Below are 246,789 nucleotides of genomic sequence, written 5' to 3'. Positions count from 1 at the left end.
ACCTAGAGAAAGGCGCTTCTGTCTGGGTATGGGAATGCATGTTCTTGGTCTATGTTGTCAAATCATGAGGAACACAGGAACCTAAGCAGATGCAGGTTAATCTGCAAAGCTGCTACAGTTATAGGGAACAAGGGAGAAAGGGGGGGGGGGATTGAGATCACAGGAGAGTAAGAGCAATGCAGTATGTTTCTGGTGTGAGTCCTGTAAGAGGAAAAGGACTTTGATGGGAAAACAGATAAAATTCAAGTATGTTAAGGAATTTCTTCGATGTACTGGTATTGCTGCTATGATCTCAGTGTTAGTGTCCCCTGAAAATTTGTATATTAAAACCCGCTTGGGTTGGAGAGATGGCTCAGAGGTTAAGAGCAGTGGCTGTTTTTCCAGAGGTCCTGAGTTCAATTCCCAGCAACCACGATGATGGCTCACCACCATGAGATCTGGTGCCCTCTTCTGGCGTTCAGGTGTACATGCAGACACAATGTATACATTAAAAAAAAGGGGGGGGGTGGGGGAGGAAGAAAGAAAAGAAAAGAAAACCAACAAAACAAAAACCCAAACAAACAAATCAACCCTGCTCACTCCCAGATGATGTCTTTAAACAGTAGGAACTTTGAGATGTGACTAGGCATATGAGTTGAATTCCCCATGGGGTTAGCCCTGTCTAAGGGACCCCAGAAAGCTAGCTTGCTTCTTTGACTATGGGGACACAGGAAAAAGGCTCCACCCATCAGTCAGGAAGTAGGCCCTTGTCAGACACAACACCTGCCTGGCACCTCGACCTTGAATCTTCCAGTCTCTTACATGGACAGTAGCTTAGTTTTGTTGTTTATAAGTTACGCAGCTCATTATATTTGCTGTAGCTGTCTGCCTGGGCTAAGTAATTTTGTTTCTTAGATTTGATAAGTGTACTGTTGAAATATAAGATGCTAACAATAGAGGAAACTAGAGAAAGGCTATATAGAAATTCTTGTTAAGAAGTTGTGTGTGTGTGTATGTGTGTGTGTGTGTGTACCCTGTGGTGGTTAGAGATTGGCTTATAGTTTCTGTCTTACCATGTGGGTCCTGGGGATCAATGACTTGGTGACAATGACCTTTAGCCACAGAGCCATTTTGCCAGTCCAATTATTTACTCCTTGAGGAGACAACAATTTATACTCTTCACCTCAGAACCTTGTGGAAAATACTTAGCAGAAGAGTATTTGAAGAGAACTCAAAGATAGCAATGATGTTGACTTAACGTTTAGAAACTGAGGGGGAAAAAAATGAAAAGAACTTTTAAAGAAGAAATAAAATAGTTGAAGAGTCTATGGCTAGTTTTTGTCAACTTGACATGAACTTGAGTTCCCTGGAAAGAGGGAATATTGAGAAAATTCCTCCATCATATTGGTCTGTGTGCAAGCCTGGGGGCATTTTATTGACTGATATGGGAGAGTCTAGCCCATTGTAGGCAGTGCTACCCCTGGGTTATAGAAAAAAGCAGGCTGGCCAGCCCATGGGAAAGCAAGGCAGTATACAATGCTCCTGTGTGGTCTGTACTTTGGTTCCCCCCTCCAGGTTCCTGCCTTGACTTCCCTTGAAGGTGGACTATGAGCTGAAGTAAGCCGTTCCTCTCCGAGTTGCCTTTGATCAGAATGTTTAGGTTTACCACAGCAGCAGAAACCTAAATAGAGCAAAGAGTAAGTGAACCCTAAAACTTTTTTATTAATTTATTCACTTCATATACTGATTACAGCTCTCCTTTCCTTCCAATCACCCCCCCACCCCCTGCCAACACACACACACACACACACACCCTCCTCCCCTCATGGTCCCCTCTCCTCCTCAGAGAAGGAGGAAATTCCTGCCATGGGTACCAACCTGCCGTGGCACATTAAGTCACTGCAGGACTATGAGCATCCTTTACCACTGAATGGGATCCAAAGGCAGGCATCAGCGTCAGAGAGGGCCCCCACTCCAGTTGTTGGAGGATCCACAGGAATATCAAACGGTGCATCTGTTACATATGTGCAGGGGGCCTAGGACCAGTCCACGCATACTCTTTGGTTGGTGATTCAGTCTCTGTGAGTCCCCATGGGCCCAGCTTAGTTGATGCTGTAGGTCTTCTTGTGAAGTCCTTGACCCACCCCCAGCTTCCTCAATCCTTCCCCCAACTCTTCCATAGCACTCCCTGAGCTCTATCTGATGTCTGGCTGTGTGTCTCTGCTTCTGTTCCCATCAGCTGCTAGGTGAAGCCGCTCAGAGAGTTATGCTAGGCTCCTGTCTATAAACATAGCAGAGTGACGTTAACAGTGTCAGGGATTGGTTCTCTCCCGTGGGCTGGGCCTCAAGTGGGGTCAGTCTTTGGTTGACCATTTTCTTGGTCTTTGTTCCATCTTTGTCCCTGGACATCTTGTCAGCAGGACAAATTTTGATCCCTAAAACTTTTTAAAAAAAAAAAAAGATTTATTTATTTATTATTTATTCAATATTCTGGCTACATGTATACTTGCACACCAGAAGAGGGCAATGGATCTCACTATAGATGGTTGTGAGCCACCATGTGGTTCCTGGGAATTGAACTCAGGACCTTTGGAAGAGCAGCCAGTGCTCTTAACCTCTGAGCCATCTCTCCAGGCCTCCCTACAACATTTTATTGTGGGCCAGTAAGATGCCTCAGCAGAGGGGGCAGTGAATATATGTGTTTGTGTGTTCAGGGACTTTGGCCAGTGTGGTCACATGAGGAGATCAGACATTGACGTTGGCTGTTCTCCACCTTACTTTTTAAAAACAGGACCTCTCACTGGACGTGGCGGGTAGACTGGCTGCTCAGTGAGACCTGAGACCTGCCTCTCTACCTATCAACAGTGCTGTTGCAGGTGCCTCTAGCTACCTCTGCCTTTTCACACGAGTCCTGGGCACCTGGGCTTGCTTCCTCATGCATGGACAGTGAGCACTTAACCCACTGTGTCATTTCCCTGGCCCCTCTTTCCTCCGCATTCCTGCCAGCACTGTATTTGTCTTTTTAATAACAACCTAATTTTAAAGTGTGAGATGTTGTCTTACTGTGGTTTTGATTTTGATTAGGCATTTCCTTAATGCCTAACGACACCAATTTTTCATATATCTGTTGACCATTTGTATATATTACATGGACAAATGTCTACCTAGGTCCATCGCCTGCTCTGAAGTTGCAGGGTTTTTGTTTTTGTTTGTTTCCTCCCTTGCTATTGAGCTCCTTATGTATTTTATGTATTTTAGATATTTCCCCTGAGCTGGATGTCTGGTTTAAAAATATTTTCTCCTAGACCATAGGCTGTTTTCTTTGAATTTTCTTTTCTGTGAAGAGACATTTTCGTTTTATATAGTCCCATCTGTCTTTAGGTTTGAGTTTATTTGTTTTGCTTTTTTTTTTTTCTTTCTTCTGTTTCTTGTACCCTTATGGTTAAAAATTAAATCATTGCCCACACCAGGGCCATATGAGTTTGTCTACTCTGCTTTCTGACAGTACTTTCAGTTTCTGATCTTCTGTGTAGGTCTTTGGTTCATATTGACTTGAGTTGAATCTTATATATGGTGTGAGATAATGATCCTCTTTCATTCTTCTGCGTGTAGATGAAGAGACTGCCATTCTGCGTGCTTGGCTGGTTCTAGGCCTTACAGGGATGTTTTTAGGTATCTTACCATTAGCTGTGGGCTTCTGTTCTATAGCTATTAGAGTACAGAGTGCAGTCTTTCTATACTTGATGTTCTTGCTTAGAGTTAAAAAAATTTATCCTTTATGTTTTAGGTATGTGTGTCTTTGTGTCTTTGCCACCTGTGTGCCCTCTGGAGGCCAGCAGAGGGTGCCAGATCCCTTTGAGCTGGAGTTACAGGCTGTCGTGAGCCATATAACATGGGTTCTGGGAACTGAATCTGGTTCCTATGGAAGAGCAGGAAGTGTTTGTAAGCACTGTGCCAGCTCTCCAGCCCCCCCGTGGGTTTTCATTTATTTATTTATTTATTTATTTATTTATTATTTTTATTCCCCCCCCATGGGTTTTTTGTTGTTGTTGTTTGTTTTTAAATTTTGTAAAGGTTCCAGTTTTGTGAAACTTCTATCTGAGATAATTCCTGATTTTATTGGCTTTTAAAAATAATGTATTCAGATTATATCCCAATTGTTATCCCCTCACGTCTATCTTCCTGTTCCCCCTCTCTCTTTCACCCTATTCCCCTCCCCTAGACCTTTGATAGAAGGGGACCTCCTTCCCCACCATATGACCATAGCCTATCAGGTCTCATCCAGATAGCCTGCTTCTCCTTGTTCTGAGTGCCACCAGGCCTCCTTATCAAGGGGAAGTATAGTCAAAATGGGAGGCACCAGAGTTCATGGCAGAGGCAGTCCCTGCTTTCCCCACAACTATGGAGAATGAGCTGCCCATTGGCTAGATCTGAATAGGTTCACTGCATGCATTGTCCTTGGTTGGTACAGCAGTTTGTACAGACACCCTGGGTCCAGATCCACCAGACTTGATGGTCTTGTGGGGCTCCAGGACCCTTTGGGTCCTTCTAACACCCCCATTCTTCCACACCACTGTCATCTGGAGTCCGGCAGTGATTGCCAGCATCTGTCCTGATCCCCTGCTGAGCAAAGACTCTCAGAGGACATCCATGTTGAGCTAATATCCATTTATAAGTGAGTATATACCATGCATGTCTTTCTGGGTCTAGTTATCTCACTCAGGATGATTCTTTCTTGTTCCATCCATTTGCCTGCAAATTTCAAGATTTTCTTGTTTTTAATAGCTGAGTAGTATTCCATTGTGTAAATGAACCACAGATTCTTTATCCATTCTTCGGTTGAGGGACATCTAGGTTGTTTCCAGATTCTGGCTATTATAAATAAGGCTGCTATGAACATAGTTGAACAAATGTCCTTGTTGTATGGTGGAGCATCTTTCTGGTATATATGCCCAGGAGTGGTATAGCTGGGTCTTGAGGTAGCACTATTCCCAGTTTTCTGAGAAAGTTCCAGATTGATTTCCAAAGTTGTTGTACAAGCTTGTACTCCCACTAGCAATAGAGGAGTGTTCCCCTTTCTCCACATCCTCATCAACATGTGCTGTCACTTGAGTTTTGATCTTAGCCATTCTGACGGGTGTAAGTTGGAATCTCAGAGTCATTTTGATTTGCATTTCCATGATGACTAAGGGTGTTGAGCATTTCTTTAAGTGTTTCTCAGCCTTTCAATATTCCTCTTCTGAGAATTCTCTGTTTAGCTCTGAACCTCGTTTCTTAATTGGGTTATTTGGTTTGGTGGTGTTTAATTGCTTGAGTTCTTTATATATTTTGGATATTAGCCCTTGGTCGGATGTAGGGTTGGTGAAGAGTTTTACCAGTGCGTAGGCTGTCGTTTTGTTCTGTTGACAGTGTCCTTTGCTTTTCAGAAGCTTTTCAGTTTCATGAGGTCCCATTTATAGTTGTTGATCTTAGAGCCTGGGCTGTTGGTGTTCTGTTCAGGAAGTTGTCTCCCGTGCCAACGAGTTCAAGGCTCTTCCCCGCTTTTTCTTCTAACAGATTTAGTGTGTCTGGTTTTATGTTGAGGTCTTTAATCCACTTGGATTTTAGTTTTATGCATGGTGATAAGTATGGATCTACTTGCATTTTTCTACATATAGGCATCTAGTTAGACCAGCACCATTTTTTGGAAGATTTTTTTTTCCATTGTATAGATTTGACATGCTAACCTGTGTTCGGCTGGGCTTTGGAGAACCTGCCTGAGGCCACCTGGGGAGGCCCTCTGTGGACTGGCAGGGTGATCCGAGACCAAATCCACCTGTTCTTCTGGGTTCTCCCCTGGGCCAGCAGATCCAGATGCGGGTGCTTCCCAGCTCACAGTTAAGTCTGAGACAGAGTCTGAGATATAGAGCGCAGATGCAGCTTGCCGGTGGGTATATGCATCCAGACTCTGGAGACTGGGTACCTACCACCCCCAGGGAACCAGGGACTCCTCAGTAGACCAGTTGGATGTCCCCACGCCAGACCCACCTGTGCTCCACACTCCAGCTCTTGTGGTTCTGTAGCTCCCAGCCCAGTCCTTAGGCTTAGTTCTGCTGATCAGACACAGTTCATGGTCTGCGTGGCCATCTTGGATCCTAGATTTTATTGTGTTTATCTTTCATTATGTTGATTGGCGCATTGCAAATACTCCTGAAGTGCCTCACCAGCTCCTGATAGAGTATTTTAATTGAATGTATTCTATAATGTGGTAGGACCTGATATTTATTTTTGTGCATATTTGTGACCAAAAAATGGAGGTAAGCAAAATTTCATGTGCAAATACCTTCAAATAGCCTTACTCGTGGGTGTTATATCTTAATATATCTTAAAGGACACTTAAAGGACAAGGCACTGTAGACAGCACCTTCGAGACTGCTGTGCTTCTCAGTGAAAGCAGCATGGCACATGTCAGGCATTTGGTATAGGACCACCCAACAGTGCATTGCACATTGCGATTCCTGGTCTCTGCCCATTGGATATCATGCCAGTCTTTACAACCATTTCAAGCTCTCTACCTGTATGAAATGTTCCTGCTTCTGCATTGGGCTCACAAATGTTGTCTGTGATTGACCTCTTATTTTTATCCTTCAGCTTATGAGACCAACTACTCACATTTTATGACTTAAGTTGACAGATTTACATCCCCAAAACCAAAATAGGTCTCCCAGCCTCTCTCCCTCCTTCCTTCCCTTCCTTCCTTTTTTACCTCCTTCTACTCTTTTCTTATTTTGTTTTTCTTTTTGAGACATGGTCTCATTATGTAGTCTTGACTCGCCTCAAACTATGTAACCCAGACTGGCCTCAAATGCAGTGATCCTTTGTGTCTGCCTCCCAAGTGCTGAGACTCCGTGTGGGTCACCATGATAGCCTTATTATATCTGGTCATTAACCATTGTGTGCCTAGCTCCTGGCTATATGTTTTTGTGCACGTCTTCTTGTTTTACATTTGTATCACGTGGACTCCATGAGAGTGACTTCATTTTACAGCTGCTAAACAATTGGGTGTAAAGTATGTAATTCAAATCCACCCAGTATGTATTAGTTGCATTCTGTGTGTAGGTACTGAGAGAAATTAATGAATGAGACAAATATATTTTTTTTTCCTCAAGGAACTTAAGGCTGCCCAGCTAATGAAATACAAAGGTCACATTTTTAACTCAGTGATTGTTGGCTCAGTGAAAGAGTTTACTGAGCAGTGATGACCCCATTCAACCCTTAGAATCCACATAAAGGTAGAAGGGAAGCAACTCCTGAGAGGCCTCTTGACTGCTACACACACAGCTGTAGCACTTGGACTGCAACTCTCTCCCCTGACTCTTTCTTTTCTTTACATACACACATAGTGATAAAGTAGAATTCATTAAATATTTCAAACAATTATAACTTACTTATTGTATTTCTAGAATAGCACACTGCCTATTTCTGCATCAATTATAATCTGGGAAAAAGATTTAGTAAGCCAAAGTAATCATAGTCAACAAACTATAAGAGTGTTCAGAAGGCATTCATACTATGCCTTCAGACTATGTATACTACGAACACAGCAATCTGTAGTCACTAACGCTGACGTCATCAGCAGGAATCCTCCACCTATGTGGCCTTAAATAAGCTGGAGCCCAGCCTCTTCCTGGACTGTTTCCTCTTTGCTAGCGCTGTGCCTGGAGTGAAGGCTCCACTCAGCCACTTGCTTTAATGTGGCCTCTTCAGGTTTCAACTAACCATCATTTTGTCCTGCCTTTTCCTTTGTTCCTCCTGTCTCTTTTTCCCTCATCCCACTGTTTCTTCCTTCCACTCACTCATAACAATGTTGTTTTTTTTTTTTTTGACAGAATTAATCCACTTTATTTTTCTTGTAAAAACCCTTATGTGGTAGCCACAGCTGGAGCCTGGGTCCTCTGAACAGACACTCTGGTGTGGGTTTTCACAAGATGATCAGTGAATTCCTGATAAGGAGACTTGGTGAACACAGTTTCTTTCCAGAGGTCGGGTGTTAGGTAGCTGTAGGTCTTGGAAATGGCATCAAAAGTGGCCTTGGCAAAGTTGCCCAGGGTGGCAGTACAGCCCCTGGCTGATGTGTAGCAGTCATCAATACCGGCCATCATCAGTAGCTTCTTGGGCACAGGAGCTGAGACAATGCCAGTGCCTCAGGGGGCAGGGATGAGACACACCAAAACAGAGCCACAGCGGCCTGTCACCTTGCACGGAACAGTGTGTGGCTTGCCAATCTTGTTCCCCCAGTAGCCTCTCCGCACAGGGACGATGGAAAGGTTGGCCAAGATGATGGCCCGTCGAATAGCAGTGGCTACCTCCTTGGAGCACTTAACACCAAGACCAACGTGACCATTGTAGTCCCCAATAGCGACAAAAGCCTTGAACCTGGTCCGCTGGCCAGCCCGTGTCTGCTTCTGCACTGGCATGATCTTGAGAACCTCATCCTTTAGGGATGCGCCCAGGAGAAAGTCAATTATCTCGGACTCCTTAATGGGCAGGGAGAACAAATAAATCTTCTCCAAGGACTTGATCTTCATATCATTAACCAGGCGGCCCATCTTGGTGACGGGGATCCACTCCTTGTCTTCGGCTTTCCCTCCACGAGCCCCGCGGCCTCGACCACGGCCACAGCCTCGGCTAGGACCGCGGCCCCTAAGACCGCTGCCAAATCCTCCACGGAAGCCACCTCGCCCTCCTAATCCTGGGCCCCCAGGTCCTCCGGGCCCTCCCGCTGCACCGGTGTCATCCGCCATTTGGTGTTTTCCCGAGGAAGAAGAAATAACAATGTTTTTTAAGAAAAGATTTTAATTTATTTTTGTTCTATGTATATGACTGTTTTGCCCACAAGTAGGTATGTTGACTACATGTATGAAGTGCCCAGAAAGGCCAGAAGAGGGTGGTGGAGCCCTTGGAACAAAAATTAACTAAAACTCAAGCCACTGATGCCCTTTTAGGGGTAGGAGACTTTCTTTCTTTCTTTCTTTCTTTCTTTCTTTCTTTCTTTCTTTCTTTCCTTCCTTCCTTCCTTCCTTTTTCTCTTCTGTGCATTTATTTATTTATTTATTTATTTATTTATTTATTTATTTATCCCCTCTTCCCACCCCCCATACCTTTCCCCCCATTCTCCCCTCCCCTTCTCAGAGAAGGAGGAGGTCCCCCATGGGTCCAGCCAGCCCTGGCACATTAAGTTGCTGCAGGCCTATTACGCATCCACCCCCACTGAAGCCACACAAAGCAGCTCTGTTAGGTACGGAAAGGGGATCCAAAGGGAGGCATCGGAGTCAGAGAGGGCCCTTGCTTTAGTTGTTGGGAGATCCACATGAAGACCGAGCTGTAGATCTGATCTGCTACATATGTGCAGGGGACCTAAGACCAGTCCATCCATGCTGTTTGGTTGGTGGTTGAGTCTCTGAGTCCCCAAGGGTCCAGGTTAGTTTACTCTGTAGGTCTTCTTGTAGAGTTCTTGACCACTCTCGCTCTTCCAGTCTTTCCCCAACTCTTCCACAGGACTCCCAAGATCTGTCTTATGTTTGGCTGTGAGTCTCCGCATCTGTTTCCTTCAGCTGCCACAGTCTCAAAGAAGCTAAGTAACAAGGAGGGCCCAAGGAGGATGCTTGAATCTCACTCAGAAGGGGAAATAAAAGAGGCAGTGGAGGTGGATGGAGGGAGGGAACCGGGTGGGAAAGGGGATGGGGAGGGGAGCAGGAGTGGAGATTAAGAGTAGGGAGGGTTAGGGAGAGAGGGCTCAGTGAGAGAGCGAAAATCGGAGGTGGGGGCATCTCTAGAATTTTCCAGAGACCTGGGATGGGGAGGCCTAGGAAAACTATGGCGGTCACTCCTAGCAGCAGTGGATAGGGAGCCTGAAGTGGCCACCTCTTCTAGCCAGGCATGGCTTCCAGTTGGGGGATAAGGACACCAGCCCACCCACAAGAGCTTCGACCCCAATATGTCCTTCCTACAAGATGTGCAGGGACGAAGATGGAAGGAATGGGCAACCAAAGACTGGCCCTACTTGGTACCCATGCTAGGGGAGAGAACCAATCCCTGACACTGTTAGTACTACTCTGCTAGGCTTGTAGGCAGGCGCCTAGCATAACTCCTTCACCCAGGAGATGAGGGAGATTGTCTTGAGCGGATTAGTTGAAGCAGGAAAACCAGCTGTCAGTGTGGACAGCACCCTCTGGTGGCGGCCCCGTTGAAAGGACACTGAAGAAGAAACCTTGCCTAGTTGACCTCACTTTCCCTGCAAGTCCTTTTAGTCTGTGGCTACAGTATCATTTCACAGCTGTTACTTCTTCTAGCTTCCACTGTAGATTGAGGCCAGCTTCTCTCCAGGTATCTACCAGGCCTTCAGGACCAGATTGAGACTGCTAAGACATCCAGGCTCATGTTGGACCCCACCGAGCAACTTCTGGGCTCTTGTACTCTTTAGTGTGAGAAAGCTCTTATTGGACTACCTCGGCTGTGTCCTGTAAGTCATCCTAATAGATGTATTCAATCGATCAGCTCTGTTCCTTTAGAGCCGCCATGTGAGTGCTAGGGTCGGAGCCCAGGTCCTCTGAGAGAGCCGTACTCTTAACCACTACGTCATCTCTCCAACCCTTATACAACATTTTTGAAAACTCCCACTTTTCCGGTGGGCAATTAAACAGGGGTCCCTGTCCTCAAAGGCAGTGCTCATCCTCAGCATTAAACCTTTTCGTTTCTTTTCATTGCATATGCCCACTGTAGATTTTCTATATGTCTGTCCTTTGGTTACTGTGGTATCATGTGAAACACTGGTGAATTAACACTGATGTGCATTGACTTAAATAATGGTCTTTCTTGATTGGTTTGATAATGACAAGTTCGTATGCCAGCGTACAGTTCCTGGACTGGACTATGTACAAAGCAATACTACCCGAAAGATTTCTTTTCATTTTCCCACTTTTAGTCATTGAGAAGCATCCTCCAGAGGGAGGCCTTTTTAAATTTTTAATTTCCCCCCAGTGATTCCTATAGCAGACAGCCCAGTAATTATGCATATTAGATACCAGGGGGGTAGCAGAACAGGGAGAGGTTCCCGCAAGTTAGATGAGTCAGAAATTAAAAAAAAAAATCTTGTTATTTCTCAAGATAAACTTTTACACCAAAACATGTTACTTGGGTGTGTGAAAAGTCCTTCCCATTTGATCGTGAGTCACTGAGGGCAGAGACCACGCCATTACCCTGTTTTTGCGGTCTCCTCTCCCTTAACCATTTAGCCACCACGAGTCGCTGTGCTTAGCCTGGTCTCTGGAGTTATTAAACTGAACATGAAAGCAGAAGCTGGTTTTACTAGCTAGAGTCAACAGCCTTGTAGAGAGATCAAGTCCTGTTCAGCAGGGCAGCAGGCTTCTCCTTCCCAGCTCTGATGATCTTGAAGTGTGGCCTGAAGGAAATCACCCAGTCTTAATGGCGCCCAAGTCTTTGAAAAAAAAAAGGGGGGGAAATAATAAGATTGTTTCAAGGTGTCTCAGCGGCTGCCAAACTCCTAGAACTAGCACTGTTCTGTTGCAACTGATCGTAAAATCTTGACTTGGGTCTTAGCCTTAAAACAGACAGCCTTGCTGCCTGATTTTATTTCAGTTTCTGACAGACGACATCACCAGGAGACTGCATATACTCTGATGCTCTGGACAGGATGTTGTGCAGTTAGCTGTGTAAGGTTCTGACTTACAGTAAACTGTCTTCTTACCTTTGGAACAGATTCTGGTCCCCTCTGCCCTGCTGACACCACCTCACAGTGATGCTCATCAGCTTCGGACTGAGTTTGAGATCTTTTCAGTCTCCACAGTCATCAAAGCTCACATAGAGCTGGTGGTAGACATCAACCCATGGATGGTGAAGGGCATCCATTGGAGCCTAGGCCTAGTAGTAGATGGTGTGTGTGTGTGTGTGTGTGTGTGTGTGTGTGTGTGTGTGTGATCCTCTAGTCTGAACCCAATCATAAACCAAAGGCACATCAAGACAAACCATGTTGAGCGTACAGATGCCTTTTTAATTTCTCTATTCCTATTCCAGCTGTGCTCTGATAATTTCATCTGACGGTTTGTCTTCTTTTCTGTCATTTTTTTTGACGGGGTCTCATTTTGTAGCCTCGGCTGGCCTGCTCTCTACTGTTTAGACTGTACTGGCCTCAAAGTCATTGTCATTCTCCTTCACACACCTTCTTTGTGCTGGACTTTTGGCTTTAGTGAAGTTTTGTTTATACTTTTGACACAGGCTTTCACTGGGCCACCCAAGAACTTTGAACTTTGGCTCTTTCTGGCTCAGTTTCCCCGCCCCCCCCCTCCCCCACCATAACATTCCTCCTGCAGGGATCACGGGCATGTGTCATTGCACCTAAATCTAATGGTTTTAAGTAAGCACCTATTTATTTATTTATTTATTTATTTATTTATTTATTTAGAGTGCAGCACGCTTGTGGGGGTTAGGACAACTTTGGAGAGTCTTTCTCTTTCCTGCTCCATGTGGAAACTAGGCATGGGTGTCAGGTCATCAGGCTTTTGAGTTAGTATTTTAACTCGCTCTGTAGACATGGCCTAGAACCCAGAACTCAGATGTCCACCTGCCTCTGCCTCCTGAGTGCTGGGATTAAAGGAGTGCACCGCCACTGCCCAGCTTCCTAGTGGGAACTCTTAACTGTACACATCTTAAAGCCCCTGAGTCCTGCTTCCCCATCAGAGAGCATTCCTAAAACCCCTGTGTCCAGAAAGGGAATCCAGGCAAGAGCAATGCCTGATCCTGGGATCTGCAGGTACCAGAGCGTAGTCTTCTCGACACCTAAATACAGCCTCGGACTTTGAGGAGAAGCGTGCCCGCCCATTCCACTTGCTTGGCGTTATGTTAAGAGGCCTCTAGTGAAATGGTCAGCCCAGCCACAAGCACTTTGCCAGTTAGTTGGTTGTTGTTATAATGGCTATTTTAATGTACCTTCTTGGCCAGGTACAAGTTGATAGATAAAATGATTTTCCCAGGTCTAGTCACCATGCTGCCCCCCTCTAGGACAGAAACAGCTGTGTCTTCCAGGAGTGTCTTTTCCGCTCTTGCAGCCGCGAATGCTCTGCTCGCTTTGTGGTTGAGCAAACAGACGTGGAAGCATGTGCTCTACATTTTTATTAATGTAATACAGGCTTGTTCTGGCATTGATTAAAAACCTGCTCTCCAGATACTTCTGTGCACGGTCATTATATGCAGGGTTGTTTTGCATGAAGTTTCCAAATTTCACATGTTCCTTCCACCTTACAAATACGGCCTGAGGTCCTCTCATGCAGTGGTGGGCATGGGGGAGCACTGCTCCCTGAAAGCTGTGCTTCTCGTTAGCAGTGGGAACGTTTGAGTGAGGAATAGAGATGTCTCTATTCCTGCCTGGCGAAAGCTTTGGACAGCTTTTGAATCTCTTCCTTTGAGGGGATAGTTCACACATCAGGTTTTGATTCCCATGCAGTTATTTTCCATTCTGAGAGGAGCCAACTATTATCCTAAAAGGTCAGTACTTGGTTTCTGTACTTAATTGAACAATCGAGTTTCATGCCTAGTTTTCTTTAACTACTACAAAGTTCTATTTTAACTATAGATGTCTTTCTCTCTGTTATAAGTGGATGCTTGGTGCTCAAGAAGACTAAATAGTGCTAGGGTTGGCCATTTCTTTACTCTTACTACACACACACACACACACACACACACACACACACACAATTTCATAAGCATTACTCTTAGGAATCCCCCCCCCCCCCCGTGTGTATGTGTATGTCTATTTCTCTCTGTGTGTCTCTGTTTGTCTGTCTTTCTGAAGGATTGAAGGCAGGGCCTTACTCATGCTAAGCAAGCTCTGTGCCAGTCAACTATATCACATACCTCCTTTAATTTTCTTTTGCATATGGGCTTAAAGTCACTCTGCACCTCAGTCGGAACATAGATCTTTGATCTTTCTATCTCCGGCTCCTAAGTAGCTGAGATCACTGGGCTACACATCCTGCCTGGCTCCCTGTGTGCTTTGGATTAGAAAGCTGACATTTTATGGATTGTAGAGGTTCAGGGAAAGCTGGTATGCATGGGTTCAGATCCAACCCCCACCGCTGGTTGAACTGCGAGGCATTAAGTAAATGGTTTATTGTCCTGATGCCTCATGTTTACCAGTACAGTAAGGACAGCAATGATGATGACAGCAACAATGATGGTAGTAGTGATGTAACTTTTGGAATTTGATTCTTTAGAGATCCCTGGGAAGGCATAAAGAGATTTCCAGACCCATATCCAGTAAAACAGCCATAATTGCTAGGATGGGTAAGAACACAATCACTAGACCATCCTGCAAACTGTTCAAAGAATGCACAACTAACAAATATTTATGCAAAAAAAAAAAAATCCAAAACCCACGAACACATGACCAGCAAGCATTAGTGGCCTTCCACTGAAACTCCACATAGGCAGATATGGTCAAGAGACAGAGTGACAAAGCCCCTGGGCTCCAGTGTCTCTCAGGGGGACATATTTCAAATCCCCTTCAGCCTCCATTCACAGAGGCTCACTATTTTCCTGGTTAGTGCAGACAGGAAGTTGGGGTCCCCACCTTGATCCATTTCCCGTTCATAAGCCCTTATGAACTCTTCAGGTCTGTGCTCATAAAACAGAACTGTTCCCCCAGGAGAGACAGGCCACTGTCCAGGAACCTCAGTGTCAGAGAGGAAAGGCAGGAGGGACAGAGGATGCAGTGTTCGCCTCGCAGAAAACAGAGGTTTTTTTTTATACACAGTGAGGAAAAATTCATGCCTTTCTCTAAAACAATGCAGAATGGGTAAGAAATTAAGAGGGCAGCTGTTTGCCAGTGACAAGTTAAAACTCCAGGCCAACTAATCTACTAGTCAAGACTGGGGGAAAGATAGCTGCTAAGGACATTCCTGAAGTAGGAGGAAAAAAAAAGTCTCCTCTTGAGGTCTGGCCTCAAAAAAAAAAAAATACCTTGCGTGAGTCTAATTAGGTCAAATTGTGGTGCAATTTCTGCCTAGGGAATTGTTGGAAAGAAGAGGACAGTCATCAGGCAGTTGGTGGAGCCCAACAGCTGGGCTGGGATGGAATAGAGAAGTGACAACTGACCAGAGTCAGGGAAGGAGACAAAGAGGTCCACAAAGCTGCGGCCACATCCCAGGGTAGCCACGGCAGATGCCCCAGGCTTTACACAGTGGGGTCCAGTTAGGACAGATTTCATTCAGACTGCGGAGCGAGTCAGCGACAAGGAAAGAGGGAAAGCCCAATCCTGGGGTGAGAGAGGTTAGTATCTGGGAGGACGGAGAGAGAGAGGAGGGAAGGGAAAAGGAAGAAAGAAAGGAAAAACTAGAAAACAGGCAAACAGGGTTAGAAAAATGTGGCTCATACATAGAAAACACAACTTAGACACGAAGGGGCCCAAGTATCAAATTTTGCAGCTACTTCAAAGCAGCCATTATATATTTATTTAAAAAGAAAAACAAACAAAAATGAATGGGGCTGGAGTGATGGCTCAGAGGTTAAGAACAGTGTCTATTCTTCCAAAGTCTGTGAGTTCAATTCCCAGAAACTACACGGTGGCTCACAACCATCTATAATGAGATCTGGTGCCCTCTTCTGGCACACAGGTGTACATGCAAGGAGAACACTGTACACATAATAAATAAATCTTTTTAAAAACCGCCACCACCATCACCACCAACAAAAAAACCCTGAATGAAACCATGCTTAAGGCGGTAAGGAAACTAATCAAAATGTCTCATCAGCGACTGTAGGAAAATAGACAAAACTTAAAGATACTAGCCAAATAGAAACTCTGTGGCTAAAGAGTCAGACTGAGGTGGAATTCCAGAGAGGGATGAAGGGTGACTTATATTAATATACCTCTGAATACTATTGGAGGTGGAGTCTAGTGGTAAAGACTTTGCTACATAAAGAACAGAAAACAACAACAAAAGTAATAATGGAGAAAAGAAGAGAATTTCAGAGAAACATGCAACAGCATTGTGAATGAGAACACATACATGACAGGAATATCTGCAGGGGAGGGAAAAATGCCCCCCCCCAAAAAAATGGTGGTTGAAAATACACTGGATTTGATGAAGGTCAATCTAGATGACTCAAAACCTCAATACATTATAGAAATAAAACAAAGAGCCTGATAAAATGATACAGTGCATTAAAAATGTTTAAATAAAAGACGAGAAAAGGACCAAAAAGTTAAGGGTGCTTGTCACCAAGCCTGGGAGCCCGAGTTTGATTCCTGGGAATCACATTGTAGGAAGAGAGAACTGATGCCCACAATTGTCCTGTGGTTACTATGTGTGGGCAATAGCACACATGTTCTGGCACACATCCATATAATAAATTTAAAAATTAAAACCCCCTAAATACTGAAAATGGTAGGAGAAAAAAAAGCCTATATATAAAAGTACCCTACTGAGCCTTATCTCTAACTTCCTGTTAGGATGATAGAGGCCGGAGGCACAATGTGGTGGAATGGCGAAGTCACGGTGTCAAGGAAACTGCCCACCAAGAATCTTTTGTCCAGTAAAGTTTTATCTTTTACAAATAAAAGTAGCATAAAGATATATGTATAAAAACAAAGATGGAAAGAATTTGTTCTCTCTTTCTTTTTTGTTTGTTTGTTTGTTGAGGCAGGGTTTTTCTGTGTAGCCTTGGCTGTCTTGGACTCACTTTGTAGAGAGAGGTGAAAGACAAGAGAAAGGCGCATTAACCTTCACTAAAACAAAGAAACGGACACTGGCAAAAGCAATCGTGTAATTGGTCTTAGGATCTAGCTTAGTTAGTAGAGCAGTTGCCTAGCATGCACAAAGCCCTGGCGTCAATCACTAGCCTGGAATAAGTAAAGAGTGCTGGTGCTCAGCAGTAGTCTCAGAACTGGGGCGTTAGAGGAGAGAGAATCAGAGTTGCCTTGGTTATGGTGTCTCTTCACAGCAATAGAACACTGGCTAGTAGTACATCCTCTACAGGCTCATGTGTTTGAATGCTTAGTTCCTAGTTAGTGGAGCCATGGCCTTGTCACTAGAGGCAGGCTTTTGGGCTTCAAAAAAGCCTGGCCATGCCCAGCTTCTCCCCAACCGTTTCTCTCTCCCTCTCCCTTTGTGTGCCCCCTGCCCTCCCCTCCCCCACTCTGTCTGCTGCCTGCTGATCAGTAGATAAAGCTCTTAGCTACTGCTTCAGTGCCATGTTGTCTTACTGTCTGCTGCCGTAGTCCCTGCCATGACATTCAGGGACTAATGCTCTGGAAGCAAGGTCCCAGCTAAATCCCTCCCTTTATTAGCTGCTTTGGTCATGATGTCTCTTCCAGCACTAGAAGAGCAACTCAGACACTAACTTAGAATTTAGCAAGTGGGAATGTAAATAGGTGGTAAGGCCAAGAGCAATCCCTAAAATCATAGCTCATAGAAGTAGCAAAAGTTATTAAAGAAAATAAGATATTGTGTGAGGAAAATATATACTTAGTAGGGAAAGGGAAGAGGAAATTCTGAAAGGGGCAGAAACTACAGAAAACACAATGTGAGGTAGCAGATAGGAATTCAACTCTATTAATAGCAAAATTAAATGTAATAGATTAAAAAAAAACCCACCCAAGAGGCAGAGGTGTCAGACTAGATGAAAAAAAAATCCTAGTTGCATGTTGTCCACAGAAAACACACTTCAGACTCAGATATACAAATTAAGTAAATGGATGGATAAAGCATATATATGTTTACATTCATGATACAAAAGGAAGGAAGGAAGGAAGGAAGGAAGGAAGGAAGGAAGGTGGAGTGGCCATACAATTTTAGGAAAAAGACTTTAAGGCAATTTTTTTCTGTAGAAAAAGATTGGTCCTTTATAATGGTAAATGGTTAAGCTCCCTCTTTGTTTGTTGTAAAAAAATTTTATCTACAAGAAGTATATAACAATTATAAAAGCATGTGTCCAGCATTAGAAATCCAAAATACATGGAGGGTTGAGGGCTAGAAATGTGGCTCAATGGTAGAATACTGGCCTAGTATTCATAAAGTCTTGAGTTCAGTCCCCAGTATTTAAAAAAAAAATGGAGGTGCTAGAGAGATGGCTCAGCAGTTTAGAGTACTTGCTGTTGCTTTTGCAGAAGACCAAGGTTTGATTCCCAGAATCCAGATGGTGGCTCCTAACAACTGTAATTCCAGTTGTAGGGGATTCAATGCCCACTTCTGACTTCCTCAGGCATCAGGCATGCAGGTGGTGCACATGCATACAGCAGGCAACACATTCATACACATAGAGTAAAATAAATTTTTTTTAAAGCAAAATAATGGAGGAAACGGTTTTAGAGATTGTACTGGCTGGTTTTGTATCAACTTGACACAAGCTAGAGTCATCAGAGAGGGAAGGAGCCTCAGTTAAGGAAGTGTCTTCATGAGATCCAGCTGTTAGGAATCTTCTCAATTAGTGATGAATGGAGGAGGGCCCAATCCATGGAGCGTGGTGCCATCCCTGGGCTGGTGGTCCTGGGTTCTATAAGAAAGCAGGCTAAGCAAGTCATGGGAAACAAGCCAGTAAGTAGCCCCCTTCTATCGCCTCTGCATCAGCTCCTGCCTCCAGGCTCCTGCCCTGTTTGAGTTCCTGTCCAGACTTCCTTCAATGATGAGCAGCAGTGTGGAAGTCCAAGCTGAATAAACCCCTTCCTCCACAGCATGCTTTTTGGTTGTGATGTTTTGTTGCAGCAATAGAAACCCTACGGCAGAGATATCATCAACCCATTTTCAAGAACAGTTAATACAGTAGACAGATCAATAAGCCCCAAAAGTGGACCAGTACAACTTATGAACTGCCTTGAGCTAACAGACATCTCAGGGATGTGTCATCCAACTAAAGCTGTACGCACATTCCTTTCAAGCAAGAAGGAAGGCCATAAAACATCTATCACGAGTTTACAAGGAGTCGAACAGTACAACAGATATCCTCTGAGAACAGAGTTAAACTTAGACTTCAAAAACAGAAGTTTCCCACGTAGGTAGCAATTAGGTTTACACACTGAAAATAACTAATAATCAAAGAACAATGAAATGCTGGAAATTCCCCAGGAAAATGAAATGCTGTGAACGGAGCGAAATAGAAGTCTCACCAAAACCCATGGGATACAGTGAGATACTGCTTAGGGGACAGTTTATATCTGTAAGTATGTAACTGAAGAGGGATTCAAAACCAGTTTCCTAACCTTCCAACTGAAGACACCTGAGAAGCAAGCGCAAACTAAACCCAAATTAACCTAAAGAAGAAAATGAAGACCATGGTAGAAACTATTAAGATGGATAATAGAGAAATAAGAAAGAAAAATCAACAAATTCAAAAGTTGATTCTTTAAGAGGCTCAGCAAAATTCTCAAACCATTAGCTAAGTTAGCCAATCAAAGAAGGAAATTCTAGAAATCAGAGATGAGAGGGTATGACACATTACTATAAAACATTCTAGAAATAACAAAAGACTATAAGGGAATACTATAAATAAATATAGTTATATTTTTATTAAATATTAATAATTTATTAATTAATAAGAAATTATTAAATAACCTGTAAAAGTGGACAAATTATTAGAAATTGACAGGCTACCAAGCAGAGTCAAAAGAGAATTCTGAGTGAATATGTGGATCATGGTGGCCAGTACCTGCACTCCCAGAATTCAGTGACCAGGGCAGGAGGAGGACCATTAGTGTGAAGCCATTCTGGGCTACGTAAGTTTCAAACTCACCCAGGCTACAAAACAAGACTCTACCTCCAAAAAAAACCAACCAAACCAAACAAAAAAGGAAATCATAGCAGACAATAGTAAGTGACTGAAGCAATAAAGACTGCCCTGCAGAAGAAGTGCCCAGGACCAGATGACTTCTTCACAAATGAATTCTAGCAGACTTCATTTGTTTGTTTGTTTCCCATGACAGGGTTTCTCTGAGTCGCTCTGGCTGTCCTGGAACTCACTCTGTAGACCTGGCTGGCCTCGAACTCACAGAGATCCAGTAGCCTCTGCTCCATGAGTGCTGGGGTTAGAGCTGTGCGCTCCTATGTCTGGCATTATTCTAGCCGACTTCTAATGCTAATCTTAAAAAACAGTTCTGCAAAATATAAGAAGGAATACTTTAACAATTTATTCTGTGAGATGAGTATCTTTCCATTACACACACACACACACACACACACACACACACACACACACACACACCATACAAAATAGAGATGCAAAATTCTCAACAAAATATTAACAAATTGAGTCCAGCACTGTATAAAATGTATTCTATATCAAAATGAGGTGGAATTTATCCCAAGAATGCAAGGCATATTTAGCACATGAACACCAACTTGTATAGCACACTACATCAGTTGACTAAAAGAAAAAAAAAACCAAAGCATTTGATAAAATTCAACACGTCTTCATGGGCAACAATACACCCCTGAGACTAAGAACAGAGGGAATTAATTGGTCAGGTTAGGCTGCCTAGTAAATACCACAACTGATACGGTGCTTTATAGTTCAAGCCTGAAGCTTTCCCACTAAGATATGAAAATAAAAAGATGTCCACTGTCCACATCTACTTAACCCTGTGGGGGAGTTTCCACCCAAAATATTGAGCAAGAAAATGAAACAGAAAAACATTCAGATGGAAAACAATAAAAACTAATTCTTCACAGATGAATTCAGTAAATCCTATTGGAATTTGCAACTGATTAGATCATATAAGAAAGTCAGCTCTTTGTACATGTTTACAATGAACAATTTGAAGGTAACACTAAGAATATCATATTAAGGTTATGATATTAAGAAGACGACCATTTGAAATATCATAAAAAAAGAATGAAGTACTTAAGTATATTTTTCATGAAGTAAGTGTAAAACCCTGAAAACGATGCAATGTGGTTAGAAGATACTAAGTTGAAATCTTAACATTGTTAATGTTAAAATATAAGACATAAGTATATAAAAATAAAAAACAACATCTTCTATCTTAGTTTCTTTTCCTGTTGCTGTGTTATAGTGCCTTGAGAAAAGGAACTTAAGAGGGGGGAGATGGTGTATTTTTTTAGTTTATAGTTCTGACACTGTCCATCATGGCAGTGAATTCAAGGCAGCAGGAGTGTGGAACAGTGGGCCACATGGCATCCACAAGCAGAAAACAGAAAAGTGGTTGCATTCTCAGCTTGTTTTTTCCATTTTGTGAAGTCCAGGATCCCCCGCCCAGGGTACGGTCCCACCAACAGTCAAGATGTGTCTGCCTGAATCAATTAACATGATCAAGATAATCCCTCATGGGCATGCCATAGACACATTGGTCAGGACATGCCAGATTCTGTCAGGGTGACTGCACAAACCATCACTTCCTCCAAGTTAATTTACAGGTGTAATAATCCACCCCCAAGACTACAACTGACTTTGCAAACACTGACAAGCTATAGACAGATAAATGATAGACAGATAGATAGATAGATAGATAGATAGATAGATAGATAGACAGACAGATAGATAGATAGACAGACAGATAGATAGATGATAGATAAATCAGAGGACTCTCGCTTCTAACAGTACATCACAAAGCTTCAAAAAAAAAAAAAAACCTACACCTGCAATAGGAACTGAGCAACACGACTGGAAAGCCCCAGCTTCTACCTGTATCAGTTGGGTTCAACAGGTGACACGGTGCTTTTTCCTTAAAATTATAGCTAGAGAAAATAAAAAACACTTTTGTCTGTCTATCTTAAATATATTCATGTATGTGACCACTATATGTTTCATTTAACTTGTTTTATTTAAATGTATAAGTTTATTGTGTTCTGTCACCTTGCTTATAAATGTAACAAAAAGGTTAACTTAAACTTGTAATTTAGAGTTGGAGCCATTCTAGGCTGCAAGTAGCATAAGTTAACAGGTCTCCAAAGGTACTTTTAAATTAAAGTTTTTATGTAATTCTTGCCCTGTATTTAAAACTAGACTTATAGGATTTAAAACAATGTTACTTTAATAAGGTATTAAGGCTACACCTCTACCCGATATAGCTTAAGATTATACTGTGAACTCTTATATAAGGATTTATAATTTGCTTATTGGGTGTGCTATTTAAAATTTAAGTTCAAATTCTTGTTTAGAACATATATGTCTGCATATGTGTTTGTAACACAGATGTTTTTAAATAGCAACCACATGGACCACATGGTCTGCAGCCTGCCATGTTACTCTACCATCTTGAAATAGCCACATGATTTAAGGCAACAATTTTAGAGTCTCTTGGTCCTAATGAGCTCTCTGCTTGTTATAAAGTTGATTCAGATGAACAGACTGTTATATTGCAGACTTTGGAAATGGGTAATTCTAAAGATATTTTTATATTGATATATATTAAATTTAGAGATATTCAGTTGTTTACACTGTTGCAATTTGGGTTTTGTCTCCTAAATTTATGGTTATTATGCTCTACCTTCATTCTCAAAAAGGCTAAAAACCATCACTGCCTTAGGAAAATGTTTGGCCTTATTTTCTGAATATGGCTATGTTTTTAAAGATCCTCTTGTGCTTGCATTGGTTTCATCTCCTATTGTTCTTTCGGGGGTCTTGTGAAACTGGCATAACAAAAGCAGCGCTCTCGCGCGCGCACACACGCACACGCGCGCGCGCGCACACACACACACACATTGCCCATGTCATTAACCATTAGGAGCTGTAATAAAAGCATTTCAAACATATTACAGTGCCAAAAATAAAACAGACAATAGCCAATATGGTAATATGTCCAAGAGAAATAAAAGTCTGTCACCAACAATATGTTGCTTACAGCTTTACTTATGGCATATTTGATCTTAGCCTTAAGACCAAGAAAAAACTGTTATACAATAACTGAAAAAGTGAATTCAAGTAAAATGTCTATCAACTGATGAGTGGATAAAGAAAATGTAGTGTATCAGAGCAATGGAACTGTACTCAATAATAAAAAGGCAAAGTACCGAGGATGTGGGAAGAGAGGAACACTCCTTCATTGCTGGTGGGAATGCAAACTTATACAACCACTTTGGAAATCTATCTGGCAGTTTCTCAGAAAACTGGGAATAGGGCTTCCTCAGGATGCAGCTATTCCACTCCTTAGAATGTACCCAGAAAATGCTCCACCACACAACAAGGATATATGCTCAACCATGTCCATAGCAGCCTTATTCATAATAGCCAGCACCTGGAAACAGCCTAAATGTCCCTCAATTGAAGAATGGATAAAGAAACTGTGGTGCATTTACATTATGGAATACTACTCAGATATTAAAAACAAGGAAATCCTGAAATTTGTGGACAAATGGATGGGACTAGAAATGATCATAATGAGTGAGTTAACCCAGAAGCAGAAAGACTCATATAGTATGTACTCACTTATAATTGGGCACTAACCCAAAAGGCATGTCCCACGAAAGTCTTCACTTACCAGGAGATTGAGATAGATGTGAGGACATCCTACTGAGACTCTAGGTTAGAGAAATATAGGAGATGGGGAAATAGAAGGACCCAGAGGGTCCTAGAAACCTAAAAGAAGAACATCGTGATGGGTGGATCTGGGCCTAGGGGTGTCTGCTCAAACTACTGCACTAACCAAGGACAATACAAGTAGTAAATATCAAACCCCTACTCTGATCTACCCAATGGACAGGACATTCTCCACAGTTATGTGGAGAGCGGGGACTGACTCTGACATGAACTCTGGTGCTCCATATTTGACCACCTTCCCTTGGTGGGAAAGCCTGGTGGCACTCAAAGAAAGAATAAGCAGGCTACCAGGATGAGACTTGATAGCCTATGACCATATAGTGGGGGAGGAGGTCCCCCTCAGTCTTAGACCTAGGGGAGGGGAATAGGGTGAAAGTGGGAGGGAGGGAGGAATGGGAGGATACAAGTGATGGGATAGCAATTGAGTTGTAATCTGAATAAATTAATAAAATTAAAATTTAAAAAGAAGGCAGAGTACCAATAAAAGTTACCATTAGCATACCTGCCTCTAGGTTGTTTAGCAACCTCTGACATCATCACAACCTGTTGCTGGGTATATGCCAGAAGCCCAGGATATAAAATGACAAACCTACCTCATCTCTGTCTCTCTCTTTCTCTTACTCTGGCTCTCTCTGCCTGTTTCTCTGTCGCTCTCTCTGGGGCCCCTTCCCCACTCCTTCCTTCTCTCCCTTCTCTCTCCTTCTACAATAAATCTCATACCATACATGTTGTGTGATGCATATTTCATGTTTAACATTGGTGGCCCGCACAGGGATGGCGATCACATTGTCTAGTACACGGGGACACTGGGACCTTGAAAATGTTTTGCCAAGGAACAAAACAGTTCCAGTCAATATGTTTGTGTTTTTCAACTTAAACTGGGCAGTAAAAAGAGGTAAATGGCTCCATGTGTTTGTGTAGGTCTTTAATCCCAGCACTTGTGAGGCTGGGGCAGGCAGATCTCAGGCCCAGGCTGGTATACATGGTAAGTTCCAGGCTAACAGACTTTGTTTCAAAAAGCAAAACAAAATGAAACAAAAAAACAAATGACAAAAGCCAAGGGATGGGTGTATAAATGTGTATGAAGAGATAGAACTAGAACATTGATTATTGATTAGTGTTTGTGCAGGGCTGCTTTGGGTATGGAAGGAAATGAGGGGTCATTGCTAATGGGCTCAGAGTTCTTTCTGGGATCATTAAATGTTCACAGTTGGTTGCATAGCTCTGAAAGTGCAACACAGACCATCAAGGGTGATCCTTTAAATGGATGACTCTCATAGCATAGTGTGTGGGTGTATCTGGAGCTGCAGGATGAGGGAATGCTAAGAGGCGGTTGCTAGTCAGATGGCGGAGGCAGTTGCGGAGAGGCTGTAGCTTCTGGAGAAGGGCTTCATCCATGGCGGGTTTATGGGCTGTAACAAAGTCGTCTGCAATGTATAGGATGAGAGCATGTCCCTGGAGAAGGAGTGGGATTGGAGATTACACAAAGAGCCAGGGATCCCAATTATGACAACATGGGATGTTCTAAATGTCAGGGATCTGAGCGTGCAAAGTGAAGGGCGCACAGTGTTTTCACTAGTCTCAGTCATTTTAATGGCATGTTTCCCTCTGTACTAAGTGGAAACTTTCCCACTTGATTTATTGTGTGCTTGTGTCCCTGAGGCAAGCTTATTTTTTTGACACTGAAACACAGCCAGTTGGAAGCTCAGGCCCTGTGATTGCCCCAGATCTTGCTTTTCACCTTAAGGAGAGAAACTACTGGAAATTTACTGGTCTCCAACTATTTTTATGCAAAGCGAATCTGATGTTTAGAACATTTTTTCTTTTGATGCAAGTTGATGAAATTTCATAACTATAAATCAAAATTTATCTGCTAAATATAATACTATAATTTGACCTTGTTTGAGATTTATTGAAGATTAACAGGATTGGTTTGCTATTTTAAGGTATAGCTTGACTTAAAAAACTACCTTTCAATAATTGTGTTTTTGAGAATTTGATATAGTCAGTTGAACAGTGATCACACTGTGATTTGTCCTTTAGTTTTGTAGTTTCAATGTCCTAGGGACCTGGTATTTGATTGGTGTGTTCCAAAGGAAGTGAAAGGGCACTCTAGAGCTATGGGGTGTGTGTTTGCATCACTGAGTTTCATGTGGCCACACTCAGCACCTGTGAGAACACTAGAGGTTTCGTGATGATGGAAAGGTGATGCAGACTTAGTCCTCAAGATGACTGGCATCTATGAGGACAGGTAGTCATAGAAATAGGATGTTTGAAAACAGTATGCCAAGCACTGTGCTAGAAGGAAGCCTTTGTACTCTGGGCGTAGAGGAATCCAGCAGAACTGAGTGGACAGGAAGAGTGGAGAGCGGAGACTGATTAGCAAGGGTTTTAAAAAGGGGGAACCCAGACTTTAGAGGTGCTCGTTCCAGCCAGAGAAATGTATGCCTTCTCTTCTTTCATATCAGAGTTAAGAATATTTAAGTACATTGAAGAAAACACACCAGTGATAAGCGCTTTGGCCAAAAGACTGAGATGCCAGTGCCAGGGTTCAAAAAGCAAACAAAAGGACAAACTCAACAACAGCAGGAATGAAACAAAACAAAACAAAATCAATTTAAGCAGAGACTGGACAAGGTACTGGATCACTGATCTTCAGGTCCAATTCAATCAAACAAGACCAGCTGAGTTCAGGGTGGTGTGGCTGTACACAAATCCCATATCGTCAGGGAACTCAGATGAGGTATCCCCATACGATGGTAGATCTCTTTACCTTTGTTAACCTTGTTCCTTCCTACTACAGAAAGAATTCACTGCGTGTAACAGTAAGATGGGATTGCTGGCCACGATTCAACCAAGTTCTGTCTTAGCAACTTCTCGCCAAAAGATCTTCTCTTGCATTGTTTGTGTACGAATCTCAGATTTGTCTGGCCACATCTGCCCATCTCAGGCTAGGAATCATGAAGAGAAGCTGTGGCTGGAAGGGTGGGCCAGCCTGCCAGTAGGCTTTTCAGATAACGTCAGCTACTCTTTAAAGCTCCATCCGAACTCAATCACTTGCCGTCTTTCAGAGGGTAGACACAATGTGGTCTCTGAAGTACCACTAACAAATCCTTTGTGCCAAGATAAAATGACTAGGAGATAAAGCAATTTTTGAGTTCCCAGACCTCTAAAGGGGTTCCAGAAGCTGTAGACCGAGAACCATTGTCTTTGGAGCATCATAACGGGTGACTGGAAGAGTGGGTAAGGATGCCGTCAGCAGCACAAGTAGAATCTACCAGCTTATGATGAGAGCGGAATATTATACAAGTGGAGTGGGAAGTTGCATTTGAGCCAGGGAGGCGAGATAACTAACACTAGCAGGGCTACTTTCTGCTTGGGGAGGATAAAAGAGAATGAGAGGTCAGACATCAGCCAAGATGAGAAGGCATCTTGGACCACAGAAGATATAACGGAAGCATTCCAGCTTGACAGCCAGTCTCCCATAGCAATGACTGAGCTGGAAACCTGCCTTGGCCTGTGATGGGTTTTAACCATGTGTCAAGGTGGTTGAATGGATTTAATTGGTACTTCCTGTAAAACAGTGTCTTTCTCTATGTCAGCCCCTCTGGTAGGGTTTCACAAAGCTGTGAATTAATTTCAACATTGCTTCCTCTGATTTTTTTCCTACTTTATTCCGTCTTACTTCCATCACTCTTTATAGCTTTCAGCGGCAGAGAGATTATAGGTCAAGTGAAAGAAATATTTTCAAAGTGTTCAGTGTTGGAGCCCAAATGCCTTCAGAGGTTGAGTGGATAAAGAATGGGAGAAGAGCAAGGATTAAGTGAGAAGACGAGTGAGGACATCTAACAAAGATAGTCAAGTCCCCAAACCAGCCAACAACTGGCAGACTGATAATATATTGCTCAAGGACGTGAATAAAAATGCTACAGTGCTGTGGGCTCTCCTTTGACCTTCTGAAATTTCCAGCTTACCCTACACACCCATTAGGATGACCATCTTAAGGGAGTCACGATGGAGAGTGTGTTAGGTGCTTTTCTGTTGCTGTGATGAAACACCATGACCAAGAAAACTTATATAAAAGAAGCATTGAACTATGCGGTAATCGCAGTGGTTCTCAACCTGTGGGTCGTGACCCCTTTGGCATCACATATCAGATATTTATACCACAGTTCATAACTGTAGCAAAATTGCAGTTATGAAGTAACAATGAGATAATTTTACGCTTGGGGGGGTCACCACAACACGAAGAACTGTATTAAAGGGTCACATCATTAGGAAGGCTGCTAACCACTGTCCTAGAGCCCATGACCATGAAGCAAAGTCGTGTTGGCAGGAACAACTGAGAGCTCACATCTGGAATTGCAACCAGGAAACAGAGCTAGCTAATTTGAAATGGTTCAAGTTTTTTGAAACCTTGAAGCCCACACCCAGTGACGTATTTCCTCCTACAAGGCCACACACCTCTTAGTCTTCCCCAAAGATCCGCCCAGGGGATCAAGTATTCTAATGCCTGAAATTTTTAGGGTACATACATTTTAGTTAAACCGCCACAGAGAGGTTGTTGTGTTTGAGATTTAGATCTTGGGATTTAGAGTCAGACTGATCTAGTTTTGTCATGGGACTCCCGCTGGTCAGTTGCCTGATCTTAAACATGCCAACTTCAGTGTTTCTCCTAGTTAGATGTTAACTTGATACAGCCCAGAATTATCTCAGGGAGTCTTCACTGGGGAATTGCCTCAATCAGATTGACTTGTGGGTATGTCTGTGGGGCCATTTTCTTCATTGCTAGTTGATGTAGGAGGGCCAGGCCCACTGTGTGTGGTACAGTCCTTCAGCACGGGCACCTTACCTATATAGGTAAGGTAGCAAGCCAGTAAGTAGCATTCCTCAATGGTCTCTACTTTAGTTCCTACATCCACGCTCCTGCCTTGAGTTCCTTCCCTGACTCTTCAATGATGGACAGTCACTTGGAAATATAAGATGAAATAAACCCTTTCTTTCACTCCCACAACTGTGTATTTCCAGGAACCACTTGTCTCAGATACATGTGCATTTAGTGTAGCAAACTAAATGATGCACTGAGCATCAGGTGTCTGAGCTTCTGTTGCATGGGTCATACAGACAGGCGGCTGCAGAACTGGCACTCTCAGAATCCTGGGATGTGATAGTGAGGAAGCCTCCCATTAGCACTTCCGGTTCTCAGATTCATACATGTGCCTGGATGTGCTTCTAAGATGTGGAAAAGAAGGTTGGAAGCGTGTGGGGGATGGTTTGGTTTGCAGAACAGCACAAGCTTTCCTTCAGCCTGATCCTGTTTCTTGCAGCAGCTGTTTCGCCTTAAGTGAGGGGTCCCTTTGGGGAATGGTTTTAAAGGAAGCTATTATTTTCTTCATGTTTTCCCCTAACTCTGCCATGTGGTTCAGCAGAGGCCAGTGGCAACGGTTTGTGCACAGGCATGGTGTCTCTTGGGAGCACCAATTTACCAAGAATGAACACGGATGTCCAATGGCTGTCAGGAGGGAACAGCTTTCTGTCAATTACAGTCCAGGACAAATTTGAATGAATGGCCTGGAATTAAAAGGCCATCCTGTTTCAGAAAGGAAACAGAAGTTTCCTTTGCAGTGTAGAGCATGTTGCCTGGATATGACTTATATTGCAGCATACCCTTCTCTGGGCATGGGATGGTCTCTTAGTCTCTGTCTCTCCCTCCTCTCTGTCTCTCTGTCTCTGTCTCTGTCTGTCTCTGTCTCTCTGTGGGCCTCTGTGTCTCTGTCTCTCTCCACATTCATATGGAAGCCAGAAGACAAGCTCAGGTGTTGCCACTCAGAAGCTGTTTATCTTGCTCTTTGGACAGTGTTTCTCACTGACCTGGGGCTTACCAATCAGGCTAGGCTGCCTGGCCAGCAAGCTCCAAGGATGTTCTGTCTCTGCCTCCTCATCGCCAGTGTTACAAGTACACATCACCATGCCTGGCTTCTTATTCGAGTTCTCAAGTCCTGATGCTTGCACAGCAAGCACTACACCAACTAAGATCCTCCTACAATATATAGTCTTGATTAAGGTAGATTCAAAATCGTAGGGAAATGTTGCTCTTGACATATTCATATAGTTTGGGCTTTGGGTATGTACAAGGACATGCTTTTGTAGTGTTTACTCAGTTTATTCAGGGCATCTGTAAGGCAGCTTCATAATTTTTTAATTAAATAATTAATTAATTTTTATTTTTTAATTAAAAATTTCAGGTTCATAAATCAATCTTTCTAATTAAATAATTTTAATATGCTTAATGGTGGGCGGCATTAGGTTATCATCAGTAATAAGAATGTGAGCACTGAAGTGAGAGGGACAAAGTCTCAATGTTCTTCAGGTGTGCGACTTTAACAAGTTCTTTCGATCTCTGCAAAGCTGGTGAATGGTTATGATCACAGGCTGCCAAACTTAAACCTCCTACTAGGTGTCAAAGACCTCAGTGTCTAGACTCCGCAACTGTTTTCAGCAGTTCCTCCTTTCTTTCTTTCTTTCTTTCTTTCTTTCTTTCTTTCTTTCTTTCTTTCTTTCTTTCATTTGTTTTGTTTTTTGAGACAGGGTCTCTCTGTGTTAGCCTTGACTGTCCTGGAATTGCTTTGTAGACCAGGGTGGCCTTGAACTCACAGTGATCTGCCTGCCTCTGCCTCCCAAGTGCTGGGATTAAAGGCATGTGCCACCACCGCCTGGCCTGTTTTGTTTTTTGAGACAGCGTTTCTCTATATATCCTTGGCTGTCCTGGACTCGCTTTGTAGACCAGGCTGGCCCCGAACTCACAGAGATCCACCTACCTCTACAGTTCTGGGATTAGAGGCATGTGTCACCACCACACCCAGCTAGCTCCTGTTTTCTACTCTCTAATGTTATAATAAACAAAACTAACAAATCGCACCTGTAAACACTGAATCAGCAACTCCTGAGTTTGGTTCAGAGGGGGCAATATTCCTGATGTTTCTATAACACTAGAAGAGCTGAAAAAAAAAAAAAACCCAGCAGACAGGAGAGGATCTCACCTTTCTAAGCATCGAGGAGTTTCCAGTGATCAGCATTACTTGCTATTGAATGAATACAAAAATAGAAACAAGAACAGGAAAGGAATCGTTAACTGGACTTGACTTCCGGTGTTACGAGGGAGAGGTGGTGTGAGATGGTGTCAAGGTGACTGGAATCTCTTAGGGAAATTTTCTTGAGATTTCAGAAAAGGAAATTTATAAGCTGAGCACCGTGGCGCACGCCTGTAATCCCAGCACTCAGGGGAGGCAGAAGCAGGTGGATCTCTGTGAGTTCGAGGCCAGCCTGGTCTACAAAGAGAGTCTAGGACAGCTAAGGCTACACAGAGAAACCCTGCCTCAAAAAACAAAGCAAAAATAAATAAGGAAGGAAGGAAGGAAGGAAAGAAAGAAAGAAAGAAAGAAAGAAAGAAAGAAAGAAAAGGAAACTTACAATATGCAGAAATGCCACAGGGCCAGGGTTGCTGGCCAGATGCTTCTCCAACTCCTGAGCTCAGGCCTTGTCTTTCTCCTGCTGAGAGGCATAATTGCCTCACCATGCATAGTTTCCATGTGCAGGTGGTCTTTGTTTCTTTTTTCCCATTTATTCATTTATTTACTTACTCACTCACTTGTTTATTTACTTAATCACTTTAAAGCCTGGTCCCAGCCTCCTTCCTCCTCTCCTCCCAGCATCACGCTCCCCTCCTCTCATTCTGCCCCCCCTCTTCTTCTCAGAGAAGGGGAGGGCCCCTAGGGGTATCAACCCACCCCAGCACCTCAAGTCACAGTCTCACTGGGGCCTGACAAGGCAGCCCAGCCCGAGGAAAGGGATTCAGTGACAGGCAACAGAGTCAGAGACAGCTCCTATTCCCATTGTTAGGGGACCCTCATGTTGACCACACTGCACATCTGCTGCATATGTGTAGGGGGTGTAGGCCCAGTCCATGCATGCTCTTTTGTTGGTGATTCAGTCTCTGTGAGCCCCCATGGGCCCCGGCTAGTTGACTCTGTAGGTCTTCTTGTGGTGTTTTTGACCCCTCTGCCTCCTTCTATCCTTTCTCCCACAGCACTCCACCTGCTCTGCCTAGTCTTAGGCTGTGGGTCTCTACATCTGTTTCTACCACCTGCTGGATGAAGCCTCTTAGAAGACGATTATGCTAGACTCCTATGTGCAAGCATAGTAGAGCGTCATTAATAGTGGCAGGGGTTGACTCTCTCCTATGGGGTGGTGGTTTCAGGTTGGACCAGACATTGGCTTATTTCCTCAGTCTCTGTTCCATCTTGGCCCTATATACACTTCTTGTAGGCAAGACACATTTTGGGTTGAAAGTTTTATCAGTGGGATGGTGTCCCTCTTCCTCTTCTGGCAGCCCCCTTGCCACAGGATGTGTTGACTTCATGCTCCTTAACACATGCTGCTTGGAGTCTCAGCTAGGGTCACCCCCCCCCCGTAGACTCCCAGGAGCCTCCACTGTCCCAGAGATGCCCCCTCCACTGATTTCCGTTCTCTCTCCCATCCTTCTCCTCACTTCCTTCCTCCGCTCTCTGCCCACTTGGCCCACACCCCCATTTCTCACACAGTTCCCTCCCTCCATCTACTTCGCATGTCTATTGTATTCCCTGCTCTAAGTGAGATTCAAGCATCCTCCCTTGGGCACTTCTTAGCTTCTTTGGGTCTATGGATTGTTTCATGGTTATTCTGTGCTTTATGGCTAACATCCACTTATAAGTGAGTACATGCCATGTGTGCCTTTCTGGAGCTGGGTTACCTCACCCAGAATGATCTTTTCCAGTTCCATCCATTTGCCTGCAAATTCTACAATTTCCTTGTTAATAGCTGAGTAGTATTCCACTGTGTAAATTTTCTACATTTTCTTTATCCATTCCTCAGTTGAAGGACATCTACATTGATTTCTGTTTCTGGCTATTATGAATAAAACTGTTATGAACATAGTTGAGCAAGTGCCCTTGTGGACTTCTTTTGGGTATATGCTCAGGAGTGGTACAGCTGGCTCTTGAGTTAGAACTATCCTCAATTTTCAGAGAAAACCCCAGGTTAATGTCCACAGTGGTTGTACATGTGTGCACTCCTACCAACAATGGAGGAGTCTTCTCCTTTCTCCACATCCTCACTGTCATGCACTGTTATTTGAGCTTTTGATCTTAGCCATTCTGATGGGTGTAAGATGGAATCTCAGAGTCGTTTTGATTTGCATTTCCCTAAGGACTAAGGGTGTTGACCATTTCTGTAGGTGCTTCCCTGACATTCGATATTCCCCTGTTGAAAATTCTCTGTTTAGCTCGGCATTCCATTTTTTAATTGGATTATTTGGTTTGTTAGTGTTTAATTTCTTGAGTTCTTTATAGATTTTTGGATATTAACCCTCTGTTGAATGTAGGATCAAGGCACTTTGTTCACCTGAATTAAGATAAATAGATGTCTTGTGGGGACACACATTTTTTTGGTTATTACCTTCTTTACTCTGTTTCACTTCTGGCTTCTGGTCCCCAGCTGAAGGTGACTGCTAAGACAGAGGCCTGGTAAGCTCTAAAAAGGAGGGGTATGGCTGGCACCTCAAATAGTCTTGTTTTGTTTTTCAAGACAGGTTTCTCTATGTAGCCCTGGCTGTCTTGGACATGCTTTATAGACCAGGCTGGCTTTGAACTCAGAGAGATCTGCCTCCTTCTGTTTCCTGAGTGCTGGGATTAAAGGTGTGCACCACCATGCTCGGCCACCTCACATACTCTTACGGGAAGTTTTGGAATAAGTGTCACCTGAGCTAAGATGTGGTTTATCATAGGGCACTTGCTCAGGATGCACACGGGCCTGGGTTCCTTCCCATCCACAATACCTCTGAAACGAGAACAGAGGACCTTCAGCCTAGTCCTAGTGGGGCCAGTTCCTAGATAGTCAAGTTCTTGGCCATCATCCCTGTTTTGCCTAACCAGTTTTTCACAGATGCAAGGAGATCTGGGCATTTGCTCCCCTAACGATCAATAACAGAGAATCTTGAGAGTCCTTGGTATGGGGTCCCTGGGGTAAGTGGTGGACAGTTCAAGCCATGAGCATATGATGTATATGTTTGTGTAGTGGCTGCCTCTGAAGGCAAAGCACATCTCTTGTACTTTGTTATTTCACTAGAGACATCCTGACATGTCTTATCATCGCGTGGTGAGGAGCACCTGCTGCCTGAAAAGCGAAGGCAGAGCAAAGCTGGGCACCCTTTCCTAGTCTCTTTTCACCTACTTCTTTTCCTGTCCTCACAAAGCCATGGGTTCTCGACAGAAGCACGCATATCCTCTGGTCAGTCCTAGGTGTGTTCAGGAGGTCTCCACTGTGCACACCTCTGAAGCAGCTTCTTTGGCATTCAGAGAGATGGGGGGGGCATTCAGCAGCGTCTATGAGTTCATCAGGAGACGGCAACAGGACCTCCAGCGCAAGCATTGTTACAGACACTCACTTTAACCTCTTTCCAGTTTTGTCATCAGCCTCTAAGTACTGAGCCATCTCTTCAGCCCTCTTTCCAACGTTGTAAGCATGGTTTATGTATTCTCAAAGTTCTGTGGCAACATCCTGTTTTGTTTTGTTTTGTTTTGTTTGCGCAGAGCTGAAGGAAGCTACAATGGAGGTAGTTTTTGGTACTTTTACTATAAACTTTTAATTACCCACCAGGAAAGAAAAAGAACAGTCCATTGAATGCTCTCTTCCGAGGGATACATCCTAGAGGAAGGAAATCTCCAAGTTCCTTGATGATGTCACTGACCAAGGTCCTTGAACACAGTCAGAAGTACTAGTCAGACATGCCGAGTGGTAAGGGAAGCAAAGCAATTGATTCCTGGTTTTGTTTGAAAATGATAAGGGAACCAAATTAATGAGTAGTCAGTTGTACCTTAATGCTTGTCCTCAAGCCTCTAGGCAGAAGCAGGTACCCAGAAGTATGTCCTGAGAGAAGTAATTTAATTAGGGACATCTCTGGTACTTACTTTTGACAATCTATCTATCTATATATCTATATATCTATATCTATATCTATATCTATATATATCTATATCTATATCTATATCTATATATATCTATATATCTATATCTATATATATATATAGATTCTTCTTATATAATCCACCCTGACCACAGTTTTCTCCTGATTCCACTTCTCCCAGATCTCCTCCACTTTCTTTCTCCCCAAAACACACTCCTGTCTATCTCTCATCAGAAAAGAGCAGGCCTCCAAGAGACAACAATCAAACACAACACAGTAAGATACAATAAGACAAGGCAAGAACCATCACACTGAAGCTGAACAAGACAAGCTAACAGGAGGAAAAGTGTCCTCAGAGCAGGCTAAAGGGTCCAAGATGAGCACGCTTCTACCTTAGGAGTCTCACAAAACACCAAACCAACAGCCATAACATATATACAGAGGACCCACACTTGACACTTAGGTCTCTGTGAGCCTACATGAGCCTTAGTTGATTCAGCGGGCCATATTCTTCTCTATTGTCTCTGACCCCTAGAATTCTTCTGCCCTCTCTTCTGCAGGCTTTCCCAATCTCTGAGGGGAGGGGCCTGATGGAGGCCTCTGATTTAGACTTTCTGTCCGAATACTCTGACATTTACTTTTAAATTGTGTTACTTTTCACTTTGCTCTTGTTCTTCTACCAACGGTGCTGTCACAGTCATGTAACCATGTCCTTCACTCAGCTTTCTCCTCCATAAAAGAATGCAAATGGGTTAAGTGGCCATGACATCCCTCAGTTCCTAGAATTCCATATGTGCATATGGCTCCCAATGTCAAGAAACCCCTGATCTCCCAGCAGATGTAACAATGCCAAAGGCACGCTGAAAACTCAATGAGGCATGGCACTGACTCAGGATGGTCTTGGAGTCATTGCCAAGTGAGTGTGAACTGTAAGGAAGACAGAGCACATCGGTCCCTTCAGAAAAGATTTTCCCACAGGAGTTACAACACAGGTCTAAGCGGACTTAAGTTTTCTCATGATGGATTCATGCTTTTTTGTAATAAGAATGGTATTACAAGAGTGAAGAATAGCTAGGAGAAAAGATGAAAGTGAAGGTTTGCAGAGGAACCCTTGCCCCAGAATAGAGGTGTTTCTTTATGTTGCTATGTTATTATTTGGCATTTTACACAAATCATGTACAAAGTCACATCACATTATTGTTATTGATTTATAGCCTTTCCCTTGGTCTGAGGACCCTGGTCAATGCTTACACCTCCACATTTAACAGTTTTCCTGAATTAATGGTGCACTTAATACACAATTTGTTGAATATAATTTCTATAGTTTGAAGATGTATGATTGTTCATTAGCAATAACACAGGGCATTTCTATTGAGTTCTCTGTGGGTCAGGTACCACATAAAGAGATTAAAGTGATGTTTCTCCATCTTTTCCTCATGTTGACACATTGGTTGATTTATGAATAGCTTACCTGTAAAGGAAGAAGGAGGGTTCAGGAATTTTTTTTCCTTTTTGAATTTTTGATACAGGGTTTCTGTGTATTATTCTGTCTGTTCTGTAACTTGACCTGTAGACCAGACTGGCCTCAAACTTAAAGATAATCCTGCCTCTGTCTCTCAAATGCTGGGATTAAAGACATGTGCTACCACTGGCAGGCAATTTTTTTTAATTGAGGTTTTTTAAAATTGGAAGTATGAGGAAAAGAGTTCAAATAACTTTTCAACCCCCTTCCCCCATTGAAGACAGAACGAACATGTATAGCTGCAAATGCTATGGTGCAGGGAGGGATGTTTATCTTTTTGCTCACGACCACTAATTTCCCTCAGCACTTAGTGTGGACCTTGAGCCTTAGACATTGTCTCTTAGTTTTCTCCATTATATGGCATCTCATAAAGCTGTATTTAAGAGACTAAGATCACCTCTTGATTGACAGGTAAAGGTATGTGTAATCTTTCAAGGTTGGAGCACATCAGTTCACATCACAGATCTGACAAGTGTGGGTGAAATGCTGTCCGAGAAAGGTGTGAAAGAAAGATGGTCTGTGCTTTTTATTCCTACTTCAGGTCACAAAGAACTTAGCATGGAGAAGTTTAAGTGTGATGGTTCCGTTTTTGAACTAGTGGATTCTCTCTCTCTCTTCCTTTCTTTGTTCCTTCCTTCCCTTCCTTTTCTTTCTTTCTTTTTTTATTTTTCTGCTTGACAAATACCAGTGAGGAGCTTACACTATGCTAAGCTCTGAAACACCCCAGAGACTCATTGTTTATGTAAATATGAGCAAGAATATGAAAAGTATGCAAGTTTACTAGAGCTACCATAGCAAAGGACCACAGACCACATAGTGCCACCATCGCCAGGCTCTGCATTTGAGTGCATTTTCTCCAAGTCCTAACCTATCCTTGCAAGGACACCAGTCATCTTAAACTAGACCCCATCCATATGACCCGACTTTGTCTTAGTTGCCTTTTTGTTTTTTGAGATTTATTTATTTTTATTTTATGTGTATAAGCATTTTTGTCTGTTTGTATGTAAGTGTACTGCATGCCTTGTTTCCAAGGAGGCCAGAAGAGGGCACTGGATGCCACTGGAGTCATGGAGGGATATTAAAATCATCGTGTGGGTGTTGGGAGCCGAACCTGGGTCTTCTGCATGAGCAGCAAGTTCTCCTAACAAAGAATCTCTCTCTGTTCCCCTTACTTACTTTTATAATATAATTATTTTCAAGAATAGTTGTAGTCTAAGGTACCAGGGTTTAGATATTCAGCACACTCTGAAGAGATGGCTCAGTCAAGCAGGAGGACCTACGAAGCATTAAGACCTGGGTTCCCATCCCTGGCACTTATATAAAAGTAGGTATAATTGGGGGGCTGGAGAGATGGCTCAGTGGTTAAGAGCACTGGCTGCTCTTCCAGAGGTCCTGAGTTCAAGTCCCAGCAACCACATGATAGCTCACAACCATCTGTAATGGAATCTGATGGTTTCTTCTGTCATACATGGCAAATAGAGTGCTTTCATATATAAAAATTCACAAATAAATATGTGTTTAAAAAAGTAGGCATGATCATGTACCCTGTAGCCCCAGCAGAGAAGAGTAGAGATGAGAGGGTTCCCAAAGGCTTGCAGACCAAGAGCCCTGGATTTGATGATAGAGCCTGTCTCAAAAAATAATGCAGGATGGTGGGGGGAGTGATAGAGTGGAGACATTCAGAATCACCTTGAGGCTCCCACACACATGTGCACCCACATCCCACCCCCAGCCCCAAGGAAATTCAATATATGGCTCTGATGGGTGCTTTCAGTCATAGTGCAAGCTTTATATTTCTAGTCTTGAATCACAAAGGGGAGACGCTCATGGATTCTTTATTAAAGCTTTTCCTCCTCCTCCTTCTAGGTTTACTAGGTAAATAAGTGTTGTAACAAGTTGAAAATCAACTCAAAAGTACAAACTATTAGTTTTTCTATTCATTCAGGATTCTGTTTGATAAAGACGTTTTTTTTTTTTTTTCCTCCTCCGTTTTTTGGCACTAAGCTGTGCTAACCAGTCCTGACTGTTGTGTTTACTAAGTCCTTAGTTACAGCTTGCAGCTGACGTAGGATGTCTTGCTCTGGAAATGTGTACACATTGTACAAGCTCTTAAAGAAGAAAGGAACCAAAGTATTTTATTGGCCTTAGGCTGAGATTTATTATAGGGAGGATTTCAAGGGTATTAAAAAAGGGATGGGTAATGTTGACCAATATTCTTGTAATGAGCATAGATGAATTGCTTGGACTTGAATAAAAGGGAACAGTGTGATTTGGGGTCAAGGGAAACCGCATGACCTTAAGGCTATTGGCTATGTTTATCAACAGGAAATGGCAAGCTTGTTGAAGAGACTTCTGTTTCCATAGAGGGCATTTTCGTTTCTGACCTTAGGCTAGACCTGTATAAACCCGTGGGAAATGATGGAAGAGAATGCAAAATTCCATTTATGTGCTAATTTTGGTATTACCATAGGATGGTGACTTTTTTCAAACAATCTTGGTTTTTAAAGGTTTGGAAATGCAGCTCGGTGGTGCTTGCCTAGCGTGCATGCAAACCTTGGGTTAAATCCCTAGCATGGCAAAATGATGATGATGATGATGATGATGATGATGATGATGATGATGATGATGATGATGAGCCCTGAGTTATATCCCCAGCATTGTAGAATAGTGATATGATGATGATGGGGATGATAATACACACTTAGATATTTTTGGTTTGTTTGGTGAACACTGGGTTTGGATTATTTTAAGGTGCAAAACTCATGTTTTAGATCTAATAATACTAACTTAATTTTTTTTCCATCAGGAATAATTTTTCATAAAACATCATCGTGGTTTGAATTAAAATGAACTGTATAGGGCTGGAGAGATGACTCAGAGGTTAAAAGCACTGGCTGTTCTTCCAGAGGTTCTGAGTTCAATTCCCAGTAACCACATGATGGTTCATGACCATCTATAATAAGGTCTCACTCTCTGCAGGCATACATACAGGCAGAACATTGTGTACATAATAAATAAATAAAATGACACCCATAAGCCCATACATTTGAATGCTTAGTCACCTAGTAGTGACTAAAGAGTGAATTTATTGAAATAGGTGTGGCCTTGTTAGAATCTGGAAACAACCTAGATGTCCCTCAGCCGAAGAATGGATAAAGAAACTGGTACATCTACACAATGGAATACTCTTCAGCTATTAAAAACAAGGAAATCTTGAAATTTGCAGGCAAATGGATGTAACTGGAAAAGATCATCCTAAGTGAGGTAACCCAGACCCAGAAAGACATGCATGGTATATATTCACTCATAATTTGACATTAGCCACATAATACAGGATAACTACACTACAAAACAGAGTCAGAAACATCAACCAAGTAGCATGTATGATGGGACCTAGACCCACTGCTCAGATGTAGGAGCACAGTCTTCTTGTGGATCCCATGCGTGGAGAGTAGGGGCTACTTTTCAGGCATGCACTCTGGCCATCGAACTTAGATCACTTCCCCTCACAAGACAGCCATGCCAGGCTTCAGAGGAAGAGGTTATAGCTAATACAGATAAGACTTGATAGGCTGAGGTCAGCTATTAGGGGAAGAGGGCTCCCCTGTCTAAGTACTAAGGGAGGGAGGGAGCAGAAATGAAGGAGGGAGGGAGGGGGGACTGGGAATGAGGGATGGGGCTACAACCGGGATGGGAAGAATTTTTTAAAAATATTTTTTAATTGAAAAATAAAATCATTCATATTACATCTCAATTGCATTCCCACCAGCAGTGGAGGAGTGTTCTTCTTTCTCCACATCCTTCATTGCTAGTCTCTGAGGGAGCTGAAGACCAGGTAGCTTAGTTTTACGGTTAAGCTTAATTGTTTAGGGGTTAAGATGTTTTTTGGTCTAGATAGGTGTTCTAAGTTGAAAATAACAGTATTTCATGTGGATTGATTTACATTCAGAAATTTAGATGCACCAAGATAGGAAAGATATTTTCTTCAAGGCTGTTCAAAAACAAATAGCCAAAACACTAAGAATGTAATATTTATAATCCTGATTGTGTCATGGTTCTTCTTGCTATAGGTAATCTATTGTATATATGTGGAATGATATAAATGTATATGTAAAATATTAAAAAAAAGAAATACGTGTGGCCTTGTCAGAGGAAGTATGCCACCATGTTCCTCTTTCTGTCTCTGTCTCTGTCTCTGCCTATGTATCAGGATGTAGCTCCTAGCTACTGCCACACTAAACTTCCCTGGAACTGTAATCAAGCCCCAATGAAATATTTTTGTTTATAAGAGTTGCCTTGGTCATGGTGTCTGTTCACAGCAATAGACTAAAGTGGAAGTTGCTAAAAAGAAGCAGAATATTGCTGTTGCAGGCCTGACCGTGCTACTTGTTGGCAGAAAGTGGACTTTGGATTAGGAAAGCAGTTGAATGCTTTAAACAGGGTTTAATGGGCCATACAAGAAGAACTTGGAAATGGTGCCGAGGGCCTTTTGAACTATGGGGGTCCCAACTCGGTAAATTTCGGAGGGAAAGAATATGATTAGTAAGTGGCCTAGAGACCATTGTTGTGAAATTTTGACAAAGAATGTGACTAGGTTTTGCCCTTCTCCTAAAAATCTGCTGGAAGCTAAATGGAAGAGTTTGGGATTAACGGCCTTGGCAGAGGAGATTTCAAGAAAGCCTAGTACTGGCTCTGTCATGTGATCATTAGTGGTCGCCCTTATGCACATCTCTAATGAGAAGGAGCAAAACGAGCAAGGGAAAAATACAAAACTACAGTTTGAGGGGGAGAAGAGCATCAGGAGGTATAATGGAGCTAAGTCCAGTGCTAAAGGAGATAAAAGTATAAAGAAAAGCCCGATGCTAAGTGGAATAAAGACAGTGGTGACCTCAGCGCAAGACCACACCCAGCTACGTTTCAGTTTGTGCAAAGAAATTAAAGGGAAGTTTAAGGAGTGAAGGAAGTCACCCCCCCCCCAAGAAAAAGCTGGTGCAGATGTGTTTGAGCGAGACAGCTGTGCTCTCTCCATCAAGCCGCAGAACTTGGAAGCGTTGGCCACACGGTTCTGGTTTTAGTGTCAAGGATACAAGAAAGGGGTTGTGGAATCCCCCTCCATGGCTAAGGAAAGCTCCTAAGGCTAGGCATATGTCAGGGGTATTTGTCCCTACAAGGAAGCCCAGAGAGGCCATTGCATGAAGCTGTGAAAGTGAAGCCTGGTTTGTGATTTTGGAGATGCCAGAGTTATGGGATACCTGCCAGGAAGCTGTTAACAGGAGGTGAGAGCAGCCTAAGTGAGGGAAGTATGTGGAAGTCAACAAAGCTAAAATGAGTTGGAGATCTGAAGAACACTTTGATATCAGACATAGAGATGCAGAAGTTGGGAATTTGCCCTGCTGGTTTGGTCTAGCATGCCTTCTTTCCTCCCTATGGAATAGTAATGTGTATTCTTTGCCACTGTATGCTGGAAGTAGGTAATCTGCTTTTTAAAAAAATTTTGATTTTATACTTTATGCTTTGGTTATCTTAGAGCCCTTCCTGGCTTTTCCAGCATGCTAGTGAGTTGAGAATTGTAAGCCCTTCAAGGTACACTAGTGGCCAGGACCCTCTTTTTGAGGGGCTCCAACCACCAGGTTCCACCCACAAAATACTCTGACTGCTCTAAAGCCGGACCCAGCCCTCGACATAAGGAGTAAAAAGCCCAAGCTTTGGGACAGGACGGGACTTGAAATCCCACCAATTTGGAAAGGGCCACCCCCGAGAACTCTATATAAAGTCTGTCTTCTGCTCAGCTCTCTGCTATTTCTCTCCCGAGCAGAGGCAGCCACCCTCCTGTTTTTTGTTTGTTTGTTTGTTTGTTGTTTTGTTTTGTCTTTGTTTTTGTTTGTTTGTTTGTTTGGTTGGTTTTTTGAGACAGGGTTTCTCTGTGTAGCCTTGACTATCCTGGACTCGCTTTGTAGACCACGCTGGCCTCAAACTCACAGTGATACGCCTGCCCCTGCCTCCCAAGTTCTGGGATTAAAGGCGTGTGTCACCACCGCTTGGCTTCTCCTGGGTTTTTAACCTCCCAATGAATCTCCTGTGTGCAGTTTGCTCTCTGGAATTCCTCAGCTCGTGACTGCCAGGCTACCTTTCCCCTCTGAGCTGTAATGCTTTGGGGGTAATGTTCTCCACCAGAGTAAAGTTTCCATGGAGGAAGTCCTTCAGTGCTCCCCTTCCCCTTAAAAGAATGAGGCCAGAGTTAGCAGATGGGGCGCTTATATTTTCACCTTATACTGGAAGGGAGCATAGAGTTTGGAGCACTTTTTTTTTCTGATGTTATGAGCATTTTTCTTTTCACAAGGAAGAAAGGTGGAGTGAGACTTAGAAATTCCACCAGAAAACTAACCAAAGTTGATTTTAGTAAAGTGCAATGGGTCAATTATACAATATATTTATCAGTCAGTTAATTATTGGCTATCTGTTAGTAAGTAAAGATAAAAAAATTTGTGTTTGTCTTTGTGCATATAGGGGAATCTGATGCAAACACTAAATTGTACCTAAAAATAAAAAAATAAATTATGCATAATGTTTCTTTTGGAGACAGGATTTCTCTGGGTAACCCTGGCTAGCATGGAACTTGTTTTGTAGACCAGAGTACCTTAATCTCAGAGATCCCCCTGCCTCAGCCTTCCAAATGCTGGGATGAACAGTGTGTGCCACCACCCTCAAGCACATAAACTTTTTTTGCTCAGGGAGATGGGTCACTGGATAAAGTCCTATGCAAACATGAGGACCTGCGTTCTCATCCCCAACACCTTTGACAAAACATTAGTGTACCCCTGGAAACTCCAGTGGGAGGTGGAGGAACATGTGGATTCAGGGGCTCACTAGCTGCTCAGGCTTGCTGAAACTGCATGTTCCATGTTCAGTGACAGACTATGCCTCAAAAATATAAGGTAGACCCCTCTCCCAGAGCTCGGGGAATATCATAGAAGTGGGGAGCAGAAGACATATAGAGCCAGAGGTTGAGGGGAGGTATTTTCTGGACATGGCATGGCCATTGCACTCATGAACTCCCTGCAGCTGTGGCAACTTGCAGAAGGTGTATGCAAGATTGGCCCCATTGAGACTTTGCCATGCATAGGGGAGGGTTTCCTGAGGCCCCACCACCCATTAAGGGTCTACAGTTTGTTGGTGGATCCTGGAGAGGGAGTGTCTAGCCAATGTTCCTGTGGATATCTCCCATTCACCATGCTCATGAAGGCATCCTCGATTGAATTCAGTGAGTCAAGAATGGAAAACAAAAGTTATCAAAGCAGGAGGGAGTCTGTTGAGACAAGAGTTTTGGTGGGAATGAGGGAGATGAGAAAGGAAAAGAGGGTTAAATGCCCTAAATCTAATATTTACAATTATGAAATATTGTACATACTGATATAAAACTGTCAAAGAATTACAAAATAAATTAAAGTGAAGAATGATAGAGAAAGACATCTTGCATCAACCTCTGACTTCCATGCATGGATATATGCACTAGCGTACAGTCATGTAACACATGCATACACACACACACACACACACACACACACACACACACACACACATCAACCTTGACCTCCATGCATGGGTGTATGCACTAAAGTATAGTCATGTAGCACACACACATGCATCAACCTCTGACCTCCATGCATGGGTGTATATCCTAGCATACAGTCGTGGAACACACACACACACACACATACACACACACACACACACACACACACACACACACACACACACACACATCAACCTCTGACCTCAATCCATACACCAGAATACAGTAAAGCAACACACACACACACACACACACACACACACACACACACACACACACACCAAAAACCAATTCAGCTCATAGAACCTTTGCTGAAATCTTGTTGTTATGTTTATTTTCCTCTTCTAAATTAAAAACTCCCTTTAAGACAGATTAGATTTGATTCTATTGTTTGTTTTCATTTCATGAAACAGGGTCTCACAGTGTAGCACAGCTGTCCCCCAGCTTCCGCCTTGGAAGTGCTGAGGCCACAGATGTGAGACATGGCATCAGCTCTGGTTTGTCTTTTTTACACTGACTTTCTTTTATTTGAGATAGGATCTTATTTATTCAGCCTTGAACTTTCTTTGTAGTCAACGTTAACTTCGAACTTGGACTTCTGATTCTCTTGCTCTAACTTCTCAAGCATTGGCATTACAGACATACATGCATTCCAGCATCTGGCAGTCTTAGTCCTGTGTGTGTGTGTGTGTGTGTGTGTGTGTGTGTGTGTGTGTGTGTGTGACAAAAGGCATCATTGCTGTCTTTGATGCCTCTCCACCTTATTTTTGGAGACAAAGGCTTTCACTGAACCTAGAGCTCATTAATTGGGACAGATTAGATGGCCAATGAACTCATGCACTTATCTCTGTCCTTCTGCTACGGCATTTAAGGATGTACCATAATGCTGGGGCTCTAAATGCTGGTCCTCTTGCTAGAGAGACAGGTACTTTCCTACTGAGCCATCTCTCTCATCCCTATCTTAATTATCTTTTGGCTTCAGCATTTAAGGTCTCCACTATCAGTCTGTTAACTTATGAAACTCACATTCAATGACCAGAGCATCATATAGATGTAATGCCATTAAGCGACCCCCCCATAGTTTTAGAATTACAGCCTGTGGGAAACAATAAGTAGACAGCAATGATGTTCCCCACACTCATGACGTTCATACATGGCTGTCAGTGCTGTGTGGTGCATGTGGCCTGGACACTGTCTTCCTTACTGCATTGCCCAATATGGCTTGAATGTGTCTCCCCAAAATTCCTGTACTGGAAACCTAATTTGGTGTTTGGCGATCAGGTATAATTAAATTTGGGGTCTAATTAAGGTTAAATAGGGTAATGAGGAAGATGCCCCATGATCAGATTAGTGGTTTTATATTTTCAAAAAGACTTAAAATGATAACTTGTAGCAGTCTCATTTTTGGTGCCTTTGTCATGTTGTGACAGGGTAAGAAAGCCCTCCACAGATATTAGCACCTTGAAGTCAGGTTCCTCAGCCTCCAGAACTTGAAAAATAAAAATTTCCTATATTTGTTGGTTTGTTTGTTTGTTTGTTTTTAAGACAAGTTCTCATGGAGCCTGCACTCCAACTTACTGTGTAGCCAAATTTGACCTTAAATTTCTGTCTTCTTGCCACTACCACAATAAGGATTATAGGCATGCATGTACCACCATGGCTGGTTTATATGGTGGTTCTGTCTTTTGTTTTTTTTTTTTTAAATAAGAATTAGACATTTAGCGGTATGCTATTAGAACAACAGAAAGGGAATTAAGCAGCAAAATGTCTGCTACAAAAAGCTATAAGAAGTACATTTGTGCCAATACGAGAGAGCATGGAGCGGCTCATGGCTGTAATCCAAGCACTCAGGAGGTGGGGGCAGGAGGACCAGAAGTCCAAGGTCGTCATCCTCAGCTACACAGCAGGTTCAAGATTCCTTGAAGATTAATGCCCAGAGAGCCAGGCTTGATGGTGCCTGCCTGTCACCTCAGCACCTGGGAGGCAGAGGTGGGAGGAGTGAGAGTTCAAGGCCAGACTCAGCTATGTAATGAGTTTGAGGCTAGCTTGGCCTACATGAGATTGTAGCTCAAACATATCAAACAATGAAATGAATACTAAATTCCAGAAGTTACACATTCCACTTATATTTATTTATATTCAATTAGTTAAAAGTTAGTCAGACTTATAGTTAGCTGCCAAGGGAGCTGGGAAATACGATCTTTTCCTGGGAAGCCACATGCCCCTCTAAATATCCTTTTAATTATGAATAGAGAGGAAAGGTCAGTGACCAAACTGGCAGGGTCTGTCACTCTAAATTCCTAAAGGAAATGCTTCACTATTGATATTTCAGCCTTTCTTTTGTAACTAGAGGAAAGTACACCAGCTTCCAGGGTTATGATTATGTTTACAGGTTGAATAACAAACAAACTCGATTACCCCTTGATTCTGCTGAGATTTCCCTGTATGTGACTTTGGTTAATTGCCGTGACACGTACAGTTGTTGGAAGACTTGAGCCGTGGTCCTCAGCAGTGTGCAATAAATAATGGTATTCTTTATTCCTTTTCTCATCCTTAGTTTCCCTGTTGGAAAGTTTTATGCCCTTAAAAACACATCTACTGAAAGATGAATTGTACAGTTAGCTGCAGAGTGCATGCTTACGCTGCAGTCACTGCGAGCCCAAGCGAGGACTTGCTCTTTCCTTTTAATTAAGCCAGTGTCCCCAGTACAGTCAACATCGCTGAGTCCCAGTTAGTTATCCTGGCCTTGAACTTTTAGTATATTTATTAAACAAGCAAATTGATTATAGAGCTACCTGCAGTGACTTTAGCCTGGAAAGAGGCATCTCAGTAGAACAAATCCTCACGGTGCACCTGTGGTGGGCGAGCGCAGAACCACACTGATAGATTACGGGAAACGAGCGCACGCACACACACATACACACACACACACACACACACACAGACTAATTTGAGTCTAGTATGCTGGCCCACGCCTCCCATGTCAGCACTGCAGCCCGAGAAGTTTGCATATTCATCTCTATCCAACTTAGCTGTAGATGAACAGGCAACTTAGCCTATAGGAATCTTTCTATTAAATAACACACATTATATATGTGTATGAAAATGCCATAAAGAAGCCCGTTGTTATGCATAGTGTGTGCTAACAAAAAGCACTTGAAAACTAATATGCAAGGGGATTCTAAAATGGTACTGGCACCATTCCCTCTGCTAATTTATCTGAATTGTACGTTTATTGACTGGCCCAGGAACTTCAACACACTGAAATAATTAGCTCTTTCTTTCTTTTGCTACATTAAAAAATTTTTTCTCAGTCAGTGAGTGGCTGTCTGTCAAGCTGGTGCTTCCTTTCTTTTTTTTTTTCTTTTTCTTTTTAAAATTTTATTAATTTATTCATATTACGCCTCAATTGTTATCCCATCCCTTGTATCCTCCTATTCCTCCCTCCCTACCATTTTCCCCTGACTCCCCTCCCCTATGAATGTGACTGAGAGGGACCTCCTCCCCCTGTATATGCTCATAGGGTATCAAGTCTCTTCTTCTTTCTTTCTTTTTCAATACCATCTTTTCAAAGTCCACTTGGATGTCTGGATGTCCTCATTCCCAAACTTACTGTTATGCGTTTTGCTCATTTCTGCCCTACACTTGATGCCACACAGGCCATCTAGTGCACTTCTGCCTCCATCTTTCCCTTCATAAGGCCTTCAGTGAAAATCCAAATCAATCAATGCATTATCTCCTGTTCAACTTTTGTAGATGGAGAAATCCTAGGGAAAACTGACTTCTGTTTCAACTTGATTTTTCAAAACCAATGGAAAAGAAGACTATTTATCTTTAAAGAATTTTAGAAGTCATAATGTCCCAAATCACTGAAGAATGTTTGTCACCATGGGAATATTCTGGCTCTAACTAGAGGAGCATACTGAGAGCAAACCTATATTTTACTAGAAGTCTCCAATAGGAGGCAAAGCATCAGTGAGAACATGGTACCCATGGCCAGTGCCTGACTAAGTGATCATCTGTGTTCCTATTCCACACCCCAGCATGGCACTTCCATGCACATGGGAAGTGTAGTGTAACCAAAAACCTGAACACATGTGCTCTGCTTAGGAACTGCAAGTGTAGCCGTCCATCCAGGTGAGAGGAGCGTATCACAGGCCACTGAGAAAACTTGTGCTGACACCACTGATAAATATTCAGACAAATTAGAGTACTGTGCCTCAGGTAGATCTCTTTGCCTTCTACATAACAGATCACAGTGAAGACAAGAGAGGGAAAAAGCAGACATGTGAAAGAAGATAAAAACAGATTACAAGCTGAAAATGAGAAAATAAAGGACATTTGAAGGAAAAAATGAGGAGAATTGAAGCAAACACATATATTTAATTTTAATGGGAATAAAATAATATCTCAAAAATTAATCATAAACTAAAACCTGTATTGTATACAATACATAAAAAGGAACTCTTGATATATTGGAAACATAGACATTATAGACATTAAATAGCTTGACTTATAAAATGATGAAGGGAAACATGAATAGATTTTAAAAAAATATCAGACAGGAGGCTGATGAGATGGCTGCCAAGCCTGGTGACCTGCGTTCAATCCCAGGGACTCACATGGTATGAGGGAAGTTAATTCTCAGAGGTGTCCTCTGATTTCCATATGCATACAGGGAGATAAGTGCCCCTCTCCCACATACACGCATACACAGACAGACAGACAGACAGACAGGCAATGTAATAAAAGTTTTGGTGTGGAAGAGACTTTTATGATCTCGAGCCCATAGACCACAAACTAAATAGTGATCAGCATGTTCATTTCCTTAACCTACTAAGGAAAAGGATCTGAAGGGATGGAGGAATTGGCAAGGAAATTGTTATTCTCAGAGGGGGGGGAAACGTGCACATGGTCAGTAAACACGTGAGCACTCCATCTTCACACAGTTAAAGACATGCAAGGCAGAGCAAGGAGATGAACAGTGTTTACTTACCAGATCAGCCAAGTTTTAAAAGCATGACAACAAAATGATGTCAAGGGTCTGTGGAGATGCATGCAATCACTGGAACACACAGAGATAATTTTTTAATGGGAAAATTGAAAATAACACTCAGATTTTAAAAGCACATAGTCTTTGATCCAACAAGTCTGCGTTTAGTAGTTTCTACTACAGGGACACTTCAAAGTCAAAATAATAAACAAATGAGAACAACTTAAAAAGAAATCTACCAACTGAGAACTATCAAAGCATATGATGAACACCCTCATGTGTGAGAGCCATCCAACTATTTAAAATAATGGTGTGGAAAAAATATATGTAGTATTATATTATATATAGAGAGATGGGAAGATTTAATTAAGCATTGCAATGTGAGAAAGAAGTACAGTAAAAGATATAAATTTCCCATCACAGAGAGACCTTTAAGTCTTTATACAGTATACTTTTAAGATTTTATACATGAGAAATGTATGGCAGGGGAAAGAATTGACACTGTTTACCTTACTGGGAGACCTAGGGATCCTGCACTGCTGGTAGTATGAAGTCGAAAACTTTGCCATAAGCTGATTAGACCTTGACAAACTAGCCTAAGTACCATGCCAGTACCATTTCTCAGTATGTTTCCTCTTAGTCTCTTCTGTAGTCATGCTTAACAGTTTTGCAAGCATGTCCCAGTCTCAGAATATTTATTCATCTACTTTTAAAAAATGTGCATGGATGTTTTGCCTATGTGTGTGTCTCTGATACATATATACATATATGCATATATATGCCTGATCCCCAGAGAGGCCAGAGTTGGTTGTCAGATTCTTTGGGACTAAAGTTACAAATGATTGTGAGCTGACACGTAGGTGCTGGGAATCAAACCCAAGTCCAGTGGAAGAATAACAAGGCTCTTGGCTGCTAAGCTATATCTCTAGCCCTTCTTATGTGCAAAATGTCTAATCTACTAGTGTCTTCCTACCAAAAAAAATGCTTCTGGGCTGTGAGATTTGATGTGACTATCTCATCCCCTTCTATTTATGGTACATTATTAGGAGGATTGGTTGTCACCTAACACAGTTTAAGAGGACTTGGATGAAACTAAGACCTCTATACTTCACCCTAACTTAATCTCAGGTTCTGGGCCCACTGTATACTGGCACTCCTGTCATAGGGCCCTTTGTTCAGTGACAGTGTGGACTCTGATGTACTGAAAGAGTATCCTCATTCACAGGGAAGACAGGAGAGCCTCTGCACACCTTCGTTAGCGTTCTTGACCTGTACACATTTCACAAAACTTGCCCATTCGGTCAGTAACCCATCTTCAAAGGAGGCCTTGAAATCCTTGTTTTGTAAGCTCAAAGACACCCTGCGAATTCCTCACAATAAATGGTGTTTTAGACTCAACCTTGTGACTTCCTGGCTCCAATGCCTGTGTCTGTTCCATGCTGGAATTGGTGCTCTGGAAAGAAAGGAGGTTTTTACTACTTCTTTTAGGGGTAAAGCAACAGTGCCTACAGGGATCCATAACTGGGTACTAGGCTTCAGGTGGGGACATGAAAGGCCACACTGAGAGCAGGGAAGGAAGCAAAGGACTGGGCCTTCTCCATTCCACACGGAATTCACACATTCATTCTCTTCTTACGGAAGTCCTGGGCTGGTCCAGTGCTTTCCTGACCCCATCTCTACTCTTCCAAGGGCCAGATGGGGTGATTCTGTTTTCTGAACTATCACTGAGCAGATGATGGTTAATTTTTGGCACACGTGGATGTAGAAATGTGAAACACGTGCCTGAGTGCAGTTCCTCACATGTTTCTAATCAACCAACCAGATTTCACTAGAATCTTTTATGGTTTCTCTGAATTATTAGTGAAATCGAGAGCCACATGTAGCTTTGGACCACTCCGAGGCTGCTATAGTAGCTGTCTCTTTTTCTAAGTCCCTCATCCTCTTGGTGAAAATTATTATTGTAGTAAAACCGCTTAGTCATACTTTCCAGGGGGGGTCGAATTTCTTAGTTTGTCACATGGATAAATACTATGTTAGAGCAGGATATTTGGGTTGGCTTTGTGTTGGATTAATTAAGAAGCCATTAATGTTATGGGCATTTGTAGTCTGGAGGCAGGTATAGGAATTTCCAGGTTCTTGTGCTTAAAAAAAAAACTGGATCAGGGACACATGGGTAGTAATAGAAATAATAACAGTGTATTAAGAAAGAGAAAGGGGATCTGAAGTTATCTCTCAGCCTGTAACGTACCAGGCATACATATGTATCAAGGGCCAATAGGCAGAGAACTCTGGACTCTGCTTGGAGCATAATCATGAGGACATGTGTTTGGACTCCTGGCATCCATGTAACGAATGGGACACAGGAACACACGTCCCTAACCTAGGGCTGGGGTTTAGGAGACAGGTATAGTGGTGAGATAGGCAGATCCTATCTCGTTTACCAGATAGACTAACTGCATATGGAAGCTCTAGCTTTAGTGAGACATCTTATCTCAAAGCTAAGGTGGAGGGCCAGGAAGAAGGCTCAGTGGGTATAGGGGCTTGCTGCAGAACCCTAGCAGCATGAGTTCAATACCCAGAATTCATGTAGAGGTTGAAGAAGAGAACAAAATCCATAAAGTTGTATCTTGACCTCTGCAGACATGCCACAGTATGCGTACCTACACATATGCATCATGCATGCACAAGTACGGTAATAAAAAGTTCTTTAAACTATTTTTAAAAGGCAGAGAATAACCAAGGAAGGCATCCAGTGTCATCCTGTACATTCGTAGAATCACATAGCCATACAAACACCTCTACATACTCTGATAATAATGGTAATCTGTAACAATAAAATAAAAATAGAAATAAAAAAGACAAAGAACAGTACTCCTGAGAATTGAAGAGGCCCAGTGATCTGGGAAAAGCTTAGAGGCTCAGATGTCCTGGGTCGTGAGAGTTGGTGAATCCTTGAGTCACTTTGCAAAGCAGCTGCATTCTCTTATGCTTGTATGTGATAGACTTTCCTCTTCTGTGATTCCTCCTTAAATGAAGCCTGGCAAGTGTGGGTGTCCTGAATGTGCTATATGCCAGCGACATGAGAACATGTTTGTATCTTTTTATAGTGTCAGAATTTATTAATGACAACAAATAGAATAAACTTGCAAGGTGCAGTTATTTCAATCACCAAGATTTGCCCACTAATCCTGCCTACTTTGGTACTGTGACTGAGGCCAATCCAGGTTACTCATATTAATTCTCATCTCACACATCACACAGCAAACCCATCCCTGTTTGTACGTGTTTACGTGCTTTCAAAATAAATACAAGGTCGAGCCTATAGCAGGGTTCAAGAAGTTTCAGAAGTAGGCTGATGGAAATGCGATAAAGTCTGTTCGGTAAGAAAATAAACCCAAGGCAGCTACAGGGAAAGAAGCAAGTGCTGTAGAGATCACGCCACGAAAGAGTCAGGGTTGCGAGAGAAGATGGAGCCAGCTGCAGAGGTGAAAGGGCAGAACTCGCCTGTAGTTTTCCAGGACCCACTGGATCCTTCCATTTCCTCTTTCTCCCAGGCTTCTCACACCTAAAGTTTCAATAGGATGTCCTCCCCTTTTACCCACTATTCTGGTAGGTACAGTTTTTCATGGGGACGTACACCTTGGACTAGTGTCTCGATATAAGTGAGTATATACCATTTAGCTCTTTTTGCTTCTGTGTGAACTCACTCATTATGACAATTTCTAGTTCAATCCATTTGTCCACAAATTTTGGAAATTCCTTGTTTTTAATAGCTGAGTAGTATTCCATAGTGTAAATGTACCACAGTTTCTTTATCCATTCCTGGGGTCCTCCGCAAACTGTGGCAACAGCCAAGGAAAAAATAGGCAGTAAAAACCTTGAACCCCTACCCGGACTAGCCGATGGACATTCTCCACTGTTGAGTGGAGAAGGAGATCTAACTTTCACACAAACTCTGGTGCTCTGGTGCCCCATATTTGAACATGTCCCTTGGAGGGAAATGCCTGGAGGCACTCAGAGGAAAGATAATAGGTCACCAAGGAGAGACTTGATACCGTATGAGCATATTCAGGGGGAGGAGGTCCCCCTCAGACACAGACTTAGGGGAGGGGAGGGGAGTAGAGGGGAAGTGGGAGGAAGGGAGGAATGGGAGGATACATGGGATGGGCTAACAACTGAGATGTAATATGTATAAATTAATAAAAATGTATTTAAAAAAAAAAAAAAGAAAGGGCAGAACTCGAACCAGAGCGAAAACAGCAGGTGTTAAGTCCAGATGGGCAAACAGGTGGACAGGGAGACGGCCATTGAGTAACCTGCCCTGCTTCAGCTGTGGGGGAGTGAGCCCAGCGGAATGAGTAAGTGGCATTCCTCCATGGTTTTCGCTTCAGTTCCGGCTTGAGTTCCTGCCCTGACTTGTCTCACAGTGATGCCTGTGATCTGGAGGTGTGAGCTGAATGGAGAAGTGAATGATCAGGGGCAGTTTTGAGAGCAGTGACCCAGAGCAAAGAACTGGATGAGGGAGATGTGGATGATGTTAGAAATCGAGACAATTTAATCAAAAGAGAGAACACTCCCGGGAATGGGAACCAGCCAGAGAGTTAGGAAAATTTAGAAGCTCAAATGGCAGTGGGCCAGGGGAGCCATGCACCTTTATGAGTCATTTAAATAGCACTCACACTTATCTCTGCTTTTCTCAGGGGTGCTCTGACCCTTCCCCTCTGGGGAGAAACTTTCCGGTCTTTCTTTCCATTGGTCATTCTTTCATATGCTGGTCTTGATGCTTCTCTCTCTCTCCTCTGCCACATTCACAGTAGAAATTACGTTGATTGAAATTATGTAACTAGATTGTACTGAAGGAGCCAGAGAGATTGCTCAGTGGTTAGTGTCACGGATTACTTTTGCAGAAGACTCAATTTGTTTTCCAGAACTCAAGTTGGATGGCTCTGTAACTCCAGTGCCAGGAGGGTCCCATGCTCTCTTCTGGCTGTCACGGGCACCTACCATTTATTGCACATGCCGACTCAAAAACATCCAAGTAATTAAAAATAAAAGTGCTTATAATCTACTGAGTCTCAATTCAGTCCCACAGAAGTTTGAACCCTTACTATATACAAGGCATGCTGCCAAAGGATATAGAGGTGTTGCTATTACATTTATTTCTCACGAAAATCCACAACTTAAACTAATCAAAATTCCAAGGAACCATTGTTTTCCCTCAGTCCGGAGCTCGGCTGGTAGCTCCCCCAGAGGTCCAGTTGCTGAATCTGTGGAATCACCTCCGTTTTTTTTCCTCTGTAGTAATGTCCTTCCATTCTTAAGCATTCGATAGACCTGGCCTCCTGAATACTTCCTGATCCTGCATATTCACGAGCAGTGCTGTCCTTCTGTGTTCCCCCCTTTATCGTCTCTTGCTTGGACCTTTCCAGAAGCTTTCCCTCTAGTTCTGAGGCCTCAAGCACTCATATCCTTTACCCAATCACAGAGATTTAAAAACACACCCAAAGCCGGGCATGGTGGAACACACCTTTAATCCTAGCACTCGGGAGGCAGAGGCAGGCAGATCGCTGTGAGTTTGAGACCAGCCTGATTTATAAAGTGAATCCAGGACCGCCAAAGCTAAAGAGAGAGACCCTGTCTCGAAAAAAAAATACACCCAAGATGAATACTAAACTCAGTAAGACAATCAGTGCTGTCCAGTGTGGAGTCTTGGATGACATGTTGGCAGAAGCTGGGCAAACCTGTGAGGGAAAGCACTGTAGAAAGACCACCATCTTTTTATTTGTAGACACCAAGAGCAGAACATTGAAGCCTGCCATTTTCAGTCTATATAATCAAAAAAGTTTTTTTTTTATTGGTTGTTGTTTTTTTTTGTCATGGCAAATGGTCAGTTTTCCTAGAAGTCTATCTTTCAGCATGTTCCAGGAAGGCACATGTTCTACAGAAATGCACAGCAGCAGGCAATCAGAAACACAGGCTTTTTTTTCCACTTATGTCTTTGTTCATTCATGTATTCCTTTGGTTCTTTGATCATCGGGTTATCTATTAAGTATCTAGACAAAGAGTTTACAGAGTAACTCAACACAACCCCTCTTTTTCAAGGGCAGACAGATAAGAAGCTACACTAACACTCTGGAACAGAAGCTTTGCTCTAAAAGGGACACTGTGGTTTCCACATGAGTGCTGGGAGAACCCAAGCTAGCGCAAGAAAGGTTCTATTTGAAATTATCCCAAACCGGAAGACATTACTTCCTTCGCCGAAGAGCAGAAAGAAGAGACTTCAAGCAGAAGGAAGCATGCGTGGTAGGTTGGAAGGGAGACAGGGCTTCTGTCACGCTAAGGTGGGAGGGTGGGTAGGTCCTGATGCTGCCTTTAAGACAAGACAAGGATAGGGTCATTAGATATGAAATACAGCAATAGATAACAGATGCTCTTTTTTGGGTGGCTCTAGCTCTCACAGGGTCTTAGACAAAAGCAGATACATCCCTGAGTCTCTGCTTGGTCCCTTAAGCTAGAAGCCCTTGTCTGTGTGCAGCCACCTTGAGCAGGTTACTGTTAATCTTTTCTGAGAAACTGAGAGGCCTTGTCTTCAGGACAATGAGAAACCCTGCAGGGCAGGAAGCAGTAAATTCTGTGATGGATCAGGATTTGAGGGAGCTCTCTCTGATCAGAGACTCATACTGGTTTTGAAGAGAGTGATTAGGCGATGCAGTCAATGGTTCGGATAAGAGAGGATGTCAGCCTGAGATAAGGTAGTGAGTGGCATTTATCGGAGCTAGTGCCGGGGTGGAGAATTAAGAGAAAGCTCATCAGCGGTCTTTAAGTAGCAAAGGAAGAAGAGTGACAGTCTGGCTGAAAGCCTACCTCCCGGGAGACACAGGACAATGTGTTTAGCGGGTTGCGGTTTGGACTGAGTGAGGTAATAGCTGCTTTCTATTCCTAATGGTGTTCATGGGGTGTAAGCATCAGACAGAACCACACATATTTACTGTGCGGGTCGTCGTTTTTGGATGCACACAAACACCTGTGAAACCATCATACAGTAGAGAAATCAAATGTTTCCATCTTCCCAGGAACAGAAACAAGACTTAAGAACACACATTTCACAAAGGACGCAAAGCAACATTAGGAGATGTTGTCTGTCCTCAAGCTGGTAGGGGTGGGTGCTCCCTACTTCTCCTTGCTTGAACCTGATGAGGACATTTGTGTTTGTGACAGCTTGTTCTACTTTCCCTCCCTATGGAAACATCTTCAGGAGGTGATTGAAAAGTCTCATTCATTATCCCCAAAGAGCAATTCAAACTTTCAAAGTTGTGCAATCCGATTGAGTTAAATTTTTACAAGTCCTTGGTTAGCCCAGCGTGGGCGAGACATGAAACAGCTGGGCTGGGGAAGAGAGAGGTGCAGAGGATGAGACATGTGGCATTAGTCACTTTGCAAATGTGGATGGTGTGATAACCGCAACCACTAACTTGTGGGTGCTTTGCGGTTGCTCCTTGAGTTGGCAAAACCAGTAATGAATGCAACAATCATTTGGATTTTTCTCTGGCTTTATAGTTAAGTTTAAATTACTTGGGGTGGCTCTTCTTTGACAGTTTTTGTTTGTTTCTGAGACAGGGTCTCATTATGTAGACCAGGCTAGCTTTGAATTCACAGAGATCTACTTACCAGTCTCTGCCTCCCTAGTGTTGGGATTAAAGATGTACACTACCATATCCAGCTAAATTCATATTATTTTTATCTGAAAGAAATATCCGTGTCATAGTAAAACAAGATCTGTCTCTAGATTGTTCCTTACCCAGACATGGGGACTCTCGATGTGACTTTCCTTCCTTGAGTCTCATTTTATCCTTTGAAAATTCCTGTCAGAGTTCAAGTCCTATGTTTTTGTGAAATGTTTGTGTTTCACAGTGTTGGCACACACACTGGAGTCTCAATAAATATCTGTCAAAACAGACAAAGGAATGTTTTAATCTAGAATCCAGGGTGAAAAAATAAATGAGGCAGGTTGATTTTCTGTAGTTGTTTGTGGTTTAGAATCAGAGCTAGATGCTCAGGGAGCCGCTGACTAGAACCCCTGCTTAGTGTGTGCTTGTCTGGGCACTGCTGAGGAAAGGAAAGCAATAGGGGAGGGTGAACCTCAACCTGAGCACAGGCCAGTGCATAGACAGGAAAGACAATCCTGTAGAAGCTGGGAGAAGGCCCATTAATTCAAATGACCATCTGTGAGGCTGACATGCGAGAGTGGACACCAGCTACCTCTGACTCCAACATTCTGGATATGTGGCTGACTTGCCGGTGACAATATCAGTAAGTCTTTGAGCCTTTGCATTTGATGCAGAGAGACAGTTTTATACTAACTGTGCATTGCCTGGAGAGGGTTAACCACACAAATATTGGTTTCTGCCACATTTAGCAGATGTTCCAGGAAGGCTAGGCAGAGGGTGCCATGTACTGGTCTGGTGCCCAGGAATAGTAACAGGAAAACAAAGACATTGTAGGAGAGGAGTGTAGGCAAAAGGTATAATGCAAAGTTCATGACGCCAGTGGACTCTTCCTGCTCATGGGGCTGAGGGACATGGAGAGACTCATTTCCTTCCTTCACATTTAAACCCTGGAAATGGAGCTAACACACCTTGACTCTCACTTTTTATTAGCTCTGCTAGTTTATTTTGTCTTGTCTTGTTTTTTTTTTTTGTTTTTGTTTTTGTTTTTGAGACAAGGGCTCACTGTGTGGCCTTGGCTGGCTAGAACTAGTCTCAAATGCACAGACATCTGTCTGTCTCTTCCTCTGATTCTTGCTGGAGTCACAAGTATGCATCACTTTACCCAGCTAGTAAGTAATTTTTAGGCTTCAGATAAATCAGCTCAAGATTTTATATCATCTATTAATTTCCCAATGATAATAGTTGAAAATGCTTTTTAAATGCATCACAGTCCCCTTTTCACATTGCATTATACATAGGTCAATATGTAAAGAGCTGTGGCCAATCAGCAAGAAAGCATGTACCCAAGTGTTTACAGTGTTCCCTGTCTGTACCAAGCACTTCTCCATGCAGTCTCTCTCTTCACTGTAATGACTTTTCAGTTCTCTCATGAGATGCCTGGAAGGTAGCTCTTATTTTTATCTTCTCTGTAGAGATAAAGAAGTGATACATGATGATCAGAAGCTACTGTCTTACTAAGCTAGAGTTTGACCCAGGAAATCTGTTTTCAGAGTGGGCCCTGGTGGCATAAGAGATCCTGCTCAGATAGCCCAGCTGTGACATGGCTGGTGAGGTGCCTTACCTGCATTGGATTCCATCCCCTTTTCTTCTGTTCTTCTGTAGTGACAGATACAGCTAACCCTAGTGGCTGCTGCATTCTCTCTGTCACCCTGGAGCTCAGAAGTTTGGACAATTCCCCAGGTGGCAGTGTATGTCTAAGGGGTACTGCCTGCAGTTACTTTTTAATATGTCTACCAGGGTCCGTATTCTTTCATATACATCCCATATGAAATAGAAGCTTATGACTAAATGCATCTGCACACGTGTCAGCAGAAGCCAATCACAGAAGAGTTACCGGATGGTTCCATTCATATGATATGACTAGAATAGGCAAGTCTATAGAGATGTAACAGTCTCTACCAGTGATTACCAAGGACTGGGTGACATTCAGAATGACAGCTAAGGAGTACACGGTTTCGTTTTGATGTAATGCAATGTTTTATAATTGACCAAGATGTTGGTTTGGCATCTCTGTACATTCCCAAGTCATTCACTTGCACAATTTAAATAAGTGAATTACATATCAAGAGTAAAACTTCAGCAAAGCTGTTGAAACAAGCAACTAAAAACTAAAGAATAAAGCAGACCATCTCTCTAAAAATCCATTTAATATGTTGCTTTATTAATTTATTAATTCAGCTGTTGGCTAGGTGGTCTTCTAGGCGTGAGATACAATGGGGGAAATGCAGAGTCAGGGACCACCAGGACCCAGCAGCGGGAAACAGCCAGCACTGTGAACTGTGTGCAAGCAGAGAAGGGGTCCCAGCCTAGCAGAGGAGGCTGTTTTGAGCTGAAACTCATCAAGGAATTGAGTGGAGAAAGTCCCTACGCCAGTGATTCTCAACAGATATTTGCATTCTGGTTTATAGCAGTAGCAAAATTACAGTTATGGAGGTGCAACACAAATAATCTTATGGTTGAGGGTGTCATCACAACATGAGGAATTGTATTAAAGGGTCACAGCATTAGGAAGGTTGAGAACCACCCCTGCCTAGACAATTGAGCCAGATATGGGTGTTGGAGGTGGTGATAACAGCTAGAAAGCTTGGGGAAATGAGAAAGCTTTTGTTTGCATGCTGAGACGATCCATCATGTGTGGAAGGACCAAGAAGAAAGTGACTGAAAGCCAAGTAGATGCCAGTGACTCCACTCTTTCCTCTTTGAGCCTTTCTTCTGTGTCATGAAGAGATGAGGTGAGTAGTTTTCAAGCATGGCTTTTAGAAGCACTTGGAACTTACTCCAGAGATAATTATACTTTGTGTTTTTGGTATCAGAATTTATTTGTTTTCCTTCTTAGAGTTACCAATGGTTATTTTAAAATCATATCTACCAAATTAACATTTTCTGCCAATTCAGGCTTCACAGTGTTTCTTAGGTGCTGCCTTTTGTGGGAGGTGGAGGTGCTCAGATGTAGCTATTGCTATCTACGTAGGCAACTACTTAGCCTCATTTCATTGGCAGCCATGTTGGCTTGGCTTCGCTTTACCTTTCTAACTTATGGTTTCTGATTCCTCTTGGCTATTCTCTCAGCAAGAGATGCTCCGGTGACGGCTGGCTGGAATTTGACTGCACTTTGGGTTCTTTTCTTTTGGAATTCTTTTACCTGTCGTGTGTGTGTGTGTGTGTGTGTGTGTGTGTGTGTGTGTGTGTGTGTATGTGTGCGTATTCTTCTGTGAAGGATGGTCCAGTTTATCTGCTGAGGATTCTTCCTGGAAAGGAACACAGACTTGCATTTTCCATTAAGAAACATATTTTTTATTTTATTAATATTTTAAAAATTTTATTAATTAAACATTCTTTATTTTTAGATATACATTTGTATTATTACACATATAAGAAACATTGTTTTAGAGGGTAAAGATGGTTGTGCCTTTTCAGCGTATATACTCAACAGTGCTTCCCAAGCTCCCATGGCATCCCCCACACACCTCAGACCAGCAGTCAGGAGCTGGAGGCAGGAGAACCAGAAATTCAAAAACACCCTTGGCAATATACTAAGTTTGAGATCAGCCTGAGCTATATGTGACCCTGACCCCCCCCCCCAAAAAAAAACCTACAAGGAAAATCCTGGCAACTGAAGATTCGATACAGCACTGAACAGGAGTCTTAAGCTTCATTAGGTTCAGACCAGAGGAAACCACAGAAAATGAACAAGGACCAAGAACAGAGAGACTCTCAGGGCTCGAAGCAGATTATCTGAAAGCGACAATAAAGGGGAACCAATATCCAGACCCAAAGCTTCCTAGATTGTCTGTGTAGGCCAAGTCTCTTTGAGGAGGTGACAACAAGCCCTGAAGCCTAAGGAAGAACTGACCTTGGGAATCTATAGGAAGAATGTTATTAGTGATGTGTGTGTGTGTGTGTGTGTGTGTGTGTGTGTGTGTGTGATATGCATATTCCTAGCAGCATGTTCACATATAAATACACACCTACGCTGTTGTTTCAAGGAAGAGATAGTGGAAACGATAGAAGATAGGTATGGAGCCCCTCATTATGACACGCAGTACATGATGTGCAGGGGTGGCCGAATGTTCCCAAGAAAATGAACAGTGAGGGAGACCACAGCGTACAGGAGGAGAGGCGCCTCTGAGGCACAGAGGAGTTGGAGACAGAGCTAAGTCTCCTGAGCAGACTCGAGGAGTAGAGTCCCCTAATAATAGCTAAGGACTCTGTTGGGGGAAGAGGAAGCTCTTTGCCGAAAGAAGGCCAGATGCACTAGAGGCACTTGGCTCAGGCTCACAAGCACTGTAGTGGGTTTGCACACCCAGGCAAGACTGTATACCATGTAACCATGGCAGTGGTGATGGGGTGGTATAGATTTTTAGCAGGTAACATCCCATGGGGGTGGTATGGAGTGGGTAGCTCAAGGAAACAAACAAAGGGAAGCCGAGGACTCCACGTGGAGGGATGTCCTAGGTCCACTGTATGTCCTAGGTCCACTGTGAAAACTAGGGCTCTTTACAACAAATCAGTTGCTACCTGCTATTTCATAGACTCTCCCTGAAGAAAGGCTAAGGCTTTTACTTAGATGGCTTCGTTTAATCCTCATAGCACATGCCACAGTCCCCATCTTATTGATGAGAAACTTGAGGCTTGCTGAGGTTGAAGACATTGCTTATACTTTTTCTAATTAAAGAAAGAAAGAAAGAAAGAAAGAAAGAAAGAAAGAAAGAAAGAAAGAAAGAAAAATGCATCTGGCCAGTAAAGCTTCAGCCCCACACTGATACAAATATTATTCTGGTTGTACAACAACATTTGACTCCTGCATTCATTTCTTGTGGGCTGATAACCCGGGGCTAGTTCTGTTAACTCATTGGGCACTGCAGGATGAAGTCCAAGTTTCCTACAGTGACTCACGAGGTGGGTCGGAGTCCAAGCCCACACCCTCCTGTGCGGACGGACTGATGCAGGCTCTCACACCAAGTGCCCACACTCTCCTCTGAGGATGCAGAGCTCACACCAGGTGCCCCTGCTGGCCTCAACTGTTTTCAGTTCTCTGAACGCGCAGCAGAGCCGCTTTTGTGCACAGTGCTATCTGGGGATGGTGTGCCCTTTCTCCTTTTCTCTTCCTGCCTGACTCCTTCAAGTCTTTCAAAGGTCGAGGGTCACCATCACCTGGGTCCTCCTCCGAGCTGAAGAAAATGAGAATGTGTGGGCATCTCACCTTCGCAGACCTCTACGGCGTACCCTATGGCACTGCATGCTGTGGAGCTGTCGATGACTTGACCAGTGCTCCTTCCTCAGTAGTTTCTGTCCATCTGGGTTAGTGTTTCTTATTTGTGAGACAAAGGTCCCACTCTGTAATCCAGACTGGCCTCAAACTAGTGGCAATCTTCCATACCTTGCTGAATGAGGAATTGGGCCTTGCTTTTTTTTTTTTTAATTACTTGGAACTACTTGGAATTGAACCGTCCCATGTTCCCACATGTGATGCAATCGATCTATCATTGAGCCATTTGTCCATCTAGAAGGACCTAGGGGGAAAAAAGAAAGAAAGAAAGAAAGAAAGAAAGAAAGAAAGAAAGAAAGAAAGAAGAAAGGAAATGAGTTTGATAGTTCTGGTGATAAACATCAGTTTCACCCCCCCCCCCCCAAAAAAAAACCTCCTGGCTCATACTCCCTGAAGCCAGATATTATTCTAAGAGCATCATTTCAGTCTCTGTTAAAGAGCAAGTTGTACACAAAGTTTTACATGGAGTCAGTAAATTCAAAGTATCTATGGCTATCAGTGACCCAACTACCATTCTACTAAAACAAATTCTAATCCTTTTATAATCACCAAATTAAAACAACTTACACAATTGCTTTATATTAATTGTGGTATCCTCAAGTTAAGATGAGTCACTCAGAACAGAGAGCAAGATTTCACCCTCGTATATCTCTGCCTCATTTGTCTTTGTAAGTAAAATAGCAACAAGAAGCAGGCTCCTATGCCCTCCAGGAGATCAAACAACATGGTTGTGAAAATCCCTTTAAAAATTGTGACATGTCCAAGGGGTGAAAATATTATGATCTGGTCATATTCTCCAGGGTGCCGCAGGAACTTTCTAGAAAATGTGTACCCTGCTGGGTTCACCTGGAAATGTTGGTTTAGGGACCCACCAACATCACAGCAGGAACGTCCTGCAGCAAGATCTTCAGGAAACAGGAAAGAATCTCAGAGAAAGAAGGGGAAATGCACACCGAACTTCACAGACTCTGCTTGCAAGATGAAAAATTAACCCGGCGCGGTTGGGGGTGGAAGTGTGAATGGCGGCGCTGGACGCCGGGTCTTCAACGTCCGGACACTTTTCCTTCCCTAAAGCCATTTTAGTCAAAGGTCATGTGTGTGTCCTGTCAAAGGCCAGCTTCCAATGGAATCACTGTCCCCCGGGATAGGGGCCCCCTGACTCCATCTGCCTTGGAGAAATCCCAAAAGCAAACGGCCCAGCGCAAACAAGCGCAGTCAGGAGCCGCGGTCCCGGGCTCAGCTCCCAGGTCCCCGGCCAGCAGCCGAGGCCGTGTCTGCAGCGCCTTGGCTGGAGAGAGGCACCCGGACGCCGCAGCATGAGCCGCCACGCCGATCTGGTAGGGTAGGCACCCCTCTCTGCGCGTGCTCCATGGCTGGGGCTCCCGGGTTACCGGGGCTGCACGGTACAGCCGGGGCAAACCTCGCAAAGGGGCCTCGGCAGCAGCCGCCGGACAACCGTCCCGGCTTGGGCTGCCTTCCCGTGCCCTCAGCTGGACCGAGTTCCAGGCTCACAAACGCGGAGCTAATTTTGAGTTGTCGCTGCCAGAGTCTGTTTGGCTTTGCAAACGCGTATCTCGTTTCTGGAAAACAAGCCAGTGAGGGGCTAGGGACGAGTCTCGGCTCACCACAGCTCGAGCCTGTGGCAAGGGAGCGAGCCCCTTTGGCCAGAGCCAGCCGCAGGGGGCTGTTAGCTCTGCCCCTCCTGGGACAGACAGCCCTCCCCGGGCCTTCTTGTTTATGACTCGTTGGACAAGCGCTTGGCAAGGCTGGGGAACTTTAAAGCAATCTTTTTCAGTAGCGTTCTCCGTGTTCCTTCCTACACTTGCCTCAGAGAGGACAGATCTTTTTTTCCCCCCGAGTGGAGAAGCCCTTCCCTGCAGCTAGATGCCAGCAGCCAGGCTCTGCCCCTTTGTACTTTTTTATTTGAACAAGTTCATCTCGGATGGATCTGGCTGCTTTTGGTTAAGAATCGAGATCTTGGTTCCCAACTGACCACGGGTGCTTCTGGTCTGCGCTCTGCACTCAGAAGTCTCCAGAAAGCAGAGCAGGTGGGCAGCAAGGAGCGGTAGTGAATGGGTTTCAGAGATCGTTTTCTGTTCCCGGTCTGGTTTCACCTTGACAGGTTAAGTAGGGAGCCATTACTCACTGATAAAGCGAATGAAAACAAAAACCTTTCCAAAGCTCAGCGGGGCTCACCCTGTACGAGGGGATTGTTGAGTGCAGTTAGCACACAAACAATTCCACGGGACTAGGGGGGGTTTCTACACTTCTTCAAGGTATTTTCTCAATCTCTGGTTCTCTTGGAGGCCACCACCAGCTGCTACCTGCTGATCTCCTTCTTGAAAGAGTGTGTGACAGGATTTCACTGTCCTTATTCCCTGCTTGTCCCTTCATACTTAGGAGCCTTGATCCATCACTTTGAAGACTACCTTTTGCTGAGACCGTCAAAGCCTCTTTGCACCAAAACCTGTAGAGAGTTTAAAGTCCTCTTCTTCGGACTCTTGGGCCATTTTGAATAGTGGGCCATTCCCTCTCTTGTGTTTGGACTCTTAGGTTCTGTAATACCGCCCCCCGCCCCTTCTTGTTCTCTTCTGCCCTTTTGAGTCACTACTTAATGCCTTAAAGGGCCTCGCTTGAGGTCTTTTAGTGTCCCCTCGCCTGACTTCCCTTGCCATCCCGCAGACTACACTATCTCATCACTCCAACAGCTCCAACCGCTGCAGAGATATCTGGGGTCTGCAGCACACCCTTTCTCCTAAAACATCTCTAGTCAGTTGCCCCACAAAGCATCTTGAAATAAAAAATGTTAAAAAAAAAACAAAAAAAAACAACCCGAACCTGTCTTCTCCACTATCCCAGCTCTGCTCTTCCACCGTGCTCATGGCGTCCCCGTCGTGACAGACACAGTAGAATCAGTCTAGGCGACTGGTCTTTCATGCCTTTCCTTCTCGTCTTTCCACTGGGTGTGCCTTCTTGTTCGCATATAGACCCCCCCCCCTCCTTCCACTGTTTTAGTTGGGGCATTGTGGTCACAGCTCACAGCCAGTACTGCCCAATCTGTGTCTTTACTGGTATTGGCTACTTTTCTCATTGCCGTAACAAAACAAATACCTGACAACTTAAGGATGGAGGGTTTGTTTGGGCTCACTGTTAGACGGGATAGTGTCCGTGATAATGGGAAGGCTGGTGCTAGGACCATGAGGTGGCTGGTCCATCTGTAGTTAGGAAGCCAGGTGGGGGTGGGGGTGGGGGTTGTGCTAGAGCATTCAGCTAGATTTTTCCTTTTCCCTTTTTTCAGTCTGGCATCACAGCCAGTAGGATAGTGTCAATCATATTTAAGGTGGTCCTGTATAGGCTTTGTATCCTCTCTGGAGACACACCCAGACGTCCACAGGGGAGTGTCTTTTAGGTGATCCTAAGTCCAATCAATTGCATCACACCACCATACCTCCGTATTGTGTCGGGTGTTCCTAAAGTGCAATATGGTCATAGAAAGGCTTTGTGAGATGTCTTTAGTGAATTTTTGTATTTTTCTAATTAAGAATGATGTTGGTATTTTTTTTTAAATTGCATTTGTAGTTTTCCTGCATGTATGACTGTGAAGGTGCCAGTCCCCCTGGAACTGGAGCTACAGACAGTTGTGAGCTGTCATGTGGGTGCTGGAAATTGAAGCCATGTCCTCTAGAAGAGCAGCCGGTCCTCTTAAAACACTGAGCCATTTCTCCAGCCTCAACAGCTAGCCTTTTCCCTTACTCATTGCTCTCCTACCTGGCCACTTTTTAAAAATTGCCATTAAAAACAAACAAACAAACAAACAAAAAAAACCAATGCAGCTAATAGCCACTTTTTCTTGGAAACTTCCCAGACCATCTCCTCCTCCTCCACAGTGGTTTAAGCAACCTTGCCGTTTTCTCCCAAAGCCTCTTTCTCTTCCACTATTAATCCTTACGCTTCTTTATGGCAGTGTTCTAGTCACTTGCCCTACAGTAGGCAATACACACGTATGGGACACAGGACAACTGTTTTTTGCCCCACTATTATTTTCGCCCTTTGATCTTTACAGCCTAGTGCCCTGTGTCTCAACTGGGATGTGCCATGAATTCTTGTGATTGATGTTTCTTTCCTGCCTGCTTTTCTTCCCCGCCTCTCCTCCACACTCCCTCTCGTTCCCTCTCCTCTCCCCCTGTCCCCTCATCTCCCTCCCCTTCCCTCCCTTCCTTTCCTCTCTCCTCTCTGGGTTTCATGTACCTATACTGGGTTCAACTTGCTATGTAGATGATGAATTTCTGATCCTCTAGTCTCTACTACCTGACTGCTGGGATTACAGGTGTGCATGACTACATATAATACTGGGAGTTGAATTCAGGGCTTTATGCTTGCCAGCTGAGATATTCACCAGCCCCAGAATGCTTCTGAATTTTTTTTTGGAAAAAAAATTTTTTTAATGTGCATGTGTTCATACACACATGCACATACACGAATGTGTATATATAGACCAAATTTCTGGAGTCCAGTACCCCCGCCCTACTTTCTCTTGGGATCTGGCCCTTGAACTCACATCATCAGGCTTGTATAGCAAGCCTTTATCCATAAAGCCATCTTGCCAGCAGCTATTTTATGAAATTTTATGCAGTGCTTAAGACCTAGCTATTCTGTTCTGGCACTGGATTAGATAATGGAGATACAAGAGCGCATGTGAAAAATTTCTGAGCTACAAAAGGGTAAAGAATAAAGATTCACAACATTAGCAGGAAAAGTCACAGGCTTCCAATTATTTTAAACAGGAAGGGTTTAGAATGTCCGGGTATTTGAGATCATGTTTCCAGTTTCTACTGTATAATCTACATCTGAATTGGGAGGGTTTTCCTATCCCAGCTTCTAGGTTATCATTCCCCGGGCATGGAAGGTTTTTGTAGTTTTGCCTCTGTTGACTTTATAAAAGCAAAGAAATTCTCCTTGGGCTGCAACCCAGCAGGACAGAAGGACACAGAAAGAGATGGTACCTGGGGCCTCCGAGTCGGCTGGAGGAAAACCTCCAAGAGCTCTGTAGAGAGTGGTGGAGACTTTGGGAGGGTACAAGTGAGGAAATGTGGTTCTGATTTTCCAGTGAGAAAACTCTGCATTTGGAAACTTTGAGAGGTGACTAGTGATTGCATTCTATAGGGAGTTATTTAAACTTTAAGCTGTTCTTAAGCTCTGTGGGGCCATGGTTCTTTTGAGGTTTGGATACACACTACTCTTCTTAGGGGAAAAAAACCATACAAAAGACTACACACAGCATTTTGCATAAACTTTTAGGGGGTTCATCCAAGTCTGTCCTTCAATACCCTTGAGTTGTTAAGGGCTTCTGGCTAAAATAGCTTTAATCAAAGGGCTAATTAATTCAGTGGGTACTTGGGAGAGAGAAATAGGTGGTGGTTAGGAGCCAGCATAATCAAATTATGCATGTTTTCTGTTTTGAGAGGATCCCGTGTAATGTGTGCTAATGACCTTGGAGTCTTAGGACCTGGGCTCACGTCTCTACTCTGGCAATCACTAGTTGTGTAACGTTCACTCTCAGTGGTTATTTCATTATTCAATTTTTAAAAGGATAGTTGGAATTTCAAATGAAGCATTTGAAAGCACGTGGGCTGTGCTATACTTAAAAATAAGAAGGGAGTGGCGGGGAGAAGAGGAGAATGGAGAGGTGGGGAAGATGAGGGAGCAGATATGTAGAGATGGAGAAAGGAACAGATAGTTCAGGAGAGAAGTGGTGGATTCATGTATTTAATGTTTATCGATTTAATCTGTCAGTGAGATCAACAGTAAGATGTTGCTTCTAAAATAAAAATTAAGGTTCATAAAAGGAAGTCTGGAGTATCAAATATAGAGGATGAGAGTAATTTAAGTCTGTATTGGTCAACCTTTAGAACATCATGCCTCTGAATGCTACACATTAAATTATTAGCAACTGTTGTCTGAGCACCTACTGTGCATCCTCCATTGTGATGTAAAAGACAGACCTGATTGATCACATGGACTTTGCAATGTAAAGATGGTCTGGGCAAGGACTAGGTGGCTTTAATTTGACATTATACTTTGACAGAGGAAACTTAAGTCCTGATGGACCTACCTAAGAAGTATTTAATTCAGACTTAAGGGGACAGGTTAAGTGTAGAACTGATGTCTGTCCATACTGAGACCCAGAAGCTGAGTAGGGCCAAGCAAGGCGAAGGTAATAAAGGAGAGAAGCCTTCAAGCTGTTGTACCCTCAACAGGTTGAGAGCAATGGGGACAGTCAAGAAAGGATCCAAAGGGGTAGAGGATGAGAAGCCCTAGGCTGGAGTGGGAGCATGGGATGCTATATAAAGCCACTACACAGCAAGTCAAAATTAGGAGAACGAGAGCTTGTGAGGGCTGTCAGCAAGGCTGCGCCAAAATCTGTTTCATATTTTTGCGAAGTCTACAGAATGGAGCATAGGCTGAAGGCAGGGAAAGGGAGGAGGGGGAGGAAAAGGAGGAGGCAGAAGCCATAGGGCAGACATATTGGAAGCACTATAGTATTAATCAAGGAGTGATGGTGACCCCAATCAAGATGGTAGCTGGGAAGACAAAAAGAGGCGGGTCAGATCAAAAGCTCATTTGGAGACAAAAAATAAGTGATGACAGATTGCAGGGATACTGTAAGGAAGAAGGGTGCAGCCCATTTGATGTATAAAAAAGAAGACTTTGAAGGTCATTACAGCTGCTTTTATGTCTTTCATTTTGATGTGGACGGGACATTAGATTTGCCTGTCGTTGAGAAGACAGGACCGGGTCATGTGGTAGGGGCTACAGGAAATGAAATTTCAGTAAGTCCAATACAGAGTTTTCTGACAGGCTTTCTAAGGCAACCTGTTCTTTGCTACACAACTATTGTAGAAAAAGCTAGAGGACCGGGGATAAGGACAGGGAGGCTGGAGGGCACCCATGTTTCCGTTCTTACTCAAGATGCCAAAAATTGTGTGTGAAGTTCAAATAGCTGAGCTTGGCACTTAGAGCCCACTGTGATTCAGCCTTTGCTGGGTGCCACATGCCCTGATTTCCTGGTGCAGTTCTAGGGCATGACTGTTTCTTCCTGGTAGCTAGCATGTACAAGTCAATCTTTATTTCAACCATATATATTTTTTTATCACTTTATGATCATCCATCTCCCTGACATAATTTGTATCCTTGATTCACACACACACACACACACACACACACACACACACACACACCACTGTGTTTACCTATGTCATTTCCTTCACCAGGAATAATATTCCTTCCCGCATCCTACATCCTCACTGTAAACACTCCATTTCCTCAAGTCCTAACCTGAGTCACACCATGCCCTTTATCAAGCAGCCCTTGTTCCTCTGCCTCCTCCTCTCTGCTTCACACAACCCACCCTTCCTCCTTCTTAGGCCTTTATAAACATGGCCAGTTACATTATGTTGCTTAGTACATAATCATTTTTATATGCATTTAATTTATTTTTCCAAAATACTATCTTCTAGAAGCCTGGTACTGCAGTCTACAATCACTTCTGTAACCCAGAGGAATGAATGGGGCTTTGTTGAAGGCCTTTCACAGGGGGAAGTTTTGTTTATTAAAAAATAAATAATGATATTTGGTTGGAGAGATGGCTCGGCAGCTAAAAGGATGTATGGCTCTTGTAGAGGACCCAAGTTGGATTTCTTGCATCCGTGTAACAGCTCACAATCATCGATAACTCAGGTTCCAGCATACTCAGCTTCACCTTCTGATCTCCACAGAGATGAGGCACACATGTGGTGCACATAGGCATACACAGGCAAAACACTCGTGCATATAAAATAAAGAAATCTAAAATAGCCATATTATATAGATGATACATGCATTGTCTCAAAAGAATTGAATGAAAGAAAGCATAAAGAAGAACCAACATGAATAAATAAATAAAACTGTCTACAGTTACATTACCTAGAGCTGAGCATTACAACATGTGGGTGAATAGCCCTTCTATATTGTCTCGTGCACTTGTATATTAAAACTAAAGTCATGCTTAATTTTCTGTAACCTGTTTTGCACTTAAGACAAACCATGTGCCATTATAAATTCGTCACAAACACCATCTTTAATGAGTGAGATTGCACCCCATTCTACAGCCATCTTGTGGTTTCTTCTGGGAATTTCCAGAGCTGGGCATTAGACTATTTCCAACTTTTTTAATGCAACATGCAATGCTATGATTAATTGTGAAACACGCACCTCTGTAACCATTCTATATGAGACACTGAAAGTTTCTAAAATGACACACCCAGTTAATGACTGAAAGGAGGATTTTGAACATTAAAGAAACATGATTTTTTAAAAAAAGTCCTCTCAACTTAGTCTTTTCATCTTTATTTTGGAATGTTTTAGATTATTTTGTTATATATAAGAGTTCCTGTACATACACTTTTTAGACCCATAGCTTAGTGAAACCATCTAACCTGGCAACTTGTCAACAACCCATGGGTTTTGGAAAGAAGGGATTAATAGCTAATAAATTATATGAACAAATAATTGAGTTTGAAGGCCAAGGGCTTTGGTGACTAATGTGAAATGAATTACTGCTTATACCCTGAGTAGATGAGGAAATGAAGACAAAGCTGCTGCAGAATAAAGACAATTCTCTGAAAAGATGGACCCTGGCCAGCATGTTGGTGTTTGAAGAAGGTGGAAGGCCATGGACTTGGATCCTTATTCTAAAGTAAATAATCAATCATTTTGGACACTCAATAAGCAAGAGCGTTTCCATTACAGAGAGTGGAATGCTTTCATCAGAAGAGGAACAGGGCCTTATTTGGAAAGTACTGTGAATCTGTGTGGTCACTTTTCAACAAACCAAATGAAAGATGTGTTATGGATTAAATTGTATCCCCATGCTCCAAGTTCATGTGCTGGAGTCTTAGGCCTGTAGACCTCGCAGTGTGACTTTGGAGATAAGGGTTTTTAGATGGGGAGTTAAAGTAGGCAGTCTGAATGTGTCCTAACCCAATACCACGGGCATCCTTGTCAATGAGGAAATGTGAACGTAGAGCCATGTATGGAGGGATATGATTAGGCTCAGGGGACAGGAGGCGATGGTGAGCCAAGGAGGGGGACCTCAGAGGAAACCAGCCTGCTGACTGACACTTTGCTCTTACACTGCTAGTTTTCAGAAAGTGTGCTAGTGCAAATATATTGATTCTGCCACTTTTTATTAATTAATTAATTAGGTGTATTTTATTTGGTCGTTTTCATTCTCACTAGTCTCTGTCATCCTTCGTCTTTTAAAATTTTTTATTTATTACAATTTATTCACATTATATCCCGTTTGTTATTCCTTCACTCTTATCTTCCCGCTTCCATCCTCCCTCCCTGTTCCCCTCCCCTAGACCTCTGATGAGGAAGGGGGGGCTCCTCCTCCACCAGCTGACCTCAGCCTATCAGGTCTCATCAAGATAGCCTACATCCTCTTGCTCTGTCTGCTCATGAGGCCACCCCGCCAAGAGGAAGTGATCAAATCATTGGGCACCAGAGTTCATGTCAGAGGCACTTCCTGTTCTCCAGCTGCCAACGTGGAGAATGAGCTGTCTATCAGCTCTGTCTGAATAAGGGGTCTAGATTCTCTGCTTGCCACGTCCTTGGTTGGTGTATCAGTTTGTGCAGGCCTCTCTGGGTCCAGATCCCCTGGCATCGAAGTCTCCTTGTAGAGCTCCTGACCCCTCTGGGTCTTTCCACCAACTCTTCCCTATGACTTTCAGTGCTCAGCCCAGAATCCAGCTGCAAGTCCCAGTATCTGTCCTGATCCCTTGCTGGGTGGAGTCTCTCAGAGGACATCTATATTGGACTAATATCCACTTATAAGCCAGTATATATCATGCGTGTCTTTCTGGGTCTGGGTTACCTCATTCAGGGCGATCATTTCTAATTCCACCCATTTGCCTGCAAATTTCAAGTTTTTAATAGCTGAGTAATGTTCAATAGTATAAATGGACCATTGTTTCTTTATCCATTCTTCAGTTGAGGGATATCTAGGATGTTTCCAGATCCTGGCTATTACGAATAAAGCTGCTATGAACATAGTTGAACAAATATCCTTGTATGGTGGAGCATCTTTCAGATATATGCCCAGGAGTGGTATGGCTGGGTATAGGAGAGGTAGCACTATTCCTGATGACCTCCCTCTTTTTCTTCTACTGAGACTCTTTTTCTCCTTAAAAAAAAAGTCTCCTTCTACTGTCATTTCCTACCCACTTTTCTTGATTTACTGAGTTTATCTTATTACTTGCATGAGCATGAACTGGGAGTTATTTACTGGAACATGGATAACTTAACAGAGGCTATACCACTGGAGAAATTGTCATCCCTACTTAGCAGCCATTAACTGCCCATAGTGCTAGAGGTGGGGCATCTGGAGAGACACCCTGCCCCAAGCTTAATAAACCAGTGTTGGGCACAGTCTTGTGAAGGTCCTCTGTGGGAAATCATAGCTGCGGGGAGTTCATGACTGCAATGGCTGGGTCATGTTCAGAAGACCATGCCATTTCACAGCGCTCTCCCCCAACCTCTGGGTCTCGGACTTCCTGCCCTCTTTTCCAGATGTTACTTGAGCCTAACAGGGAATGGAATAGATGCCCTGTTAGAGCCAGGCACTCCAAAGTCACTTCCTCTCCACTCTTGGTCCAATCTCTTCCTGTAGTACTTTACTACGACACCTGTAGATGAGCAACCCAAATTTTTCTGACATCATCCTAACCCTGAGTGTAGTTCGTCTGGTAACATTCAACTCAACATTTGTTTTCAGTCACCAGAGCTTCTGACGTTCAAACGTGAGCATCAGATGCCAGTGTTTTATGGCTTACGACTTGTAAAGAATTCTTATGTTGGCAGTTCCCTTTGAACTTGACAGTGTTTGCAATGGGGATTATCGCTTCTCCACTCAAAGGATTTGGTGACTGATAGGCTAGGCGTCCGTAGTATACAGTTTGATTGCTGACAAAGCCAACTGTAAAACTTTGGAGAGATTGGATATAGTTGAGTTTTTCCATCATTAATACTGTTCACATGTTAACTCAATATGGTGACATGAGGGGTGCCTAACATTTTCCTGGAAGCTGCTTGACTTTAATCAGCAGGAACAAATGCAAGATTATTGCACTTTTTCCTTGGGTGACCTAAGCTTGTTCTTGGCACCCAGGAGTGTGAAACCCTGGGTTGTCTCACAGTGTTTCTGTGGCCTCCACCCAGGGGAGTTATTAGTTCTGAACCTTGGGGTTAATTCCATAAGAATGCAATTCCTTTCCTTCCTCTGAGAACAAAATGTTGCCTGTGCTGATTATCCCCACGGTGTGACAAAACTAGAGTTTTCAAGATGGGGAGCCATAGTGCTCTACCGAGAGGACATCAGATGTAGTAAAAACAAAATCTCAAGATGTTACAGGTAATTTCAATATAAACAATGAATACTTGTATAGAATACTTTTCCATTATTAGAAATATTAAACATTTGTATCTAGCTACTGTGTCTGTAAGGAACTAGAGAGTAGACTCATAATGCATCAAATGTGTCAATATCTCATAAGTCTATACGAAAGGTGTCATTTATTTTTTTTTGTAACACTTCAGAGGCTAGTGGCAAGGTTACATGCCTTTGGTTTGGGCTGGGGTTTTACTTTACTTTTTGTACCCAGCTTAAAAGCACTAGAACTACACTTGGACTAGCTGCTTTTGATGGCTTGTCTTCTAGGGGTCATACAAAGCGCTTACATCAATTATCTCCTGAAGGTCTTCAAAACCAAGGCATGGCAGGGCTGGAGAGATGGGTCAATGGTTAAGAGTTCTTGATGCTCTTGAGTGGTCCAGGCTTCCATTTCTAAAGCCTACAAGGTAGTCTACACGCTCTTGTAATGCCAGTTCCAGGGGATCTGGACCTAAACACGCATATACACATGCGCGCGTGCGCAGGCACACACACACACACACACACACACACACACACACAGACACATACACACATGCACGCACACACACACACATTTAAAAGAATTGCTTGTTAAAAATAAATATATATATAAATAAAACACCCAAACAACCAAGAGTTAGCAAACTATATATAGCCTGTGGGCCAAATCTAGTCTTGCTTTATTGGTTTGCTTGTTTTGCTTTTTTTTAAAACACCGAGTCAAAGTTTATTTCACACACGCAGGACAGAAAACAGCAAAAGAAGGAACTTTCTCACAATGCCAACTTTTTTTTTTTTTAGAAAGGGCTTTTTAGAAATAGAAAAGAACGACAGAGTCTAGGGATGTACAGTGTGGAGCCCTAGGCTCGGTCCCCAGCAACACGTAAACTGGTTTATAATCCTAGCCTATAATCCTTGCACTTGAGAGACTGATGCAGGAGGATCAGGAGTTTAAAATCATCTTCAGCAACATGAAGAGTTCAAGGTCAGCTTTGAACACAAGAGGCCCTCCCCCGTGTAGTTTGAAGGAAGAAAGAGATTAAGAGACTATGAGAGACAGGAGAGGGTGATGGGGTCTGAATATGATTGAAATGCATTATGCACATGTGCGAAAATGTTATGAGTTATATTATGAATAGATAGGATATGCCAATGAATACATTTAAGAAAGTAATGACAGATGTGGTATCTCATAACTGTAATCCCATCACTTAGAAGACTGATGCTACAGGATTGTCATGAGTCAGCCCAAGATACAGAAACAGATCCATTCTCAAACAAGCAAAAACAAACAAACAAACAAACATATAAACAAGAAAATAAGTGGGCTGGAGAGAGAACTCAGTGCTTACGAACACTGGCTGCTCATCCAGAGAACCCTGGCTCAATTCTCAGCACTTTTATGGCAGCTCACATCCATCTGTTACCCCAGTTTTAGGCACATTGTGTCCAGATATGCATGCCAGCAATACAACCATATACATAAAATAAAAAATAACAAAAATTTAAAATGGAATGAAAAAATCACATCTAGGATGAGTAAGCTAACATGCCAACTGCCCCAGAGTTCCTAAGACTGAGACATTCTGCTGGGTGCTTGAGTCCCCACTCGTAATTAGTACCCATGCTGGTGAGTCTGGGATCTAAGCTGAGCTGCTTACCTCTCTGTGTACCTACTTATGTACTTTCTTTCTTTGAGGTGACAATATCACTTTCTTTAAAAAAATATTTTATTGCATTTACAGAAGGTGTTATTGCCATTCTCATGTGTAGGATGAACAAAGTGGACACCTAAGAGGATAAGTGTCTTTGGACAGAGTCTCAGCAACTCTTAGAATTCACAGTAAGTCCACTGATGCCAAACTGTCTGTTCAGACTGTCACCATCCAAGAGGTAGAGTGTGCATTTAATTTGTCCTTATGTTAATGAGAAAACCAAAAACACCAATTTGTGATTTCTGATTAAAAGTACATCCATTCCCAAGCCAGGGGTAGTGGCACATGACTTTAGTCCAGCACTCCGGAGGCAGAGGCAGACAGATTACTGTAGTTTGAGGCCATCCTGGTCTACAAAGTGAGTCCAGGACAGCCAAAACTGTTACAGAGAAACCTTGTGTTGAACCCATCCCAAAAGTGCATCCATCCCTAAGATAAACCTGATAGGATGGAGTAGTGGCTGAGCACTCAGCTTTTTGCAGCCATACTGTCGAAATCACAGCTCTGTCACTTAACTTTCTGTACCTACTTTCTTCCCCGCACAAAATCATAGGTAATAACAGTACTACCTGTTTGCATGACTAAATGAATCTCAAAAGAAATTATAAGGCTGTGCCTTCTAAACCTCTCTAAACAGTGCCACCAGCTGTGGGGATCAAGAACACGTGTGTGTGTGTGTGTGTGTGTGTGTGTGTGTGTGTGTGTGTGTCTGTGTGTTTGTGTGTAGCAATGGAGCTCTGCTGAAATTAAAACAGAGCGGGAACCTGTGAGGAGCATTGAGATAAGCCTTCAAGGCCCATAGAGGATGGCGAGTGAAGCGTCAGCTGCTCCTAAGATTCCTCAAATGGTCCCGATCCACCGCACACAGGGACTCCTAGCACAGTAGTGATGTCTCAAAATTGAACCAAGGCTAAGGCGGTGACTGCTTCCCCCTTCTTTATGGAGGTCTCCTGAGGTGACCTCTCCCCTTCCCCATTTCCTCATAGCTACACCAACCTGATTGATTGCTTCTGGTGCTTGAGGCTAGCATGGGATGGTCTGATTGGCTTTTCAACCTTTAAAAGGCTTATACACTATACAATAAAGTTAGATCTGCACCTTTGAGTCTGGTCTCCGGAGTCTGATTTCTGAGATTCTGCGTAGTCTCTGTTGCCATTAATCTCCCTTCCCTGGTTCCTGATGCGCACACAGATCCTGAGGGGGGGTAATTCTCATTTAAACTGCCACAGGGACCAAGGCTACACGACGTTTCTCTGATTCATTTTCTCATGTGCCCCGACTCCCCACAGTACATTTTCATTTTCTATCTTCTTCCTCAATATATACTTCCTTCGTTAATTTATTCAACAAGTGTTTACTGTGTGTCTGTGCACCAAGTGTTGTGTAAGGCCTGGGATGTAATGGGAAGACACAGCCTGGCTCTTTTTGGTCCAGTGGGGACACACACAAGTCAGGAAATAGGTAAGTGTTGTAAGACATATGGTGAGGGCCTGGGGACATCAAAACCAAGATATGAAAAAGGGGGCAGGGTGGTCAGGGAAGGCCTCTCTTGGCTCAGAACTAAAGGCTTGATGAGATGAGAGGTTAAGGAAGCCATTTCTACCAAACTCAGGCACTTAGTAAGCAAAGACACTGAAGCTGATTCTTTTTCTATTAATTAAATTTTTGGATTTAATTTTTCATTCAGTATATTTTCATTATATTATTTCCTTTGCCTCAATTCCTCTCAGATCCTTCTCACCTCCCTACCCACCCAAATTCCAGACAAGTAAACAAACAAACAAGCACAGAAACCCAAATGGAAAAAAAAAATCAAAACAAGCAAAAACCAATCAAACAGAAAACAAAACCCTATAAGACAAAAAGAAAGCAAAAATCATACAAACACGGAATTTGCTTGTGTTGGCCAACTACTCCTGGCCATGGCATCTGCCCTGTGTGCAGTTGCTATAGTCAATGACACTCCTTTGGGGGAAACTGATTGCCTTTCCTAGCAGGTACCAATTACAAACAGCTTCTTCATCCAGGGCTGGGCTTTGTGTCCGTGCTGTGATTTTTGTCTGCTTTGAACCTGCACAGGTCTTGTGCATGCTGACAGTCTCTGTGTTTGTAACTCTTAAGACTTGCCTACTTTTCATTACATCTTTAAACAATTATAAACACTCTCAAATATTTATATTTTAGCCGTGCAACCGCTTGGACAATGGGATGAAACAGTCAAGTCTTTGCTTACACATTCTGATGCCACGCTGCGCATGTAAACGCCAAAGCCAAAGCCCTTGGTGCAGCTGTGTGCACCAGGGCCCAGCCTTGTTGAGAAAAGCATTGTTAGGCTGCAGTTGGGACAATGCGAGAGAGTGTCCCAGCTCATCAAATTCAGCACAATGCCCCTTTTACTCCATAGCAGGGCAGCCAGCAATTAACATGCTGGGCACACACGAATCACTTGTAGATTGCCTTCATTGTTTGGCAAACAAGAGTCTAATAGATTAGCAGATGCGTGTGCCCAGGTCACACGTTTGATTGGGAGTTGAGGTTAGGCGGATGCCAGCAACCTGCCATTCCTCCGAGAATGGTATTTGTGACATTGCCAACTTTCTCATCTCTCCACTGCGAGAGGAAGGTGAGAAGGGCTGATAGCTAGAATCCGTGGCCATCTTTTCATCTGTTTGATTTTCTGTGTGGGGAACGAGACGTGAGAAGCTCAATTCTCTCTGTGTCAGATATTGTAGAACCCTTTTTAAACGACAGAGGTGCAGTCCTTGTCTTGAAGGAGCGTTTCAACTCATATCATTGCAGCGGAGATGGCATGGCGAGGAGGGGGATTGTGAGGAGGGAGCATTCGGGCTGGCGTCTGATCCGTGGACTTCACCACTGTCTAATTGTGCATCCTACTCTATCACTGACTGGTTGACATAATTTGACTATGGGCAAACTGTTTCAAATTGCAAATGGTAATCATTCTGACAGGCTCACCGGTGCAGCCCTAGAGCAGGGTCCAGGCTGCCATCCCACGTAACATCTTGTTTTCTTTAGTCACCACTCTTATTGACACCACTTGGTGTACTTATTTATCCCGAGTCTCTTCTCAACCAGCAGGAGTGGCTGAGAAAGCTCCATGTGCAGGTATCTGTGGGGCCTTTGATGACTTGCTGATGTCCCAGAACACTTCTGGGAGCACTCATGTCATAGGGTCACACTGAGCATATGGCCATTATTAAAGTTAGAGTATGAGATGTGCCTGAGATATAAAGCTTTACTGAGTGGTCACTCCCAGCTCTGGCAGTTGGAGACCCTGTTCTTAGTACTGGCATCCCAGAGTGTGTTGTAGCTGAGGCAAAAAACAAAAACAAAAACCCCAAAACAACAACAACAACAACAACAACAACAGCAAAACAGGGTCATCATAGGAGAGGGGACTGAGGATAGGATAGAAGCCTGACTTTTGTCACCACAGCCTATTGGCTACCAGTGTGACTGACTCTTACTCAAGCCTCTGTCTTAGGAGGCATGCAAGTCCAGCCACATCAGTCAGATGATAGAGAAAGGGCATGCCAGGAGAATGACCCTGAATTGCTGTGGAGGCAAAATGAGAAATTACCCTGGACAGAACGAATTCTGATTCCTAGCTGTCACGAGTCCTCACAAACAATCCCTCACCCTCCCTCTCCCTCCTCATGAAAGGCTGGGGGAATTTTATTAAGGAGAATATAAGGAACGTGCTGCCCTCTGCTTAGGCAGACCCTCGTTTGAATGCTTGCCTTTGTCCCTTGCTGGGTGTGTGAACATGGGCAAGTGACTTAACTTCTCTATGCCTTTGGAAATAAGTTGAAGCCCTGATAGGGCTTTGCAAGGTCATTGTAAGAGCTTAGTGAGACCACTTCTGTTCAGTGTCTGATACATTCTAGGGCCTTCATTAACGGCAGCCATTGTCAGGAGCTGTTGACGTTACACAGATCAATCAACTTGATTCAGTCTCTAAAGCAACAGTCTAAAAAAAAGGTCGCCGTGGTTATTTCCATTTTCAGATGAGGAGCTGGAGGTCTAGTGAGGTTTCCCAACTCACTCCAGGCCACATGGTCAGTAAGCATCCAAGTTCTGATCCTGACCAAGGCTGACAGCCCAGGATTTTGGTAATTAGCAAGTTGTATAACATTTCTCCCAAGAACAGCAGAAGCTTAGCTGGACAGAGGAAGGTCCAGAACTTCTGCACCCTCTTGCATAATACTCTGCTGGCAACCTGAAGCTGTTGGATTTAATAACTATACAGGCTTACTGTTTACAAGGCACGGTGAGAGAGCTCTCAGGCTAGGGCAGGCAATGCAAAGTCACCTTGTATTGTGCTTGTTTTCTAGATCAGTTTAGAAGGACATTGCTTGACCTGTCCTCTATCAAAAGATTCTATGAAAGGTGTTTCTTTCTCCTTTCTATTCAACCCTTTCCTTTCATGGACATAGGTCAACAGGCCATACCAGTATTCTATTCTCCATCCATACGTATTCTATTCTCTGTATGGATTTCTTCCAGGAAATGGATTAGCAAGAAGAAGAAGAAGGTGAAGGAGTCCTTCCTTTCCTCTTACCAAGAAAAAGAAACAATTCTGTTTGCTTAGTTTGCCTTCAATACTCCTTTCTGGCTGTTAATGAGAGACAAATGGGCTCCTCAAGAGCATTCTACAGAGAGAGAAGCAGCACATAAGTTGGAAAGGATCTTAGATGCAGCTAAATTGTCCTCTAAACTGAGACATTGCACAGGAATTCTTGGACAGTTACTGAGGGTTTTTTTTTCTATAAGAGGAGTTATCTCACTGTTTATCAGCTCCGTCTTCCATCATACTCAACAGGAACCATGAGGCTCACATTATAGCCTACAAAGTCCTGCGTGGACCAATGCCCATTGTGACACTGGCTCTTACTGTTTCTCCATTCTATTCCATCCAGCCACAGTGGCCTCCCTGAGCATATCAGGCTGCTCTCCTACCCACTACTCAATATTGTATTTCTTCTCTTGCCAAAGCGCCCCATTTTGGCACTTAGAGGGCAGAGGCTGTATCAGCAGTGCGTTACATGTATTAGCACTCAGCAAAAGCTTGTAGGACGAACACATGAGCGAGTGACTTAGTGGCTAGAGAGTGTAATAGAAACACAATCCATTTCATCCTATCACGTTCCTCTTAGGGTTCTTAGTTTACTAGTGACCTCTTAACACGACACACCCAGAGGTATCCGGGCAGCACCATGCTCAGCAGAAATAAGTGCCGCTAGCCGAGGTGAGTAGTCATCACCTGTTAAAGGACCCTAAGGTCAGTTGGGGGTCACTGAGTACTGTAGTCAAGTATGTGCACCTGTAGAGTCTGCTTTTCACGGAACTCCCAGGTGCCTTTTGCAGAAGACGCTGTTAACATTGGCCTTTCCTTACACGAATGTTTAAACAAGAATGTGCATTTCGAGAAGGTTGTCCCAGATGGATTAATCTCTCTGTCTCTGTCTCTGTCTCAATTTCAACTTAATTTCACCCTGTCAAGACACATTTTATTATTGTTGTTGTTCTTTGAGTCAGGGTCACACACTATATAGTCCTTGCTGGCTTGAAACCCTCTATGAAGACCAGGTTGGCTTCACAATCAGAGAGGTCGGCCTGCCTCTGTCTCTCAGGTGCTGGGATTAAAGTTGGGCACCACCACACCTGGTCAAGATATGTTTATAGTTAATTCAGGCAATGGCAGCTAGCTACTCACTGGAATGTTGATTTCAAGAACATACTTTAAACTTGTGGTTCAGGAACCAGGCAGCTACCACTTCTCCCTTATAGCAGTCCCCAGATGAACCTACCCTTCCTGTCATGTGCAGTCACTGCAAGAAGACACTCTTTAATGAGGACCTGGACCTCTAATGAGGATCAGATGCTGTCTGATAAGGCATTGATCAAAAACAATTTCTTCTGACTTATACATTTCTTGTATGCACAAACCAACCACTTATTAATATTTTGTTGCATTGCCCCAAAATGCCTAATTCATTTTATCTCCCAATTAAGACTTTCTACCTTTCTTTCTTTCTTTCTTTCTTTCTTTCTTTCTTCCTCCCTTCCTTCCTCTCTCTCTCTCTCTCTCTCTCTCTCTCTCTCTCTCTCTGTCTCTTTCTTGTTTTTTGTTTTTTTTTTTTTACCTTACTATTCCTGATTCCAAGGAACCCTGGTACTGAGCAAGCTTTTCGTAAGCATTATCTAACCTTGTGAAGGACGCTTACTATGTCTGTGTTCAATCAGTATAATAAGAATTTGTAAAACTTTGTTTCCCCCAAGTTTAGAGAAATTGTTTAACAATGACCAGAATTACTTTCTGATGGCATAGGAGTTGTGAAATGACACATCAAAGTCCTTGTGACTTGCTCATGGCTACTTCTGTTTTGGGGTCACAACAAGGCTAGCCTAGATCTGAGGTTTGTTTCTCTGTGGTTCCTGCTACGCTGATCACACGCTTATGAGTTCCCCTGCTTTGCAGAGATGCAGGCCTACCTCCATGTAGCCCCAGTCTGTGAGAATTTGCTAATCCTTTTAATCCTCACTGGGACTCTGAGAGAAAGGATGACCTTCCCACTACAGATGGACAGGACCTCAGGAATATCGCCTGGTATATTTGATGTTTTCACACCTCTTGACATTGATAATGTCATAAAAGCTTCATGGACACAAGGCAAGATGATCTGTATAAATCGTAAGCCCTTCCTGAAGCTACCACAGTTGAGGTCTATCTCCGTGACGCTGATGGTGCCGTGTCTGCCCTTCCCTCGTATTTCCCACTCTTTGCTTCTGGTTCATTCGCCTCCAATGTTCTTCATGTATTTATCCACTTAACAAAAATCCACATTTAACCCACGGTAGTTAAATCTCTCTCTGCTGTCTGAGCTGCCTTCCTCTTCCAGTCACAGGTGCTTTAGAACTGACGGCAGTATGGAACAGTCTACTCTAAATCTGTGAATAGAGGAAAGGGATTAACTCTTCACAGCCATTAAGCATCAGGTTTTTTAGGCAAGAACTGGATTCTCCTACCGGCTGTTGTCCTTGACAGTAGTGTGAGCCATGAAGCCTGCTGAAAGGGCTGAAAGGGCTCTGAGAAAAGCCTCAGGAAGTTCGTGGTCGGGACCTGGGTATAGAGGGGCACACCCCAGATGAAATGCTCTGTTCCTCCTGTGTGCTGTTAGGGACACAGGGTAAGGGAGGTGACCCTGGAGATGACCTTGAATTTGCAGACTTCAGAGCTAGGATCAAAGTTAATGCTGCTTCTCTGTGAATCAAGTGAACCAAATGCTATGGAACTTTCTTTTCTACAGACTTAATCTCACTGGCTTGTGTGTGCATGCATGCATGCATGCGTGTGTGTGTGTGTGTGTGTGTGTGTGTGTGTGTGTGTGTGTGTGTGTCTATGTGCCCTATGATGACTTGGTACTTGGTATTTTTCTACCTCAGCCTCTCAAACGCTGGGATCATACATGCTTTCTCCTCTACCAGTCTGCCAGTCTGCTAGTAGTTTGTTGTTGCTGCTGTATGTGTTTTAAAGACATCATCTGTGAACACCTACAAATGACAATCTAGCCTTGTTGTGTGAAATGTTCAAATATCACCATGATGTAATTTTAGAGTATCTCATCATATGCAAGCGCAAGCTCCTATCAGGTATCCCCACCTTTCTCACACTGTTTCAGGCCCTGAACCCCCCCCCCCCACCCCAAGTTATTTCCTACTGGGAATGGTTCTTCTAATGAGATAATATAGCAGACAGCTTTGTAACAAGCTTCTTTCGCTTGGTGTGACGTTTTTCCGGGAGCATCCACACCGGCAGCAACATGACAATAGCACAGAGGAGGCAAGAGAGCATATCCTTTCTTTGCTCCTAGTCCGAGGGGAAAGCATCTACCTAGTCTCTCCGCGGTACTTACGGCAATGCTAGCTGTGTGTTCCCCGCTCTTTGTTACCGAAGGGAAGTTCCTCTCTGCTTTGACTTTGCTGAGTCTCACTAGCTCTTGCTTTCTTTGAAGGGGAACCGTAGGAGTGGCAGCTGTACTTCCTCTCCAGAGAGGCCACTGTGCTGGGAACCCTTGCCTCGCCATTCCAGGAACAAGTATAAACTTCCTTCTAGATTCGTGCTCAAACAGTTCCTCAGCAGAAACTCAACTTAGTACTTTCCATTTGAGTAGTCACTAATGGGGTTGCTCTCCTGTCTTCAAAATGGTGTTTAGAAATAACACAGCTTTGCTGAACAGGGGCTGCATACTATCTCTTGAGGACTGAGAGAAAAGTGGAATGGGAGGTTTGCAACATTACAGGCTGATCTAATGTCTCCATGAATTAAAAAATAAATAGCTATTAGAACCCATAGAACCTATATTACTGCTAAGCACCCATCTTATGCCCAGTACTTGGTAAGACATTGAGAATGTCAGGGGAGGTGATGGAGACCTTATTCTCATGAACTGAGTAATTGGTAGCGCGTATGTGCGCGTGCGTGTGTGTGTGTGTGTGTGTGTGTGTGTGTGTGTGTGTGTGTGTGCTCATTTTATGTTTTAAGTGCTTGGCTACTTAAGCACTTGGCTACTCTCTTATGTAATTTATCTCTTATGTAATTTGGTCGTCCTATTCACCTTCTGTGATAAGAACTATTTATTTTCATAGAGATGAGTCTTGTCAAGAAGCTGAGGCTTGCCTTGAAGGTCTGGGTTCTGTTGGACTCTAGAATCCAGACTCTTAGCCTTACCGTGATAGTCCAACAGTCCTTGTTTTATAGATGAATAAATGAGAGCTTAAAGTAACCAAGGAAAAACTAAAATTCAAATCTCTTGGTGCCCAGAGGCACATTTGGCAAAGTGTGATTATTTTCCTCTTACATCCCAGGCAGACTGCAGAGCTCTGGAGAGTGTGTGGATACCCAATCTCTGCTTTTGAAGCATTACAAGGGCTAGAGCCGTGTGAAAAGTTCCAGAAGACCTGAGAACGCAACAAGGCGAGCCCCTTGCTCACTATTGGATGAGCAGGTCAGGAGAGGTCATAGGGTCATGTGACTCGAATTTTCATAAATATATTGGCACTTGCCAGGGAGATTAAGTGACGAGGCCATTCTAGGCCAAAGTAGCAACCTGTATTAAGAAATAGAGGTGTGCAAGAATGCAACTTAATCAAGAAATAGCACACATTTTTCTTATTAAGAAAATGACTATTTATTAAGCATTCTTCTGCACCAGGCATTGTGTTTGGTGATTTGCATGGATTACTTCCTGTAATTCTCTGAAGAATCCTGAGATGGATACACATGGGAGAGCTGAACCCAAGGATAGAGACATGAGGAGGTCATATAAGGCCTCGCAGTTAAACAAGGATAGAGCTTGGAACTGAGTCCAGAGCCTGTGGTGTGTGAGCTCTCAGTCAGTGGGTCCCAAACTTGCCACCCTGAGTTTCAGATTCAGTTGATCTGAGGTAGGCTCCGAGGACAGGAGTTGCTTCTAAGCTTCCCTGACCTGACTGCTTCAGGGAAGCACACTTGAAGACCTGCTGTGAAGAAAGGCAGTGGAAAGGCTTTAAGTTTCAAAGAAAGGCTTTCTGGGTAATTTATAGGGATGAGTCACAGATTGGATCCACGAGGAATCAGTGACATGGTGCATGGAGGAGGTAGAATACCAAAAAAACCCAAAACAAAATAAAACAAAAACAAAGCAAAACAATGAGAAGACCTTCTCAAATATGCCTCAAAGAAGATGAGGGATGCAAAGAAAGGTCTCCATGTAGGAAAAGAACTCGACTGCTGTCAGCACTCAGCAAGCTCTGGGAAACAATTGTATTTAATAATTTGAATCTCTAGACATGATGTCCGATCAGGAACAAGAGAAGAAAGCATTGCAGTAGAACTGGTGGTCACGGTTACCATGAAAGGAAAGGAAGTTGGCAGGGGAAGCTGGTAAGCTGGTTCTATTTCAGATGTGTTGAGTTGAGGCCCTCGTGTGGTGTAACAGAGAGATGCCAGGCTCCAGTGGACAGAAGCCGAGGCTGGTTTAGAAGACCCGGTGCTTAGCACTATCACTTACTCTATCATTTCAGAGATGTCACATACTCTTTGTACCTCTACCGGTTTTTTTTTTTTCATCTTCAGGAAGAGATCCTGCTTAAAGATACTAGAAGGAAAATGTCAATCCTATGTTGAAGCTGTTGAAAAAACAATTACCTTGGGCTAACAAGATGGCTCAGTGAGTAAAGGAACTTGTTAACCCTGATAACCTGAGTTCAGTGTCTGGGACGCACATGTTAGAAGACAAGAACTGATTCCTTCAAGTTGTCCTGAAACCTTTACAATGTGCTGTTACACACACACACACACACACACACACACACACACACACACACACTGCTGGGCATGGTGGTGAATATCTTTAATCCAAGCACTCAGGAGGCAGAAGTAGGCAGATCTCTGAGTTCGAGACCAGCCTAGTCTACCTACATAGTGAGTTCTAGGACAGCTGAGCTTACATAGTGAGACCCTGTCTAAAAAAAAAAAAAAAAAAGAAAAAGAAAAAGAAAAAGAAAAAAGAAAAGGAAAAAGAAAAAAAAGAAAAAGAAACGAAAAAAGAAAAGTGACGACATTAAAATACACATGAGAGAGAGAGGGGATGGGTGGAGGAGGCAGAGGAGGAGGAGGAAGAAAAAAATAAGAATAAGAATAAAAATTTGTTGAAACAAAACAGAAACCAGAACAATTTGTCTGTAGCCATCTTTCTACCCATCCATACATATGTGGTGCACAATGCATTATAAAGTGAGTTCAAAGATGGAAGCTTTTCTGAGGGTTTCCGTATGGGTGTGGTCTCTCTGTTTGCCGGACTCGTGAACATGCAGTTGAAGCTAAATAGTGCTTTTGAGTTTTAATGTGTCTTATGATCAACCAGAGTTAGGAATAAAGCTGACTTATTTCCTGGGGCGAATTCTTTCAAAACTTCTTTTGTCATGAATTTATTATGTTCAAGGTCTCAGGTCACATTATTCTACACCAACTGCCTTAGATGCTTTTGAAAATTCTTGACAAATGTTTTAAAATTACCAGCTGTGTTTTTTTTTTTTTATTTTAAGCAATCCTAAGGCATTAAAAAAATAGAAATGTGTATCCTTCTGTGTGTGCGGGCTTGCACGCACACATGCATGTTCATGGGTTTGAGTATGGGTGTGCATTTGTCAAGATGCAAGTGTGGCGACCAGAGGACAACTGCGGGTATTGAGACAAGGTTTCCTTTCTGCTCTCTGCTGTGTTCACAAGACCAGCCCACGAGTTTGTGGGAATTCTCGTTTCTCTTCTCCTATCCCAGGAGGAACCCTGGAACCATGGACACATCACTAAGTCTGGCTTTTTATGTGAGTTCTTTGGACTCCAACTTGGTTTCTCACACCAGTGAGGCACATGATTTCCTACTGAGCCATCTCCCCAGCTGTATGTTTGTTTGTTTGTATGTATGTATGTACGTATGTATTCCATGTAGGTATATTTATGTATTCCAACGAAAATACAAGAAGAGGCTTTCCTGAGAGTATGTCTGGCCATGGTAATCGATAAGCTCTTGTATCTGGTTTGTTCACAGAGTTTGCCCCTTCTTCTCAGTCTTTTCTTCCTGTCCATGACAACCAGGCCCTCCCTGCTGCAAGCTGAATGCCATCCTTTTAAGCCCAACAACTGTATCCATTATTGATTCCTTGCAAATTGTATCCACACTAGAAAGAGATTAGCTTTAAAATCTGATTAAAGCCCTGCTTTCTTAAGTCTTCCAAGGCCTTCCCACTGCTTTAAGGATAAAGATAATGCCTTTAAAGTTACCTTTGAAAGACCACATGACTGGCCTCCCTTAACCTCTGCTCTCTTTCTTCACTCTCTGCCCATTCTGGTTTTCCTAACCTTATCCAAGCTGGCTGATTTTTAGCCATCATGAATTTCACCTTCATCCTACACAAACTTTTTGGACATTATGTTCTCTCTGTTTAGACTTCTTTCCTCTTAACGTGGTTATTTCTGCCCCCCTCCCCCCCCCACTTTCAAATCACATCTCAGTTGACTCTACCCGAGTCTTCCGCAAGCCCTCCCAACCAGGTCAAACCTGAATTCTATGTTCCCCAAACACCACTGACTTCTACAAGTCTGCACTTACCACAGTTTAAATTTCACACTTACCTTTGTGTCCACTTGAATGTGGAAGGCATGGATACTGTCTCATTCAGCCTTGTAAGTACCCAGAACAATGCTTAGCACAAATAGGACCTAGTGAATATCTGGATAATGAATGGTTATTCACAGATTATTTCAGTGTGGCATATGTGGGTCGTAAATGTAGCACGTAGAGAGTTGCAACATAAATTAAACCTATGGAAAAACATTGATTTCAGCTTTCAGTTGTGTGATAATTAAGAGAGCAAGCCCTCTTGGCATTTGAATGGCAATTTGTGATTTCTCTACATACATTACCCATAAAACCTTGCTTTTGTGGCTCAGACTCTCAAGTCCCATCTGTAGTCCAGAATGGTGGAAGCAACGATCTGGCTTGCTACTCTTTGAGCTGTCAAAACATTGTGCCCTTTAGGTTGGAAAACAAAGACTGCTGTTCATTTTGTAAATTCTGAATTTTTCTACTAGTCCTCAGCCAAAACAGAATTTAAAGACAAGACACAGTGACTTTTCACGTAGATTAGGGAACTATACACGAGTGCCATTTTTCTACTGTTCGTGGTGTTTTGTTGTAGCTACAGTTGGAGTAATCCTAAGCCAACTCAAGTCAACTCAGCTCAATGTAAAAAGAAGAGGGACAGAGACAAAGCTTTAGTGTGCTCCTGACAGCTTCAAAATCGGGAGCGATTTGACAAGTGTTCATCACATAGCCTTCAAAACTCACAGGTCGCCTCAAACCTTCTTATCTTAGGCAGGGCTTGAGAACAAGGGTCCATAGAACCCTGTTCTGAAAAGATAGACTGTGCATTTACATAAACGCAGCTGCCATATTGCAACCCAGCAACACCCTGCTGCTTTGTATAAACAGCAAAGTAAACAATTCCCTGCTCCGAAGCTCCCAGCATCAAGATGATCATCCTCCTGGAGCTGCTCAGCTTGCCACTAAGAGACTGAGACTTAAAGTGCAATGAACAGGGAGCAATATTACTAATAGATTAAAATGACATGTGGGGCATTGGTAAGTCATTTATTTTAATATTTTCCTAAATGTGGGGTTTTTTTTGTGTGTGACTTGCATCAGAATGACCCATTCTCATCTGTCCCCTAAATTCTCTTTTCTTCTCTCCACTCCTTAGATCTCCTGCAGCAGGCTCTCTAGGGACAAGGCATAAATATCACATTTTAATATCTGCCCCTCAAGGGATCCTTATGGGCTATAAAGTTGGAGAGCCAGAGTGATTTTTGAGGCTGAGATGGTTAAAAGACGTTTACAGTGTTAGGTTTTTCTCTGCCAGAGGGCAGTGTTCTCTGAAATATGGCCGGGCTAATAAACTATTCTGGAAGTTAAATTTATGGCTTTTTTTGTACCCCTCCCCCCACCGCCCATTCTCTTTCTGCTGTATTGAGCCAGCCAGGCACGTATGTCTTTCTACCAAAATCTTAAACATCACAGAAAATGAACTTTTTCTTATGAAAGGTTTTGCACGGCAGTCCAAACATTTTAGGTGGAATTTTTGACCTATTGTACACGCTACCAGGTTTTTGGTTTTTCTCCGTTTGAGAACAATTGTACTTAATTGTATTTTACAGTTGATTTGATGCCAAGGTAGGGCTATTCCCTTGACACATGGTCTATAATGATTACCTTGCAGTAAGAATCTGTTTGCCTTTGTCTTGTCTTACAAGCCCTGTTGGGGGTAGAGACGTGAGGATTGCTGGAGAGTTTTGGCTGCCAGCCTGGCTCAGGCTTCAGTGAGATACTCTAACACAAGTGTACTAGAGGAGGACACTCAAAGCCCTCCTCTGGCCTCCACACATGTACACATGGAGAGTACGTGTACCCTTATATACACATGCATGTAGAACACCCCCAATTTTCTTAAGTATAGCTAGATAGTGTGTATATTTGTGTGTGTGTGTGTTTATACATGTGCATATGTTTTTATATGTACACATGCTTATGGGCATCATGTTTTTGCATTTGTAATAACACATACAAATGCAAACGTATACACTTGTACGTTTGTATATGTGTATACATGCATACGTATGCATATACATATACATGTGCATGCATATATGTGTATGTATTAACAAGTTCCCAACACACAGTGACCTGGTGAAGATACGGTTCTTTGACAGAATGGTTAAGAGAAATAGTGGCTGGTCTTGATCATTTTGGATACACTGGTAATCCAGTGCTGCACAGAATCATGCATCAACTTGCTACCGCACGTTTGTGACCCCTTTCTCCTGCACAGCTAGTTTTCATGCCATAAAAATAAATAATAAGATACGAAATGATCTTTAGTTTCTGAGCTGTATTTTTTTTCCCCAAGAAGAGCCTACATTTTCCTAAAGATGGGTTTCTATGTTGGGGGAAGTCTCAAGTTGCTGGGACCTGAAGGCCTGGTTAACTAGAGAGAAAATGAGGTTGTTTGTTTTTAGGCCCTTGTAGCATACAATGAAATAACAGTGTGGACCTCCCCATGATTTCCTTTTGGATTACAGATTTCCCTGAAAACAGCAGGTTTGCCTCTTGAGAGCAAATATACATCGTAGAAAAATCTTACATGGGGTTAACGTCTTTTAGAAGCCTGGCTAAATAATCAACTCCAGATCAGTTTAGCTTGGCATCCAGACTAAAGCAAGAGGCTCATAGATAAACTCGTAGCCTGCCCCCTCTGTGAGAGTGCAAAGCTGAGAGGGTCGGAGAGACGAGAGGCAACCGAGTGCCTGGCAGTGTCTTTTCTTTTCAATGAGCTGTTTACTAAATTCTAGAGTTTATAATGAAAGCCAGGCTTCCTCTGCGACCCACGTAAACAAGCTCTTGGCTTTTGTGCTATCAGGTTTTATGCGAGCAGAGCCACGGGGGCTCCTTTAGCAGTGGCTGCGTGGAAGGTTCCTGTTTGTTTACGTATGCACATATGTGCTCTGCAAGGAGGACGGTGAAGGGGCCTGCCAGGGAAAACCCAAAAACAAGCTTTCCCCCACTTGAATCCTGAAGGCATACACTATGTAAACGACTTTCCGATTTAAAGGCTTCTAAATTTGGTATGGTTGCCAAGTTGCTAAATCGCTTGGGTTAGAAGCTTCCACACACACAACAGCCTGACAGGACACCGCCTCTTCAAAAACTAGGTGAGCATCGGATGGGAATCCTTACAGCCAGCCGTTGCCATTTCCAAGCTAAATTCAAGGCTAATCCAGCTCTCCCCTACTGTTCCTTATGCCTGCTCCCTACCCCCACCCCCAACCCCAAACAAGCTGACTTTTGTCAGAAATGGGTAGAGACTTGGATGGTGTTGTCTTCCCTTGTTCGCAGAGGGACTTTATGCGGCTTAGCTGGCAGGCCCAGGCTTTTGATAAAAGTTACTAGTGTAAAATTTAACAACATGGAGGGAAATAATGCTATCTCTTGTATGAGTTGCAATTTTGGAAGATTCCATTGTGAGAAGCTCCCGAGGACTCAGAAGTAGCTGAGGATGTAGTTATATAGAGACAGGGTCATCCCAATTGCCAGAAAACAAACAAACAAATGGTAAAGACGGAGAGATTTATTTGGTTTATAAATTGTAAGGTTTTTTTTTTCTTATTAAAAAAAAAACCAAGAAACTGAAGTTGTTTTGAGGTCATCAAAGAACTACATAGCAGAAGCTTCGAGCTGATGGGAACTTCCGTGCAGTTGTTTCATTTTTATCGGATAAAATACATTTGGTTTCTCTTTTGACAAACCATGTATTTGTGAGGGAAGAAAAACGAACATGCACTGTTACTGGCCGCAGCGACATAAGAAGTCCTCCCGTTGCCAAAGGATACCACATGAAAGTGTCTGTGTGAGGGGAGGGGCCGACAGGGGGGTGGGTGGGTGGGGCCAAGAAGGATGTTGCCTTAAGCCTCTTAGGCTCAGAGTTGCAATTTGTGAACCAGCTGTGATGAAATCGAGCTCTGCACGAATCAGATGCGCCTGTCAACTTCCCAGGTGGGATTGCTTGGAGTTAATAGACTGAAGTCAGAGCCCCGAAAGCAGTGCATTCAGGGCAAGCAGAGAACACTCTGCAGAGGCTTTCCAAGAATCCCTCGGCATGGCAAGACAAGGCTATTTCGGGTCATACCAGGTAGGAGGAGGATGCGATGACTAGCGAGAAGTACTGAATCTCCGGGATTACTTACATTTGGCTTCCATTGTTTTTTTTTTTTTTTTTTCCTCTCCTCTTTCAAATCCAGACATCATCTGAGAATGCCTTTCGGAATTGGCAAGACTGGGGTTGCTGGAGTCATGTGAACGGCCTTCGTGCACTTTGGGTCCATCTAATCTAGTTGTGCTTGACAACATGATCTCTTTCTTCCCTTAGGTAATTTCCTTGTTCACTTTTGCCATCGGTGTCAATATCTGTTTAGGATTCACAGCAAGTCGGATTAAGAGGGCGGAATGGGATGAAGGACCTCCCACAGGTAAGAGGAGCAGTTATTAGCATTTCTGATTCTTTAGCAGTTCTGTGCACTTGGGCAAGCCTTGTCAGCAACTCAGGACATTCATCTTTCTGATGACCTTGCAGGGCGAATGCTTAAACCGATTATGTCTTTAATTTGAGTGTAAAGAGTGTTGTTTTAATCAGAGACCTTTACTAAAGTTTCTCAACAGCTGGTTCTTCACAGATTTGTACCCTGAAGTTGGTAAATACTGACATGAAACGAGAACCTTTGTTCATAACTGAAGCCAGACTAAGTGCAGTGAGAGCAGATCCTGGCTTACTGTTGGAGGGGGCTGAGACTGACAGGGCTCCAGGCGGTACAGGCGGGGGTGGGGGTGGGGGTGGGGGGGAGCCTCGTGTGTTGTTGCCATATGGTATAAAGTACATTATTTGCTACCAGAGAGTTCTATCCTAGGAGTGAGAAGGAAGGATGTGAAAAAAGAAAAAAAGGCAATAATTAAAAAAAAAAAAGAAAAAAAGAAACTTCAAATTTAGCATGTTGGGAGTTTAAAAATTTACTTGAGACTAGGGGACCCCTCAAGGCGATCTCTTTAGAGTGTTTTGAGAGTAGCTAGCTCTGCACTCGCTGTCTTTCCTTCTGGGATAAGGCAAGGTGAGCTTTCTGAGCTTTCCTGACCTAACCAACCCATCTGGAGTGAATGGGGCTCCTTTGCAGCATGCTACACCGATCGAACAGAGTGGGGCTTCATAAAGGAACGCTTGTGCAGGCCGAGGGGGCCCAGCTGACCTGGTCTTAAGCAATGGCTTGGTTAATTTCCTGGAAATTGGAGCTGCTGATGGTTTCAGAATTAAAAATTGCATTTGAAATGACAGGTACTCTAGGGGGCAATATTTTCTTCCCTTTCACTGACATCACAGTATGTTTTCTGCCTTCCTGGGAATTTGGTGTTTCTGTGCATTTCTCCACCGGAGCACTATGAAACACCACCTGTCTTTACACCATCATAAATGTGTACTGTTAAAGTGAGGTGTAATGGAATATTGAATCTTCCGCACAGCAAATGGGTTCCTTGAGTTAGGTTTGAGAACACTGAAGGAACCTTAGGAGCTGTGGGCGAGTGAGCTGAGGTGAGGCGTGCCTTGGGGGAAGAACAAGAATGAGACCGGATCTTAAAAAATTGTGGCCCTAGGGAGCCAAATGGACAAAACTGCATTGTGTTTCTTTGGGAGAGAGGGGAGGGGTCGCTGGGCCAGAAGAGAATGCTGTTTTTATCGGAGGCAAATGCTGCCTTCAAAGCCCTCTTTTTCACTCCTGCTAAGTCTGACTGTAACTAAAAGACAGGGCACCAGGTCCTTGGCGTGGCATGTGGCTCTCTCTGACAGCCCACTGCCAGGTCTTTCCACTGCGTTTAAAAGGAACTTTTTTCCCCCCTGTTTTCTTTGAATGATACTGACAGGAGTAAATGCTGTTTCTTTAATGACTGCATTATTGTCAAACTTGGTGTTTTTTTTCTTCTTGGAAATGGATCATGAAGGTCCCAACCTGGGACCCTAGGTCCACATCATAAGTGCTATGATCCCAGGCAAGCCTCTTGTAATGTCTCAGCCCTCAGAAATGAGGATTAGTCTAAACAATTTTTGTTTCATCATCTGGATTATTAAACAAAACAAACCAATGCCCAGCTTTCTCCATCCTGTTTCATCCCCTATTAAATGTGTGTGACCTCTACCTGAAAACTTGAAAAGTGTGGATTAAGTGTACTAACCCTGAAGACATTGCTCATATGACGAATGACTTCCATATGCTGCAGGAAACAGAGACAAGAGCGAATGTGTCAATACTCCTTCTTGCAAGCTAGTTTAGTCTACAGGGTAACTTATCAATTAGATAGCATTAAGCACACCACAGAATACTTACTTCTTGAACCGTTTAGTAGAATCATTATCTTAAGCCTTTGTGGTATCGGTTGATAGTACATTTCTCCTGTGTGGGGCTTAGTCTTAGGGTGCCACACAATTTACACCCAAGTTTTAGGATTTAGATATCCTTATGGGGTTTTTATTCCTTCTTTTAAAGTAGCATAACTTTGCAGTTTTTCTTCTTAAACTTTCTTTTTGATGCAGCTTACCTGCTGTCTACATGCTGGAGTTCATTTCTGCTTGAATAGAAAAGATAAAAGATGTCTTTTAGAAACCGAGGGAAAGCTTAGTGTAGAGAGTTTTTTTTTTTATACCTTTCTAAAATGCTAACTACACTTGAAAGGGGGAACCTCCTAAATAATACAAGTGATAGGCTGTTCTGACCATTAGCAAAACTTTTGCATCAGAGTCAAGAGAGAAAGCACACCCCCCTTAAAACAACAACAACAACAACAACAACAACAACAACAACACTCTCGGGCTCCAAAGAAATCCTCCATATTTGGTGCCAGCAGGTATTTCACAAACAAGAAACACAGAGACTGTTCATTTATATGTGGCCAGGGCATCCGAATGCAAGCAGCTTCTTGTTTAGTCCTGGTAGCTCCTCAGGACTCCTGGGTACCAGGAGAGAATGTTTTGCATACGTGAGTATTCTCACTGCTCACCACTCTCACTGCTCACTGCTCCAAGGCTGTGACCATGCAGAGAAACTGATAATTAACTAGCTAACACACTTGTTGCCTGCATTTATTGTTAGGACCTGATGGTCTGTTAGAACTGGGGGGGAAGGGGAGGAATAAGAGAGATGTAGGGGGTGTAGAAAGGCCAGAATGAGTTATAAAGCTAAGGAGAAGGACACTAAGGTGAACAGGGTGGCAGAAACCAGATTTCAAAGGAAATATAAATGAGTCTAGTTGGATACTGTTGTTTCAAACATCCGACGTGGTTACTCTTACTTCTCTTTAAGATGAAACGAAAATGCACCTGCATGCAGTTGTCTGCAAACAGGCATGTGTGTGCCATGTCGTATGTCTGGAGTAGTGGAGGACTGTGCTTATAGAAGCTATGCTTTCAATACTTTTTCAGTCCCCAGGTAGACATGGGTACTCTTTGAAATAGAAGCACTGTGACACTTGAAGGACAAAACAGTTATTTGTGAGCTTATGAATACTTGGCTAATAAAAATTTGATAGCTCAGTCCAATTTATCATCATTTTTATTGATTTGAAAGGAAAGTTTAAAAGCACGTGATTGATGAATTTGCGGGTAAATATGAAATGAAAAGCATAAGAAACAATTTTATTAGAAAATAAAACATGTTAGGGGTGTGATTGTGCACGCCTGTAGTCCCAGCTCTCAGGAGACAGAGGCAGGCGGATCTCTATGAGTTTGAGGCCAGCCTGGTCTACAAAGCCAGGACAGCCAGGGCTACACAGAGAAACTCCGTCTTGAAAAACAGAACAGAACAAAACAAAACAAATAAACAAACAAACAATAAATAAATAAATAAAGAAAAAATGTTGCTAGGGATGAGATGACTCCTGTTCTTTCATAATTTTACAGTTGAGAGCAATTTAACTACCAGCCAATCAGAATGCAGGAAGCTCTAAAGTTCCCGGACGACCAGTCTGTAAGGACAGGGATCAGATAGGCGTAATGCATAGTGCGATGCGGATGTTAGACTGAACACAGAAGCCGGGGATTGGAGTCCATAGGGGTGAAGTCATCTGACTTAAGATTCAGGGACACCGTAGATTTTTCAGTTCTCTGTTGAGTGTGTCTCCATGTAGTGATTTTTTCCATTTACTTTTACATAGCAGAGAGCTCGCTCTCATGTATCTATATCTGAAATTTCAGTGAGCTTTGTGCAACACAGATTCTTTCTTTTTGTTTCTTTCTCGATTTTTCTTTTATTGAAAATAGATTTCTTTCATACAGTATATTCCAATTACGGTTCTCCTCCCCCATCTCCTCCTGGGTCCTCCCCACATCCCCTCTCATCTGAACCCACAATATTTCTGTCTCTCCTTAGAGAACCAACAAGCACCCAAAGAATAATAATAAAAGAAGAGAGCACAAACAAACAAGCATAGGGCAAAACAAACAAACAGATGAAAAAGGGCCAAAGAAAAAGCACAGCAAGAAACACACACACACACACACACACACACACACACACACACACACACCATAAATATACTAGTTTTTCATTATAATTTATTCAGATTACATCCCAATTGATTACTCTCACTTATATCTTCCTGTTCCCCCTCCCTCCCTCTTTTGCCCTATTCCCCTCCCTTAGACCTTTGACAGAAGGGGGCCTCCTCCCCCATCATATGACCACAGCCTATCAGGTCTCATCCAGATAGCCTGCTTCTCCTTCCTCTGAGTGCCACTGGGCCTCCCCATCAAGGGGAAGTGGTCAAATAGGGGGCACCAGAGTTCATGTCAGAGGCAGTCCCCACTCTCCCTGTAACTGTGGAGAATGAGCTGTCCATTGGCTAGATCTGAACCTGGGTTTTAGGTCTACTGCATGCATTGTCCTTGGTTGGTGCAGCAGTTTGTGCAGGCCCCCCCTAGGTCCAGATCTGCCAGCCTTGATGGTCTTCTTGTGGGGCTCCTGGACCCTTTGGGTCCTTCTAGCCCCCCATTCTTCCATATTGCTGTCACCTGGAGTCCATCAGTGAATCCCAGCATCTGTCCCAATCCCCAGATGAGTGGAGATGCTCATAGGACATCCATGTCTGGCTCATATCCATTAATAAGTGAGTATATACCATGCATGTCTTTCTGGGTCTGAGTTACCTCACTCAGGATGACCATTTCTAGTTCTATCCATTTGCCTGCAAATTTCAAGATTTCCTTGTTTTTAATAGCTGAATAGTATTCCATTGTGTAAAAGGACCACAGTTTCTTTATCCATTCTTTGGTTGAAAGACATTTAGGTTGTTTTCAGATTCTGGCTATTATGATTAAGGCTGCTATGAACGTAGTTGAGCAAATGTCCTTGTCTGGTGGAGCATCTTTCGGGTATATGCCTAGGAGCGATATAGCTGGGTCTTGAGGTAGCACTATCCCCAGTTTTCTGAGCAAGCACCAGATTGATTCCAAAGTGCCTGTACAAGTTTGTACTTCCAATAGCAATGGAGGAGTGTTCCTCTTTCTCCACATCTTCACCAACATGTGCTGTCACTTGAGTTTTTGATCTTAGCCATTCTGGCAGGTATAAGATGGAATCTTAAAGAGTCATTTAAATACAAGATTTTTACTTTTTAAAAATATATTTTATTAATTTATTCATATTACATCTAAATTGTTATCCCATCCTTGTATCCTCCCATTCCTCCCTCCCTTCCATTTTCCCCTTACTGCTCTCCCCTATGACTGTGAATGAGGGGGACCTCTTCCCCCTGTATATGCTCATAGGGTATCAAGTCTCTTCTTGGTAGCCTGCTATCCTTCCTCTGAGTGCCACCAGGCCTCCCCATCCAGGGGATGTGGTCAAATATGGGGCACCAGAGTTTGTGTGAAAGTCAGTGTCCACTCTTCACTCAACTATGAAGAATGTCCTGTCCATTGGCTAAATCTGGGGAGGGGTTCAAAGTTTACTGCCCGTATTGTCCTTGGCTGGTTGCCATAGTTTGAGGAGGGCCCCTGGGCCCAGGAAACCTACAAGAAGAACACAAGATTTTAAATGGATAAAAATCAGCCAATCTTTCAAAATCATGACTGGAAAAGAACACCCAAAATTTGAAACCTTGCATATAAAATTTGAAAACTCTTTGATTAATGATGTACTCCTTAGTCAATGGATGTAGTGCTTAATGTAGAACTTAGTCAATGGGTATAGTATTTAATGCCTATAATCCCAGTATTTGGGAGTCTGAGACAGGGCGATTGAAAGTTTGAGGCTATCCTGAGCTACATTAAGAGACCCAGTATCAACTAATCAAATTCAACAATCTTCCTTTGTTAGTCAAATAATGCGGCCATGCAGTGCTCTTCTGAAATCTTATCTGAGCTAGCTGCTAGCTGATATGCAACTCATGGCTTGATTCTTCAATTAGAAGAAACAATTTTGAAAGCAAAGTACCATGATAAGACCGGTGAACACAGTGTATGTTGGAAAAGGTGTATGGAGGAGCTTTTGCCTTCTCTGTGTTAATAAGGTTGCTGTCTACATTTGTGGTTGAGGGAGTTAACATGTTCTTGTTTGCTAGCAGCTTTGCAAAGTACTCAGATTTATGTGATCAACTACATTGAGTGCCATTCAAATGATCTAGAGGTTAATTTAGAGTTTTAAAGTTTTCATTAAAATGACATAGTATTCTACACACGAATATACTGTGTTTATAGACACAGTGTTTTCAGAGTAAAGATATTTGAAAACTTGCCAGGTGGACCCATTTATCTACTTCTGCCTGCCTGCCTCCCTCCCTCCCTCCCTCCCTCCCTCCCTCCCTCCCTCCCCCTCCCTCCCTCCCTCCCTCTCTCTCTCTCTCTCTCTCTCTCTCTCTCTCTCTCTCTCTCTCCTACCTCTATCACATCTCCTCTTACCCTATGAAATCTGGCCTGGCAGCTATGGAGAGGAGACAACAGTGGATGTTTTTAGAAACTCTATACTTAGGAAGCAGTGAAAACTGACATTTGGATCTGTGTATAAACTGATGGTGCTTGTTAAGGAATGAAGTGAAAGCCCCCAGAAAAAAGGAGAAAATGCAGCTCAGCCAAGAAAGAATGATGAGGTTGCCTGGTGGTGGTGGTGCATGCCTTTAATCCCAGCACTTGGGAGGCAGATGCAGGTGAATCTGTGAGTTCGAGACCAGCTTGGTCTACAGAACGAGTTCCAGGACAACAAAAGCTACACACAAAAACCCTATCTTGAAAAACAAAGAATGAGAAACCAAAACAAGGTGAGAATGAATGAGCTATGCTCTTCAGAAGATGCGTGTGACAGCATTCCAGTCTCTGCCCACACGTCCCAAGCCTTTGCTCGCAGGTTACACTTGAGACAGGAAACTAGGCAGAAGGGAACCTGCTCTGTTTGCATGCATAAGAAGGCTGCATAAGAACAGCCCGCAACCCATTTCAGGGCTTTGTACTCAGCAGACACCTGGGCTAAGCACTACGAATAACGGGCACTGATAGGGAACATCTGCACCCCTGTCAGGACCAACCCGTTAGAAGAAACTTTAGGCTAGGCTAAAACACTTGGAAATTTAAATCTCACTACCCTTACCAGCCATCTTCCAGATCCGAATTTTCCTCCTAACAAGACGATGTAGAGGGAAATATGATTGAGAATATAGAGGAGAGTCAGCCTTGATGTTCCTTGTCATCAGTCAGCCTCTTCCCGATAGTCCAATTAAATTGTCAGTAGCCTGTGGTTTTTATGTCTGCAGAGTAAACAATACCAGAGGCACACAGTTTTATCTCTTTCTCTGTGCATGTGCGCAGTGAAGTAAACTATCCTAGAAAGGGGTTTTACTTAGCAATTGAAAATAACCTTGCCTGTTCCTATCTGAATTACAGATTTGAAAGAAAGAAATTGTAATTTACATTTGTGTTCTGTTAAACCATGAAATTATACTTTGGTGAGACGGAGCACCCAGCACTGGTGCGGTTGTGTATTACAGTTGGTGTGTATCCATTTTAAAACTCAAAGTCCCTCAAAACTGACTTATATAGACCTGCAACGTTTGCCTTTTAAAACTGTAGAACAGACAGACTTTATCTCTGAAGGGAAAGAGCATTCATTTGAAGATGCAGCTTAAAGGCAGCTTATAATTTGAATGTCATAGGAGTACCGGCAAGGACCTCCACCACACCCTCTTCTTCTCGCTTGGTACTTATGAATGCTTTCTGTTTGCTTGCTTTTTTGTCTTCCTTACTCTGTGATGCTACGGCTGTCTCAAAGGAACTATGGGATGGCAACAGTTCCCTGCCATGTCATTTTCCTCCTCTCAGCGAGATACAGAGGTGTTTATGGTTTCGTCTGATTGAGATCAAAATAGAGGAGGGTCTAGGTTGGAAATCTCAGGTGCGTCATTGAGAATCTTTTCCATATTTGGCATTGGATCAATTCTAATAGAAAAGCAAATCTTCAAAAGGACCAGGACTAGAGAGATGCCTCTGAGTGGAAAAGTGCATTTCTCTTAAGTCCAAAGGACCAGTGTTCGAAGAACCCATGTAAAGCTGCAAGGAGAGGGTCGACTTTAGGAGGCTTTAATCTACCTTCCACATGTGTGCCATAGCATGTGCACATGCAGACATCCACATGGATAGAATAATAAGAAATACAGTTCCCCAAAACAAAACACCACCACCACTACCACCACCACCACCACCACCACCACAACAACAACAACAACAATCTATCCTTAGGTGGATTTAGGCAGAAGGACACAGACACTGCGTAAGGAATTTTTAAAAAGCCAGTATATGGAGGGTGACTTGTAGAATGAACAGGACTGTACTTGTTAGGACAGCAGCGGGATGGGAAAGGCCAAGTGAATTCTCAATTCAAGTTCTCTCTCTCTCTCTCTCTCTCTCTCTCTCTCTCTCTCTCTCTCTCCCTGCTCCTGTTTACTTACTGATTTTGTTATTTTGAGGCAGGGTCTCACTAAATAGCTCTGCCTGTCCTGGAACTCACTATGTAGATCAGATTGGCCTCAAACTCACAGAGCTCTGCCTGCCTCGGCCTCCCAAATGCTGGGGTTAAAGGAGTGCACCACCATGTGTGGCTCTCTCTTTTTTTGCTTTTAAAGGGAGAACATCTCAAGTTTCTTGAGGTTACTGGATTAGAAAGGCTCTTTACATGGCTCATAATCGCAGATTATCCTTTCTGTCATTCTCAGTTTCACTCACCGTTGTCATCCAAGAATGAATTTTGGCCCTTATTTCCCCTGACTCACTCACTCCTAACTGAAGCTGCTGATAGCCCAGATGCTGAGATGTGTCTCTGCAGGACAGATGCACCTCTGACTGCTGTCTTCAGTAGAAATCTTGGCCAGGAGGACCGTAGCTGCTAAAGCAAGCTGTTGAGAGGGTTCAATCTTTTCCAGTGACAGCAAGGGGCAAATTGAGAGAATGACTGTTATTGTAAGAAAAATATTTGCAAAATCTCCTTGGTAGGATGGGCAAAGAATGATTGGATCACAACCCAGCTTAGGATGTATACAGGTGTTTTAGAAGTAAAGGATCAAGGAACACATTTTGATGAGGAATGCAAATGGTACATAGACAATAAAAATGATTTGAATATTGTCTGGGACCTCACAAAGAAGACAACACAGGGTGAACGAATGCCTTCAGATCTCATTTCTTTTTCCCAGCTATTAGAATAGCTGACCATGTTCACAGACACAGCTCAATAAGAGCAATTGCTACTTGAATTGATTAGACAGCCCTTGGAACGATTCTATGCAAGCACTACCCTTAAACAAAGAACAGTCAACCACAAGTTTTTCATTATCTTTCGCTATGGGATTTTCCTCTATTTTTCCTTCTTGCCTGCCATGGTTTCTTATGGCTCTGCATGTACAGTTGATAGGTTGGCCAAAATCAACAGAAAAGTGTGGTTTATGGAGCGGAGGTAAGACGCTACATTGCAAACAGACACAATTTTTTCAACGGAACTGATGTGGTTTGTATTTATTTCAACATCCCCAAATCAACTGTGAGAAAGCATTTCTCATACACGGTCTAGTGAGTCTGTCTAATGTCAATTGATCCACTGCCATAAAGGCTAGGATTGGCCGACTCTGATTCTGAATGGGAGAGTTGACTAAGGCATGAACTCAAATAGATGGCATGGATGCATCGAGAACCGCCACTTAACAGCTATAATCTTCCATCTTGCTTGTGCTTGATTTTTAAAAGTGATATATATGCATTGCAAAAAGGGTAATTTTCTAAACGCAGAAGTCACAAACATCATGTTATAAGTAGCATTTGCTAAGACAAGCTGCATATTTTGTGATACATATTTCATCTACCTGCATGAGTGGAAAATAGAAGACAGTGAACTAAAAGGCCGGGACAGTTATCTGTGAGTTCATAAAATGTTGCAAATTTCAAACTAGAGGATTTTTTTTGAAAGGATATTTTTAAATAAAATAAACTTTTATGTATCTGGCTTTATTTTGGGGCCTACTCCACAATATTGATGACTTCTTCTTCTTCTTCTTCTTCTTCTTCTTCTTCTTCTTCTTCTTCTTCTTCTTCTTCTTCTTCTTCTTCTTTTTCTGTTCTTTCTTTTTTCCTGAGACAAGGTTTCTCTGTGTAGCCTTGGCCATTCTGGACTCACTTTGTAGACCAGGCTGGCTTTGAACTTACAGAGAGCTGCTGCCTCTGTCTCCCTGAGTGTTGGGATTGCAGGTGTGTGCCACTGTGCCTGGCTAGATGGTTGTGAGCCACCATATGGTTGCTGGGAATTGAATTGAGAACCTCTGGAAGAGCAGGCAGTGCTCTTAACCCCTGAGCCGTCTCTCCAGCCCAAAACATTGCAATTTTAATTTGTGTGTGTGTGTGTGTATGTGTGTGTGTGTGTGTACACACATGGGAATGCAGTGTCCGTGCAGGGCCAGAAAGGGAGTCAGATCCCCTGGGGCTGGAGTTATATGTGATCCAGTTATACGTGATTATATATGCTAAGATTGTTTTTTAGAAAACATGCTCATATTTCCTTATATTTTTGGTGGTGGTAACAGCTTTTCATGCAAAATCGTCTATAAGGCCAGGCTGTCTCTCCTTAGTGCTTTATCATAGGCATACCGTCAAGCCCAGCTAGCAGTATGGGTTGTTTTTTTGTTTGTTTTTACTTTTTTTGAGGCAGGGTTTCTCTATGTACCTCTGGCTGTCCTGGACTCACTTTGTAGACCAGGCTGGCATTGAACTCACAGAGATCCTCCTGCCTCTGCCTTCCTTAGTGTTGGGATTAAAAGCATGAGCCACCATGCTCAGCTTGCAGTATGTTTTTTTAAAACAGGAAGTGAACTTTTATTACAACAGGGGCACTCACTATTGCATATGTACATACTAATAATCGTAGTCATGAGTAGAGCAGACATTGGTTACTCCGAGCATGTTTGGTGTCCTGATGTACTCTTCACACAGGTTATTTCGTTCAGTTCTCCTTTCACTCTGGACTGGCTTTCATGAACCTCCCATTTTACAGATAAGGAAGCTGTGGGTTATGCAAGTCGGACAACATACTTGAGGTACCCAGGTAGCGGGCACTGAAGACAGGCTCCTCAGCCAGAGTTTGCCTACATTTTCACCCCAATTGCTTCCAAGTGCCACTCTTGCATTGGTGAAATGGCCATTCCCTAAAGCTGTTGTTTTTGCCTCTCCTTTGACCTGGCAGTGTTATCTGACTCTCCATGGACCAACACATCTGGATCCTGCAAGGGGAGATGCTTTGAGCTTCAAGAGGTTGGGCCTCCTGACTGTCGGTGTGACAACCTGTGTAAGAGCTACAGCAGCTGCTGCCATGACTTTGATGAGCTCTGTTTGAAAACAGGTAGGTGACTTCTGGGGGCCCCTCTCCTCCAGCAAAAGGCTTAGTGACTGATTCTTAGCTGCTGTGCATCTCTGCTTTGGCCTACTCATATAGTGGATTTTCATTTGTTTCTTGAATGACTGATGGTTGTGTGAAGAACATACTCTGTGTGAATAACTTGGCTCAGACGTTCTTGGCCCAGGCAAGGAAGGTGCTTTCCAACTGCAGGCACTGTAGGCTGGTTTTTAAAACATTTGTGGCCAGGTCTTTGTCCATCCTGTTCACCTCACATTTGAGGCTGAGGCTTGTGCACAGTTTGAAAGTACTAGGTTTAAAACTAGTCCTCTTCCTGTGTTTTGTGCAAATGGAAACCATTTATTCAATCATTCTGGGGTCTTGTGCTCTGGGCAGCTCTGAAATCTTCTACACTTTCCTGTTTCCATTTATCCTGTAGTGGAATGGCCATCAGAACAGATGAGCTATTGAGTGGGTGCACATGAGTCAAAGAAAAAGTAGCCTTGGGGAATTTTGTGATTATATTTACGCTTTTTTCAAACCCAAACATTTTTAGACAGGACTTTTGGAGTATCTTGCAGGCTTACCACCTGCAAGATGGTGTCTCTGGGTAAAAACCTCATGCAATCTAACTAAGAAAAAAATGGCAAGGATCCCTGCTTTGAATGCTGAAAACTGGCTTCTCAGCTCCCCTGACAAATTATGACTTCTGTACATGGGTGGCATTTTGGAAAGACCAACTTAACCATTGCTATTTGTCTGATCTTTTTAATGAGACATTATTGACTTAAACCTTAGTTCCTGATTTATTTGAAAAAGGCAACAAAAAGCCCCTTACTAATTGGGATTTATTTTCCCTACAGCCTGCAAAATATAAGGGTTTCATTGCTTTCATTTTGCGTAATGCATTTCCTAAGGAGGCAGAGACATTTTTGTTGTGGATTTCCTGCGGAACTTCTATCAGGTTCTTCAACTGCAACTCCACAAGCTTAAACTCTGAGTCTCTTGTAAACTGAGTGTTTGAGTGGAACTGATGTCCCAAAAAGCTCTGGGATGCTAAGACATAAGTGTCAACCAGCAACCTGTGTCTGTTTGCATGGAGAATTTAGAACATTTTATGTTTATGCCTTACTTTGAGCATCTTGTCCCCAGTAAGCTGTGTCAATCTTCTAACATTCTGGTCTTAAAACTCTTTGCATAGAATAACACAGCCCTGATTCTAGTTAATTCTCTTTGAATGTAGCTCATGGCTTTCTTTCTAGCTTAATAGACACTGTAACACCATTCTGTAAAGGACTTCATTCTCCGGTGTCTGAAGCCAACATGTACTGAATGTGGAAGAATTAAATGTCAAATAACAAGAAAAAGTTGAAAGGGGAAAACAAAAGGTCTTATGGTTCTGCTATGCCACGACAGGAAGCAAGCCAGAGATTTCTGTATAAACTCTTTTTCTCTGTTTAGCATGTCTGGATATTGTATGTATATTTATGTGTGTATTTATATATACAATCATGTGGGAGACAGCATCTGTGCCTCTAAGTCTTTTTAAACTCCATCCTTTCAAATGGCAGCATAGCATTCCATTGGGTTGGAGCATAATTCACTGACTATTCCAGGTCTGCCTATTCGATCGCCTGGCAAGGGCTCCTCTTGGTAGACTGTCATGAAGGAGCAGCCTTGCTTTAGAAGAATGGCATTGCTTTCTCCTGACTACACATCTCAAAGGATGAAGGCTTCAAGTATCCATGTGTGCTCTAGTTTAGGGACATTTTCCTGGACCATTCTTTCAACAACCCTTCTACCACCCCATTCATGCCTTTTGCCTCTTTTCCCTTGGCTGAGTGATGGTGTCTATTGGTTACATGCATGCGGTCTGTCTTTCTGTTTTGGATATGAGCTCCAGGAAGATGGAGCTCTTGTCTTTTGTGCTTTGCTATACCCTCAGCACCCAGAGGATGGAAAACAATGAGACAGACGGATTATGGGAAATGGGGAAACTAAATATAAATACATGGATTAACCCTCAAATTCAAGAATCATAGGCCATTTCCATCCTCATTATAAAGGCATTTAATGAATATCCATTGAACAGCTAGAATGTGGTGGTTATTCTCACAGTCTTATAAATTATAAGGAACAATATGTTTTTGTTTTTCTTAACTTTCCTTAAGACTTGTAATTTATTTTCTTAAAACTATCAATAAAAATATAGTATTAGCACTCTGATTAAAATAAAAGGGTTACTTTTTTCAGTGTTTCTTTGATGAACTGAATCCTAAGCTTGGTAAGTATGCTGTGTCACATTCATTGACTTCTTTAGGAGCAGGGAGCTTCCTCTTGTAGATGGCCATTTTGAGATTTGGAGGTCATTGATTCTTCTTAATGTTCTTTCTCCTTTTGTGGTACTCAGGGCCGTTCTGGATGGGTGGGGTTACTCTCTGACTTTCTGGGTTTTGTTTTTCTATGAGAGCTTGGTTCTGCTGTGAGCTTGCCCTCTGCTTTGAAAGAGTAGAAATCCTATCTGTAAGTTCTTCAGATGTCTTCTTGGCCTCTGGCTGAATCAGGTTTCATAAACAGATTAAATGCTGTGGGCTTCTGGCTCTTTTTGTTGGAACCCCTTGTAAGCAACTGTGGCCTCTTTCATTTGGTTTGTGTGCATCAGTGAGAGTGTTTCCTTGTAATGCTTTCAGCTCGTGGCTGGGAGTGCACCAAAGACAGATGTGGAGAAGTACGGAACGAGGAAAATGCCTGTCACTGCTCAGAAGACTGCTTGTCCCGGGGAGACTGCTGTACCAATTACCAAGTGGTCTGCAAAGGTACATGCTCTTAGAATGCCTCGAGCCATTAAACACTGGGCATGTGGCAAGACTTCCTGAGTTGTCTGGATATAACACCTTAGGTGTGGGATTTGGAGGTGGGAAAATTGTTTTTTTTTTAATTTGCTTATTTTATGTGTATGAGTGTTTTCCCTGCATGAATATCTATCTATCTATATCTATATCTATCTATCTATCTATCTATCTATCTATCTGTCTTTCTATATATCAGGTGTGGGCAGTGTCTGTGGATGTCAGAAGAGGGGCATCAAGTTCCCTGGCACTGGAGTTGTGGGTGGTTATAATGCACCATGTAGATGCTGGGAACCAAACTTAGGACCTCTGAAAGGGCAACAAGTATTCCTAACCACCGAGCCATCCCTCTAGCCTCAGAACTATACTTTTTAATTTTTCACACTTTTTCTTAGCTGTCATCATCTGTATTTGATTGATGTAAAGCAGCAAAAAGTAAATAGACATCTGAGAATTAGATAAGACACCATAACAACTAACGTATTTCTGAGCTTCCTTTCCTGGTTAATATAAAGTTTCTTAGCACCTGAGTCTGGAATTTGGTCTAAGAAGTGTATTGAGAAAAATGATCCACAGGAAAACCATGGGTGAAGGTCAGGGAAGTGGGACTGGGAAGGGGGCGTGGCAATGCAAGTCGTCATAGATGAGCCTCGCCTTGGCTTGTGGGATGGCTAACCTGAGAGTGTGTAGAATTACCTGGGATATGGGGCCTCTTTCAACGCCTAGAGGGGGAACTATTTTGATTCCTTACTTGCATTAAGTGAGGTGGAGCGACCCATATTTACACACACAGAAATGAGATCTTAAGGTTTCGTTTTCTGTGCATGAGGGGTTTGGCCACACGCATGCCTGGTTACCATGGAGGTCAGTAGAGGGTATCCAGATCCCCTGGAACTGGAGTTATGGATGATTGCACGTAGGTGCTAGAGACAGAACCCTGGAACTCTGCAAGAATAATATGTGCTCTTAGCCATCGCGCCATCTTTCCATCCCCCAAGACAGACGTTTTAAAAATAACTTTTATAGAATTTGTTCTTCGAAAGTGTCATGCACGGTGTATAGTCCTTTCTACCCACTGTAGCCCTCCACCCACTTTTACCTCCCTTCTACTCCCATTGTCCCCCTCTCTGTATTTGCCACGTGTATGTCATTTGGTTTTGTTTTGAGCCCCACTGAAGTTAACTGTGTCCAACTACGTGGCTTAGTTTAACTGCCCCTCCCCCACGACTCAGCAGCAGTCAGCGGGGTCACTGTGGTTCCCTCGCAGGCTGGTGCTTAGCTGCTATGGGTTTGTGAGTGCACTGGCTGGGCCACGCCAGGCTCACAAGTCAACACTTTACAGTTCTTCTCTCGTCTTCACAGCCTTATGTTCTTCTCGCACCTTCTTCCACAGTGTTTCTTGAGCTCTAGAGAGTATAAACGTCCTATTTTAGGGCTGAGTGTTGAACCAGGAAGACCCATCTCAAAAGTGAGCAGGTCCAGTGTCTGGGCAGAGGCTCCTGGACTGTGTACAATGAAGCTGAACACTGATTGACATGCAGGTTCTTGCTGTGCGCTTTCTAATTGTGAACAAGATGAGACATGCTGCCTCACCTCCCTGCCACCTTCAGTCCCTTCCATGTGGACTGTCCCTTGATCCTTGAGCTGAAATAAGCCCTTTCTCCTTGGAATTGTTATTCTCAGACTATTTTATCATAGCGACAGGAGAAGAGACTCTGTGGTAAAGAGTAAATCACAGAGTCATCTGAGGCATTGGAGCATGACTTTTGTTCCCAGTGCATGTAAGCTATTTACCCAGGCCCCAGCTGTAGCCTAGAGCTGGGGGTGCCTGTTGATGAAGACACTAAAGCATCAATAGATCCAGTTACAGCCAAAGCCTTATGTGTATAGAGTGTGTGTTGATGCAGAAAATGATGCTTTTATGATATTATAATGGTCAAGGGCCTACAGAAAATATAAAGGACATTGCTTCTGATGTGAGAGACACTTCAGGAACCACACCAGCCACTTAGGGATGGTTAAGCAAAAATCCACGGCTTTTAAAAAAATCTATAGCTCAGCCAGGCGGTGGTGGCGGTCACCTTTAATCCCAGCATTTGGGAGACAGAGGCAGGTGGATCCGTGTGAGTTCAAGGCCAGCCTGGTGTACACTGCGGGTCTAGGACAGCCAAGGTTACACCCAGAGAAACCCTGTCTCGAAAAACAAAAAACAAAACAAAACAAAACAAAACAACAACAACAACAACAACAAATCTATAGCTTACATCACCTCTTATTTCCTAAATTAAGTCCTTTTCCCATCTTTGGCACAGAATGTTTGTGAAACATTTCTTAAATGACTTCGGGGAATGGCTAGGGATACACTATGTGGAAGATGCTTGGTTAAATCCCTCGTTAAGAAAAGAAAAGATAAAAGATTTCAGGAAAAAAGGAAGCCCTTTCTGTGAGGTGTAAACGGTTCCAGAAACTGCTCTTTACTGCTCATACTTTGTGAAGCTTCCGCTACTCCTAGTTAGGCTTTTATTTTGAAGCGTAACATTTGCCGAGATTTTATTTCTCCTTTCCTTTTAATCTTTATGCAGTAAATATAAGGGGGAAGGTACAGAGGCTACAAGGAGAAAAGCCCTGGATGTCATTAGTCACTGAATCATGACAGGTTAAGGCCATTTTTGGTGGTTTGAACTCTGACTTCGCTACTTTCTTTAGTGAGCCTCACGTGGCTCAGAGTTGCTCGTGCTTGGTAAAGCTAATTCAGCTTCTTTATTAGCTTGCCTGGTCATCCAATAGCTGTATGGTTCTGGGCCGTAGGAGACTTCTAGTATTCTTCCTATGGGAGAAGTGTCTGTGAGATATTGGTCACAAGTTTAATGTCTGTTCAAGACATAGTTTTTGTCTGTCTTAGAGAAACTTAAGGTGAATTCTTATTGTTACTGGTAATTTTATTTCCAAAGACTTTCATCTCTAAATCTTTTCTGTTGCTAATTAAAAATATCCGAGGCTAGGCCTTTTAGTCCATCCCCGCCCCCCCAACTCCCGCCCCCACCCCTGACAGAGTTTCTCTGTGTAACAGCCTTGGATGTCCCAGAACTCAAAGGTGGCCTTGAACTCACTGAGACCTGGAGGCTAGGATTTTTAATGGATAAGATCACTCATAGTTTAGAGGCTAAAAGTCTCCTTTTGGAAAACCCCATCTGTTTGATCTCGGATGATGACTGTCGTAACACTGCAGACTCTTGTCACAGTGAAGGGAGTCTGCGGACGCTCCCGTAAGACGTTTCGTTCTTGTGGGAACTAGAGAAGTCCTAAGAGTCGTACATTGATCTCCTGTAAGAGTGGTGATCCTACAACCTCGTTTCGTTCCATGAGGCGCTCTGCCTCTTAAAGATTTTGCCACTTCAAGCCCTGCCACATGTGAGACGGATACTGTAGTGCTCGAACTTTTGAGGTACAAACCACAGCAGAAGCCAAAAACTATCAACTGTGGGCCGAGGAAACAATGGTTCAGTGAAACTGTGAGGACGTGTGGAAGATTTCAGGTCACCAGAATCCATGTGAAAAGCGAGGCAAGAGGGTGGTAGATGGAGACAGTCAGATCCTGGCATCTCATTGGCCAGCCAGTCTAGCCAATCCGTAAGCTTCAGTCTTATAAAAAGCCCTTGCCTCAGAAAATCAGATGAGTAGGGACAGAGAAAGACACCAGACATAGGCCTGTGGTCTCCACACATGGCAGCGCTCATGTCCTCAGATCTTGATGCAAAGGTGAGAGGGAAAGACAGCTTGGGTTTGATTTATAAATTCAGTACTATTCGCACACTCATCGGAAAAAGCTCTCTTGCAATTTTTTTTCCTTATCCCTGAATATTATGATGACAACAGAAGCCTCTTCTCCATCTGAAGGGAAATTGTGTTGTGCTTTCTACGGCTTTGAGATCTTTAGTGGCAGGGGAGAGAACGTTCCATTGAATGACCAAACAGTTTATTTTTGGAGGGAAACAAACATGAAATCTTGTCCACTGACGCCACTTTTTTCTTTTTTAAATCTACAAACCATTTAGGCTTTGAAAGCTGAAATAAACACCATTTGAGGTTATTAAATCTTAGCTTTCCCACCATGTATGGGTGTACTTTAAAAGCCAAAGCAGACACTAGACTTTACTTCAGAATTTCTTTTTAGATGGTATCCCATAAACAAGTACCAAATAGGACACTGAGTCTGGCATTGTACTTCTGCTCTCTGGATGGTGTCTATAAATAGACCTCACAATAAATGTCCCCATTTTTCCTTGTAGGAGAATCACACTGGGTGGATGATGACTGTGAAGAAATAAAAGTCCCTGAATGCCCTGCAGGGTGAGTGTATTTTTGTCTTGTGGATATTATGAAGTAGTCCACCTTCCTTGATAAGCCACCCCAAAGAATAGACGGGTAAATGACTATAAACTTTTAAAGATGAAAATCCTCTTATATGAGCCCTTATAGGTTGCTGGCCAAGCTATCTCAAGGTTTAAAAAAAATAAAGCTCAATTATGTATTTGTGTGTGTGGGTGTGGGTGTGCGTGCGCATGCAGGATGTGTATGTAAACACTCACACCGTAACACATGTGTGGAGGTCAGAGGACAACTTTGTGGAGTTGATTCCCTCCTTTTGCCTTTACGTGGCTTCCAGAGATCCAACTCAAAGGAGCAGGCTTACAGACAAGCACTTCTGCTGCCGAGTCAAGTCACCAGTGCTATCTTGCAGCTTTGATCTTTTTTTTTTTTTTTGCCTCCAATTTTCTCCTTTCTCTGCTGTGCACACTGGAGTCTCAGTGTCTGCTGTGGTCCACCAAAGTGCATCTGCTGATCACTGGAGAGTGTGTTTCCGGCCGCGGTTCCCTGTCCTACCGCTGCGTCTCTCCCACAGCAGTTTTCCCTGGGTTCTGTTTTTGTCTTAGTGTGTGAGAGAGGAGAGAGAAAGAAAGAGACATCAGAATTGCTAAAGCTGTCATCCAAGAAGGTAACTTCTTGCAGAGATGGCAGAAGCCTGCCTCTCTGCCAAAGAGCTGCCTTACTTGGGGACAGCCACATTGAGTGACACCTAATGGCTCAAGTGTGACCAGAATTGGACACTCATGCCTTCCAGGAAACTGGAGACTTTATGGGCCATTACCATGCTTGGCAGAAAACATATTCTCAATAAATAATGCTCTCATAATGTATTTAGTCTTTAAGTATTCATGTTTGTGTGTACTGTATCATTTATTCATAATTATGTATAATGTATACATAATTTAAGTGTTTAGATATTGTTATTTTCCCCTTCTTAAAAAAAACCTCTTAATTAGACATAAAAGGAAAGAAAAATAAAGACATCTTAACATGGGATAGGACGAACAATTTCTGACTGCTTATGTATGACCTCCTTAAAATACATTTTACTTGATACATGACTTCAAATAGCCACAAGCTAAGTGTTGCTTGGTTAGCTTTAAGTTATTAGAAAGATCTCAGTACATAGTTCAGTATAGTACCATTTCATCCATTTTTTTTAAAGAGCTGAGGACCGAACCCAGGGCCTGTGCTTGCTAGGCAAATGCTCTACCACAGAGCTAAATCTCCAACCTCCATTTCATCCACTCTTGGCCTGGATCAAAGAGTCCTTTGCTGATAGACATCCTAAATTCTTCATTATTTAAATCACCTTGGAAATGGCTTTTTAATAAACTCGAAGGAATGCTTATATAATGCTTAGGTCTAGTGGAAAGAGTGTTAATTTTACCTCACTCATGTAGTCATGAACTCACTGATGTATCTGATATGGATTTATTGAAATTGAATGTGATGGTCCATGCCCGTCATCCTAGCACTGAGTCTGAATCAGCCGCAGTGCAGGCTGACGGAGGAGTGTGAGTTTGAAGCCAGCCTAGTCTGCATAGCAAGTTCCAGGGCAGTGTGAAACCCGAGAAGGGAAGTCTGTTAACAGGTAATTATAGTAAGATATACAATAATGGGGAGTGGGGGTGGAGAGAGCACTGTCTGCTCTTCCAGAGGTCATGACTTTAATTCCCAGCAACCACATGGTGGCTCACAACCGTCTACATTGGGATCTAATGCCCTCTTCTGGCATGTAGGCCCTCATGCAAGTAGAGCACTCATACATAAAATCTTTTAAAAAGGATATATGATAATGCATATAAGAGTGAAAGGTGGTGTGTCTTAACATCATGAAGGGATTCAGAAGCGTGGGCAACAGAATACCATCGGAAAGGAAATTCTGAGCTGAGTTTAACGCAATGAATAAGAACTTTCCAGGTTGAAAATCAGAAAATACATACTTTTGACACATGCCACTGTACGTTAAAAAATTTTTTTTTATAACTATTGCATAAAGCTCTTGTTTATATGGTTGGAAGCAACAGTAGAGTCAGTTGCTTTCCCTTGGCCATGGTGACTTTGCCCATTTCACTCTGAATCCAGTTGCCTCCCATGTAATGTGGCTGGAGCCCAGCTTGTCCACGGTCCTCCCTTCTTGGGTCTTCCTGGTATTGATTGGTCCCAGTCTTGAGCGGTGACTAGACACTGTGCAATGTCCGTGGCAGTAGTTTCCCTGAGACTTACTGTGCTGCTGTTTAAGGTTTGTCCGTCCTCCATTGATCATCTTCTCCGTGGATGGGTTCCGTGCATCGTATATGAAGAAAGGCAGCAAGGTCATGCCCAACATCGAGAAACTGCGTAAGTCATTTCCTCCCTCCATGTTCTCATTGGTCTCCCAGGACAATCATTGCTCTGCTGTTGGCTTCCAGAGAACACTGTCAGTCAGTCAGTCTCTCTCTCTCTCTCTCTCTCTCTCTCTCTCTCTCTCTCTCTCTCTCTCTCTTCCTACTTTTCTTCCTTTCTTTCTCTTCTTAATCTAAAAATTTCACTATTAGAAACACTGCAAAAGAAATACATAAAGAGAAATCAATGTGTTTTCGTAGTTGAGGAAATGAACACGAAGTCGTTGTGGATGGTTTTCTTGTCCTGATAACTCATTTTCTACTTCCAGGATCCTGTGGCACTCATGCTCCCTACATGAGGCCTGTGTACCCAACAAAAACCTTCCCCAACCTATATACTTTGGCCACTGTAAGTATTTGTTTCCATGTAATGTATATTCAAAGGTCTGATTTAACCCTGGAATGACTTAACGGGGGACTTATTTTTTGGGGGGGCACTTATTTTTTAAAACATAGAACACGCTTTAAAGAAAAAGAAAAGATTTCTTTTTGATATAGTATTTGAGAGTTTTACACAGAATATTTTTCATTATATCCTTTCCCGCCTCTTGACTCTTCCCAGACTGTTCCCCGCTCCCTCCTCATCCGACTTCATGTTCGTTCTCGCTCTTAAAGAAAACAACAACAAAAAAACAGAAGCAAAAGAAGAAGCCATATAAAAGTATAGAGTCTGACTTTTTGTTGGCCAAATCTATTTATCTGCGTGGGAGCGCGTGCACACATGCATGCGTGCATGCACGAAGGTGTGTGTATGCACGCATGCATGCATGCATGTGGTAGTTAGGGAACAACTTTGGAGAGTCAGGTTTATCATTCCAGCACATGGGTTCTGGGCTCAAACTCAGATTTTTAGGCCTCGCTGGTGCAACTGGCTGACCTGAAGGGAAGTTTAAGAACATAGTATTCAGTATTCAAAGAAAACTTGTTTCCCTCCATTTGCCTGTGTTCATTGCGAGTGCTGCTCAGAGCTTCATGTGTGACTGAATTGAACTGCAAAATTAAAACTAAGCCTTTTCAAGCACTGTTCTAGCCGAGCTCCCCATTAAACTCTCACCTCCAGAAGGCTGACATTTATCTTCTGAACTGTCAAATAAGAATGTTGGTTTCAGGGCTTCTGTGTTTTAATTATCAAACATTCCAAACTCTACCTTATTTTCTTGTTCCAAACACATTCTCTACTAGTATTATTCTTCACGTTATTGACTTGAAGAAGAAGTAGAATCATAAATTGAGTCTTCTTTGGAGACATGTATACATTTCAACTAAAGTAATGAAAATGTCCATTTTGTTAAGTTTCAGCAGTGACAAAAGCTAAATATTATATTTCTTGTCATCATCTTACATTTCTAAAATGAATTAAAATCAATTATGACTCATGTGTGTAAAACCAAACACAAAATAAAGGCTATATATACCCTCCTTGATTTGATTAATTGGATATTGTTAGAAAACCTTTTATGACAAGAAAATTGACAATAGATTGAGGATTATTACATTGCTATTTAACAGTAAAATTGCTCTTATATAAAGGGTTTATATCCAGAATCCCATGGAATTGTTGGCAATTCAATGTATGATCCTGTGTTTGATGCTACTTTCCATCTACGAGGGCGAGAGAAGTTTAATCACAGATGGTGGGGAGGTCAACCGGTAAGTCCTGAATTCTGTGTGTCTGTGTGCCTGTGTACATTGAAATATTTCATCTAAAATGGGGGAAGTGCTCTTATCTTTTGATATTTCATGAGTATGCTCGTATATGTGTACATTTTATATATGTATATGTGAATATATAGTATATGCAAATATACTATACACATACATGCATCTATGTATGTACATGTGTGAACTAAGTTTTGATGATAAAACTGTGAGATGATAAATTTCTTCTTTGGGATGATAGTGGTGGAAATGTGTTATAGGTTGAATGTCAGAGCTCCTAGATGAAAGAATAATCAGATATGATTGACTTATTAAATTTGGGGGATACATCGCAAAAGGACAAGAACTATGATTTCCCAGATATCTTGACCTCAAGTGACAGCATAAGCGGAAATAAGTATGGTTCCGGGAAGGAAATGGATTAAAACTCACAGGGAACTTATCGATTATTTTGTTTAATTCACTTCAATCACAGAAGATAGATGTAATAAGTAGAACCGCCCCGTGGTTCTGAGGCTGAGATTGACGCTTTGAAGAAGATAGATCCTGTTGTGTACTTCAGACACTTGGGCAGAAAATCAAAAGGCTTCAGGCGGCTTCCGCTGGTGATTTTCCTGTGACTGTGGATGGTTAGGCACTCGGCTTTGATCAGACATGAGAAAAGCAGTGACATAAAGCCATGGTTGTTGACTGTCTAGAACTGAGCTTAAGGGTACAAGCTCCAGGTCAGAAGGCTCAGAATTACCACAGGAACATAGCCCAGGGCGCAGCCAATCAGGGATATGCAAAGAGGGGATGGAAAATGGTCAGGGATGTAGTTTATTAGACTTCTGTGCCCAAGTGTGAGAGGGAGGTGGCATCCTCACCCATCCCACACAGCCACCATGCTGAGACAGCCTTGAGTCTAAGCATTCCCAGCCATAGATAGGTAGAATAAGAAATAGAAGTTAGAGATGAGTTCATAAAGTATCCCTTTCTGAGAGAAGGGCATCTGCTGTCAAAATGTGCATCTTGCTTAATAGGTAAATCACTATGCAAGGATAAATGTGGGCTTCTTTTTTTTTTCCTTTTAAAATAAACACTGACAGACTTCCTGTACGCCTGTACAAAAGGCTCTTTATAATAGATGTTCTGATTTTGCTGTTTTTATTCAGGCTGGATTCCCAGAAGTCTATGATGACTTAGTTTGTGATCCCAGTGAAATTTGTTGACAGGGTGGATTTCACAAGTTTATGATAGAGGACTATTTTACGAGTAAATAAAATGTTGGAAATGTGAGCTTTATCAGACTATCGCTAGTTTGGGCTTTGGCAATAATTTGATTATGGAAGCTGACTTGCCTGAGGAACCTCAAGGGAGATATGGAGATAAATGCTAATCTGATCCTATGGGATCACCGTACACTTGGTGTTGACATTACGTTTCCTCTGGGTTAGCATGACTCAGCAGCAGAAAAGTCCACACATTCATTACCTTCTGCAGACACTCTGCAGAATGACTCTGTTAACTGGTCCCATGAAGTCAGTTCTCTGTCCTACTTTGTTGGCCTGCTTCTTCTCTAGCTCTCGGTTGACACGTACGACCAAGCCTCCTTACGTGCCGCCTGCCCCCAAGACGTATGGTGAAACTGATTTGTGTTTCCAACATCTTCATCAAGACAGGCACCGTGAGAATGCTAAGGACTATCATAGCTACACTTTAAAAATCCCATTGTATTGAAATCTGATCTATCTGGAAAGCATACAGACACAAACTTTATGTAACTATAGGCTAAGTATACCAGCATATAGAATACTAAGCGCTATAAGAATTTCTATATATTTCTGAAGCATGTATGCAAAGATTTGCACATTTTATAAGGTTCCCCAATGAAAAAAATAATTTGAGTAGAAAAATTATTTATAAAAATCTTAAACTGGTAATTCAGTTTAATTCCATTCATTTTACTCCTGAATGATGAAACTGTGTAGGACATAAATAACACCAACAGCAGATATGATGTTGAATAGAGACATTTCTTGCTCCTGTTCAAAACCTAGCAGATAGAATGAAGATTTGGGGAATGTTCATGCGAAAAGTTTAGTATGTTTTCAACAAATAATTTCTACAACTTAATTTCATCTTTAAAAGCAATTGGATATCATCACCTTCACTATGGAGTCTTTTTTCAACTATCAGAAGTTGCCATGTACTTGCTTATGACTCTGTGTGTGTCATGTGTCTTTTAATGGAGTCCCTTGGAGTGGTTGCTTCTTTGACAATACTTTGATACAGTCCTGTAACTGCTGCTGAAGAGGTCAATGGAGTACTTCTGCGCCCAGAGTAGATCAGGACCCTCAGACACATGTGTGCGTAACTTCAGGGCATTGACTCAATCTACAGATTGGAGAGACAAGTCAAGCCTCAGCTCAAGTCCTCTCAAGTCAACACTCCTGGGGGTTTTTTAAGGGAAGCAGATGCTTTCCTTCTCTTCTCAAGCTGCCTGGCCTTGAATCACTTCTCACCCCTATTGGTGAGGCAGTGCCCATCTTCCTTAATGACTTGCAGTCTAAAATGAGGGAAGTTGGCCTATTCCAAAGAGAGATGGCAAAAGGCTATATGAATGTCCAGACCAGAGGGATGGTACATGTCATTGTCTGCTTTTCTTATGTCTTTTCCTTCCACTTCTTTCCCATAACACTGTCACAGAACCCCCATCCCCCACAGGAGTTTACTTCTGTTCTTGGTGCTGGGTATTGAACCAAGGGCTTTGTGCATCCGTGTGATATGCTGCTGAACACACACCCCAGAAGCTCTTGATCCTAGCTTTTAAGGCAGCGGTTCTTAACCTGTAGGCTGTGACCCCCACAGAGGTCACATATCAAATATCCTGCTTATAAACAATCCATAGCACTAGTAAAATTACAGTTATGAAGTAGCAACGAAAACAATTTTACGGTTGGGGGTCAGCACAACAGAGGAACTGTACTGAACGGTTGCAGCATTAGGGAGCTTGAGAACCACTGGCTTAAGGTACTTGGTAAGAATGAGTCTGCGCCCCTGCTCCCCTTGAGGCACTTAGCCAGGACGTGTTCCTTTGCAAACCAGGCACTGGCCTTTTAATTCCACTCCAAATTTCAGTTGAACTAGCGGTCATGGGGGTTCTATGGTTGCAATGAAATATCATGACCAAAAGGCAAGTTGGATAGGAAAGAGTTTATCTGGCTCACGCTTCCATACTGCTGTTAATTACTGAACAAAGTTAGGCCAACAACTCAAACTGGGAAGGAACAAGGAGGCAGGACTTGATGCAGAGGCCATGGAGGGTGCTGCTTACTGGCTCCCCCTCCCCCCACCCCCATGACTCGCCTGCTCAGCTTGCTTTCTTATAGAAGCAAGGACCATCTTGCCCAAGAGTGGCTCCACCCACAATGGACTGGACCTACCTATGTCAATCTTAATTAAGAAAAATGCTTACCTGTCTTAGGGAGGCATTTTCACAACTGAGGCTTCTTCCTGCCTGATGATGGTAGCTTGTGTAAAGTTGACATAAGACTAGCCAGGACAGGATTTGTACCCAGGAGGCCTGCTTAGCAAAGCTAAGTGAATCGGGTTTAGCTTTCTTTCTCTATCATACTTTAGGCCAACTTCTTTTGTTTAATTGTCACTTGTTTGTCTGCTTTGGTTTGTGTGTGGCGAGGGGATAGAGACCGGCTTATTCATTTCTAGTCAGAAGATTGAATCAAAAGCCTGGCTCAGTTGGTGCCCCGTGCACTGTCCTTGGGGCTGACCTGCTCTGTGCTTCATTTGAGACAGGTTTTACCTATGTTTTTATGGAGTGTTTGTCCTTAAGACTCGGACCCCAGGGCTTGGGGGTTCAGCTCAGTGATAGAGCACTTGCTTAACAAGCACAGGTCCTGGCTTCAGCCCCCAACTTCCTAGGGCTGGAGTGGTTGTGTAGGAGGGTAGGATTCTAAATGGACCTGTAGTCTTAGCTACTCGAGAGGCTGAGGTCTGAAGGATCACAAGTTCAAGGTTAGCCTAAGCCACTTTAGTGAGATTCTATCTCAACATAGAAAAGTGAAAAGAGAGAGGGTTGGGGATGTGACTCTGTGGTAGAGTACCGTGGGGGCCCTGGCTTATATCTCCTGTATGGAGAATAAAAAGAACAGAAAACGAAATGGAACACAACTAAAATAAAAGGAACAATAAACATATAAGCAAGTAGGGATCCATCTTCTTAGAGGGCGCAGCTCCAGGCCCGCAGGTCCCCAGCTCTGTTGCTGGCCTGCCATTGGCTGTAATCAGATGGAGAGCAGCACAGCGTATGTGGCCTGTTCTCCTGCATCCCTTGCTCGCTTGCTTCCGGTTCCCAGTATCTCCCGACTCTCAGCTGATCCACTTCTGCTGAAGGGAGGGGTAGAGGACAAGAGAGTAATGGGGGAGAATCTGATCAAAATACACCTGATATGTGTGGGAGATTATAAAAACAACCTATGCTATATTCACGTGTGGAATTGGTGCTCTCATCTGTGCCTCTGGCCACTCAAAACTCTTCCTTACTCAGTTCCGTGACTTTGAACGCAAAGGACTTTTTTTTTTCTTTTGCAAAGAAACGCTAAAAAGATTACAGCTGTTTGCTTCTGCTTTTGAAAAAAGAATATTTCAGCCGGGCGTGGTGGTGCCCGCCTTTAATCCCAGCACTCGGGAGGCAGAGGCAGGTGGATCACAGTGAGTTCGAGGCCACCCTGGTCTACAAAGAGAGTCCAGGACAGCCTAGGCTAACGCAGAGTCCCTGTCTCGAAAAACCAAACCCCCTCCCCCAAAAAAAAGAAAGAAAAAAGAATATTTCTAGCTTATTTCCTTTTCAAAAACTTCCATGTTCCCCTACCTATGTACTTTACTTAATTACAGAAGTGTTGAATTTCACAGTTAAGACCCTGGTTCAAGTGGGGGGAAGCTTTATTGATTCTTGGTGTTTCTGGCAACGCAGCAAGAAGATACAGTCATATTTTCAGTTGCCCAGTTTCCGAACTACAGCCCGCAGGGCACCAATGGTGAGAGTTGGGCTTCTAGAGAACAAGTAACAGAGGGTTGTGTGGATGAAGGATAAGAGGTCCGCCATCAGTGTCTTCTCAGTTTATTTGTTAAAAACATTTTAACAACCTCTAAACAAATATATGTTTGCATTCAAGGTCAGAAGAAATCATAACTTCTATTTCTCTTAATTAAAAAGGAACCAGAGAACTTTTCTTTCTCCTCTACTTAAAAACAAATAGCACCAGAGGGTTGTTTTTGCTTTTCTTTTCTTTTCTTTTCTTTTTTTGCGACAGCATTTTAATGCCTTAGGTTTTGATAAGTTCTGTATTCCGGGCCCTTGAAATAGAAGATGATATGCATATGGCCTCTACAGAAGCACTCAGGTAGCTTAGGATTTGACTTAAATCCCTTCATGCTTCAGGCTCCCAGAATTTGCTAGACTTCGACTGTGCTATGAGATTATTAAGTGTTTTCAAACCTTTAAATTTTACAATATCTAAAAAATTTTCAGGACATGTTATGTGAAAGGGTGCTCATATTTAAATTTGGGATAAGTGAAAATTTATATTTGGTTTGGATAATTTTGTATATCATTGTTGATAGAGTATTTTAGCCCAGGTTTCCCCTCCCTCCAACTTTCCAACTATTCTCTTCCTCTTTTTATTTCTTTCTTTGTGTGTGTATGTTTGTGTGTGTGTGTGTGTGTGTGTGTGTGTGTGTGTGTGTGTGTACGCTGCTGTATTTAATTATCATTGCTAATATGAATAAATATGCATTTAATTTCATATATTCTGTTATTCACTTTTTGTTCTCCACTGATTTTTTTTTTTTTTTTTAGAAATAGAATCAGTGTGGTAGCTAATAAGGAGGGATACTCTTCTTGCTCCTTTTTGCAGAAGAAAGGCACTTTTTTGTTTTTATATTTGAGCTCAAATTTGTAATCCCCCTGTCCTAGCCTCCTTACTGCTGGGATTACAGATTGACGCTACTGTACCTGGCTAGAAACACACTTTTTGATCTTCAGATTGTCTTACTGGTTTATATTTTGGTTGTTTTTTTTTTTCAGATATAAGTATGATTCCAACAGATAATTTTTGTAAAGCAGACACAACAGAGTCTAATGGCACACACATGTGCTTGGCAGGTAGAGGATAGCAGGACCAGGCTCTTCAGTTATGTGATGAATGTGAGGCCACAAGGTCTATAAAAGATCCTGTGTAAAAAGACAGATTATGATTTTTGTCACCAGTGTAAGTGGTTTATTGAAGGCTCTTTGATCTCCCTAGTGGGCTTGACAGGTCACTTAGGAGAGTTGGGAAGGGTGCTAGGAGCATGTGAAGACAGCCCCCTGGTGCCCTTTCTTGGTCATCCTTAGCAGGATGGAACTGGGCCAAGCCAGGTGCCTGAGCAGCTCCTTTGCTTAGTCCCTTTAGGGTCTCCATGCATTCCCACTGCATTTACATTCTTGATTTTCATGAGTTCTGTCAGAGTAACTTTCCCATTGTCACTTGTCATCTTCATACTGTGTTTGCATCCTTCTATCACTGTGAATCCTTCTGGGCGCTCTTGTACATGAGCTAAAAGTTACCCCTAGGACTTCCTATTGTCTACATAGTGCCAGCATCAGCATGAGTGCTATGCTATGCTTTTGGAGAATGTAGGTAATCATTTGAGATGTCCATGCTATGATTTTTTTTTTCTTTAGCAAGCCCCAGGTTGACCTTATATTTCTTATAGATCAAATACTGCCTGGTATGTGGTACACTTTCCTTGGAAACAGCAAAGCAGTTGCTTTTTCCAGGAAGTTGTTATTGGATCTGAGTGCAGTGCGCTTGTGTCACTGGAAATAAAGGAAGTATAAACATTGGTCCCATATTATGAGAAGCAGATCTCTTTAGGATCTGGCACAGTTTTGAGGCTGGCACAAGGTGGCTTAGTTTGAGTCATCTCTTCTTGGTAGAAGTGTTGAGGGTACTTTAAAGTCTAGGATGCCTTATGAAACCTGGATGGAGCATGGCAGAGGTTATCTATAAGTTGGAAGGGTGTTATCCAGGGCTGGACCAAACTAAGAGGAGACACTTAGAGCAATGTGAGACCCCTAAATCTCTGAGCCATCCCAGAGAACCAGATGTCCTGGATCACAGGGAACCATGGGAATGAGGCGAGGCCCCTCTCCCTCTAGCTCGTTTAGAACCCCACAGATCTGCAGGGGCTTGGTACCCTCTTATTTCATGCTTCACTAGTTAGCTGGAATAGCTGTGGATCTTCAGGGTCTAGCTTTCTAGATGTTTCATAAAGGCTCTGAAATCTTGTCAGAAGTTTTCAAGCTAGGCGTCTTTGAAATGGTTAACCAAACCTCTTGATCGCCTATGCTTCCCAATTACGTATTTCTACAAGAAACAAGTAAGTAAATAAAATGAAGATTTCTATCAGAGTCATAAAATACTCCCAAAGTCTGCATGCAAGGAAATGAGAAACGGATCATGTTTGCTTTGGTCTGGGGCTAGAGTCTTCCTCATGCAGTGCGCTTCTCCTTTGAGAGGATTTCTTCCCACAGACTTCTAGTGGGACACTTGCCACCGTAAGCTGTTTTTAATGCTCCCAAAGTAAATGGATTCCATTGATTTGCGCTATTGTGTAATAATAAAAGACTGAAACGAACTGTTTACTCAATGCTAAAACACTGGTTCAAGGATTTTAAGGGAATTAACTCATTAAAACGGAGCATCATCCCATATGCCAGAAAAGTCCATCTGCAGTGTGAAGGGAACCCAAAGCGCACAAAGATGAAGTAAGTTTCTTGAGGGCATGCAGTTGTTAAGTGACAGAAGCAGGGGTCAAGGTTCAGGCTGCAACGGTGCAAAGCTTGGCTTCTGAGCTCCTTTATCCTCCGCTTCTCATCAACACGACTGAGAGAGAAGTAAAGAAATCTCACTGTGTATCCTAGGCTCATCCTCTTGCCTCAGACTCCCCAGTACTGGGGTTGCAGGCATACCTCAGTCGCTGGTTTAGGGAGAATATTTAAAATTATTCATGAAATGTTTCATTCACCCAACTTATCCTAGAAGCTTCTCCCCAGAGCCCCAGTTACTAAAAAGAAAAAAAGCTAGATGAACATTATAGAAAAAAATAGATTTAAAAATAGTCTTTTTGGTTCTTTTCTTCTCATTCATCTAGTTTAAAGTCAAACAGGACAAGCTAGACTTAAGGATTCTGACATCTGGGTACCAAATTGGGATTCTGTTCCATAAGGCTGACAGTCGTAAAAGAAACATATGGTGTACCCTGCATCCTTTGATGAGCAGAATTCTGCCACATAAGAAATGCTTAAAACAATTATCAGAAAAGACAGGTATAGGAAAGAGAGACTTTGGGCATGAAATAGATTTTTCAAAAGTCAGTAGCATCGCAGCAAAGCTTTTTTGAGAACTTTTGCAGAATATGTATTGAATAACATTTATGGAAATAATGAGTCTGACTTCCAGATGTGAAAAAAAAAAAGGTTGGAAATATTGTGAATTTTATGGTGGGCATGAGTAGAGTATAACATATCAGATCTGATGTATTTTAGTCGTTTTCTTCTTTGATGAGAACTCAGGACATATTAAAAGCCTCTTATATTTTCCTCATTAGCTATGGATTACAGCCACCAAGCAAGGGGTGAGAGCGGGAACATTCTTCTGGTCTGTGTAAGTCACCTTTATTTTGTCAATGTTTATAAAATTACAGCTATGGTTCACTTTATGGAACATCAGTTTAGTCAACTTCATTTTAGCTAAATGAAACATTTCATATTTATGAGGATTTATTGATTCAAAGATAACATTCAATGCATTCTTTTTCCTCAGTTTCTTTCTCTCTCTCCCTTTTTACTTCCTTTTTTCACCCTCTCTTCCTTCTCTATCTCTACTCTCTTGTTCCATCCTTTAGTTAACAATAACTGGCTCTTTGACCTACCCTTTAGATCTTTTATCTTGTTAACCTTTATTTTGGCAACTTTTTATCCAGGAACGTGTGATATTTTAGAGTATTGCTGTAGCTTCAGTTATCAGTCTTTATAAATATATTTACAACTGTGCTTTGTATGTATTTATTTATTTTGATTCCCAACTTTAAATACATAGTATAGTCTCAGGCAGCTGGGGAGCTGGTGGGGGTAGTCTAGGTTTGGACTACAGTAGACCAGGGTGGGGGAAACCTGCATTTTACCTCTATTGGCCACCAGCCTTCTCAAATTCCCCCAGTAAGAATATGGATCTGTTCATCCCTTCAGAAGTAACTGGGGAGTAATAATTGATGCTTTCAGTCACTCAGATGTAATTTACCTCATAAAATTGGCAACATGTTGATTATTTTTTTTATGGCTTGCTAAATAAGAAAAGGAATCTGTTTAGACTTTCATGGGGATTTTAATCTCCGGTGTGATGTTCTTTCCGTCTTTTGTTTTTGCTTTTTCCAACCACCTAACGCTCTTTCCATGTTTGTTTTTTATGCTTTTAATAAAAAACCCTGACTGCTCTATTAGCAGCAGTGTGCTGAGATCAATCACAGATTCAAAATGATGTTTCCTTTTGACTCCAAATTCAGGACTGGAGGGTAGCCTCTTCGGATTCGAAGGGTCCAGCCGAAGTTAGTTTGGGTGCTCTGAAGCTGAGACGGGTGTCCTGTTAGAAGTAGTCTTTCTTTTCTCTTTTAGAGCGGTTCCTGAGGAGAAGTAAGTATGGTTATATTAGAGCTGATGCTGCGCAGTGTAAGTGGCCTCTTATTTACCAAATTACTCTTCCACAGCTGAGATTTTTTTTTTTAACCCTTGGCTCTCACGGATGCAGATGGGAATTCTGCAACTCATTCGCCCAGCAGAATGGAGAGGAGCCAACAACATAATTAATACTTAGTCCTCACCCTTACCCCCTACTCCCCCCAGGGACTGCTGCAAAGCTTCCCTGAAAAGGCTCAGTGTTCTGCCTTTGAATGACAATTTTCTCCACCCATTTGAAACCACTTATAAGAAGGTGGCTTTTGTGTGCTCCCAAGATGTCTTCCCTTCTCTAGCTATTCTTTTATCTCCGTGCCCTGGAAGTGAGCAGGCTCATTGACTTCTTACCCCCACCTCTTTGAAGCCTTTTTATAACTTTATAAAATATGATCAGTCTTCTTGTTTTTACAGGGAATATATATCAAGGGAATCTACATATATCCATTTTGAAGGAAAAATTTAAATTTAAATAAAACCAGATCCAAACCATAGGTTTAGACTTTAAAGGCAGTCTTTTTTTTTTTTTTAAACATGGTTCTGTATTGCAGTCTAGAATTTTATTCCTGAGTCTTAAATGATAGTATTTAATTTCAAAATCATCCCCAGCTGACACCGTACTGCATGCTTTTATTTCAATTCCTTCTCAGAGGCAGTAATTCCCATTATACATACATGTTTAAATTGAATATAATCCTAGTTCTGCTACTTATGTGGCTACTGACCTTGGGCATATAATTGGCTATCTCAACAAATCAATGTTCTCATCTTCAAACAGGAATTATAATAAGAGTTCTGTGGAGATAGAATGAGCTAACATTTTTTTTTTAGTGCTTCATTAGAGTCTTTAATATAGAGAGAACAGCCAATAACTGATAATGGTTTTTTATTCTCAGCATCTCTTTAAATACTGACTAGACAATGTGGCCCCTTACCACCAAGCACTTCATTTAGTCCTTCATTTTCCATTTTTTAGTTTGTTTGTTTGTTTGTGACTGTGTCTTATGTATTTGGTCTCAAGATTCATTCTTTGCCAATCAGTGGTGCTGAGGACAATGACACATGTCCCATTTTCCTTGCTACTTTGACACTTGTTGCCCTTGGACAGGTTATTTGTAACTCTCTGCCCTGTGTTTTAGATACTAACAGCTAAGGGCCATATCTTTTTTTAATCTGTGAAGTTATTTCCAAAGCACATAGAAAATTGTCCAAGTCCTTGCTTAAGGGATTAGAACATTAAGACTTAAAATTGTTAAATGTTGTGTTCAAGGTCATACTCAGGCTGGACTCTAGACTCCTCATTGCTGCACACACACACTAGAAGGGGGGAGCTTTTACTTAAAAAAATGATAAAATAATTCTGATTTTCCATCCCAATTAGAGGGAGATGATGTCTACTAGTCTTCTTCATGAGAGAATCTTGTATCTTTGTGTTTATACATGGATCTTAGTCGTAATGTACCTTTAATATACTTTTCATGAATGAATGTATCCTTTCTACAGAACTAGAAATACATCACATAATTATATAAACTAGACTTTTTCTTTTAAATGTTTTTCTTAACTGTTTTAACTCTTTGATAGTTTCATATGTTTTGATACTATTCACTCCTCACCTCTTCCCCTACTTCCTTCCAGATTCACCCTATCTTCCCACCTACCAACCCACCAAGTCCACCTGATGCTATTGATGCTGCCCTTGTACTCATGAATTTGGGACCATCTGTCCCAGCACAGTTGATCTACCAGAGGTCACAACCTCAGAGAACTGACTCTCTCACTCAGAGGCTGTCAACCTTCAGTAGCTCCTTGGTTAGGAGTGGAGGCTGGCAAGCTCCTCCCCCTTCATGCTACAACATCGATTGGCTTGACTGTTATAAAACTAGCACTTTCCTGAACTCTTTCTATGAGCCAGGAACACTTTTAAAGAATGCTACATACATCATCACCTTAAAGCCTTCCAAGAACCTTATGAGATAGGTACTGCTACTAGCATTTTGCACAGGCATCAAAAGATAGGTACTTTGTCAAAATCTCATCTCCAATGCTAATAGGAGTTAGGATTCAACCCCAGGCATTCTGCCTTCCAGGCTGGTGTCTTTGATTCTTTAATGTTGTTCATGTAGCAAGGATGTTAAAGAGTGAGCATTCTGACCTTGACATGTGTTCTGTCACATTGTATTTCTCCACTGATGTCAGGAGAAGTATGATAACACACACACACACACACACACACACACACACACACACACACACACACACACCAGCTTTCAGGTAGGCAAAGGAATAAAATAACATGAACAGACTGAGGCACTGGCTCTTTTTTTTTAATAAGTTAGGAAATAATTTAAAATATGCAATTAAAATGATTTTGTTCAGACACAACAGATTTCTAAGGCTAACAGATTCCTTAAGTGATTAATCTGGCTTTGCTTAGTCTATTGCAATTTCATTTATAGGATGCACTAAGAAGGGCCAATATGTTTACAGCAGGATTTCTTTTATAGTAAGCATGGTTTTCTGGTGTTGGAGGGCATTTCTAGACAGAGAGAATTCTGGGGCAGTGTCAGATCCTGAGAGGAGAGCTCAGTGGAGCTGGTGGGGTGGGTGGTGATGGCAGGCACAGAAAGAGGCTTTCCAGCCCTAGTCATTTACCTTGTTTGGGAGGATTTATCTTTTCCCTAGCTATCTTGTTGATATTCCCTGAGAGCAAAGGTTTCAATGGTGTACCCAATAATTTTCCTCACCATGATGAAACTAGTGTAAGCTTGCATTCATCATGAATTAGCCTCTACAGTCTGGTCTTAGAGCAAAAGAACATGCTGTGTTCCTTGTTGGGGAAAAAAAAATAAGCGATTCTTTCTCAAGTCATGCTATTGCTTAGCTTGCTAACATCCTTATAGATCTTAGCCCAGGGTAGTGTCTTGTGTTAGCCAAGAGCTCCTAATCCTGTTGCCAGGCCCAGGGTAATTATTTTCAACAGAGGAATGGTAATTTAAACACAAACGCCATTGTGGATGAAGATTATACCCCTTTCTTCAGTCTTATAATTATATGTGCCTGCTCTTGATGGATTTTTATAAAGCTAGAAGAAAATGTCAGTTACCTTCACTAACCCATTATTTTATAGAAGAGGAACTTAAAGTTTGGGTTAGATAATGTTTTCAAAAATCATAGCTATTGGAAGGCAGATGGATATCTAACTGTGATCATTAATAAAATAAGATTTATTTTTATTTTTGAAAATAATTTTTTTAAGCACTGGCTATATGTTAGGCACAGTGTGTGGCCCTTCCTTGATTTATTTCATTTCACTCTACAACTCAGTGTGTGGACATCTTTGTTGTTGTCATTACTGTTCTGGTGGGCACTCTGAGGCTAAGAGGGGTCCAGGGACTTAGTCCCATAGAAGTCATATTGCCAACAAGAGGCAGATGATTGAAGCCTTCTGTCACAGCAAAAACACTGGCTTTCAAGCCAGGATCCTTTTTGCTTGTAGCAGTTTCTGGTCAAGAAGATAGGTCATGAATTTGGAGTTTCCAGTCTAGTCATTCAAAGGAGGGGTTGAGCAATAAAATAGGTTGGGGGTGAAAAGGAAGTTTAAACACTAATCCCAAAGAGGGCCCTTCACAGCAACTGAGTAGAAACAGGTGGTGAGGGAGGGAGAGAGAGAGAGAGAGAGAGAGAGAGAGAGAGAGAGAGAGGAGAGAGAGAAGAGAGAAGAGAGAGAAGGGGGAGAGTGTCAGGAGACAGAGAGAACTCATTGGTTTGAGGGATAAGAGAGAAGCACTTTTTGGGCTTGAGTTTGTGGAAATGCAACCTATGGATTTGCTTTTGCTTTTACGCCCCTACAGGACCATCCCTCATGAGCGGAGGATCCTAACCATTCTACAGTGGCTTTCCCTGCCAGACAACGAGAGGTATTTGTCCTTGTCTGTCCTTTTCTTTCTTCATTATAGTTCCGTCTTGGGTTACACCCGGACAAGACACTAGATGGCCTGTGACATAGAAGCATAGCCAAGGATTTGTGCATTATTTCCTTAAGAAGGTTTGAGTTGCCGGGGACCATATAATTACACAGATTACCCTAGCTGCCAATCCTGGAAAATTCAGCAGACCTGGGCTGAGCTGTAGGCTTTGATAAAGGAATCGATTGTCAGCATCTCAGGACTGAAAGGCATTACCCTTGAGTATAGGCAGTTTTTTCAGGCTGCTGGCTGCAAGGCCTGTGGCACCAGTCACCACTGTATTTGCTATGTAAGGATCAGAGTCCCCAGTGATGCTCAACTGTTTTCATTGTGACTTTCAATGCTTTGGTGTGGCACACGTCAGCTACCACAATGGGGAGTGGTGTGGAGGTGTAGAGTGATGGGTGAGGAAGTCATAGAAAGTAAAAGTTTCCCATTGTAATACTAATAGTGGGTGTGAGACTAATTAAACTCGAAGGATGTTGCTTTTAAATTAATTCTTTTAGGCTAACATTCAAATTGATGGATTTCATTACAGCGTTTGCATGTACTTGTGTTACTATGCTTTGCTTTCTCCTACTTCCTTCCTGTGTGACCTCTAGAGCCCTTGAAGGGTTTAGTATGTGTGTGTGTGTGTGTGTGTGTGTGTGTGTGTGTGTGTGTGTGTGCGCGTGTGCGCGCGCACGCGCGCGCATGCTCGTGACATGGATTGCTCTGTGTAGCCTGGGGTTGACTCTGGTCTGATTTTCCCGCAGGCCTTCAGTTTATGCCTTCTATTCCGAGCAGCCTGATTTCTCTGGACACAAGTATGGCCCCTTTGGCCCTGAGGTTAGTAGCTTATCATCTGTCTGAGGAGAACCCATGTTCCTAGGCCATCCAGTATACAAAGCCTTCAAAGCCTCGGAGTTTTCAAACCCAAAAGACATGAACATTGTCAAATAATTTGTAAAACTTAGACTAAAAGTTTTTTTTTTTTTTTTTAAAAACCCTTAAATGTATTTGTTCCTATTACCCGAACTTTATTTCAGATTGTGTTATGGGGAATAGGGGAAACTATAGCCTTGAAGGATGACGTCAGCAGAACAATGTGAACATTTGGCAGACGGCATCTAAGAAACCTCTGATACACATGATAACACAACTCAGTTTTAACTCCCTTAACGTGAGGTCACAGCTCACACAGGGGAAGTCATCTCCCAGGCCCCAGTTACCTTATCATGATTAACCTGACATATGGTGCAGCGGAGATACATTTTATGGGGTATTTGCACATAGATGTTCATATGGTGAAACCACAAGCATTCCCTAAGGTAAAGTGAGTTCTTAAAATGAGCGAGATGCTGCACTGGAGGCATGTGGAAGCAGAGCTGGTCACACCCTGGTGACACCCGTCCCAGTAGAGTCTAGTGTTGGCAAGGTACAATTCACTGTAACTTCCTGTCCAGGAAACAATTGTATATTACTGGTCTTTCATTTACTTAAAATGGAATTCTTCCTATTTCTGTGTCAGTGCACATCACTTGAAATATGTTAAAGGCTACACATCAAACTTTTAAAATATTTTAAATGTTTTTCATTTTTCTTCATGGGGGAGGGGAGACACAGAGGTCACTGCAACAATGTAGACACCAATTTTGAGCTGAGAAAATTATTTTAAAAAGTCTTTGTTGATGGATACCATCTCTAGTTCTCTGGAAGTTCATGGGGGCACAGTTGCTCTAATTAAATCCACTGTGTTGAGCAAAAGGCCATGCAAAAGATGCAGATAAATTTATCTTGATTGACTCAGTTCTAAACAAATTGCCCTGTGTCTAAACAAAGTCACCAAATACTAAAAAGCCATAAAGATTTCTGAATGCGTTAACATCAGTTCAGTGGCTGATGAATTTTTTTAAGCACTAGAAACTAATAACTTTGTGCAACCTTTCATAGTTTGTCTTAAATCATGGAAGTCATAGAAATCTGAGACTATTTTTCTCCTTTTGATGGTTAAGCATTATTCTGTGATTATGAAATACAAATGATAAGATAAACATGAAACACAAAAAGCAAGGATGGCTGTTTTATCTTTGGGCAGACTTTCTTTGAGATTAATCTAAGATGAACTGAAGGAACCAGATTTTATTAAAATGTTAAAAAAAAATCCACCCCACTAAATACCTAACTAGTTCCATGTGCTCTATTAAAAAGGTCCAGCATTGTCTGAATAATAATATCCTTTCAAAGAAAAACCAGGACCTGGTATTGTTATAGGCCCTCTTTTGAAAGTTGAGGCGGGTACTCAAAGAGGTTTTGAGGCTGCTTAAGTTCCTTGGTAAGTGGAAGATTTGCGTTAGACTCTCCGACCGTGAACCTTCCCACAGAACCAACTGACCTTCCCACAGAACAGGGGATCAGGGAAGCTACCCATCAAGAACTGTGTTCAAATTATATGAAACATCACTTACGTGGTAAGAGCCCACTCTTAGCAGGACACCTGAGGCATACCACATTTGATACCTTAAATCCTATGGCTTAGCTGTAAGTACTCTTTTCCAGGGACATCTATGGGTCCGTGATATGTGTGGTTTTGTTACAGCTACCTTGTGAAAGCAGATGTATTTTTGATTAAGAACCAACCCAGTTGTTTTGAAATGCTGAGCAATGACTCAGAGAAGCAAAGTGTTGAGTGCTTTAATTTCATATAATGATGGTTTCTATGTCCATAATTACTTATAAACATGCAAGCCCCCCCCCCCCGACTCCTGGGGTATTCTTGAATTAAGAATTTTAAGTATTCTCATTATGTTTTTTTCAGTATTAATACTTCTTACAGTTGGCGTTTCTCCTGAGCTGCTGGGTAAACATTATTAGTTGTTTGCCTTAGAGAATCTCATAGCATGACCACATTATTCCTAAAGAAAAGCACGTTTTCAGACTCTGCTATTTTCCATGTGGCTCTAAGAAACTTCTATAGAAACCAAGACAAAATAGTGTTGTGATGTTAAACTACAACTGAAGGAAGCCAGCAAAACCATCCTTGTATGATAAGCTGGATTGGCTCAAATATCTGCTTCTCAGAAACATATATGTGTAAATATAAACATCCATGTATCATCCCAGACCTGAAATGTGCATGAGAGCGCTCTCCACACTACATGAACCATTATTTTTAAGATACATAACTTCTTACGAATGACAAGAAAAGCACTTGTGTTTGAAATGATTCTCACTAGCAAAAGCATATGGCACAGTAAGATGAATTCAACTGAACTTTGTGGTTTATTTATTTGCTTAATGTCGAGTACGCTTGTTTTTCAGGGTGAGTCTCAAAAGCTATTATTAACTGAGATGGCCAAACACGGGGCTAACAGTTCCGAGGCACGGTGTTCTGCTCCTGGTTTCATAGTGTAATGGTGAATGTTCCAAATTATGCTTGCTTTTGATAATTGGCAAAACCTTTTTTTTTTTTATCCTCTTTGACCTATGCTTTGTCTGTGACCTTTTGTTCGGCTGCTCTTCTGGGCCTAGAGGCAGAGCTTTGGCTGGCTGGTCCCTCCCTTCAGATGGTAAAGAATCCTTCTGAAAAGCAGGGAAATTTGCGTGCCCCCCCCCTCCCGTTCTCTGAATAACCTCAGGCTAAAACTCCTCAATTCAGGCTGAAGTATGGCTGGACAGTGAAAACTTAGCTTTTCCCTACTTCTAACATCTGAAGAAGGAGAAACATGCCTTTGTAACGACTGGATGAAAACTCAGTCTGCTTAAACTCCATTTCTTCTGCTCTTCTAACCTGCTGCAACTGGAAGGGCTCTCTTTCGGCGTCTTTGGAATGTTGGAGTCTCTTGCGAATGGCGTAGAGTTTGATGGGCAGATGTGAGCGCTCGCGGAATGTACTCGGTGACCATGACCTGGAAAAACCCTCTTCCTTTTTCCTGCTCTTCTCATGGGGATTTGCCTAAACTAGAAGCATTAAAACCAAAGCAAACCAAACCGAAGTCTACAGGGCTGTGACTTTTGACTGCTCTGCGGGAGAGAAAGGATGAAACAGAGACAGAAGTGCTCTTGCAGTCGCTTGCCCTGGGAACAGAGCAACTGCATGGCAGATGTTCCCCCTTGGTTACACTAACACTGTTCCTCTTCCTGCCCCTGCCTGCAACCCAATGGCTCTTGGAACAGTCCTGCCAAGAGATAAGATAGCTAGGTAGACCGCAGGGCCTGCTGCTTTAATTCACCTTTGCACCATCAGCAAATCAGGGGCTGGTTTTCTCCAGCACCGGGGGGCTCTTCTGTTAGTTGGTGGTTAGATGTTACTGCTCTCTGGATTTCCAGACAATGCGTAGAGAACCACTGTTGCCTCCAGCAGGGAGCCAGCTTCCCATAACAAAAGTCTGAGTGAAGCCTTCCTCTCTCTACCTCGATGAAGAAATCCATGACTTGTCATATTGTATAAATTTTCCAAAGAGGATTTTTAAACACATAGTCCTGGGTCCTCTTTCCTGCTTGAAGTCCTGATGTGTAACAAGTTCATTCAGGACCAATGGGGGCTGCTTATTATTTCTATTTCATTTTGTCCTTGGTTGAACATGCAAGCTGAGAGCCCTCTGGTGTACTGATGATTGCACGTCTATGAGTTGCTGAATTGGAACACCTACACAAATCTCATTCTCATCATGAAGTGACCAAGTGACTTTGACTGCTTGGTTACAAGCTAGTGCTGAGCTACAGAGAGAACCTTTTGTATGTAACCAACGAGCAGTCTGTCCCCGGTGCAAGAATCATGGAGCTTGCCTTATGTCACTCTCAGATGGAGCCGTACACTGGCTTCTCAGCCCAAAGCAGCCCACATGACTAGATCCTCTTACATCACATTCTTGTGTCAGCAGTGAAGCTGCAACCACACTGAGACCCAGGTCAGAGGCCTCTCTCTATAGAGGGCCCCGAATCCCCTCTCCTCTCAATGTGTTCTCCCTTAAGGAGAACTTAGCTTTGCTAACTCAGACTCTGGGAACTGACCCCAGATGGGAAAGTATGAGCTTTATTATCTGGCCCAGAGGGACAGACGATTCCTGAGTACAGACATCTCTATCCGCCAGTACAGGAGGGTAGTTATGGCTCGCCTCTTACTCCGGCTAAAAGACCTAAGAGGAAAGTTGCCCCTAAGAGGAGACAGGAAAGACCAGTTGCTCCTCCAAAGAAAAGAAGAAGAAAATTACATAGGATGGATCATTATGCAGCGGAAACTCGTCAGGACAAAGTAAGTTTATCTACCGTTCCAAACCTCTGTGGCGGGCAAGTCTGGCTTGAAGGCTGCCTTTGGTGTCTTGGTTTGAAACCAGCCTGGGTAAGGTTTAGAACTGGTGCATTGTCCTTGGCTTTGAGTCCAGGGCCATTTGGTAATTCAGAGGTTAACAGGGATGTGAAGATGTCTTGCCCTCTCAATACCACAGGAAAAAAAGGAAAGGAGTCTTTTTATCTTCTTTAAAGTTAGTTGGCTGCACTTGGATGTCGCCATTTATGCTGAAATGACAGCTTTGAAGGCTGTTGGTTCTTCTTGAAAAAGAAAAAGTCACCATGATTTCTGCTGCTGCCTCTTGAAAAGCACCTCTGAAGCTAGTAGGGCAAGTCTTTTAAAGGCACTGTAGATGAGAACCCAGTGACAACACTCACTTCCCTTAGTGGTGTGCACTTCCTAACTTCAGCAGAGATCTTGTACGGATGAGAAAAGAGGGAGGCAGACTTGCATATTTTTCTCATAACGATAGTAAAAAATTTTACTTTTAACATTTCCATCTAAAAGAACCTTTGCTTATTCATTTTCTTAAAAACCTTCAAATTCCTCGGAGGCCGATTCTTCGTTGTGAACCTGATTGCTAAGACGTAGGTTCTGGATTTTACCTGAACTGTCCCGTTGAAGAAAGGAAAATAGCTCAGTGCCAAGGATAGACATGTGTTATGCATTTCGCGTTTCTATGTCTAGACATGGATCTTGGAGGACAGTGTGTTTCCCAGACAAATACCACTTAGTCTCACATCTGTTAGTCCCTTCAGGTTTGGTGGCACATCTCATTCTGCAGTTTTCAGTTGTGATGCGAAATGCTGACTCCTGTCATGAAGAAAAGAGGCCATCACCCTGTTTCTCAGATAAGGTGATACAGGGGAAGGTCTTGAATCATCCAAGAAGATTCAAAGGGCAGAAACCATTATTCATTTGATTGGAAGTGATGCTTGGGTCTCTTGTTTTCATGTTGGTAATTTGGATGTAAATGCGTGGTTGTTAGCTGAGATGCTTAGGTCTCTGTTTTCATGTTGGTTATTTGCATGTGTGTGGTTGTTAGCTGAGTTGTAAAATCCATGCGCACTACAGTGTTTCTCTGATATGAGGTTTCTTGAACATCTTTCCATTTTGTACCTCAGAGATGAGACAAGGAAGGCAATCCTTGGGCTTGAGTGTTCGGGACTCCCGTTGAAGCTACTGCAAGAGATGGCGGACTGAGTTTCTTGAGCTTTGGAAATGATTTCCAGAGCAGAGTTGGGACTTTGTATTTCATTAGCCTAGCTAGAACAAATTCTGCAGTTCATTTCTGTTTGTTAGGATTCTTGTCAATTCTTATTTAATCTGTTTGAAAACAATGACGTTGTCCCTAGGACAGCTTCATTTGCAGGTGATTGGTTGCTCTCTGAGGTTGACAGCTCTGGTCTTTGGAACAAGGGATAAATCCTGTTTTGTTAATGATGTTCTAATTCATTTCCCAGGAGAAGGTGATGGTTTTAGCCTCCAGTCTCTATGCTTTTGATTCCCTTGGCTGCTCTCTCTCTCTCTCTCTCTCTCTCTCTCTCTCTCTCTCTCTCTCTCTCTCTCTTCTCTCTCTCTCTCTCTGTAGTTCAAAATCTGGTGATTTTACACAAAGACCAAGGGCTTTCCACTCTCTGACTTTCTATTCACTCTTAAAACTCTTGGATTTACATAATACAGTTACATTTTAGAAAAGCCTTTTTGCGTCTCAAAAAGAATTTACCTTAATAATTTGTGACATTTTCACATCAAAATATTTCCAAAGGGATGGGAAGGGAGAACCTTTTATTCTCTCATGAGAATATACAAAGTACTTAGACTTTATTTCCATTAAAAAGAGGAAAATGGTGAGAAAACATTCCCTAGACAAAATTCTGCCTCTGGGCCAGAAGTTTTCTTTCCAGAATGTTCTAATGGTAGAAGATCTATGGAAACTGGAAGGTAAAAACACATAAATAGATATGTGAGGACTAACTTGCTTTTTACAGATGACAAATCCTCTGAGGGAGATTGACAAAACCGTGGGGCAGTTAATGGATGGGCTGAAACAACTCAAGCTGCACCGCTGTGTGAATGTGATCTTTGTTGGAGACCATGGTAAGGCTTCCTTTTTTTCTCTGCTATTAAGATACAATTTCACCAGGCTATGGTGGCACACACCTTTAATCCCAGCACTTGGGAGGCAGAGGCAGGATCTCTGTGAATTCAAGGCCATCCTGGTCTACAGAGACTCTGTCTCAAAACACCAAAAGTAACCAGCCAAACTAACTAAAAAGATAAAAATTTCCCAGGGGTTGAGAAAAGGAACCCCTGCTCTCTGAAACCAAAATTCTGTTCTTAAATTCTTCCCTTTCTTCTTCCTCTTCCTTCTCTTCCTCTTCTTTCTCTCTTCCTCCTCCTCCTCTCCTCCCCTTCAGGATAGGGAAAGAAATTAGGTCATAATACAAATGTTGGAAAGACCCAGGCATTTCTAGCATCTCATGTTTTTTGTAGGAGAAGCATTGATACAAAAATCTGTCTCCTATTAAAGTGTTGCAGACAGCTAACACATGATATGAATGACTTCCTCTGTGAGTTCAACATCGCAGGTGATGGTCTCCTGCCTCTGTGAACCACATATCCAAAAGAAGCCCACAGAGTTTGTGTATAATTCTAAATACGTAAAAGAAGCAAAGATTCATGGGTCTTGTCAAAGATATGACATTTAAGTCAAATGGTTTCCTGGAGCTCTCTGCTGGGATTCAAGTTCCAAATCAAGGCTTCATACCAGAAGACTCTTATTAAGAGAAAGGATCAGAGCCTGGAGTGGTGTCACACGTCTTTAATCTCAGCACTTGGGGAGGCAGAGGCAGAGGCAGAAGGATCATTGTAATTTTGAGGCCAACCTGGTCTACAATGTGAGTTCAGGACGCCAAGGCTACACAGGGAAACCCTGTTTCAAAAGAGAGAGAGAGAGAGAGAGAGAGAGAGAGAGAGAGGATCAGTGCAGTCAGTGCCCTGTTCTCCCTCCCTCCCTCTCTTCTGCCTTTTTTCTCCTCCTCCTTCTCTTCTGTCTGTCTGCCTGCTTGTCTGTCTGTCCCTATGTAGCCCAAGACATCTCAAACTTAATGATTCTCCTTAGCTTCCCGGCTGCTGCGATGGTAGGTGTCTACCACCATACCATCATAGGAATGGTTTCTATAAAATGATTCTTAAATTTAAAAAAACATTATTTTTTTTCTTTTTTTCTCATGAGCAATTTTTGAGGTGATTGAGAGCTCATAAAGATCATATGATTATAGTGCTAAGGGCCTCAGGGAACATTTAAAAAATATATATATATTATTCATCCCTCCCTTACAGTCTCCCAGATCCAACCCAACCTCCCTACCTCCCACTCCCTCCCATCCTATCCTTGTGGGTTTTTTTTTCATAACTCACTACATGTAATTTGTGCTACCCTGTGGGCCCATCTATTGGAGCATGGTAGACTTACCAGGGGATATGTCTTTAAGCAAGCCTGATTCTTCCTCCCTGAGAACTCATCAACTGTCAATAGCTCTTGAGTTAGAATGGGGTCTCATGATTCCTCCCCCACTCATAATGGAATTGTCTGTCTTGATCTTGTGCAGGCAACCACAGGCGTTATGAATGTGTGAGTACAGTGGTCCTATCCAGAAGGCATTCTTCTAGTTTTGCTCTGACTTCAATCACTAGCTCTTAGGTTCTTTCCACCTTGTCTTCTGCAATGGCCACAGAGCCTTGGGGAAAGGGTTGTGATATAAATGTCCCATTTATAGCTGAGCACTCCACCGACATGTCTTTTCTGCATTCTGGCAAATTGTTGAGTTTCTGCATTAACTGTTGTCCATTGCACACAAGAATATTCTAATGAGGTCTAAGAGCTGGACTAATCTATGGATGTTGAAATACAAATTTAGAGGGCAGTTGGATGCTTAGTTAAGTCATAATAGTCCCCTTAGCTAAATAGCAGTAGGTTTACTCCTGAGGCTTGTAAGCTAATCAGTCATGCTTTCTTGGCCAGATTCATAGTACCAGGCATGGGCTTCTTACTATAGAGCAGGACTAAAATCCAGGCAGAGGGTGATTGGTGACCCTTGTAACATTCATGCCACGATTACATTTGTGGATCATCTTGCCACACTGGGCATTGTAGTTCATAACATTCACACTTGAGTAAGACTATTGATGACTTCTTAATCCCAACAGTCTACATATCATCTTCTGATACTATGAGATTTAGCTAGCAGCCTGGGGGCTTCATATTCATTGCCAACTTAGTTTTCAGAGAGCATTTTTATTCACAGACATGCAGACTCAGTTCTAGAGAATGCCACCTATGTTCTGAAACTCTCAAACTGTAAAGTGTAAGAATAACCTTGGAATTTGGGGCCTTTTCCCTTTTAGTAGAGTATAAAAAAAACTTCAAAGTTGCTTGACTTCTTGGCTGTTCTGTTATAACAGTGAATTTCCCTAGTTATATTTTGGCCCCTGAAATTTTATTTCCAGGGCATTCTAGAAGATCTGAGAAACTGGGGTAAAGGGTGGGTTTTGTGGATGCTAACTTGCCCCCTGAGTGGATTGAATGATGCCCTCTGTAAGTTCGTTCGCCACTGGTTTGGCTTAGTGGAAAGCTGCAGACAGGGTGGAAATTGTGAGCATGTGACACTAATTCAATTCAAGTTGCCCAGAAGTGTGGAGAGCATTTGCTCACATGCTAGAGGCAGACATTTACGAAGTAGATGGTCCCAGTGAGTCACATGTCAAACCACCACAAATGTCGCACACAGATTTCTCAATGTGCAGATTGCTAAAATGAATGGGTCCATGGTTCTAGAAAGTTCTTTATTGAAAGGTAGCTTGCCTACTGTTTCGAGCCCCGGGCTTTGACAGAATGAATTTCAGCGAAGCTCAGCTTACACGATGATTCTTAAGAACCTTTGATGCTGTGTGTTATTTACCCCAGCAAATCTCAACTCCCTCATCTGAAAAATGAAAACGCTGGCTTCACACATGTGAAGTCAGCCTGGACGGGAGGGGAGGAGATATTAGAACAACGCTGGGCACAGTCAACCTGAGGGGCTCTACCACCAAGGGAGATTGCTCAGTGTTGGAACTGCAAAAGTGAATGTGTTAAAACGGAACAAATTGAGGATTCTTTTCATCTTCCATTCATCTACTTATGGAGATTTTTCTTTTTGGGGGACAATGTTTTACTAGAACACATAGCTGTTCATTATTTTAACTTTTCCTCCTGGAAAATTTCCATGTTAAAAGAAAAGACATATGATTGTGTTATGTTCAACTTTGTTTTATTCTTCTTCATTCAAATTGATACTAAGAAATTTATAAAAAGAGGACCACTGAGATGTTTCAGTGATTAAAGGTGCATGCCATGTGAGCCTGGTGACTTGGATTTAATCCCTGGAGCTGTTAAAATGGTACAAAGAGAGAACTGACTCCATCAAGTTGTCCTCTGGCTTCCACATGTACAATGTGTCACCCTCCATTGTGAATACACATAACAGTAATAAATAAAATTTTAGAAAGAAAATAAGAGATTGATCTGGGACTTCCAGAAGTGATAATGTGAATTCTACTAGCTCTGGAACACTCTGGATTATATTTCTTTACTCTAAAAACCTTAAGATCCTTCACAGAATCATTTACTTTCCCTGTTAGAGAATATTAACAGACTAGATTGTACAAGGCAATTCCGTGGTCTCTCTTGCTCCCAGGAGAATATGTTCCATGGCTCCTAGTAGATGCCTGAGACTGAAGATAGTACTTAACCTTGTATGTCTGTCCTTTCTGATATACTTGTAATTATGATAAGATATAGCTTAAAAACTAGGCATAGATAACCATTGAGATGTAACAAGAATAAATTAATAAAGGAGAAAAAAATAAAAAAAAACTAGACATAGTAGGAAATTAACAACAATCACTACTGATTAAAACCGTGTCAACTAGAATGTGCTGTAAAAAGGTATATGAATATGACTGCTCTTGGCTATTATGTGCACACATTTTCTAAAAGGATGACTTACATCTTGTGCAAAATGCGATAGGGGGCAACCGATCTCACTGTGCTATTTAGAATGGTAAGTTAAAATTTGTAAGTTGGAATTTTCCATTAATTTGCTTTAAATTATTGTTTATCAGAGATAACTAGAGTTTCAGAGAGTGAACCCATAGGTGTGGGGTGAAACCAGTTGCGGGGCAACCTCTGCACTGTAAATGTTCATTGTCTTGCATCAACTTGTGAACTCTAAAAAATATCAGTAGAAGTCTCTATGAAATTCAGATCGGTAGAGCTGGTAGAGTTCTAATGGTAAGGTTTAAATTACTTTTCAGAATATTGAAAATGTCCCCTGCTCTACAAGGCAGAAAACAAATTTGGGGGTGGGAGTGAATATCGATTGGTTAAAAAACGATCCTCCCTAGACCCTTTCTGTGTGGTAGATACTAACTTCCGGTTCCAATTATGTTGTTTTCAACTTGTTCTTGCACATTATTTTGGTTTTCAGTTTGGGTGGTCACTTGAAATGACTTTGCTTTTCTTTCCCTCATTTCTTGTTGCCAGTATTGTTTTGTCAGTAACACCCAAGGCCACCAGTGAAGATAGAGTGAGGACTGGAGATTATAGTCTTAAGACATGGAACATACTAGAAAAAGAAAGAGAGCAGAAATGGCATCTCTCTCTCTCTCTCTCTCTCTCTCTCTCTCTCTCTCTCTGTGTGTGTGTGTGTGTGTGTGTGTGTGTGTGTGTGTGTTGGTAGAGACCAGAGGCCTCAGATTCCCCGGGAGCTGGAGTTATGAGTAGTTGAAATCTGCCTGCCATGGGTACTGGGAATTGAACTCTGATCCCCTGTAGGAACAGTATGTGCTTTTAAACACCGAGGCATCTTTCCCCCCGCAGAACAACATTTTACAAAAGATGTGTAGAAGTGCATGTTTCAGTCATTTATGCCATCTTCTCTATTGCCATTCTGGGATCATATTCAAGCAATAGGGTCTATTTTCAAAGACTAATCTTCTTCATAATTACTGGCAATAATTTGTGTTTTTCAAAGATTCTTTTACATTTATTTATTTGAGAGAGAGAGGGTGGGCATCCATGTAGATTGGAGGGACAAGCACCCTTTCCCACTGAGCCATCTCACTGGCCTTCAAACATGGGTTTTGTCTTGCCCTTCTTGCTCAATAACTCAAAGTAATAGTTAAGGTGGCACATTTTCAACCTCGATTGCATGGAAGGTGATATGGCTAAATGGACATCTGGAGAAAGGTTATATAGACACAACTTCGAAACGTTACATTAGAACAATCCTAGTGGTGAGGTTCCTTTTTTCTAATTGAGTTGCTTAAATCTAATTAAAGAGATGTTAGAATGCCATCTTTAGGGTCTGTGTGAATTTTTTTTTTTTTTTTAGGATTTTAACTTTAATACTGCCTGACAGTACTTGTGTGTGTGCTTTTCCACCCCCATAGGAATGGAAGATGTGACATGCGACAGAACCGAGTTCTTGAGCAACTATCTAACTAATGTGGATGATATTACTTTAGTGCCTGGAACTCTAGGAAGAATTCGATCCAAATTTAGTAATAATCCTAAATGTAAGTTGGCTCTTGAGTTTTCTCATCTGATGATAAAAGACTTGTTATCTATGAGGACTTTGGACATTAACCTATATGTATTGTTTACAGTGCTTGGTTCCTGGCGTAGAACAACACTGACTAAGCATTTGCTCTTGTTTTTATCATGTGGAAATTGTGCTTAATTTGAAGCATGTTTAAAATATAAACATATATTTCTAGGGCAGCATTCTCCAGTTTCATGGGCAGGCTGGCTGGTCCCTGTGGTGACAGTAGAGTCTAGGGGTTGACAGAACCAACACTGGTGCCCTCAAGATTCCTAAGTGCTGTCTGAAAGGAAGTCCTTTCCTTTGGTCATCGTGATCTAGAGAAAGGACGGAAGCAAAAATACTGTGCTCTTAGAGCCAGTTAACTATTCTGAAAAATTAGAAATTGAAAAAAAAACCCTGGAAAAATTACGAGTCTTTGTTTTTCCTTGTTTAGCATGTTCAGGGTGTGATACGCCACGAGAATGAACTTCTAGCTTGTTTTGCTGCCATGTAGATTTTGAAAACTACATAGATCCTCTTTTCCATTCTTAAGCAAGTGTTTTCCATTGCATACGTTTACTATACTTGCTATTATGTCACATAAAGGCATTTTCAAATAAGTATATATATGTATATATATACACACACACACATATATACATATGTGTATATACTTGAAACATGCTACATTAAAACAGAACCTTCAGAATTATAAACCATTGACCTCAAGCTCAAAGCTTTGGAAACTTAACTTTTCCCTAAGTTTTTCCTAAGTCAATGCAAATGGCACCCATTCCAGGGCCAGCGTTGTAAAATCAGCAAAAATATTGATGTTTCTTCTTTTTTACCATGTGCTTTTCTATCCTTTGTGGCTAAGTATCTTTGCTCCCTTGGAGTGGATACGAGCCTTTATAATGGATATCTCTTTATGCATTTAAAGGTGTATGCAAAAGTTTGCATATCTATTCCAAAAAGGATTTCTGACATCAGTAAGTATAATGGGGAGACTGAATAGATGAGACACTTTGCTGGGGACCTGTGGAATCGCACTACCAATAGTGAGATATTTATGCTCTCCGTTCGTTTTGGGAGAGACGGGGGGCGGGGGTAATGAAGAGCACAGTGGTGACAATATTCTGTTGTTTACACTGCAGCTCTTCCAGGCTCTCATGGAGACAAGCCTCTTCAACACACTATGCCTCAGTGTCCTTGTGTATAGAATAAGGATTGTTGGGATGACTGAATAAGATATTATGCAAATGTAATTACATTGTATTTAATCTGTAGTCAGAGATATGTGTTGAGTATACAAATGAGGTTGTGGCCTTGTTATTGCTTCAGTGGATTATGGTCTAATCTTATTTAATATCCCTAGGATCCTTCTGGGATATGTATTGCCATTATCTTTAAGACAGTAGAAGTTAAGGGCAGAGAGAGGGTTGAAGGAGCTGGTTCAGAGAGTGACAGTAGGTGGCAGGGATAGGATTTAGAACCCTGATTAGTCAATTCTTTAAAAAAATTAAATTGCATTTCTTTATTGTGTTCATATATTATGTGTGTATGCACAGATGCACAACAGTGCCATGGGCCACAACATGTATGTGGAGGTCAAACTTGTGGGAGTTAGTTTTTTCCTTCCACTCTGCCCATTCTGGGAAGGAACCTCAGGTTGTCAGGCAAGGTGGCAAGTACCTTACTGGCTGAACCACTTGGCTGGCTCCAATGCTGAGCTTTAATCCCCACCCTCTCCTCACTGACAGTGGGTTTGGTAGTGTAAAAAGATGATGAACTCAGACTCGAAGGACTGGTGTCTCAAACAGATGCCTCTGGGATTTCCTAAGATTTTCCTGGGATGTGTCTGAGGATGAGGTTACCTTATAGTGTTGATTTCTCTAAACCTGCAGTTCTCAACCTATGGGTGGCGACCCCTTTTTGGCAAACATCTATCTCCAATAATACTTACATTGTGATTCATAACAGTAGCAAAATTATAGTTACTAAGTAGCAGTAAAAGTAATGTTATGGTTGGGGGTTGCCACAACAGGAGGAACTGTATTAAACGGTGGCAACATTAGAAAGGTTGAGAACTACTGCTCTACACTATCAAGACATAAATTTATTCTGTCTAGTCCCTGGGAAAGACTGATTCACAAGGCCAAAGGGCGTAGAGGTTCATAGCATGGCTGGCTCTAGTGTGCAAGTTTCCTTACCTTCTAAAACTAAGTGGCGGAGTGAGGACTCTAATGGCCGCTGTGTCATATCATTATGAATAACCAGAGAGAAAGTGCCCAGAGCTCTTAGAGAGAAATAGGTGCACAGCGTAGACTTGGTTATTATTGCCGGGGTTAGCTGCTTGCTGTCCATTAAATGCAGCTATTAAAACTCAAGTAGAATGGAATTTACCTTTTACCTTGGGCTTTCAAAGCTTTAGAACTAAGTTTCTAAAGGTCGTGTTTAGTGTGTACCTGTCTACTCCACTGGTACCCATGTTTTGCACAGATGGGAACAAGTGCTTTTTATTGTTATGGACAGATGTTTATTTAGCGCTTACGAAGCATCAAGCCCTGGGGACCACAGCAGTGAATGATGCACAGAAGGCCAGCTCCACTGATGTTCTGTCCCAGGGAGGGCTGCACTGGGAAACCTGGGTCTCCCCTGAGGAACATGCTTCCCTTTTTCCTGGCTCTATAATGACATATTGAAGTGTGCTTTCATTTTGAAAATAAAACAAAATCTGAACAGCCTACAATCTCTTTCTCCCCTCCTCCCCCACCGCACACAATAAGATCCAATACACGCACAGCCATCATTCACCTAGTTGGGCTTTAAGCTAATACCAAGTGTAGGCTGAGATAGTCTTTGTCTCCTGGTTGGGAAAAACAAACCAGCCAAACAAAACACCAAGGCAGCCGGTACACACACGTGAGCCTACAGCTGGAAAGGAACGTTCATCTGTGTAAAGGATCTGTGATATCACCACAGAAATGGCCCTTTTGCTGCATTATAAAGCTATCTTGCAATGAACGGCAGCTTGTTCCAAAGCATTGCAGAGAAGCAGGAAGTGACAACGAGAGACCCCCTAAAAATGGCCAGCTGAGTCCTTGACATGAAATTGCAAATCAACTGAAGTGAGTGCTCCATAGGAATCTGTTCGGCAAGCTTGAAGCAAGTTACCTAGCAGTACTCTTGTGCATCTTCCTTTCTAGATGACAAGCCCTGAATCTTGCTGGCCACATGGCTGCAGGATTTATGCCCTTGGTTAGTCGCCTTTATGTTACTGAAATAGTAAACACCTACACCCAAATACAAATCTGTTCAACGCTATTAAAAGGGATGGAAGCATTGAGCTTGTTTCTGTAAAAATCACTTCTCTCTGTGGTTATAGTTTGAAATCTTTCTCCCTTTCTCTGCACAGATGACCCTAAAGTCATTATTGCTAATCTCACGGTAAGTGTTGCAAGCCACCAGGCCTCTGCCTGCCCTTGGAACAGCTTTGACATGCTCATCTTCCCATGTTTGCCTTCCCCGTGGGTGGTTAGGAACATTTTTTTTTCACTGACCTGCAGTCTTGTGTATTTGTTCCCTTAAGCTTTCAAAACTTCTGGCCTGTGGTCAACCGTCGACTCCCCAATGGTTTTGGCCGTGATACAAACTGAGGCTTTGTTCTTATTAAGCTGAGAAGTATTTGCTCATGGTTAATCAGGTCTTTACTTACTCTCGAATAGATCTGTCCCCATCTTCTGTTTCCCTCCTGTCCCAGATGGGGACTTCAAAGCACCTGAGCATATCATCAGATAGGCCTGCCCATGTCTACCCATCACCTCCCACACTGCCTCCCACTCCTTGACTTGAGGTCGTTGGGAAAGGCCTTGAGTTTTGAACTGCCATCATTTTGGGGGTCAAGAGTTAGGGATTCATTAAAAATTCCTCATCCCCTCTGATAGCCTATGACTTATTTCTAAGGCTGTCTAACTCCCTGGGAAACTATTTGCTTTTAGCATCCCTTATTTAGTAGGGTGTAACAAATTCCATTTACTCACTAACCCTCTTTTAAGCTGGGCGCACACCGTTTTCACCTTTCTACAGATAGACTTTCTTCTTCTCCTCCTTCTCCTTCTTCTTCTTCCTCCTCCTCCTCTTCCTCTTTTTTCTTTTTCTTCTTCTTCGAAAATATCTTTCCATAAGACCAATATTCACTTATATTTCAGTGTAAAAAGCCAGATCAGCACTTTAAGCCTTACATGAAGCAGCACCTTCCCAAACGTTTGCACTATGCCAACAACAGGAGAATTGAGGATATCCATTTGTTGGTGGATCGCAGATGGCATGTTGCAAGGTAACACAGGGATTCTGTCTCTGTCTTTGTAAGCACCTCTTTAGCACCAGGAAATCTTTTAAGGTTCTTGGTCATCATTAAGCAAAGTCTGGGCTGGAAATCTTATTTCTGAAATTTTTGTGTAGTAGGGTAAGAGATGAGAATAGAAATAACACATCTTTATTTTTTTTAACTTTATCATGCATCACTGTTCTTATCCATTGAACAACGTGAAATACAACTAGGCCCTTGCTGTTGTGGTCTTGGTTGACATGATTGCCTATAGCAGTATTTGTATAAGGTTCCTAGAAATGATAATCTTGAAACTCTGTCACTGTAGACATGATTTACATTGCCCAAAACACAAGTGATGTTAGCCTTCTGAACTACAAAAGTCTCTCCCAGATCAAGCAGACCACCCTTTTCTTTAGAATCTGATGTAGAGCATATTTGCAGGGGGTGGCTTTGCCACTTCTAAAGATTCAACCACCACAGATTTAGTCATTTTTATATAGACCTGAAAGCAGTGTTTTCTCATGCATTTTTGTTCAACTTTGACTATAAACAAGTGTGATGAATGTCCTTCTAGTGCTACCTGAATAACTATGATGTGTACTCAAGCTGCACAATGTTTTATAATGGGTAATAGCTAAGAATGAGAAGATAATGTAAAACACTGCTCTTCTAGAAACTGTCTCAATATGAAACACACATGTGTGTGCGCGTACACACACACACACACACACACACACACACACACACACACACCATGTAATCTCTTACTTTAACTCTAAAGGGACCAAATAGAGTTAAATACATAGGATTATGCAGAGAGAGATATGAAACACAGAAATTATTGGAACCACGAAGAATAGACAGGAATCCGAGTAGAAATGTTACAGGGATGTGGCCAAAAATAGCTTGGCTGACTATGTCCTCTGCAGGACTCTTCATGTTGGGGGCATCTAGGGAGAGGGAAACTTGATGCAGTTGTCTAGTTTATATGAAAAGAACATGTGTCTTGGAATTGAAGTTAAGTGAAAGATGACCCAGCTGAGCAAGTTAGTGAAGAGCAAAGGCAGGTGCTAAATCTTTTGAAGTTTGCTCTTGCATTGTTCATTTATTATACATACATATTACTCTCCTAAGTCCAAGTTACTCTTGAATGAAAACCCATTTGGTAGATTTCCTAGTTTTCCCCAAGCATTCTTCTTCACTGATATGTACTGCCTATACTTAGGCAATGCTTACATTAATAAGCATCAACATTTTTGATGGTAGAGAAGCCATAAAACACTTATGCAAAAGGTGTCTTTCTGTCCCAAAGGTAAGACTACTTAGTGATTGTGATATCTTGAAAGCAATATTTTCACTCCCTCCATATATTAAAATACATTTTCCAGGTAAGGGCCAGGCTTGTGTTAACTATGCCAGGGTTAGTGTTAAATTGTCTACTTTATGAACTTCCTACTAGGTAAGTTTACATACAGATGTTTCTATAGAATGTGGATCCTCATGAATTGACTCAATATCCCATATTTAAAAATGCCTTCTGTGTCTTGGGACTGAGCCTGGTGAGCACATAGCAGGGAGAGATGTTCTGTTCAGTCCAACCAGGAGGCATAGAGAGGACTTTGACTTCTTTTCAAAACTTCCCCTTTAGCAATAACAAGCAAAGCAATTACGATAGAGAAAGGAACAGAAGTACCTAGGGAATGACACAATTAAGACAGATGATTGGCTTCAGACAGCCCTTTTCAGGGACCCTAGTGCCATCAAATGTGCTTTCTATCAGCATGATTTGGGACAGAATCCCAACTGATCATAAAATTGTTTCAATGTAGGAAACCTTTGGATGTTTATAAGAAGCCATCAGGAAAATGTTTCTTCCAGGGTGACCATGGCTTTGATAACAAGGTCAACAGCATGCAGGTATGGCCACAAAACTGAACTGAAATGGTTTCATGATTCTCAGGGGGGGGATGGGACTCGTGGGATTAGCGAAGCTGCAGGGAATTCAGACGCAGAAGAGACTCTGTAAGTGGAAGCTGAAATGGTTAACTGTGTTCTTTTTCTTCTTTTCTTTTGGAAGACTGTTTTTGTAGGTTATGGCCCAACTTTTAAGTACAGGACCAAAGTACCTCCATTTGAAAACATTGAACTTTACAATGTTATGTGCGGTAAGTCACTTGTTCAATCAAACCCGGTGGAACAACCTTCGGACAGTGGAGTTCCTCACTGCTAGAGAAAGAAATGAGGTGTCTATTTTCTAAGACCTCTCCTGGCCAAAAAAAAAAAAAAAAAAAAAAAAAAAAATTGTAACTTGCCCATTGGTTCAAAGGACAGAATGTCGCCCCCTTCTAAGGCTTCTTTGTGTCCCTTCAACAGTTGACTAATGGGGAGTTTTCATAGTGTTGCTGTTGGCAGCCTTAGACTGATCCAACATAGCATTACAGTTTGACACTGTTGGTCAGAGACCCGATGAAGCAAGAGTTCCAACGCAGACAGAGCATTCTCCGACCTCCCTCTCTCACATTGCAGCCCAGTGAAAAGCTTGCCAGTTGCATCCCAGCCAGCTATTTATGTGCTCCTAATTATTTTTCTTCCTTGAGCTTCTCGTTGCTGAATGAGGACAGCTTTTCCTATTTAGTAAGGGAGTGCCAGTCTAGTGGTTAGGGGGGGAGTCTGAAAGTCGGGTCTCCTGGGTTCCTTCCCCAGGTTGGCTGCTAGCTCTCTACTGTCCTTAGGCAAGTCGCTGTGTGCCCACTTGGCAACCATTCACTTGCTGTGAAGTCAGCCTGTTCATCCCTTGGTGGCCCATCAAGGCACATAGCCAAAGTCTCCTCTTGTCCCCACACTTGTGTGGAGTGCATTAGAGGGCAGGCTGTGGGAATTTGTTGATGATGTCTTATTTCAAAATTTGGTTCTAAAAAGTCCTGGAGAAGTGCAGGAGGCGATGGTACCAACATTGTTATACACCCAGGCAATGGCTGAGTGAACTGTTCCTCCCACTGAGACTGTTAGGGAATGCCTTATTCATGCTCTAGAAATGAGCAGAGCTACCTCAAGAAGTGTTGGCAAGGCATTGTGAGGTCAGAATCCTTCAGATGGTGTGAAAGGAATGGCTGACATGGGAATTTAGTTTGTCCACTTATGATTTTTGCTCAATATTTATAGGCTACTGGAGGTTTAGATTCTTACCATAGCTCATCAGATAACAAACAAACAAGAAACACTGTATCCTTTTCTTTCTTTTCATCAGATCTCCTAGGCTTGAAGCCAGCTCCCAATAATGGAACCCATGGAAGTTTGAATCACCTACTGAGGACAAATACCTTTAGGCCAACCATACCTGAAGAAGTCACCAGACCAAGTTACCCAGGGATTATGTACCTTCAGTCTGATTTTGACCTGGGCTGCACCTGTGATGATAAGGTAGAGCCAAAGGTAGAAATAATCTTTATGTTTTATCAAGGAGATGTTTGTTTGGTGTATGAGAAATTGTCCAGTGGAACTGTCTATGCTAATAAGGTTGATTTCTGACTCTGTTATCCCAAATGGAGCCAGTGACTGCTTACGACTGAGAGAGGAAAATGCTAACTTTACTGTTTTAAATTCAAGTTTAATATGCTGAATATGGCCCATGGCTACAATCTTAGACTGTACAAGTCTGGAGAATGAAGGGTAAAAAAATGTTATTTCCTGAATTCATAATCTCCAGTCAAAATCTGGCTTTATTGTTCAATTGTGGATCACCAGTGATTCATCAAGCTCATAGATAGCAGGTAGCTATGTCAAAATGATTTTGAAAGACACTTGGAAAATTTAAGGAATTTGAGAGCACTATTTACAAAACCTGAGCAGTGTGGACAAAGTCATTGGTAAATGTGAACTACTCTGGAGCTAGCAGAATACCTTCCAAGGCCTGAAAGGGGAGGGAAGATAGAAAATTACTATGGAGATTGGCAGGAGAGAAGGAGGGAGGGAGGGAAGGGGAGGGAAGGGGAGGGAGAGAATTGTGTTTGTTAGAAGACTGAAGCCCAAACACTGTGGCCTGTGACTTGGAAATATAACACCCTAGGCTCTATTGACTCTACTCAGATATGGATGTTTTCCATGGTAGAGCCTGACTAAACCAAAGAATAAGTTTATTCTTTACCACAATCCCTAAAGCTCATCCTTCTAGGACACAGAGCAGAGTGAGGAAGGCACAACACGGATGGGGTGTCATTGAAAACATACTGTCCATCGTACCATGTTGAGACAGTTTTTAGATACCTATCCAACCCACCAACCAACCGCCTAACACCCTACCCCAAAGTAGTAAGCATTAATTTGATTATTGAATTTTTAAGTTAAGATTTTTATATCTAACAACAAGTGCGTCTATTAGCAGAAGTGGACGTTGCTTCCACAGAGTTGAAAAGATGTTTGGACAAAGCAAGGATGTTAATTCATTTTTACATGCTGCTTACTTATAGGTAACAGTGTGAGTGTCTGTTTATTAGCTTCAAGAAAACGGACAATAATTCTCCTGTTGCACAATCTCTTTTCCTTATCATTTGTGCCCTCCCAGGATTCCTAGGGGTGTAGGAGCCAGAGTTTGATAGGCTCTACAGAAAGAGGAATACATTTTGTCCTTCCTCCCCATTCCTGCATTCATCTCCTTCCTACTTTTGCTCTTGATGAGAATCTGGGAGGCCAGTGAGTGAAGGGGAGGGAGCGCTCACAAGCTGGGCGTGCGAGGCTGCCAACATCACAAGATGATCACAGATCAGCTTAGAGGGCTCTATAGTTACATTTGTTCTCTGTATGACCTCTAGCATAGAAGCCCTTTGAATATAGTGACATAAACTATCAGATGTACATTTTGCATTGTCTTTATTTAAAGAATTTCTCGAAATATTTATCCTTCCTTCTTTCTTTGCTTTTCTCTTTCTTTCGGTCTTTGTTTCTTTCTTAACTTCTACAACACAGAAGTAATTGGGATCGTGAAAGTAGTACTGTTATTTTCATGCTTGCCTGTGTACTTTTACTTTATTTATATATTTTAAATAGTACATGATGTATCTTAATGCATCTCAAAATGACCTATGGTATAAGCTGCTGTTGCAGGCTCTGAATCCTGTGATTGTTTGATTCACCAGTATTTCTGAGATACATTTATGCGTATTAGCATATGAACCTTTAGCTTATGTATTTTTCATGTCACTTGGTTACATTTGATAAATTGATAGATCATACTGTTTTTTATTTGTTTTACTGTCTAAGATTATTTGGTAATTTTCAAATATTAGCTTTAGAGGAATACCATGGGCATTAGTGTAAATGGGCTTTTATAGTTAGTGCTTGAGAGTCTCAAGGGTAGGTGATAGGTGCAGATGCTGAGCAATGACTTTTCAGGGTTGCTCAGCTGTTGTTCTTCAGAAGTATTGGGTCATTACTGTTTGGACTTAAGGGGGAAAAGCAATCTACACTGGTTTGGTGGATCATTCTAGTGTAGACAGGAATTAACCTGGGATAAGGCACTACTGTCACTGCTTTACATGTATGTGTTCAAATAACATGACTGCACAGTCTTAAGGGAAGGGAACTGAGCCACAGGGAGATTACTGAAGGTGCTCACAGACACGAAGGTAAAGCTTAGAATGCTCCTTGGGAGAATTTACCACACTGACACTATCAGACTTTGGGGCTTTCTTTGGGAATTAGCAAGATGCTAAGTAGAAAGAAGGGGAAGAGAGAGAGGAAGAATACCCTTGATTGTTTGTCTTCTTTCCTTTTCTGGTTTTTACATGTGAAGAACAAATTGGAAGAACTCAATAAACGCCTTCACACCAAAGGATCTACAGAAGGTAAGGGCGGGTTAAAAAAAAAAAACCAACAAAATAAGTTTTGACTTCTAGTTTTTAAAAATGGAAGCTTGGAACTGCAGAGATGGTTTGCTGTTCTTCCAGAAGATCTCAGTTCGATCCTCAGTACCCATATGTTGACTTATGACCAGCTGTAGCTCCAGATGATGCCCTCTTTTGGTCTCTGTGGTCACCAAGCACACACAAGGTTGGAAGACACGCAGGCAAAACACCCATACACATAAAACAACAACAACAACAACAACAACAACAACAGAAAAAAAATCAAAGACTTTCTATTACCTATAGGATAAGCACACTATTTTTAAAAAATTTCTACTTGTATTGCAAATTGTTTTGTTTTGTTTGTATTTATCTCTGAACATAATGTGTCAGCTGTCTAATAGGGGAAGCCTATTAGCCTGTTGGTTTCCTTTAATAGCTTTTTAGCTCTAAGAAAAGAAACAAACCACTCAGGTATCTGATGAGACATAGGTGACGGTGCTAATGGGAGCTTCTGTGGTGAGAATGGTAGTCATAGTGATAAATATTAGCTCCTGTGCTTCTATCAAAGCTCAACTGCCCAAAGGATCAGTGAGTAAATTTCCTAGAAGAAATCAGATTTCCTTCATCGCACAGGATCATCACCACCCTTGACTTGTTCTCTTCTTATTTTATATCCAACAATAGCAAGCACGTGATAGTAAATTTCTGGAAGCTTGCGATATGGCAAAAAACCAAACATAAGACAAACAAACCAAGAATCCCAGTGATATCTACCAAGGAAGAAAGACACATGTATTGTTCACATTTTAGTGTGCATAATGTAGGCTAAGTGGGCTCTCTTATACTTATGAAATCTAGGCTGAAAGAGCCATTTCTTATAGGACATGCCATGCCCACAGAAGTACACAGAACTGTGTACTAGATACCAGCACCTTTGCTTTTATCAAGCAATGTCACTTCTACTCACACTTTATCAGCCCAAGTCAGACTCATGGTATAAGTGATGTAGAGGGCGTATTCTTCCTACTGGGATGCTTTCCTGCAGGTTAGCACAGAAAACAATTAGTAACAATAAAACAATCTATCCTTTTTAAAAATGATTTTTTTATTTTTATATTATTTTTATTTAAGTTAATTTTTAAAAATTAACTTACTCAGATTACAACTCAATTGTTATTCCATCACTTGTATCCACCCGTTCCTCCCTCCCTCCCACCCCCACCCTATTCCCCTTAACTGATTTTTTTGTTGTTTTGTTTTTCTGAGACAGGATCCCACACTGTAGCTTTGGCTGTTCTAGAACTTACTGTGTATACCAGGCTGCCCTCTGCCCTCGTCAGTGGTGGGATTAAAGGCATAAGCCACCATACCCAGCTCTTCTTTTGATTTTGAAGTTCTGGGAAATTAGAAGGAGAAAGAGTACGGAGGTCCTGTGAAGGTTTCCTCCAGTAGATGGGATGGTTTTCTGAGACAAAAGTGGGTAGGTTGAAGAAGGAGCTAGCACAGCCCAGCAGCTCCACATTATGTGCTAAAGATGCACACATACTTCCTGAGCCCTTCACTTGATCCGTCAGCTTCCATGTGGTCCTGTTTTTCGTATGTGTCATTTCCCATCTGATTAAGTAGAGGTTGGGAAAGGCAGCAGCAGGTTTTATTTACTTGCCTTGTTTCCTTTTCCATAAAAGATCGTCATCTTTCTTCCTTCTCTACAAAGCCACCCTCCCCTTTTCCCTTTGATCACAGAACACATAGGCTTTCTGGCATGTAATTGGATAGCACAGGATTACAGTCAGGACTTCGCTGGTGGAAGCTTTGCATGTCCCCCAGGGACTCTACAAGTGGCTTGAAAGTTTGGCACCTAACTTTTAGTGTACTGTAGCGTCATTTTTAAATGAACAACAGCAACAGCAGAAATGCAAGCTTCCAGAGAGGTGGGGTAGGGAGTCCCCTTGTGATATCCAAGTAGTCAGTTACTAAAGACACAGCTTCAAGACGCTCCTTAAAACATGACGGCTAGTTTGTTTGTTCTAACACCTCAGAGTGGGCTCTTGTACTTTCTGCTAACTTAAATTCCCACTCTTCTTGCTCCCTAAAACATTTCCACCTGACTCACAATTTCTGCATCTAGTCTGTTGGTGAGATGTCCTTGTGTTCACGTGACAAAAACCACTCCCGTAACCTAGCACAGACCCCCAAGCATGAACGTGAAAGGCCTTGTCCTGGTGGATGTGTGGCTGTCAGGGCTAGAGGGAGATGGCAGTCTTTGTTTCTCTGAAGCTTTGCTCAGTGTGGACCATACATGTCTCACATGTATCACTGAAGGACCTTTTTATACCAAGAGCCTTAAAGTCTGCATTTTTTTTGTTTTTGTTTTTGTTTTTTTGTTTGGGGGGTGCGGAAACCGCACTCACTATTTGTTGGGTGTTGTCTGGGACTAACTCCGGTGTGTCTGAAATGACATCACTGACAGTTTTTAACCCATGGCTTCAAAAACAGAAAGGCATAAAATATTAGGGGAAAATGACGGCAGCTGCATTTGTTGCTTTTGTGTCACTGTGAAGAATGCCTGTCAGACCCAGTCTGAGGCAGGATTTATTCTGGGTCATGGTTTGCGTCCAGCATGTTGGAGAAGGCATGGCAGAACAGCTCAGTTCATGGTAGTGGCTGGAGCATGTGGCCGAGAGGCAGCCTTGAGTGAGGCCGGGGCCAGGGGTCCTGGCTGTCACCTTCAGAGGCCCTACCCCTGGTTGCTTGCTCCTACCAGCCAGGCGCCCACCTCCTACAGGCTCCTTATGCTTCTAATACAGTGCCACCGGCTAGGGAGAACATTCGAACGCCAGCCTTTGGGGGACATTTCTGACTCAGTTCATGGCACTGGCATATGCCTTCCTCTGTTCATGGCTCATGGGACCAACCCTTATGCATATAAGAGTCCTGAAGTAAAATCGTCTGTCTACCACTGCCGCGTTCTGTGAAAACCATTTCCTGGCTTAGATTCTGGAATTTGCGTGAGTCTCAAGATTCTCTCTCCTATGTCTCTGGACTTTCATCTCCATTTGCCTTATTAGATCTAGCTCACTCATTTCTGCAATGGCAAGGCAGGATATTCTGGGTCTCAGTATCTCAAACATTGCACATCCAGGCTCCTATTCAACATACTCAGTGTCTGCTACAGTAGAACAATGTGAGTACAAATAAAGTGTGTGTGTGTGTGTGTGTTTGCGTGTATGTGTGTGTGTGTGTTTGCATGTGTGTGTGTGCTCGTGCATGTGTGCATGCATGAGTGTGCATATGCATTATATTCAGAATGACTACTTTACTCTAATTCATATCTGACTTGACATGTATTGATCCTTGTAAAATAGTCTGTAAATATAATATTCTATATGTAAGGTACTTCTGGTTTGGTTATTAGTTTGGAGTAGAGATTCAGGTCATTGATATTTTATAGAATGAGTCACATGCAACATCGCAGCATTTCCATGTCACTATGTTAATGCCATGTACTGTGAAATAGGTCACCTATCTATGCAGAGCACATGTGAAAGCTGCATTTTCCAGTCATGAAACAGTCTGTAGACTATTTGAGCTTAAGAGGCATTAAATTAGTCCTACTTGATATTTTGTTACCACTATTTAGATTGTTATAAGGTCAAGGCCTTTATAAAGTAAACAGGAAGGAAAACCATAGTCTTAAAAAGATGGTTTGCTGAAGTCATACTATTTCTAGGGAGGTGGCAAATTCTAGATCTCTGTTGCATAATGGCTGTTAAGTTTTGGTCGCAAATAGCTAGTATAATGGCAGACTTGCCGTGCAATGAAAACTCATTTCCTTGTGGCCTCAAGTCAGCAGGTGAAGAAGTGAGCGGCATGGGAAAGGTAGACTCCTCACAGGCAATTCTGGCATTACCGCCAGAAGAGGAAGAACTACACTAGCTACTTTCATCTCAGTCTTTTCTCCATTGCTACAAAATGCTTTCCGTCTTCCTAAGCAAGGGCTCATGGTCACCTTTGTATGAAAAGGAGCTCAAATCATTTTAATGCCTATGTATGTTGACACTTTTTATGTACCATATTAATTTCTAGAAAAAAAAAAGACAGTAACTTTTGCTAACTGGGTAGAAGAATCCTGACTATTGTTGGGAGATCTTTGAGGTCTTTCCGAATTCCAAAATGCCTGTTTCTGTTGGGTTTTGGCGACTCTAATGTGCTAAAGAAGGAAGGCAGTATGCTTGCTTCTCTCAGTATAGGTGTGTGTCTGCATGCACTAGGGAAAGCATTGGCAGGGTAACTAACATGTTAAGTGCTTGTGATGTGAGGTAGAATTCAATATATTGATGACGGACACTACATTTTAATAACTTTACCTACCAGTATTCTTGGCTAATATTGAAGTTGAGCGTGGACCCTTACCGAACCATGGCTTCTTTGGGTGGTGACTGAACTTGGCGTTTTATGGGCGTTGCTTCTCAATAATGATGCAACATTTTGGAGAGATATAAGCCATTGGGAGGTTAAGTGGGAAGGATTATAGAGCTAGGAAGAGCTGAACTGAGATTTGACCCAAGCCTGTGTGGCTTTGTCTGAGAATGCCCCTGGAAGATCACTAGGAAAGACTGTATCAGGCTACTGTTGGTCCTGAAGTGTTGATAGATGCTTTGAAACCAACATGTGCCCTCACTGGAGAATCCCAATGTTGTCCTGGCATGGGCAGAGCATCTGCTCAGCAGGAGTTGATCCTTCACCCCAGTTTAACCTTCAGTAGAATAATGCAGCAGGAGACCTCTGACCTGACATTACCCAAAGACGAGAGAGGATAGTAACAAGCTGGATGTTGGGGCCTAGGTTTTGGGCAGGCTATACACCTGAGTTATTTTGTGTAAATTTACTTCATCAGTAAAACAGAGGTGATGCTAATGAACCCATTCTATCTCAAAAGTCTATCAGGCCGGCTGTGTAGAATCCCAGAAATTAAAAAAAAACTTGTTTGTCAATTGATTACCAAGTAGACATGTCATTGGTACCACTGGAGACAGAGTAGCCAAGCCCCCATCTTCATAAAATTACTGTCCTGTTGCAAGGTTTAGCAAGCAGATGAACTACAACAGAATATATATTTATTTTTATTTTATGTGCATTGGTGTTTTGCCTGCATGTCTATCTGTGGGAGATCCTTGGAACTGGCATTACAGACAGTTGTGAGCTGTCATGTGGGTTCTGGGAACTGAACTCAGGTCTTCTGGAAGAGCAGCCAGTGCTCTTAACCCCTGGGCCACAGTGGAATTGGAAAGCATAAGGTGGAGGCTGAAATGGCAGTGAATGACAATAGGTCCTTGTAAGGCAAAGAAGAAGGAAAGACACAGGAAAAGGGAAAATTTTTTTTTTCGCTAAAGATTTTGTGGTAAAATTTAAGGATATGTTATTGTGGGAATGGATGTTTAAGAAAACAAAAAATGAGAAGGATTTTCATGTGGCTCCAAGTCCATCTGCTGGAGTATAAATCAGGAAGCAGAGGAGGGAGAAGAAACACAAAATTGAGTCTGCATGACTAAACGTTGGAAGACAAAAAGAGTGAATTCTGGGGAAGTCCACACCACTTAAAAAGATTCGCCTCACGGTCTTTTGCCAAATGTGGTATCTGGAGGGAACTCTGGCATAGGCTAGAATGCCGGAGCCACTACTGTAAACACGGAGCTTGGGTGTGGGAGGAAGGCTGTGTCTGGAACTCTGTGTGGTAGAAATTCAGTCTGGGACGACATGGGCTACCCTAGATGCACGCTCTGAAGTCACAGGAGGCATGCAGGGAGATGGCTCACTTGGAAAGTGCCCGCCTATGGGCACGAAGACCTGAGTTTGGACACCCAGCAGCTTTGTTAAGAAACCAGGCCTGGCGTGCTTCTGTAACTTCAGCCCTGGGGAGAAGGAGATAGGTGCATCTCTCAACCTTACTGGCATCCGGTATAGTTAGTCAGTGAGCTCCGGGTTCTGTGAGAGATCCTGTCTCAAAAAACAAGGTGAGTACAATAGGGGAGACCCCTGATATCATCCTTTGGCCTCCATATGCTTGTGTACACAAGCATGAACATGTACATACTTATTTTAGACAGACAGACAGACAGACAGACAGACAGACACAGGCACACAGTATGAATGATGGGAGAGAAGACGGTTAAGGGGGTGCTAAGATGTAGCTGGACAGGAGGAAGTACTTCAAAAGTCCTATGACCCAGTAGGATAACTATACTTGGCCAAATTTATTAATCGATGTATTTCAGTACCACTAATAGAGAAGCTTTTGAGTGTTTCACCACAAAGGTATCATACATACTTAAGCTGATTCCTAAGCCCATTAGATTGATTGATCTGAACATTATAAATTTTACCCTGGAATTGGGCCACACAAATATGAACAACTGTGCCCACTAAAATTGTCTTTAAAAAGCTAAAATTAAATGTTGAAAATTGCCAGTTTCACCCTTTTCTGACTATGTCCCCTGGATGGGGAGGCCTGGTGGCACTCAGAGGAAGGATAGCAAGTTACCAAGAAGAGACTCGATAATCTTAGAGCATATATAGGGGGTGGAAGTCTCCCTCAATCACAGACATAGGGGAGGGGAGAAGGGGGGAAGTGGGAGGGAGGGAAGAATGGGAGGAAACAGGGGAAGGGCTAACAATCAAGATGTAATATGAATAAATTAATAAAAAAAATGGTAAAAAAAAAAAGAAATCGAAATAGGGAAAATTAAAAAAAAAAAATGAAATTAAGAGAGTATGTTGCAGAAGCAGAGCTTGTGGGCTGACCCTGAGACGAATGTCTTAGCCGGTGTGAAGGCTGAGAGTCAAGTCCATTTTGTGGTCTGGGTTGGAGCATTTGTTAAAGAGAAGTGCACCGTGTGGCTCCCCCAAGATAACCAAACTAACAGAACTGGGACATGACTGGCCTTGTGATTCACAAATACAGTGAAAGAGCAAAACCTAAGTGTTGATTCTGAATCTCAAAATTTATTTTGCCTAGTACAAAGACAATTTCTCTTCTCTTCTTGAATGAATTATTAAGCTATAAAGAGAGCCTGGTAGATTTCTGGAGAGCCAAGTGGAGGTTTAGGTTGGCGTTTTGGGAAGTTGTTGATGTCATTGTATTTTTTTCCCCCTTAAGTCCAATAACAACTGGAGGGGGGGAAGCTAATGAGAAAATGATATATTTGTGCCCCGGTTGTGTTATGAAAGCTGCAGTTGTGTCAGTAGCTTGAAGCTCTGGCGTTACTTTCTAAAGCAAACCCAATTTTGGTGTGCCAAGCGGAAGAGCGGCTAGAGATGGCGAGGCCCCCAGGGAGACCCTTGGGCTAGCCTACCATCTTGTGCCTCATTCGCCCCTTTCCTCCTCATGTGTCTTCCATTTTGTTTGAGCTCTGTGATTGTATGGTTTGTCAGCCATTTTTGGTTGTTGACAATTATCCAAGGACAATAGATCTACACACAACTGGTGTATAGATTACACAGTTTTAATAGGAAGTAAATGCCCTATCAAGGCCTTTTCTCATGCCAGCTTATGCCTGCTTGTAACATTTCTCGTCAGCATTACCATCCCCCTGTGTGGATACAGGAGACAGTGTGGCCTATGCTGCATCCTCGTTATGGATGGCAGGATGGTCATCGGACTATAAGCTCTTTGAGGAGAAAAGCTATAAGCCACCATTGTTCAGTAGCCCCATTCTCCAGCTGAGGGCCTGGCACAAAGAAGGATCTTAAATATTCCATGGAGGGATATACAAAGAGATGAAAGTGACACATTTGGAGCTGGCGAGATAGCTCAATTAGCAAAGCGCCTGCCACAAAAACATGAGGACTCGAGCTTGCATTCCCAGCACGTTTGTAAATAGAGGGTGTGGCAGTGCATGCATGTAATCCCAGATGGGATGGGGGCCAGGAGAGGCAGAAGCAGGCTGATCTGTAGGGCTCAACTGCTCAGCCATTCTAGCCCAATTGGTGAGAGAGAACCTAAAAAAATAAGGTGGCGAGAGATGGAGACATTTGGTATTGCCCTCTGAATATGACAGCACAAGCACACGCGCGCGCGCGCGCGCGCGCGCACACACACACACACACACACACACACATACACACACACACACACACACATACACACACACACACACACCATGAACTCATACTCTAAGTGGCAATGGTGATGAGAAAAATATAAATTATGAGAAAAATATAAATTATCACTAGCAGAGAGAAAAGAAATTTCATATATCATATAGAATTGTTTACACAGTCTTGAGCAGGATGCTGCAAGCAAACCAGCCCCTGGGGAAAAGGGGAGTCATGGTAGAGAATGCCAAGAAATTCAATAAGTCTTGAGGAAGGAAAAGCCAGAGGCTTAGGTGATCTGTAGTGTTGTATAGTGGGCACTCTAAGGAGGGTGCCACTTGTCGAGAGATGACAGCTCATTGCTGGGCTCTTAGAGACACAGATGTTCAGTATGAGTCTTGAGAAACACACTGGTATCTTAGTCATTGTTTTATTGATGTGAAGACATACCACAGCAAGCATTATTTGGTAAAAACAAAACATTTAGTTAGGGCTTGCTTATAGTTTTAGCAGCTTAGTCCGTTATCAACATGGCAGGAAACACATTAGCAAGGACAGGCATGATACTGGAGTAGCTGAGATAGGATCATCCTAATCTCTAGGAGAGAGAGAGAGAGAGAGAGAGAGAGAGAGAGAGAGAGAGAGAGAGAGAGAGAGGAGAGAGGAGAGAGGAGAGAGGAGAGAGGAGAGAGGAGAGAGAGAAAGGGGAAAGAGAAGGAGAAAAGAAAAGAGAAGAGAGGAGAGGAGAGGAGAGAGAGGAGAGTCTGGCATGGGCTTTCTGAAAACTCAGAGCACCCCCAGTGACACACTTCTTTCAACAAGGCCACGCATGTCTACTCCAAACAAGGCCAAAACTCTGTCCTTCTAATCCTTTCAAATTGTTCCACTCCCTGGTGACTAAACATTCAAATATATGAATTTATGGGGAGCATTCTTATTCAAACTAGCACACTTGGTAAGCTTTAAGATTTAACTGATAGAAAGACAATAGCTTCTCAATGAATTTTGATGCTTCTGCTTCCAGCTGAAACCAAGACATTCAGAGGCAGCAAAAATGAAAACAAGAAAAGCCTTAATGGAAAATTTGAACCTAGAAAAGGTTTGGTCTGAGTGTGGAAGGAAAATCTGGCTTGGTTTATGTGTCCCCCGCGCCCCACTCCCCCAAGTATTATTGCTAGGATTTGCTGGCCTTTAATTTGTTTATTAGATTTCATTTACTTAATAACATTATGGTAATTCTGATTCTTAGGGTTTTTACCCCCAAGTTTGGCAGCTTAAATGAGGCTTGGACTTTTGTTGCAAGGCTCAGGAAGCCAGACTACTCAGAAGTTGCTTGTGTTGTGATAGTGAAGGTCACTCTGCCGCAAATCAGCAGTTCTACTTGGGAGGGTTCTGTGAAATACTGTGTGAACATTTTTTTTCCTCTCCACTACTTGCATAGAGGGGCTGCACTTTAATTAAAGCAACATGTATATATAATTTAATAAGTGCTTGCCAGATTTTCTCTAATAAAAATTATAGTAAAAGCAGCTTTTATTCTAAACCATTTAGGAATTGTGAATTTGCTAAGCCTCAATCTCTAAATATATGGGAGTGCATGGACCCAGTTTCCATGAATTTATAGCAGTTTAGCCTGTTCCAAGTGGGCAAGCCAAGCTCCAGGCTTTTATTGTGGGTTGAAATAAAGGTTTGAATAGTGAGCTCTCATCTTTTACCTCAAAGAATAAGTAAGGCTTTATTGACTGTCTTTGTAAAGGAGTCCAGCTCTTCATTCTGGGGTCTTCTGTGAGTTCTTTGGTAATCAATGTGCTTCTCGCCTGTTTTTGATGGACTCTCTTGAATGCCTGCTTATGTTATCTATACATGTTCCTTTAAGTTCATGCCTACAGACAAAGCTGCTACCTACTCCCTTTTTTATGCTGAAATAATGCATATTTCAGTTGCAGTTTGCGAATAACGGTAAGAGAGAACCTTCTTAATTGAACCTTCAACTAATCTGATAAGCCTCTTCAGGGGTCAAATCATTTAATTATGTAACATCCAATCCTATTGGCTTTCTGTTTAGCTGAGTCACCTCAGAATTTACTGGATGTTTGCTTTATATACAGACTTTAAAATCCAACAGTTTCAAAAAGCATCTTCATAGTTCTAGCATTTATGTTATGGTTTTGACCCTTGGTAAGGTGATCAGATAAATGACAGAAGTGTTAGGAAAACTAACTTGATCAAATTAAGCTAGCAAACTGTAGGCAACTTGACTCCTCTTCCAATATTTCACATTTGATATAAGGTTGACTATGCGTTAAATATAGTTTTTTCTTTCCTTCTTTCCTAGAGAGACATCTCCTGTATGGACGACCTGCAGTGCTTTATCGGACTAGATATGATATCTTATACCACACGGATTTTGAAAGTGGTTATAGTGAAATATTCTTGATGCCTCTCTGGACATCATATACCATTTCTAAGCAGGTTATTGAGAAAATTGGGGCTTGAACTCTTTGTTTGATATAATAAGTGTTCTTATTAATGGAATTTTACCTTAATTTTTCCTGATTGTAGAAACATTCTGTTGCATTTATTATAATATAAATAATTTATTTCTTATGTGTTTTCATGCATGCGTATGTGTATACATGTGCCATGGCATGCCTTGAGAGCTCAAAGGTCAGTTTATGGACTTGGTTCTCTCCATCCACTCTGGGAGTCCAGGGATTGAACCCAAATATCAGTCTCAGAGAAACACGTCTTCCTGCTTCACTGCAGGATATTTTAAGCTATTCTTCATTCAGTGTTCTGACTGATCTTCTATAATATGTTAAATGTTGACGAGAACGTACTAATAGTTTAAAATTTTTTTTACTTTGTTTACATTTTGCCCAATAGTTACAGAAGCCACCAAGTTTTGTTTGTCTACTTGCTTTCATGGATATTAATTTTCAGGGCAGTTCACAGTTAGCAGTCATAGTTAGTGAACAGCAGAGAGAGTACCCAGAGGCATCCAGGCTCAGCCTGACCTCCCTATCAGCATATTCTTTCTATTTTGTTTAACTTTTTGAAAGTTTCCTAGAATTAAAAGTAATTATTAGACTTACTTATTTTAGTTTGTGCACGATTGTTTTGCCTGCATGTATGTATGTGCTCCGCATGCCTCAAAAATCAGAGGGCATAGGATCTCCTGGCACTGGATTTATGGATGATTGTGGGAAATGAACCCAGGCCCTCTGCAGGAGCTGCAAGTGCTCTAAACTGCAGAGCTATCGCTCTAGCCCTCTGTATTTTAAAAGAAAAGGATTTAATTGGAGTTTCTGCTTCATAAGGATGAGATACAAAACTATAAATCAGAAATTAGAGTAAATTATTTTGTACTTGAAACATATTTCATATATATCAGATATTTATCAAATATATCTATATATACTTACAAATATATTTTCAATTTGTAAACGTAAATGACAAGAATACTATTTCCTCAACAATCTTGTTAATTTTTGTGTGTGTATACATGCAAGTCCCCCAAAAATACACACACACACATACATACACACATACACACACACACACACACACACACACACACACACACACACATGAGAGAGAGAGAGAGAGAGAGAGAGAGAGAGAGAGAGAGAGAGAGAGAAGGTGTATACTTTAAAAAGGGGGATCTAATTTTGTGTATGTATATATATGGATATGTATGTTTGTATTTGTATATGTGTGTGTTTCCTTGGAAACGCCATCCACCTTTTTTTTTTTTTTTTTTTTTTGAAATACGTTCTCACACTAGCTCAGAGCTTGCCAAGTAGGCTAGGCTGGGTGGCCAACAAACAGCCGAGCCCAGCCAGCCTATGCTTCCTCAGCATTTTAACAGTAGGGCTTCTACTTTATGTGTGTTTAACTTCAGACTTAGATAAAAAGATTCTACTGCAGGAGACTAAGAGTTTGAAAATTATTGGCTTAATACATTTAAAACAGAGGGTTTTGAAAAAGAGTTAGAATATCAGATTGTGGACTATGGTAAACCAGCCAGTTTGGGTGTGAGCTGCTCATAACAGAGGCTGTAGCATTGCTCGTCATTTGGTCTCATCTCTGAAACAGCATCACTGAGTGTCTCTGACTCCCCATGCAGGCTGAGGTCTCTGGCATCCCGGAGCCGCTGACCAACTGTGTTCGCCCTGATGTCCGTGTGTCTCCAGGATTCAGTCAGAACTGTTTGGCCTATAAAAATGATAAACAGATGTCATATGGATTCCTTTTTCCTCCCTGTAAGTTGCATGTTGGACTCCGATCACTCTGTGTGTGTGTGTGTGTGTGTGTGTGTGTGTGTATGTGTAGTGTAGCTGGAAGCATGTTGGGTAGAATTTCAGTGGTTCAAGGGTTTCTTCATCAGGAGGCACTTATGAGATTCTCCCAAAAGGAGCCTGAAAATGACCAGCTTTCCTGGAAAAATCTGTAGTACAGCCTTTAGATTTGTACTAAAGTACAAAAAACTTCGTCTTTTTTCGCATTGTTAAATGGATTCTGGAAGAAATAGTAAGATGTTAAGGCATTAGCTCTTTCTTAAAGTTTTTTTTTGTATTGTTTTTGTTTTTGTTTTTTTTGCTTGACCGTCTTTCATCATTTTTATCCCCCACTGGCCTTTTTCACTCTGCCTCTCCCTGGGACTCTTCCGACCAAGTTCCCCTCCTATTTCCATGTCCTTTTTTGGGTGGCCCATTGAGTTTAATAAGAGCCATTTGCCTGAGCGTGGGTGGGAGGCTGTTAAGTGGCACAGTCCTGCAGAGGTGATTTCCTAACAACAACTATGTCTCATTATCTTAATGACATTTTAAAAATGACTCTAGGTTATAATAACGAAACCAAAGAACTATAGACTGGTAGGTAGGCAGGAAAGGGCGGGGAGTACCTTCTGCGCAGGAGGCAAAGCAGCTGAGTGGAAGTGAAGCCAGGGATGTCTAATGGGAGCAAGAAGTAGAAATAAAATAGATCTGCTGGCTTTGAGCTCTTTAGTGTGGCCTAGAAGAGTGAGTTTTCTGTTGATGTCGACATTGGTGAGCAATGGACTCTGTTTGCCCTCCTGGTGTTTAGATCTGAGTTCCTCCCCAGAAGCCAAATATGATGCCTTCCTTGTAACCAACATGGTCCCAATGTATCCCGCGTTCAAACGTAAGTACAGTATTTACCAAATAAACTTACTTAGAAAATACCTAGTTTACATTTACCGCCATGCTGCTTTTAGTAACACCTTGCAACTGTTCAGCTTTTATAATTTTTGAAGAACTTTTATATAGACTGTCTATGGTTGACCTGCCTGGGAAGGAAGCTGGTGGGCCGTCTAGCCCTTCCTTATAGTTAGGACATTGACAGCATAAGAAGTGACCCAGGCCTGAGTGGTGGAGTCAAACAAAATCATGCTGGCATTTGTCTTCTAACTTGCAGTTCTTTCTATTTCAATGATTAGTCTTTTTGATGATGGGGTCTTACTGAATTTGAAGGGTCACTTGCCACTTCACAGCATATTTATTTATTGAGCACGGCTGCAAAGGCTACAAACACTTTTCTCATTTAGGGTGCTTATGTTTTCTGAATGGGGATCCTAAAACCCAGAAGAGGATTATGAAGATTCTTCTTTATCAGAATATTAATTTAGATGATTTCACGATCATGAAAATTATTTTTTAACTTTTTTGAAGATACAGTTTGTTTGTTTAAGATAAATATTCTTGGATGATAATGATTCTGGGAATTGAATAAGAACCATAAGCCCTGGTCCTCAAAACCAATTTTCAGTCCCTGGAGTGTGACCATTGGCTATGTAATCATTGAAATTCCATTTTTTTTTTCACAGCTGTGCACTGAACTCAGATCCTCACACATAACAGACACACTTTCTACCACTTAGCTACACTTTTAGCCCATCACTCCCTTTGAGACGGTATTCCATGCAGCCCATGCTGCCTGTGAACTTGCTATGAATCTCAGTGTGATCTCAAGATCCATCTTTCATTACCTCCTGGCTGCTGGGTACAGTTCTTTGCTGCCATATGCAGCTGATGCCTTGTCGGGGATGAAGCCTGGACTTAGTGGGTACTAGAGAAACAATGTGCCAACTGAGCTACATCCTCTATCCTTCAAACTTAAAGGGTTCCTTCCTTCCTTCCTTCCTTCCTTCCTTCTTTCCTTCCTTCCTTCCTTTTTAATTTTTTGACTTTTGCTTGATGGTTCAAATACCTCCTCTTCTGCTCACACTGTAACTCTCTCTATCTGGCATTCTGTGCTCCCACTTCCTTGCTTGGGACATACCTGTTCATTCAGCATTTAGATCTCAGCTCTCCACTGGTGGGCTTAATGCCTCTGGAGCGCTGCCCTCCTATCTTTCTTCTTTCCTTGATCATAGTGAATGACACATGTAACACTCTGGACCAGGTTCTGATGAGTCACAGCAGCTCCTGGATCCTGACATTGCACTTGAAGAAGGCATCCTACAGAGAGCTTGTCTGAAACAGGAGTATTTGTGTATGAGAATTGATTTGTGTCTTTTCACAGGTGTTTGGACTTACTTCCAAAGGGTTTTGGTGAAGAAGTATGCTTCAGAAAGGAATGGAGTCAATGTAATAAGTGGACCAGTTTTCGACTACAATTATGATGGCTTACGTGACACTGAGGATGAAATCAAACAGTGAGCTTTTTTTCTGTTCTGTGTAAGATGCCTGAATTCTAAGACACCAGTCAGTGATGTTAAAATGGTAGAGAAGAGCTGATATTCTTAAGTATTTTTTTCTTTGAATTTCTTAAAATCTTTAGTTGCTTTTGACCTTTAATTAAATATAAGTAGTCAGGATGACATTTTGTTTTCTGTGATAGACACATTTTTCCATTTCATGATAGAAAAATGTATCATTTTAAAAATCATCACTTATTCTTCAACAACTCTTTGGTAGAAAAATTGTGACTTTAATTTATTTTCATAATCTTTGGAGACTTTTACAACTTTTTCTATTTTCTGAGCCAACATGTCTTATTAGAAAGTTGCATATACCTGGCGTGGTGGTACACACATTTAATCTGAGCACTTGGGAGGCAGAGAGGCAGGAGGATCTTTGTGAGTTTGAGACCAACCTGGTCTACAAAGATAGTCCAGGACATCTAGGGCTACGATACACAGAAAAACCCTGCTTGAACCCCCACGCCCCCCCAAAACCCTTGCATATCGACTTTTGATGAGTCTGATTCTCTGCCTTTGGTGTTATTGGGTATAGGAAGACATAAGATAAACACCATGCTTACAAGGAGTATGTAGCCTTGTATACTTATACACGTGCAAATAATCAGACATCAGCACAAAGCACACATATAAATAGCTGCTTAGTGAATAAAATGCTATTTTGAAACACAGGTAATTTAATAGTATAGAAGTTAACTCACTCCTTTTTCAGTAATTCAAGAGAAAGTGTGTCTTAATTATATGCTTATTGTTCATCATTTTGATACTCCTTAAACAAAATTGGGTTCATTCGTAATGTCAAGATTTAGAAAATTATTAAAAATTATGATAACAACAAACTCAGCGAGGGAGTTCAATGTGTGTACTTTGCTTTACTGGAGAAAGCTCACTGAACAGCACTGGGCTCAACTCCTGCTCGTGACTGTTAGTTAGTGCTTTCTTTGGACCAAGTTCAGGATGTCACTGTAGACTGAGTGCTTTTATTTCTTTATACCCAGTGTCTTGTGACTCTAGACCACTTCCCATATCTATGAAAGTCATCTTTCTGAAACACAAATCTAACACTGACACCTCATATCCCCTAAACTTTCAATGCAATACTGCAACTTAAACCCTAGTGCACGAATGCCATAGCCTGGCACTCACGGTCATCATAATTTGTCTTTCATTGACTTTTCCACTTCTTTGTCCTGCTTCATTAGTTTAGTCACCATTTACTGCCCCTAACTCTTCAATTCGGCCACTTTACTTCCTGGGAATACCTTTTTCTTTCCACCGGGTAGAAGCAGGTAGATGATTCCAGGCAGAGAGAACAGCAGTCATGTTTAAAGATATACCAGCAGACTAGCAAAGTGTCTTAGACAGCATATTTAAGAGAAAGTTTTGATGTGTCTTGTAATTTTCTTTACTTTCCTGCTTCAGGTATGTGGAAGGCAGCTCGATTCCTGTCCCTACTCACTACTATAGCATCATCACTAGCTGCCTGGACTTCACTCAGCCTGCGGACAAGTGTGATGGTCCCCTCTCTGTGTCTTCTTTCATCCTTCCTCATCGGCCCGACAATGATGAGAGTTGCAATGTAAGTTCAGATGCAGAGTCCTCTGGGATGTGCTTTCACGCTTAGTTTTGTTTCTTAACTTACATCCCCAGCAGTGAACCAGACTGTATTAGCATCACCCAACCAAATGGGAAGGGGAGATGACCCAAGTAAAACTTTATTGAATATATAGGGACCTGGTATTCTATAATAATAGTTTTGTATTTTTCGCTTTGTGTGTGTGTGTGTGTGTGTGTGCATATGTGCATATATGTGTATATTTGACACAGTTCTGTTTATATGTCCAATTTTGACAAGTGATGAAGTGCCCAAATGTTTTTAGGATTAAAAAAAAAAAACAATAACCAAAAACAACAAAAAAAGTTGATGTAGCATAAAAGTTCAAAAGAATTTAGTGTATTAATCTCTTCTTTTGTAGATGCTTGAAAATATTCATAATAAAAGATTGCAACACACACATACATACACACATACATACATACATACACATACATGTAACACCTGTTAGTCAGGTTATCTTTTGCTACAAGTTATGGGAAGTTTAACAGTCATTCCATAGTACAGAAGACTCCTATATCATTTATTCTCAAGTGGAGGGGGCTGGGAGGCAGAATGGTATACTGAGAAGGCCCTTGTAGGGGTTAGAGAGATGGCTCAGTGGTTATGAGCATTGGTTGCTCTTCCAGGGGACCAGAGTTCATTACCCAGGACCCACATAGTTGCTCACAATCATCTGGAACTCTAACCTCAGGAATTCTAGTGCCCTCTTCTGGGCTCTATGGACACCAGGCATGCACACAGTACACAGATAGCTAAAAGCAAACTACTCATACTCATAAAAGAAATAAAATATATTAAAATTTTAAAAAGGAAAAGCCATCAGCAGGAAGACAGGAGCCATGCTGAATGTACAGTGTTAGAACTGAGGAACAAATCATATGGACACTTCATGTATCTTTATTTCAGTGGAAACACTTTGATGCACGTTGGAGTCTAAAGTAATAGCTGGTATACGTTTATTTCACTTAATAGAAGGAACAGGGATGGAGTATGTTGAATGGGATTGTTAGTCAGTAAATGACACTCAAATTCCTAAATTGCATAAAGTGTTCTAGAAGAAAAAAGGAAAACCACTGTGTCAAACATAGCCATAAACCCCTAGGCAGCCTTCTGTATGAGGCTGCAAGTAGCACATTAACAAAATAGCCACATTAAAAAACAAAAGGCCATAGCAATTCATCCAGTCAAGATCACCATCTCCATGGGCAGTGTGACTGTCATCTCCATGGCCAGTGTGACTCTTAGACAATGGCTCCAACTCAGGAACGAAGAATTTACACCATGAGTGTTCAAAGCAGAATAAAGCCTTCAGGAAATAACAGAAATAGGAACTGTGGTACAGGAAGCTGAGTTACATTTACCTAAAATATTGCAATTGATGGGAGATAATATTTTACACTTGATTTTAATCAAATGGCTAAGAAGGGTTGAGTGGTCTTTTAAAGTTGCTTATACTCAAAAATTTAAGACTATAGTGGCCATCTTACTAATGCTGGTTGAAATAGCTGCAGAAGTGGTTGTCACCATTTGCTGAGTACGTGTTATGATCCAAGTTTTGTGTAGATTCTCTGCATTATATTGTTCCTGTCATCTAATCACCCTGAACAGCCCTTTTCTTTCTCTTGCTCTTGTGTTAACTTCTGAGGAACTTACACTTAATAAAAGATGCTGGTTAGTTGGCAGGAAGGGGAACTTAAAATCCCATGGATAATTAGCAGATATCTGTAGAGAACTTTGGGAGTTTTTCTTATTGTGCAACTAGGTCATCAAGAAAGATATTTCATCAGAAGAGCAACATTTTAGGTTTTGCTTTAATGAGATAAATTAAGTTGGAGGAGGTTGAGCATGGTGTTCAAAAGGGATTGGCAAAATTCATAGGAATGCAGTCACAGAACTTGACCTGAGGTGTGGCCTTAGACACTTTAAGAAGGAGGCCAAAGGCAGAAGTATTGTGGCCAGAGGATTTCTGGGGCCCTGTGTGTGGCTGGAAAGGAGGAGGAAGTTGGGGAACTGAAAGTGAGAGGTAAGCTGTCATCAGTTTACTGGCTTGACTTTTTTTGTTTTTGTTTCTAGTTTTTGTTTTTCCCTGAGACAGGGTTTCTTTGTGTAGCCCTGACTGTCCTGAACTCACTTTGTAGACCAAGCTAGCCTTAATCTCACAGAGACCCGCCTGCCTTTGGCCCCCAAGTGCTGGGATTAACAGTGTGTACCATCACGCTCAGCCTGGCTTGTTTTAGTCATGGTTGTTCATAGTGGAATGCAATACCCTTGTAATATTGTTCTACTTCCCTTGAGAAAACCTCAGTTCTACTGAAAACCTGTTGAGAGGTAGACTAACCACATATGAAGCAAAATTCAAAATTATTCTGAATTTTAAAGATAAAGTAAATGTTATATAAACAGTTATACATATGGTAGGCTATTTAAAGTACATATTGGGCTGGAGAGATGGCTCAGTAGTTAAGAACATTGGCTGCTGTTCCAAAAGTCCTGAGTTCAATTTCAGCAACCACATGGTGGTTCACAACCATCTGTAATGTGATCTGATGCCCTCTTCTGGCATGCAGGTGTACATGCAAATAAAGCACTCATACATTAAATAAATAAACAAATAAATCTTATAACATGTATATTACCTCTCACTTTGTTGGGAACCCTCCAGTGCAGGAATGTGGCATTGGTGAGTTTGAAAGGCTTGTTCCAAATTAATGCCAAGATAGTTCTCTGGATGATACAAGACAAAATCCACACTACTGTCCATAGGAGTCTTCCTCTGTGCACTGGTGTCTGAACCTACAGAAAGTTTGGAGGTCCTTCTGGAGAGCTCGTGGCCAGCATATTTCTTAATTAAGAATCTTCTGCCCAATAGAAACTTCTCCTATTTTAATGCTTACTTTTAAAACTACTGCAACTTGAATCTATAGACATGCTGGGAGAAAGCAGGGGAGAAAAGACAGAAGAAAAATAAATACCTAGGATTGCAGAGATGGTTCAGAGGTCAAGAGCACTGGTTGTTTTTCCAGAGTACTGGGGTTCAATTCCCAGCACCCACATGGTAGCTAACAACTGTCTGTAATTCCAGCTCTAAGGTTTCAGATGCTTCTGGCTTCTGTGGACCCCACATACAGGTGGTGCTCAAACATAGTAGCAGACAAAATACTAATGCACATAAAAATAAAAATAATAAATCAAACTTTAAAAGAATGAATATCTATAGCACAAAAATAATCATGGATTGTGTTTTTGGTTTCATTAATATTGTATTTATTTTTAAAGCATTTTATTTACTGCTTACTTTGGAGCAGATGAACTTGTATATGAACTTGGTTAGTTTTATATCTTATACTGTGCCCATCAGTAACAACTTTCAAGGATTGTCAACTACACAAGGCACAATATATTTTCTTTATGCCGTGTATCTTAAATTGCCTCATGACAAATTAGAGACAAGGTTGGTCTTAGCATGTGGAAAGCAGAAGATAATATTCCTGGCAATTCACATCTCAAAATAAGAAATAGAAAGGAGTAGATTTTCACCCTTGTGTTCTTACACTTCTAGCTTGCCATGATTTTGAGTTAGGAAACACTTTTTCAACCCTGCTCACATATGCATATAACTTCATTTACAAACGAAACATTAGACTCACTGACTATTGAAACATCCAATAAAAGAGCAAAATATGAAAATTCTCCCAAAATATAACCTCATGCTTACCCTGAGGGGGTCTTGACCCATCAGGAGACCTCCTACTTTGTTAATTACATGGTCGTGCTGAAGACTGGTCAGTAGCATTGTGGGTAGGGCTAAATTTAGGTTTGACTTTACTGGGAGTTGCAGAAATCTTGGTTAGGTTAGGCAGGAGGTTGTGAAAGACCTGAATCCTCTCTCTTCTGCCTGCAAAGCCATTTCTACACTTTGCCTGGAATGGCCAGGCATTGGTTTCCTGAACCAACAAGCCCATGGTACATATTTAGACTTGGCATAGGCTACTGTCATTCTTGGTCCAGGCTGGGGTGGGTTGGAGCTTTCTGAGAAAACCTTTGCAGGTTCATGGGCCTCCTGGTTCATAGAGATCACTAGTGTTCAAGAGTTAGGCAAGGGTACGTCTGAATGTCCCTGGGTCCTGGGCTGCGCAACACCCCATAAACTTCTCCAAAAAACTCTTGCTAGACACTTGGGTTCAGAGGCATTAGGAAATGATCTTATTTGTGAAGGCCTTTCTGCCCCTGGATACTAATGAAGAGACACTTTGGATTAATTCATAGGATAATTGAGTCTTATTATTTTCCCACCTTGTTTTCCTCCAAATTGAAATCGTTTTGAGATGCGAGGGATTAGTTCAACTGTATTATCTCTTAGTTTCAAATTAGACACGAAACATGTGGTTTTGCTGTTCTGCATGGTTTTAGCCTGGAGTTCTTTTTCCAACGAGACCCTTTTATGTGAGCAGCTAAGGCAGGAGATTCCCTTCCTGTCTTTGGTGGTTTACTACTATTGCCTCATTTCCCCTTCCCTTCTTCCTGTCCTTTAAAAATGTTTTCCTACCTCCCAGCAAGCTGCTGAAATAAGCATTGTACCCTTGACAATCAGCGAAGCACGGCAGGGGTGGAGATGAGGGTCAGCAGCTTCACCAAGTCCCTGAAGCATGGAAATGGTGGACTAGCTTTTCCAAACTCACACTTTTTGGGCCCCAAAGTGCCAAATGTATCAACTGACCTGTTGAGTCAGTGAGTGAGTAACTCACTGCTGTCTCCTAGATGGTTGATGGACATGACGGGTCTTCTGAGCAGGAACACACTCTTCGTTTCCTATGTTAGGCACCAGCTCTCTGCTTATTTTGTGAGAGACAAGCACTCCAGGTTAAGTGTGTGCCGAGTTTAACCCTACATTTGGTGGCTGAAAAGAATAACGAAAATCAGATTCTGCAGGTTCAGCAACTTTCCTACTTTTGTTTTCTGAGAACCTAGTGAAAACAACAACTTTTAACACCATGCTTCTCGTTTGTTTGATATGGCTTAATGCTGCTGAAAATGGTTAAGGGCATGTATTTGCAGTGTACTCCTGACAGGACTTCTATAGACATAGGAAGGTCAGGTAGGAACAGCATGCTTTGGGTCTGTGTGCTGAAGTGTGGAAGATGACCATTCCGATAACCTTGCCTAGAGCAATCTGATTGCTTCCTTTCCCTTGCAGAGCTCCGAGGATGAGTCCAAGTGGGTAGAGGGACTCATGAAGATGCACACAGCTCGCGTGCGGGACATTGAACATCTCACCGGTTTGGATTTCTACCGGAAGACTAGCCGTAGCTATTCAGAAATTCTGACCCTCAAGACATACCTGCATACATATGAGAGCGAGATTTAACTTTCTGGGCATGTGCAGTGTAGTCTTAACAACTGGTGTACATTTTTATATTGTGTTTGTATTTATTAATTTGAAGCCAGGACATTAAAAAAAACACTTAGTATTTTAATCCTGTATCAAATCTGACGTATTAAGCCTGAATGACTCTATTTTTTTTCCTCTAAGGTTTTTAGACAGAGTTGTGTTTTGGATAGAGCTTACAGTGAACACTTCAGCTCATCGTCCAAGGAGAAGCTTCTACATGGTGCTGCCGGTTGAATATTTGCATTGAGGAAATATTAATTTTCCAGTGCATAGTCACTACATGTAGTCCTGTTCTGTATTGAAAGACTGATTTGTAAAGTTGCATTCATTTGCTGTTAACTTTGGCAGACATATTTAAGCCTTATAGACCAATCTTAAAAAATAATAAATCACACATTCAGATTTTCCCTGGTTCTCTCTGGCCTTTGTTTTGTTTGTGAATCTGGGGGAGGGGTGGATGCATGCATATGATTTCTTGCATTGAGTCTTCTTTCCAGCTGCTTCCTTGATATTTAACTGTGTGATGGTATAGGCACATATATATGGGAAATCAGAAGAGCAGAGGAAAAAAATGAGCCAGAACAAGGAAAAACCTAATTGTTCTGTAAGGTATTTCAAATTTTGGAAAGATAGGCTCTTAGGATAGATTGAATTCAAAGCTTTCAAAAGTAGATCCAACCTCAACTGTTTTATGGGGTTAAGGATATAGCATTAGTTGGTTGAACACGTGCAAAGCACTGTGCTCAATTCCTAGACCTGCAAAAGTAAGAACCGTATTAAGCAAATATTCTATACAAAACATCGACCTAACAACTGTGGAGAAAGTAAGAGAGTAAGTTGAGCTCTAGATGTAAACGTGTAAGCAACTAACCATGTCAGAGAGGAAGGAATGCCAAGGGCGAAAATCACAGCGCAGTGTCAGAAGATGTAAGTGGGACGATAGTTATGTACAGTCACATAGACAAAGCGAAGTGGTCATTAAATATGGTTAATAATATCATGGAGAAAGATGAAGTTGTCTTGTTAACATTGTCAATAATATTGTCACATTTCCAATCACGGCCAGTCTTGATTCGTTTTTCTTTTTAATTAAATAAAAGCATATGACTTTATTTTCACTGTAGCAGTGATGGTGGATGAAGTGGCATTTTACATTTACTTCCACTCTCGTCATCATCACAATTGGACCTTTGGTAGATAAAATGTTTCTTTTTAAAATTTTTAGAGATATTCCTTTAAAACACATTAATTTAACAAGAAATAGTGCCAAGTGGGAAAAAGCCAACATTACATCAAAAGGTGGTCCTGGGTGTTAGGATTCTGCTTCAGTCCACCTACCTGTGATGCTATTGCTTACCTGCCATAGGGATGTGGCCCTGCCCGGAAGCCATGTAAAAGGACAGACCCTCCGTGGTCTCTCTTTACTCTCTCTCTCTCTCTCTCTCTCTCTCTCTCTCTCTCTCTCTCTCTCTCTCTCTCTCCTCCTCTACCCCCTGTCTCTATTTTCTCTCCCTCTCCTCTCCCTCTCTCGCTCTGGTGTACCCCCTTCCTCCTTTTCCTTCTCTCCCATCCTCATTTAATAAACTTTGTATAACATAGTATCTGCTGTCTATTACCTTTTTACACCTTATGCCTTACTGCCTTAACTATTAAATTTAATACTGGGAGTATATGAAAATTCACAGAGAGGATAGAGAACCGTTGACCCTGGAAATGCGGGGCCACATATCTAAACAAAAACATTACATCCAAAGCTGGTCCTGGGAGTATGTGAAAATTCACAGAGATGGTAGAGAAACAGTCACCCTGGAAAAGCAGGGCCACAAGTCTGCTTTGGACGAAGTGACTATTGTATTACTAAAAATTAGCTCCATTTACTGGGCTCTAACGGTTGCAGGCCTGTCTCTGGTATTTTGTGTGCCTTGTGTTTGACACAGAAAAACAGGAAGCTGCGGGGCGATGTTTACGGACAGGGAAAGAATGCGCTGTGAGCCGCAAGCAGGCTTGGGGTTAGGATAGAGAACACGTAGGGTAGAAATGAATAGGAATGCAGCTCTTTATCCGTTCCGTATTCGGTGATTATGTAACGAGCGTCATATGATCATTTCATACAGGCCAGTAGTGATAAAACAATGAACAAACCCCTACATGGTTCCTGACCTCATACAATGTATTTTTTTAAGTTAGCAAAAGATGCTATTTAAAAGTGCTAAAGCTTAGGGACATACATGCAGGGGGGTTATCAAGGATGTGAAAAGGAAATGGCCTTGGAGAAAGCATTCTAGGTTAGATTTGGAGGATGAGAAGAGGTGACCCTGAGGAAAACAGAGACAAGAAGGAAATACTAGTGGTAGGAAAAGTCTCAGATTCATGACAATCTGAAATAGGTGTCCCTGAAAGGCATGCTGGGGCATCTAGGGAGGCAGGGACCAGGTCACGTTCCAGAGGACATCTGCCAGGCCTTACAAGGTGTGTTGATCCCGTTCACTGCGCATTGGAAAATAACTGAGAAGTCGCACGCAGGATGTGGTAAGATCTCACTTAAGATTTCTGCGCATCGACCGGGTAGGTAATAATTACACCGTGTATTCGGGATAGAAGCCTCAGAGTATCACTGCAAGGGGGAAGATACTAGTGCCTTTCAAAGTAGTTGTGAGCTGTGGGTGAGGACAGATTTCTGCATCACCTGAGACTGAACTCTTCCCAAGATGGGTTAAACTCGAGGCTCCTGGAGAGAGCAGGGTAAATTTGCTTGAATCCCGCTGCTCTATTTTTATTCTTAGATCAAGGCTTTTTTTTTTTCTTATAAACAAACTTAATACCCAGAGAGAGCTCAACCCCTGTGTATTTCAAGTTAGTGGCTTTGCAGATAAACACATGCCATTAATTGTGGGGTTACTTGTGAAAGTTTCTGAATGGACAGGGACTCTATTAAAAATGAATCTAGAAGACTATTTTAAGTTGGGATATTTTAAAAAAAACTATATATATATATATATATATATATATATATATATATATATATAGAGAGAGAGAGAGAGAGAGAGAGAGAGAGAGAGACCTTAGTCCATTCATGTGCTTTCTGAGCAAGTTGCTAGCCACTCACTAGCACGGTGGTCCCACCCCAGAGGATGGGCTCAGAAACCGCCTCCCTAAAATGATCTCACTGAAAATGGGGTAAACCAGGAGGGCAGCCACATGCTTTCCCAAGGGAGAAAACACTGTGAATTGTTTATAAGAGGGTTGACTTAAAAAAAAATTATCTCCGAACAAAAGCCGCACTGGGTGCCAGCTTGGTTTGCGTAACTGCCCGAGAGCCACAGCCTCCAGCTTCCTGTACCATTGTTCCCTGTGGTGGCTGGGAAGAGGGTGGCTGTGGGAGACCCAGATGACTTCTCCTGTTTACGCTTCTCTCACTGCCCCTCTCTTGTTCTGCTTTCCTGCTGAATTAGGACAGGGCCGCCCTGTGGGCAGGAAGTAGTGATGGCATTGGAAGAGCTCCTGTGGCTTTGAAGCCAGGGATTGTTTGGGACAGGGACAAACGCAATTCAGATGTTCAAGTTTATAAGTTGGGGTAGAGAACTCTGCTGGAGGTCTAACCTAGGGTGGCAGTGGTTCCTGTTTGGGCTGTGTTTCTAGGAAGCCCACAGCCTTGACCTCTTTTGGCAACTAGAGCTGCCTGGAGCAAAGGGTGGAAGAAATGAGTTCTGATAGTCATTTTCTTCTCTTTCCCTTCATCGTTCTCTTTCTCTTTATTCTTTCTTTATTCTCTTTCCTTTTCCTTCACCTCTTCTTCCTCTTTCCTTTTTATTATTTCTCTGCTTCCTTTCCTCCCCTTCTGCTTTCCCCTCTTTCCATTCTTCTTCATAGCTCTCTAATCTTAATTCTGTTGAGGCAAAATTGACACAAGCTGCATCTATGTAAGGAAGACATCCCATAAAGTTTTACACATATCTGTGTAAAATTGTATCTGTGATACAATCCTTGACACCAAGTTAGTGAATATATCCATTATGCTTGTGCTGGTTATTTGCTTATTTTTTTTTTATTTTTTTTATTTAGTCAGTGTGACACAAACCCAGTCACCTGGGAAGGGGGAACTTCAATTGAGGAACTGCTTCCCTCAGACAGGCCTGTTGTTGACAAGCCTATGGAGCATTTTTTTTCCTTTTTTAAAGATATTTATTTATTTATTTATTATGTATATGAGTATGCTGTCTTCATGTACACCAGAAGAGGTCATCTGATCATAATGCAGATGGCTGTGAGCCACCATGTGGGTGCTGGGAATTGAACTCATGACCTCCGGAAGAGCAACCAGTGCTCTTAACCACTGAGCCATCTCTCCAGCCCCTCTGGAGCATTTTCTTGATGATTGATATTGAAAGGCCCAGCCTATTAGGAGTGGTGCCCCTCCTGCCAAAATGGCCCTGAGTTGCATAAAAAGTAAGCAAGAATTCCTCTGTGGTCTTTGCTTTGGTTCTTGCCTTGGCTTTCCTCAAGAGTGGACGGTAACCTGTAAGCTGTGCTAAGTCCTTTGCTCTCCAAGTTGGTTTGGGTTAGTGTTTTATCACAGCAGTAGGAAGCAAGCTAGAATAAAACCCAAATACTCCCTTGTGTCCCACAGTAATCTTTTACATCCTCAAACCACACCATCTCCTCTCATAACCCTCAAGCCTTGACCTACAGCTATGTTACCTTAGAATAGTTGGCCTTGTATTCCACTGTAGTGGAATACCTAAGCAGTCACCAAATGACTGCATGGCTTCTTTCAGTATAGCTACTCAGGGCTCATTTAGATTATAGTCCAAGCAACAGTCTATTTTTTTTTTAAATTATGTAGCATTATATTCTGTAGTTGTAACTCACTGGCTTGTTCATTTGTTGGTGGACACTTGGATTATTTTCAGGGCTCAGCTATTGCAAAACAGCCACATTGTTAAGAACATGTGTGTATAACTTTTCACATATGGGATTTGTTTTCATTTCTTTCTCTTTAGTAAAAACTTAGGTGTGGAGTGGCTTGATCCTATGGTAAATGGATGCAATTTAATTTCTTTACGTAAGTGTCAAATTCATTGCCAAAGTGGTTGAATTTGATATTCCCATGAGCTATGTTTGAGAGCTCTGTAAAGTCATGTCTCAGTTCTTGGTGTAGCTGGTTAAGTTTTGGAAATTCTAATAGATTAATAGTAGTATATCACTGAGCTTTTTTTTTTTTTAAAGATGGAGCCTTACTATGTAGCCTGGCTGGCCCAGAACTTGCAGTACAGCTCAAGCTGCTGTTGAACTTGCAATGGTTTGCCTGCTTTTGCCTCGCGTTTGCTGGGAGTACAGGTATGTACCACTATGCCCAGATATTTTTGCTCTTCCTTAGGACTAGCAGTGGTGAGTTTCTTCAGATGTGATAATTCACCATCTGTGAATTTCCCTCAGGATATGTCTGTTAAAGGATTTTAGTGATTTGAAAAAATGAGTTGCTTTTAAAGATGTTTAAGAGGTCTTTAGCTGAAATTTAGGTCTCTTGTATATATTTTGCAGTAATTATTTTTCTAGTCTGATACTTGCCTTTTTATTTTCTATATTAATATTATGATGATTAAAGTTTTTAAAACATGATGAAGTCCAATTTATTATTTTGCTTTTTAAGTTCTACTCTGATTTAGTATCTAAGAGGCATTTGCCTAACCCAACATGGTCAAACATTTCCCCTTTGTTTCATCTTAGGAGTTTTCATATTTTACTTCATATTAGTTTTATATGTTGGTTTCATACAAAATATACACCTAAGCTCTTGTTATGTTTTGTATCTGAATAGCTAATTTTTTTAAGCAGCAGTTTACTTTATTCATATTACATCTCAACTGTTATCCCATCCCTTGTATCCTCCCATTCCTCCCTCCCTCCCATTTTCCCCTTACTCCCTTCCCCTATGACTGTGACTGAGGGGGACCTCCTTCCTGTATATGCTCATAGGGTATCAAATCTCTTCTTTGTAGCCTGCTATCCTTCCTCTGAGTGCAACCAGGCCTCCCCATCCAGGGGATGTGGTCAAATATGGGGTACTAGAGTTCGTGTGAAAGTCAGACCCCACTCTCCACTCAATGGAATACTACTTATTCCATTGAACAAGGAATTCCTGAAAATTTTGGACAAATGGATTGAACTAGAAATGATCATAATGAGTGAGTTAACTCAGAAGCAGAAAGAGTCAATTGGTATATACTTACTTATATCTGGACACTAGCCCAAGGGGCATGTCCCATGAATGTCTTCACTTATCAGGAAAGTGGGACAGAGGGGAGGACATCCTATTGGGACTCTAGGTGAGAGAAGCATGGGAGAATAGGGAAATAGAAGGATCCAGAGGGTTCAAGAAACCTACAAGAAGAACATTATCACGGGCAGATCTGGGCCCAGGGGTTCTGCTCAAACTATGGCACCAGCCAAGGACAATACATGCAGTAAACTTTGAACCCCTATCCAGATCTAACCACTGGACAGGACATCCCCAGGCTCTTACGTTCTCTCTGCTTCCTCTTCTATGATGCTCCCTGAGCCTTGGAGGGGTGCTATTGTTATATAGTGATGATTCAGTGGTGGGGTTGTGGGGTAGCACCTTGGTGGGTCCATGCCAAAGAATACCCCTCTGAGGAATTATGCCATGCAGTAGATCTGGTATAAAGGAGGTTTATGGGGGCGAGTATGGGGAACAGTTAGGGACAATGAGTGAGCCATGAGGGCAGAGAGAGGGGGTGGGGTGGTGAGAGAGAGAGAGAGAGAGAGAGAGAGAGAGAGAGAGAGAGAGAGAGAGAGAGAGAGAGAGGGAACCAGGGAGCTGGGGAGGTGGGGGTTCTTATATCGCCACACATCTGGCACACCAGGCAGCAGCTGGAGATGCCACAAGCAGTTGCTAGGACACTGAAGGCAGGCCAGCTGAATCACCTGCACGCTGACAGGGTTAGCTGTTGTCCAAAGGCAATTCACTCTTCCCATCTTGGTTTTCCACTGGTCATAAACCAGTCACATGTGGATGCTGGTTTACTTCCTCATTCACTCTCTTCCATTGATCTATCTGCCTATCGTTTACAGCAGCACATTCTATCTGAATGACTATGGTTTTATAATAATTCTAAACTGAAGCATTTTTAGCTTTTCAACTTTCTTCTTTCCCATAAATCTAGTCTGCTATAGGCTATAGTTCTCTGTGCTTCCATGCAAATTTTAAAATCAGCTTATCTTTTTTTTTTTTTTTAAAGAAAAGAATCTACTGGGATTTTCATTGAGTCCATCCATCAAATTATTTGTAGTTAACATCTTAAGTAATCTGGAGCATCCTGACCTCTGAACAAAACCTATTTCTCTACTTATGGTTGTTGGTCTTTTTCTGACTGAAAGGCCTTTATTTCGCTTTTGACTTTTAAAGACATTTTCTGTGGGTGAAGAATTCTAGGTTGACAGTTCTTGCTTTGAGTGCCTGAGACATATCGCCTCATTGTCCTCTGCCATGCATTACTTCTGATGGCCACACTGTCACTCTTGCTCTTGCCCTCTTTTTCCTCTGGCTGCTTTTAAAGGTGTTTTTTGCTTTTGTTTTTTGTTTGTTTTGTGGTTTTTTGTTTTTGCCAGTTTTAAGCAACATGATTGTGATGGGCCTTCATTTTCTTATTTTTTTTTTAATTTCTTGTGCTTAGAATACATGAGTTCACAGTTTTCATCAACTTTAGAAAACATAAGGTTATTATTCCTTCAAACGTCTTGGATTATTTCAGGCACTTGAACTGTACATGTATGTGGCTTATTGAACACGAGCCATTGCTCATTTGCTTTCAGACTTTTGTCAGTCAGTTTCAGCTCAGGTAGGTTACTTTGGGATGTCTTCAAGCTTGCCGTTCCTCACCCCCTGCCCCTCCTCTTAAAGTTAACTTCCTACGTGAAAAAGGCTTTTAAATCCATTTAGTGTTTTTGATCTCAACATTTGTAAAGTTTTTTTGCCTGCACATATGTATGTGTGGTAATCGTGTATGTGTGTTTACCTGCTCACATGTATGTGGGCATACGTGCAAGGATGTGCAGGTACACGTGAGGCCTGAGGTTGTTGCTAGGTGACTTCCTCCAGTGATGCACATCTTAATAATGTGGCCAAGTGTCTCAGCCGATCCTGGAACTTGCTACTCAGGACTGGTTGCCTAACCAGCTTGCTCTGGGGAACCCTGCCTCCGTCCACCTACAGTGCACTGGACTAAGAGTATTTGGGCCGCCACGTCCACCCAGCATTTACAGCGGCTCCGTGGATCTAAACTTGTGGTGCTCGTAGTTATGGAGAGATAATTTCAACCCGCTGAGCCATTTTCTCAGAGTCTGTCATTTTTCTTTATTGAAATTCAGACCTGGGCCGCTGAAATGGCTTAGCGGGGAGAGGTACATGAATTACAAATCTGGTAACCCAAGTTCACCCTCCGTACCTACGTACAGATAGAAGAAGAGAAGTCACTCAATGCAGCGGTCCTGTGACTTCCACAAGGCCACTCGTGAATGTGCATGAGCGAGCACACACACTGAATGTGTAAAACGCCATTCTAAATCATGTGTCTTTCTTTCTTTCTTTCTGTATTAATTTATTCGGATTACATTTCAATTGTTATCCCATCACTTGTATCCTCTCATTTCTTCCTCCCTCCCACTTTCACCCTATTCCCCTCCCCTAGGTCTGGGACTGAAGGGGACCTCCTCCCCCACTATATGGTCATAGGCTATCAGGTCTCATCTTGGCAGCCTACTTGTTCTTTCTCTGGGTGTTATTGGGGGCAAAATGGCCTGCTCAAGGTCATGTAGATGAAGCAGAAGCTAGGTTGCCTTTCAGGGAGGAAGCTATAGGTGAGGAAGTTTGAGAAGTGAGTACTAATGAGGTAAGTGAAGGATTAAGAGATGTCCTTCCCGGTGAAAAGTGAAACAGCCAATGTACTTATGCTTGCAAATGTTGGAATTCTGTGATTACAGCCCATGCAGGGAATCCAGTTCAGCTTCCTGCAGGATGATCATGCTGGGTTTGGAAACCGGGAGGTTGGCGTTCAGATAGGCTGCTTTGGCTGAATTCAAGTAACAAAAGAGCTTGTGGAAAGAATTTAAGCGTTATTCTGTTCATTCTGCATTGCTCCTAAGCATTTCAGTGCTGGAGACTGACGTTGAGTTAGGTTGGAAAGCACCAAGTTCAGTTGGACAGGCAGTCAGCGAAGAAGCTTGTTGTCACTGGATGAAGAGTGAAGACCCAACCGTGGCTATTAGCCTTGGGGATAGAAAGCTTTGAAACAAAGGGGAGGGTCAATGACGGAAGGAATCAAGGAATAGGAATAAGGTAGAAGCTTTTCTGTCAGCTAGTTTGGGAGAGGCTGGAGCCTCTAACCAAGACTTCTAGAGAAGAGCTGGAAGGCAGCAGGGAGCTAGCTAGCAAGTCAGTTTTGAAAGGCAAAGCCTGGAGTACAAGTAAATCATGCTAGTGAGGATGATGAGGAGACCAGTGAAGGGAACATCCAAGCCATGGGGAAGTGCACCTCGCATCAGTTGATATGATAGGCATAAGTGACATGTGATATAGGGAGAGAGAATAATAGAGTCCTGCCATGCCTCCAAAATACAAGATTGGCGTGCTTCAAAGCACCCAGATGCTCATAGGCATATGTGTACAGTGCCTTTAACAGGTATCAGATTTTTTTTATTTGTTTGTATCTAGCAAGTTATATTTGTTTTTTATTTATTGTAATTTATTCACATTACATCCCAATTGTTATCCCTCAATCTTATCTTCCTGCTGTATTCCCCTCCCCTAGACCTCTTACAGGAAGGGGCCCTCCTTTGCCACTGTCTGGCTTCAGCCTGTCAGGTCTCATCAGGATACCCTGCATCCCCTTCCTTTGTGTGCCAGCAAGGCCTTTCTGCTAAGAGGCAATGATCAAATCTCGGGCTAGGGCACCAGAGTTCATGTCAGAGGAAGTCCCTCCTACTCCCCTAGCCTCCCCCCCTACCCCTACATGGAGAATGAACTGTCCATCAGTTACATCTGAACAGGGAGTCTAGGTCCTCTGCTTGCAATGGCCTTGGTTGGTGCATCAGTTTGGGCATGCCCCACTGGATCCAGATTTGTCAGGCTTGATTTGCTCCTTGTGGAGCTCCTGTCCCTTCCAGGTCCTTCCACCCGCTAACTCTTCCATACAACTCTCAGCACTTTTCCCTGAGTCCAGCTGCAAGTCCCAGTATTAGTCCTGATACCTTGCTGGGTGAAGACTCTCAGAGGACATCTATGTTGGGATAATATCCACTTATAAGTGAGTATGTACCGTGCATGTCTGCGTTACCTCACTCAGGATCATTTTTTCTAGTTCCATCCATTTGCCTGCAAATTTCAAGATTTCCTTGTTTTTAATAGCTGAATAGTATCCCATTGTATAAATGTACCAGTTTCTTTATCCATTTTTTTTCAGTTGAGGAACATCTGGGTGGTGTCCAGATTCTGGCTATTATGGATAAAGTTGCTATGAACATAGTTGAACAAATGTCCTTGTTGTATGGTTGAGCACCTTTCAGGTATATGCCCAGGAGTAGTATAGCTGGGTCTTGAGGTAGAGCTATTCCTAGTTTTCTGAGAAAGCACCAGATTGATTTTCAAAGTGGTAGTACAAGTTTGCACTCCCACGAACATTGGAGGAGTTTTCCCTTTCTTCACATCCTCACCAGCATGTGCTCTCACTTGAGTTTTTGATCTTAGCCATTCTGATAGGTATAAGATGGAATGTGAGAGTCGTTTTGATTTGCATTTCCCTCATAACTGAAAATATTGAGCATTTCTTTAAGTGTTTCTTAGCCATTTGATATTCCTCTGTTGAGAATTCTCTGTTTAGCTCTATACCCTATTTTTTATAATTGGGTTATTTGTTTTGGTGGTATTTTATTTCTTGAGTTTTTTTTTTATATTTTGTATATTATCCCTTTGTTGGATGTAGGTTTAGTGAAGATCTTTTCCCAATCTGTAGGCTGTTTTTTTGTTCTGTTGACAGTGTCCCTTGCCTTGCAGAAGCTTTTAAGTTTCATGAGGTCTTGTTTATTAATTTATGACCTTACAGCCTGAGCTATTGGTGTTCTGTTCAACAAGTTGTCTCCTGTGCCAAAGAGTTCAAGGCTGTTCCCCACTTTTTATTCCAATGGATTTAGTATATCTGGTTTTATGTTGATGTCTTTAGTCCACTTGGACTTTAGTTTTGTGCAGGGTGATAAATATGGATCTATTTGCGTTTTTGACCATGTAGACATCCAGTTATACCAGCACTACTTGTTGAAGATGATTGGTACCCACTTCTTATGTGACCCTTGGGGAAAAGTGGGTGCCATGACAAAACCTGATATAAGAGCAAACAAATCATACAAAATGAGTATTCCTAATTTTGGTGGTTTGAATAAGGATGGCCTCCTGTATTGGATAATTTTATGTCAACTTAACACAAGCTAAAGTCATCTGAGAGGTGGTAGGCAACAATGCCATTGTCTGTGACCTGAACTCTGGTGCCCCATATTTGACCACCTCTCCTTGGTGGGGAGGCCTGATGGCACTCAAAGAAAGAATAAGCAGCCTACCAAGATGAGACTTGATAGCCTATGTCCATATAATGGGGTCTTAGACCTAGGGGAGGGGAATAGGGTGAAAGTGGGAGGGAGAGAGGAATGGGAGGATACAAGCGATGAGATAACAATTGAGTTGTAATCTGAATAAATTAATTAAATAAAAAAGAGTAAAAAAGAAAAGAAAATGCCATTGTAAAATCTGGCTGTAGGCAAGCCTGAAGGACATTTTCTTAGTTAATGATTCATGGGGAAAGGCACCATCCATTGTGGGTGGTACTTTCCCTGGGATGGTGGTCCTGGGTTCCTTAAGAAAGGAGGGCATAAACAAACTACTATACTAATCAAGGACAACGCATGTAGTAAACCTAGACCCCCCTATTCAGATCTAGCCAATGGACAGTGTATTCGCCACAGTTGTGTGGAGAGTGGGAACTGACTCTGACATGAACTCTAGTGCCCCATATTTGACCACTTCCCCTTGGTGGGGAGGCCTGGTGGCACTCAGAGGAAGGGAAAGCAGGCTACCAGGATGAGACCTGATAGGCTGTGATCATATGGTGGGAGAGGAGGTCCCCTTCTGTACAGACCTAGGGGAGGAGAATAGGGTGAAATAGGGAGGGAAGGGGGAATGGGAAAATACAAGTGAGGGGACAACAATTGAGGTGTGATCTGAATAAATTATTTAAATTAAAAAATTTAAATAACAACAGTAGCAGCAGCAGCAGCAACAACAACAACAGAAAGCAGGCTTAGTGAGCCAGTAAGCATTATTCTTCCACTTTCTCTGCATCAGCTCCTGCCTCCATGTTCCTGCCCTGTTTGAGTTCCTGTCTGGTTTCCTTCAGTGATGGACTACAGTGCAGAAGTGCAAGCCAAATAAACTCTTTTCTCCTCAACTTGCTTTTTTGGTCATGGTGTTTTATTGCGGTAATAGAGAACCTGAGGTTTCAAAAGCCCAAGGGAGGCCCAGTGGCTCTCTCTCTTCCTGCTACCCATGAGATCCTCGGATGTAGAATTCTTACGTTATTTCTCCAGCACCATGTCTACCTATGTGCTGCCATGCTCCCCGCCATGATGACATGCACTAGCCCCCTGAGGGTGTAAGCCATCCCCAATTAAATGCTCTCCTTTATAAGAGTTACCTTGGTTACTCCTCACTGGCTAAGACAGAAGTTATCCCACTTTTGACACCAAATCTGTATTAATCAGGGTTCTCTATAGTAACAGGACTTACAGAATGATTTTTTTTTCTACATATATTGAAAGGGAACTTATTACAACAACTTAACAGTCTGTGGTCTAGCTAATCCAAAAATGGCTGGCAATGAATGGAAAGTCGAAGAATCTAGAAGTTACTCGGTGTAAGAGGCTGGATGTCTCAGCTGGTCTTCAGCATATGCTGGAATCCTGGAGAAGTGTGCTCTAACACCAGTGAAACAACGGACTTGCGGGCCAGGTGAGAGGGAGCGGCAAAGAACTCAAGCTTCCTTCTTCCATGTGCTTATATAGGCTTCCAGCGGAAGGTGTGGCCCAGATTAGAGGTAGGGGTCTCCTAGCTCAAACTATCTGGATTAAAGGTGTGTTTTCCTATCTCAAAAATCTTCCTACCTTAACATTAAGCAAAAGTTCCTCACAGGCATGTCCTCCATTTTTGGGTTTTAGTTACTTCCAGATGTAGTCAAGTTGACAACCACGAGAACCTATCACAATAACCCTTCTTTTAAGAAAATAAATTTGTATTTCCTGTGGCACAAGATACGTACCATCATTTAGAAGATGCTTAGCATTGTGCTTGCTATATACCAGGTAGTCAGTGAGTGTTAACAACATGAAACAGAGCCAAGAAAATAAAACAGGGAAGGAACAGATTCAGAGATGGAGAGAGAAGCAGAAAACCAAAATACTGTTAAGTCCAAGGTTAGAATCTCCCCATCTTTCCGTGTGTGTGTGTGTGTGTGTGTGTGTGTGTGTGTGTGTGTGTGTGTGTGTGTGCTGATAGGATAATGTTTATGGAAGTTGGAGGACACCCTTGGATGTTGATCCTCACCGTTCACCTCACTTTAGACAGGGCCTGTGCACTCCTGTATGTGGCCTGTGAGCTTCTCTTTCCCTGCCTCCTGTATCTCCATAAGAATGATGGGGTTACAGATGCATGCTACCTTGTAAGACTGTATGTGAGTTTAGGAAATTCACATCTTCAATCCATCTTTCCAACTCTGAAAAACTTTCCTAATACTAGAGTTAGTGAGTGAAAATAAATTCCAGAAAGAAGGTCAAATTGGGTGGGAATTTGAAATAGGTACTAGAGTTTTTGCAATGACCTGGGCATTGGTTGCCTGTTCGGAAGTAAATTCAATGGATTGGTCTGAAAAAAATGGCCACAGTGGGACGTGATGCTGATAAAACAAGGACACCAAGGACAGTGTGTAGAGACTGCCCTGTGAAGAAACTTGGGCAGGAAATAGAAAAAACCCCAAGTGACTGCAAGAGGCAGATAAAGCCTAAGGAAGATTCTGTCTTGTTTAGGATGGGAAAAGCTTTTATGGGCTATTGAGAGGAGAGGAAGTTGAATTATAAACACATTTGAAATTAAAAGCAATGGATGATTGGAGACTCAGCTGTAATAAGTTGCTTTCGTAGATACACGTCATGAGTTGAAATTATTATTAAAGTATATGTGGCTCCCATCAGACTTCCTAAAATGGCTCCCCCTGAGACAGAGATATAGGTGATGAATGGTGGGTTCAGCCCATATACTTAAAAAACTAAGTTGGAGATCAACACTTTAAAAATATCAACACGTTTCTATTAAAAACCCACATCCTTTGCCTTTCTTAGGATGCTAATGAATGAAAATGTTAACCGTTGCGTGGTTGGCTCACTATCAGTGGGACCCTCAGCTGTTCCTCTTTATGTCAGGTTGGCAACTGTTTCCTTTAAAGAGCTGGATAGAAAACACATGAGGCTTTTCCATGGTCTCTGGCCATTGTGTTCCGCTGTTACAGTCTGTAAACAACTATAAACAATACAGAAATGGACTGCACTTTGTGCCAGTAAACTTTATCTGGACAAACTTGACTTTCATAAAAAAATTTTTTCAAGTCTTGAAATAATGCTATTTCTGGCTGTAAAGGCAAACAATACATATCGGCAATGTGGGGAAAGAGCAGCTCTTGTACATACTGGTGGGAATGGTGCTGCCACTAGGGAAATCAGTTGGGACGTTCTTTGTAAAACTAAAACCAGTACTACCATATGGCCTCGCTCTACTATTCCTAGGTGGATACTCAAGGGATTTTTAAGAACAAATACATATGATACACACATATGCATATGTGTATGCATAACATATAATTTATAATCACATATATATATATATATATATATATATATATATATATATATATATGATATTAAAGCCAAAGAAGAGGGACTATAAAGGGGGAGTAAGAGGTCTAAAGCACAGGAAGAGGGGGACAAAAAGTGGTAGAAAAATTGCTATATATTTCCTTTCCATATGCAGCATCTAGATTTAAATACATAAACATACTCATGTAAGTATATATACATGAACGTGTGTCTTTGTGTATGAATGACATGGGAGAGAGGAAGGAGAGAACCAATAGGGCACGGGAAGGCGGTGTAGAAGGGACGCATGGGATGGGATAGATGTGAACAAAGCATAAGGATTTGCCTATAAAGATGTTGTAATGAAGCTTATTTTTTTAATAAAAAAAAATCTTAAGAAAAAGTAAGAAAAATTCCAGGATTCTTGTTTTGTTTTGTTTTGTTTTTAGACAAGAGTTTCCTGGACTCCCTTTGTAGACCAGGCAGCTCCTTGAACTCAATCCACCTGTGAGTGCTGGGATTAAAGGCGTGTACCATCACACCTGGCCAGGATTTGTTTAAAAAGGAAAGGGAAAAAAGAAAATAAATTCAAGGCCTTCCTGAGCCATAGAGTAAGTTCGAGGTCAGCTTGGACAGCGCAGCGAGACTCGGGCCTCAGACAAAATAGAAGGAGGGCTGAGGGGCGAAGGGCTTGCCTAGAGAGCAGTCTCCACTACCACAAACAAACAACAAACAAAACAACCTTTGTTAGTTTCCTCATAAAAATCCCCTCAGGCTGCGGTGTTTCCCTGCCCCCATGCCGCTCCTAGATAAGGCATCTCCTGCCTTTACAGCTGAGCTTCTTGCTCTGTTCGCGCCTTGGGATTTCCCATCCTCCACACCTTACCCAACTGCTGCCACACACAGCTGTCAGTCCTTTTGCATCCTTCGTTTTAGAAAGCCCACAGAGAAGGCCTGTCAGGTACACGCAACACTTTCCTACCAATAAAACTAGGCTGTTCTTGGGCAGCGGGCAAAGCGCTGTGGTCCTTTACGGTTTTCAAGTATTAAGAAAGTAACTACGACTCTTCTTCACCTGGTACACAGACAGGTACAGCTGGCCGGCTGCGTTTCGATGTGGGCCCTTGATCCTGCTCACTGGGGTCTCCCTACTGCGCCTCTGCTTTTTCTGCGATAATGGATTATAGCCTGTCAGAAGGTGAGCCCAAACTGTTCCACTCTTCCTTGGGTTGCTTCCTGTCAGGCATTTGAGCAGTGATTAGGAAAGTAGCTGGCCCACAGGCATCGCGCAAAATCCTACGAAGAGAGAAGGGAAAGACAATGTTTATTACTTCAGAGGTACAACAGGGCTGCTTCTCCGCATCTCAGTAGACCAGAAAGCAAAGAGGTTAGTTAATTGGGAACTTGACTGTACCCCATAAAGCACCTCTCTACCCCATGACCTAATTCCTGATGGCTAAGGACATTCAGTGCTTTTTTTAAAAACTGTTTTTAATTTATATATTCACTTTACAGACCAATCATAGTGCTTCCCTCCTCTCCTGCCAGTCCCTCCCTTCCGCCCTCTTTCCCTTATTTCCTTTCCTCTTGTCCTCAGAAAAGGGGAGCCCCCCTCCCACCAAGACACCCCAGCACATCAGGTCATATCCATGAGCGTGGGACATCTTTCCATCTTCTGACATCTTCTTCAATTTCTTTCTTCAGAGACTTGAACTTCTTGTCGTATAGGTCTTTGACTTGCTTGGTTAGAGTTACACCAAGCTACTTTATATTATTTGTGGCTATTGTGAAGCATGTAGTTTTCCTAATTGCTTTCTCAGCTACTGATTTTTTGAATTAGTTTTGTATCCAGATACTTTGCTGAAGATGTTTATTTTATCAGCTGTAGGAGTTTTCTAGTGGATTTTTTTTTTTTTTTTTTTTTTTTTTTTTGCGGGGGCATCACTTGTCTCTTTTGGTTTTGCTGTTGTGAAGTTATGTATATCCTGTGTTTTCTTGGGAGTAGTTGACCTTGTTGGGCTGGAGTTGTCCTTCTATTATCTTCTGTAGGGCTGGGTTGTGCATAGATATTGTTTAAATTTGTTTTTTTTCCCCCCATGGGATATCCTGTTTTCTCTATCTATGGTGATTGAAAGTTTTTCTGGGTAGAGTAGTCTGGACTAGCATCTGTGGTCTCTTAGGGTTTGTAAGACACCCGTCCGGGCCCTTCAGGCTTTCATAGTCTCTGTTGAGAAGTCAGGTGTAATTCTGATAGGTTTGCCTTTATATTATTTGGCCTTTTCCCCTTGCAGCTTTTAATACTTTTTTTTTTGTTGTTCTGTATATTTTGTTTACATGTAGTGTTCTGATTATTATGTGGCGGGAGGAACTACTTTTCTGGTCTAATCTGATCAGTGTTCTGTAGACCTCTTTCTTTAGGTTGAGGACATTTTCTTCTATGATTTTGTTGAAATATTTTCTGGTTCTTAGAGCCAGGCATCTTCTCTTTCTTCTATTCCTATTATTCCTCAGTTTCATCTTTTCATGGTGGCCTTGATATCTTGGATGTTTTGTGTCAGAATTTTTTGATTTAATATTTTTTTGACAAATGCATTAATTTCTTCACTTGTATTTTCTGTGCCTGGATTCTCTCCTCCATCTCTTGTATTCTGTTGGTGATGCCTACCTCTGTGGTTCCTGTTTTCTTTCATAAGTTTTCCACCTCAGGGATTTCCTCAGTTTGTGTTTTCTTTATTGATTCTATTTCCATTTCCAGGTATTGAGCCATTTCATTCATTTCCCTTATATATTTGATTGTATTTTCATGTATTTAAGAGATTTATTCATTTCTTCTTTAGAGGCTTCCATTTGTTTGACTGTATTTTCCTGTATTACTTTGAGGAATTAATTTTTTTCCTTATTAAAAGTCTCTACCATCTTCATAAGCATAGATTTAAGCTTGTTTTCCTGTGTTTCGGCTGTGTTAGCATATCTGGTGCTTGATGCCATATTGCCCTGTTTTTTGTTGATTTTGCTCTCATCCTGGCTTTTAACGCTTTGATTGTCCCTGGCACTGATTTGTTTCTCCTGGAGTCTGCTGGGCTTCTTGGGCATGCAGAGAGAGAGCCCTAGGTCATAGGATTGGAGCTGGATCTCGTCAAATAGCCTACAAATATTCTCTGCTGGTTGTGTCCCAGTTGGGCCTATAGGCATGGAATTAGGGTCTGGGTTTCTAACCTGTGTGGTCTCCAGGTCACCTGCAGATGGCTAGTAGATCTGTGAACTGTAGTCTAGATCTGCACATCTCTTGAATCCTGAGTCATCCTCAGGATGTCAGGAGTAGCTGGGAGGTCGGAGGGTGGTACTGTGTGTATCAGAAAGCTGGAATTGTCTCCTCTCTCTGGGGAAACATAGATGTATACTGCCTTTTCAGAGTCCACAGGGTGGTGAATTGCTGGTCCTGCAGACACTGTACTCCTGGTACTCAGACTATCCTGGATCTGCCATGTTGGAACAGGGATCCTGTCCAGCCAATATCCACTGGAGCATTGGTAGAACTATGGACCAGAGGCTGGGACCCTGTCCCTGGTACCTAGGTGCTGTCTTAGGGAGGACTCGGAATCTGGGGTCTAGAAGCTGGACCTGTGCATTTCTGGAATTTGAGTTCTGTTCAAGGAGGTGGAAGGCACCAGGTGCCAGGAGACTAGGGCCATCTGTGTCTCTTGGGCATGGGAGCCATCCATGGGGGCCTGGAACTATGTGTCCCTAGCTCCTGGGATGCCTCCTTTCATCTGGGAAACACAGAAATTGGCATGTTTGAGTCAGCATCCAGATAACTTGCTTGGCCCACAGTCTCTGATCTTCTGCTACTCAGACACTGTGTGTGCTAGACATGGCCATCTTCCCTGACCTAATTTGTTCAACTAGGCTCCATCTCACAAAGTTTCCACAACCTCATAAAATAATTCCACCAGTTGATAACCAAGTGTTAAAAAAAAAATGAACCCATGGGAGACGTTTCACATTCAAACTAGCAAAATCTAGCTCAGATTTAGTTTCTAATAAATGATAGTTAATGACTGATTAGCCTCACTTCTAAGAGTTAATATTGTTATACATTAAAATCTTTAGTCAGAAATGAAGATAAAATGCTCATTCAGAAGTCTCTGTCTAGCTCATGATTTCTGGCTTCTCAAAATAAGTACTTCCTCTCTGCTCTGTATCAATCTCTCTGTCTGTCTGTCTGTCTGTCTGTCTGTCTGTCTCTCTCTCTCTCTCTCTCTCTCTCTCTCTCTCTCTCTCATTATAGAGACCTGTTTATCTTCTCAAATCCACTTACTTGTTTGAATATGTGTATCAACTCTCTGCTTTTTCCTAACCAGCTTGAATCTATAACATGACAAGACACTGGTCATGTCATTTCTCCCAAACTTTCTTGGTCCCAAGGAAAAATCAGTGTCTTGCTCCTCACTTTGAGAGGAGACCCAATTCAGTTCTTTTTTGACACCAGAATAACCATTTCACAGAATGGAGCTGTATGAGTGAGGGCCAGAGCTCCAGAGGCTTTGGTGGTTACACTTATTGGGGCCCTCACTTGTGGGAGCTGAAGAAACGGGAGGTTTGGTGGGGAGCGAGTGTGGTTTGATTACGGTATAATTTTCCTCCCTCTGGGATCCTTTCAAGCGTGTTCTACAAATGTCAGGGAACCAATGACTCATCATATTGTGGAGTGTTGCTTTTGGAAAAGGGAGAGGAAGTCACTGCTTTGGAGATCAGTGATGGATTTGCACTAAGGTAAGATCTCATCTTAGCTGAGGGACTGAAAGGTTGGCAGCCATCCCTTGCTTGTTTCCAAGCCTGGGAGAGATGCCATCTACCCAGGACTGTGAAGCCTCAATTCCCTTAGGGCATGGAGGAGACAACCCTTGCCTCTGTCCTCCAACACTGGGAAAAGTGAGGCTGGGAGAGGATCTGTTGCTTGGTTACTCTGGGTAAATAGGAGCTACAGGAGAAATGCAGTTGCATTTCTTGTCAGACCTTTCCACTCCAGGCTCTTATCTCTGTACCACTATCTGGCTTTGGGAAGGGAAAAAGTACAATTGCTGGGTTAGAAGCAGGAGAGAGAGGCATAAACAATAGGACAGGGCCACCTGGCAAATAACAGAGTACTTATGTAGCACTTTCATCATATGAAGTCATGTTCCAGGCGACATTTGTGGCTAACAGAACTGCTTATGTCAAGTAGGAGACAGCACCTCAGTCTTGGCATGTAGACTATGACCATTTTCTTTGTTCATTCTTTTTGGGAGTCTGGGGAAAAGACTTGTAGTTCATTTTATGACCACTTTTTAATTTTAATTTTTTAAAAATGTATCAAGAACTTGCAAATAAAGAAGGCCACAGATCTAAATTTACCAGACCTGAACCATGGACACCCATGCCATTAGACCAGCCATTCTGAAACTGTGGACCTCCACGTTGGAACTTACCTATCCGCTATCAAATATTCTTGTATGCATTTATACACTACCCCAAACCAAAAAAAAAAAAAAAATAGAGTTTTATATCCTCTTCCTGCTTTTGCAGAGGACTCTGGCTCGGTTCCCAACACCTCCATGGTGGTTCCCAGTAGGGCATCAGGTGTCTGTTGCCTATATTCCGTTCTTCCCATCACTGGTAGTTAGCCTTTCTTGTTATCCTTCCTACATACTATGCTCTAGCAACACGTACACTTGCTTGTTTCTACATCCTCCAGAAAATCTACATTCTTCAGTCCTGGGTATTTTTTTCCCCAAAATATGTGTAGATGCTAGATATGGTTGGTGACAACAAGAGGCATATGAATGAAATCCTGTGGTTGTAGGGCCTATTCCACCCTTTCTTGGTGAAGTCCTATGGTGTGAGAGTGGCAGGAGCCTGGGCCTAGTTTGGGGCAGCCACTGTGGGAAGAAGCTTCCTGTAGAACGTGGCTTGTACTTGGCAACTTGGTTCCCAGTTTTTGGTCTTAGTTGTAACTTGAGGAAAAGGGCAACGTGGGATCCTGTCACACAAATGTACCTTAGTGAGAGCCTTAGGGAGAAGTCTCCAGACCTGCGCTTCTCTCTTTGGAGCTTCCTTGTTTGCATAATTTTTGGGGAATGATGCAACGTGACCCTAGCCTTATTTTCTACTTCTGTAGATTGGCATTTGAATTGTGTGGTTATACTAGAGAAAGTCATACAATAGGGCATAGTAGCATCGCAACAAACACATGGCCACACCTTCCATTTGGTCCATCAGCTCCTCTGATACGTTCTATAGCTACCATCTTTACCTAGTATCAATTTCCAGTCATCTTTCATATCTCCTTTTACTCTGGGTTTCTGGCTCCCCTGTGATTTTCAGAAGCAATTGATGTGTCAGACTGTAGTTTCCTTAGACTTCAACTAGCCAGGTATTCGCCTGTTGGTGATGTTATTCAATGCCTCTCCTCCTCAGTGGATGCCAGCATCCTGTGCTATTCGTTCATACCTTTCATGGGCCAGTTTTCATTTTCATTTTTAAAAAGATTTATTTATTTTTAATCTTTATGTATATGAGTGTTGGAGTGTTTTGCTTGCATGGATATTAAGTGCAGTGAGTGCTGGTGCCCACAGATACCAAGAGGAGGGCATGAGATCTCCTGGAAATATGGCTAGGGGACACACACACACACACACACACACACACACACACACACACACACACAGACACACACACGCGCGCACGCACGCATATGAGAGAGAGAATCTATGTATGTGTGAAGGTAGGCATCAAAAGTACATAAACTACTTAAGAACATGGGGAATTTTTCTGGAACTTTAAGAAGACAAATTAGAGCAGCTCCAATATTTGAAGGAGAGACTGACATTGTCTGAAACAGACTGTAGATAAGTCCAGAAGGATCAGAAAATATATCAGATATGCATAAGAATCTCATATGAAGTGCTGAGAGATGGTTCTGTGGGTAAAGACACTTTCTCTTCTTGCAGAGGACTTGGGTTCTGTTCCCGGCACCCACCTGGCAGCTCCCAACCATCTGCAACTCCATTTCCAAGGGAACTAATGCTTTCTTCTAGCTTCTGCAGGCATCAGGCATACACGGTCAGTATATATATGTGCAGGCTAAACACTCACGCACATAAAATAAAATAAATAAATATTTAAATAAGAAATATAATTGAAACAGAGCAAAGGTGAGGAGAACTACTCTTGGGCAGTATTTTTTATTAATTTATTCTTGTTACATCTCAATGGTTATCCCATCCCTTGTATCCTCCCATTCTTCCCTCCCTCCCATTTCCCCTTACTCCCCTCCCCTATGACTGTGCCTGAGGGGGATTTCCTCCCCCTTTATATGGTCATAGGGTATCAAGTCTCTTCTTGGTAGCCTGCTGTCCTTCCTCTGAGTGCCACCAGGTCTCCCCCTCCAGGGGACATGGTCAAATGTGAGGCACCAGTGAGAAAGTCATATCCCACTCTCCACTCAACTGTGGAGAATGTCCTGTCCATTGGCTAGATCTGGGTAGGGGTTTGAAGTTTATGGCCTGTATTGTCCTTGGCTGGTGCTATAGTTTGAGTGGGACCCCTGGGCTCAAATCTGCCTATCATAATGTTCTTCTTGTAGGTTTCTAGGACCCTCTGGATCTTCTACTTTGCTATTCTCCCATGCTTCTCTCATCTAGAGTCCCAATAGTCCTCCCCTCTGTCCCAGTTTCCTGGTAAGTGAAGACTTTCATGGGACATGCCCCTTGGGCTAGTATGCAGATATAAGTGAGTATATACCATTTGAGTCTTTCTGCTTCTGGGTTAACTCACTCATTATGATCATTTCTAGCTCAATCCATTTGTCCACAAGTTTCAGGAATTCCTTGTTTTCAATAGCTGAGTAGTATTCCATAGTGTATATGTACCACAGTTTCTTCATCCATTCTTCTATTGATGGACACTTAGGTTGTTTCCATGTTCTGGCTATTATGAATAAGGCTGCTATGAACATTGTTGAGCAATGTTTCTTGTGTGCTGGAGCATCTTCTGGGTATATTCCAAGGAGTGGAATAGCTGGGTCTTGAGGAAGCCCTATTCCCAGTTTTCTGAGATAGTGCCAGATAGATTCCCAAAGTGGCTGTACTAGTTTGCATTCCCACCAGCAATGAAGGAATGTTCCTCTTTCTCCACATCCTCGCCAGCATGTGGTGTCACTTGAATTTTTGATCTTAGCCATTCTGATGGGTGTAAGATGGAATCTCAGAGTTGTTTTGATTTGCATTTCCCTGATGACTAAGGAGTCAACAAGCAGTTTTAACACTTATTTTGAGCCAGATACTATAGAGAATGGAAAGATGAAAAAAAATTAGATCACCAATTTCAAACAATAATTATAGCATATGACAACACAAGTATTCAATTGAACGTGTGTTCTGAGGGAAGTTGCAGTATAAAGACAGCACCTTTTGGCTTTCTTTGGTAGCTGTGGATGAGCATCACAGAGGAGCTGTGCGACTCTAGCTGGGAAGAAAGAAGACAGGTGGTTGGGGATCAAAACAGAGAATTCTATGTTTTATTCATCTCTACATTTCCAGGGCCCAGAGAACAGACAGATGACAAAACACTGGGGCCTAGCATGAGGTGCACACAAAGGGAGGAAGACATAATATGTTGGTGCTATGAGGAAGAAGAAGAAGGAATGACGTCAATGCAAGGGTTGGATTTAAAGACTGTGCCGTCTTCAAATCCTGCATGATGTCCCGCTAGCCTGAAAGATTTTTTTCTTTTTCTTTTCTTTGTTTTTTCTTTTTGCATTTGTATTTTACTAGCCAAAAATTAGGGGAGTATGTACTTCAAGAGAATTTGAATCAATAAACAAATCTCGAAATTTATATTCTAACTGTATCCAGAGACCTTAAAGATACGATTATGTTTTGGTCTGGGGGACAGGGAGCTGATCGAGCAGCTTTGAGAGTTTTTGATATTTTCTGGAACCCTTTTTGCTCATCTTTAATTGACAGGATATTTACTTTTCGGCTTAGTTTTCAGGTCAACCCAATTATGCCTCTCTGTGACACATGCTCTCATTTCACCTTGGCAGACTGGTTTCATTAGAAATCACCCACCGTGGGGGTAATACTAACATAATATTACGTCTAAACTAGGCACAGTTTGATGAAAGATTTGGATGGACTTGGTGGGTTGCTGTTCCAATTTCAGATATTTTGTTGGCATTCCCTGACAGTCAGCCAAGAGCAAAGGGTGATGACTAAATGGGCTTTTCATACTCTGAATGTGGTAGTGGAGTTTTAGCCTTGTGATTCTCTTAAAAAAAAAAAAACCTTTGGGGGCACTGATGATGGAGAGGTCCTGAACTCCACAGAGAAATGTTATTTCCAATGAGTTCTTGCCAAGTCCAAATTCACCAGTTAAAATTTTAAGATGAATTACATCACCTCTCACATTTATACATTGCCTAATCCAATTTCAACGCAATAGTCCATGCATTATTCTCTGTTAGACTTCATAGTAACCTCAGGCTATCAAGATAGCTTTGCTTTGCTTTATCCACTTTATGGATTTTATAGATGAGGGCTGCGTTTAAAGAAAGCAACTTGTTTGTTACTTTCTTTATAATTACACAGATAATTAAATGTTTTATGAGGTCTGGGAATCAAGTTGGTCCACCCATTCCCAGTTTAGTGCTTGAACTAAGTAATAAGGTCTTACTGGTAAAACTTTTAAATAGACTTTTTGAATGAATCGTATTTTAGTCTCTGCAGTAGACAATGTCCACACTGCAGATTTAGGCTGATCAACATAACAAGAATAGAAAAGGTAGAAATTCAGTGTCTTTGCTCTTCAAGAGTTGAACTTTGGAGCACTTTCCTGTTAACATGATGGAGGCTTTATGGACCCACCAACTTCAGTGTTGGACATTACCATGTGAATGGATCTTTTCCTATGATGTGTGTAAAGAGAAATCATCAGAGAAGATTCCTCCTTCAATTGATGGGAACCAACACAGAGACCCACAAATGGGACACTGTACAGAGTTAGAGACTTTGGAACACTCAGTCCTAAATGAGTGTCTTCATCAGACACCTCTCTTCCAGGCTCAGGGAACCATGTAGAAGAGGAAGTGGAAAGGTCATAAAAGCCAGAGGGGGAAACAGTGTCTTCCATACACAACAGGAATGATGCTCATACGAACTCACAGAGACTGTGAGAGCATGCACAGGGTCTACACAGGCCCAAGCCAGACAGGCTCCCAACACAGGGAGAGGGAAGTGGACACAACTCCAACCCCTAACCAACCAAGAAGCCACCTTCAAGTGACAAAGAAAAGATTACTCTCCTCCAATAGGAGAGTTTCACTGTGTATATGCACCACACACTTAAGGGCAGGCCCCACATCCAGTAGTAGATGGCTGACAAAAAACAAACTCTATGGTGTATTCGAACTTTTTTTTTTCATTCATATTGCTTTGTTTGGGCAGTTTTTGTCTCACTGGTCTTTTGCTTGTATATTATAGTTTTTGATTTTGTGTTTTTATGGGTGTGTGTGTGTGTATTTCTTTCTTTTTAAAAATTTTAATTTATTCAGCTTACATCCTGAATGCTATCCCCTCACTAGTATTTTCCCGTTCTCATCCTCCCCCCCCCCACTTCCACCCTATTCCATTCCCCAAAACCTCTGGCAGAAGGGGATCTCCTCCCCCACTATATGGCAACAGCAGATCAGTTCTCATCTGGATAGTCTGTTTCTCCTTCCTCTGTGTGCTGCAGGGCCTCCCCAAGAAAGGGAGGTGATCAGAACTTGTGCACCAGAGTTCATATTAGAGACAGTCCTAGCTCTCCCCACAGCTGTGGAGAATGAGCTGTCCATTGGCTAGATCTGAGCAGGGGGTTTAGGTTTAGTGCATGCATTGTCCTTGGTTGGTGCATCAGTTTGTTCAGGTCCATGTGAGCCCAGATCTGCCAGCCTTGTGGGGCTTCTGAACCCTCTGGGTCCTTCCATCACCCCATTCTTCCATACCACTGAGCACTCCACTCAGAATCCATCAGCAAGTCCCAGAATCTATCTGGATTCTCCCTCTGGTGGAGACTCTTGGAGGCCATCTATGTTGGGCTAGATGCTCCACCATACAACAGGGACATTTGCTTAACTATGTTCATAGCAGCCTCATTCGTAATAGCCAGAATCTAGAAACAACCTAGATGTCCCTCAACCAAAGAATGGATAAAGAAACTGTGGTACATTTACACAATGGAATACTACTCAGCTATTAAAAACAAGGAAATCTTGAAATTTGCAGGAAAGTAGATGGGATGAGAAATGCTCATCCTGAGTGAGTTAATCCAGACCCAGAAAGACACAGATGGTATATACTCACTTCTCTTGCTTTTCCTATGATTTTGTTGTTGTTGTTTTTACTTGCTTGTTTCTTTTCTAAAGAGAGAGACAGAGAGAGAGAGAGAGAGAGAGAGAGAGAGAGAGAGACAGAGAGAGAGAAAGGCATGGGGGCATGGGATTGAATGTGTGGGGAAGTGGGGAGGATCTAGGAAGGCTTGGGGAAGGGATTTCAGATCAGAATATATTATATGAAAAATATTTTTAATAAAAATACTCTATCTTTTGTTTTCATGATACTTAAGTTGATTTCTTGCCAAGTTGCTTTGATAGAATTGGTCAGGGCAGATTCCTGGACTTGCCACAGTAGTTATTCAAGGTAGAGTGCAAAGTCTTTATTGTTTTTTGGGAGCCTAGGTGCTTATAGGTAATCTTTTGTGGTTATATTTCCTTAGCTTATTCCAATGAAAATATATTATTCTTTTAAAAAATATTTATTTTTATTTTATGTGCCTTGGTGTTTTTCCTGGATGTATGTCTGTGTGAGGGTGTCGGGTCCTCAAGTTACAGTTGTATTTGAGGAGCAACTAGTGTTCCAGCCCTGAAAATACATTGCTTTTTTAATATTTTATTAATTTATTCATATTATATCTCAATTGTTATCCCATCCCTTGTAGCCTCCTATTCTTCCCTCCCTCCTGCTTTCCCACTACTCCCCTCCCCTATGTCTGTGACTGAGGGGGACTTCCTCCCCCTGTATATGCTCATAGGGTATCGTCTCTTCTTGGTAGTCTGCTATGCTTCCTCTGAGTGCCACCAGGCCTCCCCCTCAAGGGGACGTGGTCAAAAATAGGGCACCAGAGTTCATGTGAAAGTCAGTCTCCACTCTCTACTCAACTGTGGAGAATGTCCTGTCCATCAGATAGATCTGGGTAGGGGTTCAAAGTTTACATCCCGCATTGTCCTTGGCTGGTGCCATAGTTTGAGCAGGACCCCTGGGCCCAGATCCGCCCATCATAATGTTCTTCTTATAGGTTTCTAGGACCCTCTGGATCCTTCTATTTCCCCATTCTCCCATGCTTTCTCACCTAAAGTCCCAATAGGATGTCCTCCCCTCTGACCCACTTTCCTGGTAAGTGAGAAAATACATTGTTTTTTAAATGTCTGTTAATGACCATTGAATCAGGGAGAGCTTGAACTTCATGTCCTATTGGAGTGTATCCCTTTCCATTAAATAGCAGACCTCTGACTTTGTCTTCTGTCCATGTTCCACATTTACTCATTAGGAACCCCTTTTTGAAGGCAACTAACAATGTTGTCTATAAGATGACCACAATCCATTAAAGCACTCGAATGCTGGGTGGGAACTGTTGTGGTTATTACCCTTTACGTTTCCCAAAGTGTCTTAATCTCTACATAAAGTTTCTCATCTTGTCACTGCACTATCTCTGGTATAACAGAAATTTCAGGAGTGGCAAGTTTCAGCAAATTTCCTCAAATTATTATAATGCATATCCACTCACCTTGCCTTTATGTCTAAGAAAGGTATCCTAAATTATTCTTCCTGGAACTGGGAAGTCAGGAATGATTACATGACCTTCATATCTTTTACACAGTAAAACTAAGAATAAAATGAATGCTTTGGCTATTTAGGTACCTAGACATGCCTGTACCCCAGACTACTGAAAAAAAAAAAAAAACAACTGAAATCCCTAGTGTGACATAAATGTTTGCAGAATTTCTTTATCTTGGCATTTGCTATTATGAATGGACTAAAAAAGAAGTCTAACAAATTATGAAGGAAGAATGAATTTATTCCTGTACACGTGTCTGGCTTTTAAATACTACCAAATTTGCGTTATACCCTGCTGTCAGAGACAAGGAACAGTATGAATAGTCTTCCAAATGAGTGCTTGAACGGGGAGGCAATGGAACGAATGAGGGGATGGGACAAAACATTGGACTTCTGAGTCCAAAGAAGGACAAGAGCCTGCGCTGCCAGCTGCTGCAGTAATTCCAGGCTTGGTCTGTGGCTGATCTGAAAACAGTGGAACAGGAGGACTAGAGAAATAACTACTATGAGGTTGGGAGTCATTAGGGACAACTGCAGTGAAATTGAGTTGCCACTGGCAGAGAAATGAAGTCTTAAGTTCAGTGGTGTTGGTCCTATCAGTTACGGCACGGGCTGGTCGATAGCAACTGTCATAACTGGTAGTTTTCTAGCTAAATTTGGTCTCATTTTCAGGGCTGGAAAACCAGAAGTCTAGGCACACAGTTGGAAATTTGCTAATGAAACTGTCACCTTAAAATTAATTTATTATAATTTATTCAGATTACATGTCGATTGTTATCACCTTGCTTGTATATTCCCGTTCCCACCCTCCTAACCTTTTCCATGCTATTTAAACTATTATCATTGACTGTGCTTCACAGGTATGACTTGAGTGCATTGGTTGTGTGGATAGTGCTCTAGCATAAACAAGAAAGCTCCGGTTATATGATAGGAAGAGTGTATTATCTGAGATCTCAGTAGGAAAGAGACAGTAGACACCAACAAGGCATTTGAAGAGTTTAATCAAATGTTTCTTTACAATATCATGTGCAGGGTTGAAGAAAATCAACAAGAGATGGTGAAATATTTTAGGGAGTATGTCCTAGCGGGGGGCTTAGGTCTTGCCTGGCCCCTTCTTGTGTTCTATTTCTGATTTCCTTTCTTTCTTTCTTTCTTTCTTTCTTTCTTTCTTTCTTTCTTTCGTTCTTTCTTTTGTTAAAACATTTATTTATTATACAGGGGGAGGAGGTCCCCCTCAGTCACAGTCATAGGGGAGGGGAGTAAGGGGAAAATGGGAGGGAGGGAGGAATAGGAGGATACAAGGGATGGGCTAACAATTGAGATGTAATATGAATAAATCAATAAAATATAAAAACATTTATTTATTTATTTTATTTTATTTATGTGATTATGTATGTATACCTGTGTGTGAGAAGAGAGCGTAAGATCTCAGTATAGATGGTTGTACACCACCATGAGGTTGCTGAGAACAGAACTCAGGACATCTTGGAAGAGTAGACACTGCTCTTAACTGCTGAACCATTTCTCCAGCCCCCTATTTCTGATTTCTTATTATGGAAGTTTTGGTTTCTTTAAAAACCCAGTTATATAAACATGTTTAGTTTTAATTTCAGGTGTGGGATGTGGGGCCTGCTTCAGTTTGTCTACAGCTGATAACAGCCTCCTGAGAGGGTGCGTGATCTTTGTCAACAGGAAACTGCCTCGTGCGGAGGACCTGGTTTTTGCTAGTTGGCAAAAGTGCAAGAGCCCAGGGGACAGGGTCGGGCAGGAGAGGAGGAGGAAGGAGGGCTTCAAGAAGAACTCTTAGAGGAGGTTGAAGGAGGAAGAGGAGGCTGCTGCTGCATTTGCTGTCTCTGGATGAATATCTTGATGACAGAGTTTGGTATTGCCCCAAAGAAGATGACAACCCTAAACATCAGGAAGTAGCCAAAGAAAATTATGCCCCCTTTCCCTACTAACCTTCTTTCTCTCCTACCTGGTGTTGGGGTATTGGATGGGATTGTGGTGGAGAAGGTAGAAAGAAATATAGAGAAAGGAAATCAAAATAAAAATAGATTTTTAAAAGTATGCCTACAATTTCTAGCTGCCATGAAATGAGTTGCTTTGTTCCACCTTGCCTTTCTAAGAGATTGAGACCTCAAAAATGGTGCACTAAACACAAACAATTCTGTCTTTTAAGTTGTTTTGGTGATTCATTTTTGTCTCAACAATAAGAAAAGATAACCAATAGCAAGCTTGAATCAAAGCAGAGCATCATGGCCGTGAAGGAGTGGTGGGAAATGCTGCTCACCTCTCAGCAGTTGATAAGGAGAGAGAGGAGGCTGGGAAAGAGGAAGGAGGACGGCATAGAGAGAAGAGATAACAGGGATAAGACTGACCCCTGGACAGCACACAATCCCACACCTTACTCTTGCAAATAGGACCTATATCGTAGCTTAGCTAAATTGGTGATCTCTGGGTACAATGAAAGATCTTATCTCTAAATATAAGGTTGAAAGGACTAGGAAAGACTCAGATGTTAACTTCTGACCCCCATATGCATGTATAATCATGCTTGTGTGACCACACACGCACACACACACACACACACACACACACACACACACACACACACACACACACACAGTTTCTAGAGGCCAAGTGTTATCATAACAAAAATCTGGCTGTTGAACAGTGGTGTCATTCCAGGCAGACTGTTTCTAGGAAGAGCTTGGCTATGTTTCCCTTGGTCTTTGCTGAACCTCCCTGTCACATACTTTTGCCAGTCCAGTAAGGTATCAGGCACCTGTGTAGTCAATTTCACATCTGCTTGACTAGTCTAGAGTCTATTTCTGGAATTTGCTATCAAACCCTAGTTTATAGATCTTCTGAGATGTTCATGTCCTAGCTTTACATATGCCTAATGCGGTTGACAGTTAAACTCAAGGGCAATTCAGTGCAAAGTAGCTGGAACCTGAGAGGAACAAGAGCCTCTTTGCTGGGGAGACTTCCATATAAAACAAATTCTTGTTCTTTGCTCTAGGAAGCCTGCGTGTTTGTAGTGAGGGCAAGGACACTGTGATTGCTCAGCAAATATGAACAAGTGGTACTTACCGTTCTACGTGGTCCCAGTTGTGTTCCGTAGAGTCTTTCATTTCCACTTTCATCTGTGATACCAAGATATTTTGTATATTTTATTATGAGTCCAACCATATATTTCTCACTGTATAAAGGTGAGTAAACATTTCAATTTCAGTGGTGGGTAATTCTCAATGCATCAATGACTCAAAGGAGCATAGACAGCATAGACTTGGAGTGATGCTTACTGTGGTCCAGGCCAATCTCAGAAGCCCTCTTTATAATTCTGCAGCAGAATTATAATCAAAAGAAACAGACACCATATAAAGCATAGAGCTCTCTATCAGTGCAGTTCCCTGGTGTGTCCATTAGGTGCACCCTAAAAAACGACACGCGAGATCTACAAATACCTTATCATGGAGAGAAAAGAGGTTGCCTGGCAAACCACAATCTACTGCCAACACCATTACAAGCTGTTCCTTGTTCCTTGTTGACTCTCCTAACAGTCTCATTGCAACAAGAGAGTGATAAATCGTGTGCTGGATGTCAGATGTTAGTGAGCGCTGTGTTTGTTTAAATAAACCCATAAAAAGAGGAAGATGAACGCACAACATCTGGAGGGCAAGGAATAGGCCAATTGCTGAGGAGTCAGGAAGGAGTTGAGAAAAAGGTCAGAGGTCAAGAGTGTCCCAGAGACCAAGAATGAACAGTGGGGCTTTCCTTGCAATCTGGCTTTGAGGTGATGTTAGTCAAATACTAACTAACCTCCCCTTCCAGCTGGGGCCTCTCTTGCTTAGGTGGGAAATTACTTATTAAAGGGACACGTTTTGAACAGTACCTTTGGGTTTTACATACACCTGAAGTGTGCAGCATTTAATACTTGTAGCAAATCTCCATCATATTACTACTATGACTTATGAAGTACCTACTGTGTGCCAGCCACTGTACTGCACATTATGTTTTCTGTTCTTTCTTTTATTTTTCTAGTTGCATTGTATCAGGCACAGTACAATCTCATGTTTATGTGTGGTATTTTAAGCTTCCTGTGTGTTATATGTGGCCATGGGTTCTGTTATGACATTTTCATACATGTCTGTAGTGCATGTTGTCATATTCATGTCCTCCCATTAGTGTCATGTCCCGTGCCCCTCCTGCTCACCTCTGTCTTTCTCAACGAGTCCCTCTTTCCCATTCACATTGTTTTCGCACATATGTTTTCTTCTCCATTTTTAGCCATGCCTTAGTGTAACTTTTATTACAGTCATTTTCGACATGAGGAAGCCTTTTAGTCATATAACAGGGGAACTGAGCACCCATCTTTGGTTCTGTAGCCCAGCCTTTTGCAACTGTATTCTAGAGATGGAATAAGACATTCATCAAAGATCTGTGTACAAGATAGACGCATTCTTTCTACTCAGGCCTGGTCCTTGTCCCTTTGAGGTTAACAACAACCAATGTGTTCCTTTACCACATGTCCCTGGTTACCAAAGTCAGATGCAGAACCTTGGGCTGCCTTGAAATTTGATCTGGCCCACTGTGGGATCTTTCCTTTCCTTTTGTTCTTTAGTCTCACAGTTTACAAAAAAACACTACATCAATCCAGTTTATGCTGGCTCGAGTTCTAAGAGAAAGTACATTGCCTGACATGCGGAGTGGAGAGAAGATAAGAAAGTTAGGTTAGAAACAAACTTTGTGAGAGCTTTGTTTTGTCACAAGGACCCTAGTCACGTGGTGCCTTAAAAGAACACAGGCCATGGAAACAGAGTGTGGTTTTAAGGGCATATGGTGTGAATCACCCATGTTCAGTGGAGAGGTTGAAAGTAAAGCTGGAAATGGCCTCCATGGTCATCTCTTCCCTCAGGATTGGTACAAAATGTCCTTGACCCAGAGAATACCCAGTGGGATGGGCCACGTGTCAGGGCAAGTGTCAAGGACTCCACATTTCTCTCCTCTTCCAGCCTGTCACTCAGGGTTCCTCTAAGCTTGGGATTTTCCTGACTCCAAGCTAAAGTTTCCCTGTGTTCCATTTTATCTTATTTTTCCTCCTTTATACTCTTGGGTCTCTGACTCATTCCGGCTTTAGAAGTTTCCATTCTTTCAAACACTCTGGAAGTTTTAGGGACTTTTTCCATTGGAATTTCCCTAGTGTCCATGCTGTTCTGAAAGATCATTCATTCTTCATCTGCTTCTTACGATGGGGACCCGAGGAATGAAACCCAGAGTCTAGAGCCCCAAATGAGCCTAGCTGAACTTTCTTCATGGCTCCCTCTCACAATTACAATTTCTTGATGCGTATGTGTGCACATGCAGAGGTCAGAAGGCAACTTCAAGTCATTCCCCAGGCATTTTCTTTGACTCTGAGTCTTTTACTGGCCTATAACTCACCAGGTGAGCAAGGCTACTGTTTCTACTCCCTAGAATTGGAATTACGAGCAGGTGTCAAGGCGTCTAGTATTTTTATGTTGTTTGGGGGTGTCATACTTAACACTTTACTGGCTGACTGTCCAGCTCTTAGTATCTTTTAGTGTTGCAATTCACAGAGCTGGAGAGATGGCTCAGTGAATAAAGAACTTTCCCTGAAAGCATGTGACCTTTAACTCACATACAAAAACTGAACAGATGTTGCAGCCACTTGTACTTCTAGGTCTTGAGAGGACGAGATGGGGACTCCTTAGAAAAAGCTGGCTACCTCAGTTAGCTGGAACCAGGAAGCTCCATGTTGAACAAAAGACTGTGCCTGAGTAAACTCAGTGGGTAGTTACTAGGAAGGCACTCAAATCAACTCCATGATTCTACATGCACATGCACACACACATCTGCACATGTGTGTGTGTGCACTCGGGGAAAAAAAGGTTGGGATGAATATATTCTGCTGACAGAGAAGGAGGAACTATTTCAAGGATTTGAAGGGAAGGCCAAAGTGACTTGAGATGTACTTGACATTACACATTTTGTCCTACGTATTTATAATGTCCTGGAATTTGTTTCCTTTAGTACAAAAGAGTTCCAATCTCTGAACAATTAAATTAACTCTCACTCTTATTTTTCCTGTAATCCTAGCCTTAAAAAACTTCACATAAAATTTCCACTGCATAATGTACCTTATTCTAAGCCTCTCACCTCCTCTACGACCTGGCACAGCATAATGAGAATGTGTGTTCTAGCTAGAGGCATGCTCTTCTACAAAGTGTAGGAAGTAGCGCTCAGATAAGACGAGGGTGAAGAATGTAGAATGAAATGAGAGATGAGAGAGAGCATAGGTAGCAGACACGTATGCTCTGGGTGTTAGTCAATCTTGAATCTGAATCTAGACTTAGTAGGACTCAATATAGGCTATTTAAGATCTCATGTATTCAGCTTCTGCAGTGGGAAAATGAGCATAACGGATCTCTTTTTGAGATTTTAAAGTAATACAGTGTTTAGTGTACTGGCACAGGAAAAGATGCTGCTGGTCTCCTTCATTTGGGGGAGGGTTCTGGAGGTCATAGAGAAGAAAAGAAACAATTTCCTGCCTCTTTCTGTGTCATTTCTCTTCCGGTTCCACTGCCTTCTTAGCCATGCTTGTTTGTTGGAACAGGAAAAATTTCAACTTCAAGAGTCAACCTCCACATAGTGCCCATGCCCGTCCTGGCTAAATCATAAAGGCCCTTTGGCAATACTGTAGACAATACTGTGCTGAGGATGGGCCATGGACACTTGTCATTCTCTCATCTCTAGCTTTGGACTGGGGCTTCGCCTTGGTTTCTGGAGTGAATTTCAGTCAGTCATTTTGTAGATCCTGGACCCTCTTGTCAATAACTGCATCTAGCCATCTAGGCCCAACATTTGCCTAGCTTTCACTAACCCTTCCCTATGGAAGACCCTAAATGGTGTTCTGGTCTTTTGAAATTACTCATCATCTTCATTATTTTAACCTAACTGTCTAAATTTTCTTGTTTTGGAAGGCCTTGACATCTGCATAGGTTTTGACTAATCACATCCCATGTGTGTGCTTTACTTATGGTATGGATATAAAATGTCCCTTAAAAGGCCCATGTTCTGAAAGCTTGGGCCTTAGCTGGTGGATTCAGGCATTGCCATGTAATTTGATCATGGGAGTGCTGGTATAATCATTGAATGACTCCTTTGATGCATCATAAGAAAGCATGTTGGGAGATGATGAAAACCAGAAGGTGGGGCCTAGTTGGAGAAGGTGAGCCAGGAGAGATACACCCTGGGAAGGTACACCTTGTCCCAAAGTTGTCCTGTCTCTCCTGAGCTTCTGTCCTACCATGAGATGTACTGCTTTGTTCATATTGTGAATATGCTTCCCACCATGATGTAATGCCCCAGAAACAACACAACTGTGTAAGTATGGACCAAAATCTATACCACCACAACCACAGATAGATGTTTGCCCTTTCCCCCTTTAAATAATTTCACATACATAAGTGACCCAGCATAAATGATACAACATAAGTGATGAGCCAAGTTTAGCTGATGCTGACTTTTTGATGTTTATGGAAATATAGAATCTATGTTTATGTCTCTATCACCATGTCTATCTATACACACACATACACACCAGCACAGTGTCTAAACTGTCTGAAGATTCTCTTTTGCATGATTCAGGTGAGAGTCAAGACCTTAGTCCGCTGAGAAAGCCTGCCATCAAATGCCTTGAAAGCCTTGACAACCTTGGCAACCTTAACAGCCTTGGCAGCCTTGACAACCTTGACAGCCATGGCAGCCCTAGCATTAGATTATGGCCTGATTGAAGACACAGTGCTACACAGTCTTAGGGAAGTGTTCAGAATTCATTCCTGAAGCATCTAGTGTTTTCAGGTCAAAAGAAAAGAAAAGAAAAGACTAATCCAGACTGCTCTTAGTTCTAGATCTGAGTTGAGAGCCTAGATAGCACCTGCCTTTGTTATCCTTGCCCAATTTTTTAGCTTGTTTCTTGTTTATCATTTTCCAGAGTGAGACCATTAATTTCCCTTTCTATAAATCCTATATTTGTATGAGAGGGAAGTTTTTTTTTTTCACCTTAAGTCCTTGACTCAACAGATCCTGTTTGAATCGGAGTCCCCAGCCTCAGTTTGTTGCTGCTAACTACTGGATTAGTTGTTGAATGTTGCTTGTGGCCTTCACCTCCAGGAAGGACTAAGTTGTATTTCAAATGGCTTAGGGAAGAGAAAGACCCCAGACAGACTAGTCTTTCTTGAAAGCCTGAAGCACACCTGCAGCCAGGGAATGCTTCCATTATTAGGATCCATTTTTGTCATGGGATCAAATGAGCTACTAAGGTAGGAACAAGAAAACCAAGTAATAGCACAAAAATGTGTCACCTCTACTAATGTTAGCATTAATTTTTTTTCTGGGATGTGGCTCAGTTTGTAGAGTGCTTGCGTAATATGCATAAGACCCTCAGTTTGATCCTAGCACTACAAGTCATGCATAGGTGCTTTCCTATAATCTCAGCACTCCAGGGGGTAGAAGCAGGAAGATCAGAAGTTGAAGATCATCCTCAGTTATACTGCAGGTCCAAGACACATTCACATTATGTAAGACTATCTCTTCAACAACAACAAAAAAGGACAAGATTGATGTTGCTCCCAGCTAGAGATTTACCTACAGGTCAGAATCACCCACAAAGCAGTCCCCAACACTGCGGCCTTTAGGCCCAGCTGCCTGCATAACTTTGCCCTGCTTTTCATTTGGAAATAAGTCTTTCTCTCCAGTTTTCCAAGCCTGTATGTCTGGCCACGTTTTTGGCGCACTATTTGATCACAGCTCAGAAAATTTAACCTGCCTGAAAAACACTGTGGATGGATTTTCCAGGAATCCTAACCTAGACTTGAAAACAATGTTTGATCTCGAGTAATATTTTCTTTTCTCTTTTTGTCCACTGTCATGGACAAAAGAGACGTCTGTATGCTGGGGTGTGTGCATGTGTGTGTGTGTATGTGTGTGTGTGTGTGTGTGTGTGTGTGTGTGTGTGTGTGTGTGTGTGTGTGTGTGTGGTATTTGGAGACTGGAAAAGCAATTTCAATTGATTCGTGGTGGGGGCAGGAAAGTGCCTGTGCCTTCGGCTGGGAAGTTTTGCCCATGGTCTGATTGTTCCCAGATGTGTTGGGCAAACTCATTATTGATAATGTGGAAAAATTGGCAAAATATTAGACAGTGCAGTAGCGTGGACCCCTTATGGGCGCTGAATTTGGTTCCCAAACATCTGTGCTTCCTGTTTCCTTGTCAGTCACTCATGTTTTTTTAACTGCTTTCTAACATCTTTATACATAAGGGCTCCCGAGGTACTGCTAAAATGATTTCTGGACTTCGTTTATCCAAAGTGCTAGAGTGCTAAGGTGGGTATCAATTGCCACCTCAATTTTAAAGTAAATGGTGTTGAAGAATGCATAGGTGTCTATTGTCCTGCATTTGACAGGCAGGAATTAATTCATCAATGCAGGAGATGGCACTGAGATGCAGTAAACTAAATGTGTTCACCTTGAAAATGTGTCCGCTTGGTGAGGAGAATGTGCCAAACTGTCTGGAGTTTCCAGCTATCCATCCATTGTCCATAGTGCCTCTAGAAGCACTGACTGGCTCCCATGTGCTTTTAGGTCAAATCTGGGGTGAGACAGAGTGAAGGATTTAGTAAACATACATCCCATTCTCAATGATGCTCACCACCATCGTGTTTATCAGCAGCAGAGAGAAGGATGTGCTGTACTGAAAACAGTTTCATTACATGCAAAAAACAAACAAACAAACAAACAAACAAACAGTGCCTGTGACCCTTCCTATTGATGAGAGAAGCAAAGGCCAAGGAGCAGAATAGGAGTCAATAAATACAATGTAAAGTCCAATATTGACCATATCTAAATATCTTCTTCTGGTCTTTTAAATTTTATTTAATATGCATACTATTTTTAAACATAAAATTTTAGCTTATTTGGTGATGCACAGGTATAATCTAAGCAGGTAGGAGTAAGCTGAGTCAGGAAGTCTGTAAGTTTAAGGCTACATAACAAATTCAAGGTCACCATGGGATACAAAATTAAGTCCTTGATTCAAATACTATTTTACTTCCCATATAAAAATTACATATACTATTGGTATAAAAAAATCATCATCTTATGGACACAGACACACAGAGATATACATGTAGAGGATGACTAAAACTAACATGTTTTGCCTCACACAGTTACTTCTGTACTGTGACCAATAAAGGCCTGTTCTTGTGCAATTGGAGACTCACTGCTTGCTGTGGGATCTTGGCTGATATTCATCTGTGTGAGGCTTAGCACTCGGTGAGGCCGCTTCTGAAACTCAGAGAAGCCTCACATGTAAAAAGGAGTAATAATGACATCATGCCATCTGTGGAAAAAACGGATGTAGCTGGAGGTCATCAGACCAAGTGAACTAGGCCAATCTCAGAAAGACAGAGATAATTTTACTTTCTCATTTGTGGGTTCTAGAGTTTTTATGTAGTTGGACAAAATTATGTATGTATGGCCGGGCATAATCCCAGCACTTGGGAGGCAGAGGTAGGTGGATCGCTGTGAGTTTGAGGCCAGCCTGGTCTACAAACTGAGTCCAGAGCAGCCAAAGCTACGAAGAGAAACCCTGTCCTGAAAAACAAAAACAAAAACAAAACAAAACAAAAATTGTATGCATGCATGGCATCAGATAGAAGTGGAACCGTGTACGGGTACAGAGGCAACTCATGGAAAGGAGGAGGGAGAGAGAAGAAAAGGCAGGAGGTAGGAGGGAGAATAGACTGTATATGCTATTTATTTGTACAAAAATCCTAAAATTCATTTTTAAAGACAATTGAGTTTTTTTCATCATGTAGAGTGATCTGGTTTTGAAATTGAAATATCTCTGGACAGACGCAGGTATATAGTTTCTCTGATCTTTCTTTTTCTTCAGTATGTTATAAAGCATGTTTCGGAGGCTGGTAAAACTTGGAGGGCAATAAAGACTTTTGTGAGAAAACACTGGGTTTCAAAACTGTTCCATGTGGTTTGAATATGCTTGAGACATTTAGTAGGAAAAGTGTGTACTTAATCGTGACAGTGTGATTGGAAAAGGGTTTTTTGTCACCACAAAAACTCCGGAGAGTAGCTGGGGACTGGGCAGCATAATCTTGAATAATTACATGCAAAGACTGTTCTCAACCGATAGCTTCAAAGGAGAGAACAAGGCGACTGGAAGCAGGGAGCGGATGGCAAGGAAGTGGTCACAGGAGCGTGGCATGTGGAAAAGATTTAGGGTGGTTGCTGTGGACATTTAATAAGGAATCACTTACAGGTGGCACGATGGTTGGCATCAATCATCAGCTTGGAAGAATCTAGAATTACTGGTCTTGAGGCAACCCCTGCAAGGGGTTACCTAGATTAAAGTTAGCCTCCGAGAAGGTCTGCAAGGGATTATCTTGATTGTGCTAATTGATATGGGAGGACCCATCTTAACTGTGGTCAGGACCATTTGCTCGGAGGGAGATTCTGGGATGTATGCAATGAGAAATTGTGGTGAGGTGAGCACACACATGTATTTATCCCGATCTGCTTCCTCAAAGCAGATGTGATAGGACCAGCTGCTTCAAACTCTGCTGCCTTGGTTTCCCTACCATGTTGGGCTCTTCCTTGAACTAAGATAAACCCTTTCTCCCTTAACTTGCTTTCGTCAGAGTGTTTTTTATCACAGTAACAGGAAGGGAAACTAAGATTCACACAAAGGTTGTCAACATTCAGGCTATGTGTTTGGTAGAAGTCTGGTGCTAGGTACTTCAGAAGGGCTGATTTCACTGTTCTGTCACGTAGGTGTTCAGTGTTGCTAAATATCTTCCACGTCCTGGGTGCACAGAGATGAATAGTACACTTCAGGAATATTTTCACACTTAAAGAAACCTGGCTGTTGTATGAATGAAGCATAACTCTTTGACTTAGTGTAAAGTCCTAGTCTGCGTTGCTATAACAGAATAACTCAGACTGGATACATTACAAAGAACAAAAATTATTTTCTCAGAGTTTGGGGGCAAGGGAGTCAAAATTAAAAGCACTGGTAGATTCATAGTGGAAGAGCTGCTTTCTGCCTACAAGTTGGCAACTCTTGCTCAATCACCATGTGGTGAGAGCAAGAAAAAAGGCAAACATTGTGATCTAATATGTCAGACAAGCAGAAAAGAGTAACCTTATCTTTTGTATCCTTTTATCAAAGCCCTATTCCTGAATCTATGAGTTCTTGGCCTTCAGGACTTAATTGCCCTCAAAAGTCCACCTCTGAGTGCTGTCACATAGGTTATTGAGCCTATGTTTGCGAACTTTAGAGGACATGTTCAGACCATAGACCTCAACACTCATCCTGTGGAACATGGTGGCCTTCTGTTTATGGCTGAATAATATCCCACTGTACACAGAATCACACTCTGTTTATTCATCAGCAGATATGTGGGTTGTCTCCTCTCATATGAAGTACTTACAATTAGATACTTGTTGAAACAGAAACTAGAACTATGATTGCCAGAGACTAAAGGGAGGAGGTGAGGTAATTGCTAATGGCAGTAATGCATGGAGAAGAGAAAAAAAAAAGCTCCAGTATCATGCTCCTGGCTAACAACATTACACTGAACATTAAAAAAATTTAAGGGCACAATTAGATATTATATGTTCTTAAGCACAGTTCAGGAAAGCATTGCAAGCTGGGAGTGGTGGTGCATTCCTATAGTCCCAGCACTCAGGGAGGCAGAGGCAGGAGGGTCAGCCTGGTCTACAAAGGAGTCCAGGACAGCCAAGGCTATATAGAGAAACCTTGTCTTAAATAAACAAACATACAAACAAACAATCCCTCCTCTCAAATTGCAATCTGGAGCCATTTTACTGTTAGCCTTAGTAAGAAAGAGAAGCAGGGCATTGAAGAAATATGGGTTCTTGGACCGCAAGGGAGTAGTGCTATTAGAAGACCAGCAAAGCAGGAAGAATTAAAATATGAGAAAATCAGGAAGAGGTTGAGGGGCCAAGGGTTACACTGAGCCAGAAATAGAGAGATTCAAAGATAGGAATTTAGAGACAGAGTTGCTTCCCTGGTTACACATAAAGTTCAGACAGCCCTAGTGTTTGGCACATATGACAGTTCAGAAATGTTCCCTACTCAGACTGAGAGATTGTTGTAGGTGTTCAGTAATTTCATTCTTTCCCTAGCTCAGGATTCCTGTTCTGGTCGGTAAGCTGATAGATTGTGTGTGTGTGTGTGTGTTTGTGTGTGTGTGGTGTATTTAGAAGTATAGCTATATATTAAAGAGTTATAAAAAGCTGACAGAGGTACAAGTACCCAGAGAGAGGGGGAGATGGGTAGGGGTAGAGGCGAGGGGGCAGGGGAAGAGAGAATTCCTGGTAGAGCTGTGGATAAGATAATAGAAAAGAATAAAAGTGATCTTAAAAGTTTTGGTCGGAGACTTCCAAGATGGCGGCAGCTAGCGCGTACAGTCTCTGAAGGGCAGAAGATCAGAGACTGCCGATAGGGTGAGTGACCTGGCAGCAGGCTTTAAAACACTTATGTCTGTGTTTCCTGGTTGGCAGGGGACATCCTGGGAGCTGGGGGAGCACAGTTTCAGGCCCCCTGTGGCCAAATAATGGGTCCAGGAGTCCCATATGGTCCCGGGCTTGTGGTGCCTGGTGCTTTCTGCCACCTTGCGCACCAGTGCCCAGTTTCAGGGGTACAAGGCTTTAGCATCCAGACCTTGGACTTCTTCATCCCTGAGGGCTGCACCGGCATACTGGAGACAGGTTCCCAGCCTCAAGTCCACGGTTCTACTGGTACCCTTGTGGACACTGGCTGGAGAGTAGGGTCCTGGTTCCAAGATGGTAGAGCCCAACCAAGTCTGAGTTCTGGGAGTGCAGTGTCTCCTTGACTGACACGGAAACACCAGCGCCTGCTCGTGTTCCTCCAGAGAAGAGAGGATCCTGGCTGCCAGACACTCACTCTACCACCTCAGACTTCCTGACTACCCCCTCCTCCCCCCTTCTCCCTCTAACCGCCCCCCCCCATTCTGAAGACAACTCTGGACTCTATAGACAAGGTATCCAGCCTTTAGTTCACACACCTATGAGCTATCTGGAGGAAATCAGCAGAACCTCACTGGATCACAAAGGCTGGAGAACCCCAGCAGGATCTTGGAACAAGGCCCCAGTGACGTAGACAACCAGATGGCTAAAGGCCAGCATAAGAACACAATTAAAAAAACCAGGGCAATAAGCCTCCACCAGAACCCCCAGCAAACACTGGATATTTTAATGCAGGTAAAACACAGGAAAATAACCTTAAGTTCATTCTTAGGAAGTTCTTAAAGGCACTTAGAAAGGAAACAAATACATCCCTCAAAGAAATACAGGAAAATATAATCAAACAACACAATAAAACAGGTGAAGGAAATGAATAAAATGGTTCAAGACCTAAAAAGGAAATAGAATAAGTAAGGAAAACACAAACCAAGGAAATCTTGGTCATAGAAAACTTTGAGGAGAGAACAGGAAGCACAGAGGTAAGCATCACCAACAGAATACAAGAGATGGAGCTGTCTCATGCATAGAAGATACAATTGAAGAAATTGATACATCAGTCAATGGAAATAGTAGATAAAAAAAGAATCCTGACAAAAAAACACCCAGGAAATCAAGGACACTGTGAAATGGCGAGACATAGAATAATAGGAATAGAAGAAAGATTCCAGGCTCCAAGGATCAGAAAATGCTCAGAGAAATGCAAATCAAAATGACTCTCATACTCCACCTTACATCCATCAGGATGGCTAAGATAAAAAACTCAAGTCAAAGCACATGCTGGCAAGGATGTAGAAAAAGGGGAACACTCCTCCATTGCTGGTGGGAGAGCTAATTTGTACAAACACTTTGGAAATCAATCTGGTGCTTTTTCAGAAAACTGGGAATAGCTCTACCTGAAGACCCAGCTATACCACTCCTGGGCATATACTCAAAAGATGTTCTACCATACAACAAGGACAGTTGCTCAACTATGTTCATAGCAGCTTTGTTTGTAATTGCCAGAATATGGAAACAACTAAAGAATGGATAAAGAAATTGTGGTCCATTTACACAATGGAATAATACTCAGCTATTAAGAGCAAGGAAATAAGGCAATTTGCAGGCAAGTGGATGGAACTAGAAAAGATCACTCTGAGTGAGGTAGCCCAGACCCAGAAAGACATATATTGTATGTATGTACTCACTTATAGGTGGATATTAGCTGTATAGCACAGAATAAACATACTACAATGCACAGACCCAAAGAAGATAAATAAAAAGGAGGACCTGGAGAGGATGCTTAAATATCACTCAGAAGCAGAAATAGAATAGACAACAGTAGTAGATGAAGAGAGAGAACAGGTAGAGAGAGAGAGAGAAAGAGAGAGAGAGAGAGTGCAGAGAGGGAGTGCAGAGAAGGTGGAGATCAGACTGGGGGAGAGTGGGGACAGGAGCACAGAAGGCATGCAGAGAAAAAGCCTGCTGGTGGGGGCATCTCTGGGACAAGCTGGAGATGTAAGTCAGGGTAGGCTTCTGGGAAGACATGAGGGGGACTCTAGCTAAGATTCCTATAGCAGGCTCCATGGGGACTGAAGAGGACACCCTCTAACTAGACAGGACTCCTACTGGAGGGAGGGGAACACCAACTCATCAACAAAAACTTTGACTCAAAATTTGCTCTGCCTACAAGATGTGCAGGGATAAAGATAGCGCAGATAGAGCAGAAATTGAGGGAATGTTCAACCAATGCCTTATAAGGCTCAGGAAACATTGTGAAAGAGAGGACAGAAAGAGTCTAAGAGCAGGAGGATGGGGAAAAATGCTGTGCAATGCGTGGAAGTAAGTGGGCAAAGAAAGCATTTATCATTTTTTACAATACAAGGCTTGGCGTAATTTTAAGCCTTTAAAATTTATCTTTTTGACACTGAAAAACAACATATAGGTGCTACGGTCTCAGCTCAGACTCTCATTTGCTTAGTGTATAACCATCAGTGAATCTCTGTTGGCCATCTGGATTCCTGACCTGTGAAAGTAGACTCATGGGTATGACATCACCCTGGCGAGGGCATGATGAAGAGTCGTTTTGTTGATAACATGTGCGAAAAAGATGCTGCCTACTAAGAAACCATTTTACTAGTGTTTGTTTTAGTAATAAGAAAATACATTTTATGTTTGTATAGCATTGTAATTGTTCTTTATATGGAATAGTTGTCATGTTTATCCCAATAGTCAATATTTTCCGAAACCAATTTATCGTGATTCACTTCTGATGTAGTTAAGAGACTTATTCAGGTCAACCAGGAAGTGTTGACACCAAATGATGAGCATCAAAATATGAACACAGTTCTTAGTGTCATGGCTCGCAGCATTAATGGAGTGTGGTCTAGAAATGGAAATGATTGTGCCTTAGCTGTCTGAAGTCCATCTCTGAACTATCAGAAATACTAAAAAGTGATTCTGTAAGATAATTCTAAAACTGTGGATGTTTTCAACCAGGAATAAGCGTGTGTGGTATGTGTATATGTTTGTGTGTTGTGTGTATATATCTGTGTGCTCTCTCTCTCTCTCTCTCTCTCTCTCTCTCTCTCTCTCTCTCTCTGTGTGTGTGTGTGTGTGTGTGTGTGTGTGTGTGTGTGCACATGAGTGCTGTGTGGCATTAGGGACAATGTGTTTTATAAGATGTGATGGTGATGTGTCTATGTGTGCTGAGAATAACAATTTTTTTTTCAAATGAGTTATGCCTGGACCAACTGAATCTTCTTTGTCTGAGAATCAAGGCCTCAGAGATATTGTAGTTCTGGATGTAGGGAGTCTCTTCACTTTGCCAAAAAAGGGGAACTACTGGCTGCATAATGCTAGGGCTGATGTGAACAGCCATCTGCATACCAGAAGTTTATGGTTGGTGTGGCAAAAGGCCTTTGAGTAAGCATTTGTCCTTTTCAAATGTTAATTTGTTATTCTTACAAGTGCCTTTTACTTCTTCCCCAGAAAGCCACAACCCTGAGTATTATTATTCTTGAATAATGCCGAAAACTCATTTGGCAATGAGTCAGACAGACTACTGTTACAGATTCAATATGAAACAGCTACAAAAACCCTCACAGCTGTTTGAGGAAACTGATCTCTTAACATGTGGTCTCTTCTCCAAAGAGAAAGAAAGAAGAAAAAAAAAACCACCTCCACAGAGTTAGGAAAAGTAGACATATTTTATTCTGGGCCAAAATTTCATTCACCAAAACCCAAAGTTACCAGAACAGAAGCCAGGGTCACAGTAGCTGGAATTCAGGAGCTGGCTAATTTTCTTTTCCACAATTCCCTCAGTGTCTCCAGCTCCACCCTTTTCTACTTGGGCTGTGTTTACAGAACCTTAGGCACAGTCATCCTGGTTGGTTTCATGTAATCATGACTGAAGGGATCAACAGCCTGGGTCTAGTTGCTTGGTCAGTCATTGTGGACCGCAGAGTACTCCGATGGGATCATCCATGGCCAGGGAGTGAGAATAACATGAAATCATTAAGCTTCATTAGGCATAAAAACATAAGATGCCATTCATGTTTGAAGGGAGCACATGATCTCGGAGGTAGGTTAAAAGTCTAGTACGTGAGGACATGAAGTAAGGTCATACAGGGACTGTGTTTTGAGGAGCAATTCCTCTTTGTGAAAAGGCGCATCTATGGCTTGACTTCAGAAAAATCAGTGCAGTTCAGGAGTATGGAGCTTCGGTGTACGCCCTAATAATAATAATAATAATAATAAAATCTAGACTTTTTTTTTTTACTTTTTTTATTATCAAAGAAAATCTCTAGAGTTCTCATGTTGGCAACTGATTCAAAGTATGAATCTTTAATGTGTTTCTGTAAATAAAAGAGATGTATGCATTAGGTTGTGTACATTGTATGGGAAAGCACTTTGTAAATTCCAAGGACAGAGATATGAGAAGAATAGCAAACATAAAGCAGTTTGGTGAGTGTTTTGATCAGAGAGGCCTGTGTGCTGTGTAAGGCCAGTGGCAAGGCCAAAATATGCTTACTAAACAAAATAGCCTGCACCTGGACCACAGCTGGATGGGTAGAAGGCAGTACAGGGAGTGAGTCAAGCCCCACAGGCTGAGACTGGGGAATTTATGGTTTTTAGTGTGTCTTAGTCAGTGTTGTATTGCTGTAACAAAACACCATGACCAAAAAGCAAGTCAGAAGGATGGGGATCATTTTTTTTAAGTTTAAAATTTATTTATTTATTTTTGCATTGATGGATACTTAATTATTTGGCTTATACTTGCAGATCACAATCTATCACTGACGGAAGTCAGGAACCCAAGTAGGCTAGAACGTGGAGACAGGACCTGATGCAGAGGCCATGGAGGGGTGCTGCTTACTGACTTGCTTCCTCTGGTTTGCTTAGCCTGAAAAACACACACACACACACACACACACACACACACACACACACATAACCGAGGACTTTTTGTAGAGTCCAAGGATGGCCCCACTCACAATAGGTTGAGACCATGGCCCCTCCACTGATCACTATTTGAGAAAATGCCTTACAGCTGGACCTCATGGGGACACTTCCTCAACTGAGGCTCCTTCCTCTCTGATGACTCTAGCTTGTGTCAAGTTGACACACGAAACCAGCCAGTACGCAGGGTAACCTGAAATTTTGTAGGATGAAGCTTTCAGGTTAGATAGGTACCAGACTATAAGGATGCTTGAATATCCCCTAAAGATCTCACAGCATCTTCTGAAAGCAGTAAGATTTGTAAACTGAATTTAAGCAGAGTTGTTATGTTCAGCATGATCAAACCAGAACTTAGTCAGAGCTTCCTGATGGAAAAAGGTCAAATGCGGAGTGAGTACGATGCTGTTTGGAGTCTCATTGGTAGTTTCAAAGAAAGACAAGTATTCTAGCTATAGCAGCAGCCCTAGAAACAGAGATGGAGCCTCAGTGATGCTTGGCCTCAGTGGGGCTTGTTAGGAGAGGTGAGGGGAGTCCAGGAAGACTCCTAGCTTCCTGATAGGCTGTATTGCTTGTTATCCAGAGATGGAGAGAGGCTTAAGATGAGAGTTAGGGATGGACATTTACAGGTTTGGTTTTGGACATAGGGTGGGCAACATAGTGCTTTTTTGGGGGTGTTGGAAGAGCTCCAGGCAGGAGACGCAGGCTGGATGTGGGTACATGTGATCGCCTGGGGAATGAGAACTAAGCTCTGGTGTGCCCATGAGCTGGATGGGGGAGATCAAAGCAGGGATAATGAGAACAGAGCAGTCAGAGAGCTAAGTAGGGAAACCAGGAGAGAGGAATGCCCTGTGATGCAAAGGCAGAGCATCTCACGCAGGAGGAGATGGCATAAGAGCCAAACACTGTTGGAAAGGATAATACAAAGAGACTGACAGATACTTACCTGTTGGATTTAGCAACAGGAAAGTCTTAGTTGATCTTTCTCGTGGCTGCTTTTAAGGGTGGCGACGAGGAAATCTGGCTTGAAACTGGGAAAAAATGAATGGGGTGAGGATGTAGAAATGGTCCACATCAGATACCTTAAGAGAGCAGTTTGAGAGTCAAGGAAATAAGGTAAAGGTGAGAAAGAATCGTGTGGAATAAAGGAGGTGTGTTTAGAGGTGGAAAAGGCTTAGAAATGCTGTACACTGGCAGGAAAGATGGGAGAGAAACAGGAGGGCAAGGCTGCAGGTGACAGAATGGCCTAGAGTCAGAGGAGCAAGATGGCCCTGTCATGTATTACCTCTATAGTTTATTTCCCTTGCTGCTTCCAGTATCACTTTGGGCTTTTGCCTCAGCTCTTGTTTCTTGCCTTCTTTGCTCCTAACATTTTGGGAGACATCATCAACAAATATGTCTAACTGTGGTGGTTCCTAAGGACCTTACAAGGGCCAGGGGCATGCACACCCCACTCACATTTCCGCAGAAAGTGATGCTATTTACAATCAGGCAAATGATGTCTACTGCAAGTTGATTTCTGCTTTCTGTAACAAAAGAGTATTGAGATATTGGTATTTTCCTGAGAGTGATAACGTCAGTAAATGTGATAACAGGATTGATCCAAGACCACTCACAACTCACAGTGCTTCTAGACAGCCATTAGCAGCTCTGTAAAGGAAGAAGAAGGCAAAGAACGCAATGACTTGGTTGAGTGTTGACACGTAAGTTGCCATCACTGCTGCTCTCCATGTAGTTTAGGAGCTTTGTATGGTCTGACTTTATGATAACTGATTTTGAAACCATTAAAATGCTCAACTTCACTTATGCATCCTGCTCTCTAACCTAACTCAGGTGGAATGTGAAGATCTTCATGAAGCTTTTTGTAAAAGGTGTGGCACCCAAAGGTGAAGGCATCATCCATGCCAGGGTGGCATGCTGGAGTCCAAGCACGTGAAGATTGCTTACGCATGGGAAGAATGAAGACGGTATCTTGCTACTAAGTGAAGTGACATGAGTCAGGGTCATCTTCTGCTTCGATGACATGTATCATTATGGAACCATGACATCATGGAATGCCAGACTCAAAAGAATTGAGAGCATAAAAGTCAAGGGGGGAAATGGGCAGAGAAATGGTTTCACCCCAAAGGAATCTCAAGAGGTGTCATAACTAAACACAAAAGATGTTTTCTTTTGGTATCGAGCCTGTTGTTGGACACACAGCTAAAGTCAACTGAAAGCTGATGATCATTGTACCTGTGAGTGTCCTGCTTTTGATGACCACCTGGCAGTTCTGTAGGACAATGTTGCTACTGGGACATCATACATGGAAGGCTGGAACATTGTGCTTAACTCTAACTTCAATTGATCTGTAAAAGTCTTTTTCTGTAGCAGCCAAGATGGTTCCTTGGGTAAAAACACCTGTTACCAAGCCTGATAGCCTGAGTTCCATCCCCAAGACCCACACCGTGGGAGGACAGAGCCGGAAGCTATCACCACAAGTTGTTCTCTGACCTTCTCACACATGCTATGGGTAACTCAGAGTTTGAAAAATAAATTCAGTAAAGAGATATAATTACTGAAGACAGTTCAAGCTGAAATGAAGATGGAACTGAAAAACTCTACAACCCAATTGCAATGCAAGGCAAGCAAATAGGAGCAGAAAAGAGCACCTTTCTGGTTTGTTTGTGATTAAAACAATAAAAACATAGAGCAAAGAAAGTATTAAAAGGTTAAACAGGTTGGTGATGGTGGCACATGCCTTTAATCTCAGAGGCAAGGGGAATCTCTTGTGAGTTTGAGGCCAGCCTGGTCTACAGAGTGAGGTACAGGACAGCCAGGGCTACACAGAGAGACCCTGAACTGACCCCCACGAAAAGAAAGCTGAAAGAGAGAAACCATATGTCACATATAAAGGAAAATACATTAGAATAACAAATGACTTCTCAATGGAAACTAAAGATAGAACGTGCGCATGCATGTGTGTATGTGTGTACATGTGTGGTTTGTGTATATGTATGTGCGTGATATGTATCTGTGTATGTATGTGTGGTATATATGTGTGCTGTCAGTGTATGTGTGTGTGATGTGTGTGTGGTGTATATGTGTGTGTTGTTGGGTGGTATGTGTGAATGTGTGGTGTGTGTGTTTGGTGTGTGTGGTGTGTATGTGTGTGTGGTATGTGTATGTGTGTATATGTGTGTGTATGTGTTTGTATGTGTGTGTCTGTGTCTGTTTATATATGTGTATGTGTGTACATGTGTGTATGTGTATATGTGTGTATGTATGTGTATATGTGTGTATACGCATATGTTTATATGTTTTTGTATGTATATGTGTGTGTGGTGAGCATGTGTGTGGTATGTATGGTGTGCCTGTATGTTGTGTGAATATGTGTGTGTATGTATGTCATGTGTATGTGTGTGTATGTGTGTGGTATGTGTATGTGTGTATATGAGCATATGTGTGTGGTGTGTGTATGTGTGTATATGTGTATGTGATGTGTGTGTGTGTTTAATGGCACTGGAGATTGCTGCAGGATATATGATCTCAATGTGCTCCATGAGATTGTAAACTAAAAATCTGTCATTGATCCCATTGTGATCCCTAAGATTGAACTGTAAATCCATGTTTCTTGTGCTCGAGCCCTAACACACACCTTTAATCCTAGAACTATTTGTACATTGGATGTAATAAAGTTAACCCTAGGTCAAGAGGTGGAGCAAGAAACCAGCTGACAGGGATTAAAGAGCAGAAGGGACTTTGAGTTGAGGGGTAGTTAAGACATCATTTGGCAGTAGAAGTGGCCTTTACTCTCGGGATTTTAGCTCTTTGGCTTTTAGCTCTGGAGCCCCTTAACTCCTTGGCCTTTAGCTTTTTGGGCTTTGAGCTAGCAAGGCTTTGGCCTTGGGGTTTTTGACCTTTTCCTCATGGGCTGTGAGCTCAATTAATGAGTCTTTTGGGCCTTCTCCACTGGTACATGAGCTGAGTAAGGTCAGCTGGTGCTTTCTCTGCCTCTCTGTACTAGCAGACTTTTCACCACAGCATCTGGCTCCTGAATCTCTATTAGTAAAATAGAACGACTGGGATTTTTCAATCAAAACAACAAGGGATTGAGCTTATTCTTGTACACATGTAGAGACAAGTGCTCTAATACTAAGCATTCCCAGTCTATGGTTTTATGAGTTAGGATCTCATATGACTCAGATAACCCTTCAATTGTATAACCCAGGCTGTCCTTAAACTTTCAATCCTCCTGCCTCTACCTCCCAAGTCCAAGAGCTGAGGTTACAGGTGTGCAACATATCTCCCAGCTAGGAAAGTACTACACACACACACACACACACACACACACACACACACACACACACACACACATCTTTCTCATCTCCTGAGAAGCTTGACTGAGACCCTGGGAAGCTGATCCTGAATCATGTTGCATGATTTCCAGGAGAGTTTGTTGTGAGAGTCTAAGAGAGAGGCGGGGGGATGGGGAGATTGCAGGCCCCAGACGCTGAGGGAAAAGTGGGATAAATAATCTAACAAAAATTTGGCAGGTGGAGATGCGTGCTCAGATCGCACCCATATTGTCAGTCACTGGGTCTCAAGGGCCAAAGCCATCAGCCTTTTGATCAGATCCTTTGTACTTCATGCAGGTCTGTGGAGAATTCTCATAATGGTAGGAATACTATCTTCGCTCTTTCTAGGAGAATGAAGTACAGGTGGCTGGCATGTATGGGCTTTCCAGATTAGAGGCAAGTCTGATACCTCAGCCCAGCTCAGGGTCATCTCCTTTCCACTCCTGTATTCTCGTGATCCAAGAAAAAGCTTCATAGCCCCAATGCAATGTTTCCATTTTCATCTAGTTTACTCTCCCAAATGGCTTGGAAGCCACCCAAGATCCTTGTTTGGGGCTCTGTGTGTGTGCGCATGCACGTGTGCGTGCGTGTGTGTGCGTGCGTGCGTGCGTGCGTGTAGGGTGATACCAGGTTTCACTTAGATGAACCCTTTAGATGACTTTGCCCAGACTCATTTGGGGATCAGCTTATACATTTCTCTGGAGAACAAAGTCATCTCTGTCTTCAAATGCTCCCTAGCCGAGGAAAGACATGAACGTGAGAGTGAGCCCTTGAAGGGTGCCATGAGTTCTGATCATTTACTACTGCAAAGTAATCTCAAACTACATGGGGGCCAGAACCAGCTGGAGGTGGAGGAGCAGCTCACCGTCACCGTCATTGTCACCCTTAGTTTACTGGAAATTTAGAGCTTTCAGTGCCCAGAGCATTGGGGTTAATTGGGGTGTTGTGGTTATTTTCAAAGCTTTAACAGACCGTTGCCTGTTCTTGCATCCTTTCCTGATCAAGGTAGTGCTGTTTTATTTGTGTCCTGTAAGTTGTATAAATAGCTCTTTCTCAGTTCATTTCTCCACTTCATAATCTTTCTTTCAAAACATTTTTTGGAGGTGGAATTCACATACGATGAACTCACCTTTAAAGCAGAGACTTTATGAGGTTCTATGGATGTAAACACGCGCGTCATCACCACCCGCATTCAGACACAGAATATTCCGTTATTCCCTTCCTCTGTCCCTTTGCTCTCAGTCTCTCCCTATTCGGGGACGCCACAAGTAAAATTTTGTCATTACTGGTTTTGCCCATCTAGCAGTTTGTATAACTAGAAACATACACTGTGTCCTTTTCAGTGTCAGGTTTCCTATGCTTAGCATGTTTCTAAAAGCCACTCATGGTTCTGCATCTGTCAGTCTTCTCTCTTAGCATATGGAATCACAACTATACACAATTTACATCTTGGACATTTTATTGGGAAATAACTTAGACTTACAGAAAAGATGCAAACTCTGATGTAGAAAACTCCTGCCCGACTTTATTAGCTTTACATTCTAATGAAGCATTCTCTTGATAGGACTGAGACTGAGGTCATGGCTGGGGGGCAGGGAACATCATAGTGGTGCTGAGACGTGCTGCCCAGGGTAAGTAACAGCCACATGTTTATGCCATAGACTAATTTGCTCCACCTGTTTATGTGATGCCTGGTTGATTTCTTTTTTTAAAAAATTTTATTGAAAAATAAAATCATTCATATTACATCTCAATTGCTATCCCATCCCGTCATCCTCCCATTCCTCCCTCCCTCCTGCTTTCACCCCATTCCCCTTCCCTATGACTATGACTGATGGGGACCTCCTCCCCTTGAATATGATGCTAGATTATCAAGTTTCTTCTTGGTAGTCTGCTATCCTTCCTCCGAGTGCCATCGGGCCTCCCCATCAAGGGGACATGGCCAAATAAGGGGCACCAGAGTTCGTGTGAAAGTCAGTCCCCAGTCTCCACTTAACTGTGGAGAATACTCTGTCCATTGGCTAGGTCTGGGTAGGGGTTTGATGATGACTGCACATATTTTCCTTGGTTAGTGCCATAGATTGAGCAGAACCCCTGGGCCCAGATCTGCCCATCATAGTGTTCTTCTTGTAGGTTTCTAGGACCCTCTGGATCCATCTATTTCCCTATCTCCTATATTTCTCCCACCTTAGGATGTCCTCACCACTATCCCACTTTCCTGGTAAGTGAAGACTTCCATGGGACATGCCCCTTGGACTAGTGTCCAGATATAAGTGAGTGTATACTATTTGAGTCTCTCTGCTTCTGGGTTAGCTCACTCATTATGATCACTTCTAGTTCAATCCATTTGTCCACAAATTTCGGGAATTCCTTGTTTTTAATAGCTGAGTAGTATTCCATAGTGTAAATGTACCACAGTTTCTTTATCCATTCTTCTACTGAGGGACATTTAGAATGTTTCCATGTTCTGGCTGTTATGAATAAGGCTGCTATGAACATGGTTGAGCATATGTCCCTCTTGTATGCTGGAGCATCTTCTGGGTATATTCCAAGGAGTGGAATAGCTGGGTCTTGAGGAAGCCCTACTCCCAGTTTTCTGAGATAGCACCAGATAGCTTTCCAAAGTGTTTGCACTAGACTGCAATCCCACCAGCAATGAAGGAGTGTTCCTTTTTCTCCACATCCTCGCCAGCATATGGTATCACCTGAATTTTTGAACTTGGCCATTCTGATGGGTGTAAGATGGAATCTCAGAGTTGTTTTGACTTGCATTTCTCTAATGACTAAGGAGGTTGAGCATTTCTTTAAGTGTTTCTCAGCCATTTGATATTCCTCTATTGAGAATTCTCTGTTTAATTCTGAGCCCCATTTCTCAATTTGATTATTTGGTTTGATGGTGTTTAATTTCTTGAGTTCTTTATATATTTTGGATATTAGACCTTTGTCAGATGTAGGGTTGGTGAAGATCTTTTCCCAGTCTGTAGGCTGTCACTTTGTCCTCTTGACAGTATCTCCTGCCTTACAGAAGCTTCTCAGCCTCATGAGGTCCCATTTATTAATTGTTGACACTAAGGCCTGGGCTGTTGGTGTTCTGTTCAGGAAGTTGTCTCCTGTGCCAATGTGTTCCAGGCTCTTCCCCAATTTTTCTTCTAACTGATTTACTGTCTCTGGTTTTATGTTGAGGTCTTTAATCCACTTGGACTTGAGTTTTGTACATGGTGACAAATATGGGTCTAATTGCACTTTTCTACATGTAGACATCCAGTTAGACCAGCACCATTTGTTGAAGATGCTATCCTTTTTCCATTGAATAGATTTGGCTTCTTTGTCAAAAATCAAGTGACCATATGTGTGTTGATTCATTTCTGGGTCTGGTTGATTTCTAAGGTACAGGTTTTCTATTTTATTTTTGGAGCAATTTATTAAGTTTAGGTCACACTTAGGGGAAGGACAGTAGTGTTCTGCCTCTAGTTGGAGAAATATTAAAGAATTGTGGACACATTAAAACTATGGTAGCAATTAGTAAGATAATTTGAGACTGTACCAACAAGCTAATTTTAACATTTGTCCATTCCAGTATTTGTTAATTGCTTTCAGAAATGATGAATGTTCTATTGACTTTTGTTTTCATCATTTTTATAATTTATCAATTAGAATTATGTGAGAAACATTTTCTATTTCCTCCAACATATTTTTTTCATTTATTTATATAAAACTTGATTCCTGGTTGGTTTTATTTTATTTTGGGGTTATTACTATTTACTAGGTCACCCAATTCTTCCTGACTTTTTTACCATGAGCTACTTTCAGGGGAGTCTTTATTTTTTGTTTTTGCTTTTTGTCACGTTCTTACTTTTCAGTGTCATAATATGCTTTAGGATAAATTGCATAAGCTTTGTTTCCGTTGTCTAAGGCCTAGAATGGATCATTCCTATAAAGAATCTAAGCTCCTTATATGGGTGAGTGGATTTAGAAACCAAAATGTGGCCATCAGATAAATGTGTTTCTTGTTCCTTTGGTTTCACTACATGTAGGCTCTTTCAGGCAACAGAAACACACACACATATAGACCCAAACAGACACATACATACATACATACATACATACATACATACATACACATACATACAGGTGCCTTATTTCTTACTTCTCCATCTATAGATTCTGATACACACATATATGAACATGAATGAACTTGAGATCACACTGATGCCCCTGACTTCCACATAGTTCTTCCGAGCCTCTCTCCTCTGCTTATTTCTAATTTCTTTTTCTGACAGTGATTCTGGGTCTCACCAAGCACAGCTTATTTACTGAATTGTTTGCCCCTGGTAGACACCCTGAAAACACTTTTGGGAGAGCAGCCTTGTGAAAAACATCCTCCAACTAGAGCTCGGGTGGCTTAGAGTGCTTGTCTTTCATAGTGAAAGAATAAATAATTGTCTTAAATGAGGGTGTTTAGGTCAATTTATTTCTCCTCAACCCTTTGCTAATATCAACGTTTTGGTTGCTAGAGCTGTGAAACAGAATATTCTTGTTTTTTTTTTTCTTTTTGCTTGTTTTTGTTTTGTTTTGTTTTGTTTTGTAAACAGCCACTCTGTTCTATTGTCCTTGCATATAAACTTTAGAATAATATTATTTAAATCTATTTTGGCATCGTTTTATTAGATCCCTATATCACTTTGAGGAGAGCCATCCTCTTTACTGTGTTGAGAGTTTGCAGCTCATGAGCATGTCTCACTTCTTACTTACATCTTCTCTTATTTTTAATATTTTATAATTTTCATCATGGAGCTCTTGTCTTTGTTATATTGGATGATATTCAATATTTTTATTAAAGGTGTAAATAATATTGAGTTTTTAGTAGGTTTCTTTTTTAAATTATTGTACTTAGACATACTTTTAAAATCATATTTATGTTGTATCCTGTAACTTTTCAGAACTCATTTATTAGTTGAAGGTTTGTGGAAAGGCTTTGGACTTTGTGTTTTCATTTCATTTTTTTGTAGAGCTGGGGGTTGCAAATAAGATATCTACCACTGAGCTACACCGGAGCCCTTTTTAAATCTTTTATTTTGTTTTGAGGCAGGGTCTTGCTAAGTTGCCTCCACCGGCCTTGATCTTACTTTATAGGCCAAAGAGGATTTGAATTTGTGACCTTCAGCCTCAGCCTTCTAAACAGCCAGAGTTACATGTTTCTGTCACCTGACCTAGCTTATCGTTATTTTTATTTGAATATTTGGATTTTCCAGCAACATTATCTAGGTCTGGTATTTTATTTGGGAGGTGAGGGAGGTTGTTTGCATTTTCATTTATTGTATCTCTACCTTTATGCCCAGATTTTCTTCTCTTATTTATTTAGTGTTATTGTGCATTTCTAAAAATTTGCTACCACACATTCGTTTGTAGTATTTTCTTAAGCTTCCTATAGCTGTTTTTTGTTTTTTATTTTTTTGAGACAGGGTCTCATGCAGCCCAGAGTGACCTTGACCTCTTCATCCGGCCACCACTTCACAGTGTCCCGAAAGTGTGCTCTGTTTATTTTGTATTTTAGTAACCCACCCTAGTCTTTATTTTTCCTTTATATTTAATGTGGATTTGTTTATATTTTCTTTTCCTTCCCTTTGTTCTTCCTTTCTTTTCTTTCTTCTGCTGGGTATTGAACTCAGGGCTTTGTGCATGCTCGGCGTGAGCTACAGCTACATACATAATTCCAGTGGGTGTGTGACTGACCTCCTGACATAGGCCTGGTTTCCCCAAGCACAAATAGTCTAACAGACCGAAATGAAGCCACCTACTTTTTACGCTCTAGTTCCTGATGTGTCTCTTTGCCATTTGTTGATCTCACAGATGTTTCTCTACTCAAGAAAAATCCCCAGGAGACACTATGACAGGATGGAAAAAAATGTTGTCTTTTTATTTGCAGCTCTTCCATTTTAGAATCTGACCTGCTGCTCCACCAGATTGTTATAAGTTTGGCTAATTTCATCTCAAAATGTTGTATGTAGTGTCTGCCCTCTTTCTTTTAAAGACAGTGCAGTGTGTTCATATCAGCTGGAAATTAATGACTCCTAGAGCATTGTTTGGGACATGCAGTGGAATCAGGTTCAAGGTAGTAGAGCCTTGTCCTGAGTCCCCTTGAGCAGCAGAGCTGTTTCATGACAGGGGCTCTTTATTTGCCTTTTTTTTTTTTGTGATGAAGAACAAAATTTACCTTTCTGAATCCACTTGAACTTGGAATCAGTTTGATGCGTTATCTTAGCCTGCACTTATACATATACAAAGTTCTATATATGTGGTACACCTTAGCTTGTGTCCTCCCAACATGTAAGGTACTATATATGTGGCATGTAGTGCCCATACCCTATATAATGTAAGGTGTTATGTGTGTGTTATACCTTGCATGGCATGTTGTGCTTTCTGATATCTATAGACTCAGGTCTTTGATGAAAGTGGGACGAGTCCTGGATAATTTGTAGACTTCCGTTTGCTGTATGCTGACTTCTCTTTACCGTGTTCTGCTTTCCTGAATTCTGACTGGGTAGAGGTTGGGTATTTCAGTTCTGTATTTGGCACTTTGAAACTTTTCTTTCCTATCTTAAATTTGGAGAATGGTTTACTATGCTTTACCTGGCTTAATTTCATCTCACCTTTAACTTATTCGAACAACATCTTAAGTAACTTTATCTTTTGTGTTTAATGGTTCCAGTATCTAAGGTTACGATGGTCTTAGTTGTTGCTCCTGATGGCTTTCTCTCATGGAGGTTTATCTTATGTGTTGGGTGTCCTTTGATGATGACATCATAAGTAGTTGGTTTTAACTTCTGGAAAGTTCCAGGGCACAAACCAGAAACTTTTTTCCAGATAGGATGTACATTTACTTCTACTTGAAGGTAAGGATGGCTTCTGCTTTGAGGTCCCTGTACTTAATGAAGCTTGTGTCTCATCAGGGTTCTCTAGAGTAAGAAAATGTGGAGGATGCATCTCTCTCTGTGTACATTATATATAACATATGTTATATAGCATATGATGTATGATATTATATATTATTAAAAGGGATTTATTAGACTGACTTACAGACTACAGTTCAGTTAATCCAACAATGGCTGGCTATTATGGCAAGAAAGTCCAAGAACCCGGTAGTTGCTCAGTCCACAAGGCTTGACATCTTAGCTGGTCCTCAGTGTACGCTGGAATCCTGAAGAAGTATACTCTAATGTCAACGAGGGAACGGACTTGCTCACAAGGCAAGAACAGACAGACAAAGAGCTAAAGCTTCCTTCTTCCATGTCCTTATATAGGCTTCCAGCAGGTCAGATCTGGATGGAAGGTGTGCCTTCCTACCACAGATCAGAATTAGAAGATCTTCCCCCTTCAGTTTAGTCAGAAATCCTTCCTGGCTCTGAGGAACTAATTCCATAAGCAGGCAAGTTGACAACTAAGAACAGCACCACAAAGCCTCCGCCTCTGCCCCTGCCTCACCTAACTTGTTCCTCAACGGTGAGAGGGCTACTTTAAAACTTTTAGCAGGAAGAACACGGAGGCTCCCTCCTGCCCACCTTTAGTTTAGGGAGTTTACAGGCTGCTGTGGGACAGAGGAGCCTTTAACAGCTGATATTTGTGCTGTTCTTTCAGCTTTCTCTGTATGCAGCCTTTCTATGGTCCCTTTCCATCTTCAGGCAAGGCCAACTGGGTAGATTTATCAGTTTGATGCTGTCTCCATAACAGGAGAACAATGGGAGTTTTCATCTGCATTGCTCACCTCTGTAAAATGCACACAGTGACTCCTCTTTTTTTCTATTTGAGTGTGAATAGACTATTGTAGATAATCACTCTATTCTATTAACCCAAACCTTTAAACTCTGGGCTATGCTACTACATACATGGTTTGAAATTCTTCTTTATTTTCAATCAAACTGGCTTACACCAGACTTGATAAAGGACAAATTCACTGGAATTGGAGGGGGTGGTGGTGGTGAGGAATTCAATTTCTTTAGAAATGTCAAAAATATGAGAATCTGAGTAGACTTTGAGTTCTGTGAAGATTAATAATAAAAATAGCAACTTTATTTTTATTTTGTTTTGGAAAAAACCAGACTGCATAAAATGTTAGTTTCTTCTTATTTTCAAAATTAATGTTACCCTGAATCATTGACCACCTACACAAAAAAGTGTAACAAAGGCGCCCTCTAGTGGCTCTTTTCTGTCATAGAAAGCACAACATTAAGGCGTCATTCACTAGATGTTTCACAACATTTCACCACTGGGGAGTGGAGGGCCTTTGTAGTCAAAACTGAATTGCACATGTTCAGGAAAGCCTCCATACCCATAGAGAGCAACCCCAGTGTTGTTTCCCGGAAGCCATCCACCTTGCACTATGAGATAGTCCCTCCTCGTGGTTGGCCCAAAATCTAGCTGAGCAGTCGAAGATGACTGGCCGGCAAGCTCCAGATACCCACTGGTCTCCACCTATCCATGGCCCAAATATTGGGACTGCATACGTGTGCCACCACGCCTGGCTGTTTTATGTGGCCTCTGGGAATCAAGCTCAGGTTGCTGGGCTTGTGAGGCAAGCCCTGTCCAGATAATCCTTTTCCACTAACATACCAACTTTAGCTGTTTGACAATGAGAAACCTGGATTGTTCATGGATCACCCATGTTCAAAAGGAACTTGAAATATTGTGGGGAAATGCAGATTCATGAACAAAAATTATCCCTTGTTGCGATAAATTGAAAATACGAGTTTTCACAAAACTGGGAAGGAGTGAGGGTAGGTGGAGGCGATTAACCAAAGTGTGTCCCATCAGTTGCACATGGACCACGTACAGCCAAGATAGCTGTGAATGTATCCTAACACAAAATCCTAAACTCATTGTTGTAGGACCTGGGGTGGTCCTTTGGCCATAAAAATAAAGCCACTAAAACCTTTTAATATTTCAAAACTTAGGCCTTTGGGCAGACTCTCAAATAGCTTATGTAATTTAACCTGTCCACCTAGCCCCATCCAGCCACATGGCTAGCTACACCTGCCACACCCATAGTCATGTGGTCTCTCTCTTCTCCTGTCTCCTGCTGAAAAGCCGCCTTCTTTCTTCTTTCCAGAGTTCCTTTCTCTCTCACAGGGAGTCCCATCTTCCACTTATCTTTCTGCCCAACTATAGGCTGCCAGAAACATTTATTATCCAATCAGGGACAATTTGGGCGGCAAGGTTCATACAATGTCATCCTGAATTCAGGAGAATTTGCCCATAGGACAAGAACCCTGAGGGGCAAATGACCAACATTTGGACACATAGTAACTCCAGATCAAGCCAACACTCATTTAAAACATTCTGTAATGCTGTAGGTGTTGGTCGAGGGGAGGAGGGGGTTGAATAAAATGGCCCTATAGGCTTATAGGAAGTGGCACTCTTAAGAGGTGTGACCTTGTTGGGGGAAATGTGTCATGTGGGCAGGCTTTGAAGTCTCAGAAGATCAAGCCATACCTACTGAGGAGTTTTAATTCAGCTACTTGGTTGCTCTGGCAGGGAATCACATTCAAAGACCTTCTAGGTCTGTGGCATCTGGCTGGAATGACACACCTTTAATCCCTCTGCCTGGAATACAGATATGTCCATCCCTCGTATACACCCATAATCCCAAACAATGCAGGTGAAGTTAGTTTGTAGAAGGAAGCACCCATGTTTGAAAGTGATGTCTAATTGAGAGGCAGACAAAGTGACAAATCAGAGAAAGATTTGACAGACGAGGATATGCCCAAATCTTATAAGAACAGAGAGGTGACTTAAGAGAGAGCTGCACAAAGGAAGAGAAAGAAAGGAGACATTTTTACTGGGAGAGTTTTACATAGGCAGGTTGAAGAGAGAACAAGCTAGAAACAGGTGAAGACAGAACTAGCCAGAGAGTGAGAAGGAGCCAAAAGAATAGGACAGATAGCTAGAATTAGTTTGAGGCCAAGAAGAGCAATTCAGTCAGAAGCTGAGAGAAGTCACTTTGAATCAGTTAGCTTGGAGAGGAGTTTGAGCCAGAGGACCGGAGTTGAATCAGCCAGCCCAGAACTCAGAAAGAGTTAGAAAGGGTGAGTTCATTCAGCAGTGAGTCTCAGAGGCCAAATACATTTTAGGACTTGATAAGCTTGTATGGAAGCCAGAAGCTCACAGGACTAAGCGTAGGTTAGCAGATGGAGGCAGTAAACCTCCAAGATGACAATTACATCTGGTGAATAAAAGCTACAGTCACATATATCCAGTGGTTTAGTGTCCCTTCCTGCTGCAGATCCAGATGTAGAATTCTTAGCTCCTCGTCAGTACCATGTCTGCCTATGTGCTGTCATGTCTTCTGCCATGCTGATGATGGACTAAACCTCTGAAACTGTATGCTAGCCCCAATTAAATGCTTTCCTTCATTCCCCTGCCCCCCCCCCCCCCCCCGTGGCCATGAGCAAAGAGACACCTTGCTGGTAGTAATGTTCTTATCAGTCAGGGGCAGAGCAGATGGCAGTCCTTTGTTCATCCTAATGATGCCTGGTTTGGTGGCCAAAGCTGTTTTATGCCTAGAACACATAAAAATAAAATAAAATAAATCAGGTCAAACCTAGTCAGCAGAGCATGGGAAAAGGAAGACAGACAGAGACCTGCACACCACTAAACATAGACCTAGCCTTCAGTGCATGGCACAGGCGGGCCCTAGACCCACTTGACACCATGCCATGCAGCATGAGTAAAGTATGTCACGCAGGGGCCCACCAGCCACAGAGCCACCACAGTGTTTGAGTATGCGATGGACAGGTGGGAGAGAAAGAGAAGTGGAGTAGCTTAAGCATTATGAAGGTTGATGGAACTGGAAACTTGTAGGTGGAGAGGAGTAGCCTGTTGGGTGTGGCCAGCCTCACCACTTGGGGCCATGGTGAGTTCCCAGCCCAAGCTGCCACCTCGGGCCATGTCTGGGTCTGTGGCTGTGTGGTAGCAGCGGTCAGTGTCAATGTCCATGGCTCATATTAGCACTAGAGAATATGGGGACATCCCTGGTTGGGGCAGGTGCTGGGGACCACGTGGATGTCCAGAGGCTGTGTAGAACTGACCCCTCCCCTCACTAGCTAAGGCACCATGGAGAGATAGCCCCATCTTTCACCATGGAGGTGATCTACTCTCGCCACCATGCCCCCAGCAGTTGGGAAAACCCAGGAAATGCCCATGGGTCATGAGAGCAGGAGAACTAGTCTTGTCCCTCGCCAGCTGCAGTACCTTGCCTCGACAGCACAGCAGAGCTGACCCTGGTGGTAGAGTGCAGGTGAGCTGGCCTGAGGGTGAAAGTGTGGGAGAGCTGACTCTACTCCCTCACTGGCTGTAGCACTCAGGAGAGTGCCCCTTACACCTCATCTGACCAACACAGTGGAGCTGGCCCTGATGGCGAAGTCACCAGTGAGCTAGCCCCAAGGGTGTGAGAGCAGACCTAGCCTCTTGCAGGCTACAGCACTTGGGAGAGTAGGTCCTGCGCCTTGACTGGGTAGCACAGTGGAGGCATTGTAACTCTGGAGGCATTGATGTGGGTAACCTGGCCCTGAGGGCAGGAGAGCAGGAGAGCTGACCCTGCCTCCTACTAATGTGGCACTGGGTGGCCTAGCCAGAACAGTGCTGGAGAGCTTGCCCTGGTGGTTATGATAAGAGAAAGCCAGTGCACTGACCAGCTCAGTTACTACCTAGGCCAAGATGCAGGCCTCTGATCTGGTCTACCCCAAAATCTGCATCATCTGTGAACAGTTGGGACATGTGAAAGGGCCAGTCCTGCTGATGCAAAGCTGTAGGATCTCCATGACACAGGCAGCAACAGGATAACCGGGAGGAATCCAGTAAGGATACAATATTGATGGTGTCACAGAAGCCAGAGATCTTGAACCAGATCAGTGCTTTGTTGCAACGAACATTTGCAAGTGAAGATGTGTAGACAGAGGGATACATTGTGGGACACACACTGTGATACACTACAGCTTCCATGGCCAGATGTGTTCTGTGTTCTCTCTCTCTCTCTCTCTCTCTCTCTCTCTCTCTCTCTCTCTCTCTGTGTGTGTGTGTGTGTGTGTGTGTTTTGGGGGAAGAGGTTTCAAGGGCCGATATGAGCAGACAGGGAGAGGGGTAAGACTGGAGTGCATGATGTGAAACTTACAAGGAATCAATAAAAAGTAAAAAAAAATCCTAACAACAGGTAACAGGGTTTCTTTATATGACTTAATATTGTTATTAAGTGAAAAGCAGGTTATACTTTTAGTATTGCTTGGTGTTAAGTGGAAATGTTTGTAAGATAGGTGTGACTATGTAGTTTAGATATCTTACACTGATTTAGATAGTAAATGTTTCCATAATAAGACTGATAAGAAAAATAATGCATTAATATGTAGAATGACTTAATATTTGATGTTCTTCTTTCTCGGTGTTCAAAAGTCTTTACTTATTAAAAATACAAGAGGTGAATTTTCAAAAGGAAAATACTGAAAGCATCAAAAAAAAAAAAAAAAAAAAAGGGAGTTGATTTGGTCACGGTGTCTCTTCACAGCTATAAAACCCTAACTAAGACAGTGTATGTGTGTAGCTTGATTGTGTGGTTCGCTGGCATGAACTTTGTAGACAGCAAAGTTGTGCTGCAATGTCAAAAGGCTAGACACTCATGAAGGTGACCCTTGGAGGATGCTTTGAAGGGGACACTCCATCTCTTAGAGACAGCAGAGGATGGGCATTCCAGGTAGATAAGGTGCCTGTCACAAAGGCGTGGAAGGTGAAGGACATGGGCAATCTGGAACTGTTTACAGGGGCTTAGAGTACACCCGTGACTCAGGCATAGGCTACCTGTGGGGTTTGGACGAGGGTACTGGGAAGGGATGGACTTAGGGGTCAGATGATGCAAAGGCATGGGCACACCACAAAGGCGTGTGCGGCTGGGTGTGGAAATGTGGAAGTGTGAGTGCGGACATGTGTGCCTGTCTGTGTGCGTGTCATTCTTCAGGTGACATATACCTTGTTTTCTGACACAAGGTCCTTGGCTTGGAACACCAAGCAGGCTAGTCTGTCTGGGTAATGAGGCGCAGAAGTATGTCTGTCTCCACCTCCCCAGTGCTGGGATTTATACTCATGCTCTCATGTCTAGTTTCTAATGTGGATTCTGGGGGTCAAGTTCAGGACTTTACTGACTGAGCTATGTCCCCAGCCTCATACGACAAATTTAGGAACTTAAAAAAAAAAAACACGTTTGTTTCATTTAGTGGTTGTGTGTGTGTGTGTGTGTGTGTGTGTGTGTGTGTGTGTGTGTGTGCATGTACGCTATAGAAACAGTTCAATGATAATAGATTAATGATATTAGATAGTTAATTTTATAAATAAGTATTAATTATTAAAACAATACCTTTAAGTATGATATATTATTCAACAGCAGATAAGTAAACACTGGCCACATGCAGCTTCAAGGGCAGGCTGAATCTCTAGCTTGGTGTAGTCTTATTACTATGGGAAGGAAGGAAGAATTTAAATAAATAATGATTTGTCTTTCTCACCAATGGTCTTGGATTTTGTTAACACTACACTAGTGAGCTGCTGGATTATGTTAAACGGAAGGCTGTACTATTCCCATGGGAGAATTATAGAGCACATATACACATATGTGTGTAGACAGGGGAACCAGCAAGGTTATTTAGAAAGCTTTTGAAGTAGTTCAGACAATTCTTCAAAGCAGGCAGGTTGAGGTGAGCCGTTGGCATTCTCATGCTGCTTTGACAGTGATAATGGAAAGCTTATCTCAAGTAATTTTCTGACCAAGTATTGACTCTAGGAAATCAGGGTCAGATAGGAACAAATCCAAGAAGATTTCAAACAGTGTCAGTAGCTAACAGTAGGTTGTGACCATATATTAATGCTTACTTAGGAGAATTCTCAACATGAGGGAAAGTGTGTGTGTGTGTGTGTGTGTGTGTGTGTGTGTGTGTTGTGTATGCATGTGCATGTATCCAGTAGTGTAATTAATTAGAGGACAAGAAGTGAAATTATGACTACAGAATTAAGGGCACTTCATTTTTATCTGCAAACAAGAATTCTCTGGTGACCTTGTGTTGCCACAGGGCTAGATCCAGGGGAGTAATTTGTGCAGAACTGAGATAAGACATTGATTTGAATGAAGCCAAGCAGACTTGGACACAGGAACTGACTTGGAAGGACTGCAGGCCTTTGGTTTAGACGTGAACTTGCTCTCTAGAAAGGAACAATTGCTGTTGCTTTCACACTGGCCTCAGAATGGCTAAAAGGCTAGAGACACTGCATTGACTTAAACAAGACAGCTTTTAGTTGACAGAATACATTGTGAACTTTTTGCATTTAGTTCTCTGATGTTACCTAGAATCTGTGTCAAAGACTTGGCCAAGTATTTTTGGAACATCTCGACAACATCAGTAACCACCACCTTCAAATAACAATAAATATTATTTATTTACTTATTTCCAATGCTGGAAATAGAACCCCAGACATTAAGTGCTACATAAGTGCTCTGCCACTTAATGGCATCCCCAGCCAGCCCTGGCTTTATGAGTCAGGGGACTTACTGTATAACTCCAAATTGATCATGAATTTGTATGTGACCAGGATAGCCTTGAACTTATGACCTTCTTTTCTGTTTCTTGAGTGCTGGAATTACTGGCTTGTGCCACCATTTTTGATCTAGATCTCTTTCTAATAGAAACTTTCCTCAATTCAATATTTCTTCACCTGATTCTCCTTAGAAATTTCTGATAGCATCATTTGCTATCATTCGAGTTAAATGGCAGTTTGTGATTTTATTAGGTCACTGACTCTTAGTTTGGGCCACTGTTATGGCATACTGGAAACACTTATTTACCACAGTCTGTCTCTTAGTTAGGGTTTCTATTGCTGTGGTAACACAGCTATGACCAACTTGAGAAGGAAAGGTGTTATCTCAGTGTACAGCCCATATGACATAGCATCATCAAAGGAAGTCAAGGCAGGAACTCAAGCAGAGCAGGAAGTTGGAGGCAGGAACTGATGCAGAGGCCATGGAGGGATGCTGCTAACTGGCTTGCTCCATGTGGATTGCTTAGTTTGCTTTCCTATTGAACCCAGAACCACCGGGCAAGGGGTGACACCACCCACAGTGACGGGGCCTTCCCACAGCGGCCATCAAGTGAGGAAATGCACTGTAGGTTTTCACAGGTCTTCTGGAGACATTTTCTCAAGTGAGACCTCCTCTTTCAAAACAACTCTGGCTTGTGTCAAGTCACCATAAAACTAGCTAGCATGGTCTCATAGAAATGCCAAGGTCAAAGTTTTGGTAGCTGTGGAATTTAGTGAAGGCTTTACCCTTCTAAATTATAGATTGCTAACATTCTGTGTTCCTTTATGCACAGAAAGGCAATATATAAAAAAGAGAGGAAGTTCTTGTTTTGTCAGACCACTGGTTATGTTTCTGGGAAGCTTTCTCATGACCCAATGCCACCATTTTCCAATGTCATCACATGGTGGGGTCGGGTTTTTAATATTTGAGTTTGAGAAGTTGCAGCATCAGCAGCTTAGCAGCTTCCTGATGCATCATTGTTACGGAGGTCCTTAGCGCCATGCCTGAGACAAGTCCAACAGCTGCATGTTACAAACCGCATGTAGATGGCCTGTCTTTTAACAGTGATGATGTTCCACCTGTCTTGAAATGTGGGGGCTGCACAGGGCACAATGGTATTGGCAGATTGAAAGAAGAGAGAGAGAGAGAGAGAGAGAGAGAGAGAGAGAGAGAGAGAGAGAGAGAAGAAAAAACATAGAGTTCAAACTTCTCTTGCAAGCTTTGGAAGCCATTGCTCACGGGATGAATCTGGCCTGCTGTCTGTTTCTGCAGATTACCATTTTGTTGCTGGCTAGGAAGATGGCTCAATTTTGCCTAGTAAGCATGCAACCTCAGTTTGATCCCCAGAACCTGTTATTTAAGGAGTCAGATGGAAAAGTGTGCACTCATAGTCTCTGTGCTGGGTTGATGGAGACAGGTAGATCCCTGGGGCCCACTAACCAGGTCAGGCTAGCCTTCTTGGCCAGTACCAGGCTAGTGAGAGGCTTCAAAAGATAGTACCCAAGGAACAACATTCAAGATTGTCCTCTGGACTCTACATGTATGTGTGTACACATCTATACACATGTAAACATGCACACATATAAATATGTTTTTGGAACCCAGCTATGCCTGTCAACATAAGTTTTAATGCTGCTTTTGTATGGCAAAGGCAGACCTGAGTAGTTCCAATAGAGAGCATCTGGCCTATAGAGTCTACAATATTTACCATCAGACCTTTATAGAGAAGGTTACTGTGTTTACCCATGTCCTTCCATGTTTTCCTACCTTTTACTTTGTGGATTGTTGATCATTATGAGAGGATTGGACTTTACAGTGACTCAAAGTGTCTCCAGTGAAAATAAAATGAAGCAGGACATGTTTTTCACCAACTCAGTTAACTTACACCACTGGGTGTCTCTCTTCCCTAAATTTCACAAAAGCCAATGTTGAACCAGCTGTCAGCCAAACTGGGGCTGTGACATACCAGACAAATATTGACAGTTGCTAAGGCAACTTGGGTAAAGTATTGGCCAGGGGATAATATAGGCGCCAATTGTGCGTGCCATGTTTCTCACATAGGGGAGATACAAAGAGAGAAAAATGAATGAAAAAAACATGTTTGGAGGCCTCTCTTCAATTGCGGCTTGGGAGTAAGTCCCAGTTGATGTTTATCTTAACCTCTATCCTCTTCTTTCCATTTTCCTTGAACTTAACACTTTGGGGACTTGGGGACTCTTAAGTCAGCTATAATACATCACAAGAGGGAAAGTTTTCTGAGTACCAATTCTTTTGTCCAGTTGTGTCTGAAATGCGCTTTTCTAAATTATAATGGTAACTGTAAGGTCATGTGAATTTTCGGTCTGTCTGACTTTTGTCACATGGGTGGTTTCTCTCGCATTCTTTGTCATTCTTGCTTGTCCTGTGCTCTGTTCCTAAAAGGATGCAAAGAGGCAAGACAGCTGGCTGGAGTAATACCTCATTTCAAGTGAGAAGGACCCAGAAACACTGGCTTAGGAGAAAATGGGGGAGACCACAGGACAGTTTGGGGTCAGGGAGTGTTCGCGTAAAGTAGTGACATCTTTTCCCACCTCATCTTCTCACCTTCCATGTTTGGAGTAAGGCAACACTTGGTGGCATTTTGCAGTAGGAAAAGGTTAGCTGCAAAGCAGGAGAGTATCAGTTCTCAGAGAGGGAGAAGAAGGCTAGCCCTCCCCTGTCCCAGTCTCTCCCCCCTCCCCTGCTTGGTGCTGGCTGCAAACAAAATACTGAGTGTTCTCCTACAGCCTCTCAGTGAATCTGGGCTTTCCTTCCAAGAAGAGCCAGCTCGGGCTGGTCTTCAGGCTCTCATTCACCAACTTCCTCCATCTTTCAAGACGTTGTCATGCGAGTGTCTGATCCAAAGTCGCTCACATTTGGATTGTGCAAGTCAGTGGGGGAGTCAAGACTAGGACTCACCCTCGGCCTACTACTATCCGCAGTAGGTAGAGGCTGCGGAATTCACAAACTCGGATCTTCTATACAGTCTTTTTTATTTCTCAAGGATTCTGTTTTCCCCCAGGAACGTCAGGGGTTGGTGGAGCATCTTCATAAGGCAGCAACATACATGCTCCATCCTGATCCCCAAAGTCAAGACTTGTTTTTTTTTTTTTGTTGTTGTTGTTGTTTTTTTTTTAGGATGTGTATTTCTCTGAAGGAGATATAACCTGCAAAATGCCTTTACGACCTCAGCCATAGGATGGAGCAGGCATTAGTCATTTTTCTCTTGCTGTGATAAAAGGCCACAGTCAAGGAGCAATCTGTAGATCAAATAATTTACTCCTGTTTACGGTTTCAAATTAAGAGCTCATCATGACATGGTGACACAGGATGATAGGCACAGGGGCCTGAGAGATCACGTCTCACCTGCAAACAGGAAGCAGAGAGGAAACTGGAAGTGGGGTGAAGCTATGACCCCTCCAAGCCTGTTCTCAGGGAGGCACTTCTTCTAACACAACTCCACCTTCTAAAGGTTCCACCATCTCCCCAGGTGATGCCACCAACAGGGAAATTACTCAAACACACACGCTTATAGGAGACATTCCTCAGTTAAACCATTGTATCTCATAGCCAGCTCATAATGCAAAACGTTTTCAGGCTGACATCAAAACTCCCCATAGTCTTTAACAGTCTCAATACTGTCTAAAAGTTCCAATATTTTCTACATATTCTCAAAAATCCCAACATTGCACAAACTATCTCTGGCTGTAAAATATCCTCAAAGAATTTCCGGCACCTCCGGAGGCTGCGGGCACTCCAGGCTTTCCTAAGGATTTGGGTCCATGTCAGCCCTCAGTGTTGTATGCCTGTGTGCCTATCTCCTCCATAGGCAGGTTGTTATGGGCGGGGACTCAGAGCTTTCTTATTTTTCATTCTTAGTTAGATTCATTAGTTTTATTCTTTGCTTCCTGCAACACAATGTGAAAACATTTTTTTAAATATTCATTGATTAAACTTAGACTTTTACCATTATGTTAATTTGAGGCTCTCAAGCAGTGACACTGCGGACATTTTGGGGACAGATAATTCCTTACTGTGAAGAGATATTAAGACTTAGATCTGGTCTCTCCCCACTAATGCCAGTGACAACTCTTCTACATTGTTATGGCTGAGATTGTCTCCAGACAGAATGAAGTGACAGTTTAGGAGCACAATCACTTCTGCTTGAGAATTATGAAGTAGCAAGACCCCAACCATGTCCTTTTTGGATTAACCTCAAATATAAAGTTACAGATGCCAATGGAGGAAAGGGTATAGATATTTGACTATCTAAATTGCAAACAACATAATTTTTCTTCCTTCCTAAGATTAAAAGGGGTCAGGAAATAGAATGAGGGGCAGAGAGATAGCCCAATTGGTAAAATGCTTGCTAAATAAACATGATATCCTGAATTTGATTCCTAGCACCTGTGTAGAAGTGCCAGGTGTTGCTGTAAGCCCCCCAAGTACTGAGGAGATCAAGTCCAAAGGGTCGCTGAGGCTTGATACCTCGTTGGTGTAGCCAAATTGATAAGCTCCAGGTTCAGTGGAAGACCCTCTCCTGAGCAATAAGTTGGAGAGTGATAGAAAATAACAACTGATATCCACTTGCACACATACAAGCACACACACACACACACACACACACACACACACACACACACAGAGAGAGAGAGAGAGAGAGAGAGAGAGAGAGAGAGAGAGAGAGAGAGAGAGAGAGGGAGAAATTTTAAAATGATGATTAAAATTAGAGGGTCCTCATCTGCATAGAATGCTTGTACTCTCCAGGACAGCAAGCTATTGTTCAGGACGGCCTCGGGGCATGCCCAACCTTTGCTGTCTTTAAGTGTCTCCAGTGTGTAAGATTGGCTTTATGAGTGAGGAACATGTGAAACTGATTACAGCATGGCATCTAGGAACATCCTCCATCTGACATTTGTCTTCTAGAAAGCCATCAACCTGTCCACTGGCTCTGCAGACTGCCCAGATTTTGAGTGTCTTCTGAAAGACCGAGAAATTCCATTTTCCCCACTGGACAGGAGGGGCTGGCTGAGGTCATTATGACGATTCGTAAGCAGCATGTTGGACTGTAACTCCCAAAGGAACTTGAGGTATTGATTTTATGCATGCCATGTTAAGGATTGAGGAGTTGCAGTTCTGCTTTGTACATTGCGCCTTGAAGTCCTTAAACAACATAGCCCTGCCACCAACATAGCTGACACATCCTAATTAATCTTTGTGGAAAGAACCTGACGTGTTTCAGTGAGCTCATCCAAATAGCATCAGTTCTCCTCTGATACTGAGGATAAATTGGAACAAGGCGTGATTTATAGGAAATAAAAGTATCATTCCAATTTCTTCTTTTTTTAAAAAAGTAGGTCAATCATCTGCAAAATGGGTTCTGACTTCTGGATTTTGTGGAAGTGTGCTGTAGAAATTAGATGTTTCCAACACACAAAGATGAATTGATGCACAGTGGATGGTGATCATCTTTTCTAAGTTCTGTGTGAGCACTGAAGAGCTTTCTAGAAAAGGGCAACTGCCACAAAACCCGAAAGAATGCCTTTTGGTTCATTTGGGAAAGTAAGATAATGACAGATTTAAGTCATTTGTGGGACTGAGGGTTCAAATGAACTTATAAATGAGTTTTCTCAAGTTTACAGATTGTATGAATCATACAGTTTTCAAGTGAAGAAATGGCAAATGTCCAATAAATATGTCAAAAACTGTTCAACATATTTAGGTATCAGGGAAATGCAAATCAAAACTGTACAATGATTGTATCTTACCCTAGCCGGACTATCTACCACCAAGGAAAAGGAATGGACAATACTGTCACGGATGTAGGACAGAAGGGCTTGTTATAAACAGCTGACGAGCCTATGGATTAGTATACTATGGAAGTCACTATAGAAGCTCCTCAAAAATTACAGACAAAAATTCTATGCAATCCCACTGCAGGATTTCTGGGTATGCAGTGAAAAGAACTAAAGTTACCTTACTGTAGAGATAACTATATATCCATATCTGTTGTGTCACTGTTCGTGATGCTCAGATTAATGAACAGTCTGGGTGCCCACCAGTAGATGAATGAAGAAAATGTAATATTTTGCATGCATGAGAGCACACACACACACACACACACACACACACACACACACACACGGACACACATGATAGAGTTTTATTCAGTTTTTAAGAAGAATGAAAGGTTATCAAAAGAACACAGGGACACATATGTCTGTAATCCTAACTCACTTTGGGAGGCTGAGACAGGAGGATTACAAGTTTAAGGCTAGCCAGTGCTATATACTGAGACAGTTTTGCAAACAAAGCAACAAACACAAATACAGGGAAAATGAAATTGTGTCTTTTTCAAAGCAATGGGTGGACATGGATATTTTCACATGAAATGAAATAAGCCAGGCTCACAGAGAAGGATATGACAGATTCTTTTCCACAAGTGGAGCCCAGCAGAGATGAAAAGACATGAAAACAAAATGGAATTATTAGGAATGGGGAAAAGGAAAATGGGGAAAAGGTATACGAAATAGGGGGGTGGGTGTGAACATATAAATGTAATACATTGGTGGAAATGACATAATAAATCCCTTTATCTTATAACATTAAAAAATTTAAAGGGCATAAAATAATACTTGGCTATTACTTTTGTCCTCACTTGGATAAATCTATTGTATTAAGTAGTCTACTTTGTACTAAAGTTCAACTCTTTTGTCAAAGCATCTGTGTCCAACAATGCAACGCAAGAATTTATGGCCAAGATAGGGTGACAAGAGGCACATCACAAGATCTTAGATAATCCCAAGTTTTGGTTGAATGAAAGTAATAAATAATAACTTAAGCCTTCTTGTATAAACATTGTAGATTAATTTCAGAAATGCCTCCAAGGCTTTACTAAAGGCAATCATTACTCTTAATGCAGCAAATGGGAATCATTAGCTAATTATTAACTTTAATTTTCAAAAGTTAGTAGGCCATAGTGACCCATTTCCAAAACTGACTTGACTAGTTCAATGACTTTGTCTATAAATCTTTATATCCATGATATGCCTCGATGCATCCTTTGGGCATCATGACAAAGCGAGTCACCCTATAAAAATAACAAGTCAAATCTGTCAAATGAGTGAGATATTGTGTCCTTTTACTGCTCCTCCTGCCATTTCTGGAGATGCCGTAGTTACAGTTTTTGTTTTGTTTTCTTTTCTTTTTGTTTTTGAGACAGGGTTTCTCTGTGTAGCTTTGGCTGTTCAGGACTTACTTTGTAGACCAGATCTCAGCACTCGGGAAGCAGAGGCAGGTAGAATGCTGTGAGTTTGAGGACAGCCTGGTCTACAAAGTAAGTCCTGAACAGCCAAAGCTACACAGAGAAACCCTGTCTCAAAAACAAAAAGAAAAGAAAACAAAACAAAAACTGTAACTACGGCATCTTCCCCGAGTGCTGAGATTAAAGGAGTACACTGCCACCATGCCTGGCTGTAGGTTCAATTTTAATGAATTCTCTCACTATTGATTTCATCACAGGCATTTATTCTGTTCTTTGAGAGAAGATAATACATTGCCTAGCCATTATGGTTGTTTTTTAGTTGAGAAATCAAAAGAGTTCCGCAACAGGAGGTTAATCTAGAAAAGTGTACACTTGATAAAGACAGAGTGGGGAAGGCGCTTTAGCTTGTAGGAGCTGGCAGTCTATCATGTACAAAGGGTTTGGGTGTAGAGCCAGGCACTCTGGTTGTGAATCCTTACAAGTCTTACCTACAAATGGGACAACAATATTTATCTTGGTGGGTGTAGTGAAGTAAATTCAGGATATATGGTATTTACAGGTCTATTACATTTTGCTGTCTCACAAGTCTTAGCATAGTTGGGGGTCACAGAAGTTGATGAATTGAACATCCTCATTTGTGGACACAGAAATCCTAACAACAGGCAGCCTTGCCATGTTTGGTTTTCTGCCTCTAGGTACATTGTCTCCCAGTACATGGCTTTGCGTCTGTTGGGTTGCACTGAGGTTGGTGAGATTCTTGGTATGGGACATTTTGTGGTTACTCTTGAATGATAAACATAAAGCAACATTAGAGGAAGGAGGGCACTCTATGTAGAAACCATGACAATATGGAAGATGTGAGCACAGTAAGACGGGAGTCCTCTTCACCAAAGGGAAAAGGAGTAGTGGGTGGGGCCTCTGCAAGGACCACCGAACATGGCCTTCCCTTCATGGATGGTGAGGCTCATCTGAAGCCCCTCTTTCTGTGTGTGTCTGGAATCTTTGAGGTATGCATTTAGTAGGTAGGAGACGAGTGTAGCCTTTTCAAGTAGATGATTTGGTGTCACATCAGAAAGCAGCATCACAGGGAGCTCTGTATGAGAGGCTGGCTCACATTTGAACAAGGACTGCCCTGAATTTGGTCTTGGGAATCAAGGACCAAGGAAAGATTCATGTAACTGTATAAACTTCATGAGGATAATGACTTCTCTACTCATTCCAGAAGTTCTTGGTCTCAGACTTGTCAGCAAAAGGCAACACTTTTCCTTGACAAAGGGCGATGTGTGACCTCTATTGCCTGCGGTTGTGGAAATTCCTTGGGTGGCGATCAATATCCAGAGTACAGATCCTTCGAACTCAGTAGCAGTTGGATTACCTGCTTGCATTTTTTTTTTTTTTTTTT

The 246,789-nt window shown here is 42.2% G+C and overlaps 1 protein-coding gene and 1 pseudogene across 8 annotated transcripts; one reads left to right on the top strand and one right to left on the bottom strand.

The window, feature by feature from the left end:
- Positions 1 to 7,858: 7,858 nt before the first annotated feature.
- LOC311579794 (small ribosomal subunit protein uS5-like) lies at positions 7,859 to 8,781 on the bottom strand (annotated as a pseudogene). Its single transcript has one exon. The product of its transcript is annotated as a small ribosomal subunit protein uS5-like (transcript).
- Positions 8,782 to 62,750: 53,969 nt separating this feature from the next.
- ENPP2 (ectonucleotide pyrophosphatase/phosphodiesterase 2) lies at positions 62,751 to 173,162 on the top strand. 7 transcript variants are annotated; one of them, XM_084748266.1, is made up of 26 exons: positions 62,751 to 62,940; positions 91,331 to 91,430; positions 102,705 to 102,860; positions 105,545 to 105,670; positions 109,993 to 110,053; positions 112,317 to 112,414; positions 112,728 to 112,807; positions 113,989 to 114,108; positions 122,770 to 122,825; positions 127,744 to 127,809; positions 128,613 to 128,685; positions 135,118 to 135,226; positions 140,624 to 140,749; positions 144,173 to 144,204; positions 144,966 to 145,093; positions 146,917 to 147,004; positions 147,165 to 147,252; positions 148,335 to 148,519; positions 150,876 to 150,927; positions 160,049 to 160,123; positions 161,360 to 161,496; positions 163,154 to 163,289; positions 164,113 to 164,190; positions 165,571 to 165,703; positions 167,171 to 167,327; positions 172,561 to 173,162. In XM_084748266.1, the coding sequence occupies exons 1-26, from the start codon at positions 62,920 to 62,922 to the stop codon at positions 172,729 to 172,731; spliced, it is 2,652 nt and encodes an 883-aa protein (XP_084604392.1). In that variant the 5' UTR covers positions 62,751 to 62,919; the 3' UTR covers positions 172,732 to 173,162. The 7 variants fall into 7 exon arrangements, with proteins under 7 accessions (XP_084604392.1, XP_084604397.1, XP_084604396.1 ...); XM_084748271.1 differs by lacking the exons at positions 62,751 to 62,940; positions 160,049 to 160,123 and adding exons at positions 90,911 to 91,093; positions 132,935 to 133,090 and having other exon boundaries at positions 148,335 to 148,507; XM_084748270.1 differs by lacking the exons at positions 62,751 to 62,940; positions 160,049 to 160,123 and adding exons at positions 90,911 to 91,093; positions 132,935 to 133,090.
- Positions 173,163 to 246,789: the final 73,627 nt, after the last annotated feature.

Source organism: Acomys minous (assembly GCF_964271855.1).
Source record: "Acomys minous genome assembly, chromosome: 12".
Lineage (NCBI taxonomy): Eukaryota > Metazoa > Chordata > Mammalia > Rodentia > Muridae > Acomys > Acomys minous.
Note: the sequence above shows the minus strand (reverse complement) of the source record. Positions and strands in the feature narration are given on the sequence as shown.

Bases quoted from the DNA above. Each gene is read 5' to 3' on its own strand.
- ENPP2 (XM_084748270.1), top strand. From the start codon at position 91,061: ATGGCAAGACAAGGCTATTTCGGGTCATACCAG. The intron at 133,091-135,117 runs GTAAGTTTATCT...TGCTTTTTACAG, and splicing joins CGGAAACTCGTCAGGACAAA to ATGACAAATCCTCTGAGGGA. The intron at 150,928-161,359 runs GTAAGGGCGGGT...CTTCTTTCCTAG, and splicing joins CACCAAAGGATCTACAGAAG to AGAGACATCTCCTGTATGGA.